This window comes from Eschrichtius robustus, chromosome 10 (genome assembly GCF_028021215.1).
Source record: "Eschrichtius robustus isolate mEscRob2 chromosome 10, mEscRob2.pri, whole genome shotgun sequence".
NCBI classification, from domain to species: Eukaryota; Metazoa; Chordata; class Mammalia; order Artiodactyla; family Eschrichtiidae; genus Eschrichtius; species Eschrichtius robustus.
In genome coordinates, this window is record NC_090833.1 from 1,227,184 (window position 1) to 1,484,234 (window position 257,051).

Sequence of the window (257,051 nt, forward strand, 5' to 3'; positions counted from 1 at the left end):
TACCCTGCTAGGTCCCTCTCAGCCTTTAAGGCTCCCCTCTGGTATCACCTACTCCAGGAAGCCCCCACCCCCAACGCAGGGCCGAGTCTGTACCCAGTGCGAGGCTGTAAACTTTGGTTTAGTAGGGTCTATGGCAGGCATTTTGGACGCCCAGCACTTAGCCCGGGCTGGCACAGGATGTCCAAATCTGGCATCGTGGTGGAGAAATAAATCATCCGGTAGGAGCACGTGGGAGGGGCCCAGGGCTGCGTGAGTGCTAGCACCAGGTCTGCTCGGCCCACGGGTGCTTTGCCGGGCTCCTTAGGCTGGAGGCGCCGGAGAAGGGGTAGAACAGTGACCAAGGGGCGTCTAGAGGCGGGTCCCTCCCGGGGGAGCTGGTGCGCAGTCCGCCTGGCCAGGCATTGGCCCCAGGATGCTTCCTTGGGGCACCCAGAGCCCCCTTTGCAGAGGCTGCGGCCCTGGTGCCACCATCCCTCAGGGTCAAGTGCCCCGAACTTCACAGCCACGGGTGTCTGGGCTCGATCTCTCAGAGGCTTAAAGTTGCGACCACGGGCTCCTGAGATTGGAGCCCCGGGCCAGGGGTGCACCCAGAACTGCCGAGGGCGCGACTTCGCCCAGAGCCCGCCTCCCAGGGTCCCCCAAACGGGGCTTCCGCAGCTCCTCCCCACCTGCCGGGGCCCAGCTCCTCGCGGGGCACGGCCTCCCGCAGGCTCCCCTTTCCCCACTCGCCCCGCGCCTCCTCCGCTATTGAGATGCAAATCGTTGTCAATTGTCGCCAAGCGCGGCTGAGGACAGAGCCGGATCCTTCCGCAATCACGGACCAAACTTTTGGCTTCCGAAAACTTTCGAACGAGAAGTAGTCCTTAGGGCCGGGCCCCGACCCCGCTCCGCACCGCCGCGGCCCCCAACACCGGAGGACCCGGGTTCGGGACGCGCGCCCCACACCAAGGAGGCGCAGGGCTGGTCCAGGCGCGCGGAGAGGCGCGGCCAGCGAGGGGGCGACGGCTGCGGAGGGATCGGCGGGGGCGGGACCCAGGGGCGGGGCCGGCGGTGCGGGGGCGGAGCGCACGGCGGCCCAGCGCCTCACTAGTGCCTCGGCCGTGGGAGGGAGCGCAGGGGTGCGGGGCGCGGGGCGCGGGGCGCGGGGCGCGGGGCGCGGGGCGAGGGCGCAGCGGAGGAACGATCGTGGGCGCGGAGACGGGCCGGCGAGGCCGCGAGAGCGCAGCGTCGCCCTCCAGCCAGGAAGGAGAGGGCAGTAGCGGGCCGCCACCGCCCGTGGGACAGTCCGGCGCGCGCGTGTGCGCCCGAGCCCCGCCGGCCGGGCGCAGGAGGCCGCCACCGGACGCAGCGGGCAGCCGGCGGGCAGGCATGCCGCCTCTCCTGGCGCCCCTGCTCTGCCTGGCGCTGCTGCCCGCGCTCGCCGCACGAGGTAGGCGACCGCCCGCCGCGAGCCCGCAACTTTCCGCGCCTTCGGAAACTTTTGGCGGCGCCCTAGGCGCGCGCCCCGGGTGGCTGGGAGCGGGCGGCCAGGGTGGGGAGGGGGACCGGGCGACCTGGGACAGGGTAGGGGCCGGAGTCCCGGGCTCGAGAAGAAAGACTGACCCTCCCCCGCTCCGCCTGCCCCATCGGGGCGGACTCAGGCGGCTCGCGCCTGGAACCGAGTTTGGGGCCGGGTTTGAAGTCGGGTTTGAAGCCGGGCGTGGGCCTCTGGGGGCCCGGGAGACCCAGTCCTCGGCTCGCCCTTCGCCAGCCGCGCGTGGGGCTCGCCGCCGGGGCGGACGGACGAGCTGCCTACTACTTTTCGATTTGAATCGAGTCGGTTTTGGTTTCCTGTTGCTTTGGGGCCATTTATCTTTTTTCTTCGCCTCTTGCCCGCGCTGGGGGCGGATGTTGGGGCGTGGAGCGTGGAGCGTGGGGTCCGGGGCGCCGCGCTGGTCTTTACGGAGCCGCACCGCCGGATCCGGCCGCCGGGCGTGGTGGGCAGAGGGGATTTGGGCGGGCCCGGCGGGCCCGGCCTCCTTCCCGAGTAAGAGAGTTTGCGCAGGGCCGGGGCGAGGGGCGCGGACCCAGGCGTCCCCGGGCTCCTGGCCGCCCCGCCCGCGGTGTCCCCTCCCCACGCCGGGTCGCTGCCCCCACCCCGGCTCACAATTTGGGGGGTGGGTGTGTGTGTGCGGAAGACAGCTGCTGCTTGTGGGGCTTTCACTTTGTGGAGTTCAAGTTTGGAAACCTTGCGGGGGGGCGGCGGGGGGGCGGTGGTGTCGGTCATTCCTCTCTCCACTTCACATCAAGAGGATCTCCGAGGAATCGGATGGTGATTAGTTTTTCTCTTCTCCTAAAAGTTGGAGGGAGTATTAGCTCCCAGGTTCCTGAAGATAGGGTTCCGTGTCACACCCCGCCCCGGCCCCCATGGGGGGCTTAATTTACATAGCCCTGGTAAGAGGGAGAGGGAGGGGCTTGATTAGTTGACCCCTTCCAGGGAATGGGGTCGAATTCCTTCCAAATGAAGCGTCTTCATCCCCCTCCCCTGGGTGTGTGTGTGGGGGGGGGGGGGCTGCCACTGAAGATGCCCGCCCTGGGGAGCTGGTATTGGGTGTCGGTGGGGGCGTGGAGGCGCGGCCCGGTCCCCGGGGTGCAGTCCCGGTGCCCCAGGAGGCGGCCCTGGCGCGACAATGGGCCGCTCTGATTCCTCCGGCCGGCGCTTTGTTGGCGGGAGGGGCAGCGGGCCTTGCAGCTGTCGCATTTTCCCACGAGCGGAGGAGCTGAGTGTGGCCAGGGCTGCCCACCCCCCACTCAGCGCCGCCCCCTCGAAGAACTTGTTTGAACAGCAAGACAATCCTGGTGGTTGGATAGGGGCCCCAGCCCAGCCAGGGTCCGCAGTGAAGACGGGGCGGGGAGTGAGAACTTCGGGAGCGTGGCCCGGGGCCATCCCAGCTTTCCTCCACTGCTGTCCCCGAGGCGCCTCAGGCCACCCCGCCTCCACTTTGAGCGTGACCTAGCCACCCGCCACCCACCACACCACCTCCCTCCATTGCTGACCCCAGAACTCTGGGCGGAATGTTGAATCCCCTTGGGGTTCATGCCAAGCTTCCTGGGGCCCCCGGCCCCCAGCAACCCCTTGACAGGAGGTGAGGGGTGGGCAGTGCCCCTTGGGGTGCTGGCCAGGCTGACGTCTCCCTTTGCCTCTCCCCAGGCCTGCGATGTTCCCAGCCCAGCGAGACCTGCTTGAATGGCGGGAAGTGTGAAGTGTTCCCCAACGGCACTGAGGCCTGTGTGTGAGTATGCGCCCCTGCAGAGACCTGTTGCTTTGTCGGGAGCAGAGCCCCTGCCTTCTGCAGCGGGCCAGCAGGGCCAGAACACTAGGCCATTGTCTTCTGGAGATGGCCCAGAAGGCCGGGCGCGGTCACGTGCTAGTTTTATTGGACGAAGTCTGGCAATTACTTAATCACCAGCAATTATGCTGCGTGTGGAGCTGGCCTGGCCCATGGAGGTTGGAGCGCTCCTTTGTGGGCCACCTCAGGCTCCCGGGGAGCTAGGTGGGAATCGCTGGTACCCCATTTCTTTCCGAAGTCCCTGAGAAACAATTTGACCTGCCAGGGAGGCCCTGGAAGCATCTGTAGAGACGCCCGGCCCTCACCGCCCTGCCAACCAGGGAGTACCTCTTCGGGGCAGGTGAGCGCCTCCTGGGCAGGTGATGCCTCACAGCAAGAAACTGACTATTTCAAAGCCAAACCCACCCTTCCCAGCCCTCTGCCCTCCCCGCCTACTTCTCTCTGGCCTCAGGTGAGGTTGGGGAAGGGAAGTTGGAACTCGTCTTGTTGGCTGTGCCCACCTCCGTTGGGTGTGGGGGTGGGAGTGCCTGCTAGAAGCTTGGTTTCTGTCCTGGCATCTGCAGCTCTGGCCTCCTAACCGGCTGGCCCTTCACCTTCCCAGCCTTGGGTCCTCAGCTGCGAACTGAGGTCTGTGGTCGGGTAATCTGGTTAGAATCTACTGTCTGGCCGCCTGCCTCTGAGTACCAGTCAGCCTGAGGGAAGTTTTTCTGCTGTGGCTGATGCCCTTCAACTTGAGTTCGTCCCTGATGGGAATAATGAGGAGGTGCTTGGTGGCTGGAGAAACGCCCCCCTCCCCAGGCTGCCCAAGTGGCTGCCGAGTTGGCGCGCCCTCATTCCAACTGCTGAGGACCCATTCCCTTGACAACCCCCAGCCCGGGCTCACTGCCTGCCCAGCCAGTGGGCAAGCAGCCCCCTCCTTCCACTGCCTCCCACCCTCCCCAGACTGAAGCCAATTAAGCAGGTCTGTGAGCAGTTTAATGGACAAAGCGCATTGTGTCTTTGTCAGACACTAATGAATGCGCACTACTTTTTTTTTTTTTTTTTTTTTGCTTTTTGGGGGCCTTTTTCTCCTGCAGAAGCCTCACCGACGCTTGATGCCCTAAATCTTGTTTCCTTTCATTCAGAGACCGACAGCTGGGATTCAGTGGAAGTGCAGTGGCTATTGTTGGGGAGGTGGATTAATGCTGGGTGATTAATTATGCGTGGCTTCCCAGAATGCAGACTCCTTCCCTGCCGCCCCTCGAGCTCCTGCTACAGCTTGGCCGCTCAGCTCACTGGGGTGTGTGTGTGTCTATGTGTAGGGGCGGGGGGGCAGCCTCCGCGTTTCTGCAGAGGGCTTTGGGAGGGTTGGGGGGAGTGCTGTGCTGGGGAAAGTGGGAGCAGTCTCTTCTTGTGTGACCGGGGAGCCGGGACAGCCCGGGGCCTCCCGGGGCCAAAGCTCCAGCCGAGTGTTGCCTGGGCGGGGAAGGGGGTGCCTTGGGGTACAGGCTGCTGCAGCTTACTCGCTGGCCTCAGAGTGAGGCACTTCAGGGGGACGGGGGCGTGCTCTCCTGCTCTCCAAGCCTGGGCACTTTGGGAGTCCTGCCCCCCAAGACGGCCAGGGATCAGGGCTGTGGTGCCGGCCTTTCTCCTCCCTTGGGCCCGGCACCCCGCCCCCCCCTTGGCGGGAAGCCCGCCTGTCTGGCCTGGCACCCGGCCGGGCTCGGCACACAGAGACCCCATTGTGCACACCCCACAGAGCCACTTGGAAGATGAACGGAAGCGCCGTCCTCAGAGGCCGCACCACTGGGCACCCCGGGTGGGAGGCAAGGGTATCAGAGCCGCGACCGGCAGGCCGGTCCCGGCTCTGGAGAGGCAGGGGTCCGGGCTCACCGGGCAGTTCGGGGGGCGCTGCGGCCACCCCGGGGCCTGTGCCTTCCCGCTCTCGCCCATCACCCACCGTTGCGCGGAGGCCCCGGGCGGTCTGCTCGTGGGGGAGGCCCTGCTCTCCCAGCTGAGGGGGAGCCACTTTCTTGCCTCAAAGGTGTCAGGGTGCGGGCTTCTGGGGCCCTGCTGACCTGGCTGTGCGTCCCAGCTCGGCAGCATCCAGCCAGGACCCTCAGAAAGTTCCTTGACTTTCTTGTTGATGTGCTGGCTCCCGCCTGGCCAGGGCGTGGGAAACGGTGGTGTCGTTGTGCCAGGCGCGTTAATGGCAGGTGACTCATCTGTTTCCACCCGAAAGAGAAGGAGCCTTCCCCAGAAGCTGCCAGTCAGGTGTCTACAGGGCTCAGGATGGGAAAAAGAGGTTCGTGTTGGTGCGAAGGCCCCCCCGGGAAGTCACAGAGAGCCAGTGCCCGGCTGGCCAGTGGCCGCGGCGGGAAGGCTGCGTGTCCCCAGGGGCGGAGTGCTGTCTCTGGACAGTGGCTGCGTGTGGTGGCCCGGGGGGGGCAGGCTAAGGCGGGTCTTCGCGACCCTCTGCGCGTCTCCAGCCTCTGTGCCGCCCTATCAGTGCTGAGGAGATACCGAAGTGGGCGCCCCCTCTTCCCTTTTGATTGGGGTGGCGGTGTCGGAAGGCCTCTGGGGGCTGCCATCTGTGGGGTGAGCGTGCGTTTTCCGTCTGAAAGGCTTGTTGGTGGGGGGGTGCTGCCCGGTGCTGGGCTGGGAGCTGAGGCCCCAGGATGGCTCAGACGCTCCCCCTGCCTGCGAGAAAGTCAGAATTTTACCAGGGCGTCTTCCAGGTGATCGCAGAAGTGGGGTGCACCGTCGTCGCACCCAGAGTACCTGGGAGGGAAGTCTGGCCAGCCAGCGTGTGGTGGCCCTCAGCTTTGGACGATCCTGTATTTGAGGCCTGGCTCTGCCGCCCAGTGGCTTCGTGACCTCAGGTCATCGGGTCACCTGAATCCAGACCCCTCCCTCCCCCAGTCTGTCCTTCGGGGCTGACCCACGGTTGATCTCTCGGTGATGTGTAAGGTTGCGTAAGAGGGGCGCGCAGCAGGCACAGGGCAAGGGCCCGTTTCCTCCCTGTCTTCTCCTTTTGACTTGATGCCGCTGGTTTCAGGATCCTCATTTGAGCGTGTTTAGTTGGCTAATGAGTTAATTCAGAGAACCCGAAAGGTGCAGCTTGCTGGGTCCGAGCCGGCGTGCTGCCTGGGAGGGGCTGGCCAATTTGGAGGACTTCATCGCCCACGATGGCTCCCATCAGTGCCTTCCTTGTTTGCTTCTGCGGTTCTGCGCGCCTGTCGTGCGCTGGGCTCTGCTCTGGACTTGGGCACCGTGGGCTCAGGGCAGACACAGTCCCTGCCCTCATGGAGTCCACTTTCCGCTGTGGGGGCAGGAGAGGCAGCATGAACACGTGACGTGTCAGGTGGAGGTGAGCACGGTGGGTGGGGCTCGGAGCAACCCCGTAACCACGGGAATCAGGCATGTAACGGAGCACAGAGAAGTTGGCACTTGGCCCCACCAAGCATCTCACAGCGCAGAGTAGAGCCCAGCCCTAACTCTTTCTCCAGAGCGTGTGTTCCTAACCACTGCCGCATCCTGCCTGCACTGCCCCGGGCCCTCGCTGGCCATTCTGTGAGGAAGCAGGGCGGGGACGACAACTTCCTTAAAAGAGGCGGTTCAGAGGGTCGGGTGGAAGTGACTCGGCTGCCCGGCTGCAGAGGGATGATGGAACGTTTTGCGTCTCTGTCACCTGGTCTGTCTGTTTCCAGTGAGTCACCTGCGAGCCTTGGGCGAGGCGTGGAGGGGGGCGGGGAACAGGTTAATTCTCATCCTCACTCCTAGGCTGAGAGCGAACAAGGTCTGTACAGGACTTCCTCTGTTTATGCAGCGCCCGGGCTCCAAGGACGCAGGGTTAGAAAAACACACGGTAAACGCACAGCGTCAGCTAGAAAGCTTCACCTCCTGCCTCTGACTGCAGAGGGACATCAAGGAACACGCGATCTCTGCCGGAAGGTGCCTTCTGGGGCCTGGCCCTGCCTCTGTACAGCAGCCAACGTTTTTTCCATTGAGAAAATAATAGTGACGTGTTTTAACAAAGAGAAAAAAAGAAAACGGTGCCCTTAGCTGGAAGAGAGCGGGGCAGGGCAAATAGCTGATGGAGGAGAAGCTCTTCATCAGGACAGCTGAGCGGGGTCTGGGTGGCGGGGGGCGTGGGCTGGGTGCTGGGACCCCAGGAAGCCGGAGTGGAGGGGTGGGGGGCAGGTCCAGAGGGCGTCACGGCTCCACTCCCCGAGTGCTGGGTGGCAGTCTGAAGGTCCCATGAGAGCTGGGACTGTCTCTGTTCCTCATTGACTGTGACTCTGATGGGTGGCCATGGCTGTTGCTGGCGGGTGGGGCCCACTGGGCAGTGCCGGGCTGGGCTGAGGGGTTGCGCCCTCCTGGGGTGGGGAGGGCACCTTTCCTGCTTCGTGTCTTGTCTATAAATAGTGAAAGTTGTGGCTTTGCAGAGTTGATTGAGTATCCTGACTGCTTTCCTCAATAATGTAACGATAATGCCTCCACACACAGACAGCTGCTTTTATCCGGCCTCATAAAACCCCTGGCAGACTTTTCTTCACCAGGCTCATACCCCCTTGGGGTGGTGGCCAGCTCTGCTTTTTTCTAAACCCCCAGTTTCCTCAGGTGGGGAAAACTGAGGCTGAGAGATGGAGAGGCTGGGAAAGGGGGTGGGGGTCTGAGGCCAGCTTGCATCAGCTTTTGCCTTCATGTATGGGTATATCCAGAACTTTTCAGACTCTTTCCAGAGGCTTTAATGAGTGGCTGGCTTCGGGGCATCACGACTGTGGGTCAGGACGTGTTTGACGGTCCTGAAGCTCCCAGCGGGGCTGTCTCTGGTGGGCCCCACCTCCTGCCCCGCCGCAGGCAATCTAGCAGATACAGAGCCAGCTGGCTCTGGTTTGCTGTGCCCCCTGAGACTCGCGTCTCCTTTCTGGGCCCCAGGTTCCTCCTCTGTACGTGAGGGTGTGGGGTTAGGTGGCCCCTGGAGCTCCCTTCCAACTGCATCCCAGCAGGACCCTGGGATGGGCCTGTAGATGCCCGGATGGTGGCAGTGGGCAGCAGCGTGGTGGGAGAGAGGTGGAGAGGTGGAGTGGAGAGGTGGAGTCCTTAACCGCCTGGCCCGCTGGGCTGGGGACACACCCACTAGAGAGGGAGCAGTGATTGACAGGTACTGCAGAGGAGGGGCTGGCGGGCAGAGGAAGGCCCTTTGCCAGAGTGGCTTCTGTTGGCTTCTCCCCTGGCATCTCCTTTCTCGAGGCCTTGCCACCCTCCCCGACTCTGCTCTCTGAGAACCCAGGAAGCTGACGACTAGATTGGGGGGGATCGATATTTGCTTTTTGGTGGTCAGTTTGCACATATCCTAAGTTTTATGATTTTAGCCGTTTAAAGTGTACATTTCAGTGGCATTTAGTACATTCACAAGGTTGTGGAACCATCGCCTCTACCTAGTTCCAGAGCTTTTTCATCACCCGGAACAAAATCCCATACCCATTAAACAGGCACTCCCCTTTCTCCTCCCCGCCAGCCCCTGGCGAGCACTCATCTACTGTCTGTCTCTGGCGTTCCCTGTTCTGGACGTTTCACACGCGTGGAATCATGCCTCTCCTCTCTCTTACCCGGCTTCTTTCACTCAGTGCGCGTGTCCGTGCCTCGCTCCTCTGGGCGCTGGGCTTGACCTGCCTGAGACTGTCAGGGATTGGCTGGCGGTGGCACCAGCTTCCTAGTCCTTATGCGGTCTTGGACAGAAGTCCAGAGGAGGTGGGTGTTGGGGGTGGTAGATGTGCGGAAGGCTTCCTGGAGGAGTTGGTGCTCATTTCTGTGCCTGTGTGGCCGTCCGCCTGGCAGCCACGGAGCCCCCTCGAGTGGGGCCTGGCACATATTGGGTGTATTCGTTAGGATGGCCCAGCGTGCCCGCGGTCCCAGCCTGCTCAGGGCTCCACGTCAGCTTGCGGCCTCGGCTCCTGCCCCTGGGCCTTGGCTGGCACCGGCCGAGCGCCAGCGGGCCCAGAGGAGGGGCACACGGGGCTCCAGGGCCAGCGCCCCACCTGCCCGGCGTCAGGAATGCGAGGGGAAAGCGGACTTTTATTGAGCACTTACTAGGTGCCGGGGCTGGGTCTGGGCGGGCAAGGCAGACACAGGCCCGGCCTGTGCAGGAGAAGGGGGCTCGTTGTTTCAGAGCCAGACTTCAGGGCAGACGCCTTCACCGCCTGCGGTGCGAGGCCGGTGCTGTGGGCACCCCTCGCCCGGGTGCCCCAGGCCTGCCGCGACCTTGGAGTGAGTCCACCGTGGAGGCAGCGGGCAGAGGGGCTGGGACAGGTCAGCAGGCAGTGCAGCCGCAGGCAGGAGGAGCAGCTAGGGGCAGCGGTGGGCGGTAAGGCTTTGGATGCGTTGGGGAGCAAGGCTGAGACCCTCGGCCCCTGCCCACGTCATCTGCCTGCTTCCCGGCCTTTCCCTGGGGTGGGAGCACATCCTTTCCTGGACCCTCAGGGTCAGCTCAGAGTTACTGGGTGTACCCCTGGCAGGAGGCACTCAGCCTTGTGTGAGAGGAGAGAGGGCCAGGGGCCTGGCCCTTCGCTCTTAGCCACAGATGGGTCCCCCTCCAAGTGGCCCTCGGGGCTCAGGGAGGCTCCGTGTTTCCTACAGGGCACCAGAGGGGCCCGCGGGCCCTTGAGAAAGTGGCCCTCCTACGGTGTTAGCATCTGGATACCTGCTCGGCCCCAGTGGGGAGGGTCGAGCTGGTCCCTGCATCACAGGTGGGGGTAGCTCTCTGTGCAACTCTGGGACGCATGGAACTACGGGAACAGAACCCCTTCCCAGGGTTTCACCACTGAGTGGTCCCTTCTTGCTGAGGGTCCCCTCCCCACCCGCACCCTCTGCCCCTGCGATGGAAGCATTCTGGGAAAGGGGGCCCTCGACCTCACCGTCCACTCCCCCAGGCTTGGGGGCAGGGGTCATCATCCTGTCGTCCACACTTTGGAGTGTATTAGGTTAAGCATTGCCTGCTCCCCGCTCCCTTCCTGACACCAAGCTGCTGCCTTGAGTGGGCACCCATCAGGTGGGGTGTGGACACCTCCAGAGGGTCCGGCCTCTCCTGCGGCTCAGGCCTCCCGGGGCCCCCTGCCACGTGCTGCACTGTGGCGCCTTGGGCTCTCCCGGGCTGGGGCTGGGGACCGTCTTTGGAGGTCTGACCTGGAGCCTCTCTCCGCCTGAGCGATGGCGGCAGCCCTCTGGGGCCCTCACGGTTTCCTGGAAGGAGTGCCCGGGGTCCTGGTTCCCAGCGGGCCTTGGTGGGGGCGGGGGATGCCCTGGAGAGGCCTCACCTCCAACGCCTACACGGCGGTTCCCAAACCTGAGAGTTGCTCGGGCAGGCCCCCAGCCCCCGCCAGCCTCCATCTGGGAGTCCTCGTGGGGCAGGTGCCAGGCCTAAACGCTGCTCCAGAACCTGCACTCACAGAGCTCACCCCCACCCCCACGGCTGCCCGGAGACAGGTGGGCGCCGGGTGGGAGCCGCTCTCACCGGCAGTAGGCCAGGCCCAGGGCCAGCTCTGTTGTCGGGATTTTCGCCAGAGAAACGGCCGCGTTGTGACCCTGCCGCACGCAGTCTGGCCTGGCTCCGTGAGTGTGGGAGCCTCGTTCCCGCCTGTCCCTCCTGCTCCGTCTGTCAGCGGGCTGGGTGTCAGTCGTGTGTCTCTGAAGGGCTTGAATTGGTTGCTCTTCTCAGCTGGGTAAACGGTCCCTTGTCCCTCTGTTGACACTGATTTGCTGAACAAACTCTCGCCGCACAGGTGGCACGAAAGGCCAGCCTCACCCAGCCCAGCCGAGGCCTCGTGCAGGCAGGGCCCGCGTTGTCACATGGGCCTTAGGGTGAGGGCGGTGGGCCTGGGAGAGGGGCTGAGGGTCTGAGACAACGCTGGATGGGGGACAGGCAGCTGGAGGCTGGGAAGAGCCCCGGCTCTGGGCCTGGTGCCAAGGTGCCGCTCGGGCCCAGGGCCGTCCCCTTCTCCGGGGATCCCTCCCGGCCTCCCGCCTCCTTCACCCCACGATCGTGGGCCAGCACGCGTCACAGCCGAGCGGCGGCCCCTCTGCCGGGCCCCGGGGAGGCCCCCTGCCCCGTTTCAGCATCGGCCAGCCGATGCTGGGCCCCAGAAGTTGCCGGGAGGTTGTGGCGCTGCCCTGGACCCTGGCCGCCCCGGCAGATCGTCGAGGGCCCGCGGGGGGACGCGTGTGCGAGGAGGTGGGCGGCAGCCTCTGGGAAGATCTGTCAGCACCCCAGCAGCGGGGCCTGGGGCACGGGGACCTGCCTCCCACCATTTCCTCTCTGTTTCGGTTGTTGATAAGCGGAAACTGCACAGTTACTGGAAATGAGAGGTTTGGGGGAGAAGCCAGAGTTTTGAGTGTGTGTGTTTTTCCCTGAGAGCTTTTCAGTAAGAGCGATGCCGAGCTAAAGGCCGGGCTAAGGCGGGGACAGGCGGGGGCCTGGCCACACTTCTGCCCCTTGGGGCCTCCGTCTCCCGTCCGTCCAGAGGACTGGGGGAGGTGACTACCTCTGGGCCTTCTGGGTCAGCCGAGGGTCTCATTACCCCGCTCCCCAGGCCGGGACCGGCTCCTAGGGGGCGGCCCCACAGGGCGGGGCTCCCCTCACTTCCTCCTCCGGGGTCAGGATGAGGGTGGCCCCAGGCCTGTCTGGTTGAGAGCCAGACGGGGGAGGCCAGGCAGGGCTGTGTGTCCCGGCATCCACCATGGCAGGGGCCCAGACCATGGTGGCGTCCTCCCGGGTGGTCCAGGGTCCAGGGCCGGCACAGCATAGGCCCTCGGCAGGTATGTGGCGTGCGCGCCTGGTTGGGGGCTGGAGCCGTGGGCACGGAGCAGGGAGTGGAGGCAGGTGGGCAGATGCAGGTTTCGGGAAGGCCCGGCTTGCAGGACGCAGGGAGGCTCGGTCTGAGCCGGTTGCCCGGCGCTGGGCTTCCCCCGTTCCAGCACGCTGCTCCCGCCCGGCCGCGCTGGGATGGTGCGGCCATCCACAGCACAGCCTGTGCTGGGCTGTGTGACCTTGGGCTGCTCACTCACCTCTCTGAGCTCCCCTATGAGAAGTATCACAGATCGGTCCCATGTGGTGGTCCCGTGGATTGATCCCGATGGGACGTGTCGGCTTAGCTTTACTCTACACTGGAGCTTGTTCCTAATACTCCAAGGCCTCGTCCAGAAAGCTCTCCCAGAGACCAGCCGAGCTCAGGATTTGGGCGAGGTCACGCAAGGGCAGAAAGTCATGCCCCACCCAAGAACCTACTGCTTTCCCCACAGGGAAGAGACCCCCAGATGGCCCTAGACCCACACCAACTGGCCCAGGATGCCCGGGTGGCCCCAGGGTGTGACAGTGCAGGCCTGTCCCACGCAGGCCTGGGTGCAGCTGGCAGGATTCTGTCTTCTGGTGTTTGCTGTGCCCCCCGGTGCCTTGGGGACTGTGCTGGGCCTGGGGTGAGAGCAAGGGCTATAAGTGGATGGCCAGAGGTACCATGGGCCCGTGTGCAAGCCTGGGGGGGCACGAGGTCCTGCGGGGGCACGGGAGCCTGGTGGTCTGCCTTGGGTGGGGTGGGTGGCGGTGGGCAGGTGGCCTGCCTGAGCTGGGAGAAGGGTCCAGAGAGAGGGGCGCTGGTGGTGGGCCCTGGGATCCCCCGGAAGCCTGCGCCCTGTGCTGCGGCTTAGTCAGGGGCCGGCTCTCCTTTGGCCTGGCCTGGGGATGGCTGGCTGTGGCCTCCCTTCCCTCCGTCCCCAGAGCCAGACAAGACAGGAAGGAAGGCCACACAGGCACTGTGGGTGAGGGTGGTGACAGGTGTCCGGCACTGGTGGGACCCTCCTGCTGCCCGGAAGGGGTGCGGGGAAGCCGGGGCCCAGAGCAGTCCCACCCACCGTCTGGGAGCTCCCCAATTCCCAGGCATCTCACCCAGACACCACCCCCCCAATCTGGGGTTTTGAGTTTCAGCTGATTTGTGGGGTTGTAAGAATGCATTGTCTGCTCCGGCCCTCCCGGTCTGGGGAGAGCAGGCGACGGTCAGGCAAGAAATCCAGGCTGCTAGGGGCAGGGGGCGGGGGACAGCTGGGGTGCAGGGGACCCACACATTCCTTCTCTACCCAGGGAGCGCCTTCTGGCCCTTTAACTGCCTCTAGGGGGACGGCCGTGCTCTGACTGCGCCCTGGTGGCCGGCGTAGGGCCACCATTGGGGGCAGGAGAGGTTAAGAGCTGCATTCAAATCCAGGTGGTGCCGTGGGCATAACCTGGCTGAGCCCTGGTTTTCTCATCTGTAAAATGGGCCCAGTGTGTCCTTGCAGGACCGTTTCAAGAGTAAGACGAGATACAGCTGGCAGAGTCCAAGGAGGTCCGGGAGTTGAGGAGGGGCGTCCACAGTTTCTTCATTCTGGGACCCATGTCACGGGGTCCTTGGTGTCCTCCCCCTGCATTCTTGACCAGACTCTGGACACAAGCGGGGCTGCCCCCAGCATCTGCCCTGGTCAGCGGGAGAGGACAGGGGCGCCGCCGGGCCACCCTTCCTTCTTCCCGAACCCCCGGGATGGCATCTGCTCCTGAGAGCAGAGGCGGGGAGTTGCAGAATGGTTTCTGGCTTTGGTGCGGAGCTCGGTCTGCAGTCGCGGACTTCATTAATCGAGTTTTGGATTAAGCCCGCCCCGTGGAGCCAGGCTGCGCGCGCATCCATCCCTTCGCTGCATCCGAGCGTCTGGGGACGCAGGTCTGGCTCCGTCCTGCTTGGGAGCAGAGGCCCCGGCAGCTGTGGGGATCCCTGGCGGTAGGGGGCAGCAGGCTCGTCCACGTGGGTCTCGGGGGGCCGTTGGGGTGAGCCCAGGGAAGGACGCCCATTCCAGCCTTTCTCCAGCTTCAGGCTCCATCTTTTGGGGGTGGTTGGTAAATTCCCCCAGCAGAGTGGGGGCGTGGGGGCCAGCAGGCTCTTCTCACACGCCCAACAGCCCCCAGGGGCTCTATCGGGACAGCCCGTTCCCAGGACACCCTGGCCCCGTTGGCTGTGCCTTTTGCAGTGTTGCAGTGTCCGGGGGATGGGGGGGGGGGGCTGGCCAAGCAGCGGCCGTCCCTGCCCCATGGGTGGGTCTGGGTTGCCTCTGCCCGCTGCAGCTGGGCCATCTCCGGGAAGCCGCTTGACCTCTGCACCGGCCCTTCCGTCCCTTCAGACGGGCAAGCCACTTCCCACGTCAAGGGTGGGGCAGCTCTGAGCGCCGCGGGGGGCCGTGAGCCACGGGTGGGCATTGTTTTCCCTGCAGTGGGAAAGGTGGCTTCCCGGGAGGACGGCTTCCGTCCCACACACAAAGGGTTTCCCCGTGCTCCGGCACTTCCTATTTCCAGCATATTTTAAACCATCCAAAGATGCAACTTGGGAGAAAGATTCAAGACAAAGAGCGGAGAGTGCTGGGAGCAGCTGCTGGGGCCGAGCGGCTCCACACCCCACCCCGCCGGGGACCAGGTTTCCTCCTCTGCCCGCTGCTGCCATTCTGGGCTGAGGATCACTGTTGTTCGGGGTTGGGGTCTGTCTGCATCAGACCTGGCTGGTCCCTTTCCAGGGTCCCCCGTCCCTCTGCAGCCCTGACTGCCCTTCTCCTCCTTCCCGAGGCCCTGGGAGCCAGGGCAGGGACCCCCACCCCACGCGGCTCTGAGCTGCCCCAGCCCAGCGGCTGCACAGGCTGGAGGGAGACCACAGCTCAGCCAGGTGCTGGCCGGCCCCCCTGCAGTCACTTCCTGGGGCAGTGGGGCGGCAGGTCGGGCAAGGGGGCAGCAGTCCCACACTGTAGCCTCCAGATCCATGGAGGACCGACCACGCTCCGGGCTGACCCAGGCACACCCCCACCTGACCCATGCCCTGGGTGGGTGGGTACCCCCTGAAGCAGAAAGTGACAGAGATGAGGGGAGTGCAGAGGGCCGTCTTCCAGGTGCCCCTCGGGCACAGCAGCGTCACAGCTGGGACCCAGCCTGTCCTTCAGACAGGTACCTGGACAAAGGATCCTGCAGGCTTGAAAGAAACCTGGGGACTTGGCCTGCCGTGGCTCTTCGTCCTGGGGGCTTTGGGGAGGTGAGGACAAGGGGCCGTCGGAGTCACCGGGCGCCATCTCACCCTGGCGCTCATGTCTCCCCGGGGGGCTCTGTTCCCCAGAGCTGAGCTGTCCTGGCTGTTCCCAGTGAGGAAGGACCCCAGGACCCCGGGTGGGCGCAGTGGGGGGCGGCCAGCAGATGTCACCGAGCGCATGCCCACACCTGCCGTGAGCACATCATCCATTAGCAGCTGGTGCCTCCTGGAAGGTGTGACCCCTCAACTGGGATCTGGGGGGCCTTGGACTGGCCTCTGCCCAGAGGAGCCCAGGACCACCCCCCCACGCCTTGGCCAGGAACACAGTTGGGCTCCTTGACCCCGCCCCCTCTGGGGGAGGAGCTGGGGACCCAGAGTCTGGCACCCCCTGTCCTGCTCTCTCCTGGCCTCAGTCTCCCTGTTCAGTCTGCAGGTGGCCCCAGTCGCCTGGGCTGGGGCAGGGGTCTCAGAACCTCCCAGCCAAGCTGCCCAGGGGTGGGCGGGCGTGCCTGCCTGGCGGCGGGCCTCAGTGTTCTTTGTTCAGCACCACGGACCACTTCTGGGGAGGAGCGCGGGTACCAAGGTGAGCCAGCCATGCTCCCTGGCCCCCGTCATCAGGGGCCCTGGTGACACTGTGTGTTGGAGGGTCCTGGGCGGAAAGCCTGTGAGAGGAGGCTGTGCTGGTGTGGGGAGAGGGCTTCTTGCCGGAACCCGCTGCAGGCGGAGCCGGGCCAGGCTATGGGGTGGGAGGGGTCTTTGGCTGTGGGACCCCCAACTTGGGGGCGGGACCCCAGGCCCTGACTCGGCCTCCCTGGGAGCAGGCGGCTTGGTGGCCCCCAGCTTGGGGGCGGGTGTTTGGGAAGGGTAACCGCTCCCCCCCTGCTTTGTTGCTCGTGAGTAACCACGCTGCCCTCCGCGGCCAGAGGAGACTTTGGACTTCGGAGGTGGCGGGAAGATGGGCTGGAACGGACGCTGGTGGAGGGGCTGTCCCAGGGGCGGGCAGGGGGAGTCTGCCTTCCCTGCTACTCCGGGGACAGGTGGAGCCAGGTGAGAACAGGACGGCTGCAGTCAGCCAGGGGCTGCTTCCCCCTGGGGCTCGGGACGCAGGCTGCCTGGGGCGGGGGGTGCGGCCAGGGCCCAGGGACCTGCAGAGCTGCCCCTTTCTGGGTTGGGTGGCGCGGCCCCTGCCCACCTTTGGGGTGCAGGCTCCGGGCCCTGCAGATGTGGCCTCCGGCCCGGGTTACAAGCTCGTCCTGCACGTCCTGGCCCCCAGGCAGCGTGGGGTGGGGCGGGGCCCTCTGTGCCTGGGGAGCCCTTGTGTCCCTCACGGCTTTCCTTAAACAGGCGCACCTCCCCTGGTGCAGCGAACATGTTCCCAGGGACGCATCGGTGAATTGCGTGCAGATCAAATCCAGCAGCGCTGGCTAGAGCGAGAGTCTCCTCTGCCCACGTGGCCAGGTTGCCTCTGCGTGGGGCCTTCTATGAGCCCACGCAGTCCCCTCGACCCCCTCCCCGCACAGGAAACCGAGGCCCAGGCAGGCGGGGCACACCGCAGAGCCGGGGCTGGCAGAGCGGGAGGAGGCCCCTCTCGGCCCCCAGAGTCCCTTTGACCGAACTGTGTCTCACCCATCCATTGGGGGAGCCCCCAGGACGCCCCTCCCTGGGGCACCTCTGTCCCTCCTGCAGAAGGAAGGAAGGCAGCAGCACATCACGTATCCCCTGGCCCCCCCTCCACCTCTCCCGGCCATGGTGCAGGGCCCGTGCTCACCCCTGGCTCTGCCCCACTGGACCGTAAACTCCTTGAGGGCAGAACTGAGTAAATCCCTCCTCAGTACTGAGTCCCTCCCCCTTGGAACTGAGGGGAGGAGGGAGCTGTCATCTGTCCCCTGGGGGCAGCAGATGGCCTGCTTAACTTAGAAAGGAAAACAGCACAATTTAGAATTAGTCCCGGGTGAAAGGGTGAAAGGTCGAGGCAACATCTGCCTCGGGATGCTTCTTTCTGGGGTTGCATTTCTATGCAGCAGCGCTGGGGGGGTGTGGCAGGGAGGGCCGAGCGGGCACGGTGGAAACTTTGAGGCGGGCCGCAGCCATTAGGTGCTCCTCCTGGCGGGGGGGGGGTGGGGAGCCGGTGGCGGGGGGCCGGCCCCTCTGCGGCCCTTCTCCTGGGGCTTTCAGCCCCACCTGTCACTCACCTGCCGCTGGCCAGGGTGGGCCAGGACAGGGCACCCCGCCCAGGCGGCCAGGCCGTGTGTGGCTGGGAGAGAAGGCCAGTGGAGGAGCAGGTGCTGGGGTGACCTCCCTCAGGAGGGGAGCAAGGAACGGGGAGCCACCATGGGCCCCGGGGTGCCAGGGGCTGGGCCGCGTGGTGAGTGGGGTGGTTCTCATCCAGCCTGCAGGAGGCTCGTGCCTCCCGTCTCGGGTTCTGCACACGGCCCCCGACGGCCCCTGGCCTGGAATCGCACGGCAGGTGTTGGGTGTGATTTCCCTCTCCAAGCCCGGGCACGTGTCCCCGCCGGGCACTTACACTGACCTGCCAGGACAGGTGTCGAGGACAGAACGGCCGTGAGGGGCTCGCTCACGGGTGCTGGTGGCCCTGGCCATGTCTGAGCAGCCTCACGGGCCCTCCGCCTTCTTAGGGAAGGGCGGGTGCCGTGGGTGCCTCCCCAGGAAGCCCAGCACTACAGCCAGGGTAGGAGAGAGGTGCAGACAGGTCCAGGGGACAGAGGGGGCATGGCTGGAGGCTGGCCAGAGCAGGGACAGAACTCGGGGGTGGGAGGCGCTGGGGAGTGGCCTCCGGGACTGGCTGAAAGCTGCTCTGCCGCCCCCCACCCGCCCAGGCCCAGACCCAGACCCTGCCCGCCTGGCTCAGGGCTTCCTCCCTCCCAGCTGAGGCTCCTGGCCAGACCCTGGTCATACCTCACACCCCACGAAGCACCTGCCTCGGCACTCCCACCCCCGGAGGCTGCCCCTCCCTCCGGCCCTGCCCATCCCCTGGCTGGGGTGCTGGTGGACGGCGGCCAGGCCCAGGCCCAGCCCCGGAGCCGGCCCGGATGGGCAGCGTGCCTTCACGGCAGGGTCCACCAGGCCTGGGCGGGAGTGGGGAGGACAATGGACCCCCTCAGCTGCCGCCTTCCCCCACAGAGGGGCCTCCCTGGCTCCTGCCCCGCCCACTGGGGTTGGCGGCCGCCGCGCCCGGGCCGGCAGCAGCTGCTGCCCGCGTACCCAGCCACAGGCACACCTGCTCCCCAGCCGCCCTTTGTCCGCGCTGCCGACGCCTGATTTACTGGGTGCGTTTTCCCTCTTGCCGGCCCAGCGTAATACAGCCTCGTTGGCCGGGACGCTCCCGGTCCAGGCGGATTCTCCCACAGTCGTCCACGTGAGGCTCCCATTCAGGATGGGACGGAGGGGGGTTGGTTCAGGGGCACACTGCCCCATGGCTGGAGGGTCTAGGGTTGTGCATCCGAGTGGGCCCTTCTGGTCCACTTGGGAACACGGCTGAGCAGGGGGCTGCTCTAGTGGTGGCAGGCCCCCCACCCCGCCACCCCTGGGACCAATGATGGAGGCCTAGCCTACAAGAAGGACGGTGCTGGGCAGCCTTGTGTGGATTCCCCTCAAAGCCGTGGGGCAGGCCCGCCTCATCTTGCCCATGCGGGTGGGCTTCCCTCCCCTTGGAGCTGGCGGGATGGGGGCGGGGCCCAGAGGCGAGAGGGAGGCGTGGACAGGACTGGCTCCCATCCCGCTTTGATGACCAAGCACCCTCTGTCCAGCACCCACCGCCTGCCTGCTCCGTCAGTAGCTGGGGAAGAAAAAAGAGCCTTTTCTCCAAGTGGGAGCTGCGGCCAGCTCCTGCCTGACAATGGAGGGCATTGAGAGGTGGCGGAGGTGCTGCCTCTTGGGTCTCCCCCCTCCCACCCCCAGGGCTCTGGGCTCCCAGTGCCACTCGGGCCGGGACCAGGCGGCCTGTAACTGGATCCACGCACAGTGGGGGTCACACCGCCTTCCCCAGGCTCCGGGGTGTGGCCTTGCAGGAGCCAAGGTGCCAGGGCGCCAGCGGCACGGGGGCCGCATGCTGGGGTCTGTGCCCCTCGCGAGGAGCCAGCCAGCCCCCACTCCCTGAGCGGGCTGGCTCAGGCCTGAGTTACCTCCCCTGGACCCCTCCCAGAGGGCAGCTGGTTTTCTTTAAGCCAGTTGGTTTGGGACTTTTGGCTTCTGGCAACAGATGGTGGGCCGGAGTGGCCATTTTGCGTCCTCCCCGCCTGCCCTACCCAAGCCCCAGCCCCAGATAAAAGGCTTCAGGGAGATAGATGCCTCCCAGGCCACGGGGACGGGGAGCAGCCCAGCTGCTGAGAAACGCAGACCCCGGCCCCCCCACACTGCCACCGCCAACCCTGGGGAAGGGCCTCTCCAGGGGCCGCCCCTCCCCTTCTTCCCTGTGCAGCTTTGATTTTAGCCCCCAGGGCAGGCAGGAGGGGAGGGAGTGGGGGGCTGGCATTTGTTAGGGGCAGGGTTCTGGTGGGCTCTGGAAGGTGGGATGGTCCGGGCTCAGGAGGGCCCTCTCTTCATCCAGGGGACCCCAGGCTCCCCGCAGCACCCCCTGCTGCCCCGCCAGGTGGGAGGAGGTCCCGCCCACAGATGCCCAGAGCTGTGGGCCCAGCGTTGGGGCCGCCTTCTCAGGCTGCTGCAGGCTGGGGGCCAGGCCAGGAGCGTTCCACCTCAGAGGCTTTGCCTCTGGGAAGAGTGATGCCTGGCTGGTCCCAGAGCCTTTCCTGAGACTTTTCCTCGAGTGCAAGGCTGCGAGGTGACCTCGTGGGGCAGTTTATGGCCCAGCCCCCAGAAGCCGAGGTGACAGGTGGCTAAGGGGGGCCCTGGGGTGGGGATGGCAGGCGCTGAGCCCTTCCCTGCAGGGAACGCGTGGCACCAGGCCTGGGGGCAGGGGAGGCAGGTCGCCGCCCTCCTGGCTCACCTGCTCCAGTCGCAGCCTGGGCAGTGAGTACCTGGGGAAGTGCCGGCCTGCCAGAGCGGCGGTCCTCCTGGACCCCGGCTTCTCCAGCTGGGCAGCGGGTGTTTCTGCTCCTGGCTGACGTCGTGTGGACATCTGTCGTGAAGCCTTGACCGCACAACGGAAAAGCCGTGTCTGGGTGCCACGTGTGGGTGGGGATGGGTGCCGACCAGCACGGTCCCCAGCGCATCAGACCCCTGACAAAGAACTCCACGTCGCGAAGAAAATGGGAAGCCAGGCCACGTCGTGTTGGCAGTCCTTTCCACGTTTGCTATCCTATCGATGTTGAAAGAAAAAAAGCTGTGAACTCTTTTATTAACCAAATAACGCACGTTCATTACCGAAAAGCTAAAGAGGAGAAAAAGCAGGCAGGCCCCCGAAACTAAAGATTTTACAGAGCACCGTTCCCCTCGGCAGAGAACGGCCGTGTCTGCCCGCGTGGTCGGTCCCCTTCTCGGTGGCTTGCCAGGGTGCAGACAGATGCCTCCGTGAGTTCTGAAACCTACTCCGGGGCCCACCGAACACTCTGGTCTCTAGTTTCTCCAATTAACATAATCGCTTTTCTTTACGGAGGTGAAATTCACTTAATATAAGATTAAGCACTTAAAAGCGTACAGTTCAGTGGCGTTTGGCACACTAGTGATATTGGGCAACCACCACCCCCTCTGGTCCCAGAACTTCACCTCACTCCTCGAGGGGCCGCTCCCGGCTGTGCCCGCTGCCCGGGGTGGGGCCCCACCGACGCCGGGGTTGGTGGCGGGTGGCTGGCTGGGGTCGGGCACTCACCGCCCCGGTCTGTCTCCCGCAGCTGCAGCGGGGCCTTTGCGGGCCAGCGATGCCAGGCGCCCAACCCCTGCCTCAGCGCCCCCTGCAAGAACGGCGGGACGTGCCACACGGTGGAGCGCGACGGCCTGGTGGACTACGCCTGCCGCTGCCGCCTGGGCTTCTCGGGGCCGCTGTGCCTGACGCCCCGCGACCACGCCTGCCTCGCCAGCCCCTGCCTCAACGGCGGCACCTGTGACCTGCTCACTCTCACCGAATACAAGTGCCTCTGCCCCCCGGGCTGGTCAGGTGAGGACGCCGGCGGGGGACTGGGCTGTGGCGCTCGAGAGGGGTGGGCAGGCCCCGGCCTTCCCCCAGCTGCCCGCACAGCAGATGCCGGCCCCGTCTGTGTGGCTGGGGAGGGCTTTGCTCGGCTGTTGGGGTCTGTGATCCAGAAGTGGCGCAGAGCACCCCCCCCGGAGGGTCCCCACGCCCCTCTCCAGCCCTGGAGGGCCCCACCCCTGCCTGCCTCTGTGAGCAAAGGGGAGACTCCCACCTCCCTCCTGCCAGGAGTGCAGGCCCCCCACAGGAGCCGTGGTGTCACTGCGGGCACCAGAGTTTAAGAACACGGGCTCTGGAGGGGCGCCTGCCGCCATGCATCCTGCCACAGTCACTCAGCCCCTAAGCTGTCGGGGTCCTGAGGTGTCAGGAGCCAACACCGTGGGGTCCATCCCTGGCTGGCACCTCCTCCGTGGTGCCTGGAGGCTGCCCCCGGCTCTTGGGGCGGCCCGGCGCGGGGAGCAGGGAGGCCGGCTGACCCCCTTCGCTCCTGCCCCCCCAGGGAAGACATGCCAGCAGGCCGACCCCTGCGCCTCCAACCCCTGTGCCAACGGTGGCCAGTGCCTGCCCTTCGAGGCCTCGTACATCTGCGGCTGCCCACCCGGCTTCCACGGCCCCACCTGCAGGCAGGACGTCAACGAGTGCAGCCAGAACCCCGGGCTCTGCCACCACGGTGGCACCTGCCACAATGAGGTCGGCTCCTACCGCTGCGCCTGCCGCGCCAGCCACACCGGCCCCCGCTGCGAGCTGCCCTACGTGCCCTGCAGCCCTTCCCCCTGCCAGAACGGGGGCACCTGCCGCCCCACGGGGGACACCGCCCACGAGTGCGCCTGCCTGCCAGGTACCGCTCGCTGGCCCCTGCTGGTGGTGGCCGTGCTCCCCCTGCCTGGTGGGAGGGCCGGGGGTGCCCAGGGCAGAGGGAGCACAGGGCTGGAGCAGGGCATGCTGGGCCTGGGGGTGGACGTCCACTGAGCGCGGGCGATTGGAAGGCAGCCTTGGGTGTGGTGTAGGGGCGGGTCTGGAATGGGGGCCACCCATTAGGCACCTGCCCACCCACTTCTGCCCGGGGACGGGTCCGTTGTGACCAGACAGCTGGGCCCGTGACCCCTGATGCTCCTCCCCTGCCGCCAGCCTTCTCCAGGCCACTCAGGAACCCCTGAATCTTGAGCTCCCTGGGCCCACGTGCACGTTACAGAGCTCTCCACGGCAGCAGGGAGTATCCTCGCTCGTGCAGCCCCCGGGCTTCCCCTGTTTCCCCGAGGTGGGGACAGTGAGGCTGGGGCTTATGCGTCACTTGCCCCAGTGGTGGCCCTTCCTCCTGGCCCCGCTGGTCTCCCACCAGTGGGGCGACAGTGACGGGCACAGCCCCCCCCCCAGCAGCTCCACTCTCCCTGTTGTGTGTCCCAGACTTGCCAGTGTAGTTTTCATTTGAGTCAGTTTTGCTGCTGGTGATCTAAAAATACTAGTGACGACAAAGAGGTTTGAAGATCTCGCGTCTGTCAGCTGCGCACTGGCGGTTAGGCGGTTAGGCAGGAACGAGGAAGGGAAGGGTGTTTCAGGAGGGGGGTGGGATGAGGAGGTGGGGCTGGGGTTTGGGTGCTGGAGGGGAGCCCAGGGTCTGGCTGACCCAGGGGTGAGCCGAGGGTCGCCCCAGCCCCCATGCTGCCGCGGCCCAGCTCGGCCCCTGCAAAGAGGAAGTGCTCTGCCCGCCCACTGTCCATGAGCCCCGGGCCTTGTCACTGCAGCGGCCGTCTCTGCGTGCAGACGCCGGGCGCATGCATTTCCTGCATGTCACTGGCGCTCCCCTCGCCGCCTGCCTGCCGCGGCGCTGCTGGCCGCCCAGCTGGGCTGCTCAGCTGTCTACAGGGGGCTGGGCCAGGCGTGCCCCCCGGTTCTGGGTTCAGATGCCTTCTTGGTGGTTGTGGGACCCCAGGCCTGGGACCTTGTGTCTGGCCACGTGGGTCAAGTGGGGCCGTGGAGGTGGGCGGAGTGGGGGGCCAGCCAGAGGATGCTGCACGCCTGGGGTGGGTGAGGTGAGACCCTTCCTGCTTTACAGCTCACCCTCCAAAGCCAGGGAGAAGCAGCACTTGCGGCCCACCGCATACAAGTGGGTCTGGAGTGAGGGCTCCAGCCTCCCGTGCGGGGGCCTCAGAGGGAGGGGCAGGAGGGAGTCCAAAGGCACCCCAGGAGGAGCATTAATCAGTAACTGGCTGCAGGTTTGGCTATTGCCAGGCGCACCTTTCTGGGTTGATTATTGAACCAGCGGGAGTTGAATGGATTAATAGCTAACTGGCTGGCCGCGGAGTTGGTGTGCAGAGGTGGGCCCGGGCTGGGGGAGGAGGTGGGCCCTGCCCGCGCCTCTGTTCCTGGGAAGTCAAGGGCCACACCTGCAATCCCCCCAGGACTGCCCACCTGGGTCCCACTGTCTCCCCGCTCCGGTTCCCCGCTTGGGGGGCCCCCGGGCCCAGTGCAGCCCCTGCAAGGCGGGGTATCTGTGGCCGCACACAGGGGTGTTGCAGAGAACCCCCAGCGTGGGGCGAGCTGGCAGGCAGTGTCCAGTCACTGGAGCCACTACACAGAAGGTCTTCTACAGCAGAACCTCTAGAACCTGTAATCCTGAGTTCCTGTCTGATCAGCTGGGTCCTTACAAAATGATTCCTTAGAGGGGAATGTGTCTCCCGTCCTGGTCACAGGAGTGGGAAGGGTGGGGCGTGGACCCCAAGGGCTGTGAGGCAGCGGGCATCACAGGGTAGGCCATGGAGGAACAGCTCTCTGTCCAGAGTAGGGTGTCGTGGGTGCAGCCAGGAAGATGCCAGAGCCCAGATTGAGTGTGGCAGGGAAGGTGAGGGCAGCGATGTGCGCTGCCCAGCCCTGTGGGGAGGCCTGACCGGGCCCCTGGCTCCCCCCTGCCACACAGGCTTCACCGGCCAGAACTGCGAGGCAAACATTGACGACTGTCCAGGAAACAACTGCAAGAACGGAGGCGCCTGCGTGGACGGCGTGAACACTTACAACTGCCGCTGCCCCCCGGAGTGGACAGGTGCGTGCACGGAGAGGCCTGGGTGGGCACCGCCGCTGCTGGAGCACACGCACGGGGTGGGCCAGGGAGGGCGAGAACCTGGTCCAGGCCGGGAGGGATTCCGGAGTGACCTGGGGCTGCCCCACCGCCGGGCTCTGAGGCCTCCACCCCAGCAGTCAGCACAGATGTGGCATCAGCTGGTCTGTGCGGGCCATTTGCAGCCTGGCCCCGGGCAGCCCTGAGCCAGAATCAGGTCCCCAGTTTGAGCCCAGCTGCTGGGCAGGACCCGGGGCCGCTGGCCAGTAGGACGCCGGCCCCGCCCACAGATGAGCGTGGACCCCAGTGCACCTGTGCCTGCACAGCAGCCAGATGAGAGCCCCCTCTGGCGCCAGGGGTGCAGGGGAAGGAGTGATTCAGGCTGGCGGCAGGCGGAGGAGTCATGAGGGAAGGCTTCCTGGTGGAGGGGGCCCTGTGCCCCGAGGGGGAGGGTCTCGGCTGTGGTTGAGGGTCTGGAGGCGCCGCCCGGCCCGACGGTCCCGGCCCCCGCAGGTCAGCACTGCACCGAGGACGTGGACGAGTGCCAGCTCATGCCTAACGCCTGCCAGAACGGCGGGACCTGCCACAATGCCCACGGTGGCTACAACTGCGTGTGCGTCAACGGCTGGACGGGCGAGGACTGCAGCGAGAACATCGACGACTGCGCCAGTGCCTCCTGCTTCCACGGCGCCACCTGCCACGACCGCGTGGCCTCCTTCTACTGCGAGTGTCCCCACGGCCGCACGGGTGAGCGCCGACGAGGCGGGTTCTCGCTGCCCTCGCCCGGCGGTGGGCCCCCTCGGGTCGGGGCTCGCGTGCGTGCCCTTGCGCAGACACACGGACTGCAGCTTTGCGGGGCCTGTAAGGGTGACCCCAGAAGGGGCCTTTCTGGAGTGAAGGGGCTGGCGGGGCTGGGGCGTTGCCTGCCGTCAGGGCCACTGGCAGTGAACCTCCCGGAGTGACTCGGGCGTCGTGGGATGCTGCACGGGGTCACTAGCAGTGGCACAGTGGGTGGGGGGGGTTGTCCCTCCCTGGGTAGCCGGGCGGGGGTGGACCCCGGCTGCGGGCAGCCCGCGTTCCCAGGCCAGGGGGCAGTGCCTCGGCTGACCACCACCATGCCATCCAGGTCTGCTGTGCCACCTCAATGACGCCTGTATCAGCAACCCCTGCAATGAGGGCTCCAACTGCGACACCAACCCCGTCAACGGCAAGGCCATCTGCACCTGCCCCTCGGGCTACACGGGGCCGGCCTGCAGCCAGGATGTGGACGAGTGCTCGCTGGGTACGGGCAGCCGAGGGGGCAGCCAGGGCGCTGGGAACCTGGTGGAAATAGTCTGATGGGGGAGGCGGGCACACCCCAGAGGGTTCTGGAGACCGGGGTTCCCGGAGCCGCCCCTCACCGTGCCGTGCCCGCCCACCCGCAGGCGCCAACCCCTGTGAGCACGCGGGCAAGTGCATCAACACGCTGGGCTCCTTCGAGTGCCGGTGTCTGCAGGGCTACACCGGCCCGCGCTGCGAGATCGACGTCAACGAGTGTGTGTCGAACCCGTGTCAGAACGACGCCACCTGCCTGGACCAGATTGGGGAGTTCCAGTGCATCTGCATGCCCGGTACGTGGCCAGCCTCCCGCCCGACCGTCAGGGGCACCGCCGGGCAAGCGGGGGTGGGGAGGCCGCGTCAAGGCCGATGGACCCTGGGGAGCACCCCGGCCGCACCTCCTCTGCCCCCGGCCTCCGTGTCCACCTAGGCCGCGGCCCCAGCGGGTATCTGGGGAGACCGAGCCAGGCCCGTGAGGCACAGCAGAGAGCAGGCCAGAGCTGGGCAGCTGGGTCACCCTGGGGAGCAGGTGTGGAGGGGGCAGCCCTCGGCTGTGGTGAGGGCCACCGAGGTGGGTCACGGGGTCCTGCCCCCCTTGACCGCCCCCTCCCCGTAGGCTACGAGGGCGTGCACTGCGAGGTGAACACGGACGAGTGTGCCAGCAGCCCGTGCCTCCAGAATGGCCGCTGCCTGGACAAGATCAACGAGTTCGTGTGCGAGTGTCCCACAGGTGAGGCCTGGCCCCAGCCGCGCCCCCCGCGGGAGCACCCCGCTGTCCCTGCGGGCTGCCGGGTTGGGTCCCCCAGGGGCTGGGTGGGAGACTGCCGACTTTCACCTCGGGAGTGGGCGGGGTGTTTTCAGGCTTCCCCCAGTGGGCAAGGCTGGGTTGGGCAGGGGGTCCTGGCCCCCAACCTTGCTGGGGAGCCCGGGACCCAGAGACCCTCCTCCTGCTGGCGGGTCCCTGGGAGCAGCGGTGTGTTCGCCAGCCCCGGAGGGACCTCGACGGGAGGAGGTCTAGCCTGCCCTGGCCTCCCGTCTCCGCCAGCCTGCAGTGCACACGATGCCCAGGAGGGCCTAAGGAGCCTTTGGGCGCCTGAGTCTGTCCCAGGGGAGGGCTGGGGTCTGGGGGACGCCGGGCCCGGGGAGGTGTTGTGGGTCAGAGCCTTGGCTCTCCCGAGATGCAAATCAGCTATTCCAGACACTGAGCCGGGAACCCGATTCTCAGCCTGACAAGGCTGTAGCCATAGCAACCGGAGTCAGTCTGGGGCAGAGGCCCCTGTGTGAGGGAGCGGGAGGCGTGTGACCCGAAAGGCGGGAGCTGAAAGGGGACGAGAAGAGAATGGGGGCTTTGCCCAGCCCCGGCCAAAGCACTCTCAAGGGGCCCTCCCAGGCACTCCCTGCGCTTGGCTGGCTGTGGGGCCACTGCGCCCATCGTGTCTGACCGCCGTCCCTCTCCCCGGCTGCAGGCTTCACCGGGCACCTGTGCCAGTACGACGTGGACGAGTGTGCAAGCACGCCCTGCAGGAATGGCGCCAAGTGCCTGGACGGGCCCAACACCTACACCTGCGTGTGCACGGAAGGTGCGGGGCCGCCCGACTGCCAGGCTGAGCGGGGGGAGGAAAAGCAGGCGTGTAGGGTCCAGGGAAGGGGAACAGCCGGGAGCTGAGGCTGGGAAGGTGACCCCTCATTCTGGGGCCTCTGGTCCAGGGGCCAAGAGCAAGGTGAGGCTTTGACCCGGGCAGTGGGGGACGTCCCCAGACATCCCTCCCCAGTCTCCCCCGGCGGGAGCGCAAGTGACCCTGGGTTGGTTGGTGGCGTCCTGGGATGGGACGGCCGCGTGCCCGGTGAGCAGCCCCACTGAGCCTCTCAGCCCCCGCCCTGCAGGCTACACAGGGCCCCACTGTGAGGTGGACGTTGACGAGTGCGACCCCGACCCCTGCCACTACGGGTCCTGCAAGGACGGCGTTGCCACCTTCACCTGCCTGTGCCGGCCGGGCTACACGGGCCACCACTGCGAGACCAACATCAACGAATGCCACAGCCAGCCCTGCCGCCATGGGGGCACCTGCCAGGACCGCGACAATGCCTACCTCTGCTCCTGCCTCAAGGGGACCACAGGTGCCTGGCCGGGGCTGTGACTGGGGGGCTGGGGGCGGGAGCGGGAACCGACCGCCTCTGGCCTCCCACCGCCAGGACCCAACTGTGAGATCAACCTGGACGACTGTGCCAGCAACCCCTGTGACTCGGGCACGTGTCTGGACAAGATTGACGGCTACGAGTGTGTGTGTGCGCCGGGCTACACGGGTGAGCCGCCCAGGGCTCGGGGACCCGCAGGGCTCTGTCCCCCCGCCCTCGTCACGGCCTTGCCTCAGGGGCCCGGGCTGTGCTCACACGTCAGGGTCTCCGGGATGGGCCAGGTCTGAGGACCGTGGGGGCAGGATGGTGCAGGCCGCCCACCGCCCAGGGCCCAGCTGTCAGACCACCAGCTTTGGCAACGGTGGCAGAGACCACGGAAGGATCGGGGCTGCGGCCGGCACCGGACGGGCATCCCTGAGGCTCTCGTTCCTGGTCAAAGCTGGCCCAGCAGGCCCAGAGCAGAGCCAGGCTCCCGGCACACGTGCTGCCCTGCACGGCCCTCTGCCCTGAGCGTGTCCGGGGCCTCCTGAGCCTCAGCCCTCACCGGCCAGCTCGGCCCCTGGGCCACAGGAGGGGAGTTTGTGTGGGTGGGAGTCTGCGCCTCGGAAGGACCTGGGGAGGGGGTTCCACGGAGGGGGAGACTGAGGCCCTGAGGGCTGGGACCCCTCCCACTCTTCCTCCTGGGGGGGTGGGCGTGGGTGTCTGAGCCGCCACCCCGTGCCACCGCCCGCAGGGAGCATGTGCCACATCAACATCGACGAGTGCACGGACAACCCCTGTCACAACGGCGGCACCTGCGAGGACGGCGTCAACGGCTTCACCTGCCGCTGCCCCGAGGGCTACCACGACCCCACCTGCCTGTCCGAGGTCAACGAGTGCAGCAGCAACCCCTGCATCCATGGGGCCTGCCGGGACAGCCTCAACGGGTACGGGGCCGCCCCGCACTCTGCGTCCTCGGGAGCCCTGCCCCAGCGAGGCGGCCTGCTCGGGGGCTGGCGGCTGGCGGGCCGGGGCGGGGCAGTCGCGAAGCCCCGGACTGGCCAGCGGTGGGCCCCGGGCTGAGTGGGTGGGTGCCCCTCAAGGACGGATCTGCCGTTGGTGCCCTGAAATGTGCCGTCGGGCGCTCGCTCCGCTCCTGGTCTGTGCCCAGCGCTGCCCTGGGCTCTGTGTGCTCACGGGCCACAGTGTGCGCTCGGGACACACATTGGTGCCGTGGCCGCAGGCAGGGTTTCTGTGACACCGCGGCGCGATGAGATGATTGTTCTGGTCTTTGTCCTGGTTCCTGCAATCACTCAGATCTATAGAAGTGGAAGGAGTATCTTTTGTTATTTGTCGAAGCCCCTTTCAAGCACACCTGAGGATGAGGCTGGGTGCCGGGGAACCGTGTGAGGAGGGGGTTGGATCTCTGAGCCCCACCCTGACCTCCAAGGAGGGGAGGGGGGCTGCAGGGTGAGTTAATCACCAACAGCCGGTGATCGAAATTGGTCACGCCTGTGTGAGGAACCCTCCATAAAAATGCAAAGCGCAGGAGTTCAGAGAGCTTCCGTGTCGGCGAACAGGTGCTGGGGTGGCGGGAGCAGCTCTGAGCCCTTCCCCGTACCTGGCCCTGAGCATCTCTTCCATCGGGCTGTTCCTGAGTTTCACCTTTTATAATAGACCACTAATCTTGTAAGTGAACTGTTTTCCTGAGTTTGTGAGCCTTTCCAGCAACAAGGAAGGCATCTGATTCATAGCTGTTCGCTCAGAAGTACAGGTGACAACCTGGGACTTCAGGTTAGTGTCTGACTTGGGGCCGGTCTCGTGGGACCGAGCCCTAGGTGTGGGGTCTGCGCTGATTCCAGGTAGTTAGTGCCAGAAATGAATTGTGGGATACTCAGCTGGTGTCCCCAGAGCTGGAGGATTGCGAGGTGTGGGAAACCCCCTACATGTGTGGCGTCAATATTAGAGTGTAGAGAAGCTTACTTTTAGTTTCTGACACCCATTACGTGCCCGGCACTGCTCTGTCTAGATGGGGCCGTTGACATGGGCAGGGACCCCATGCCCCCGTTTGGCACAGAGAGGGTAAGCACACTGTTCAGGGCCACACAGCGAGTGAATGGTGGAGGGCCTTCTGACCACTGCCCTGAACTGGGCACTGTCCCCAATCTAGTTTAACAAACCCTCACCACCTTCTTGGGCAAGGTGGGCTATTTAAAGGTGTTTAAAGGACTCCGAGGGTCAGAGCGGACCGGCGCCTCCGTCCAATCAGGTCATAGGAAGGTGGCAGAGCAGGGAGTGGCCCCAGCCTAGGCCCTCCCCTCTTGGGCCACAACCTGAGATGCCATGTGGTCACCTCTGCAGGTACAAGTGTGACTGTGACCCCGGGTGGAGTGGGGCAAACTGTGACATCAACAACAACGAGTGTGAGTCGAACCCCTGTGTCAACGGGGGCACCTGCAAGGACATGACCAGCGGCTACGTGTGCGCGTGCCGGGAAGGCTTCAGTGGTGAGTGGGGCGGGGCTCCTGGTGCAGAGCGGGCCCCCCAGGGCGGCAGCGCGGAGCCAGGACACAGGTCCAGCCACCGCGACCCGTGGCGGCTCCCTCCCGGGGGGGGTGGGGGTACGGACCTGCTGGGGTCGACTCCAGGCCCCAGGCTCAGCGCAGGGCCCTTCCTCCACACCAGGTGGGACCTGGCCATGGCACCAAGGGTAACGGCCACACTGACTGCTGTCCCTCCCTCTCCAGGCCCCAACTGCCAGACCAACATCAACGAGTGTGCGTCCAACCCGTGTCTGAACCAGGGCACGTGTATCGATGATGTGGCTGGGTACAAGTGCAACTGCCTCCTGCCCTACACAGGTGAGGGCGGGGCCTGGAGGCGGGGGCGGGGCCTGGGCCGCCCATGGGAGTGGTGCCTGAGGGGTACACGGTGGCTTTCCGGGGCTGGCCTTGTCTGCATTGCTCGGCGGGCATCCCGAAGGCTCTGCTCTGTACTCGGAGCCTTGGGCCTGGCCACATTAGGGCCTCTCCCTGCAGGTGTCATTGCCAGATGAGCCCACAAAATACCGGGTGCCTGGGAGGAAGTTTTAGTTTAAGTAGGTCCCAAGTATTTTATCTGGTGAGGTGGCCCCCTTGGTGGCAGAGCTGGGAGCTGGGCCTGGGCTGTTGGCCTCCACGGCCCAACGTCCATGCTGCCTTGGGCCCCCGGGGGCCAGGCCGCCCTCCCCATCCGCTGGCCGGGCCTGAGGGATTCCTTTGATGGCGGGCCCTCTTTGTGTGGGGAAACAAGGAGCCCTCTGTTCCCGCTGAGAGCGGCGGGAGACTTGTCCCCGGGCGTCTCAGCCTCTGCCACTGGCCTGGCCAAGGGGATCGCGAGATATGGTCCCCTCCTTAGAAGAGATTTGCCAAGTGTTAAAAAATAAAAGTCCACAACGACTAGGGCCACCAGCCCCACGGGGAGTGGGCAGAGGGTCATGCCACTGGGGACAGTTGTGGCCCCCAGCGGTCCTGAGAGGGCCCCGGTGGGCGGGGTGGGGCCCATGACTGTGGTTCTCATGACATCGGGCGGCCCATGGCCAGAGCAGTGTTTTCTTTGACCAAAGCTGGGGAGCTGGACTTTCTCTCTTGTACCGGTGAGGAAACTCTCCCCTGGTGGCCGCCCAGGGGCTTCCGCACCCAGGGCGCACCCGAGTCCCTTTCGGACACGTTGACATCGGGGGCCGGAGGGCCGGCGGGGAGGAGCCGGCCTGTGCTGACCTGCTTCCCGTCTGCCCGCTTCCTGCTTCCCTCTGCACAATTGTCGGAAACTCTAGCGAATTTCCTGCCTGCCCGGGTCGCTGTGGAAACCGATAGAAAGAAAGGCCCTGGACAATCACACCCGGGGCCGGGGAGATAATGAACCACAGGGAAGATAACGCTTCCTCGCGGCCTCAGGACTCAGTCCCGCAGGCTGTAAACAGGAAGCCCTGCATAGGGCTTTCAGGGAGGAAAAGTCCCCCAGTGTGCCCGGGGGTCTAGCCAGACTCCCGTCCCCGTCCCGGGGGCCCTGACACCTCACCCGCTGCTGCCCTGATAAGTAGCCCGTGCTCGGGGCTGAGGCTGGCACGTCCCGGCAGCGAGGGCTCGTCCCCTGCTGTCGCAGCCTTTGTTCAGTGGCCTCCTGCGTTGGGCACTTGCTGCCCTTGACACAGAGCCCCTGGATTAGCTCCCAGGCCGCCGGCTCAGTGCAGGGCTCTCTGCTACCAGGAGGTGAGGAGGGGGCGTGAGGCTGGGAGCAGGTCCAAGGCCCCTGTGAAGTTGTGGGGGGCATCAGTCCCAGCCCAGCCCTTGCTGCTGGCACTTTCGGTGGGGTGAGGCCCAGGCCGTGCCCCACAGCCCGTTGGGGGGCAGGGGATCATCTGGTTTGTGTTCGGGTCCCGACTCAGGCAGGCGCTCACGGGGGTTCCAGTGCTACGCCGTATGCTCCCCTGCGGGGCAACCAAATGTGCTTTGGTGGTGGGACCAGCTGCAGGCGGTGGCCGCAGTGGTCTCTGTCAGGTGGTGCCACGGGGCGTTGACCCTCTGGGCCGGGGCTCCCCGCCTGTGCCTCTTCCCCTCAGGAGCCACGTGCGAGGTGGTGCTGGCCCCATGTGCCCCCGGCCCCTGCAGAAACGGCGGCGAGTGCAAGGAGTCCAAGGACTACGAGAGCTTCTCCTGCGCCTGCCCCGTGGGCTGGCAGGGTGAGCCAGCGAGCCCAGGAGGCGCTGGGGCAGGGAGGCTGGGTGTGCCGGGGAGTTTGGGCATCTGTAGAGCAAGAGGTCGTGAGCTCCCCGTCCTTGGAGATGAGCCAGCGGGCTGCAGAGCCCTCCCAGCCTTGAACGTCTGCATCCTGCTCGGCCCCACGTTGGGGGACAGCAAGTCGGAGAGCCCCTCCTTCCCGGGACGCCCCCAGAGGGCCATCCCGCGGCTGCGGAGGCCCCGCTCCTGGGGGGCAGGGGAGAGTCCTGTGGGGAGGGGGCTGAGCTGACAGCTCCCTCTCCCCCTCCCCCAGGGCAGACCTGCGAGATTGACATCAACGAGTGCGTGAAGAGCCCGTGCCGCGCGGGAGCCTCCTGCCAGAACACCAACGGTGGCTACCTCTGCCACTGCCAGGCCGGCTACACGGGGCGTAACTGCGAGACGGACGTCGATGACTGCCGGCCCAGTGAGTGGCCGGCCAGCCCCGTCCACCTCTGAGATGCTCAGGGCAGGGAGCTCGTCAGGGTCGGATGGGAGAGTGGACGGGGCAGCACCCGGGTGCAGGGTTGGCGCTGGCAGCCCTCTTGGTCCAGCTGGACCCGCCAGGAGGGCGCCCAATCGGGGGCCGGAGGAGTGCTGGGGGGGTGGCTGCTGTTGACGGAGCGTTGTTGACCAGCGAGGTGGTCCCACGTGGTTCTGGAGGCTCTGGAGCCAGGTTGCCAGGCTTCAAGCCCACCCTCGCATCTCCCCACCAGACTCCAGGGCTCCTCCCCCACGGCCTTGCCTGCCCCGGTCCGGCGTGGCTCTTATTCTTGTCGTGACCCCTGTCGTGAGGAGCGGGGCTCTCAGACCCCTGGTTCACATGACCTTGGTGTCCAGAGAAGCCGAGTATCTCATCTGGCCTCACTGGCGAGCAGTGAAGACTGACTGCAGCCTTGCTTGGTCTCACTGTTAAGCCCGGACGTTCTCCCCGCCCTTGTGGCCTGCGGACCGGGAACACGTGGAGGGGTGTAGACCCCAAGCCCGTGCTGCAGCCTGCCGGGTCAGGGGCTCCTGGCCGGACACCGTGGGGGCAGTGCCGGGGTCCCCGCAGCTTCCGTTGCCCTGGCAGCGGGGGTGGTGCCCGCCCATCAGGCCTGCCCTCCCTTCCCCTCCCAGACCCATGCCACAACGGGGGCTCCTGCACAGACGGCATCAACACGGCCTTCTGCGACTGCCTGCCTGGCTTCCAGGGCGCCTTCTGCGAGGAGGACATCAACGAGTGCGCCAGCAACCCCTGCCGCAATGGCGCCAACTGCACCGACTGTGTGGACAGCTACACCTGCACCTGCCCCGCGGGCTTCAGTGGGATCCACTGTGAGAACAACACGCCTGACTGCACGGAGAGGTGCGTGGGGGCCACGGCCACCGGTATGGGCGCCGTGCAGGGCGGTCCCGGGCCTTAGGCTGACGTGGGGAGGCAGATGGGCCGCAGGGCCACGCAGTGTCTGGCAACCTGCGCACCGAGCAGGTGTCGGCCTGGTGGGCACACGGTGCCAGTCGGGTTGACTCAGATGCTGTTCCTCCTAAAAGAGCTATTTTCCATTGACCCGTGTGACTTAGGAGCAGGAACCCTGGTGGTTTATCCTGAAGAACTGGTGTTCCTCCTTCTATCAGACCAAGGACCTTGTAACCCATCTTGTTTCCTTATTTGCCTTGGCTGCCAGGAAGCTCAGTGTTGAATGTTATTCTCATCCCTGGTTTCTGACATAACTATCTCCCTTGTTGTCTGTGCAGTTCTGGTTTCTGCCTATTTTTATCTTAACTGCTATATACCATGTGTATAATGAAGCTCCTCTCAGCGTGAGTTATAAAGAAGGCAAAGGAAGGGAGTATGACATGGTGTGAGAATCTGAGGTCCCTGGTCCTGTGTTGGCGACCTCCTGGGACTCCTGTTGGCTGACCTCAGGGAGGCTGTTCCTGGCCTGTCCTGGCACTCAGACCCCTTTGGCCACGCTGATTCGAGGGGGAGACGCCAGCGTGGAGGTACCTGCTTCGGCAGGGTCCTGCTGCCCCCACCCCCGCTCACCACCGCCCCCTCTGCTGCCCACCCACCTCCAGCTCCTGCTTCAACGGCGGTACCTGCGTGGACGGCATCAACTCCTTTACCTGCCTGTGTCCACCAGGCTTCACGGGCAGCTACTGCCAGCACGATGTCAATGAGTGCGACTCTCGGCCCTGCCTGCACGGTGGCACCTGCCACGACAGCTATGGCACCTACAAGTGCACCTGCCCGCAGGGCTACACTGGCCTCAACTGCCAGGTGAGTCAGGGCCGCAGGGGTGCCCACCACTCAGCGTCACAGCCACACCACTGGGTCCCCCTCTCCTCAGCTCCAGCTGGCTTCACCACCCTGGGGTACGGGTGAGAGGGCCAGGCTCAGAGGGCGGGGGTGGCTCCTGGGGATCTGGGCTGCCAGCCTGGGGCCCAGCCCCGGGCTGAGCTACCAGATAAGGAGTCAGAGGTGAACTTGAACTCAGGTAGCAGAGGTTTATGGCGCGAGAGGACCACCTGATCTGGGGGAAGACAGCTAAAAGCCAGTGTTTTCGTAGGAAATATGTAAAGGTATTAAAGATTTATAGTCATCGAAGATTTTCACATAAAACATCAGTTACAAAAGAGCTGTTTACTTCTTAAGAAAAATCTTCCTTCAAGGAAAGGCAGCTGGGAATTCCCTGGCTGTCCAGTGGTTAGGACTCCACACTTTCACTGCCAAGGGCGCAAGATCAATCCCCAGTCGGGGAACTAAGATCCCGTAAGGTGCGTGGCATGCCCCCTCCCCCCCCCCAAAAAAAAGGAAAGGCAGCTGGTGGTCTGGATTCACCGAGGGCCCAGAGCAAGAGAGAGACCCACACCCCAGCCCCTGGCGGTTCCTGAGCAGGGGGCCCATGGGCCTCGGGGTCCATTTCTGTAGGATGGGGTCACGAGCCACCTTGGGTGAGAGGTTCTCTGGCGCGTGTGTGTTCCCCTGCCGGGTGGGCTGGGCCCCTTGGGAGTGGCGGGTGGGGCGCTGTGAGCGAGGCCGCCCCCTGCCGCCCCCAGAGCCTCGTGCGCTGGTGTGACTCCTCGCCCTGCAAGAATGGCGGCAGGTGCTGGCAGACCAACGCCTTGTACCGCTGCGAGTGCCACAGTGGCTGGACTGGCCTCTACTGCGACGTGCCCAGCGTCTCCTGTGAGGTGGCCGCACGGCAGCAAGGTAACCGGCCGTGTCCCAGCCTGGCCCGGGCTTCCCCACAACCACCGGGCGTCTGTCCTCTGAGGTCAGGAGGTTTGCTGTCAGGAGGGGAGCCCAGGCCTCACGCTCCGTCCACCTTGTCCCCTGCAGGCATCAATGTTACCCACCTGTGCCGGAACGGAGGGCTCTGCATGAATGTGGGCAACACGCACCACTGCCACTGCCAAGCGGGCTACACGGGCAGCTACTGCGAGGACCAGGTAGACGAGTGCTCGCCCAGCCCCTGCCAGAACGGGGCCACTTGCACCGACTACCCTGGTGGCTACTCCTGCGAGGTGGGGACCCGTCCCTGGTGAGGGTGCGCGTGTCTGGTATGAGTGTCGTCGAGGGCTGGGCCCTGGGCTGGGAGCCGGTGCAGCAGGGAAGACCAAGCCCATAGACGTGTACAACTTTCAGTCTTATTAAGGGAGGGCTCAGTAATCAGGAAAGACTGCCTGGAGGAGTTGTCCTCTGGGGCGGGGGGCACCTGGAAGAGGAAATGGGACGGGGTTTCCCCTCCCCCAGATTTGCCCCAAGGCCCCCACGTCTATGCTAGGGAACTGGGTCTAACACCCACCTTGGGCAGTAAACTGCAGCTTACTGGGGCCCTTCCCGGGGTCTCCATCTGGGTCCGCCAAGTGGGAGGAACCCCCAGCTTCACTGGGCAAGAGGGCAGCTCATGGGCCCCATCAGCCTGCACAGGGGGTGGGGGGGGCCACACCCCGGCTGCCCACGGAGCCTCAGGCCCGCCCCTCGCTGTCCCCCTGCAGTGCGTGGCTGGTTACCACGGGGTGAACTGCTCCGAGGAGGTCAACGAGTGTCTGTCCCAGCCGTGCCGGAACGGGGGCACCTGCATCGACCTCACCAACACCTACAAGTGCTCCTGCCCGCGGGGCACACAGGGTAGGCAAGGCCACACCCGGGGAGGGAGCGTGCGGGCCCGTGGCCGGCGTCCATTTCCTGGGCGTCCGGGCTCCCTGGTCCTGACCGCTGGCCGAGGGGTGCACCCGGGGGAGGAGCGGGGCCAGCGAGCCGCCGCACGGGCTCTGACGGTGCCTGGGCCTGCAGGCGTGCACTGCGAGGTCAACGTGGACGACTGCAACCCCCCCGTCGACCCCGTGTCCCGGGGCCCCAAGTGCTTTAACAACGGCACCTGCGTGGACCAGGTGGGCGGCTACAGCTGCACCTGCCCGCCCGGCTTCGTGGGCGAGCGCTGTGAGGGTGATGTCAACGAGTGCCTGTCCAACCCGTGTGACGCCCGCGGCACCCAGAACTGCGTGCAGCGCGTCAACGCCTTCCACTGCGAGTGCCGCGCCGGCCACACCGGTGGGTGCCGCCGGCCGGGGGCAGGGAGCAGTGCCGGGGTCGGGGTCAGCCCCTCACACCTGCTCTCGTCCCCAGGGCGCCGCTGTGAGTCGGTCATCAACGGCTGCAAGGACAGGCCCTGCAAGAACGGGGGCAGCTGTGCCGTGGCCTCCAACACCGCCCGCGGGTTCATCTGCAAATGCCCAGCGGTAGGTACAGCCGGGCAGGCGGTGGGAAGGGCCCTGTGCGGCCAGGAGGGCTCGCTGGCCTGAAGGTGACAGGAGGACGCGCCCGCTTGGGGCACCTGGGGTACTGAGGTGGCCAGAGAACCCCGCCTCCCCCCAGCCCACACACGTGCCGGAGGACAAAGGGTGGCTTGAGTGTCTGGACTCCAGCCTCCTCATTCCCCTCGAGACCGTGTGTTTTGTGTCAATAAACTTTATGTTTAGAGCACTTTTATAGAAAAATCATGCAGAAGGAGGGTTCCCACGTACCCCCTCCCTCTACACACCTAGTTTCCCAGTTGTTAGCAACTTGCCCTCACGTGGAACACTGTTACCACTTACCACCGGCATTAATACATTGTTAAATGATCAACACTGATACATTGTTAAGTCAAGTCTGCTCTCCTGTGGTGTTTGGGTCTGACACACGTGTAGTGTCACATGTGCACTGTTGCAGGATCACGTGGGTTTGTCGGTGCCCTAAAACCGCCCCACGCTCCCCGCTGTGCTCCATCTTCCCTCACTCGCAGCCCCTGGGAACCCCCGAGCGTTTTATGTTGACTTTCTTTAAAGGGTCCGGCTGCCCGGGGAAAGGGGAATGGGGGATGCAGAGGCACGGCCAGGCCTGGGCGGGTCCCTGGGCGTCTGGGGAGCCGGCCCACCCCGACACCCCCTGTGTGGCCCCTTCCCGGCAGGGCTTCGAGGGTGCCACGTGTGAGAACGACGCACGCAGCTGCGGCAGCCTGCGATGCCTCAACGGCGGCACCTGCATCTCGGGCCCGCGCAGCCCTGCCTGCCTGTGCCTGGGCCCCTTCACCGGCCCCGAGTGCCAGTTCCCTGTCAGCAGCCCCTGCCTGGGTGGCAACCCCTGCTACAACCAGGGCAGCTGCGAGCCCACGTCCGAGAGCCCCTTCTACCGCTGCCTGTGCCCCGCCAAGTTCAACGGACTCCTGTGCCATATCCTGGACTACAGCTTCGGCGGAGGCGTGGGCCTCGACATCCCCCCGCCGCAGATCGAGGAGGCCTGCGAGCTCCCCGGCTGCCGCGAGGAGGCCGGCAATAAGGTCTGCAGCCTTCAGTGCAACAACCACGCCTGCGGCTGGGACGGCGGCGACTGCTCCCTCAACTTCAACGACCCCTGGCAGAACTGCACGCAGGCCCTGCGGTGCTGGAAGTACTTCAGCAACGGCCGCTGCGACAGCCAGTGCAACTCGGCCGGCTGTCTCTTCGACGGCTTCGACTGCCAGCGCGCAGAAGGCCAGTGCAAGTAAGGCCCGCGGGGACGGCCGCCCTGCGCCGCGGGGGCCCCGGGGCTCGTGGGGCGGCACGAGGGAGCCGTCCGCTCACGGGCAGGGGGAGGGCAAGGGGCGCGGGCGGAGGAAGGGCCCCGAGCTTGCGGGCGGGGCGGCGGGTGGGCAGGTGCTGGCCGAGGGGGCCCGGCGTGGAGGGAGCCCTGAGCGCGCCCTGTGCCCACAGCCCCCTGTACGACCAGTACTGCAAGGACCACTTCAGGGACGGGCACTGCGACCAGGGCTGCAACAGCGCCGAGTGCGAGTGGGACGGGCTGGACTGCGCGGGGCACGTGCCCGAGCGGCTGGCGGCCGGCACGCTGGTGCTGGTGGTGCTGATGCCGCCCGAGCAGCTGCGCAACCACTCCCTGCACTTCCTGCGCGAGCTCAGCCGCCTGCTGCACACGAACGTGGTCTTCAAGCGCGACGCCAGCGGCCAGCAGATGATCTTCCCCTACTACGGCCACGAGGAGGAGCTGCACAAGCACCCCATCAGGCGCTCTGTGGCCGGCGGGGCCTCACTGCTCCCGGGCAGCGGGGGCGGGCGCCGGCGCAGGGAGCTGGACCCCATGGACATCCGCGGGTGGGTGCGCTCCCGCGGGGCCCCTCCCACCCGCCCGGGCCAGGCCCTCCCTGGCCGTCAGGGCCGCCCCCCGAGCGTCAGCGCTCTTCCCACTACGTGGTGAAGGAGACCCAGGACTTACGGGTCCTGGGAGGGGTGAGGGGCAGAGACGGCATTCCCCCGGGACTCTTCACCCCATGGCCCGCGACCTGGAGCCTGGGGTCGGCGCTCGGGGGAGGGTCAGGCTCTCGACATGGCTTTCCTTCTGAGACGAGGAACAGGGGCGCCCGTGGCCCTCGAGGGAGCCCCGGGGCCGGGGGTGGGGCGGGCGCGCTCTGAGGGGTGTCTGGGATGGGCAGCCACGTGTGCCCTGCTGGGGCGCACGTGGTGTCCACCTCCAGGGTCGTTCCTGTCCTGACCCAGCTCCCCGCCGCCCCAGGCTGCCCCCTCGGGTTCTGGGAGTGCCTCTGCCCGCGCCCATCAGGGTGATGCCACAGGGCCCAGAGCTGGCCTCTGGGGGCAGCGGGCCGGGTGGGCACGGGGGAGGCTGGGGCCCGAGCCCCCTGTGACCCCGGTGCGCCCCCAGGTCCATCGTCTACCTGGAGATCGACAACCGGCAGTGCGTGCAGTCGTCCTCCCAATGCTTCCAGAGCGCCACAGACGTGGCCGCCTTCCTGGGCGCGCTCGCCTCGCTGGGCAGCCTCAACATCCCCTACAAGATCGAGGCCGTTCAGAGTGAGTGGCCCGCCCTGCTCGCCCAGCCGCACTCCCTCGGGAGCTGTTGCGTGCACTGGGAGGGGTCCGCCTGGGAGGGGCTGTCTCCCAGCTCCCCTCCAAGACACTCACGTTCTCCGTGCCATTCGCCACCCACGGGGGTGTCACGCCATCCAGAGTTTCGGGAGTGCTTTGCTGGCGTTTTCCGCCCCATACTCTCTCCCTCCCACAGTGACAGCTGTCAGCGAGGCTGGCCCAGGGGAACCAGCACATCCACCAGAAAGTGGGAGCCTTTTTCTCGCCCCACCCCTTCCTCCTGATTTTTCTTTGTTGGGTATTATTTCAAAATCATTACAGCTTTTTTCTTTAAAAAAAAAGGAGAGAGAGAGAAAAGAATTGATCGGTGTCATGTGAAGTGTTGAAGTTTGTATCTCGAAAATCCCCCTAAATCCTTTGTCTTAACAGCTCAATGCAAGTGCAGTGATTTGAAGTTGGCTAATCCTTCTCCCTTAAAGGAGAAAAAAGTAAAAGCCGTCTCCAGATAGCCGGCTGGTGCAGGAGAGAATTTAGCGATAGTTTGCAATTCTGATTAATCGCGTAGAAAATGACCTTATTTTGGGGGGCGGGATGGAGGAGAGTGGGCGAGGAGGCGCCCGGCCGTGGAGCCAGTGCGCTGCCCCCGGCCGCCAGCCTGCCTGGTAGCTCGGCCTGATGTCCGGGCGCCCGCCCGCGGCCCCTGTGCCCGCAGGTGAGACGGTGGAGCCGCCCCCGCCCCCGCCGCTGCACTTCATGTACGTGGCCGTGGTGGCCTTCGTGCTGCTCTTCTTCGTGGGCTGCGGGGTGCTGCTGTCGCGGAAGCGCCGGCGGCAGCATGGCCAGCTCTGGTTCCCCGAGGGCTTCAAGGTGTCGGAGGCCAGCAAGAAGAAGCGGCGGGAGCCCCTCGGCGAGGACTCCGTGGGCCTCAAGTTAGTGGACGTGGCCGCGGCATCTGGGGGACTTGCGGGAGGCGGGGCTGCCCCCTGTGGACCCACGGGCCCCACCTCAGGCGCCAGGCACGGGCAGGGCCCCGGGGGTCTCCCGGGAGCCCCGCTCAGTCCCGCCTCCCCACCCCCTCACCCCCAGGCCCCTGAAGAACGCCTCGGACGGCGCCCTCATGGACGACAGCCAGAACGAGTGGGGTGACGAGGGCCTGGAAGCCAAGAAGTTCCGGGTGAGTTGGGGCTCCAGGGCCCCCGCCCCTGTCCCAGCCCCTCACCCCTCCCGGCCCCTTAGGACGTGGCCCTCTGCTCGACCTTCTTCCTTAGTTCGAGGAGCCCGTGGTCCTCCCCGACCTGGATGACCAGACAGACCACCGGCAGTGGACCCAGCAGCACCTGGACGCCGCTGACCTTCGCGTGTCCGCCATGGCCCCCACGCCGCCCCAGGGCGAGGCCGACACCGACTGCATGGACGTCAACGTCCGCGGGCCGGGTACGTGCCGCCGGCCCCCCACTCCACCCTCCGGCGCTCCACCCCGGGGCACCTAGCCGCTTCGGGCAGCCTGCTCTTCCCTGACCTCGTGACCCGCCTGCCCCCCTCCCCTGAGCCCTCGGGCTCAGTACCTGGAAGCTCAGCTTTGGGGGGATGAGACCTTGGAGGGCGTGGGGACCCCGGGGAGTCGCTCAGCCTCCTCGCTGGCTCCCCCCTCGGGGTGACGGTCTCAAAACTCACTCTGCCCTCCGAGTTAATTTCTTGATCCGAAACGCTTCTTCTGAGACACCCGAGGTGTTGGTTTTCTAACCACCCATTTCTTACGTGGTCTCTCTCCTGGCTGGGCTGTTGGTGAAGGTCTCGGGCAGGTCAGGAAGCGGAGCGGCGGGCGTCTCTGCCGCCCACCAGCCCGTTGGAGCTGGACTTGGCTCTGCCCTCGGGGCGCTTGGATGGACCGCATTGGCCCCAGGCAGGGTGGCCTCCGTGTGCCGCGTGTCCACAGGGCTGCCCGCTGCTGCGGACGGGTGTCAGAGTCCCAGAGAAGCTGCTGGGGGCCGGCCTTCCTGACCAGGACCCGCCCGTCCCGCCCCTGCAGACGGCTACACGCCCCTCATGATAGCCTCCTGCAGTGGAGGGGGCCTGGAGACGGGCAACAGCGAGGAGGAGGAGGACGCACCCGCGGTCATCTCGGACTTCATCTACCAGGGCGCCAGCCTGCACAACCAGACGGACCGCACCGGCGAGACCGCCCTGCACCTGGCGGCCCGCTACTCGCGCTCCGACGCGGCCAAGCGGCTGCTGGAGGCCAGCGCTGATGCCAACATCCAGGACAACATGGGCCGCACCCCGCTACACGCGGCCGTGGCTGCTGACGCGCAGGGTGTCTTTCAGGTGGGCAGCCCTGCCCGCGCCCTTCTGCCATCTCGCGCCCGCCTTCCCTCCTCGTGGGCAGGCCCCGGGGCCCTCATTCCAAGCGTGGCCAGAGCCGGGGCAGCTGGCGTCTCCCCCTCTTCCCCATCTCGAGCCTCTGCACCCTGAAGCGGGCCCGAGGCCGGGGAGGGCATCAAAGCCCCGTGTCGTCCTCGAGGAGGAGCCAGGCTCCGTCCCCTGCGTCTGCCCCTCCCGCCTTGCTCCTCCCTCCCTGCTTTGGCTGGAGGCGTCGCCTCTGGCGGTGGGGAGAAGGGCTGGAGGCTGCTGTTTGCTGCCTGCAAACCGGGGGCTCTGGCCTTGCTGGGGGTCTCAGGACCAGGGTGGATTAGGGACTTGGATGCCCAGGCCTCTGGGGCATGTCCCTGGCAGAGGTGCTTTGAAAGCCGCCGGCCGGTCCCCCTGCCTCAGACCAACCAGGCTCTGGGCAGTGCTGCTCTGGGGCACAGACAGGGGTTTTAATTTCGTAATTTTTGACGTGTTGTCTTTCTATGGAAGTAAGAGATCAAGGACGATTTAAATGAGCCCCTGGAGGCAGGCCCTGGCGAGTTTGCTCTGGCAGCCTCTCTGGCGCTTAGAGACAAATTCCCACGGGCGCTTGCTTCACAAGAGTTAGGCCCGTCCCGCACACGGCTTGGTCCCCAGCTCCTTTCACCCACCAGCAAGCAGTGACCGTCCTTCTCACGGGTGCTCTGGCCCCGGCCCCTCTAGCGGCGGCCAGTGGTTCCCCGCCCACCCCCCGCCCCAACCCCATGGCCGTCCAGTCTCACTGGGGCCACTTAGACCCCAGGAGGGGCTGCTTCCATGTCAGGGATCGGATCCCAGGTGGGGGCCTCGCACTCCCACTGGCCGAACCTGAGATCTTCCCTGTCGCCTAGATCCTGATCCGGAACCGAGCCACGGACCTGGACGCCCGCATGCACGACGGCACAACTCCACTGATCCTGGCCGCCCGCCTGGCCGTCGAGGGCATGCTGGAGGACCTCATCAACTCCCACGCCGACGTCAACGCTGTGGACGACCTGGGTGAGCCAGGCTGCACCCAGCCCAGCCCGCGGGGGTGCCTGCGGGCACCTGCTCCTCCCTAACCCGCCCTCTGCTTCCCCTCGCAGGCAAGTCCGCCCTGCACTGGGCCGCCGCGGTGAACAACGTGGAGGCCGCCGTCGTGCTCCTGAAGAACGGGGCCAACAAGGACATGCAGAACAACAAGGTGGGCCGGGCTGGCAAGTCACGTCCCCTAACGCCGCTCTTTTCCGACTGGGGGACCCCCAAGCCAGTGACTTCAGCTCCTGGGCCTCAGCTCCCTAACCTGTAAAGTCCCCGGAGGACCCCCCGGCACACAGATGGGGACCCCTCAGCGAGTGCCTGTGTGTCGTTGGCTCTCCCTCCCTCCCTCCTGCCGTATTTACGGGTCCCCCCTCGAGCGCAGGGCGTGCATCCCAGCGTAGCGAGTGAGCGGCTGCAGCTGTCCGCTCTCTGTCACTGTGACCTGGACCTCACCCCTGTCCCTGGCTGTCCCTGGGTGGGGTGGAGTGACCCAGATGGTGCACGTTGAGTCAAGAGGCTGGTGGGCGTGGGGGGCCCTGTGCTGGGAGGCCCCCAGGTGTAAACGCGAGTGGCCACCTTCTGCGCCTGGACCGCCCCCCGGTCTCCCTCAGCGTTGCCACAGTCTGTGCCCTGAGGCTAAGGAGGCGCTTTCCTTCCTCCCCAACCCGGTCTGACCCCACGTCTCCTGAACTTGTCGCTGGGCTCCTCTGTGTGTTCAGCCCCACCCCATACTTCACTGACGCCTGGATGCGTTTCAGACTGTCCTGGGGGAGGGGCGCAGGGGGCAGTATAGGGCCCAGCAGCTCCTGAGTCCGCGGTGGGGCAGAGACGTGATCCCACCTCCCGCTGGGGAGACTCGGCCTCGGAGACGGAGGGGCTGGCCGAAGGGATTGCCGTGGTGTGGCAGCGGCCGTGGCCGAGGCCTTGTGTGTACCAGGCAGGCACAATCAGGCCTCACCCCGCACACACACACAGCAGCCTCGGGGGCATATGCGGCATGTCCACTGTACAGATGAGAAAACCAAGACCCAGGGACAGAGCTAAGATGTCAGGGTCCCTGGGGGACCGTGTGGTGCCCACGGATGCACCTTAGGCATCCCCAAGCCCCTGAAATTGTGACAGGGTTTGCGTCTGTGCAGGTTTGGAGGGAGGGAAGAGGGGCCACAGTCTGTTAGATTTCCTGTGGGGCCTATGACCCCCGGAAAGGTGAAGCTTTACTGATTTACAATTTAGGATCCCACAGACCGCCTCTGGGTGGGTCTCAGAAGATGTATTTAAGGCCTTTTTTGTTAAGACTTAACAGGCCAGGTAAAGGTAGCATGCTGGGGAGGGTCGAGATGAGCTGCCCCCGCCCCGGCCGTGGCCAGGAGGAGGGGGGCAGACCGCTGGTCCCTCTGGTGACAGGTGACCTCCTCACCTGCCCTCGTCCATTCCCACAGGAGGAGACGCCCTTGTTCCTGGCCGCCCGGGAGGGCAGCTACGAGACGGCCAAGGTGCTGCTGGACCATTTCGCCAACCGGGACATCACGGACCACATGGACCGCCTGCCCCGCGACATCGCGCAGGAGCGCATGCACCACGACATCGTGCGGCTGCTGGACGAGTACAGCCTGGTGCGCAGCCCCCCGCTGCACGGCGCGCCCACCCTGTCGCCCCCGCTCTGCTCTCCCGGCGGCTACCTGGGCAACCTCAAGCCCGCCGTGCAGGGCAAGAAGGCCCGCAAGCCCAGCACCAAGGGCCTGGCCTGCGGCGGCAAGGAGCCCAAGGACCTCAAGGCGCGGAGGAAGAAGTCCCAGGACGGCAAGGGCTGCTTGCTGGACAGCTCGAGCGTGCTGTCGCCCGTGGACTCCCTGGAGTCCCCCCACGGCTACCTGTCGGATGTGGCCTCCCCGCCCCTCCTGCCCTCCCCTTTCCAGCAGTCTCCCTCTATGCCCCTCAACCACCTGCCCGGGATGCCCGATGCCCACCTGGGCGTCAGCCACCTGAGCGTGGCGGCCAAACCCGAGATGGCAGCGCTGAGTGGGGGCGGCCGGCTGGCCTTCGAGGCGGGGCCGCCACGCCTCTCCCACCTGCCCGTGGCTTCCGGCACCAGCACGGTCCTGGGTGCTGGCGGCAGCGGGAGCTGCGGTGGGGCCGTGAATTTCACCGTGGGTGGGGCCGCAGGCTTGAACGGCCAGTGCGAGTGGCTGTCCCGGCTGCAGAATGGCCTGGTGCCGAACCAGTACAACCCGCTGCGAGGGAGTGTGGCGCCGGGCACCCTGAGCACGCAGGCCCCCGCCCTCCAGCACGGCATGGTGGGCCCGCTGCACGGCGGCCTGTCTGCCACCGCCCTGTCCCAGATGATGAGCTACCAGGCCCTGCCCAACACGCGGCTGGCCGCCCAGCCTCACCTGGTGCAGCCGCAGCAGCAACAGCAGAACTTGCAGATGCAGCCACCGAACATGCAGCCGCAGGCACCGCAGCCGCACCTCGGCGTGGGCTCGGCCACCAGCGGCCACATGGGCCGGAGCTTCCTGGCGGGGGAGCTGAGCCAGGCGGACGTGCAGCCCCTGGGTCCCGGCAGCCTGGCGGCGCACACCGTCCTGCCGCAGGACAGCCAGGTCCTGCCCACGTCGCTGCCGGCCGCGCTGGCCCCGCCCATGACCACCGCCCAGTTCCTGACGCCCCCCTCCCAGCACAGCTACTCCTCCCCCGTGGACAACACCCCCAGCCACCAGCTGCAGGTGCCCGAGCACCCCTTCCTCACCCCGTCCCCGGAGTCCCCCGACCAGTGGTCCAGCTCATCGCCACACTCCAACATCTCCGACTGGTCCGAGGGCATCTCCAGCCCGCCCACCAGCATGCCGTCCCAGATCGCCCACGTTCCTGAGGCCTTTAAGTAAACAGCCGGCTGCCCCCAAGGACCCTGCGCTTCCTTTCCCAAGCCCTGCTGGACGTTCGCGTGTGCTCCGTGGATGTCGGGGCCGACCAAAGGAGCTTTTTTCAAAAAATACGTCTTTATACAAAATAAGAGGACAAGGATTTTTAATTTTTTTTTTTTTTTTTTAGTATTTATTTATGTACTTTTATTTTACCTGGAAACACTGTCTTTTTATTTATATGTACTGTTTTGTATATCACCAGGTAGCAACTTTTATCTGCTCCAAGAAAATAAACTAGTTCTCAATCATGATTTCCCTGCTTAGGATAAAGATTCCTAGGTGTTTGTAAAATATAAACAAAGATTCATGATTTCCAAATGCCATTTATTTATTGATTTCCTTTTTTTTTTTTTTTTTTTAATCCGAAAAGAAATGTCAGAGAAGGGAGGTTTTTGAGTCAGCATTGTTCAAAAAGCTCCCGGGGTGCCCGGGCCTGCTGCCGTTTCCCCAGACAGCCCCCTCACCCCTCCTCCAAAGCCGGAGCGCTCCCCCGACCCCCGCTCCCAGGAGCACCTGCGTTTTGCGAGAAGATGCAGCTAGAGATAGAAAAGCAGACCCTTTACTCCTTTGGCACGTGGGTTAATTTGCATCTAAAATAGGAAAGTAACGTGAAATGATATGGTTTATGCGTTTTGGTGTTCTTTTAAATGACTTTTTTAAAACATGCTTTTAAAAATGTGTTCTTGGGGTATACCAAGGGTACATTTCATGGTACCAATCATGAATCTTTGTTTCGGGTTCAGTATTACGTAGTTGTTCATTGGTCTTGTGAGTTCTTGTTCTTTCTGGAGGCTCCCAGGTCCCCCCCCCCCAGCCCCCGCTGATATTTAAGCATCGTGCGGAGTGAGAAGTCAGAGGCGTGGTACCCACCTTGGACCCCACGTCGGGGAGGCCTACCCCTTTCTGGGGAAAGACACTGCCTGGGCCACCCCGTTGGAGGCGTCTCGACTTGAACCGTGTCTCCCAGGTTCAGCGGAAGACGGACTGGTGCTCCTGGGGCCCGAGCGCTGATGGGCCCTGTCGTTACAGGAGACTTGGAGAAACATGGTGTGCAGCCTCACTGCTCAGAGACCCTCGTGCCAGGGCCCGGCGCGGCTCAGTGGGGCGCTTGGGGTGCCGGGAGCCTGCTCTCGGGCCACCCCTCCCGGTTCAGGGGGGGGCGTGCGCCCGGGGGAGGGAGCAGATTCTTACATTATCAAGTATAAGCCTGTGGCAGAGTAAATGTCTGTAAATACATTTCTAAAGGGGGATTTTGTTTAAGAAATCTGATTGAACAAATCTGTCAGGGGTCATGTTGGTAAGGGATGTCAGAACGCAGGCCCCACGACCTGACCTGCAGCTGCCGGACCGTAACTCCTGAGAGCAAAGCCAGGGAGGGTCCTGCCACCCACTGTGCTCCGGCGGCTGCTCGGGCCTCGCCAGGCACAATGTTGGGCCACCCCTAGCGGGCATGACCAGACACTTCCTAAGATGTTGCTTCTTACTGTGTTTTATAAAATAGAGTGTAGTTTACATGAAAAGGAAACTTTTTAAAAAAGTTATCTACATGCAAAACTGCAGGTGATGAAAATGATGTATTTTTTTTTCATCTTTTTTGTTAGCTGATTTGCAATAAAAATGATTCTGATGGTCGTCCAGATTTTGCTAACCTCGGTTGTGGTGCTGGCTTGCCTTCTGAGAGGGAGGAAGAGCAGGGCAATCTGCTCCGAAGTACCTCCTGATGGGAGAGCGGTGGTGAGACCGCCCAGCCCTGGCCCGTGGGCGCCGGCGTCACTCTGTCCGCTCGGAAGGTGTCCAGTGTCCCTGTCTACCACGGGGAGGCAGACACCCCACAGGCAGACACCCGGGCACATACAGCCCGACACCAGGCTCCGGGCTCTCCCATCTGTCTGGGCCACGGAGGGCGAGGCACCACTGACTAGCGTGGGGACCACGGCCCGGGGGCCGCTGCAGGAAAGAGGGGCGCAGCGAGGGGCCGGGAGGCCACGGGGAGGAGTCCAGACCCTAGTGTGAGGTCAGAGGGAGCCACGGGAACATCCGAGCAGGGGCACCATGGGGGTGGCCCCAAGGGGTGCAGCCTGGGCAGAACCATTGGCTCAGGAATCCTGAGTTGGGCCATCAGACGCCCATGTGGGCCTCTCCTTGTCCCTCCTCCCCACCTGGCCTGGGCCCTCCTCTCACCTGGCCCCGCCTCTTCTCTACCTGAGCCCACCCCTTCTCTACCCGGCCCCGCCCGCAGGCCAGTGGCTTCAAACCAGATTTTGTTTTTTTAATTAAAAAAAATTTTTTTTAAACTTTATTTATTTTTTGGCTGTGTTGGGTCTTTGTTGCTGCACACGGGCTTTCTCTAGTTGCGGCGAGCGGGGGCTACTCTTTGTTGTGGTGCGCAGGCTTTTCATCATGGTGGCTTCTCTTGCTGCGGAGCACGGGCTCTAGGCGCACGGGCTTCAGTAGTTGTGGCTCGCAGGCTCTAGAGCACAGGCTCAGTAGTTGTGGCGCACGGGCTGAGTTGCTCCGCGGCATGTGGGATCTTCCTGGACCAGGGATCGAACCCGTGTCCCCTGTATTGGCAGGAGGATTCTTAACCACTCTGCCACCAGGGAAGTCCCCAAACCAGATTAACAGAGAGTCCGGTGACCCCCTTCCACTGCAAAGTGCCGCCTGCCCCTGGGCCTGGCCTATCCAGGCACAAAGGTGAACCCAAGATTTCCTCACTGAGTTCGGATGCTTCGTTCCTGGGACAGGAGGTTCTGGGAAGTGGAATATGGCAAATGGCTGAGTTTCCATCTTCGGGGGGCAGTACTCAGCCTGAATTCTGCCCAAAGAACACCCACACGGCAAAATTACACTCCTAGGTGTACACTTGAGAGAAGTGAAAACAGACTCACACAAGTGCATCTACACACGTGCTCACAGCAGCCAAGAGGTAGGAACAACCCAAATGCCCATCAGCTGCCAAATGGATCAACCAAATGTAGTAGGCCCACACTGTGACGCTTAATTTTATGTGTCAACTTGGCTGGGGGGCCATTTGGCCAAACGTGAGGGTGTTTCTGGATGAGATTAGCATTGGAATCTGTGGGCTGAGTAAAGCAGACACCACCCCCCCCCAGTGCGGGTGGGTCTCACCCAATCAGGTGAAGACTTGAATAGAATGAAAAGGTTGAGTAAGAGGGACGTCCTCCTGCCGACCACTTGAGCTGGGACATCAGTCTTTTCCTGCCTTCGGATTTGCACCGAAGCATCAGCACCCCTGGTCTCGAGCTGCTGACCACAGATCTGGGGACTTTGGAGCCCCCATAATCGCGTGAGTCAATTCTTTGTAATCAATTTCTTTATGTCTTGATGCATCCTGTTGGCTCTGTTTCTCTGGAGAACCCAGACTAAATACACATATGATGGAATATTATTCAGCCATGAAAAAGAGTTAAGCTACCGACACCTGCTACAGCACAGCTGAAACTCAGAAACATCACGCTGAGCGAAAGAAGCCAGACGCTGGAGGCCACACACCGTATGGCTGCATTTGTATGAAACGCGCAGACTAGGTAAACCCATAGAGGCAGCACGCAGATGAGTGGTTCCCAGGGCTGAGGGCAGTGGGGGATGGGAAGCGACTGCCCAGTGGGGCTGGGGTGTTACGCTGGGTGAGGAAACGCTTTGGAACTTGATAGAGGTGGTGGTTGCACATTTTTAATGTATTAAATGCCATTGAATTTGCTGTAAAATGATTAATTTTATGTTCTATGAATTTTACCTCAATCAACTATTTTTTTAAAAGAAAGAACTCCTAGCAGTGTTTGAACTCCCAAGAAGTTCACTGGGGTTGTGGGATTCCCACAGACGCAGCAGGACAGGCCTCAGGGGACCCATGGGTCATGAGGGACATCTCTCTGCTACCCAAATCTTTGGGGCCCTCAGCAGCAAGGAGAAGGATGCCATCTCACGTTTAAACGGGGCATGCCTGGACCCTGGCCCTGTCCATCGCTTTGCTGGCAAGGTCCTGGGTGGAGGGGCAGCTGCGGCCACAGAGCAAGGGCTCTGCCCTCCCCTGCCCGAACCTCCCCTGACCCTCAGGGACTCAACCCCCAGCCGCCCCCAGGCTCGGAAGCATTGGCGGAGGTTCTGCAGGCCCCAGGGTGCCCACCGGATGCCGAGAGGGAGTGTGCGACCCACCCGTTTATCCCACTGGGACCTGAACCTGCTCCCGCTGCCCCGGCTCCCCTGCCTACTGGCCTCCCTCCAACTCGCCATTCTCATCCTGGACGTACAGCCCGACTCGGCCTGCTCCTCCGGCCTCGCCTTCGGAAGGATCCCCGCCTGGCCACCATGCACCTCCCAGGGAGGACACAGCCCCTCCCTCGGGGCTAAGCTCACCCAAGACACCCCTGGCTTGGGGGTCTGTCCTGGGCTGAATTGTGTCCTCCCAAAAGTCACATGTTGAAGGCCTAGCTCCCCGGACCTCAGAATGTAGCTGTGTTTGGAGATGGGTCTTTAAAGAGGTAATTAAGGCAAAGTGAGGTCGTTAGGGTGGCCCTAAGCCAATGTGACTGGTGTCGTTGTACGAAGAGGCGGTCGAGACACAGACATGCACAGAGGGAGAAGTGAAGACCCAGGGGGAGGGCGACCGCCTCCCAGCCCAGGAAAGAGGCCTCAGGAAGTCAACCTCGCCAACACCTTGATCTCGACCTTCAGCCCCCAGAACTGTGAGAAACGAATTTCTGTTAAGCCACTGGCCTGTGGTACCTTTTTTTTTTTTTGGACCACGTTGTGCGCTTGTGGGATCTTAGTTCCCCGACCAGGGATCGAACCTTGGTCCCGGCAGTGAAAGGGCTGAGTCCTAAGCCCTGGACCGCCAGGGAATTCCCTGCGGTACTTGTTCTGGCAGCCCTAGCTGACTAACAGAGCATACCTCTCAAGTGCCGCATGCATGTCCACATCCCCAGCAGTTCCAGCCAGCTGGCCCTGGTGCTGCCCTGGTTCCCTCCCCCTCCTCAGCATGTCACTCCAGGGATCTGGAGACGTGCACTTTTCAACATGCAAAACACATGAGGTTGACACAGAGCTGCCAATCCCTCCACCCTCCTGATGCTTCCTTCCCTCCTGACTGCTCGTGGTCAGGGGCCGGTGGGGGGGCGGGACCTTCCTCAAAGCATCCAGGGTGGTTTAGGGCAGCACCGTCCAACAGGAAGGTAATGCAAGTCACATGTGCATTTCAAAGACTTTAGCAGCCACATTAAACATAAAAAGAAACAGGTGAAGTTTATTTTAATAATACAATTTAGTTAATCCAATAGATCCAAAATATTATCACCTCAGCCTGTAATCGACATAAACAGTTAATGGGACATTTTACATGCCTTTTTGGGGGGGGGGGTAGGAGGGAGACTGTGTCTTTGAAAGCCTGTGTGCGTCCCAAGCTTACAGCACACCTCAGTTTGGACTGGTCACAGCCCCAAGTGCTTGACCAGCACACGTGCGCACAGACACCACGTCGGACGGCACGGATTTAGACCGTCACAGTGGCCTCTCGGCACCTCTCAGCCCCGCAGGAAAGCCCGAGGCCCATCACTGGCGTGGGGTCTCCTCCACCTTGTCCCCGAGTGAGCCCCAAAGGAGGCTCTGCACCCCTCTGGCCAGAGCAGAGACGGGACCCGTGGGTGAGGAGGGACAGCATTAGGGCCCACAGATAAACAGACTGGCAGGGCTACTCCACACCAAGAAGCGAGCAGAGCGCCTCCGGCCTCCGCGCTGCCTGGGGGCCATGGGCCGCACTGGCTCTCTTCGCTGAGAAAGGCTCGCTTCCAGGGAATGTCCGCAGTGAGACCACGCTTAGCCGCGGAGCTGAGGTCCACTCTGCGGCGGCCTCGTATCCCGTCACGGGCCGATGACAAATCCTTTGTGGGTCAGCCCGATCCAGAAACCACACCCAGGAGCCCTGCTGGAGTGGGGCAGAGCTGTCATCGGACAGACAATGGAGAGCTTCCTACAGTCACTTCTTGCGATGGGGCCCCGGGCATGACAGCAAAGGATTATTCTGTTAAAGTATTTCATTCAGAAACCTAAACAATGTGGTCCAGATTGACCCCAGGGCAAATGGAGACCCAGAAGCACTGTGTCCCGAAGGGTGTTTGAAGGGTTTTGGGTCAGAGGATCCTTTCCTGCAGGACCTCTTAGGCTTTGAAATGATGGTGTGGAGCGTGCATCACCAGGAGGGGGCGCACGCGCACTGGTTCCCAAACGGGCTCACCTATCACAGATGAAGGTGCGGCATTGGCTGGACACGGGTCAGGAGATGCCACTCCTAGTGACCCCATCTTCAGGACGATTCAAGAAGCCTCACTGGTTGCCGCCGGGCTTCCCGATCTGTGTCCCTTGTGTCTCCACCTTCCCGGTCGCAGCTGTTGCACCGCAGGCAGGTGACCTGTTGTCTCCGAGACTTGTGTCTCAGGGGTAACGTGGGAACTGCTCTGAGCCAGCCTCCTGGGCTTGCGGTGGGGCCAGGACCTGTCAGGTCGCCGACGTAAACCTCCTGGCACTAGGTAAGGACTCAGAAATGGCACCCAGTTCTACAGCTGCGTTCCCTGCGCTGCCCCGGGGAAGCGTGTGTTCGCTCAAGCCAGGCAGCAGGCCCCTTTCAGGACACGTGACCATCCCCGTTCAGGATGGAAAAACCCAGGCTCGACGAGGTGGCAGTCTGAGCTCCAGAAACGTTATTTCTGTGTAACACAACATATGCTGTGTGCGAAGGGCCTCAGAGTTACATTTTTTACTTTTTCACACACCCTCGAATGTGTGGCCCTTCCTGAATCACACAGTGTGTGATGCGTTATCAATACTTATTATGAAGCTGTAGTTGTGTATAGATTCACGATATTCACTGCAAATCTCTGTACAGGCACACCTCAGAGATATTGCGGGTTCAGTTCCAGACTCCTGCAATAAAATGAATATCACACTAAAGGAAGTCACATGAATATTTTGGTTTCCCGGTGCATGTAAAAGTTATGTTTACACTAGACTGTAGTCTATTAGGTGTGCAATAGCATTATGTCTAAAAAACAATGTACATACCTTAATTAAAAAATACTGGGGCTTCCCTGGTGGTGCAGTGGTTGAGAATCCGCCTGCCAATGCAGGGGACACGGGTTCGAGCCCTGGTCTGGGAAGATCCCACATGCCGCAGAGCAACTAGGCCCGTGAGCCACAACTACTGAGCCTGCGCGTCTGGAGCCTGTGCTCCGCAACAAGAGAGGCCGCGATAATGAGAGGCCCGCGCACCGCGATGAAGAGTGGCCCCCACTTGCCGCAACTAGAGAAAGCCCTCACACAGAAACGAAGACCCAACACAGCCAAAAATAATAAAAATAAATAAATAAAGCCAGAAAACATATTTAAAAAAAAAATACTTTATTGCTAAAAAACGCTAAGCATCCTCTGAGCTTTCAGTGAGCCATAGTAATAACATCAAAGATTACTGACCACAGACACTGTAACAAATATAATAATAAAGAAAAAGTTTGAAATATTGCGAGAATTACCAAAATGTGACACAGAGACAGGAAGCGAGCAAACGCTATTGGAAAAACGGTGCCCATAGACGTGCTTGATGCAGGGTTGCCACAAACCTTCGATCTGTAAAAATATGCAGTATCTGTGAAGCACAATAAAGTGAGGTGTGCCTGTACCAGAACTTTTGCCACCCTGTTTTGGCATCTCTTCAATTTAAAAAACAAGTCTTGGGACTTCCCTGGTGGTCCAGTGCTTAGGACTCTGCGCTTTCACTGCCAAGGGCGTGGGTTCAGTCCTTGGTCGGTGAACTAAGATCCCGCACCTGGTTGGGGAACTAAGATCCCGCAAGCTGCACCAAAAACAAGACAAACAAACAAAACCAAAACGAGCCTTAGAAAAGTGTGTGACGTTGGGACTTCCCTGCTGGCGCAGTGGTTGAGAATCCGCCCGCCAATGCAGGGGACACGGGTTCAAGCCCTGGTCCGGGAAGATCCCACATGCCACGGAGCAACGAAGCCCGTGCACCACAACTACTGAGCCTGCGCTCTAGAGCCCGCGAGCCACAACTACTGAGCCCACGTACCACAGCTACTGAAGCTCGCGCACCTAGAGCCCGTGCTCCGCTACAAGAGAAGCCCCCGCAGTGAGAAGCCCACGCACCGCAAAAGAGTAGCCCCCGCTCGCCGCAACTAGAGAAAGCCCGCGTGCAGCAACGAAGACCCAACGCAGCCAAAAATAAATAAATAAGTAAATAAATAAAGTTCACAAAAAAGAAGAAGAAAAATGTGTGACTGTAAGTAGGTTACTTATTCCTCACCAGCCATTTCCTTACCTGTAAAATGAAAGAAAGAGAAGGACACTGCCCTGAAGCGACATTCCCCCACCCCCGCACCCTGGCCACCCCTGGCTCAGGGCCTCCCCAGCGACCAGCGACCTAGTGGGTGAGGGATGACGCCGAGGCTGTGAGGGTTAAACCACTGAGCACAGCGCTCGAGAAATCCACATCTTCCGTTGTTCCATTAAGCTCGACTCTGGGAGGATTTACGGAGAACCTATTGTGCTCCGCAGACCCCACCACCCTCTGGGGTCCAGAGGTGAACAATCCCCCAGAGAGGGCTGCAGTCTGGGGGTGCTGCAGGGAGCCAAACGTTTTCCTCTGGCTGCACTGATGCCCAGAGACACAGAGGTCCTGGGAGGAGCCGCCAGCAGGGCAGAGGCTTGCTGGGACCAGCCTGTCTACATGGAGGCGGCTCTCTGCCTCCCCCTGCTGGCAGCGTCCCACCAGTCTCCCCTTTGGCAAGCGGGTAGTCCGCGTGGGGACTTCCAGCGGGCCAGGTGAGGCCAGGTGAGGCCAGGTGAGGCTCCGCTGTTTACAGTTTACGTCTGCACCTCACCTAACGCTCGGGTCCATCGCCTGTGACAGTGCTGTTGTCCCTTTTTACAGATGAGGAAGCTCAGGCTCACAGAGGTAGATGACTTCCCTGAGTTCACCCACTTGAGCCAGAGCCGTGCGACTCCCCAGTCAGTGTCCTCACAGCCACCTCAGGGGTCACCTCTCCTGGGAGGACTCGGAGGGCCTGGAGACCCTACCTTGCTCAGCCCCTCACCGTTCAGACAGGGAAACCCACGCTCAGGGAGGGACGTGCCAAAGTCACCTTGCCAGGAGTTAATGCTGCAGCCAGCCTGCCACTTGGCAATCTGCAGGTGTAGGAGTTCTTCCAGGCTCCACCCTAGGCCCTTTCCAATTCCCGATCCACGGTCCCACCAGGCCTCCAAGTCCACACCTGTAACTTAAGTCACCACCGATGCTCAGGACTCCCGCCTTGTTTGTTCCCTGGGCTGATGTGTGTGGAGCGTGTGCCGTGCCAGGGGCTGTGGATGCAGCTGGCAGCCAGAGAGCCGCGTCCTGCCCTCGGGGGTCATCCGGGGTTTGGCTCTCCCCATCAATCTGGCTCCAGCAGCCTTGCCACTCCCCTGGGGGACCCAGGGCCACCTCCTGGGCTCCTGACTCTGGCTAGTGCCCTGCCGGACAGCCCGGGGGAGGCTAAACCGATGACATCACTCCTGGCTGCTGAAAAGCCCCTGAGAGCTTCCCTTGCTCCCAGAAGTCAAGTGGAAGTCCCCTCTCAGGGCCCACAGAGCCCCACGCGACGGATGCACGCCCACCGCCTCCCAGGCCGCTGCCTGCTTTCTGGAGTCTACCCCTTGTCACTCCAGAAGTTGGTCTTCGCTTCAGCCACAAATGCTCCTCCTTTCCCATCCCTGCCTCTCCCCGCCCCCCAGCAGGTGGCATCCAGGCCTTGCCAGGTGTCCCCACCCGCACTGGGCACATTCGCAGCTGCCCAGTGTCCAGCTCCCCCAGGGGTAGAAGCCGTGCCTGTCTGTTCCATGGCCACAGCCTCGCCTCCTCCCGGTGCCTGGTGCGTGATGGGGGCCCAGCAAACGGCTGTGTGCTGCTCTAGGAAGGACGGCTCCCAGGTTTTCCGGGGCCTCGCTGCAGCTAAGGAGGACACAGCGCACCTTTTCCTGTGGCTCGAGTGGAATCGGCATCTTCCTGTGTTTTCTACTTCACCCCTATTGCTTACCGCCTTATATGCTCAGTACTTGGCTCAGTGATTTAAAAAAGAAAGTTCTCTGAGACCTCCTAGGTGCCAGGCATGTTTCCAGACGCTGGAGATGACAGTGCCATGCTCAGGCTACAGTGACACTGATGGTGATGACATCTACCAAGCCTGGCTGGCTCAGGGCTTGGCCTGGATATGGATGTCCTCCGGCAAGGCCCTTCGGGGGTCCAGGATGGCTCTAACGGTGTTGGCCTTATGCCCCTGGTCTGCACCCTCATTGAGGTGCCTCCCTCTCCTCACCTTCAGCCTGGCCACACACCAGCAACCCACCTGGATGCACCCCGACAGGTGCCCCCACACACAGGGGCCCGATGCCCAGATGCCACAGAAGAAACTCTAAGGCACAGCTATCTGCGCCTCGGGACCTGCTTTCTCCTGAAGGAACTGACCCCCACTCCTTCCTCTCCAGCCATTCCATCCTCCGGAAGCCCTCCCTGCCGGCTCTTCCCACCTCTGAGGCCCTGACATGCTTTTTGCCTGGACCACTCAGCCAGCCCCGTCTCACGGAGGCTGCCCCTTCTCTCCAGGACGAGCTGGGCGGGCCCATTCCCACGCCCCCAGCCTCAGCACCCAGGACTGAGGGTGTGCGTCAGGGGCTGAGCAGAGCACATGGCCTGGAACAGGCCTGCCCTACAAACACCCACAGACCACACTTCATGCCCTGCGGGGGAGTGAGGGGCACAGGCTCACGGCCACGGGCCACCGGGCCTTCGCCTACACTGAGACTGCTGCCCGCCCCAAGGGCCCCTGGGAGGACTGCCTGGCAGGTCGGTCATAGGGATGCTGAGTGGGGACGCCCGACCTCTCCCCAGCAAGGCGCTCACAACAGACCAGTGTCGTCCAATGGGAACGTAATGCCAGCCACGTATGGAATTTTACACTTCCTGGCAGCTACGTTAAAAAAAGGAAACAGATGAAATAAATTTTTATAGTATATTTTATTTAACCCAATAGATCCGAAATATCATTTCAACAGGTAAGGCCCTCACTGAGCTACTTCACAGCCTCGGCACTGTGGCGTGGACTCTGCACTCAGCGCGCATCTTGCTTTGGACCAGCACCCTGGAAGGTACAGGCTAGTGGGAGAGGCCGACTGTCACAATACTGAACACAATGCGACAAAGTGCCGTAATGATGACGGGACAGCCCGGTTCTCTGGCACCGCCTCTGCCCATTGTCCCTCTGCCCACAGCCGTTCTGTGTCCCGTGTGTTCTGGGTAACGTGACTGCAGCTCACGTGACTACGGAGCTTGGCATGAGGAGCTACAACATTTCCCCCAGGAAAGAGCGACCGATTCTAGCCCACCCAGTGGGGGCTTCAGGGAGGTGGTGACATTTGTATCCAGCTTCCAAGTATGAGCCAGGGGAGAGGCTGGGAGAAAGGAGAGAGGAGTGGACATTGCAGGCAAAAGGAAGGGCGCCTAATCAAGACCAGCGATGGCTGTCGTGGCGGTGCACCTCCTCGGCACAGCCTCCACGTCCCAGTTTGCCCTGACAGCCCCAGTTCACACCTGTTGATCCGGCACATGTGTCAACAGCGCCCTCTTTCAGTCCCCAAACTGTCCAGGTGCTCACCCTGCTTAAACCCCAGGTTGACGAGGTTAAGGAAGGTGACAAAGGGCACACAGCATCTAGGTAGCAGGCTGGGTCTTAAAGCAGATGGTCTTTGACTCAGAGCCCTGTCTCCATGGCCCAGAGGCTTGATGGCTCAGCTGTGGGCCCAGGAACCCTCTCCTGCACACCAGCCTACAGACAGAACCTGAGAGGGTCTCCACACACAGCTTAGCGGGAGGGAGGAGGGCAGGGGAAAAAAAGCCCCAAGGCCCTTGCAGGTCACCTTTGCTAATCACGGCTGTCCTTAAAGTCACCCTGTAGGACTCAACACTGTGCTGCCTCTTTAACATCCATCCAACCCAGGGCCCGGAGGTCTCCAATTTGCCCTGGGCAGGTTGCTTTCTGCTGCTTCTGGTGTCTTCAGGTTAGAGCCCACTGGCGCTGACCACAGGGCTCCTCAGGTCACCAGAGAGGAAAGTCTGGGCTCGAGCTCTTGGGCTCTTTGAAGCTAACTTGACAGCCCTGAGCCTGGGAGTGTCAGTGCTTTCCCTCCCGGGCTGGGGGGTGGGGGGTGGTTACCAGCGACACATCTCTCTGCAGGATGATTTGTTGGGACAAAGTGACTGCAGAACACAGTGACCACCAGGAAGAAGGGGACCGAGTGGTGGGGCCCAGGGTGCGTTCTACTGCATGTTCCCTAACTCTGTGTTGACACAGGCTGGGAACTTGATTTCTGCAAGGCAAATGTTAGCTTAGCAGAGTGGCCACGTCAGATGGGCTGAAACTCTCCCTGCACCCGCCCGGGACTCTGACAGCGCGGCTGCTCCCTTGCCAGCATCACGGCAAACAAATAGAAGAACCACACTCCTTCCTTCTTCCCAAGCTCCTGGGTCCCATCAGTGACCACCACCCTCCTACCCCCGCCAGGCCAAAGCATAGCAGCAGCCGCTGCTAGGAGCTCAGCGGCTGGGCAACGTGTAATTGCGCAGGCACACTCGCCACCCTTCCCGCCCTCCGGAAGGCGCTGGGGCAAGCGGGGCAGGCTGCTGCTCTTCCCTATCCTTGCCAGGCAGGTGGCAGGTGAGTGGGCCGGGCCAGGCTGGCTGCTTTTTCACCTGCCTTTTCTCATTGGGAGAATGAGGGTACAAAGGGCAGCACCCCTCTTCCCTAAGATCCTCTATGGGTGGTGGGCTCAGATGTTGCCTCCCGGTGGGCGCCAGGACGGGGGAGCAACCTCAAGGAGGAACAGGAAGCTGAGGCCCAGCAGCCTAGACTGTCACTCGGTACCTCGGGGGTCGCCCTCATTCAACACAAATATCCACTCAACAACGGTTAGGGAAAACCACATAGAGATACCGGCTTCCGTCCACGGGGCATCACTGGGCACAGAGGGAACCGCTGCTCACTGGAAGAAGAGTCAGGGGCCTCGAGGGGGCTTAGGGCAGACAAAAGAGGGGCCGGGGGCTGCGGGGCCGGGGACTGCGTGGCCAGCGCCGGTGGCGAAGCGGGGCGGGGGGGGGAGGGAAAGGACCGGACGAAGTGTATGCCCGGGGAAGGCGACGGCCGAGCCGGGGAGGAGGCCGGGCCTGGGCGATGCGAGGCGGGACGGTGCGGCTGGGCGCTGCAGGCGGACAGGACGACCCCCGAAGCGGGAGCCTGGGCGGCAAGTGGGGCTTCGACGGGGGCCTGTGGACTGGGGGCCGGCGGCGTCTGTTCCTTCCAGGGTTCTGTGCGGAGCACACGGGCACTGCTTTCCGAGAGCTAGACGTGGAGGGAGACGAACTTCCCAGGCAGGCCTGGAACCCGCAGCCGTGAGCGGCCGTAACTAGGTAACTCGCGGGCCACCGCGAGGCGCGCAGGCGCAGTCCGCAGGGGCGACCGGCGCATGCGCGGTCGTCCTCCGCCCGTTTCCCAGGCTTCGAGAGTCCAACGGCAGAATGGGAGGAACGCGCCTGCGCCAGGGTGCTGCTCGGGTTCTCGGCTCAGCCGGGTAGCCGTTCTCGGTCGGTGCACCTGCTGGCATCAGTCGTTCAAGACTGATTCTTCCCTTGCGTCTTCTTGAAGAATCCCGACTCTTCTCACATCCTAAGCCAGAAGAGACGGGGAGAAAGAGCCGGCATAACCCGGACGACATCCCAGGGCGGTCCTTGCGCGCCCGACCGGGCAGGTGGGCGAGGGGCGGGGCCCATGGATGGGCGGTGAAAGACGGGATGCGGGCGGGGGCGGGGCCAGGGGCGGGGCGGAGTGTCACGAGGGCCCCGGCGAGGGGCGTGGCGCGCGCGGGCGTGGCGCGCGCTGACGTCGCTGCCGGACACGTCGGCGGCGCGGTGGCCGTGGGGACCGGAGCCGGATGTGCCAAGATGGCTGCTGCGGCTGCCGTGTCTGCGCTTGTCGCGACCGCCGTGCCGTGCTCCGCTCGCGGCTCCTGAGGGGCGGGAGCCGGGGGTCGCGGAGGGGCCGGGCGGTAGCCGGAGTGGGCCTGGGCCGCCCTGCGGCGCGCCGGTGAGGGCCGGGGTCTGGGCGGAGGGAGGCGGCCGGGCCGGGCCCTGCCCCGAACGGACGGCGCGTCTCCTGGGAGCCGCCAGGGGGTCGGGCGGGGGCCTGCGGGCTGGGAGGGTTGGGCAGACCCCTTGGTTACCTGCCCGCTCAGGCCGACGTGGCCTCCACCTGCACGGGCTGCCGGGTCAGCTGAGTGGCCCCTAGCCCTGGTGGCTTCAGTGTGGGGTTGTGTTGGAAAGGCTGGAAGAAAAGCCAGACCTGCAACTTTTTAAGGAGTAGAAGCATTTAGGAAATTTTTTTAACAGTTTAGCTTGCCCTTTGCTTCGAAGGTTCTGAAGTTTTGTGTTCATTGGTTGAAAGGTTTCTACTGAGCCGTGCGGGCGATGAGGTAGATTGATATTTGAACCAAGGAACAGCCTTGTTGCGTCTATTGGTAATGGGGCGAGGTGACCAAGATGTTGCAACCGAGGTCGAGCGCTGTGTCTTATGTCAAGGGGCAGAGGGATGTGTAAACCAGCCTGCCCTTTTTGTGAAGAAAGTGTTACAGTAGAGCGTCTGGACATGACACAGCCATTTAAAATCAGTTGTTGCTGCTTTACCTGAAAAGTTTTAAATGGTTTGGAGATAGTGAGTTGCTTATTAAGATTTTGTTTTAAATACATATGATGCAGATGTTAACCAGAGAGGTATTTCCCATCCCCGGATATGGCAGGAAGCAAACTGAGTCACAGACGATTGTTCCTAGGTTGATACTTTTGCAAGTTTCAGCACAGCCTGCCTCCCTGCAGTTTTTTTCCCCTGTGCCCTTTCTTAGAGTTCCAGGTGCTGTTATCTTAGAAAGATACAGCAAGAGGCAAAAAAAATCAATTCTTTCTTGTTCTTTGTGACTCATACACCCTTAATAGCATTTACTGCAGTAAGTCTCAAAATTGTGTGGAAAGTTTTCTCCGGGGTAGGTGTGCAGATTTTAATGTGGTTCCTTCTTGCTTCTGTAAACATCTTTTCCGAGTGTCCTTTTTGCTCTTTGTCATTTTTTGCAGTGTTTAGACACTCCCTTCTTTAACATCTAAATGTGTATGATTCTGTACTTAGAAAAGTTGGAGTCTGTGCTGTCTTTGTGTCCGGTGTCCCCTAGTCTGATAGGTACGTCGCTTAGCAGTTGCCGTGAGGGAGACTGTGGGCAGAGCATAGACTCCCAGGTGCTTCCTGACACTCCGGTTGGTTTACACACTTATGCTTGAGGCGACGGCCCTGGCAGGAGAGGGGTGTGCTTTCAGTATCTCAGTTCAGTAGCCAGGAATTTATTCTGAAACAGGTTGTGTTTATTTCACATACATCCAAGGCAGCTTAGTTGAAGAGCTGGGGTCATGAATAATGCATCTTTAGGAAGATCAGCTGGTTTCTTTGAGGCAGTCTGCCTTTTTTAAAGTTAGGTGACTTGAGGCTACAGAATGACTTACTAGACAGAATAAAATTCTCTGTAGTCAAAAGATAAATGATATGCCCTTGCATTGTTTTTTGCTGGTGAATATAAAAAAAGATCAAAAGAATAATGTTCAAGTCAGAAGATGGTTCCAAATGAAATTGGTATATTGCTAAAAAGCTCTTAGGTGTCAGGGAGAGAAGGGGAAGCTACTTTGTAGGGAAGTGATAGTGTTTGCTTATAAAACGGTTCTTAGTCCAGTAGTTGAGAAAATAATTTTAAGGAAGTTTCTGCAAGGAAAACATCTTAAGTATAAATGTTACGTGAAATTTAGATTCTGATAAGATTTCCCTATTAAACAGTCATAGGGATTTGGGCCTCCCAGAATCCACTGTGAATAGAATTTCATAAGATTAAACCCAGAAGGGACTTTGAAACCATCATTTCAGTTCTCACTTTATAGGTGAAGAAATTGGGTCACAGAAGGAGCAGTGGTTGTGGCTGAGCCACTCAGCTGGCGCCCAGTCTGGCTCTCACGGTGACACCTGGGGAATAAATCCTCTGGACCTGTTCTCTGTGTGTGTGTGTCTCTGTGTGTGTGTGTGTGTGTTTATTTTTTTTTTTTTTAATGTATGCTGGTTAGTGTGGTTGCGGGTCTCCTGTTGAAGCCTTACGAGGAGGATGTCATGTCCTGTAAGATGCCTCTGATTTCGCAGAGAAGAGGAAGAGGCTCTGCCTGTCCTCCCCTTGCTCCATGTAAAGCTCAGCTGTAAACGTCCTGTGTTTTAAAATGACAGCTTAGAACCGAATGAAGTCTCTGATGCTGTTCTTCATATATTTAACTCCATTACATTTGAGTGGGTTTCAAAGTGCTTGTCTGTCAGAAAGGGTTCCCTGCTGGCCTGGGACAAGAGTGTGTGTGGGCAGTAATAGTAACGGATTCATAGATTCATAGGACTCGTTTTCAGATGGAAATAGGAACTTTCCTTTGTAAATAACTTTACTCAATATACGTTTATGCACTTTTTCTTTTGTCTGAGTATCAGAAAGATTCCCAAGGACAAAGACATTGTATACCTGCAGAAATGTGTGGGTTAAACTCAGGCGTCCTTCTATCATTTCTTCCTTTGTTGTTGACATTTTTCTGTGATGGGCTCCACTTAATCTGTTTGTGAAGGTTGTTCTGGGGAGAAGGACTGACATACAGAGGAGGACTTTGTAAAGAGACCATGCTTGGATTTTTGTCTCGAAAGTGCAGGTTAACTATTCAAGAATATACTTAGTGTGTTTTAGTAAAAAACAAACAACAACAAAAAACGCTGTAAAGAGGATTTCTGCCCCCTTGTTTTCTATAAAGGGTTTATGGGCCCTCTGCCTATTATTGACAAGTTTTGAATAAGTCAGTTAGTCAGTTTTAAAGCAGCTTTAAGATTACTTGGCGTTTTCATTCCAGGTATAGTTGTTACAACTCCGGTTATCAGAGGCAGCTTGTTTTGCTAGTGGTGTGCAACCAGTCATGGTGCAGAAAATGGACATTTTACAGGGTGGGATAAAAGGCGTTTTAGGTGAATACATTTTGTAGCTTATACTACTCTGTAAGGCTCTTTAATTAAAGAAAACAGAGGAGCAAATTTTTAACTTTCGTTTTCCTTTCAAGATTTAGAATTAACCTGTATGAAAAGTATGATATGCAGTCTTAATAGAGGAGTTGGCTTTTTCTCAGTCTGCGATAGTTTACAGGAAAATGTGGAGGGGCTGCGTACCTGGTGACTGACGTTAGCTTCTGCTTGGTCCCTGCCAGCTTGCTGAGGGCATCGTGGGGGCGGTGGGCGTCGCCCCTGGGTACGTAGCAGGGGCACGTAACTGAATCTCAGCGAAGGGCAGCGAGTCATCTCAAGGCACTCGGCTGGCCCAGGCACAGCCAACTTCTGCGTCCCGGCCCGTGCTGTCACCCCGGGTCGTCCCTCCCGAGCTGCCCGGGACAGCGGTCCTCACGGGAGTGGAGGCTGGAGAGGTGTATCCCTCAGGACTGCATGATGCAAAATCGTTTTCAGCCTTTTTCTTCTTTCTTAGTCTTCCTGATTGCAGCCAGGACTTTGAATACATGGCTTTTATGTATTGATTCTTTTTCTTTTTCTTTTTCAGTTCAGAGTAAGGAGCACCTCTATCCTGCTTCTTCTGTACGCAGCACCTCGTTGTGCAGGAGCTCGATCATGCAGCCTCCACCCCAGGCTGTCCCGTCGGGCGTGGTACGGCCGCCCCCGTCCGGGAGTCCTCAGAGCACGTTCTGGTCCAACAGCCCGTACAGAAGACAGGCCAACAGTAATGCACCGGTGGCCCCGATCGCCTGCCCACTGCAGCCGGTGACGGACCCGTTTGCTTTTAGTAGACAGGCGCTCCAAAATACATCACTGGGCAGTTCGTCTAAAAGCAGCCCACCCGTTGTGCAAGGCCCCGCCCCACCGTTGTCTCTTCAGCGTGCTGGTCTGCCTGGGCCACACACAAATGCCGGGGGTAGCTCCCAAGGACCCTGCGAGCCTCTGCCGGGCCCTCCGTTGCAGCCCAGGTCAGATGCCAGCCCGTTTCCCGGTGTGCTGAGCCCCTCGGCACCACCTGGGCCCGAGGTGAACAGGAGAGTCGAGGTCGCTCCCGGCCCGGAGCCTGAAGTTCAGACGCCGCCGTATCCTCCTCAGTACATTCCAGGAGTGGGTCCTGACAGCTGTCGTGTCGGCCATCCACAGGCGAACACACCACGGCCCGACAGACCCCTGAGCCGGCCGAGCCCGCACGACGGCACCGCGGCACCAGCAGCGCCCCCTTTCCTTCCTCAGCCTCGTCAGCAAACGCCCGGGCAGTGGGGGCCGGTGCAGGGAGGCCCGCAGCCCTCGGGGCAGCATTACCGGCCCTGCCCAGAGGGACCTGTGCAGAACACGGTGTGCCACGCCTCCAACGCTGCCCACTTTCCCGCACCGTCCAACCCGCGTCAGGGTCCTGGCCATGAGCAACACGGCCCCCTGGTGTCTTTACCGGGACCCTCGGCCAGTGACGGGAGAAATGAGGCAGTCTACCTGCAAAGTGGAAACCACTCAGCAAATAGCTTTGATCCAGAAAATGCATTCAGGCAGAATTCCAGAGTTGGGAACGCTCGGGCGGGCCAGGAGTTCAGGTTGAGTCCAGGAGTGAATAGAGAGCAGTTGTCAGACCTGGCTCTCATTAACCCCTTCGCTCAGGGAAACAGCCCAGAAAGCCACTCGCACAACTCCCTGGGTGCCGGGAGCAGCTGGACCCTGCCGGAAGCGGGCTCGGGAGCGCTCTCCATGTTTTTCAAAGGAGGAGAGACAGAGAATGAAGAGAACCTCACATCTGAAAAAGCGGTCTCTGCCGGTCAGTCTGACTTTGATGGTTTCTCCCCCGGCCCGGGCCTCGGCCAGCCTCCTGCACACATGGGGGCAGGAGGCGTTTATCAGGCCTTTCTCAAAGGTTCCAGCAGTGAGCCCACGCAGCAGGGAGGAGACCCACAGCCTTATTTTTCTCAGTCTGCAGGCATCCGACATGACAAAGCCACCACTAACGCTGCCGCTGTTGACATGTGGGCTGACACAGCACATGCGGGGACTCACGGTGCTGGGGGCCCGCAGTACGAGAACGTCGAGAACTTAGAGTTCATTCAGAACCAGGAAGTTCTGCCAAGTGAGCCCCTAAGCGCAGACCCTTCCTCCCCAAGTGCTCAGCTCAGATACGGGCCCCTTCCCGGGCCGGCTGTCCCCAGGCTCAGTGCCGTGGGCCACGCTGGAGGCGGGGGCCCTAATCTCGAGGCCCCAGATGCGACGGCGCACCCTGCGCGGTCCGAGAGCGTGTCTTCCAGTTACAGCAGCCAGAGCCACCGGGGTCTTCCCAGTGCAGCCAGGCCCCACGACTCGGGGGGCACGTTCATTCAGCAGGAAGTTGGAAAACCTGAAGGTGAGGCTCCGGGGAGGTTTTTTAAGCAGGTCGATTCCTCTCCTGTGGGAGGCGAGACAGACGAGAGCACCGTGAGCCAGAACTACCGTGGCAGCCTGCCCCAGCCCTTGGCCCCGAGCCCCCCAAAACCTACGGGAATATTTCAGACGAGTGCAAATAGTTCTTTTGAACCAGTGAAATCGCACTTCACTGGAGTAAAGCCAGTCGAGGCAGACCGCGCCAACGTGGTGGGCGAGGTGAGGGGGCCCAGCGCCCACCAGAAGCAGCGCAGAGCAGCCGCTGCTGCGCCCGACGCCTCCCCTGGCAACCTGGAGCAGCCCCCCGACAACATGGAGACCCTCTTCCTGCCCCGGGTCTGTGTTCCACCTCTCACCACACCCACAGAGGCCAGTTCCGGGCTTCTGCACGCCACGGGGCCGCCCTTGGAAGCTGTGCTCCCCGCGCCTGAGAAGAGGCCCTTGACCAGGGCGCAGGGGGCTAAGTGTGAGAGCCCAGCCACGACTTTGTGGGCGCAGAACGAGCTGCCAGATTTTGGAGGCAATGTCCTCCTAGCCCCAGCTGCTCCCGCACTTCACGTGCCCGCGAAACCTCAGCCATCTGAAGTGATCCAGCCTCCAGATGAGGGGGTGTGTGGCCAGCAGTCCCGGCAGCCGGGCCCCGGCCCCGCCGTGCAGAGCGGGGACGGCATTGGTGCTTCCGAGAATCTCGAGAATCCTCCCCAAATGGGCGAAGAGGAGGCCCTCCCGTCCCAGGCGGGTCCCGGTTATGCCACTCTGCTGTCCTCCCCACCCACCGAGTCTTTGCAGAATCAGCCGGTCTTGGTCGCCCAGCCTGATCAAAGCTATAATTTGGTTCAGCCGGTTAATTTTTCTGTGTCCTCGTTGAATCCTAATGAGAAGAATCAGTCCTGGAGAGATTCTTTGGTGGGAGATAAGCCCACAGTAAGCAGCCAGGCTGCTGGGGGTGATTCTGGAGAAAACGCTCCTTTGTCTGGGACTCCAGCTGGCGTTCTCATCTGCTCGCCTCTGCCTAACCGTCTTGCCCAGAGTAATTTCCCACAAGTTTGTGGTGCCTCTGAAATGGTTTCTAGTCAACCTGCTAATTTGCTGGTTCAACCACCGTCTCATCCAGTTCCGAAGAACTTACTTCCGGAAAGTCAAAAGATTCATAACGCAGAGAGCATTCTTCCCGAGTTAGTTACCAGCCCTGGTGGAAGCACAGGCGTGATGTTAGTTCCACCTATGAACAGTACATCAGTACCTGATAGTAATACGGCAAATCACTCCAGCAGTCGGGGTGAAGCTTCAGGAGCCCTCGACTTTACATTCAGTCGGAGTCTGGAAAATCCTGTAGGGATGTATAGCCCGGCCCAAGCTGAGAGCCTAGCTTCTTGTCAGCAAACCGTCTCCAGTCACAGACCGCGTGGGCCTGGGGCGCATAGCCCAGACCGTTTCTACCAACAGGTGACGACAGATGCTCAGGACCAGCACGGCCCAGAGAGAGCCCAGCAGGAGCCGGCGCCTCCCCCTCCCCCTCCCCCTCCCCAGGGGCCCAGAGCAGCACTTCCAGAGTGTTCAAACCCAGCAGGTCCACCAGCGCAAGGACAGCCCCCAAACCCAACCCATCCGTCTGCAAGTCTGGCTCCAGCTGACATGGGCCAGCAGCTGCCGCCTCGACCACCTCGGTCCTCCAGCGTGTCCGTCGCGTCTACCAGCTCAAGCCAGGCGGCCGCGCGGTCTGACCAGCAGTGGCTGCAGCAGCCGCCGCCTCCAGACTTGGCGTCCTACTACTATTACAGGTCCCTGTACGATGGCTACCAGCCCCCGTACCCCTCACCGTACCCGCTGGATCCTGGCACCGCCCCCCACTATTACCAGGTAGGGTCGAGCTTGTGGACTGTTGAGCCCCTGATCAGTGGTTTCTTCCTCACGCCGTGTGCTTTGGCGGGGTTCTGTTGGTCAGTTCCGAGGTGACCCGTGGTCAGCTGTCACGCACTGCTTCATGGGAGGAGTGCTGCCTGCTCACAGCTTGTTCTGCTGAGCACGGCCTTTCTCTTGGACGTCCACACCGTGCACTAGCACATTGAGTTGGGTAGAATACCTGCCTAATTTTTGTTTAACACAGCATATCCCAGCTTACGTGACAGAAAGGACCTTTGTTTCCTGTCCTGCCTATTGGCTTTCCGCAGACCCAGGGTTCTTGGTTGCACAGTTTGGGAAACTGGAATAGCTACTTGTAGCTTCTTTGTGGTTTTGACCTCAAAACCTACCTAAGAAGCAACAGGAAAACTCTAGTCTTTCAAATGCCTCCTTCAGAATGAAATTATTTAGGGAAAAAAGTTAGGTTTGGAATGTAATCCAAATGAAACAGCTAAGAGTGGTGTAATTCCATAAGCTTCTTTCAGGTACGTTGTGATAGCAGCAGCAGAGCAAGGGACCCCACTGTGCTACCCAGAAGATTCTTGCCTCTTTTCACACTGATGCAGGCCCACGAATGTCGTTTAAGTTCTGTTTAATCCTGCCTTAGTGTGAAAAAGTGATCCAGGTGGACACACGTTGGATTACTGTCCGCTTCTCACCATCTCTCGTGCTGGCCAGCATCACCCACGGGCAGCGGAGGCAGAAGGATTGTGGACCAGAAGTTTGAAGTCCACTGTCTGACATGGGGGCAGGCGCCGTGCTGGAGGCCCTGCAGTCAGAAGAGGCTGAGGGAGCGGGGCTGCCCCGGTGATGGGGCTGCCTCGTGGGCTTTGGGCATTTTTGCACATGTGGGAACAGGTACACACCTAACCCCTGAGGTCTGGGACTCCTAGATCCAGAAGGAACCCCATAGAAGGAAATTACGCGGTGCCCAGAGCCCAGGAAGGCCCGGCAGTGCATGGAGGGGCCGCGTACCTGCTCTGGGCCCTTGTCCAGCAGCTGCGTCTGCATCCCGGAGTCCCAGCCGGCACCCAGCATCACTTCTGTGGGAGCCCACTTCCTTCTGCCTTGTCTCTGTGTCGCTGCGGATTCCAGTAGTGGTTAAGAACAAGTCCATTTTACGTGATTTCTCGTCCTCTGCTGGGTGATGGTGGAGCGTCAGGCTGAGTCAGGAAGGACTGATTCTGGCTCGTGCCTGGGTCACCTCGTCTCTACTTCAAGTCCCGATGTGGCCTTAGAGCCATGGGGGTTTATCGGTCTGTAATGGGGCTGAAAGTCTCATAAGAATAGAATATGATACTCCTTTTGAGGCTGCCTGTAGCTTCAGGACCCGTTCCAGTGGACCCTCGTTCCTTTGCTTCCCTGAGATGGTGTCTGAAACGGGACCCGAGCTTGTGGGGTCGTGGCACCTGCGCAAGTGAGACCTCGGGGAGCAGGTAACAGGAGTCCTCACGGGTCACCGCAGGACCCGGGCGTGGCCCGCGGATGGCGGGCCATCTCCTGAGCCGGGCCAGGGCAGTCTGTCTTAGGGACATGGCCGTGGATTTCATTTGTTTTTTATTGTTTCGCATGAAGGAAGCCCCGCGTCTGGGGCTGATCTGGAGAGCAGCGTCTGTACCGCGAGAACTTGTGCCGGTTGCTTGATGAGTTGGCTCTTGGCATCTGATGGAGGTGTCCTTCTTTCAACAGGACGTCTACGGCCTCTATGAGCCCAGATACAGGCCCTACGACGGTGCAGCCGCCGCCTCCGCAGAGAGCTACCGCTACCCCGAGCTCGAGCGGCCCAGCTCCCGGGCGAGTCACTGCTCGGACCGGCCGGCTGCCAGGTGACTGACGTTTGTGTTGCCGGCCGTGGTTGTAACTTAGTGATTTGAAAAAGACCGTGTTTGTAAAGAATCATACAGACCTGTTTAACGTGTGTTTACGTTTTGTGGGTGTGGACAGATTATAGGATGCATCTTTAAATCGAACTAAGTGTGCTGCTGCACGGTTACGGACGTGTCGTCAGATGGCCTTTGGTCAGACCCGACCCTGTGCAGGGCCACCAGGAAGCCACCCCTGCCCTCGTGCGGGGTTCCTCCCGGCCCGGGCAGTGGTCCCGTCGCCAAGGGACGCACACGGCTCCGTGGGTGCCGAGGCAGCTTTTCCCCCATGCAGGTCCTTTGCCGCCTCTGGTGACGGGGGGCCCTGACTCCCGGGCCAGGCAGGCGTGGGCTGGAACACGGAGTGGCCCGTTGGCAGCAGCCGCCGTAAGCCCGGGCTCCCTCCCCGGCACTGCCCCCCGGGCCGCAAGGCCCCCAGCCGCTCCCTCCCGCTTCTCTCTCCCCTGACAGAGCTCTCAGTTTTGCGATCACAGATGAGGCATTTCGAAAGAGCCTTGGCATCGTGCCTTCAGCTGAGTAAAAGCTTAGGCAGGCCACAGTCCTCCCCCCAAGGGGCATCGGGGGCTCAGAAGGAAGCGCGGGGCTGCAGAGCCCGCCCGCCGTGGCTCCTCCCACGCCCCGGGCCCTCGTCTCACCGGGCCGGGTTTGCCATGAGGGTGCAAGGCTCCTTCGGCTCGTAATAGAGTCTGGGCGCGGGTGAAGACTGCGTCCACGCACCACCTTTCAAAATCGGGGCTGCTTTTGCTGCTTCCCGCGTCTTCAGTAGCTCACCTGGAGACGAGGCCCTGCCTCTGTGAGCCGGCCCGTCCAGCTGGCCCCCCTCCATCGCTGGGAGGGATGCGCTGAGCCGCTGGGCCCGGCGCTCTGGGAGGTGAGACTGGAGTCCCAGTGGGCGTTCTGATTCGGGGAGAGCAGCGGGCAGGTGTTTTCTAGAAGCCCTGAGAGGTGAGGGAGGATGGAGGCAGGGGCCGGGGCACACCTTGCTCTGCCGCTTGTCGCCTGCAGCCCAGGTCGGGTTACCTGGCAGGAGTTTGTTGCCGTGTCCTCACCACTCACCGCTCACTCGTGGAGGGAGAGCAGCCCCTCCCCTCTCCTGCCCTGTGCGTGTGTGCACACGTGTGTGCAGGCCTGCGTGGCCGTGCTGAGCATCAGCGTGTTGTGCTTGTGCCTGGTGTGGTCACATCCCGGCAGGAGGGGAGAACGAGGCTTGGGTTTCTGCGGTGGCGTCTTTCCTGACGGGTGACCGGGGCTGGAGAGGGCAGCGGGGTGGGCGTGCTCTGGCTATGCCCTTGGTCAGGTCACTTTTCTGGAGCCCCTGGTGGTGGGTGCAGGCGGTGCACTGGAGCGCTCCCCCCAGGGCCCCCGCCCAGCGGGTGCTGTCCCTGTGGTAGGTGGGGGGGCCGGACACTTCTCAGGGGCAGCTGCACCCCCAGGAGTGAGCCATTCCCCAGGGGTACACGGAGTCACAGTTTAGAAATCAAAAGTGCCGTCAAGTCCTTCCAAGGATCTTCCTGCCTCGGAAGGCCTGATACCTGCCTGTCCTGCTCAGGGTCGGCAGCACAGCTGGGCCTGTGAAGCCAGCCTTGGTCGGGCCCGTGTCGTGAGTCCCGGGCAGTCAGCTGGAAGGGTGCGAGGGCCCTTTTCCCCACTCAGGACACACGGGTCGCGGTCTGTGTAGAGGGTGTTGCAGTCGGCGCTAGCTTGGTTTTGATAGCTCAGTGCTTTTTGCTTCTGCTAAGCATGATACCCAAAACGTGAGACCCTGCTTTTAAGCATTGGCTTTATAGCATGCAGCACTGAGCACGCGAGAAGAGTTAGTTCTTTTATGCTGAACAGCACTTAAATAGTTATTTCAACAGATAAATTTTAATTTGCTGTATGGTAGGGAATCCTGTAATCTTATCGTTGTTACTGGTTCGGATCTCCTGATTAGAATTTTTTCACAACCAAGGTGCTCTGATGAATGCCTGTTGTTCTAGGTGTAATTTGTGTCCCACTTTAAGAAGCAGGTAATTTGTTTTTTAACAGCACTGTGTGTTTTTTTTCAGGCAAGGGTATCCTGAAGGTTACTATAATTCCAAAAGTGGATGGAGCAGTCAGAGTGACTACTATGCAAATTATTATTCCAGCCAGTACGATTATGGAGGTATGTTCAGGCGTTTTCATCGGTCGACGGCCAGCAGATGCGTGTTCAGACCGTGCAGCCGGGTGCAGAGTGGCGCGCTGTGGGATTTCTTAGGAAACCTTCCCTTTTAGTAGTCTTACGATCTTAGCTCAGAGCCAAAGTAATTGAAAGTAGTCTGTGTCTAGAAATAATTATATTGCTACTTTTCATTAAGAAATTACATCTTAATTGTAACATTGTGTCTGTATCGTATTAGTAGTTTTCTTTGATTTTCCAGCAAAGCATAATTATCAGTAGTTCTAGAGTGTGTGACTTGTCCATATGTGGCTATTTAAATTGATTAAAATCAGTAAAATGAGGGACTGGCTGCTCACTGCAGTGGCCAGGTGTGACGTGCTCCACGTGTGGCCAGAGCCCCCGCATCACACAGGGCAGACGCAGGATGCGCCGGGTGCCACCACTGTCTGGCAGTGTTGGCGTCTTGGCATGTGTCCCCTGAGCCGCCCTGCTGGTCCCCCTGCCTGGCTGTGGCCCTCGCTGTCCCAACATGGCTGCCCGCTTCTGCGTCCCCGGGGCTCTCCCTCCACTTTTGTATTTGCACTGCTTCATGCATAATTCTGCACGTGCTTGCTCAAAGTGGTGTATCTGGTTTGCTTATAACGTTAACGTGCTTTTTTTTCCCCCTGCATTTGCTTTATTTATTTATTTATTTATTTATTTATGTTTGGCTGCGTTGGGTCTTTGTTGTTGCCCGCGGGCTTTCTCTAGTTGCAGCGAGCGGGGGCTACTCTTCGTTGCGGTGCGCAGGCTTCTCATTGCGGTGGCTTCTCTTGTTGCAGAGCATGGGCTCTAGGCGCATGGGCTTCATTAGTTGCGGTGTGTGGGCTCAGTAGTTGTGGCACGCAGGCTTCAGTAGTTGTGGCTCGCGGGCTCTAGAGTGCAGCCTCAGTAGTTGTGGTGCACGGGCTTAGTTGCTCCGCGGCGTGTAGGATCTTCCCGGACCAGGGCTCGAACCCGTGTCCCCTGCATTGGCAGGCGGATTTGTCCCCTGCATTGGCGGGTGGATTCTTAACCACTGCGCCACCAGGGAAGTCCCTGAATGTGCTTTTTTAAAGTAATCTAGTTTTGAGAATATTTTTAAATTTTTGTTTATTTTTTATTCAAGTACAGTTGTTTTACAAGGTTGTGCTAATCTCTGCTGTACAGCAAAGTGACTCAGTTATGCACACATACACATTCTGTTTTCATACTCTTTTCCATTATGGTTTATCCCAGGAGATTGGATATGGTTCCCTGTGCTCTACAGTAGGACCTCGTTGTTTATCCGTTGAGAGTATTTCCTAAAGCTCTTTGGATCACATTAGAGAAAAGAGATACGAATTAAAAAAAAAAATTTTTTTTTTCTTTTTAATCACGTGTGTTGAGAGAAAAACTGTCAGTGGCTGTTAGGTATCACAGTACAGGCAAGACACGGCCGGGTCCTCTGGAACAGTTAACGTTCCCTGGGGTCGTGCTGATTTTCGGGAGGAAAGTTTGGTTGCTCTCTGAGGCTGAAAGCATTCTTCAGTCCTGGGGTGGCCTGGCTTTGTGACGGCCAGAGGGGTGTCTTTTGCACATTGTACTGACGCATTAATCTCTCGCCTGCAGATCCAGGTCACTGGGACCGGTACCAGTATGGTTCTCGGTCCAGGGACCCCCGCACCTACGACCGGAGGTGCTGGTATGATGCTGAGTACGATCCACACAGGAAGGAAAGCTACGCTTACAGGGACAGGTCGGTAGAGGAGGTTTTGATGAGGAGAGCGGGTCGTGAGTCAGCCTTGCTTCCGCATCTGTGCCCTCGGGTCTTTGTAATGCACTCGAGAGCTACGGTTGTGTCTGGCTTCCCGGGGAGCGGTCACTGCTGGGAGGAGGAGGGTGAACTGACCCTCCCGGTGGTTCTCTCTTTGGGCTCGTGGAGGAGAACCGGCCTCAGAACCAGCGCCGCGAGTCACTTCATCCTCCTCGGGTCCGGGCGAGGGGTGACCACCTCAGACGGACCCCCAGCCTGCCTCTCTAACCTCAGGCGGGGCCTGAACTTGGCCTGGGGATGCAGCGACTCCACTTGAGGGTGGGCTCTGACGAGCGCCGTCCTTAGGGTCAGGACGCGGGGCGGCGGGGACCTGGAGGGGCTCACCGCCATGTGGCACGTGAGCCTGGGCCCCGGAGGCCCTCTCCCCGAGCCCGGCCTCTGCCCCGCTGCCTCCCCAGGCCTGAGAAATACGACGACCACTGGCGGTACGACCCCCGCTTCACCGGGAGTTTTGACGACGAGCCTGAGCCCCACGGGGACCCTTACGGGGAGGAGGCGGACCGGCGGAGCGAGCACAGCGAGCGCTCAGTGCAGAGCCTGCGCAGCAGCTTCAGCTCCCGCTCCCGCCAGGTGGGCGGCCGGCCGGGCCCCGGGTCCCGCTCCCGCCAGGTGGGCGGCCGGCGGGGCCGGGGGGCTGGGCCCAGGGTCCCGCTCCCGCCAGGTGGGCGGCCGGCGGGGCCGGGGGGCTGGGCTCAGGGTCCCACTCCCGCCAGGTGGGCGGCCGGCTGGGCCCAGGGTCCCGCTCCCGCCAGGTGGGCGGCCGGCCGGGCCCTGGGTTCTGGGGGCTGCCCGGGGTCCCGCCGCAGGCATGGCAAAGAGGCTTCACCTGTTTGCTCTGTGCTTTCTAAGAGTCAGGTGTACAGAGGTCACAACGTGACTGCTGGGCCCTACGAGGCGCCCCCTCCACCGGGCTCCTTCCACGGCGATTACGCCTACGGCCCCTACGGCGGCGATTTCCACGGCACCCCAGGCTTCCTGGAGTACGGCTACCCTTCTGAGGCCGGCTGGCCCTCCGTGGAGCAAGGTGTGTGTGGCGAGGCCCTGCGTGCCCCCAGGGGCACACCCGGGGCGGCGTCCCGAGCCTGGGATGGGAAAGAGGGAGGGACTGAGGCGTCACCAGGGTGGGAATTGGTGATGGCCTGGCCTGGGCATCCCTGCCGAGCAAGGGCACTCTGCCGCCACGTGCCCATCCTGAGGGGCAGCGCTTGCCATGCTGGGCTGCTGGTGCCCCTTGGGCTGCAGTTTGGCTCACAGGCCTGGGAGCTGCCCGGCCTGTCGATCGTGTCCACTTCAGTGTGGCTCTGACCTCAGGCTCCCCTGCCATGTCCCCTTGGGCAGGGCCTCAGTGTAGCCCTGGTGCCGACCATACGGGGACATGGATCTTGGAGGGAAACCTGAAAAACTCCAGTTCGTACGCTTATCACACAGACCACATTCTCGATTTGCCTTTGAGATATTTGGTCAAATGCTGTTTCTTGGAAAACTGCAAGTATGTGAAGTTTTAGAACGTGACAGTATAAAATATAAAATAATGGACTTTTCTTAAAGCGTTATTTGATTAAAAATTTCACCTCCCGTTTGGCTTGAGGTGTTTCACTCTTGGTCATTTTCCTTGCTGCTCCCTCCGATGCCCATGGTCTGAGGCCGAGGCCGTGAGGAGCGCTCAGGGTGCAGGGGCGCTGAGGGGCCACCTGAGCGGCAGGAAACACGAGCGCTGCTTTCTGTAAACAGTGCGTCCTGGTGGTTTTTAAAGGAGCCTTTTCATTTTAGAGGAGAGTATTCTCACTTTTAACGATTAGAACGTTTTTCTGACGTATGTTTAGGTTCTATTTTTTAATAGGATATTTAACAATTACTAACTACAGTTGAAAGTCAGTTCATCTTGATAATCTGTGATTCCAGCTGCATGGGCATCTTGAAAAGCTCAGCTGTTGATTTAGTTCAGAAGCATTAAAAAGTGATATACTGGTTGTTTCTTTCTCATTTTATTTAAATGTAGCTCCATCCAGACCAACTTCTCCTGAGAAATTCTCAGTGCCTCATATCTGTGCCAGGTTTGGTCCTGGGGGTCAGCTCATCAAAGTGATTCCAAATCTGCCTTCAGAAGGACAGCCTGCGTTGGTTGAAATTCACAGCATGGAGGTAATTCCACAGGGAGAAGTTGCACGTCGCCCTTTAGGTCACACGAGCTTTGCAGTTTGTCATCTTCAACTTGTGTGCCCTTGTCTGAAAAAACAAGCTTGGGAAATGTTTATTTCCGTGAATCTTCAATTCGTAGATTGTTTCAATTCTGCTCGATCATCTTTTTCCTCTCGGTAGTCAGCATTTTAAGAATCTGCTCTGGGTGTTGTGTTAGACTTGGTTTTATTGTACGTTCCTTTTCTATCTTTATTTGAATCTCTGATTTTGGAGTGAGGACGCTGTCCGTGCTCATTTTACTGGTGATTCTGGAGAGTGGGCAGAGGTGCCTCCTGATCTCGGGGGGCTGGTGCAGGGCGCCCTGCTCCGTGCCCTGGCAGGCCTCTTCCATTGCATGTACCCAGGCCCTGCCTCAGAGTTGGGGGGGTGGGTCTCACTGCTTAAACAAAGTTTGAAAGTCACTGTTGTGAAACTAGATGCCCATACTCCGTGGTGGAGGCTTTGCCTCCCCACTTGGAGGGACAGGCCGTCCTGAGGATGGCGTCCGTTACTCTGTCTGCTGATGTAGCCAAGCCGGGCGTTGACCTGCCTGCCCCCGTGAACAGCGCTCTCACTGTCCCCTCTCCTGTCCCCACCTCAGACCTTGCTGCAGCACACGCCGGAGCAGGAGGAGATGCGGGCGTTCCCGGGGCCTCTTGGCAAGTACGTGCCCCACGAAAGCGGCCGCGGTGCCTGTCCGCCGGCGGTGCCGAGCGTGGCCTCACAGATGCAGTGGCTGCTGTTCACCGAGTGTGTGTTCTTTTTGCAGAGATGACACCCATAAAGTGGATGTTATTAATTTTGCACAGAGCAAAGCTACAAACTGTTTACAGGATGAAAATTTAATTGACAAAGAGTCCGCGAGTCTTCTTTGGAGCTTTATTGTTCTGTTATGCAGACAGAACGGGGTATGTGTCTCCTTCCTTGTAGAGCTGCTCTTCTCGTAGGCCTCTAGTCCCGGGAGCCCTCAGCACCCCGAGGAGGGTTAGGCAGGATCTCTGTACCAGGCTGTACCGTCCAGGGGCTCCCCCAGGACGAGTGTCTCGGCCGTGATTTGGGGACGCGGGAGCCAAGCAGGGTGCGTGGTTTGGGGTGAAGGGAGGTTTCGGCTCGCCGTCGGCGGCCTGTCCGGTGCGTGCGGTCTGCCCGCCTCGTGCGGTCTGCCCGCCTCGCTCGTGGCCGAGTCGGGAGCGGCTCTGTGCCGAGGTGGTCGAAGTCGCTCACCTGCGGAGGCCCTTTCTGGGCCTCCCCCAACCAGGACCGGGGCTGTCCTGTCGCTCCCACAGGAGGGTGCTGTTTGTGGTTAAGCCTGTCTCCCTTCCTGCCCCTGCTGCCCCTCGCAGACCGTGGTGGGCACAGACATCGCGGAACTCTTGTTACGAGACCACCGAACCGTGTGGCTTCCTGGGAAGTCACCCAGTGAGGCCAACCTGATTGATTTCACTCACGAGCCTGCGGCGCAAGTGGAGGAGGAGTCCGGGGAGGCCCAGCTCTCGTTTCTCACCGACAGTCAGGCCGCCACCACCCTTGAAAAAGACACGGAGCGGTTCCGAGAGCTGCTGCTCTACGGCCGGAAGAAGGTGAGCGGCCTGAGCTCGGGCGCGGGGCGGGGGGCAGGGCCCGCTCTCGGGGCGCCAGCGTCTAGAGCGGCACGCGCTGCGGGAGTCTTGTTCTGCAAAGACTGTCTGGCACCTCGTGTGTCGCGTCTCTGAAGGTGTGAACAGTGGCTTCTCCAGCGCTGCTGGTGTCAGAGACGTGCAGGTTCCGTTTTCAGGCATCTGACAGACACGCGGACTGAGCTCAGGCTGCACCCCTGCTGTGTGCAGTGTGTCTCGGGGTAAACACGTGCGCGACACAGAGGCAGCGCGTCCTCACGCAGTTAGGGTGAGCTCACCGCGCCACCGCGAGTGGGTGCTGGGCACAGCCCGGGCCCGGGTGGGGAGCGCCCTGGGGACACGCCCGGGGTTTGCTCCGTGGGGCACCTGGTGGTGCAGCCGGGCGCGGGGCGTGCACAGTTGGAGCGCTTGCTGGGCTCTGGCAGCGGGAGTCTGGCGGGCCCAGAGTTTTTGGCACTTTTATGTCATGATAGACTCAGAAAACTCGTATTTGGTGAGTAAATGATCTTAATGTGGTCATTTTACAGCTAATTGAAATCTTCTGATCTGTTACATTTAATTACCATTTCTCTGTTGCAATATGTCTGCTTCCTGGTCAGAAGTTTTCTAAGTTGTGGCCCAGATCATTTTGGATACAGGGAGGCTGAAGTAATTAAGGCCCTGTTGGTGCTGAGCACAGGCCCTCGGGGCCCAGGGGTCCCCCTGGCCTTTCTCGTGGCGGAGACGACAGGTGGGAGAAGGCGGTGCTGCCTCTCCGCTGCGCCTGGCTCTGACGGTGCGCTTGTCCTCTGTGCTGCTGAGGAAAGCGGGGCACCTGCACGGAGACCGCCCCCCGCAGGGACTCCGCGGCGAGCGCGAACGGTGGAGCTCGCCCGCTCTTCCGTTTCTGAACTGGGAACGTGTGTGTTGGAGCCTTTGGGCCGTTTGCTTTCTCATCTGCGGTTGAGCCCTCTCCTCCTTCCTGGCCGTGCGTGACAACACACGCTCCGCTGCTCCTGTTGTTCTCAGAGGTCAGAGAACCTCTCGATGCTTTCCAGGATGCTTTAGAGTCCGCGATGAAGAACGGCTTGTGGGGTCACGCCCTGTTACTTGCCAGCAAGATGGACAGCCGGACACACGCCAGAGTCATGACCAGGTGAGGAGTCCGGGCGTGCCTGCAGGCGGGGGTCCGGGCCTCGTCAGCTTTGGGAAGCCCCCGGTCCCCATGCTCTTGTCAGAGGAAGCTGGGGAGTCCCGTCGGCCACCCATGGTTGTGGGCTTGCTGGGCTCTCTTCCTCGGGCTGTGTTGCTAAAGGATTTAAATTTTTTTTGTTAACTTCAGGCTTTTTTTTTATTATTTAATTAATTTATTTATTTTGGTTGCATAGGGTCTTCGTTGCTGCACGTGGGCTTTCTCTAGTTGCGGCAAGCAGGACTACTCTTCGTTGCAATGCGCGGGCTTCTCATTGCGGTGGCTTCTCTTGTTGTGGAGCACGGGCTCTAGGTGCATGGGCTTCAGTAGTTGTGGCACGTGGGCTCAGTAGTTGTGGCTCACAGGCTCTAGAGCGCAGGCTCAGTAGCTGTGGAACACGGGCTTAGTTGCTCCATGGCATGTGGGATCTTCCCGGACCAGGGCTCGAACCCGTGTCCCCTGCATTGGCAGGCGGATTCTTAACCACTGCACCACCAGGGAAGCCCAACTTCAGGCTTTTTAATTCTATAAAATCTCAGCGGGGAATTCCCTGGCAGTCCAGTGGTTAGGGCTGTGCGCTTCCACTGCCAGGGGCCCCGGTTCAATCCCTGGTCCGGGAACTAAGACCCCGCATGCCGCGCAGTGTGACCCAAAAAAAAAAAAAAAAAAAAAAAATCTGCATCCTTACAGCCTTTTAGAAACATTGCAGTGTGTACACTTGGCCCAGGTCAAGCGTCAAGCCAATCACCAAAGCGTCTGAGATGAGACCAGACTAGTTTTTCGTGTCCTGTTTATTGAACCAGGCTGAGTTAGGGCTTTCTCTGTTCGCGTCTGCCCAGGTTCGCCAACAGCCTTCCGATCAACGACCCTCTGCAGACGGTCTACCAGCTGATGTCCGGGCGGATGCCAGCCGCGTCCACGGTCAGTATGGGGGTCCTCACGGCAGCCGCTGCGGCTCAGCCGTCTGTTCAGAGCCCGCTCCCGGGAGGGCTCACCTCCCAGGCCACGAGGCCAGCGTTTCCATCCTGCTCCTGGGGCTTGAGCACTGCGGAGTTAAGACGGCAGTGTGTTCCAAGGATGAGGGTTTTCTGCTTGTCTCTGGTTTCAGTGTTGTGGAGATGAGAAGTGGGGAGACTGGCGGCCACACCTGGCCATGGTTTTGTCCAACCTGAACAACAACGTGGACGTGGAAGCCCGGACGATGGCCACGATGGGGGACACTCTGGGTAGGTCAGATGCCGACATAGAAGGCGGGTCTGGGGCTGCCGTCAGATGCTCGGGACCCCGAGACTGTCCCTCCGTCTGGGGTCTCTCTGGTGTCTCTGAGCGCTCTGATCTCCGGGAGACCCTGTGACCGAGGCCTGCCTGCTTTATGTACCTTCAGCCTCGAGAGGACTCCTTGATGCTGCACACTTCTGCTACCTCGTGGCCCAGGTTGGATTTGGGGTTTATACCAAGAAAACCACAAAGCTTGTTTTAATTGGATCAAACCACAGGTGAGGAATTGCATAGGTATAGTGGCATCCGTTTCCCTTAGAAAGGAAAAGCCCCTCCCATGGCTAACCCAGACCGGCGCGTGGAGCGCTGGCGCTTCAGTGACCCGCTCAAAGGTGACAGCCGCTCATGTCCTCCACAGTTTGCCGTTTTTGAAGTTCGCGACCAACGAAGCTATTCAGAGGACAGAAGCCTATGAGTACGCTCAGTCCCTGGGGGCGCAGACCTGCTCCTTACCCAGCTTCCAGGTGGGTGGGGCCCCACGGCTCCAGCTCTGACGGGGTCTGGGGGGAGTGGGTGCTGACAAGACCGCAGTCGTTTGGGGGTTTTATTCAAAAAACGTAAAGAGCAATGAAGTGTTCTTGGAAATCTCGAGGAGATGTTTCATCTGTAATGTTCGAGAATTAAAGCTTGCTGAATTGAGAATTTTGTTAGTATTTTGGTTCTTAATGTTTTAAGTATTAAAAGCTTTTAGTTAGTGTTTGGTTTCAAGTACTTCTCTATCAGCTGTGGACCATGTTTTGGGAGGGTGGTATCCGACCGGGACTGTGCGTGTGTGTCTGAAACGGGGCAGAGCATCGGTGCCAACAGAGCAGGGTGACTGCGCTGGCGGCTCCCGAGAGGCGGTCGTCACGGGGTGCGTGCGCGTGGTGGCGCCTCGTGGTCACTCCGTGGTCACTTGGCGGTCGAGAGCCCTGACGGCTGTGTTAAGGGTGTTGAAGAGAGAAAGTGAGTTTCTCAGATGCTTACAGTAGTTTACTCTGATGTGAAGTAGCGCAGGGAACGGGCCTGGCTCGGCTGTGGGCAGGTGCTGGGGACACACAGGGGGGCTGCGAACGTCCAGGGTGGCGTCAGCCTGCGGAGGGCCCAGGTGACGCTAGGGACCGGGAGGGGGCCCGTAGCACCGCTCAGCTCGCCCGTCTGTCTGTCTCAGGTGTTTAAGTTCATCTACTGCTGCCGCCTGGCTGAGATGGGGCTTGCCACGCAGGCCTTCCACTACTGCGAGGTGATCGCCAGGAGCGTCCTGGCGCAGCCCCACAGACACTCGCCGGTGCTGCTCAGCCAGCTGCTTCAGGTAACGTCTTCCTCGATGCCGCTGCCCCCGCGCGGCACGTGGGGCCACGTGGTCACGCGGTGCTCGTGACCAGAGGGCGCTCGGGACTGCCTGCTCGGCCGAGTTAAGATCCTGCGTGTTCTCGGGCAGGTAGTTGGTGTTTTGCAGTCCAGCACAGGGGCCCTTGGGGCGTCTCGTGCAGAGACTTGGAGGTGAGCCTGGGCGTGAGAAGGACCCCGCCTGCAGGAGGCCCGTGTCTCGAGGCGTCCTCGCCTCGCGCTTAGCGCTGTGAGGTTCCGGGAGCCGCAGCCTGGGGTGGGTCCCGGCTGCGGCCCCGCGGCCCCAGGTTCTCGCTCCGGAAGACGGAGACCGTGTGACTGCCCTCCCACCGGCGCCCGGCACCAGGGGGGCCGCGCCAGTACGCTCCTCTCCTGCCGGAGCTTCGTTTTTGGAATGCGTTCATGTGGTACCAAAAATGTTTTTATTACGGGAACTTCTGGACACGTGCAGAAACAGGGTAATTCAAGAACCTGTTTCCACCTGGCAGCTTCAGCAGTTAGCGCGAGGTCAGGCTTGTTTGGCGCCTGCCCGCCTGCCGCCCCCCAGAGCGTGAGCGTGGCCGGGGCGGTTGGCATCTCGGGGAGTGGAGCTGAGCAGAGGCAGGCTCAGCCCCCGCGGGTCTGGATGCCGCGGGCTCGGCGGGCCGGCGCGGTGGGCGCTCGCGCTCCCGGCGGTCAGGGACGGGCCACGTGAGCCGCCTCAGGAAGGTCCCTGCAGCGAGGAGGGCTGCGTCTCGGACGCTGCAGGCACGCTTGCTCCACGTCCCAGTGGGTTTTGAAGACACGGTTTGGCCGCTGTCGCCTGTGGGAGCGGGGTCTTCATCTTCGTGTGTTTCCAGGTCGCCTCCCAGTTGCGCCTCTTTGACCCTCAGCTGAAGGAGAAGCCGGAGGAGGAGGCCGCTGCGGAGCCTGCCTGGCTGGTCCAGCTGCGGCTCGTCGAGCAGCGGGTCAAGGTGCGCTGGGCTCCGGGCGTGGGGCCCGACGGGGAGCCACGTGCGCGCTGGAGGTGGCGGGCGTGAGCAGCTCAGCTCTCGCGGCGCCCAGTGCCCGGGAGGGGAAGGTGCCCCTGGAGCAGAGCGGGTCCGCGGGGTCGGCGGCCGGCGTGCAGACGCCTGAGGTCCTTCTTCCTCAGGAGGGCACCGCGGCGTGGAGTCTGGACAGAGCCTTCCCCCCGCGCTGTCCCAGCTCGCCGCGCTCCGAGGTGGGGCCGTGTGACGGCCCAGCGCCCGCCCAGCCGGCGAGCCTGGGCACCGACAACCCGCTGCTGGCGCCGCCTGTGCCCGGCGCTGACCACGTGGGCCAGGACGTGCGGCTGCTGCCCTCAGGTGAGCCCGCGCCGCCCTGGGCACCTGCTTCTGAACGTGGAGCGCCCCTGTCTTGCTGCCCAGAGAGTCGGGCCGTCTGTCCCACTGCCTCGGCCCTCTGCTTCCTCTTTGTCCCCCCTCCCTTGGTGAGCCCACTGGGTCTCGCGGCTTTAAAGGTCTGGCTGAGTGGGAGGGCGGTGCAGGAGGGTGGGGGGGACTCAGTGAAGGCAGAGGCGGCCCTGGGCCAGGCGGCTGCTCGCTGGGCTGTGTCGGGGTCGCGCTGCGGCTTAGAGCCCGCGCCCCGTGCTGTGCCGAGTGAGGTCCTGCCCTCGGCCCTGAAAAGTGTGTGTCCCGCTTCCCTAAACCAGTGACAGCCCGGCAGCTTCAGCCTTTGTGCTTGGATGGTTGGTTCCTTGGCCCTCGATGAAGGAAACGTGCCCGGCGGAAGTCACTGGAGTGAGCACATAACCTCAGGCTTTCTCTTCTCCGCCGTCTCCCTGCAGCTCCACTGACGCTCCCCGATGGTCAGCCGGCCTTCCCCGCCAGGGTGCTGGTGTTCCCAGCGCCACCGCCGGCGGGCCCTGTCGAGCCTGGGCCTGGCTGTGGACCCCCAGGGGCTGCGCTTGGCTTTCAAGAGCCCTCTGGGCCTGATCCTGTGGCTCCGTACCCAGGGCCTGGCCTGCCGTCTGGCGCACCATCTCTCCAAGAGACTGAACATCTGCTCCCGGAGGCCAGGAGCCAGGACGCAGGTGGGTCTGCGAGGTGCCGTCTGGAGAGCAGAGCTAAATTGGCTTTGGCGTTGAAGGAGCTCACTGGTAGGAGAGACTTAAGTCATTCAGACTTGGAGCAAAGTACGTTCCTTAGTGTATACCAAAAGTTCTAGAAGCTGATTGAAGATCAGTGACTTGACCTCTTGTTGGGACGTGAGGTGGGAGTGGGTGTCCAGGGCGTGGCCGGGGGGTGCCCGCCTGCAGCCTTTGTGAACGCACTGGGGAGGCCGTGACCCTCCTTCTGGAGGGTGGTCTTGTCCCTGACCATCTGTCTCCTTGGACGGCCTGGCTTGAAAAGAGAAGCTATTTTCACATGTTTAGGAGCATTCCATTCGTGGTTTGTGACGCCCACATGGGGAGGCATGGCAGGAGGAGCTGGGGTGTCCCCAGCAGCGTCTCTTGGCCACGCCCACTCCCTCTGCTGTGGCCTTAGTGATGCCGGGGTCACGGGAGCTCTCATTTCCCTTGACAGGAATGATGCCACAAGAGGCACCCGGCAGAAACGCGCTGTCGGAGCTAGGAGAAGAGGATTTTGGTGGAAGATTTGCTAATGTGGTACTTTCCCACTTCTTTTTTGTTTTTTAAGCTATTTTTCATGAACTCCACTGAATAAGTACTCAAACTCTTTGTTCTTAAGTTGTAAGATAATACTTAAAATTATCAGATTATCTTTTGAATCATTTCTTAAAGAGAAAACTTGAATCCTTAAAATGGGAAGAGCTGGTGAAAACATTAATAGGGGAAAAGATAATTTAATAGTGTAAAAGTCGGTATTTTAAGGAGAAGAAATGCTCATCTACAATGAAACTACCTTGTCAATTTTAACTTTTCTAAAATGGAAAACTTCCCTGATTTCTGCACCTCTTTCTACAATAGGAATCGTAAAATTTTCAGTGGTTTTCTTAAAATCAAGATTCATTTTATCAGACATGCTCAATATAAATACCACCTCGGTGTGCTGTGATCCCAGTGATGGGGGGTAGGAGGATAAACGCTTCTATATAACCTGCATTCTGGAAGCTTCTTTACAGATACCCTGCTCTTTTTGGGCATCCCATCAGCAGGCGATTGCTGTAGTTTAAACTCTCCTTATGTGTTCCACCGTTAAAATATTCTGTCCCTGTGAAAGTAAAAATGAGAGTTTAACTGTATTGAAAACAGAGTCTCAACCCAGGGATAAATGTTTTTTAAAATGCTTCTATCTTTTAAAATGCCCACTGCCACCCCCCCTAACCAGTCTTCTCCTCAGTGCTCATACGTATCCCATCTGCTCCAGCCCGAATCCGCATCGTGAGTGCCGTGATGCTCCTAGAAAACGTTGCCCTTAAGCCCAGTCGGCCCCGGGGAAGCGGGGGGCCGCTCTCACCAGCCCCTCCTTGCCTGGCTCTGCTCACCGTAGTGACGTAGCCTCTCGGTAAAGTCTTAAGGGCTCCTGGGGAGGCGCCCCCGGTGAGCCTGCTCTGTGTTACCTTGGGACAGGGCTCCTCAAGGACGTCACAGGGCTCCGAGTCATCTCCAGGCTGGGGGAGCGCTGGCTCAGGGGCCCTGCAGCCGCCTCCGCCTCTGCCTCTGACGCCCGCGCCCAACGTGAAGAGACCTGTCCAGGCAGCCAAGGAGACCAAGGAGCCTAAGAAGGTGACTCACAGCCCCCAGCTGGGCGGGGGCTGGGCAGGGGCTCGGCTCCGCTGTCCTCAGGCTGAGGCGAGGAGGAGGAATGTGTCTCTGTTTAAATCAAGCCAAGCGTGTTCTTGAGGGGCAGTAAGCGTGTGGTGAAGCGCGAGTGTTTCTGTGTCCGTGTCCACGTGTAAGCCCGCCAGCTCAGAGCTGGAGCCGTGCCTGCCTCCCGGACGCCCGTGGGTCCAGGGCCCGCCCACACCCTCCCCAGAGGGTGGCCTCTGCGCTGACCTCTGTCACCACTGCTCGGGTTCGGCTGTTCCCGAACTTCACGTGAAGGAGGTGCCTTCTTGTCATCGTTGTGTAGTGATGTCGATGGTGCGCGTACGCCGTGGTTTTATGTATCCTTTCTCCCAATGCAGGACATTTGTGGGTTTTTTTAGTTTGGGATTATTAGGAATAAAGCCACGTGAGCGTTCTCGTCTGTGTCTTTGGGTGGCAGGTGCACTTGTTTCCCTTGGGTGTGTCCCGAGGTCACAGGACAGCTGTGCGTCTGGCTTTAGCACGTCCCGCCAGCCTGTCCTCCTCAGTGGTTCACCAGGCAGCCCTTCCAGCAGCCCCGTCCTCGCCCCGGGGGCTGCGTTGTCGGCCATTCCGCTGGGCTTTAGTGACACTTTGTTGTGGGTTCGTGTGCTTCTTCTCCCTCCCCGTCCTCATCTGTGTGGGGCTGGCTCAGGTCTCCTCCCGTCCTTCGTGGGGTCCTCAGAGGTCGGCAGGCGTTGTTGCATGTTGTGGACGCAGGTTCTGCCGGATGCGCGTGTGTGCACACCTTCTCCAGCCTGTGGGTGGCTTTTAACGGCTACTGTCTTACGTAAACACAAGTGTGATTCAAAACATGCACGAGCCATGAGGTAGAGCAGGACCTTCAGACGGGGTGTGACGTGCAGGGGACTGCTCCCCACCCAGCACAGGGCCATCCACTCTGCCACAGATTCAGAGAAACGGGTGAGGGGGTGTGGAGTTGCTGCTGCCTTTTGTGGTAGACGTCAAGTGCACCGTGTGAAGAATAGAGTAAATGTCCCTGAAGCCTAACCTCTGCCAGCCTCGGAGCACGAGGGCCTCTTCTTGGAGCCCACACGGACTCCCCAGCCGTCGCCACTCCTGCGGGGGGATGTCTCAGGCTGCTCATTTGTTGGCATTCAGACATGAAAAGCTCCAAGAGGCAAGCTGTTGTTCTAATTTTTTTTTAAGTGTGGTAAAGTATACAGAAAACTTACCACTTTAACTGTTGTCAGTGCCTGGCTCTGGGGCCCTCCAGCACACTGTCGTGCACCCGTCCCGGGATGTCTCAGCTTCCCAGACTGAAGCGCTGCCGCCCGCCCGGCCCGACACCCGCTTCCCGGCTCTGTGGCTCTGCCGCCTGCAGGCGCGCGGGTCGCACAGGCTTGGCGGCCCCTGTGTGTTGGGCTTGTGGCGCTCAGCGCCACGTCCTCAGGGTGGTTCTGGTGGTTTTTGTGTTCAGAGCAGCGAGTCCTGGTTCTCTCGTTGGCTGCCTGTGAAGAAGAGGACAGAAGCTTACTTGCCAGACGACAAGAACAAATCGGTGCGTCCTGCCGGGTGGGCCCGGGGGGGCCGGTGGGTCCCGCAGTGGCGCGTCCGCCCGCCTGCCTGTCTGCGAGGAGTGACTGGGCTCCGGAGCGGACCTGAGCCGGCGCCTCGGAAGCAGTCAGATCCTGATTTCTGATGCTGTCCGGCTCTTGCCACTGAGTTCTCTTTTTACCTTTCACGATCGTGGCAGATCGTCTGGGATGAAAAGAAGAACCGCTGGGTGGACACGAACGAGCCGGAGGAGGAGGTGAGTCGGGGTCCAGGCGCTCGCGGTGGCCGGGCGGGGAGCCCCGCCGTGGGCGGGGGCCTCCGCCTGCAGGGGTCCCCGTGGGCTCTGGCTCGGCGCGCAGACCCCGCAGTGGTCTTTCCCTCTGCAGAAGAAGGCTCCGCCCCCACCTCCAACATCCCTTCCCAAGGCTCTGCAAGCCACCCAGCCTGGCCCTGGAGGGCCCCCCAGACCCGCTGTGAACATGTATTCTAGAAAAGCAGGTAACGACGGCCAACCAGAAATGAGAGTTCGCTTGGGTAATTTATTTGTCCCACGGACGGGCCAGAGTTCAGCGACGATAACGTGCCCGTGAGGTGGTAGTTTGTTTCCCGCCAGGAGGAGGACTGGTTTTCTGAGGATGAGTCCCCGGGGGGTGGGGGGCCAGCTCTCTAGAGAGCTCAGCGTTCCTGGGCGGACCGTCGTATCACTGGGGAGCTGAGGGCGGAGCGGATGTGATCGGCCGCGCCGTGGTGTGAAGTGGGACCCCTCCCCCGGGCAGAAGCCCAGCAAGCGTGCCCCAGGAGGGGCCCCCTTCCGGGCCCGGCCGCCCCCGGGAGCGGAAGCCTGGCCCGGTGCACTCCGGCCACCAGGAGGACGGCGGGGTGACCTTGCCCCCTGTCCCCGTGGCAGCCCGAGCCCGAGCGCGCTACGTGGACGTCTTGAACCCGGGGGGCCCCCAGCGGAGTGAGCCAGCCCTTGCTCCCGCGGACTTCTTTGCGCCACTGGCCCCACTTCCGATTCCCACGCAGCTGTTCGGACCAAAGCCAGGTAGGCAGCACGGGAGCAGCTGTGTGTGTGCAGCTTCTGGCCTTGGCCTCTCTGAGAGCCTCTGGCCTTAATCCTCTTCTAAGAAGAACTAACTACTCACCCACGCGCAGAGCGCAGAGCGCCGAGGTTCCCCTGTGCGTGTCTGCGGACTTGTTTCCCTCGGCCTGCCTGAGGACCGGGTGCAGCTCGCCCCTGGGACTCTTCCCTCTGGGCCCCTGAGACGGGGGCACGAGTGACCACCTCCCCCGCTGTCCCCTTCACAGATGCAGAGGAAGCACCGCCCACCGAGGGGGCTGGCAGGGAAGGGCAGGCACCGACGGGGGGGCCAGCCAAGCCAGAGCCCACCTCGGAGCCCAAGGTGAGCGGTGCCGTGGGCCCAGGCCGGGGGTCAGGCAGTGGGAATTTGCCTCCTGCCCCGACCCGAGAGGCGGCCCTGACCTTCTCCAGAGTCTTGTGTACACAGAGCTTACGGTGTGGGTCACACGCGCGTTACCTAGTAATTTTGTCTTGCTGAACTTTTTACGGTCAAGAGGGTTTTCTTTGAATGATTATAATGTGTACGTGCAACGCAGTCGTTCAGAGTTTGGTCTCTGAGGTTGGATGGACCTGGATTTCAGCCCTGGTTCTCCAATAATTAGCTTTTTAAAGGCGGGGGGGTCGCTCAGCGCCTCTGAGCCTCAGCGTCCTGCCCTGTGGACGGGCCGACGAGAGCGCGGATCGCAGGGCCTCGGTGGGGCTCGCGGCAGGCGCTCAGTAAGGATGCACCGCGGGTGTTGGAATAGCAGGTCCACGCGGCGCCCTTTCACGACCCCTCAGCAGGAGCGCCCTGTGGGGTGGAGCGGGCCGTCCCGGGTGGTCCTGCCTCGGTGGGTGCCTCCGACGCACGGGCTTTGCAGCAGCTGGCCTCCCTGCTGTCCCGGCAGGTGCTCAGTTCTGCGGCGTCGCTCCCTGGACCTGAGCGCCCACCCTCCGGAGCGGACGGTTCCCAGGGAGGAGAGGTAAACGGCGCCCGATGAGCGCGTCTGCTGAAGGTCTGGGCTGAGGAAGCTCGTTCTATCGTCCAGATGGCTTCTTCCTTTAAAACGAAGTTAATGGGTCAGAAAAGGGCAGCTTAGAAACTTTCTAGAACTCAGAAAGCGTTGTGTTCCTTAAAAAAGTCACGCTTGCTTCCGCAGAGTTGTCTGGGAGCTCTGGCTAGAGTGAGGGGTAGCGTGTGTGTTCGTCAGCCGGGCTCGCCCCTCTCCCGGGCTCTGCTGTCCTCGGTCCCTCGGGGGGCCCAGGCCTGGGCACACCTCCCTCCCCGCAACCAGGGGTCGTTTCCAGTAAAAACTGTACATGAAAATAGGAGTTTCAGGCTAACTCTGGCTTTTTTTCCCATCGAGCTGTACTGATCCTAACAGCGTCATAAAGCTCTTTGGAATTAAACTGCCAGCTTGGAGCAGTGACATGCATGTTGATTTTTGTATTTGTCTGTATCTGTGTGTTCTTGCTGTTTTGTAGCTTTCGCGCTGTAGTTCACTGAGCTCGTTATCACGTGAAGTGAGCCAGCATTTTCACCAGGTACCTGTGGCTGGCCGTGTGCACTGGACATGGACCGGAACGGGGTTGTCTGTCTTTCCTTTGCGATCGCTACGCTGGTCGGTCATCGTGCCCCTGGCCACTGACATTACTTGTCACCTCCCAGCCATCACATGCCTGAGGATGCAGTGTTCCTTTCTTTAGAAGTTTTTAAAGGGTGGTGTTGAATAGCCAGACACATCAACAATCGAACCGACCCCAGGAAGCTTGTAGTGAACCGACACGTTCTGTGGTTGTGCTCTTTCTGAATTGGTTTTTTCAAGTGACTAGCCATAGGCATAGCCTCAGAGTGTGTGTGAGAGAGTGTGTGTGTGTGTGTGTGTGTGTGTGTGTGTGTGTGTGTGTGTGTGTGTGTGTGAGAAGCCCACCTGGGTCAGGATGCTCTCATTTGAAAGAATTCTGTTTTCTGATCAAGCACGAGAAGGTTTATTTTAGGCAAGCAGAGTGAGGCAGTGACAGCTGTCCGGGGTCACTCTGTGTGGGAAATAAAGGAATACTTCATCTTCTCTGCGTATTGGGGCACTAAGCTTTTCCCTCGGCTTGGCAGAAAGGCTTCATGTGACTTGTTTTATTTGTGAAATGAAACGCTGGATTTTGTAGCTGGACACTTGAGGTCTAAAGTAATCAAAAGTACCTACTAAGGGCTCACACTGACACTGAGCGCCCGCTCGGAGCTCCGTGCCACCTCGTGTGCATGCTCTGGTTCTAAAGCATCATACTCTGCATGTTGCTTTGGTTTTTACCATTTTTCTATGAACCATTAAATAATTAAATACAGTGTTGCAAGAAGTATCTTTGACCAGCTTCTGTGGCACATTTGAAAGTACTGATATTATAAATCCTTCCTCAGAAGTAGTGCCTGTAGTTGCACATGAAGCAAGCCGCCGTGCACTGCTAGTTGTTGAGGTGAACTCTCTGTGCTTCTCAGGCTCCCGGCGCTCACGCCCCTGCAGGGGGCCCTCCCGGGGCAGCGGTGCCCTTCTACAACCCTGCTCAGTTTGCACAAGTAAGTGCCCCTGCTGTCTCCCCGGGGCGGGTGGGAGCAGAGGCGGGGCTCCCCCGGCGAGACCCTGACTCGCCCGCTCGCCCCCTCCCGGCTCTGCCGCTGCCCTGGGTGGGGATGCCCCCGCCGCGCTCGGGGCCCCGCCGGCTCTTGCTGACACTGCTGTGGGGTGGGCCTGACTCCCTCCCCCATGCTGGCCTTGGCCTCCCTTCACCTGGTAGCTCGTGACCTTCAGGCCGGGAAGGTCGTGAATGCCTCCTTTTATTTCTCTCCCTCCCAGGCTCTGGCCTGTGGAGGACGGACTGGCCGCCAGTCTGGGGAGCGCAGCGGGGGCAGAGGTCTGCGGGGAGGTCTTGGCTTTCGGGATGCAGAGCCTCACCTGACCCCGGCCTGTCCCAAGGCAGACCCGCCCTCACCGCCTCGTGTCCCCGGCCTCGGGCTTCCTCGGGGGGCGGGCCTTCCTGCCCCCTGCACCTTTCCCTCATCCCCCGCTGCCATCTGCTTCTCCATTCCACGACTTGGTAGTTGTTTTCTTCTCTCCTGTAACCTTCGTCGTGTAGTTTATGCCTTTACAGAAACTCCTTGACTTTCATTTCAGTTGGCATTTTCGCGGGAGCAGGAGGAAGCGCCTGTGTTCTGCCCACGGCCTTCCCCTGGGCGCTCCCTTGCACCCCTCAGTGGCAGGCCAGGCCACGTTCTCCCTGGGCTCTTTAGACACCCAGCTGTTGGAATCAGCCTCACCCCACCACCCTAACCAAGCTGCAGGCACCTTTAAAGGGAATGCCAAGATGTGCTACTGACTTGGTCCGTGACCGTGGGCTTGCAGAGCAAAACGGACAGAACATGCCTGTTTGCTGAGAGAACGGTCTGTTCTGGCTTGTTCCACAGACCTGCTGATCGTTCCCCAAGGGGCCCCCCCCGCCGTCGGGGACGGGCGTGCCGAGCTCAGTGCTGTCCCTGTCGTTTCAGGCCTCTGCTGCCTCGGGAAGTTCAAGGATGGGAAGGATTGGCCAGAGGAAGTACCCAGCATATTGAGCTAGAATGGTCCCTGTCCTGGATTGGCATTTGGAACCCTGAAGTGATTATTCCACCAAGAGTGGAATAGACTGATTGCCTGCGACTCCCGTCTGTTCCCAAATGGAGACGGATGCAGTGATTCAGAAGTGATTTATGAAGTGTCGCCAACATTAATTCCACACCTTCAGGAAGCTGGATGAAAAGAGGGAATCTGTGACTTACTAGAATCTTCCACCTGAAGGAATGATTTAAGGATCCAACATTCACAGTCATTTGAGGATGTTACACTAAGTGAAGCTGGAAACATCTTGGCTACGGGAGGACTTTGCTTTTCAGTAACTTAAGGCATCTCTCAAAACCTAACGGTGAATTATTGCCAGATAAATCCCAGGGGTCCTTTAAGACGCTGGAAGGAAACAGTGCACCTTCGACTCAGAGAGGAACGCGGCCAGGGGTGCACGTCCAGAGGTGGTCAGCCCCCACCTCGCGTTGTTGAACCTGGAAGGATGCTTCGTCTCAAAGGAAACACGGGCTTCATTTAGCAACAGTACCGTTAGGTTTCGAGAGCGGCCTTCGCTGCTGACGTGTGTTTATCTCCTGTAGCAAAGATGTGTCCAGCCCTGCGTAATTTCCTGTGGCCTCACTAGGACCATGACGCTTCCACGCAGCCGGAGGGACTGGCTCTGCTGTCAGGAGGGGCAGCTCCGTCGCTGGGACGGAGCCACTGGGGCCTCGTGCTCTGACGTGACTGATCCGAGTTAATAAACCAGCGTCACAACTGTGACTGATAAGTTTGGTTTGGATTTTTCTCTGTGGACCAGCTGAGGCCGTCCGTGTGTTCTGGCCCGCCGTCACGGTGCAGTCCAGTTGTCTGGCTTCCTCTCACCGTTGTGTCATTTAAGGAGTTGGTAACATCTTGAAGAAAGCGGCTTAAAGTAATTTCTTGTCAGAAGCTCTGGAATCTGATCTTTCTGCACCGAGACCTTCCGCGGCTAATACGCTGACTCGGCCTGTGAACCTGCACAGGAAGACCTCCTCCTGGTGGACTCAGCTTTAAGGCTTCATCGACTGTTCTTAAAACTGTTCACTTTCTTCTTCAGTCTAAGGAAAAGATTTAAATATTTTAAAAAATCATTAGGAAATAATTTCTGTAGAACGCTGGGGGAACACGGTTTGTTGGGGCTTTAGTCCAAGGGTAGGGCTTGTGTGAGGGTGGGGTCCGCGCGGGGCGCTCTGGGCCACCTGCCGTCTAGGAAGGACTCACAGAACGGTTTCCAGAATGTTTCACTGATTCGTCCCTTTGGGAGAGGCCGACCTTGTCGACGGGCAGTCTCTCGCGTCCCAGGGTCAGCGCTCGGTGCAGTTCCTGGGCCGAGACCCACCTGGCGCCCTCGGCTTCCTCCTCAGCCCTGCCGGTCGTTCTCTGTGTTTGACTGCCAGCGACTTTTGATTCAAGAAGCTTCCTCTGAGGCGGGAGCTGCTATTTTTCCTAAATGCACATTGTTAAATAAAATATTTTGCGCTCTCAAGCCCTTTCACCATGTCTCCTTTTGTTGACTGGAAGCCCGTGGGGAGCCCCTGGCCTCACCTGCCCTTTGTTGATTGGCTTGTAGAGGCGCCCCGGGCCACTGCTTCCCGTCTTCTGCCAGACTCGCCCGTTAGGGGCTCCTCTCTGATGGGCGGCGGGCGGGTCTGATGGGAAGACCCATCCTGATGGCAGTGACAATGAGGGCCCAGGGCAACGCTCTGCCTCCTAGGATCCCCTCTGCAGGGAAGGTCCCCACTAGACGGAGAGGAGAGCAGGGGCTTCCGGGCGCGGGGAAGACGGGCAGGGGACCGGGGAGCGGGGCGGACGCGGGGAAGGGAGCCGCGGTGCTCCTGGCGCCCACCAGAGGGCGCCCTCCCGCCTCGCTTGGCGCCGCTGGGTCCTCCGGCCGCCAGTGGCCGCTGCGGGCGCCGGGGCCGGGGCCGCCCTGCCCGCCGGTTGCCGGGGAGCGGCCGCCGAAGCCCGCGGGGCTGGGGAGCAGGCGGCGCCCCGAGGTGGGGGCGCGGGGCTCAGTGACCCCGGGCGGGGGTGCGGGAGGGAGGAGACCTCCGGGAGGGGTGCGGGGTGCGGGGCGGCAGTCCTGGAGGAGGTGCGGGGCGGGGGCTCGGGGCCCAGGGGTCCTCAGAACGGAGTGACCCCTGGGCGGGGGCGCGGAGGCCTTGGGCGGGGCTCGAGGACTGGGCGGGGCGACCCTGGGTTGGAGTCGGGGCGCGGGGGAATCCCTGGCGCGGCTTCGGGTTGCGGGATTCCCGGCGTGGGGCGGGGCGCGGGGGTCCCGGGCGCGGCTCTCGTCCCCCTTCCCCACCCCCAGCCCCGCGGCTCCGCGGCGGTCGTTGCCGTGGGGAGCGCGCAGCCGGCCGGCCCGAGTCGCAGTCCTGAGTCAGGGGCCTTTGCCGCCCGGGCCGCAGACCCGCTCAGGGTCGCCCGCTCTCTGGGCGGCGTCTGCGGGCCGAGCGATGGTGGTGGGCTCTCAGGTGAGCGAGGCCGGGCCGCCGGGCTCCCGGGGGAAGGGGCGCGGGCCGGGACCCCTGCCAAGGCCGTGCCTACACCTTGGGGGCGGGAATTCTCAGTGGGTCGCGCCCCTGGCTCCCCACGTGAGGAGCAACCCTGTCAGGAGGGTGGCTTCTCTCCTTCCTAAGATGCTGGGCCTTCACCCGGCTCCCGGGAGGGGGCGGCGGCCCGGATGCCTACGTGCTTGTTCTTGCTGGACTGCTGCTGACCTGTCCGCTCTGTCACCCGGCACCACAGCTGTCCTCCAGGATCATTAAATGGCATCGGGGCCCCGGTCGTGGAAGGCTAATGGCGTGGTTTTCCCTTAGGTACTTGTCGAGGACTCCAGACCGTCAGGGCTCCCAGCCATGCAGCAGCTGGCTCTGCTCCAGCTGGACCACCCCAGCCCGAGGGGGAGCTGCTGCCCTTTCTCTCCTCCGCAGCTCGCCCAGCGACGGCTGACCATGCATCCCTGACGCTGGACGTCGCCAGCAGCCCCAGGAGGGAGCTGTCTCCCGGCTCGGCCAGGCTGCCCCCGGGTGTGAGGGCCGGCCCCTGGACTGTGCCGTCCAAGTTGGCGAGCCTGGGGCACTCGGAGGCCGCCCGGCAGCCCACCGCCCAGGGGCACCTGCAGCCTGAAGTCAGAATGCTCAAGGGGCAGCTTCCAAACACTGACGAAGACCTTGCCGCCCGCCCGGGGTCCCCGGCCGCTGACGACCGCCGGGGACCCAAGAAGAGCCCCGTGCTCCCTCTGGACACCCCAGCGCAAGTCAGCAACGAGGACCCACAGGCCAGGGGGAGACCCTTCAGCCCGAAGCCGCCGCCGCCGAGGCCCAGGCTGGAGCGAGCATTGTCCCTGGATGAGAAGGGCTGGAGGAAGAGGCGTTTTCGAACCAGCCGTGAGGACCTGGCCGCGAGGAATGGGGCCAGCCCCTCCGGTGCCTCCCTGCAGGACGAGGCCCCCGGGACCGCCGCCCGCAGTGGCTCCCCGCCCTGCCTGAGCACCTCCCTGCAGGAGATCCCCACAACCCGCCGGGCCCTGGGCAGCGGAGGCCCCTCCTCGCGGGGTAACTGTCTTTCCGGAATGATCAGCACTTCCCTGGACCTCCTGCACCGGGATGGGGCCTCGGCCGGGAGCACCCCCCGGCTGGCCAGCCTGCTTCCCCCGCGCCCGCTGCCCGCCATGGAGTGGAACGTCGCCTCCGAGGCCCTGCGGACAGCAAACAAGGTGGACCGGGACCACGCAGACTTCCAGGCGCGGCGGCAGGTCAGGCTGTTCCGGGCCCCCAGCAGCCTGGGCCCCGGCCGGCCCCCGAGCCCTCTGGCCTGTGACGACTGCTCCCTGCACTCGGCCAGGTCCGCCTTCAGCCTCCTAGTGCCCATCCGCACCAAGGACGTCCGCAGCAGGTAGGGCCTCGGGGGCGGGCGGCATCGTGGCCTGCGTCCGTGGCCTCCGTTAGCCTTCAGAAGGCCCGTGAGAACCACGGGAAGCCTCCCCTGAAAGCGCGTGAGGTGCTGCAGCGGGTCTCCCTCCACCGACCCCCATCTCCGAGGCCCTCCCCAGCTTTTCCTTTGCGTCTCAGCCCCACGGGCTCTGTGAAGCAGATGGTGGGGTATGCACATCCCACTGCGCACTGGGCAGCCCTGTTTTCCTCCCCATTTCTTGCTCCGTCGGGGACAGCCCTCGTCCACGTGTGCAGGTCGGCCCAGGACTCCGGGGTGGGTCGGGGGACCCGCGTCCACATAGCCGCTTTGATCAGGACCAGCGTTCAGCCAGCTGTGCCCTGTGCACGTGCTGGCACTTTTCCAGGATGGAGAGCTGGACAGGGGTGGGGGCCCCAGTGACTGCGGCTGGGCTGCCGCAAGGGGAGGGTCCCCGGGGCCCACCTCTGGCGGGGAGGGGCGCAGGCAGAGCCCGACTCACGCACTCTGCTCTCAGGAGCGCCCCAGGATTTCTCAGCGTTCGGGGCTCGGTCTGCCGAGGGCTGCCCAGCAACCCCCACCCCCGCCCCGACCCCATGGGCAGGGAGAGGGGTCTCGCATCTCGGAGGACGCCGGGCTTCCGGGCCTCAGGGGGCTTGAGTAATTAGTCCGTCTTGACTTCTTTATAGTTTGAAGGGGAGGTGGGCGCCACCCTTCCGCTCGGTTCCCATCTCGCACCTCTGCCCACCTCTCCCGAGCCGGCACCATGAGGGTTCACCAGGACCGGGGTCCCAGGCGCTTCTGAGCCCAACCCAGTCACGCCTACCAGCTCTCTCCTGACCCGTCGTCTCTGGGACCCTGGTGTCGGGCCACACTGCGGTGCCCACGCTGTGACTCGGAAGGCCATCCTGTGCTCTCCCCGACCCCCGGTCCTGTCCGTGCTGGGCCTGGCCGCTGACCGCTGGCTCTCACGGCCCCTGCCGCATCGGCCGGGGCTGGGCAGGTTGTTTGAAGCGCACGTCGGGCCACGGCCCTGACTTGGGGGCCCCACACCACCCACTCCCTGCCGGGGCGCCCGAGGCCCCGGGGGGCGGGGGGAGCTCTGTCACCACCGCCCCCCGCCGCAACCTCCCATCCAGACCAGGCCTGCGCCAACCCTTGTGGACGTGGGCCCGGGGAGGGGAAGAGTGAGGTGGTCCCTGTGCTGGTGTCCTGGGGCGGCCGCAACAAAGTGCCGCAGACTGAGAGCCTTAAAACAGGAGTTACTCCGTCCCCGTTCTGAGGCCAGAATTCAGAAATCCAGGTGCGGCAGGGCCGCGCTCCCTCCCGAGCCTCCAGGGAGGGTCCTTCCTGCCTCTTCCAGCTGCTGGGGGCCCAGGTGTCCCCGGCTTGTGGCCGCCTCACCCCAGTCTCTGCTCCGTCTTCACGCGGCTTCTCCTCTGTGTCTGTCGCTCCTCTTCTATAACGACAGCGGTCATTGGATTTAGGGCCACCCTCATCCAGGAGGACCTCATCTCAGGATCCTTAACTAATTACATCTGTCTGCAAAGATCCTTCTTCTAAATAAGGTCACATTCGCAGATTCTGGGGTCGGGGGCAGATGGAAGGTAGTCCTCACCCACGCCCGCCCTTGGTGAGCCCAGCAGTGAAAGCCAGGCAGGTGGTTCTGGCCGCCAGCCTCCCTCCTGCACCCTCCATCAGCGCCGGGCACTGTTTCAGGGCAAAACGGGTTCCTTTGTTAAACTAATTCAGCATGTTTCTCGTAAAGAGCGAGATCTCTTCGTGCGTTTAAAGTATGATTTCACAGGGAATTCCCGGGTTGCCCAGTGGTTAGGACTCGGCGCTCTCACTTCCATGGCCCCAAGAACTAAGATCCCGCAGGCCGAGCAGCCAAAAAAAAAGTATGATTTCTCTGTTTAAATTTTATGCAATTTATGTAGACTCGCCTGTTATACATAAATGAGAAGCACATCTCAAAATCGGATGCCCAGCTTTGCTCTCACACAAGCAGCCGACAGTGGGTTGATGGGCTCCCCACCTCCAGACCCTCCATGTGTCCTAGGACACGGGTCGGCGGGCTGGGTAGGGACTGTTTCAACCGTGGGAGCCGTGTGGTCTCTGTGGCAGTGCTCGCCTCTGCCGTGGGGGGTGGGAGGGCAGCCCAGGCCTGGCACCAACAGCGCGGCTCGTTCAGGGAGGCCAAAGGGTGAATCCCAGGGCACTTTCCCATGCCACGGACTACTGGTTTTTCCCAGCCATTTAAAAGCGTAGGGGACCTCCCTGATGGTCTAGTGGGTAAGACGCCACGCTCCCAATGCAGGGGGCCCGGGTTTGATCCCTGGTCGGGGAACTGTGTCCCGCGTGCCGCCACTAAGAAGTCCGAACACCACACCTAAAAGATCCTACGTGCCCCAGCGAAGATCCCGTGTGCTGCGACTAAGACCCGGTGCAGCCAAAATAAATAAATAAATAAGCATTTACAAATTAAATAAAAGCGTAGGAGCGATTCTTAGCTTGCGGGCTGCACGCAGACAGTCTGGATCTGGCCCGGGTCAGGGCCGAGGACTGAGGAAAGGGACGCAGACTGTGGCCGTGGAGGGGCTGCTTTCTGGTTACGCTGCGGACGGGGCTGGTCTGGAGAAGACAGGCCTGCGGGCAGCCGGCTAGGAGCCTCAGTACGGTGGGGTGACCTCAAGGAGGTTCCTCCCTCCTGACGTACTTGAATTCATGTCCTACAAAGCTTGGTCAGGGTTTAAGAGTTGCTCATGCGAGTTTGTAAGGACTGGATCCTGATCTCATCTCCTTCAAAGGGATTGGTGCCTGTTTGCAAGCTAAGGTGTAGGGACTTCTTAGCAAGTTGGAATGAAAACAGCAAGTGAGACATTTGAACTTGGATTGAGCCCATGGGTTCCCCTCCCTCCTTGGGAACCTGACCAGACACGGTCCTATCACAGGGCCTCCAGGAACGGTTTTCACGTGGTTGAAAAAAAAACCCAAGGCCGTACTAACATTCTTTCATGACATGCGGAAATTACATGAAACTCAGGTTTTGGTGTCCTTAAATGCAGTCTCGTTGGCACATGGGCATCGGCCGAGGCTGCTTTCAGGGGTTAAGCGGTGACAGACCGATGGCCTCGAAGCCTAAGTCCTGCACGGCGCTCACGGAAGGAGCGGGTGTCAGACGCAGCCCCCTGCACGAGGGCAGGACCAGAGCTGGGGCTTAGCTGTGCTGTGTTAGGGCCTCTGCGACGCTGTTCGAGACTTTGCACCATTTGCCTGCGTTATTCTATGAGAATCTCGCAGTGGATTGAACTGTCGGGTCCTGTGAGGACAGGTGTGTCACGGGCAGCCTTTACGAGCTCCCAGCGCTGGACGGTGAGGCAAAGGCCAGAGCCCCGGACAAGGGCGCACGTCCCCCCCCAGGTCTGCTTACCGTGCAGAAGCCCACCTCGACCTCTGCTGCCCTTCCGGGGCTTTGCCCTTAGCGGTTCCACAAAAAAGCGCCCAATGTCACCTTTACGTCCCTTCCTCTCGGGAGGCGACGGAGGAAAGCCGAAAGCCTGCGGTGTTTGTAGCGCTGCGAACACAGCGGGTTTCCCTAGAGAGCAGGGGACCTCGGCACTGTGCTCTGTGCCGACCACGGGGTCCTGAGGGAATCCCAGCTCTGGGGGAGGAGCTCCCGACCCCTGGGAGGTGTGTCCTGCTCCCGGCCCCTCCCTGGGCCCATGTGCTGCGACCCCCCACCCCCCGGCCCCGGTTCAGTCTGTCCCGTGTCCGCAGGAGCTACCTGGAGGGGAGTCTCCTGGCGAGCGGGGCCCTGATGGGGGCAGATGAGCTGGCCCGCTACTTCCCAGACCGGAACATGGCCCTCTTCGTGGCCACGTGGAACATGCAGGGACAGAAGGTAAGCGGGCTGCCCACCCCCACTCAGGACGGCACTGGGTTCCCGCCAGGTTCTTCCTGGGGCCCCCCCAGCCTCCCTGTCCCCCGGAGGAGCCTCCTGTCCGTCACACCCTCTCGCCCACCTCTCCACCGCCTGGTGGGGCATTAATGCTTCTTTTTGCAGACACACCGTAAGTATTTTTTTAGAGTAGTTCTAGGCTCCCAGCACATTTGGGAGGAAGGGGCAGAGATTCCCCGAGAGCCCCCTCTCCCCCACGCACAGCCTCCCCGTGGCGATGCCCAGCACAGGGCCAGGCCGTTAGGGTTGCCCTGGGCCACTCCTGGGTGCGCCCTGTGGGTCCCGGCAAACGTGTGGGGACGTGAGTCCGCCGCTGCGCACCTTGGACTGGCGTCCACACCAGAACCCGAGTCTGTTTCCCGCTGTGTGTCCCATGCGGTCAGGGGCTCCTCCATCCCGCCTGCAAGCCGGGGCGCTTGGAGCTCAGGACATCTGTGCCAATGGGACGAGCATCTGACCGCCGGGGCGACTGAAGCCGGGCAGGCTGGGGGTCTGCACACTGATTTCTGGGGAAGCCCGCTGGACGGCTTTCTCTCCAGCCACCCCGTGTCTCCTGGGGGTCCCTTCCCACAGTTAGGGGGCTCCATCCTGCACGTGGGGTGCTCCGATTCTGGGGCCAGCCATGGGCTTCTAGACTGCGGGTGACCTGGCACTGTTGCCACCAGTGGGGTCTCGGGCCGTTTCCTGAGCGCCTCCTGTCGTCCGCGTGTGCCCGTGTGCTTACTGCCCAGAGAACCGAAGTGGCCGTGTCCTGGGCTGACATCGGGGTGACGGGCGTGGGGAGAGAACAGGGCAGGGCTGGGTCGGACGGGGCCCCACGAAACAGCGACCTGAGCGGAAGTGAAGGCAGGTGCCCGGGCTGGTGCCTCTGCCACCCTCGGGGAGCCACCAGCGCATCCACGGCGTGGCCCACACCAGGGCCCAGAGGGCCAAGGCCGGCAGCAGGTCGGGGGGTGAAGATCACCGACCGGGCGCCCGCTTCCCTCCCCGGGGCTGCAGTGAGGGCAGAGGTGCAGGGGAGGGGGCGTCTCCCCCCCCCTCCCGCACATCAGGGGTGCACTTGGGGGATGGCCAGGCCCGTGGGTGCCCAGCGAGGGAAGAGCGCGGCCAAGGGGGTGGTGCAGGCTTGGCGAGGCCAGGCTCGGGGAAGGAGCGGGCGACCTGCCTGGGCCAGGGGCTCCCCATGCGTGGCCTCGGGAGCGGCCCTGGGTCCCCAGGCAGCAGGAGCCCCCGCGCTGGGCCCCTTCGGCCTCTGCCAGGCGCCGCTTTTCCACAGGAGCTGCCCCCGAACCTGGACGAGCTCCTGCTGCCGGCCGAGGCTGACTTCGCTCAGGACCTGTACGTCGTCGGGGTCCAGGAGGGCTGCTCCGACAGGTAGGGCTGCGCGCCCCTCTCCCGCCACTGCCGCCGCCCCGCCCCACGTCTCCGCCGGGCCGGTGCACCCGGGTCCCTGTGAACGGTGGCGCCAGGCGGGCCTTTGGGGCTGAAGCTGCTGTGGCCCGAGACCCCCGTGTGGGGTGAGACGTGGGCCATGGCCGAGCCTGGACTGAACCGGGATCGTTTTCTTCTCCAACGGGGACTCGCAGAATGTAGAAGGAATGAGGTCCATCTTCTTGTAAATAAAGAGCTGCTCCAAGAGATAGCGGGGGCAGGGGCATGGCGCAGTGCGGTCCCGCGGGCTCCAGCCCAGCCCGTGCAAGGCGTCGCTCACCTCTCCTGGGTCTGCCTGCGGCCCGGGCTGTGTTGCCAGTTTACCTGCTGGGGGGCGGGGGCAGGGCCCCGGCAGCACACGGGCAGCAGCGCGAGGCCTGGCCGGAGTGGAGGGGCCCCGACTGCGCCAGGCCCTGCGGGGAAGGTGGCCTCCCTCCTGCCCCCCGGCTCTTATCAGGGGTCGGGGACCCAGCCTGTCACCGGGGGTGCAGGGGGAAGCGGGCCTCCCAGGGAGGCCCCGGGCGCGCCCTCGTGCCGCGTGTCCACCGTGCCCCTCCCCGCAGGCGGGAGTGGGAGACGAGGTTGCAGGAGACGCTGGGCCCCCACTACGTCATGCTGTACTCGGCGGCCCACGGGGCGCTCTACATGTCCGTGCTCATCCGCAGGGACCTCATCTGGTTCTGCTCAGGTAGGGGCCCGGGGGCGGACGTGCGCGTGGGGGGCAGGCGGTGCGGCGGCGTGGGGCCGTCGGGGCTGCGTCCGGCCCGGTCAGCCCTGCTCCCTCCATGCAGAGGTGGAGAGCTCCACGGTGACCACGCGCATCGTGTCGCAGATCAAAACCAAGGGGGCCCTGGGCGTCAGCTTCACCTTTTTCGGCACCTCCCTCCTCTTCATCACGTCCCACTTCACCTGTAAGTCCCTCGCCCCTGGACCCCCAGAGCCCCTGGTGGCGAGGGTCACGGTGCAGACGCTGTGTGATTAGAGCTTGCTGGGGTTGGGGGGGATCTGCCCCCAACGGACCCCCAGGCGCCCAGCCCTGGGCTCAGAAACCTGCCTCTGGAGAGGGCCCCCCGCGCTGTCCTTGCAGCTGGAGACGGGAAGGTGGGCGAGCGGCTGGTGGATTACAGCAAGACCGTCCAGGGCCTGGCGCTGCCCAAGAATGTGCCGGACACCAGCCCCTACCGCTCCGACGCCGGTGAGCAGCTTTACCTTCCCCCGAAGACGAGGCGGCTTCTGCCTTGTTCTCTGGAGGGTTAGTGGAGACGGGCTGTTCAGAGCTTTTGAGAATCAAGGTCAGAGAAGTCTGGAAAGTCGCTTGCTGACCGAAGCGAGGCCTGGCGCCTGCTCCCTGAGTCGTGACCCGTGACCGCGTGAACCCAGAAAGCTGTAGACGTGCTCCCCCCCGCCCTGAGCCCCAGGAGCGTCGTGGGCCGCCACCCGCTTCCCAGGGAGCCCCGGCCCTGTGGTGGGGGTGAGGAGCGTGGGGAGCGCTGGGCTCACGCCCTCTTCTACCCGCTCACGCCCCAGCGGACGTCACCACCCGCTTCGACGGGGTCTTCTGGTTCGGAGACTTCAACTTCCGCCTGAGCGGCGGGCGGGCGGCTGTGGAAGCCATCCTGAAGCAGGACCCGGGCGCCAGCGTGCAGGCCCTGCTGCAGCACGACCAGCTCACCCGGGAGATGAAGAGAGGTGAGGCGGGGAGAGCAGCCGCCCGGCCAGGAGGGACCCCAGGTGGGCAGGGGTGACCCTGGGCTCCGAGCCGCGGCTCTGAGGTGGGGGCTCTGCCCGTCCCAGGGTCCATCTTCAAGGGCTTCCAGGAGCCGGACATCCACTTCCTGCCGTCATACAAGTTCGACGTCGGGAAGGACTCGTATGATACCACCTCCAAGCAGAGGACCCCTTCGTACACGGTGAGCCGCCCGCAGGGCTGGGGGAGCGTGGGGGCCGGGCCTCCTGGGGGGCTTCGACACGGGGACTCGTTCAAGGGCAGCCGACGCGAGAGGCAAGCCGGTCCAGCCCGGCAGCCAGATGGCCCCTGGGACCCTTCCCGCAGGACCGCGTCATGTACAGGAGCCGCCACAGGGACGACATCTGTCCCGTCAAGTACTCCTCCTGCCCCGGGATCAGGACGTCTGACCACCGCCCCGTGTACGGCCTGTTCCGGGTCAGAGTGAGGCCAGGGAGAGACAAGTCAGTACCCCCCCCCTCACTCCCGGGCCCTGGTGGGGGCGCGGGGGGGGGCCTCCTGGGAGCACGGCCTGGTCTCCTGTGTCCTGATGCCCCGAGGGGAGCAGGGTTCCAGCCGCCCCGTGTGGAGATGGCTGGCGTAGGTTGTCTGAAGCAGGTGTCAGGCGAGCGACATGCCAGAGGGTGGGGACCTCACCCGGACCCCTGGAACAGCCAGTGGCAGCTGGGGTTGTCCTAGAGCTGCCGCGAGGCAGGCCTGGCACAGGCGGGAGGGAGCGTCCCGCTGGCTCATGGCGCTGTGCTGCGGCTGTGCCGCCAGTCGGGGCAGCCGCGGGGACCCAGGCCTCGGCCATCCCCACCCTCCACGTGCGGCCTGCAGCAAACGCCCGAGCACAGAGGCCAGGAGGACAGTGCCCTCCTGATGGCTCTTTCCTCCAGCATCCCGCTAGCCGCCGGCAAGTTTGACCGAGAACTGTACCTGATAGGAATTAAGAGACGGATTTCCAGAGAGATCCAGAGACAGCAGGCGCTGAAGAGCCAGCACTCCAGCGCCATCTGTACCGTCTCTTGAGGAAATTTGCCGAAGGAGGACTGGTCACCTGCAACCCGGGAGAGTATCTGACCCCGGAACCCGGGAAGACGGAGGAGGCTGCCGTCCGGGACGCTGATGAACCGCTGCTGGGGGCTGCCCCCTCCTCCGCGAGAGCCCAACGGGAGGCCCCAGGTCCGGCGCCCGCTGCTGGGACAGAACCGCACGCCCCCACGGCGCTTCCCTCTCTCAGGGTGGCCTCCCCACACCGCAGCCCTCGTCGGTGGGCGCCGGGCTGGCTGTGAGCAGCTCGCGTGCCCTGAAGCCAGTGGCAGAGCTCGCGTGCGGGCCAGGCACCCTGACCTCTTTTATTATGTCTGCACGTCCGGATCTGCAGCCTCCCAGCAGCCCCTCAAACCCAAACCAAGAGCTGCCCTTCGTTGTCTGAGCGCCAGGCACGCCGCCGGGCGTCCGGTGACCCTGGGCCTCTGTTCCCACGGCACGCGCTAGGACCGAGCTGAGGCTGGGATGAGGACGGCCGGCCGGCGGTTCAGGCCCACGAGACCGCCTCCCTCTCCTCTCCCGGTCCACCTGGGTCCATTTGCTTAGGTAACGTCAGCTACGAGCAGCATCAAAGTTAAGTGGTGCGTTTCCTGGTCTGAGAAGCTGCTGGAAGCTTGGAATGTCACACCTTGCCAGCCTGGGCCGGCCCCCACCAGCCTGGATGTCTTGTTTTCTTAAAGGGTTTAGAGTTATTGCTTTGTGTCTTAATCCATCTCGTAAAAAAAAAAAAAAATTTAGGCTTTGAATGTGGGAAAATCTAGGGGCATTCAATCTAGTCTTTTAAATTATTTATTTTTCCATATTTATATTTTTAAATAAATGCATCTATTGAATCTTAAACTCTTCCTGGCCAAAGATTGAGTCCTAGAAAGAACCAGTCTGTTGCAGTGCTCTTGTAAGAAGAGGCTGTCACACTCCAAAGCAGGAAGCTCGGTCTCTCCTGGCCCCTGTGCTGTTTGCTCCGCCCACTGCCCCCAGGTAAGTGTCCGCTGAGAAAGTGCTTTTAGGGCAAAGTGAACACTTCAGACTTGAGTGAATCCGTGATCAATGATGTAAAGTCAACTCCCACGAATACCATTATCAGACTTTTATTCACCTCCGCTTCCAAAATATGGAGTGTAAATTCTAAAGCAATACACATGCAATCTTTTGATACAAATGGGAGAAATTCCATTAATGAGAAGACACAGCTAATCCCATCTGATTTGAAGAAACTTCAGGTTGTATGTATAAAATTTTGCTCAAAGAATGTGCCATTGAGCTTTGAATCAATTAACAGAAAATCTCTTTTGTTACAAAGGTTTTTGTGGTAATGGGGCTCGAAATGAGTTGGGTTTTATGGATTCTTTCTAGGCATTTTCTCTGACCCAAATCATGGAGAAAAGAGTTAACGCGACACTGACGTGTATTCGTGTCCTTGAGGGGGGGTCATTGCGTACATCTCATGGGTCCAAAGTGAAGCAGTTTACTTAATATCAGCCATTATAGACTTTAGATGAATGGGCTTTCATTTGGAAGGTTAGGTTGAAATTCAAATTAATGCAAATGAAATCGACCAGGGTCTGGAAAATCAGCTTCATAAAGAATTGCGAAACACGACCCAGTGTGAGGGTGGTTTTTAAAGTCTGTCTCTTGTTCTCTCCAACGCGCGAGTCCTGCCACAGGCCAGTCAGTCCCCAAGGGCCAGACTCGGCGCGGGCGCCAGCGAAGGCGCCCGCGGGGCCCCGGGAACAGCACGGACAGCACGTAGAGTGGGCGGGGGCTGAAAGGGTGGAGGGAAGGCCCCCAAGTGAACGGGCGGTGGGGGGTAAAGGGGGGGGAGAGAGGGAGAGGGGGGTGTCCAGGGGATAGGAAGCCCGGGTGAGCGCCAGCTCCCGCAAGAGGCACCTGGGCCCGGCTGGGAGCAGCTCCCAGGACGCCTCGCGCTCCCGCGCTCCCTCCCAGCCAGCCCAGTAACCACAGGGCATTCCTAACAACTGGAATCCACGCTGTTGGCCCGCTGGCCATGAGCCTGGGGCTCCCGCCCAGTGGACTGGAGCGGAGCAGGCGAAGGACAGCAGGGGCCCAGACACCTCCCACCTGGGCCAGGGTAGGTGCGCAGTAAAGGGATGGAAATAAAGGGACGACAGGCCCCGGCAAGATGGACGGACGTGACAGAGGTGACGCTGCAACGTTTATTTGACGGCCTCAGATCACCCCTCCCTCTCCCAGCTGGACAGCAGGGGCTGCACTTAGCGTTTCAAAAACTACGGCCTGGAGACGACTCTTCTCCACAAAGCTTTGTGGCCCGGTTCTGTGCAACCCGCTGGCGTCCAGGAAGCCGCCCTCTGAACCACGGCAGCATCAGAAGGACCCAGGGCAGCCAGTGCAGGTGCCCAGGCCCCGCAGGGCCGTCACCAAAGCCCCCTGACCCTGCAGGGCCCCGCACGCGGCCTCTGTCCTTCCGCCTTTCAAGCCCGCCTCCCCCGCCCCAAGCTCCCCACCTCTGAAGTCAGGGCCTTACTATCGCGGGCAAGAGACGACCCCTCACCGGTCAGGCTGGATGGTGCCTCGCCCCGGGACCCTCGAGGTGCTGGTGTGGGTGGCCCTGGCCTCCCGGGTGCAGGCGGGCTGACGGGCCCGGGGGCCTCCGAGGGGAGGTCAGGCCTCGCCCGCTCAACGACCGCCGGCCTCGGGGAACTGCGCGGTTCCCCCACCTGCCGAAACTCCTGGGGGAGCGGGAAGACTAGCCCGGCTTGACCCCAGCCGGCTGCTCCAACCTCCCCGCGCTTCCCCTAGTTTCCAGCCGCAGTGGTGGAGAGCAATCTTTATTCCACTGATTGGCACGTCCAGTTCTGAAGGAATTCACGTTTAGGAAAAGTCCCCCAGTCTGCACCGTCTATGAACGTCTGCGCTGAAGTCACCCCAGAGAAACGGACGTGGATGGTGCTGCCGCGGCGCCTCTACCGGAAGAGCCGGTACGTCCTGGGCAGGCGCCCGTCCTTATTCGCCAGGGCCGCCTGGACGTGCTCGTACGCGGGCAGATCGCTCAGGTCCCCCAGGGCGGCCACGGCGGGCTTCCTGCGGAGCATCGCAGAAGCAACTCTCTTGACGTCCTCTGGCTTCACGTCACCTGGCACGGGGAAGAGAGGCGTCAGGGGAGCACCCGACCCCGCATGGGTCCCACTCCTCTCCCCGCCGTGGCTGCAGTCCTGAACAGACAGAGGGGTCCCCAACCTGCCGCCACCTCCCCACCTGCGGAGGAGGGATGCTGAGGACCCCGGAAGGTCCGGGCGCAGCCATGTGTGGACTGCACGGTGAGTTGCTTAGTAAATGGGCGAGTGTTAACTTCAACTGCATTAGGACATGCCCATCCCAACAGGAGTTAATGTAATTAAAAAAAGGAAAAAATACCCCTCGGCTGTGAGTTACCTACATGGCGAGTCGGCAGGGAGGGGAAAACCAAAGCCTCAGCACCGCATGAACGAAGGGTGAGGTCAGAACGAGGGGGGCCGAGGGCCTGCACACGTACGTGGCCCAGCCTTGGAGGAGGGAACCACACCCCCGGGAACTTATTTTCTACAGAAGACGAGGCCTCAGGGAGATCGGGTACTGTCGTACTCGAGGGTCTGAGGGGCTTCTCCCAGGGAGGACAAGGGTCCGCGCGTGGGCGGGGCAAGCGCTGTCCTCAGCAGGCCTCCAAACCCAAACCCAGCAGACGCCCGGGGACCAGGTCAGCTTCGCCCTGGGCGACTCGGCCCCGCAGAGCAGTAAGCAGAGCCCTTCTGGGCTTGCGGACCCCTTGGGAATCTGACGAAGCTAAGATCAACCTGTCCCCCGAAGAGTCACAAGCAAGTACAGCTTGGCATCCTGAAATGGAAGCTCAGGGCCTCCTGAAGGCCTCTCACAGGAGGCCACGGGCACCTGCCACGAGCCCCCGGGGCAGCGCTGCTAGAGCTGGTGTCTCTCCACGCACAGCACGGCACCGGGCCACTCACTTTCCACCCACTTTCCCACTGAATCCGCGTTGAAACCTGGGGGGGTCGTTGAGAGGCCCTTTTATAAGGGGGCAAAAATCTGGAGTCACACAGGTACGGCGCTCAGCCGGCGCGGGCAGGGCCGGGAAGCAGGCCTGGGAGAGGACAAGGCTTGGGGTGCGGGCCTGCGGGGCCGCCCCCACCCCGGGCCCGGGACTCACGGATGAGGGCGCACAGCTCGTGGGGCAGCTTCCTGGAGCGGGTGGCCAGCACCTGCCTCCCCACGTCCTCGAAGATGACGGGCCTGGCCTCCAGGTTCATCATGAGCATGGACGTGAGCTGCGTCTTGGCCCGTTCCAGCTCCACCTGCGGGGTCACGCGGCTCAGTCCCTGGGCTCACGCCCGTCTCCCAGCCAATCGCAAACGGCCTGGCCAGCAGAGGGGCTGACGGACGTGTCCTGGCGAAGGGTCTTCCGCTTACCCAGGGCTGAATAGGGCAAGATGGCCCCCCGTGCCTGGGCTCGCGGCCCAAGTCACCAGCAGATCCCGCCATGTTTCCGCCTCTGTGCTTTCTGGGTCAGGGCTGGAACTGCAGTAATAGGGCCTTTACCACAGTCGAAATAAGGGAGAAGTATATGCTTCCCTGGAGTTCTTAAGAGGGTTTAAACTTTGCCATGCAGCATGAGCAGGGAAGAACACCGAACACCCAAACTCCAGGACCCCAAAGCTGGCCACACGTTGAAATCACAAGGAAAACAAACTCAACGCAGGCTCTGGGGCTCCCCCCAGATCCCAGAGCAGGGTCCTGTCAGCTATGTTTACCGCGCTCCCTGGGAAATCCGCGGGAGCCAGCTCAAGCTGCCAGCTCTGTATCTGGGGCCAAGCTTAAGACTGCAGCTCCAGTGAGTTCCGTTCCTGAAGCCCAGCCTGGAGCGCAAGGGCAGAGACAGGGGGGCTGGTGAGAGGTGCAGGCCGCCCACCGGGGAGCTCACAGGCCTGGAGGACAGGTGCTAGAAAACACCTCAGCTGTCGAGAGTCTGTGTCTTTTAAGTGAAATAACTCCTGATTTAACACAGGTCTTTATCGCTTTTGCAAGTTCAGGCAAATAATTTTTATCTCAAGGTGCCTTCACGTTAGAGAAAAACACTTTTTCTAGCGGGACGCTAACGGAACCACCAAGTGTAAATTTTTAAACACGTTTTTATTTTTAAAATAATGCTTCTTTTCCTGATTAAAAAGGGAGTATGTGGTTACTGGAGAAAACACGGAATGTGCAGAAGAGAAGCTCTGAGGGTGAAGCACACGCACTGATCCCCAGCAGGCTCACACGCTGGGCCTCTCTGCTGCGGCGTGCACGTGTGTGTGCCTGTGTGCGTGCGTGTGCACACAGCTGTCTGAGCGCGCGTCCACGTGTAGCGCGTGTGCATGCGTGTGCACACAGGTGTCTGAGCGCGCGTCCACGTGTAGCGCGTACAGAGAACCTGCTTACTGGTGCCAGTTCTGACCCAGGAAAAAAAACAAGACTTCTGAACACGTACGGTATGATAAGAAGTAAATGAAAAAAACGAGGGAGCAAAATCTCAGGTCAAAACATAAACCAGAGTCAAAAAAGAGCGAGAGAAATGCCCCGCGTGGCCCGCTCGTTCTGTTCAACGCTGCTCCAATTTACCCTCTTACAGAAGGACACAGGGCAGGCACAGGAGGCATGGGCTCGGTCAGAGCAAGCAGACCCGGCACGGGGGGGGTTCTCAGCATCAAGACCAGGGAGGACGGGCTCCCACGGGGGCAGGTCTGGGTCACCCCGGGGCTGTGCTGTCCTGGCTGGGACGCTGGTGGTGTGGGCACAGAGCACGGGCCCTCTGCCGGCCACCCCTACACCATGTTCTCTACCCATCCAACACCGCGAGGATGTTGGAAATGGCTAGGAGCCCTACTTACCACATCCACAGTTCCAGCCATTAAAACAAACTCTCTCGTGATGATTTCCACCATTTCTCGAACCTGTAAGAGAGCGTGGAGCGCGAGAGAGTGATCTCAGCCCGGCAGCTTTCGTCCCCCCGTTCCCGCAGTGAAGGAGGCCCGGCCCTCACCTGTCTGGGGTCGGCGCTGGCGTGAATGCACAGGAGGCCCGTGTCCTCGTAGCTGTGGTGGTAGGAGGTCGCGTTGTACATCCAGTGGTGCCTGTGAGGGACGTGAAGAGAGGGACACCAGGAAGGTGTCACGGCCCCAGAGCATGCTCGGCTGGGCCAGCGGCCCCGACAGAGCGGGTGAGGGCACCCAACCCACCTGTTGAGCACATTGAGGTAGAGCCTGGTGAACATGCCCTTGCCAGGCCCGCCGGCCGAGAAGGAGCCGCCGCCGCCCATCATCATGTTCAGCACCGCGAAAGGGAGGAAGTCCCCCTCCTGCGGCAGACGGACAGCAGAGCTCAGCCTGGGCGGAGCCCGCGCAGGTGTGACCCGCTCCAGGACGCCCCGCCCGAGCCGCCCAGGGCTCACCAAGAAGGAACAGCTCTCCAGGCCAATCATGATGTGCGTGAGCTCGGGGAACGGGGTGGGGCCCAGGCTGACACTGGACATGTCCCTTTCCAGCTGGAACCAAGAAGAATGGATGCGTACACTCAGTGAAAGACCACCAGGCCTCGCACGCTTCTCAGGTCAGGTGGTATATAAACGGGTCTACAGAAACCGTACACCAATGTCAGGAAACCCCCTCGAGAGGCGCGAGCCAGCCGAGCCTCGAGCCCAGGTGGAGCTCAGCTCTAACAGGAACGCGGGTTAAGGTGAAGCCCGGTTAAGGTGAACCTAACACCTTCAGGATAAACGCAAGATCGATCACACTGAAAAAAGAAATCAAAGAAAGCGTACGCAACCCGAGATCATGGCTTTACCTTGACGATGCCCCCAGTGTACTGTGCCACCGACCCGTCCACGTGCACGGCCGCCCCACTGCCCCAGGCAGGCCGGGTGCCCAGGAGGTACTTCCTGGCGCATTCCACCAGGCGCTCGTGCTCTACCCCCACCCCGGCCAGCACCATGCGGTCGGGGGTGTAGTAGCTTCGCAGGTAGGAGTGAAGCACCGACCGGTCAATCTTTGCTATGTTCTCCGTGGGGCAGAAACGGTGCAGGCCGACTGTGTTTTCCCTGTAAGCGGCCTTGATGAAAGAAGCAAGAGAAACACAAGTGACAGAGGGAACGCAGCCAGGCCTCCCAGGCAAGCCGGGACTGCAGCGATCCCCGGCCAGATGGGAAAAGCCCACCAGCTGCTCGTTTCAGCTACCGTTTGGCAGGAGCAGCTTTGTGTGTTTACAAAAATGGTAAAATCTGCCTCTCCAGAATGAAAATTCGTAAGAAATGTAACATAGAAGGCTCACTCTACAGACCTCGTTACCGTAAGGATTAAGAAGTTTAAAACTTGCATAGCTAACAAATTCAGAAATTAAAAATGTCCTGCAAGGTGGCATCGGGCAGGTGAATGACCCCCCCAGAGCCCGGGGTCGGGGGCGAGGCCGTGGAGGTGGCCCGCATGTCCATCGCACCTCGTGAATCATCTCGGTGAGAAGGGGCTCCGGGTCGGGCCGCATGCTGAGGTCCTCCAGCTCAAACCGGACAGCCATACGCGCCAGCTCGATTTCTTCATCTGCAGAGAATCAGAGACGAGGCTCAGACGGAGGCCGCCCTGAGCCTGGGTCGCCGAGCTGGGCCCAGTGTCGTTCATCGGCAGGCACGGGCAGAGCCTCCTCTGCCTTCCTCTGGGGCAGACCTGGGGGGTGCTTGTACGAGCGACGGGGAGAGTGCCCTGCAGGCCGGGACCTGGACGATCAGGGCCTCCTCCCCTCTGCCCGGAAGCAGCCACCTGGCCCCGCTCCGAGCCGCGGCTTCCTCCCCGTACGAGGCGCTCAGGTCCAGACACAGAGGCACAGACCAATGGCGGGGGTGTGTTTCATCGGGTAACTGGAACCAGTGCCAGAAAGATCGTAATGCGGAACCGCAGCCTGGGAACCCCAAGGCCAGGCTGCTGTGAAACACAGCGCAGCTAGACTGGCCTGTGTCCACTCCTAGCAGGGAGCTTGAAGTCCTGCCATTTGCAAGGCTGAGGAAGGGAATGGGCACAGAGACACAGAAACTTCTGGTAGCACATCAGTCAGGGTGTTTAAACACCGTCTGAGATGCTTTTCTGAAATGAAAGAACCGTTTCGCTACAAACGTCAAAGGGCACAGAGACGAGAGTTGAAGTATTCAGTATCAAGGACGTTTCTAATCGTGAGCGTTGTCTCCAGTGACCCCCCTGCTGACTGTCACTGGTGGGTGGGCCCAAGGCTCCATAACACAGCGCCCCTCCCCGGGGCAGTGCGTCAACACACCTCCCAGCATTGCCCCCCACCCCAGGACCCCTCAAGCAGCCCAAACGCGCACCTGTTAGCCTGGGGTGCAGGACCACGTCTGCCAGCAAGCCAACCACCGTGTCCAGGCCTTTAGAATCAGCAGACACAGCATACATGGTGGTGTCTCTGGAAAAACCAACAAAACCAACGTTGGGGGAAATAAGGTCACGACAGGTGTATGCTGGGGTGGCAGGGAAGGTGGTTACATCTTTCTGCGTCGAGGGTCAGCATACACCTGGGGCTTTTCCCCTTTTGCCATCTTACAGTGTAAACTCTTAGCAGGCAGAACCACAGCTGTGCACGGGCTAATCGCTGGAGCGGAAGACACTGTCCAGCCGAACTGGAGAGGCAGCCCTGAGCGGTTTTCACCAGCACAAGCCCCCTTTGAGGCTACTCGTGTCATCCTGCACTGAGTGTCCGCTAGGTGAACCGTCCACACGGGCGCATGCCTGGCCTTAGACGGCTGGGGGACAGAGACTGACTGTCACAGTAGCTCGCAGCACGAGGCGCCGTGATCAGACAGGCGCACTGAGGCAGGGGAGACGCAAACGTGACAACCACAGAGCCACGAGGGGGGCACGGTCAGGCCGGAGACCACGCAGGGCAGGCCCGGCTGCCACGTGGAGAGGAGCGAGCCCTGGAGGGGAGACGTGGCCACCAGGGCCTCTGCAGGGAAGGGGCCATTCTCAGCGGGGAAGTGCTGTAGGACCACGGGGGAGAGCAGCAGGAACGAAAGTCTGAGCTGAGAATTAGCTGGCTGCGTTGGGGCAGAACACAGGCCTGCCTGACCAGAGGAAGGGGCTCCCTGGGGAGACGGAGGATGCGATTTTTCGCAAGAACACAGCCAACCAGTCTGGCTTTCATTCACGGGCAGCCGGGAGCCACAAGTTTCTGAACAGACCTTTTTTTGAACATGTGAACATACTGCCTCCGTGCCAAATCTAATTCTTGGCATTTACCCTATATTTTCTCTCTAATTTTTTTAACATTCAGATTGAAATAACCAACCGCTTAAAAAAAGTGTGATCTGGGACTTCCCTGGGGGTCCAGTGGTTAGGACTCTGCGCTTCCAATGCAGGGGCCCGGGTTCGATCCCTGGTCGGGGAACTAAGATCCCACATGGCACCCGGCGTGGACCAAAAAAAAAAAAAAAAAGGTGTGATCTCTGTCTGCTTATCTCACATTGCCCTGAACACAGCTTTCCAAACACGCCCCACACTGGGCAGACAAACACCACCTGCCTTTGTCCACAGCACCCCTACCCCATCTGTGCCCCAGCTACCTACTGAACCTTCCCCACCCCAAACCGACCACTGCCTCTTCCAGGCTGAGCCTCTGCACCTGCTGTCCCCTGCGTCTGAGCCACGGCCGCCCGTTATTCCACCTGGCAGGCGCCTTCAAGCAGCAGCCCCGACGTTGAGTTACCTACCGTTCCCTTCCTGACCCCCCCCTCCACGCTCCCACCACCCTCGGCCCCTGGCTCCTGCGTCCACCAGCTGTGGTGCAGCCCTCTGCTCGATCCGTGAGCATCCTGGGGACAGGCCTGCTCTGCGTCCCCAGCGCCCAGCCAGCAGCCTGGCTCGAATGACAGGGGAGGCTTGGCCCTCGGAGTGCATGCCTCTGTGTAAGTGTTGCCACACACCCCAACCCTCCACCCGAATCTCTGCCTGGACCAGGGCTCACTTCTCACCATTCACCTCCACGGCCTCGCCGATGGGAGGGGCTCAGGGGGACTCTGACCAAGGATGAGGACAGTCCACGTGATAAAAGACGAGTCTGTACATGAAAGCTGGCGTACCTGGATGTCTGGCAGTCACAAATACCCCCGTGCTTCTCCAAGGTAAGCAGAATTTCATCTTTGCTGCCAAATCGATCCGTAGACTAGAAAAATGAACAAGAGAACCTACATGAGCCACGCAGAACAGCCTCCAAGATACAGTTTTTAAGAAAAAAACTTACTTTTGCTTTCAGAACACATTAAATCAAATCATCTTTTAACTTAGAAACTTTAATTCGTATCAACTTGGCAACTTAAGCATTTATTAAAATACCCATTTTAGAAAAGCAAACCTTAACAGATTCTTCCCAAGTATAGTATCAAAAATCACAAGTTGGACACTGACCGAAAATGCCAATTTTTCCAAAAAGTGAGCAATTCCACTGAGATATTTTGCTTCATATCTTGATCCAGAGTTAATAAGAACTGGCAATAAAAAGAAAATTGACAGGTTAAGTCAGACATTCAAAAGGGAAGATCTAATCAAGACAAACCTTTTAAAATTGTGAATATGACCAAACAGCCAGATTTAAACATATGAGAATGACAAATACGTACATCACCTTGACTCCGAAGGTTTTCACAGCTATATACGTACGTCAGTATTTATAATATTACGTACTTTATACCTCTGGTAGAAATCTTTTAGGATAACAGAAAGGTAGAAAGAAGGAAAAGAAAACCCACCACCAGGAGAGCCACTGTTCATACTCTGATTACTAAATTTTCAGATTCTACGCCATGCTTTTCACTCAGGATATAATTCACGAACGATGCCCTAAGTACAACTAACAGTGAACTGAAGCGTGTGCACGTTACAACAGACGGGGCCACCCGCAATGCTACCGACAGTACTTACTTCCTACTGTACAAAACTGTCCAAACTTATTTTGGGACGCCACACGAAGCCCATTCTCCAGTGTGGTAACTTTGGTTTCAAACTTTTCTTGTCCATCAACTGTAGCAAAAACAGGCTTGGGTACTCCGGGCAAGGGGGAAGAGAGGGGGACGCTGGGATAGGCACCGCCACTACTGAACTGCCTGTATGCAGGGGCTCCAAACCTGAAACACAGAAGTCGGCCCAGGTACAATACAACTGAGATGATGGGACCCGTGGTGACCACCTAGGTGCAGTTATTTGTGTTCCGTGTGCATTTAAAAAATCAGCATCTCCTTATCTAGAGAACTGATTTCTACACGTCCCCAGAGACAACACAGAAGAGTGACCAAGAACACCACTGAGGTGTTCCCAGCGACATGCGGCAAGTTGGTTCAGGTCCTTAGGCCTCAAATGCCACCTCCATGAAAGGAGGGTTAAGTGGGTTAAGTCTGTTTCTACACACCAAGCAACTGGCCAAGCCCTGCCCTTCAACAGCCCCCTGGAGCCTAAGCGGAAACCACATCTCTTCACCTGGTCCCGAAGGCCTCCAGCTCCCCCTCCAAACCCATCTGCTAGCCGCCCGCCGCCCCAGGTCCGGGTCCCACTGGCCGGCTGGTCCGTTCCCTGGACACACTGGGCTCATCATCCCCACGCTGCTGTGCTCACGGTTCCTGGTCTGACCTGCCTTCCCCTGCACCGTTCACAGGGCTGACCCTTCTCTCATTCTCCATCCCTTGGCTTAGACGTCACCTCCTCATCCCACCTGAAGTTAGTCTCTCCTGTTTCTTACCGCCGAAGGCGGCTTACTCCCTTCAAAGCTGACACTCTGGGCACGAGACTGCCTGGACCCACTGCCTGGTCTCTGTCCCCATCGCACCCAGGACCTCACAGCGAGGGATCAACACCCGTCTGTCGCCTGAATGAAAGCGCCAGTGCGGGAAAAGGCCAGACATCCAGAGGAGAGGGGACAGAGCACAGCAGTCAAGGACATGACTCTGGCGACCACAGAACCCAGGCTTGCCGGCTCGGCCTCACAAGGGGGCACGCGGCCGGAAGGGGCCGGGGCCGAGATGACACGTGACCTCGGAGGAGCACCCACGACCGCCCGGGAGGAGAGGACGAGAGAGAGGCGGATGGGGCTCGGGGTCGGAGCCCGGGGCGCCAAGGGGGGAAGTGCTCCCGTCGCCTCGGGGACCGGGCGGGGGTCCCGCACTCCCAGCCCGCTTGCCGGGCGCCGCCCCTCGGCGTGGGGGAGCCAAAGGCGGAGCGTCCAGAAGGGGGGGGCCGCCCCAGCCCCCGGCCGATCCCCGGCCGGCCCTCGGCTCACCTCAGCCGCGAGCGGCCCCAGGAGCCCGAGCCTCGCAGCAGCCGCGTCGCCGCCAGCACCATAGCCGCCATTTTGAGTCACCGCCCACCGACTCTGTCGTCACTTCCTGTTCCGCCTCCGGCGCCCCCCGCCCCCCCGGCGCCGGCCCGAGGCGTTCAGGCTTGCGCTTCCGGTGCGCGGAGCAGAAGCAGCGGCCAGAGGTTCGGAGCAGCGGCCGAGCGGCGGGCGACGGGGGTGGCCGACTTGGTCCGCGGTCGGGACGAAGTCGGAGCCATGGAGCCGCAGCTGCCGGGCTAGGGAGGGCTGGCGCCGCGGGGCCCGCAGCGATGGCGGGCTACGCGCGCCGCCCCGGCGTCACCCCGTTGTCCCGGCCCCGGAGCCTCGTCATTCCGGACGGTGAGCGGGCGGGGGGCGGGCGGGCGTCCGCGCTGAGGTCCAGGTGAGGCGGGCGCGCGGTGAAGTCGCTCTTGTTGTTATTACAGCTCCCGCGTTCTATGAGCGCCGGTCTTGTCTCCCCCAGCTAGACTGTGAGCGCCCCCAAGCCAGGGACCTGGAGTCCCAGTTCTTCGGCATTCGGCCGACGTTTATGTGCTATGTGCCCAGTCCGGTGCTAGCTTCCGTGGGAGACACAGGTGAGAGACGAGCCTCAGGGACTCCCGGTGCCGGCACTACCTGTAGGTCCCGCGCGATAGCGCAACTCACCCCCGGCCCAACGGTGACCACTAGCCCCACCGTGCGCCGGGCGCTGGGAGTAGGAAACGCAAGTGGATGGGAGTCCCGCTCCCTGGAGCTCACAGTCTCCTCTTGGAGAACTCCCTGCCCCCCCCAGCCAGACAGTTCCAGTACACCATGGCAAATGCCGGCATAGAGGTAGGCCCAGTGGCAACACAGGAAACCACCTGGCTCTTTCAGGTGGGAGGATGAGGGAATCTTCATCCAGTAGGCCAGGGTGGGAAACCAGGTGTAGCCATCCTCTGGTCGCTGCAGCTGGGCAGAGGCCATCTTTAGTTCATCCTAATTCTCCCCAAGCGGCTACACCGCCTGGGGTCCAGGGTGTTCAGGGAGCGTTTAGGTGATTCTGTCAGGGTCTGAGAGCCAATGACAACCCACGAGGGCATTCAGGAGGCACCATAAGACGGAGGACGTGCGCCTGTCCCACGGGGCATCAAACCTATCGGGAGCTTTTTCAGAATCACAGATGCCAGGGCCCATGGACGTCAGACCATCTCCAGGGGCAGGAGCCCGGGGGCTTGTGCTCTGAAAGTTGCCCAGGCCGTAAGAACCACTGCAATAGAGACCGCATGTCCAAAAAAGTTGTGGTCATAAAGGCTTCCCATGATCACGGTGGGGTGATGATGTCTCTTTGCAGATTTTGCCTATGGAAAGGGGAAAGGCACTAAGCAAGGTCCATCAGGAGCCCAGAACACGCACTTTGGAGGTACAGTAGTTCAGTAATCCTTTCTTTTTCTCTCCGTCCATGTCTCCACGTGCCAGGCACGTGCCCAGCAGCAGGGCTGTCAGTTTGACAGCATATAACTAGTACACCTGGAGCCCGAAAGAGCAGGTGGGGGTGGAGCCCCACAGTTGATCCTGACCCGCGGGTGGAGGGTAGGTGGGCACAGGGGCAGGAGAACCTGGGCATGAGGGATGGCAGGGGGTGGGAAGTCACACCTGAGGGGTCTGAGGAGACAGTGGGGCCAGGGTTACAGGAGCCAACTTCATACAGGGTTGGCACCTGGGCTTGGATCACTGGTGGGCCAAAAGGGCCGCAGGGTGGCTGGTTGGGTACCGGGAGAGTGGGAAAGAGAAGGGAAAGCTGGAGAATGAGTGGGGAAAAGGCTGGAGGCGGAGCAGTGGTTCCTCACATGGCTGCACGTGCACTCTGCCAGCCTCCGGCGTAGGCTGCGGCCCAAGCCCTTCGCATGGGAGTGGAGGTGCGTGGCAGCCTTACATGTCCCCAGGTGGACCCCGTGGGCAGCAAGGTGTGGGGACCGAGGGGCTGGGACGAGAAGGAGAATTTAGAATGCCCGAGTTGGTCTGTTTTATCAGCCAGCTTTCTCATTTCCCAGTGTCGCTGAGGTCTGGTGGAAGGACGAAGGCAGTGTTCCCCATCTTAGCTGGGGTCATGTTCAGGAAAAAGCAACGAACAGGGAAGTTCCCTTTAAGGACCTTCAGGAGACTTTTCACGTTTGTGACATCTGTTATCATTTCAGGTGAGAAACTTGGAGATCTTGAAGAGGCAAATCCATTCTCCTTTAAAGAGTTTCTGAAAAGCAAGAACCTTGGCCTGTCGAAAGAGAATACCGACAGCAGAATTTATTCAAAGGTAAAGCTAAGGCGTTGTTTGCAGTGACCTTAGACAGAAAACCCTTCCGGAGGCCGTCTCTCTTCTGACGTGCAGCGTTCCCTCCCAGGAGGCTGGCCGAGGGCTGTGGGGCAAAGCGGGGCAGCCGCTGCTCCTGGCGGAGAAGCCGGGTGGCGCTCAGAGCCGTTTGGGTCCCTCCTGCCCCTCACCTTCCCGGTAGCCGAGATGGGCCTTTCTTCTTGTTCCAACGTCAGACGTCTAGGAAGAAGGGCCTGCGACGGCTCCTGAGTCAGCATCGCCTCCCTGTTTTCTTCAGGAAGCCACGAGGCACTCGCTGGGACTCGACCGCAACTCCCCCACCTCCCAGACCGTGGGGTATGGCCTGGAGTATCAGCAGCCGTTTTTCGAAGACCCGACGGGGGCTGGCGACGTCCTGGACGAGGACGAGGACGAGGACGAAGGGTGGGACGGGGCCTACCTGCCGTCTGCCGTGGAGCAGACCCACTCCTCCAGGGTCACCGCCAGCACGTCGCCCTGCAGCACCTATGTCTCCTTTTTCTCCAACCCGTCGGAGCTGGTGGGGCCCGAGTCTCTGCCTCCGTGCACGCTGAGCGACTCCGACTCCCGCGTCTCCCCAGCCGGGAGCCCCAGCACCGACTTCACAGTCCCCGGAGAGTCTCTGGGGGACAGGCACCTTCGGACGCTGCAGATAAGTTACGAAGCAGTAAGTGAGGGGGGCTGTGCGTCGGCACCCTGGTCACGGCTCGTGTCTAAGCAGCATTCTTGGAGGAAGCCTGGAGCCCCCAGTGTCCCTGATGGCCTGGGGGGTGGGCTCCAAGGACAAGACAGCCTGTGGTCTGTCTGGCCGGCGTGAGCGTAACCGCCAAAAAGCCACGCGGAGGGCTGTGAGGGGGTGTGAACTGGAGCAGAGGGAGACCCTCAACGCGCTGCCCCTCAGAAAAGGGTCCACCCCAGCTGGTGGCTCGGGGACAGCTTGCCCGGTGTCCTGAGGGCATTTGAAAAATTATAGTCACCTAAGAAAGAGTTACAAGATCTGAGTAAGACTGGAGTCTGTGACTGTAGTAGGCCTTTAAAAAGCAGGCAACTTTGTTCTTGGTTTTTCCCTGTACGTGGACTGTAGGGTGACTCTTGCAATATTTTTGTTTATCAAGAAGTTCCAGAGCCAAAGAGCAGAAGCACACATCCCTTTGTAGTGAGACACTGAGTTTCTAATAAGGATTTTCTTTTTCTACAGCTGAAAGATGAAAATTCTAAGCTAAGAAGGAAGCTGACTGAGGTTCAGAGCTTCTCTGAAACTCAAACAGAAATGTACGTAAGTTTTGAGTTAGGCTTGCCATTCAAATCATCTTCTGACCCTCAAAGAAACCAATGCGAAAACGATAACGAAGTATCGGAGTTGGACTGTGCCTGGGTTTGTTTGTTTTTTTTTTTAATTTTTTTTCTATTTCTCTACTTATTTAATTAATTAATTATTTTGGGGGGCTGTGTTGGGTCTTCGCCGCTGCACGCGGGCCCCCCACCGCGATGGCCTCTCCCGCCGTAGGAGCACGGGCTCCAGGGGCGCAGGCCTCAGCAGCTGCAGCACGCAGGCTCAGCAGCTGTGTGTGCCTGGGTTTTTATTGTTTGTTTTGTTTTAATTATTTATTTAATTTATTTATTTTTGGCTGCGTTGGGTCTTCGTTGCTGCGCGCGGGCTTTCTCTAGTTGCGGCGAGCGGGGGCTACTCTTCGTTGCGGTGCACGGGCTTCTCATTGCGGTGGCTTCTCTTGTTGACGAGCACGGGCTCTAGGCGCGCGGGCTTCAGTAGTTGTGTGAGCGTGGGTTTTATTGCATTAAACCCTCAGCATCAGATATGTTTCTTATGTTCTGTGTAAAAGTGTATTTGAAACAGCAAGATCAAGCCCACTTGATGACGGAGCAGCAGAGCTGTCAGACGGCCCCAGGGCGCCCCTTGGCCGTGCGCTGACTCGCATCCAGCTCTGAGGCTGTTGCCTCACAGCTGTTCCTCCCAAGGTGCATTCTGAAACCTCGGGCTCTTGTGGTTTTTATTTGATCAGTCCAATTAAAACTCCTTATAGTCTAACATTCTTAGAATTAGTCAAGGGAGTTACTAATAACCTGGGCTTTTTCCTTCACAAGGGTGAGGACGCTTGAGCGGAAGTTAGAAGCGAAAATGATCAAGGAGGAGAGGGACTATCACGACCTGGAGTCGGTGGCGCAGCAGGTGGAGCGGAATCTGGAGCGCGTGACCGTGAGCAGACGGGCTCCTGGTTCGCAGCGGGGGAGCTGGGCGGGGCCGGCCTGGCTGGACACTGTGAAGTGTCTGGTGTGTCGCTCCCTACAGGGCACCGAGTCCTGCCCCGGGGGCACGTGGGTCTGGGTGGGCCCAGGCAGGCCGGCAGTGAGCAGGGGTCCCTCACCATGGGCTGCCCAGCCACGGGGTGGGCCCGCCTGGCCGGGGCCGCCAGGTGAGGGAGAGGGACGGGGAGGGAGGGGATGTGTCCTGTGTCCACGTTACCACATCAGTGATGCCTTTTTTTTTTTTCTTTTTTTGTGGGGGGAATAACAGAAACGGGCAGTAAAGGCAGAAAATCACGTCCTAAAACTGAAACAGGAAATCAGCTTGCTCCAGGTAACTAGAGAGAGGGTCTTAAATGGTTCACGTATTCGTGAATTCCAAAAAAGGCACCAAAGAATCTCTGCTGGGGTTTCCTCCCCTCCCCCTCCTGCTCCCCCTAGCAGATGAAGCACCCAAATCAGGACAGTGTGAGCTTTCCTCCCGGGCCTCCTGGTTGTGCCCAACAAGAGTGTCGAGGGCATCACTATACAGCGGGGGGTGGCACGTGCACACCAGAGGACAGGTGAGGTACCGGGGACGGCATTAGGCCCGTGTCCTTTAGGAGGCCTGCTACCCCCCAGTTAGGAAAGGGCATCATCCCCTTGTCGCCTCTACCTAGGGTGCCTTGTCTGGTGCCAGTCAGATGGCCTTTTAGCTGCTCTCCTGTTTAGCCAGGAAAAAGTCCTAACGCTGCCACGCCCGCCCCCTACCCCCCCACCTCGGGCCCAGGCGCAGGTCTCTAACTTCAAGCGCGAGAACGAAGCCCTGCGGTCAGGCCAGGGTGCCAGCCTGACAGTGGTGAAGCAGAACGCAGAGGTGGCCCTGCAGAACCTCCGTGTTGTCATGAACAACGCGCATGCCTCCATCAAGTGAGTGCAGGGGTTGGAGGGGGGTGCTTAGCCGATGTTTCAAGCTGCAGCCTTGTGGGGTGGGGCTCAGTGATCCTGTTCACCCCGCGGTCATACGACACATCCTTGGCAAGCAGGCCCTCCGTGGTCCGCGGAGGGATAACCGTTCTCACCTGGGAGGCTTGAGGGTTAACGTCAGCCAGATCTGAATCACCTACGAGACACCAAGGTTTTGAGTGAAAAAGAATAATACTTTCCCTCTTGTAAAAACACATAAACTTGAAGAAGGCCCAAGACATGCAGGGCACAGTGAGGCTCCTGGGAGGGGTCGGTCGCCGTCACTGTGATCTCTCTCCCGCGGGGCTGAGCTCAGTGGCAGCGGTGTCCAGTCACAGCCGCTGGTAGGGAAGCCCATCGGGTGTCCAGACACAGCCGTGGGTAGGGAAGCCCGTCTCGTTTAAGTCCAGTACAAAGAGTCTCTTGAGACAGAATCTAAGATTTAAAAACTCTTCACTTTTCACTCTGGAACTTCTCTGCTTTAATGCTTCGGGGTTTTTTTTGGGGGGGGTGGGGGCGGGGGGCTGCGTTGTGTGGCTTGCGGGACCTTAGTTCCCCGACCAGGGAACCAACCTGTGCCCCCCGCAATGGAAGCGGGGAGCCCAAACCACTGGACCGCCAGGGAGGTCCCAAAGCTTCTGTTATTGCCCTGGAGCAGTTGTAGAAACCATCTGTAACATCTGTGCTTTTATTTCAGGCAGCTGGTTTCTGGAGCTGAAACGTTGAATCTTGTTGCTGAAATCCTTAAATCTATAGACAGAATTTCTGAAATTAAAGATCAGGGGGAGGAGTCTTGAGAACCACGGAGGTGCTTCCAGCTCACAGCTCTGTTTACATCCTGAAACCATTACCCGACGGATTCCAACACGCCACCATGTCTCTGAATGTGCAGTCTTCACACACAGTAAAAATATCTATCACGAGATACTAACTTCATGGCCTGGAACAGTATCATTAGCCGCACGCAGGGAGGAGCAGCTCCCATATGCGAGAGCAGCTCCTGTGCTTCGTGTCGCCCTTCTTGGCGAGCTCCCCGCTGTTTATAGACGCTCATCATCTACTGGAAGACATTTCTCTAAAAGCCGGTGATTTTTCTTAGAGTTACTAAATGAAAACAGCAATTCTGTGATGAGTGTTTTCCATTGTCATTCTAGAATATGAACTGTAAGACAAGTTCAGTTGATCGTCTTTGCTTTCATAAGTAGAGAAAAACACTAAATGAGCCGTAACGTAAGCACGCGCCTCAGACGGGGGCCTGTGCCTTACTGCCAGTGCTCAGCGCCCCCTCTGGCTCACAGACCGCTCCTTCAGCTTGCGGGGGGCTCCGGTGCTTGGTGACCTGAGCATGGATGCCCCACGAGGTGGTTGCCATTGTCTTCCCTCAGGGACCAAGGTCAGCACAGGCATTCCACGGTGGGACACCATCTAAGTGCACTGGAAAACTGGTGTTGGCTGGAGGGTTTTGCTACGCTTTCCAGGCGGCATCTTGTACGATGACATGTAGGATTCAGGGACTTGGAGCCTAGGCAGAGCCTTCCCGGGTCAGGGCGACGTCTCCCCAGGTGCCTTTCCAATCCCTTCCTGTTGGAGGGGAGGCGTAACATGCACTAGATGCCTTTTTGGCTGTTTTCCTATGGATGTTATTTTTTTAAATAAACGTCCTTTTTGCATCCTGTTCAAATTGACAGTTTTCTTATTTAATAAATTCTAAAATTCATATGCAGTGTCCCTTTTTTCCTAATTCAGCCCGTTCTTTATGCTTGAGAATCACGCTGCTGACCGTGGCCTAATGGGTGGTTTGTGCTGATAAATGAAAAAGCCCAGGGGGTTAGGGTGGACCCACACCTGCTGCTAGGCTCGGCTGCAGACAGCGTGGCACAGCTGCGTGTCTTGGGTGGGACAGATTGGAGTCTAGCATGGGAGGATTTGAGGTCTGTGGTTGGACTTCCAAGACGTTCAAACTGCTAGGCCCTGTGATCTCAGCTACAGGTAAGAGCCTCCCAGGAGTCCCCGCTGACCCCGCCCTTCATCTTACCCCCACCCACTACCTTGTGCTCCTGCCCGTTGGTGAAAAGTGGGTTCCGGGATCAGTTTTCAGAGCAGACTTCAGACAGGGTGGTCTGGTAGGAGAGTGTTAGAGCGAGCCTCTCTTCTGGGTGCGCTCGCAACAGGGCTGGGGCTGCCAGGGAGGGTGCCTGGGCCACAGCCCTGGGTAGAGGGCACAGCATTTATTTTACAGGGACCAGATCACCGGGCTGGAGGGCTGGGGTGGGCACAGGGGGTCTGGGTGCAGCAAGGAGGGGGGTGGACACGCAGGCTTCTGTTACACTGTTCTCTGTGCCTTTGAAGTGTTCCACAGTAAAAAAAAAAAAAAAAAACTTCAGAGAACAATTCACGATGACTTTGTTGAACACGCATCTCTGCCTGTGCATCTGGACCCCGTGGGCTCGGGTCCCGGGCTATTACGGGGGCGCCGAGTGGGCACGGGAAGGACCGGCAACCCTGTGCGCCCCTCGCTGCAGGTCCCGCTTTGAGCACCAACCCCCCCACCCCCGCCCCCGCCCCCGCCGCCACCCCACCTGGCTCACGGGAGGGGCGCCTGCTCCTACCTCTCCCGGCACCCTCAACTCGCCTTCCAGGACTCCGCCACCGCCCCTAGGAAGACGCCCTCACTCTGGAGGTCAGGGCCCCTCCCCGCGGGGGCGCGTCGCCGGTCGTCTCCGACGGGCTCGGCGCACTGGCCCCGCACGGCCCGGCCGGGACAGTCGCGAGGGCTCGGCAGGTTTTCTCCTCGGTTCCTCAACCAAAACCCTGGACACAGCTAACGGAGAAACAGCACAGACAGGCTCGGCGGCTGCGGGAGGTCCCACCGCGGGGAAGAAGACGCTCCGGACCCGGTGACCGGGCCCCTTAGGGCCGCAGCGAGGCCCCGGCGGGCGCGGGGAGTCCCGCAGCCGGCCGCGAGGAGGCAGCACGCGCCCACCCGAGAGCCCCGTCCCGGCGTGCCCCGCGCCTCCGCCAAGGCCTTGGAGGCGGGACTTCCGGTCTGCGGCTCAGTCTTCGCGCTGCTGCTGGAAGCGTGGGGTGTGGAGGTCGGGTGCTGGCTCTGCGCGCAGGTGAGGAGCGACGGGGGAGGGCCGGGGGGTGGCTGGTGAGGAGCGGCGGGGGGCGGCGGGGTCCGCCGCGGGGCTTATCATCACTGGGGCCCCGCGGGCGCCGTCGGGGGCAGAGCGTGCGGGGCGCCCCGACGCGCGGGGGTCCCTGGGCCGGGACCACTTCGCCGTCCTGGAGGCCTCCTTCCCGCTGCCCGAGGAGGTAGTGGCCCCGCGCCCACCCGGAGCTGCGGTCGGTTCTGCAGACCGGCTGGCTTCAAGCCGAGTTGGGTTATAAACACTTCGCATTTCAGCTTTGTGCTGCTGCGCGAGCTGGGGATGCTCTGGTTGGCGGCGGCCCTGTTTGTCGCAGTGGAGGCCGCCGTCGCCTGCAGCGGGGAGAGGCCTTGCACGGGCGGGAGGAGGCTTCTCCTGCGTGGTTTGGGCTCCTGCGTCTGTGCTTCTGTCCCCGGGCGTTTCCCCTGCCGCCCACTTATTCTCCCACCTTCGACCCCTTTTTAGACTTTCCACATTCTCGTTCCTAAGAAAAGAGGTCCCTGTTTCTTTAGCAAGGGTTTGTTCAGTGTCAGACAACCCCGAAGGCCAGGTGCTGTGCTAGATGCTGGGGCTGCAGCAGGCCCTGCCTTCAGGGGGCTTCCTCCCAGGGCTTTGAGCCCTGCCACCTGGTCAGTGTGTATTTCAGTGCCCGCTTGCCCAATACCCTGTGTGTCCAGGTCTGTGCCGCGGGCAAGCAGCTGCACCTAGGGTCCATGGGCCTCATTCTTGTCCTCTAGTGACTTTGCCACTGCGCCTTCCTTTTAACGCACTGGGTGGCCAGCTCACTCATGGCTTGGTGGCAGTTGGACTGTTTTGGTGTCCATCACTCTCTCCCCCTGTGCTGGTCGCAGCCTCAGGGCAGCTGACAGAGCAAAAGCGGGAGTTCACGGGGCACAGGTGGGTGTCAGGTCAGTCCCAGCGCTCCCTGGGCCCGGCCTCTCGCCCGGTGCCTGCTTTGGTCAATCCCCTGCAGGGCTGCACGTCTGAGGGCCGGTGGGATTTCTGCACCCCCTTGGCTTATTTATAACATAACGTATTTTGCAGGCGGGCAGACGTCATGGATATAGATGCTGAAAGAGTCAGAATATCGAAGGAGATCAGGGAGTTGGAAAGGATTCTGGATCCCAGCTCTTCGAGTATCAACGTGGACGTCTCGGAGTCGAGTCTCGACTCGGATTCCGACGCAGGTCAGTGTCCGCGGTCCTTGGTCAGAGCGGCCATGTCTGCCCTCGGGTTCCGGTCAGCCGCAGTGTGCTGTGGTGCTGGATGGTGTGTCACCACCCCTCCCTCGTCAGCCCCCGGCCCCGCTGGCTGTGTGCGAGCACCCTGCCCCGTGGTGCAGCCGGCTGTCCTGGGAGGAGGGGCCGTGCTGCCCTCCTCAGCAATTGGAAGGTTCCAGGGCCGAGCTCGCCCCCGTGCTTGAACAGTCACCGCCGCTGAGACCCCATGGATCTCTTCCCTGGGCTCAGGCAGCTGCCCTCTGTCCGAGGCCCCTGCTGCCAGGGCTCTTGCTCTGTCCACTCCGCGTGCTTCCCTGGGCCCTGAGTGTCCCTCCCCGCAGCTCTGGCTGGAGGCCTGCCTGCAGTGGCTGAGCCGTCCAGGGCCCTGGCCTGCTCACCCCGCTCAGGCCCAGGTGCAGCTCTGAGACCGAGCCTCTCACGGTTCCCAACTGCACCAGGGCCTTTTCTCACTTAGCATTGGGGCCTCTGTGCCTGTCCTGTCCCCTCCTCTGAGTGGCTTCACGTCCCCCAGGACAGAGCTGTCTCCTGTGAAGCCTGCCCTGGTTGTCCCCGCGGTCATCGTTCTGCGCGCCCGGGGGCACTCCGTGTTGGGCTGGCGTCTTCTCTTTCTGGCTGACCCTGCCCTCGGCTTAGTGCCTTCTCCACACAGCCGACGGGCAGTGCTCGGCCACTGGGCACGGGCGGGGAGGGGGAGGTCCACGCAGCACGCGTCCCACCCTCCGGACCTCCCTGGCCTGCGCCCCTCTCTTGTCTGCCTGGGAGATGCGCCGTGTGCCGCACTGGCCGGTCGGTCTCCTTGGCGCCTGTGACGTCCCATCACCAGCCACCGTTTCCGTCGTCGTTACTGACACACGTGCTTGCGTTCCTGCAGATTCGCTGCCCGACGGGGACTCTGACGCGGCTGGTCCACTGCTCTTGGTAACTTCCGGCCTGAGGTGGCTGTGCCGCTGAGGCAGGCGCCCCGCCCGCCAGGGGGTCCGGGGAGGGGGCTGTTTTGAACTCACCTTGGTTTTTCTGCATTTTTAAAGTAACGCGTATTTGTTAGTGAAGAGGAAACACCCTGAAGTATCATCAGAAGTAAGGTTGCCCCTAGATATACCACTCTTAGCAGCTTGGTGTTCACGCCTCTTGCTTTCTCTGAGCTCCTGTTGGCTCCACTGACCTCAGGGGACGTGACATGACACGCGGGAGGCTGAGCGGGCTGCCTGGGTCCTGCCCCGTACTCACCTCTCTGCCTCAGTTTCCCAGTCTGTGCCGTGGGGGCACTCACGGCACTGGTCAGTGCACATGTACCAGGGCTTAGAACAGCGCTTGGCAAGTAAGCACGAAGGTGGTGCCGCTTTTAACTACTTTTTGCTTATGTTGTAATTTTATGTTAGTTTGGAAAATTTTTGCAATTGCAATTGGCTCTCTGCCTCGGTTTCCTAGTCTGTGCCGTGGGGGCACTCACGGCACCAGTCAGTGCACATGTACCAGGGCCTAGAACAGCGCTTGGCAAGTAAGCACGAAGGTGGTGCCACTTTTTAAGTACTTTTTGCTTATGTTGTAATTTTATGTTAGTTTGGAAAATTTTGGCAGTTGGGTTTTTGTTTTTTGTATCAAGTCAATGGAAACAGAATTGCTTCCTATTTGTAGTAGCTGGGTGGTCCTTCTGATATGGATTTACTGTAGTTCCGTGGTTTTTAGACTCATCGCCTCGAGATAGACATTGGGGTCGGCTCTGTTTTCAGTCTTGCCAACACTGCAGCGGCCCATGTTCCCGCTCACTGCGGCTGCCAGCGAGCCTCTTACAAAGTCCAAGTTTTACAGAAGTTTTTATTGTAGAAAGTGAAAACTGCTTATTTTGTTACGCTTCGCCACCTGAGATGCATTCTTAGATAGTACTTTTTTTTTTTTTAATTTTTATTTTATTTATTTATTTTTGGCTGCGTTGGGTCTTCGTTGCTGCGTGCTGGCTTTCTCTAGTTGTGGCGAGCGGGGGCTACTCTTTGTTGTGGTGCGTGGGCTTCTCGTTGCGGTGGCTTCTCTTGTTGCAGAGCTCAGGCTCTAGGCATGCGGGCTTCAGTAGCTGTGGCACACGGGCTCAGTAGTTGTGGCTTGCAGGCTTTAGAGCGCGGGCTCAGTAGTTGTGGCGCACAGGCTTCGTTGCTCTGCGGCATGTGGGATCTTCCCGGACCAGGGATCGAACCCGTGTCCCCTGCATTGGCAGGCAGGTTCTTATCCACTGCGCTGCCAGGGAAGCCCAGAAATTACACTTAAATTGAACTGTCGTAAAACTAGGGAATGTGTCCGTACGCTGTGTGGTCCTCTGTCAGGGTGGTCTCACACCAGCCCAGCGGCCAGAATGTAGCTTCACTGGGGCCCGGAGGGTGCGGGAGTGTTCCCTTACCTGCAGTTTTCCGCTTGTCACCAGGAAGGAGAAAGGTGGGGGGAGGCCAGCAATGATGAGGACGACCCCAGGGAGAAGGCACTCCCTGAAGACCCAGAGACCTGCCTGCAGCTGAACATGGTCTACCAGGAGGTCCTCCAGGAGAAGCTGGCCGAGGTCAGCCTGCTGCTGGCCCAGAACCGGGAGCAGCAGGTAGGACAGGGTCTGGCCCCGAGAACCCTGCAGCCAGGCCTCCCGGGACCAGGGCTCTGGGTCTCCTCCTCTCCAAGGGGAGGCACTGCTGCCTGGCCCACAGGTGGCCCCTTGTGTCTGCCACAGGAGGAAGTCATGAGGGAACTGGTGGGGTGCAAGGGCCCCAAGGTGAAGGACAGCAGGAACCTGCCCTCGAGTCTGTACATGGGGCACTTCATGAAGCCCTACTTCAAGGACAAGGTCACCGGGGTGGTGAGTGGTGCAGGCTCTGCTCTCGTCAGGGAGGGTGGCCAGGCTCTGTGGGAAGGGGCTCTCGTCCCCACGGCCTTCTGTGGGTGTGGTGACTTCCCTTGGATTCTTCAGGAGAGTGTTCCCCAACCTCTCTAAATTAAAACTCTGCTGGGTTCAGGGGTGGAAGTCAAGGTCTCCTCCCCTGGAAGGTGGCAGCTGAGCTCGCTGCACAGAGAAGCCCCTGGCGCGTTTCCTGGAGAGGTGGCGCATGGGCAGGAGCGTGGAGTCCTGGCAGCAGAGGTGGCCCCGTGGTTGATGGCAGTCCCGCCCCCCTCGTCAGCACTCGTGGAGTCACTGAGCCCACCGTGTGCCGCCGGGTGGTGTCCAGAGCCCTTCTCAAGGCAGCGCTCTAGGGCCAGGCGTCCGGGGCCCGGCCTCACATGCGGCCGGGCTGCTCGAGAGGCTGGGGGACGGGGTCGCGAGTGCCGGTGGGGAGCACGGTCGGGTTCCATCCACGTCATAACACGACACTTTCCGACAGGGGCCTCCTGCCAACGAAGACATGCGGGAGAGGGCCGCCCAGGGCATCAAGGCTTTCGAGGAGCTCCTGGTGACCAAGTGTGAGAGCCCAGGCCCAAAGCTCAGCACCTGCCCGGCTCGGGCTCGAGGGGCCTTCACCCCGCCCTGCCTGTGTCCAGGCCTCCCCACAGGCGTGGGCCGCCAGGCTCCTCGGGGCCTTGACCGCTGGGCCTGGTCACCCGAAGCCCTGCTCTTCCCGTGCCGGGTGGGGTCCTTGCGGTGATACTGTCGTGAGGGGCAGGCCCGGCCCCCCACCCCGGGCTCGCTCTGTGGTCGCTCCCGCCCTGTTCCTGAGCACGCAGCCCTGGGGGGCCCTGCCCGGGGGTGGGGTTGGGGGGCGCACGCTGGGGAGAGTCCCGGGGCGCCCGCCAGCACCTTCGCTTACTTGCCGCGGGCCTGCACGGGGCACAGGGGTCGCTGAGGGGGTCTGACCGGGGCACAGGGGTCGCTGAGGGGGTCTGACCGAGGCACATGCGTCCTGGGGACGACGGCACGACCGCATCCTCCTCCTTGCTTCTCAGGGAAGACCTGGGAGAAGGTCCTGCTCAGAAAGTCCGTGGTGAGCGACCGCCTGCAGCGTCTGCTCCAGCCCAAGTTACTCAAGTAAGTCTGAACGCGGGTGACGGGAAGCCGCCTGCCCCCGGGCAGGGCAGGTCCAGGCTGGCGGCTCCTGATGGCCAGAGGTCCCGTTATCCGCGCCCTAGCCGCGCCCCTTGCTCTGCAGGGGTCACTCCGCTGCAGCGGGCGTGGCACTGCTCCTGAACTTTCTCCCATGTAAGGCAGCCGGATGTCTAGGGTGGAGCGTGAGGGCGGGGCAGGCCTGGCGGCCACGTAAATCATGTAACCTGGGTGCTCTCTCTGGCCTGGGACTCAGTTTCCACCCCTGCAAGTGAGGACCATTTGCAAGACATGCATCTTATGCGTGCTGAAAGCACGGTGTCTCGTGATCACGTCACAGCACCTGGGGTCAGGCCAGGGGTCCCAGGGGCTGCCCACTGCCTCACGGCTTGACGTGTGGGTCAGGATCTGTTGTGGTGACAGTTGGGTTGCTCCTCAGGCTGTAGGAGAGCTGGGTTTTCTGCTCGGCCTGTTCTGCAAACGGTTATTTCCTGTAGTGGTAACTGCAGCTCCGGCCTCCGTGCTGGGCGTGAGGGTCAGGATGTCTGGAGGCCTCGCTGTGTGCGGGGCGCAGGGCTGGGAGCTGGGACACAAGCTCTGGGACGTGGGGCGCCAGTAGTGTTGTCACCTGCATTAATATCGCCACGCTGGCCGCCAGTGTGGCCGTCGTGACACCCAGAGGGAGGGCCGCTGCTTTCTTTGTGGGCGCAAGGGCCAGGGCAGCTTACAGAGAGTGAGTGGCTCGTCTGCGGTAGCAGGGTTCGCCTTTGGACCCCATGCTGAGTCTGTGCTCCCCGTCGCCGTGCTGCGTGGTGTGGTACAGGGTGACCAGCTCTGCGGGGTGCGTCCCGGATCTGTGGAAAGGCCGAGCCAGCCCCGGAGACCCCCACGTGCCCCCGTGGGGCACAGCAGCACCGTCGGTAACCTTGGTGCCTCTTCCTGCCTCTCAGGCTCGAGTATCTGCAGCAGAAACAGAGGAGCAGCACGAGTGAGGTGGAGAGGCAGGTCCTGGAGAAGCAGGCCAGGGAGGCTGAGAAGGAGGTGCAGGACATCAAGTGAGTGGGGTCCTGCCGGGGAGGGTGTCGCGCGGGGCGGGGCGGGGCGGGGTGAGCCGAGGGCAGCCCGGCGTGACCCCGTGCCCTGGCCCCTTCCTCCAGTCAGCTCCCCGAGGAGGCCCTGCTGGGCGACAGGCTGGACGACCACGACTGGGAGAAGATCTCCAACGTCAACGTGAGCTGGGGCGGCTCTGTCCCGGAAGCTGGGGTGGGGGTCAGCACCGGGCAGTGAGGCCGAGACCCGCGTGGCCGCCAGACCTGCCGCGACCCTCTCCGGTCAAGTGCGTGTCCACAGCGTGGGGTGGTTTTCGGGGCCCTCCCTGCTGGCACGTCTCGGCACCCTAGACGGAGCCCCCAAACCCCGCAGCCCAGCAGCCCCTGTCAGGGCCCCGGCCCCGCAGACAGCTCTCTCTGTGCGCAGTTCGAGGGCAGCCGCGGCGCACAGGAGATCCGCCGGTTCTGGCAGAACTGCGAGCACCCGAGCATCAACAAGCAGGAGTGGAGCGCGCAGGAGGTGGAGCAGCTGAAGGGCATCGCGGCCAGGCACGGCCACCTGAACTGGCAGAGGATCGCCAAGGAGCTGGGGGTGAGGGCTGCAGGGCCCGGGCGGGCTCGGGGGTCTGCGGGCTGCACGTCGCGCCTTGGCCAGGGTCGTCCCTTGGAGCTGTCGGAGGGTGTGGCCCTGGGGAAGGGTCCCCCCTCCACGCCTCCCCAGGCGGAGCTCGGAGGCTCCTCAGACCCCCCTGCCTCTCTGAGAGCTCACGTGCCTTCCGCCCACATCCCAGACCAGCCTTTGAGTTCCGTCCAAATCCCTTCCCTCCCCGAGTTCCCGCCTGTCTCTCCCTAGTAAGCTTGAGGGAGATTTATTTTGGTGGTGTGAGAAGAACCTTTTCCTGGTTTCTTTTGGGTTTTGCTGTCTTTCTCGTCTCTTAAGGTGAGAACTAAGTTCTCACTCTCACCTCTGTCTTTAGCGATGAAGGCATTTAAGGCCTGCTTTTCTGAGAACAGCTTGGTATGAAATGTCTCCTTTGTATCGGTTTTGGAGTGGCTGTGATTTCAGTTTTCATTCCCTCTTTGGATCTTAGCTTATGAAGGAATGTGTTTTTTCATTTTTAAATACCGAGGTTTGTTGGAATCCCTTTTGTTATTCTTTAGTTTGAATTTTATGACCTGACAATGCTGTCTGTAAAAATCTCCATTTTTTAAATTTCTCACTTTTATGGCCAAGCACGTGGTTGCAGCAGACCAAACAAAACTTACCAGAGCCATTCAAAAACAAAAGCGTGCTCTCCGCCCTGGGAGTCTGGATTTCTGTATAAGCCTATTAAATGGAGTTTATTATATTATTGAATTTTGCTTTCTGAAAGAATTGTATTGATGGAACTTGGATGAAGCCTGACATAACTGTTAAAAAGTCGTTTTGTTCTTGTGTCTCTCACAGCTTTGCTGTATACATTTAGCTGCTGTGTAGTTTGGTACACTAGCTTTTATTTACTTGGTAAATGAGGCTTTAGAAAAATTATTCTACGTGCCGAGTCCTAACCGCTGGACTGCCAGAGAATTCCCTTTATGTCTTTAGTTCCTTAGTGTTTTTCTTTTTTAAGACTGTTTTTGTGTGTATTTTGGCCGCACCGTGCGGCTTGCGGGATCTTAGTTCCCCGACCAGGAATTGAACCCGCACCCCGTGCAGTGGAAACGCAGAGCCCTAACTGCTGGACCGCCAGGGAATCCCCAGACCGTTTTTTAGAGCTGTTTTAGGTTCACAGCAAAATGGAGAGGACCGTACAGAGGTCTCTCGCGCACCTTTGCCTCGGCACGTGCACGGCCCCCCCGTCGTGAAAGTCACTCACCAGGTGGCACTTTTTTTACCAAGGACAGATCTACGTTGACGTGTCGTGATCCCCCGTGGTTTACCTTGGGGTTCGCACATTCTGTGGGTTTCGACGGAAGTAGAATGACGTACCCACCATTATCGTCTAGTACAGGATGGTTTCAGTGCCCTACGAGTCCTCCGTGCTCCACCTGTGCCTCCTTCCTCCCCCACCCCCTGGCGACCACCGTTCAGTTTACTGTTTCAATAGTTTTGCCTTTTCCAGAATGTCATGTGTTTGTAATCATGCAACATGTGGCCATTTCAGATTGGCTTCTTTTACTTATGGACGTGCATTTAAGGTGCCTCTTTGTCTTTTCATAGCTTGATAGCTCATTTCTTGTTCACGCTGAATAATATTCCATTGTCTGGATGGACCAGAGTTTATTTTTTATTCGCCTGCTGAAGGGCATCTTGGGTGCTTCCAGGACTTGTCAGTTATGAATAAAACTGCTGTGAACATCCCTGTGCAGGGTTTTGGGTGGACAGAAGTTTCCAACTCCTGGGGTAAATACCAAGGAGCACCATTGCTGGATCATTATGTTTAGCTTTGTAAGCAACCGCCACGCTGTCTTCCAAAGTGGCTGCGCCATCTGCGTGCCCACCAGCCACAGATGAGGGTTCCTGCGGCTCCACACCCTCACCAGCATCTGGTGTTGTCAGGGGTCCACATCTTGCGCATTCGGACAGGGATGTAGTGGGGCCTCATCTTAATTTTCATTTCCCTGGCGACTTACTACGTGGTGCTTCTCCTCACGTGCTTCCTTGCCATCCATATACCATCTTTGGTGAGGTGTTTGTGGGTCCGTTTTTCATTCAGGTAGTTCATTTTCTGATTGTTGAGTTTTAAGAGTGCTTTGTGTGTTTTGGATAACAGGCCTTGTCAGATGTGTCTTTTGCAAACATTTTCTCCTAGTCTGTGGCTTGTCTTCTAATTCTCTTGACATCGTCTTTCATCGAGCAGAAGTTTTTAACTTGAATGACGTCCAGCTTACAAGTTCTTTCTTCAGTGGGTCGTGCTTTTCGTGTCGCGTCTCCAAAGGCCTCACCACCCGCACACCTCAGCTGAACGGACTGCAGGAGGCCGCCCAGCCTGCGCTCTGTAACCAGAGAGCTTGCTCTGGGGAAGAAGACAGCTCACACCACCTTACTCGGCTCTTGGGAAACCCCTTCTGCATAGGAGACGAGTGAGGGGGCGGATTGGGGCAAAAGTGTTCGCGGCAGGCACTGGGGGCTGTGTGCTCAGCTGGAACTCGGGTGGAAGCCGGGGGCCGTCGCCTTGGAGCTCTCCTTGCGAGGGTGTCCCGGACGCAGACGCCACACCAGGGACTGTCCAGCACCCCAGCCCCCTGCACGGGCGCCGCTCGGCCGCCCCTGATGGGGGCTTCGGAGAGACCAACTCAGGGCTCCAGGGTCAGCGCCATGGTGCTGGCACGTGCCTTGCAGGATACCTTCACGCGTAGACTTGGCTGAGCTGAGGCCTCCGTTGGGAATTTGAGTTCACAGTATGGTTTTGGTGCCACATACATGGGGAGCTCTGACGGTGTGTGGACCTACTTGCTTTCATAAGCCGGTGCTGGGGACCCTCTTCAGTGGGCCCGAGCCTTCTGTCGGGGGCACCCTGCACTGTCCCCCAGGGGCCTGGCAGGAGTGCAGCCTTGGTTCGCGGTCGGGCGTCCCCCGTGCGTGGCGTGTGCCGGTAACCCCCGCCTCCCCACACTGTGCTCTGGCCCCGGCATAACCCCCCCCCCCCGCCCCGCGCTGTGCTCTGGCCCCGGCATAACCGCCCCCCGCCCCGCGCTGTGCTCTGGCCCCGGCATAACCGCCCCCCGCCCCGCGCTGTGCTCTGGCCCCGGCAGACCTGGCGCAGCGCCTTCCAGTGCCTGCAGAAGCACCAGCAGCACAGCCCGGCCCTGAAGCGCGGTGCGTGGACGCAGGAGGAGGACCGCGCGCTCGCCCAGCTCGTGCAGCAGATGCGCGTCGGCAGCCACATCCCCTACCGGCGGAGTGAGTCCCGTGCCCGTGCCCCGGTCACAGCCGTGCGAGCCGGGGGGCGGCGTGGGGGCCCTGTGGTCCCGGGCGGCCGGCAGGCGTGGCGCCCACAAAGCCCCTCTGTCCCCAGTCGTCTACTACATGGAGGGGAGGGACTCCATGCAGCTCATCTACCGCTGGACCAAGAGCCTGGACCCCAGCCTGAAGAAGGGTCTCTGGGCCCCAGAGGAAGACGCGGTACGCTTACAGGGCCCAGGGGAGCTGGAGCCTGGAGTTTAAGACTGAACTGGGGCTGGGGAGGTCGTGACTGTGGCAGCAGAGGGACTGTTTGTCTGCCCCTCTCTCTGCAGAAGTTGCTTCAGGCGGTTGCCAAGTACGGGGAGCAAGATTGGTTTAAAATCCGGGAAGAGGTGCCAGGTAGGAGCGATGTCCAGTGCCGAGATCGGTGAGTCGGACAGCGCTGGGCAAGGGAAGGCCTTGCTGGGGTTGCTTCCGTGTGGGCCGCGGGCCGGGCTGGGAGACTGGCCCAGGGTGATCTGCTGGCGGAGGAGGAGGGTGTGGCCTTGGGGGCTAGGCGTACCAGGGCTCGCCTGCTCGGGAGGCAGGACAGCTTCTTTTTGAAACCGGACTTTTGTACAGGCTCAACTGGACATCCTTTGAGATCCCCTGGTTGGCAGTTTCCCTGAGCCCTATGATCTAAATTCCTCTCCCAGATCTCTGGTGGCAGGGTTTCTGGCAGGCAGCTTCAGCTTTGTCCTTTTCTTGGCTTGCTTTTTTTTTTTTTTTTTTTTAACAGCTTTATTCTGTAATTCACATATAATCTATTCATTTAAAGTGTACAGTTCTATGGGTTTCGGTGTATTTATTGAGCTGTGCAGCCATCATCACAATCAATTCTAGAACATTTTGATCACCCCACAGAGAAACACTGTTCCCTACCAAAAAACAGCAGTTGAAGAGTGGGCAAAGGGGACTTCCCTGGTGTTGCAGTGGTTGAGACTCTGCCTGCCAATGCAGGGGACACAGGTTCGATCCCACATGCCACAGAGCGACTAAGCCCGTGCGCCACAACTACTGAGCCTGCGCTCTAGAGCCCACGCGCCACAACTGCTGAAGCCCACACACCTAGAGCCCGTGCTCCGCAACAAAGAGAAGTCGTAGCAATGAGAAGCACGCATACCACAACAAAGAGTAGCCGCCGCTCGCCGCAACTAGAGAAAGCCCGCGTGCAGCAATGAAGACCCAACGCAGCCAATAAATAAATAAATTTATTTTTAAAAAAAAAGCGGGCAAAGGACTTGAATAGACGTTTCTCGAAAGAAGACTCGCAAATGGCCACTAAGCGCATGAAAAAATGCCGACACGATTAGTCATTATAGAAATACAAGCCAAAACCACAGCAGGATGCCACCTCACACACCTGAGGATGGTTAATGTTTATAAGTAATGGGAAATAACAAGGGTTGGAGAGGATGTGGAGAAATCAGAACCCTTGTGCACTGTTGGTGGGATCATGAAACGTATAAAACGGTGCAGCCACTTTGGAAAGCAGTATGCAGATTCCTCAGAACGATAGACGGAGAATTACCACATTATCTAGCAATTCCACCCAGTACCCGAAAGAATTGAAATCAGGGGCTGAAAAAGAAATTTGTACGCCCGTGTTCATAGCAGCACTATTCACAGCAACCTAAAGGTGGAAACAACCCAAGTGTCCATCAGCAAATGAGTGGGTAAGCAAAATGCGCTTCTCATGCTGCATGGACACCAGAATGTTATTCGGCCTTAGAAATGAGTGACATTCTGATAGGCGTTACATCATGGGTGAACCTTGGAAACAACGTTCGTGCACAAGTGTTTGTGTGGATATACATACTCATTTCTCTCAGCTACGAGTGGAATTGTTAGGTCACATGGTGATTCTGCTTAACTTCCGAGGAATGACTATTCTCCAAAGTGGCTGTACCCTTTTACGTTCCCACCAGCCGTGTAAGAGGGTCCCAGTCTTCCACATCCTCACTAACACTTGCTACCTGTGATTCGAGCCATCCTAGTGGGAGCGAAGTGGTATCTCACTGTGATTTTGGTTTGCATTTCCTGAAGACTGATGACGTTGAGCAGCTTTCCTGTGTTTGGCCATTTGTGTATCTTCTCTGAAGAAACAGCTATTTCTGTCCTTTGCCCATTTTTAAAATTGAGTTATAAGGGTTCTTTATATATTCCAGATACAAGTCTCTTGGCAGATACGTGGTTTGCAAATATCCTCTCCCGGTCTGTGGGTTGTCTTTTCACTTTCTTTATGGTGACCTTTGAAGCACAAAAGTTTCTAATCTTGCTGAAGTCCAGTTTGCCTGTGTTTTACTTCTGTTGCCTGTGCCCTGGGTGTCATAGCTTAGAAACCACTGCAGATGCCAGGGCAGCAGCAGGAGGCCATCTTGGCTTCTAAAACGTCCCTTTGTTTTTATGTTGCTTTCAGGTATCTCAGAAGGTTACATTTTAGCTTGAAAAAGGGACGATGGAATTCCAAAGAAGAGGAAAAGTTAATTGAATTAATAGAAAAATATGGTGTCGGTAAGTTCTTATTTTTTGTTTCGGTTTTTTTAGTTTCACACATACTGCATACATTTTAACATTTGCATGTGTTAGGGAGTGATCATGGTAAATCTAGTAATCATCTGTTCCCGTACAAAGTTATTATAACGTTATTGACTGTGTTTCTTCTACCGTGTAGAGCGTCCCCTGGCTTATTGATTTGGTAGCTGGAGATTTGTACTTCCTAATCCCCTTCACCTGTTCGGCCTCACCCCTCACCCCTCCCCTCTGGCAACCACCCATTTGTTCTCTGCATCTTCGGGCCTGGTGTCTGTCTGTCTGTCTGTTTTGTGTGTTAGACCCCGTGCACAAGTGCAGTCACACTTCCTCTGATTCATTCCACTTGACCTAACACCCTCTAGGTCCATCCGTGTTGTTGCCAATAGCAAGATTTCTGTTTTTTCCTTTCGTGGCTGAGCAGTGTTCTACTGTATGTACAGACACGACATTTTCGTTATTGTTCTCTGTCCATTCATCTATCGATAGACACTTAGGTTGCTTCCGTATATTGGCTGTTGTAAATAGTGCTGCTGTGAACATGTGGGTGTTTAGCTTTTCTTTAAATGTTTTGGAGAATTCACCTGGGGAGCCAACCATCTGGTCCTGGACTTTTGTTTGTTGAGAGTTTTGTTTTGTTTTTTTTTTGTTCTTTTTTTTTTTACTGATTCAATTTTATTACTGGTAATCAGTCTATTCATATTGTCTATTTTTTCCTGACTCAGTCTTAGGTGAGTGTGCTTTTCTAGGCGTTTATCCATTTCTTCTAGATTGTCTAGTTTTTGGGTGTATAATTTTTTGTAATAATCTTACATGATCCTTTATATTTCTGTGGTGTTGGTTGTAACTTCTCCTTTCCATTTCTGACTTTATGGATTTGGGCCCCCTCTTTTTCTTGATGAGTCTGGCTAAAGATTTATCAATTTTGTTTATCTTTTCAAAGAACCAGCACTTAACTTTCATTGATTGTTTTCTGTTACTTTTAAAATTTCTGTTTCATTTATTTCCACTCTAATCTTTATTATTTTCTTCCTTCTACTTTGAGCTTTGTTCTTCATTTTCTGATTCCTCTAGGTGTAAAGTTAGATTTTTTTTACGTGAGATTTTTCTTGTTTCCTGACATAGGCTTGTATTGGTATAAACTTCCCTCATAGGACTGCTTTGGCTGCATCCCATAGATTATGGATCTTTGTGTTTCTATTTTCATTTGTCTCCAGGTATTTATTTCCTCTTTGATTCCTTCAGTGACCCATTGGTTGTTTAGTGGCAGATTGTTTAGCTTCCACATGTTTGTGTTTTTGAAGTTTTTTTCTTGTAGTTGATTTCTTTCTTTTTTTTTTTTTTTTTTTTTGTAGTATTTATTTATTTACTTTGGCTGTGCCGGGTCTTAGTTGGCGGCACGCAGTATCTTTTTAGTTGTGACATGCAGGATCTTTTTTAGTTGCGGCATGCAGAATCTTCAGTTGCAGCACGCGAACTCTTAGTCGCGACGTGCGTGTGGGATCTAGTTCCCTGACCAGGGATGGAACCCCAGCCCCCTGCATTGGGAGCATGGAGTCTTAGCCACTGGACCCACCAGGGAAGTCCCTCTTGTAGTTGATTTCTAGTCTCATACTGTTGTGGTCAGCAAAGATGCTCGATATGATTTTACCCTTAAATTTATTGAGACTTGTTTGTGGCCTAGCATGTGGTCTATCCTGGAGAATGTTCCATGTGCACTTGAAAAGAATGTGTATCCTGTTTGGGGGGTGACATGTTCTGTATATATCTATTAATTCCATCTGGTCTCACGTGTCATTTAAGGCCAGTGCTTCCTTACTGATTTTTTTTTCTGTCTGGATGATCTGTCCATTGATGTGAGTGGGATGTTAAAAGTCCCCTACTACTATTACGTTACTGTCAATTTCATTTTGCTTAATTCTCTCTATCTATTTCTGTGTGTTAGGTCAGTTAGGTTTCCCGATCTTGGAGAAGTTGCCTTGCGTAGGAGACATCCTGTGGGCCCAGCAGTATAGTCTTCTCTGGTCACCAGAGCTCTGTGTTCTAGGGGTGCCCCTATATGGGCTTTGTGGGCCCTTCTGTTGTGTCGGGGTCAACTACTGTGGTGCTGGTCGGCGGGGCCGGCCCTGGTACAACGGCTGTGGGCCTGCTGCAGGGCAGGGTAGGCTTCCTGCGTGGTTGGCTGCATGTCCGGGGTGGGGGAGCGGTGCTTGGAGCAGGGCTTCTGGCGGGCGGGGCCGTGTCCCCAGAGCTGATAGGCTGGAGGGAGGATTCCAGAATGGTGCCCACCAGCACTGGTGTTACTGCAGTGGACCTGGCTCCCCAAAGCGGCTGCCACCAGCATCTCCATCCCCAGGGGGAGCTCCATTTACCTCCTGCCTCTCTGGGAGGCTCTCCACTGTGGGCAAGTGTATCTGACCCAGGCTCCTTGCAAACCGCTGTCTCACGTAAGATTCTGAGTGCACCCTTTAAGAGCGGAGTCTCTGTGTCCCACAGCCCTCTGGCTCTCCCAAGTGTATACCCTGCTGGCTTTCAAACCCAAATGTTCTAGGGGCTCATCTTCCTGGTGCAGGACCCCCCAGGATTGGGAGCCCAGTGTGGGGCTCAGGCTTTCACTCCTGGAGAAAGACTTCTGTGGTGGTGATGTTCCTCCCATTTGTGGGCTGCTGACCCGGAGGTGTGCATCCTGACTGCACCGCGTCTCTACCCCTCCTACCCGTCTCCTTTTGGTTTCTTCTTTGTGCCTTCAGTTGTGGAAAATATCTTGGTGGCCTTCAGACCATCCTCACGTGCGCTAACTCTGTGAGTAGTTGTACTTCTGGTGTGTCCACGGGGGGTCAGCGCAGGGTCTTCCTGCTCCGTGGTCTTGGTGTGTCCACGGGGGGTCAGCTCGGGGTCTTCCTGCTCCGTGGTCTTGGTGTGTCCACGGGGGGGTCAGCGCAGGGTCTTCCTGCTCCGTGGTCTTGGTGTGTCCACGGGAGGTCAGCACAGGGTCTTTCTGCTCCACGGTCTTGGTGTGTCCACGGGGGGTCAGCTCGGGGTCTTCCTGCTCCACGGGGGGTCAGCGCGGGGTCTTCCTGCTCCGTGGTTTTGGTGTGTCCACGGGGGGTCAGCGCGGGGTCTTCCTGCTCCGTGGTCTTGGTGTGTCCACGGGGGGTCAGCGCGGGGTCTTCCTGCTCCGTGGCCTTGGCATCTCTGGTGAGTTCTTGATGCATTTGCTGTCCAAGGGCTTCTCACAGCTTTGAGTTCATGGTGGAGTTTTGCAGATACCACTGGAGGCCTGTGGTTTGCTCTCATCCCAGGCTGCCTCCCTGGTCATCAGCTCTTCTGCCCTGTTTTTTTTTATATTTTGGCCGCGCCATGTGGCTTGTGGGATATTAGTTTCCCGACCAAAGACCGCACCTCGGCCTGAGAGCACAGAGTCCTAACCACTGGACCACCAGGGAATTCCCATTCTGCCCCATTTTTCATCATCTCAGCAGGTGGTGGTGGTTTTTTCATTTTACAAACTAATTCATGTTCATTATAGGAGATTTAGAAGCAGAGATGTATGAAAAGAAGGAAAGGAACGTAACTCATTTCCTGTCTCCAGAGGTGGCTGCTGTCTGCTGGTGTGCTCTTGCCGGGTACTTCCCTGTGCGGGTGGCTTTCCTAGGAAGAGCCAGCTTATTTAAGTTGAGTCATTCCACTTTTAATTGAGCAGCTATTTTTTACTTTATGATGTGTTGTTATGTTATCTGTTACTAATATTTTTCTATATCTTTACACATTCTGCATCCTAGTGTTATTTTCAGTAATCGTGATATATTTCCTTGGGTAATAGTGCACAGGTTATTCTATCAGTTTTCTGTTAGTGGACAATTTAAATCGCTTCTCATTTTTTGTTACAGGGGTGGAACGAGCTGAGGGTTCAGCGGCTCAGTCTTTGCTTATATTTGTAACGTTTCCTTAGAGGGAATCCTCAGACGTAGCAGTGCCAGGTTTGAGGGTTCTGTCACACGCAGTCACACTGCCCCGTAGAAGCAGTGCCCCACCAGCACTGTCTGGCAGAACACACCAGATAATTTGAAACGTCCGGTTTAGAAGCCTGGAATAGCAGGTATTCAAGGGCCGTTTCACGTAAACGTGGGTGACTTTTTTCTCATGGTTGTGTGTTTGCTAGAACTTCCCTCGGGCTGCTTTTCCGTTGAGAGTCAGATGCCTGACTTCTCATGGAGCTGCTCGGGTGTGGAGCAGCGTGAGGGTTCTGACGGGACACGGTGCGAGTCCGCTAGAGGGGCCACCAGCGTGTGGTGGAGAGGAGCCCTCTTCTCCAAGCTGCTAAGCTTGTGTTGTCAAAACCTGTTTGTAAAAAGTAACTTCCATGTTGTTTTGCTCTTGTAGGTCACTGGGCAAAAATAGCCTCTGAACTGCCCCATCGGACGGGCTCCCAGTGCCTAAGCAAGTGGAAACTCATGGTCAGGGTGAGGCTTTACTAAAAGTCAGCCGAAGGCCCCAGCCCTCGGGGGCTAGCGTCACCCCAGGCAGGGTGAGGGGAGAGCGGCTGGCGGGCGAGAATGGGGGCATCTGGTTTCCGGCCGTGGCGTCTCTTCTTCCAGGCGGCCGAGGGCAGAGGGAGCTCGGCCTCCCTCCTCAGAGCAGCGGGAGGGGGCTTCCACCCAGCACGCCCAGCCCCCTCGGCCCCCTGGAGGCGCACCTACTCGAGGCCTCTCCCTAGAGGCCTGGCCCGCCTGCCCGCTGTCCCCCGTCGCTGAGCCCTGGGGGGCTGGGACCTCCAAGTAGCCCTCCTCCTACAGAAGCGGCAGCGGTGCAGGCGGGGGCGGCGGCCCCCCCGCAGGGTGCGGTGGAGCTCCAGCAGCGGGGACAGCGGCACCACCAGTGGGGACATCAGCACCAGCGGGGACAGCGAGGACTCGGAGCCAGAGGCGGCCCCGGGGGCCCTGGCAGGTGGCCAGGCGCTGCTGCCGGCACAGCATGCGGTGCCTGACGTGGACCTGTGGGTTCCCGCCCGGCAGAGCGCCAGGGAGCTGTGGGGAGGGGGCGCTGGGAGCTGGCCAAGACCCTGTGATGCCTGCCCCCGCCCTCCCAAGGGCTCCAACGCGGCCCAGGGTGGCCGCCGGGAAGCTTGCGCCACGGCCTCAGCCCCAGCAGAGCCGGCGGGCCAGGCGCGGACCCCCTGCAGGACCCAGAGTGCCAGCCTGAGAGGCGTCAGATGCCCGTGCTCGGCGGACGCTCGCCCCTTGAGCTCCATGGGGCCGGCGCACCAGGTAGGCGTGGGCGGGTGGGAGCTCTCCTGCTTGGGGTCAGCGAGGCTGCGCTCAGGGCTGGGGGTGGCCTAGGCTCGCGCAGGCGTCTCCTCCCTGCACGTTGCAGCATGCGCTCCTGACCCGTCCACTCGTTGCGGAGCACTGCCTAGGCAGAAGCGTGCTTCCTGAGGCCGGCCCCTCCATTTCCCCCACCTTGTTGCTTGCTTTTTTTTTTTTTTTTTTTTTTTGGCCACACCGCACAGCTGTTGGATCTTAGTTCCCCAACCCGAGTATTGAACCCGGGCCCTGGCAGTGAAAGCGCTGAGTCCTAACCAGTGGACCGCCCGGGAATCCCCCAGCTTGCTTGCTTTCAAGGCTCCGTGGCAGAGCTGCAGGGACAGGGTGGGTGCCGCCCCGAGCTGCGGGGCAGGAGGTGGGCGCAGCGAGGACGAGCTATCCCTTCGGTCACCTGAGTCCAGGGAGGCCCCTGTGGAGGGTCCCGCTGTCCGCCTGCTCAGGTCTGACTCAGCCGGTCACACGGGGGCATGTCCGTGGACGTGTCGAGGCCCTGGGCCCAGACACGGCTCTGGCCACGTCTGGGTGGCGTCCACGTTGGGGCGGCTGTTTTGTGCTGGGCGAGGTTGGAAGTCCACTCTCTGACACCAGGGACAGTGGACGCCACGGCCCCCATGCCACGTGGGATCATCTCTCCTTGAGTCTGTGACTGCAGGGCCTTAAGCCCCAGGGTTTGTCTCAGGCACGTCGTGTCATCAGCTCAGGGAGCTGCCCGGAGGAACGGGGACTCTGTTAGTCCTGGGTGTGGCCGAGCTGGGCAGCTTCTTGGACCCCAGCCTTAGGGACCCCGTGCCCTCCTCTGAGGTCACCACACTCCAAAGAGTGTTTCCCAGCGGCCCAGGGCGCAGGTGCGGGGCACTTTGGGGTCTGGGCAGGGAGCCGTGCGTGTGCCCAAAAGCAGCAGCCTCCCGTGGTCTGTCAGGGTGGGGACGTCCACTCGGGGTCCCTGGAGACAGCGCTGCAGGCGCTCAGACCAACGTGGCCACTTGGTGCCAGACGCGGCGCCCCAGGCAGCCAAGACCACCCTGATGCCCACCACCCGTCTCGTCTCCCATCCCCACCCCACTCTGGCACCCAGCAGGAGTGGAGGATGGTGAGGGTGGGCGCATGGCCGCCCTGCAGCTGAGCCTGGCCAGGAGCCCCAGGGGCCTTTCTCTCCCCACAGAAGGAGCTGAGGCAGCAGCACCTGCGCAGCGCCGCCCCGGGGCCCACCCCTGCTGGCGGCGGTGGCAGTGGCGGGGCCAGGCCCTGCGTGCGGCCGCTGTGGCACAGGACCAGGCAGCGGCGCCAGGGACACGCCCTGCAGAGGAGGCTCCTTGAGCACCAGCTTCTGATGGCCGTGAGCCCGTGGGTGGGCGAGGTCGTCCTGCCACACGCTCCCCGGAGGCCCGCCGTGGCGCACAGTCGAGGTACTGCCCGGGGGCCCCTTCCCTTCGGGAGCCTCCCGTGGGGCCCAGGGGTAGAGTCGGTCGGGGAAGGGGGACTGGAGGGGACCTGCAGGCACATGGAGGTAACAGCTGCGCTGCCGGGGAGGGCGGACAGGGGAGGGGACCGTCCGCCCAGTGTCGACCTGGTGGGGGGTTTGGTTTTGCCTCTCCCGTTCTGCTTAGCACCTGGTGGCCGGTTCAGGAAGTGACCAGACACTCAGGCCTAAGCGGGAGCATCTTCTCGGGATTCTGAGTGCGTCGGTGCCCGCATGTGGGTCATACTGTCTGGGGGGGCGGGACTCTCGGGGCTCAGGAGCATGTGCCGGCCTGCCAGCAAGGTCCTCACCGTTCTTTCTGGTTGAACGCGGCGGCAGCTGGGTGTGGGTTCTCTGGGGCCCCTGCCTGGTGCTCAGTCTCTGGGCCCCTTTGCACACGTGCCCTTGTCCCCTTCAGCTGACGGCATCAGGAGGCGGCTGCAGGGCGCCCACCTGGCCAGCACCCCGGTGTTCACCCTCTTCATTCAGGTAAGAAGCCACAGATGCACAACTTTTTTTCTCTTGTGCGTTGCGTTTTTGGTGGAGTTTTGAAGTTTGTGGTGGATTCACTTAAAGTCCAGCTTTTTAAAGTTGTGGATCCTTAAAAATGGCTCTTCCGTGGCCTACGATTCTCAGCGTTCATCTCAGCGTGGAAGGGGCAGCCATGGGGCGGTGTCCCTGCCGCCGTCAGCTAAGCCCTGTGTGGGAGGGGCTGGGCGCCGAGGGGAAGAGGGGCCTGGCCGTCCCGAGGGGCTGGGTCAGGGCAGGAAGGCGGCAGCACTGAGGCGGCCCGGAGGACCCGAGTCCTGGCTAGGGCCTGAGCCACGTGGCCACAGCCTCAAGGGGCTGTGCGGGCCCAGCCCGGGCCTCTGGGGCGTTGGGTCTGCTCCACGAGAGCAGCTGTGGTCAGCGCTGGCCTGAGTCCCTCCACAGACACTCTCGTGGCCTTGGCCCTGCAGGGGGGTGGGGGGCCTCCGGATGGGCAGGAAGGCCTCCGGTCAAGTGGTGTCGTGTGTCCACGTCCCTCAGTTGTTCCAGATCGACACAGCTGGCTGCATGGAGGTCGTCCGGGAGAGGAAGGCCCGGCCGCCCACCCTGCTCCAGGCTGGTGCCCGGGACTCGCTGCCCCTGCAGGTGAGGAGTGAGGGTGAGTGCCAGGCACGGGCTTCCCTGGTTCCCGCCACCCTTCCCTCCCGTCCCAGCGGCACAGCCAGCACGGGGCAGATGGCGCCTGTCCAGCCGGGGAGAGAGGCATTTCCGGGTCCGCGCAGGCCGGGGCCAGCCCGAGACGCCCCTGGGAGGCGTCTGCCCGTCTCCCGGGGAGGTTCTGGGGCCCTGAGGGGCTTTGAGGCGAGTTCAGGGGGTGCAGGGCCTGCGCTGGCACTCAGGCCCACCTGGCTCCACAGCACGTGTTCCTCCCGCCTTGCCGTACCTCCCCTGGGTGGAGCGTGGGGGCCATTGGGCGCCTGCTGCCCTGGGCACTGGCCCCACTGGGGTGGCAGCCTGGTGCCGGTGGCCAAATCTTTGAGCCTTTCAGCTCGGGGCTGTGTCCCTGAGCCCGGTCACCTCGGGAGGAAATGACAAAACAGTGTTGCTGGTCGGAGGACCAAATACGGTCCTGTGGTGGCCCGTCCAAGCCCATGGACCCCCGTGCCCTCCTGCCTGGACAGCCAGGCGCCCTGCCTCTCCCCGCAAAGCCCACACAGCCCTGACCCCGCCGAGATGAGCTCTCCCAAGGGTGCCTTTGGGTGGAGTCGCGTTGGGGGCGGGGCGACAGGCTAGTGGTGGTCTTGGTGGGGGTGGAGAAGTGGGTCTTGGGCCCTTGGGGACTTCCCTGAGGCACTGACGCTACTCTGGTTTCTTTTCCAGGTACCCTCGAGTGCCCAGAACACCCCAGGTACTGCCCATCTGCCTTTCCCTTTATCTGGGTGGTTTGTGTTTAGTGGGGAAAGGGCCTGACCCGTTGCAGGTTTTGGATTTTGGTGCCTCGCGGTGGGTCCGTTTTTGTTTTTTTGTTTTTTGGGGGTTTTTTGGTTTTTTTGGTTTTTTTCAGTTAATTAATTTATTATTTAATTTTGGCTGCGTTGGGTCTTCGTTGCTGCGCGTAGGCTTTCTCTACTTGCGACGAGCGGGGGCTACTCTTCGTTGCGGTGCGCGGGCTTCTCATTTGCGGTGGCTTCTCTTGTTGCGGAGCACGGGCTCTAGGCGCGCGGGTTTCAGTAGTTGTGGCACACGGGCTCCGTAGTTGTGGCTCGTGGGCTCCAGAGCGCAGGCTCAGTAGTTGTGGCGCACGGGCTTAGCTGCTCCGCGGCATATGGGATCCTCCCGGACCAGGACTCGAACCCGTGTCTCCTGCATTGGCAGGCGGATTCTTAACCTCTGCGCCACCAGGGACGTCCCGCGGTGGGTCCGTTTGAATGCCCCCTCAGGGAGGAGGCCTGACTGGTGTGGCTGGTGGGGCAGCGTCTGGTACAGGCCTGTCCTGCCTGTGGCCACCAGTCTGCCCACACCAGCAGAATCGGGCGAGGGTCTGGGGTCCTGAGAGGTGACGCGCAGGGAGGAAGGCAGTGTAGCCAGCAGTCCTTGTTTGGAAGGTGTTCGAGATGTAGGGCTGATGCGCAGGGCCGTCGTGGGCTGGCCTTCCTCCCGGGCCTGCCCTGGTTGGGGCAGGAGCATGGGGGCTCAGGGTGCCATGCGAGGGGAGGTCTGGGGACGTCCGGCCAGGCTGACGTGCCCCTCTCGGCCCAGATGCCAGGCCCAGCAGCTGCCCACTGTGAGGGCCCTTCCCCTGGGACGCACCCTATCTCGGGAGCTCATCAGCCAGTGTTCTGTCCTCCCTGTAGACTGCCTCCTCCAGAGCGTGCCGGCCCGAGGAGCTGCGAAGAAGAGCACCTGCTACACGGGGAGTGGAGGGCCGCAGGCCTGCCACGCGGAGTCCACGCCGCGGGCACCCCCGCAGGCTCCGTGCGGACCCCGGCCCAAGCCCAAAACTGTGTCTGAGCTGCTTCGGGAGAAGCGGCTGCGGGAGGCCCGAGCCAGGAAGGCTGCCCAGGGCCCTGCGGTCCTCCTGCCCCAGGTGCTGGTCTCCTCGCCTGTGGTCTTCCAGCCGCTGGCCCCCCAAGGCCCCGCAGTCTCCAGTGCCGTGCTCTCTGGGCCTGGGGGCCCTGTAGCGGCCAGTTCAAGTGCGTTAGGCTCTTGGGCCTCAGCCATGGAGGAGAGACCCCTGACGCTGCAAGCCTTTGCCCTCGCTCCGGCCTCCACAGGAGCCTTGAAGACCCCGGCTGCCCCTGCCGCCTCCAGGGCCCCAGGTCTGGGCCCCGGCCAGGTCCCTGTGAGCTGCCGGCCAAGCAGTCTCGGACAGTCTCAGGCCCCCGCCACGTCCCGGAAGCCGGGCGTGCCCGAGGCGCCACCCTTTCTCCCTGCAGCCCCCAGCCCCATTCAGCTGCCTATCCAGCCCCTCAGCCTGACGCCAGCTCTGGGCACGCGCACGGCAGCCAGCACCCGTCTGCCTGTCACCTGGGTGCTCACAGCCCAGGGGCTGCTCTCTGTGCCTGTGCAGGCGATGGTGGGCCTTCCGAGGCCAACAGGGACTCCTGACCCCCACGGGCTATCGGTGACTCTGCTGCCCTCTGCGACTGCGACTCAGGCAGGCCAGGGCCCCAGGCTCCCTGGGCAGGGCCACCCTTGGCAGCCCCCAACCAACACGGACACACAATCAGACCCTGCCTCCAGGACAGAGCTCTTGACCCTTCCGACGCACCCCACATCCCAGGGCCCTGCGGAGGTGGACATGGCCCACGGCCCTGGGGGACTCTCCCCTGGAGAGGCCCAAGTGGCGGGGGGGACATCTGTACCCAGGACATCCTCCCAGGCTACGCCCCTGGCTGACGACTCTGAAGCAGGGCCCTCAGGGCCAGGGGAGCCCAGGAGGCCTTTGGGCCTGGAGAGGCCGCCCCCGCCCTGGTCCAGGCGTGAGAAGAGTGCCCTGGACTTGGGCCTCCTCTCCCAGGAGAGCGAGGCAGCTGTGCGGGAGTGGCTGAGGGGGCAGCGAGGGGTGCGTGTGCCCCCCCTGGGCAGCAGGCTGTCCTACCAGCCCCCCACGCTGTGCAGCCTGCGGGCACTGTCTGGCCTCCTGCTCCGCAAGAAGGCCTTGGAGCACAGAGCCAGCTCCCTGGTGCCCAGCGGGGCAGCCGGGGCCCTGCAGGCCTCGCTGGGGCGGGTGCGCGCGCGGCTGCGGGGCAGCCCCGCCTACCTGCTGCTGAGGGTGCGCTTCCTGGCGGCCTTCGCCCTCCCCGCGCTCCTGGCCACCCTCTCCCCCCGCGGCGTCCCCACCACCCTGTCGGTGGCCGTGAGGTCCAACCCTGGGAGTGACAGTGACGACAGCAACCTGGGGGAGCTAGAGCTCGTCGACGGGCAGCCAGGGGGCTCGGCCGGCGGTCCCCAGGCGGCCGCCATGCCCGCTCAGGTAGGCGGTTGCCGCTGTGGAGCCCTCGCCCCCTTCCCCACGCCGTCCGCATCCCCCGGGGCGCCCTCACCCGCTGTGGGTGTCGGCCCCCGCCCGGAGTACAGGGGGTAGGAGCAGGGGGAGGGCGTGGCAGGGGGGCCGGCAGCTGGTTTCTGAGGAGGAAGAGGCCGCCCCGTGCGCCCCATCGCGTGCGGACTCGGCGGCAGGAACCTCACTGCCAGCGCGGGGGTCCCGCCACCCAGGCCTCGTCCACGGGAGCAGCGGCCTCCGTCTCCGTGCCCCCCCCCCGCGTGCACGCACACACACCCCTGGGGGGCTGTCTGTGCGCCTGCGCTTTGTGGGGTCCGTCCAGTTGCCGGCTCCAGCACGTCCACGTCCAGAGTTCTCTAAGCTGTGGAGGCAAAACCACCTTAGCTGTTTCCTGACAAGAAACCTGATGCGCACACGTGTGAAGGTGTCCCCTGACCCGTGCACCCAGGGAGCCCCTAGTCCCTGTTGCCCGGGCTGAGCAGGAGAGCCGGGTCGCCTCAGGACAGGGAGGGCCCCAAGGTCCCTGGCAGGTGTTGTCCGGCGAGCAGGCGGTGACCCCCCAGGAGCAGTCCCTCGCCTTCACGCGGGGTGGCCTTGCTGCCGGCCTGGTAGAGCCGGGGCCGGGGCGGCGGGGTTGTCGCTGGAGCTGTGCCGGTCCCGCCTCCTTCCCGGGAGCATGGCCTTAGGAGTCCGGGGGGCTTCTGGACTGAAGCAAAGGCGAAACACTGCTGGGCCCTAGGGAGTGAGGGCAGGAGGGAGGCTCGCCGTCCCCCGTAGCGTGTGCAGCCTCCCAGGGCCCTCCATCCCTGCCCGGCCGGCCCAGTTTGGGGGAACCATGGCATAGGTGGCTGGCTCTTGGGGGGCTGCTCAGAGGGGGTTGGAGCCCCCGAGTGAGAGAGGGGTCAGGGGAAAGCCAGAGCCCGCGTGTGACCCCAGGAAGGCAGCACCTCCTGTTCCATCTCCGCGGGGACAAGTCCAAAGAGCTACCTGTTCCTCGCTGCCACCCCGTCCCCTGCCCGTCCCGGCTGGAGGGTCACTCTTGTTCTCCTCTGCCTGGACTTTGTTTCAGGGAACGCCACACCCCGCACAGGCCTCTGCCCCCTCCTGCCCGGACAGTCCTGATGACCTTGACGTGCTCCAGACACGGCACGCCCGGCATGCCCGGAAGCGGAGGAGGCTGGAGTGAGTGGCAGGGTGAGGGACCCGGGCCCGCCCTCAGCTTGGCTCTGGGCACGTGGGGCCTCAGGAGCTCCCCTCAGCTTGTTGCTATCACGCAGGGTGGGGTGTGGTACATACATACAGGCCACTGCGGGCAGGGTCTTGGAGGCCCTCCCCTCCCTCACTCTCCCCTCTCCCACTGGGCTCCACACCCCAGCCTCTGCTGCTTCCCTCCTGCCGGCCCACGTGTGCCTGGGGCCTTGGCCCTTCTGTCCTCTCTGCTTGGCCCTCTTCTCCCCGTCTGTCTGCAAGGCTTGTCCGCCCCTGTCCGGGTCTCTGCTCGGTGGTCAGCTCCTCAGAGACGCCCTCCCCGGCCGTTCTAAGGTGGCATCGCTGTCCCAGTGCCCGTCTGCCCTCGTGCCACTTGCCCCTCCCTGATACCCGATGTGGTCCATCCGTGTATTTGTCCGTCGTCTCCCCCGGAACGTGAGCCCGTAGGGCAAACATAGGGTCCCCAGTGCCCAGATAGCAGGCACCAAATAGGCCCAGCATGGTCGGTTTTCACACGCTGAGCCTCGGGCCGGGGAGGGTGTCGCAGAGGCAGGAGCTGGGTCCTCTAGCACAGTGCGGGCTGCACTGGGGGCAGTTCTGGGTCCTGGGCTGGATGGCTAGAGCGGGAGCAAGAGCTCTGGGGGGGTGGGGCTGCAGAGGGGATGCTTGGGGTAGGCCTGCTTAGAGCCCACTCAGGCTCCAGGGCCAGTCCTCTGCACAGCCCGCTCCGTGGACTGCAGGTGGCCAGCAAGGCCTCACTCCACCCCGCCCTGCCCCACGAGGCAAAGTGCTGTCTCTCTGCGTTCCCATCCGTGGGGTCCGGCTGGGGTCAGGGCCACCTGCCATCAGGGTGATCTTGTGTTCCAGGACTTCCCAGGGCCGGACAGCCACTGCTGCTGCCGACAGGAGGTGAGGCTCGTGCTGGACCCAGGCGAGCCTGCCTGCCCCGGGAGGCCGGCACCCAGCCCGCGGCAGAAGGGCTCTGCCAACAGTGGCCGCGTCGTGACGGGCTTGGCTGGTCCCCGAGTGCAAACCAAAATATCGGGAGGAATAAAGAAATGTCCTGTTTCTTAATTAAAAGCAAGCCACGCGCTCCTGGCGGTCTCGTCCTGAGGTACTGGGTGGTGTGCAGAGGGGTTGGGCCACCCCTGGGTGTGTGGGGAGTGCGCCAGCTGGGCCCTGGGGTCCACGGAGCCCCGGCACACTTGGCCTCTGGGGGCCTGTGGAGGGGGAGAAACAGAGGGTTACCCATCTCACGAGAAACGCTTGTGGCTCTGGCCTTCAGACTGGGGGGCCGCTCCAAGCAGGAGGCAGCCCAGCACCCACCCAGGTGCTGGTGGCCCTCTTGGTGCCACCACAGGGATGGGGCGGACCCACTTCCTCTGCCATCCAGACCACACAGGCCGACCCAGGCGGGTCCCCAGACCAGTGGCAGACTGTCTACCCACAGTCCCCACGGCAGCCCTGGGCCAGTGCTCTTTTTATTCTGTGCAGGCGTTTCTTCGGCAGGAGACCGAATCCCCACGGCCTCTCTGTCCCTCTTGTCTGAAGGAGCTCGGGTTTGGGGGTTTGGTTACACCCTCCGAGACACAGGCTTTTCCTGGAGCTTTGTTCTTGCACACTACTCCCCTTTGCTTTCACCTTATTAGGGAAATTTTCCAACACAGAGAAATGGGACAAGTGTGCCCAGCGCGTGTGTCCTGCCCCCCCCCCCCCCCCACCACCACCACCACCACCACCAGACAGCAGTCACTTGGGGTCACCTGTCTCCCCTTTGCCTGCACCCAGACACCACACGTCACATCACACAGCCACAGGCTGACTCGCCACTCGGGGGGGTGTGTGTTTCACTTTGTGCCTGGTACTCGACTCAGCAATTCCCATTTTCCTTGTGATTTCCTCTGACCTGTGGGTTATTTAAGATGTTTGTTATCTAATTCTCACACACTTAGTGATTTTTCAGATGTCCTATTACCGCTTTCTAGTTTGATTATGACGTGGTCAGAGAACATGGCGTTGTTATTATTTAATTCATAAACACACCATGAGGAAGATTCCTTCCTTAGCGTCATGTCATGAAACAGGAAACACTGGGTCACGGAGGGCCTGGCACCGGCCCTCTGCCCGCCAGGTGCGCAGAGCCGCAGCTCCCGCCACTCCTGTACCAGGACTCCCCGCCCCCCCCCCCCGCCCCCCCGCCAGACCCTCCAGGCTGGGGCAGGATTCCCCCAGAACACGGCTCCCCCAGGGGGCTGGGGGCCTGCCCACGCCTGGAGGGTGACCTCGGGCCTCCTGGAGGCCTGCGGGGAGGCCCGGCCACTCGGCAGCACCTGGTGGTGCCAGGATTCCCGGGGTTTAGCCTACTGACCTCCATGAGCCCAGGAGGCAGAGGAAAACCCTGGGGCTGAGGGGCTCAGGACCCTTCAGGAAGGGAGCCAGCAGCGCTGGTCAGGCCCCTGCCCACCGAGCTGCAGCCCCTTCCCAGACCTGTTGCTCAGCCTGGCAGGTGGCAGCGCTCTCGGTTCAACCAGCGAGGCCACTCTGGTGGGGCGGTGGCCTGGGGATTCCCCTGGGGCCCTGCTGTCGCTGTCGCGTGGGTCCTGGTGGAGAGGGGCTGCTCCCAGGGAGGGACGGGCGGAGCCAGCTGCAGCGTGGGCTGGCAGCAAGTGGGGTTAGGCTTAGGGGCTGCGGCCCCCCCCCCAGCCCCATGCCCTCTTTGGACACCACGCTGCAGTCCTTACGGGACCAAAGTGGACCGGATGGTGGCTTGGCCTCGTCCCACCCTGGGAGAGCCGCGGCTCTAGCGCTCCCACTCCGCAGGGTCGGGGCTGGGCCTGCAGGGCGGGCCCCGGGGCGCTGGCGCTGGGCGGGCTGGCGGGGAGGCGGGGAGGGGGGGTGGGGGTCTCCGAGCGGGAGCAGCTTTCCCCGGGAGGAGACGGCTTCCACTTCCCCGTCCCCGCCTCCCGGGGCCGCCCTGCTTGGGCGAATCAGAAGGCAGCGCAGGGATGGTCCCCTGTGGGAGGACGGCCGGGCCTCCGTGGGGTTAACCAGACCCGTCAGGAAGTGCACGGCTTTCCTCCGGCTCCACCCTCCCTCGGTCCCGGCAGCCGGCAGCTCCTACCGCGCATTGAATCGGGCGGCCCAGGCTGACCCCCCAGGACGACCCCGAGGTAGGCGGGCCTGGTGCCCTTTCCTCAGGTGGTTGGGAAGCCGCTGTGGCCCAGCTCGGGCTTGGGGCAGGAAGCGGGGTCTGGAGCAGATACCCCAGGCGGGCGTCAGGTGGCGTCGCGCTGCTGCCCTGTCCCCTTCACAGCCGCCTGGTGCCTGCTGGTCACTTCACTGGAATTAACAGCAGGGCACCGTCAGGTGTGGGACACGTGGACATCCGGCTAGGAAGGCGGGGACTGGGCCAAACACTCCAGAGACCCCAAGTTGCTGGTGGTTTCATTCAATGCTTTGTTGCTGGGCGGGCGGGCTGGCTGAGGGCAGCGCGAACCTGCTGCCAGCCGCATCTCCAGGAGGGTGGCCCAGTCCCTTTGGGCTGGAAACCGGTGTTTCCCACACAGGTCAAAGGCTCAGCCTGCGGTGGCGGGGTCAGGGTCTCCGCCCCCACCGCGGGGAGGAGGCCACCGCGTGGCCGCTGCCGGCTCAGCCTGGCCCTGGAGAGAGTGGTTCCCCCACTGGTCGTGTAGAAGGGAAGAGCGGCGGGTGGTTCCAGCATAGATGGTCCCCTATCGGAGAGCTGGCCTGACAGTCCCCAAGAGTGCGGCCAAGAGCAGGCCTCGCCTGGGAGGCAGACAGGAGCCCGGACGGCTGGTGTCCCAGAGGCTGGAGGAGGCATGGAGCCGCATTCCAGGCCGGCCCCGGGCGACGCAGCCACCCCTCCCAGTGCGCCCGGGCCCCGGCTCTCCCTCTACCGTGGGCCGTCCACAGTCACCCTTCCTGGAGGGCACCCTGTCACCGAGCCTGACCCGGAGCAGGCCGGCCCGGCAGCTGCTAGGTGGCCGTTGCATCACCAGCTGCCGGAAGGAGAGGCGGGGACGGGAGTGGATGTGAGCAGGCACTGTCCTGCGGGGAAGGAGGAAGTCCCGCCAGCACAGCCTGGCGCCTCGGGGGCCAGGCACTGGCCAGCCGGGGGCTGGGGCTGGAATCCCTCCCCCATGTGCCAGGGGGGTTGTGCTGGTAGGCGGCACAAACAGTTCCGTGGGTAGGGGGCAGCCTCCCGCCAGCCCCGCAGCACTTTGGGGTGCTCTGGGGGGACAGGGCCAAAGGAGGGCCATGGTGCAGGGGGGCGTGTTCTCCTAAGATGCCACCTGACCCTGGAGCATTTCCACGCCGTTCCCCACGCTTATTGGGGTGAGACTCGGGGAGAGAAAAAGCCCAGGGTGGCCAGAGGGGCGGGAGCAGGGCCGTGAAGGGCGACACGGGCGAGCCGATGGGAGGGAGCGGGGGCTTCTCCCTCTCTTGGCGGCCCCTCTCCTGGACGCCCCTGGGCTGGGTTCCTGGTCTGGCTCTGCCCAGAGCCCTGGCGGGCGAGGCGCAGGCCTGGCTCCCGGCAACGCCTGCTGCTCAGCCACGGCCTCCCTCCCAGCCGCCTGCCCCGACTGCGCCATGTCCGACTACGAGAATGAGGACGAGTGCTGGAGCGCCCTGGAGGGCTTCCGGGTGAAGCTCATCTCCGTCATCGACCCCGCCCGCATCACGCCCTACCTGCGCCAGTGCAAGGTCCTGAACCCCGACGACGAGGAGCAGGTGCTCAGTGACCCCAGCCTGGTCATCCGCAAGCGGAAAGTAGGTCAGTGCCCGTCCGCCACCCCGTCCCCCGGAGGCCCCCTGCCCTGTCTGCCCGCGGCTGTGGTGTTTCACGCACAGCTGAGGCCCCGGGAGAGCCGCCCAGACCCCCACCACTGCAGCCTCTTGGGGTTCCGCAGCCTTGCGTGCCCACGCGTGTCCTCTGGGTCGCAGGTGTGCTCCTGGACATCCTGCAGCGGACTGGCCACAAGGGCTACGTGGCGTTCCTAGAGAGCCTGGAGCTCTACTACCCACAGCTGTACAGGAAGGTCACGGGCAAAGAGCCCACCCGCGTCTTCTCCATGATCATCGGTGAGGAACGGGACACGGGCCTGGAGGCACAGGGCCCCGGATGGAGGGGCAGGGGGATGGTGTGGGTTGGAGCCGGCGGCCCCCTTCCCAGCTGGTCCCCTCGTGGATAAATCGCGTGTGAAAGAAAGGGAGCGGAGCCGCGCGTGGGCAGGGTGCCAGCTTTGGGCCCGGATGGAGGGGCAGGGGGATGGTGTGGGTTGGAGCCGGCGGCCCCCTTCCCAGCTGGTCCCCTCGTGGATAAATCGCGTGTGAAAGAAAGGGAGCGGAGCCGCGCGTGGGCAGGGTGCCAGCTTTGGGCCCGGTGTGGGTGTCGCTCCCATCCCGCTCTCCTCCCAACACTCGTGGAGCGAGCAGAGGCTGGGGGAAAGGGGGACCTGAACTCCGGAGGGGGGAGCAGGTGGGAGGCGGGGTGCACAGGCGGCTGACTCTTGGCTCAGAGCCCCTCCTGCCCAGAAGACCGTGTGAGCCCGCTAAAGCCACGCCCGAGAGGCCAGGCCCGCTCGCCCCGGCAGCCTGTGAGGCGGCCCCGAGTCGCGCCCCCCCGCCTCTCAGTCGGGATGGTGACGAGACTTGACAGAGAGGGATGGACAGCCAGGCCCGGGGCTGCCCTGCCTTGCCCTGGGAGGGGCCGGGGCCGGGGCCGGGGCCGGGGCCGGGGGGCGAGTTCGCCTCCGGGACGGGCAGCGGCCGCAACCGGGAACTGACCCCTTGGCCAGGCTCCCCTGGAGCCGCTGGTCCTCAGGCGGAGGCCCGGGCCGGGCCGGGCCGGGCCGGGCCGGGCGTACCGTGCACCACCTGACGCCCTCGCGGCCCGCAGACGCCTCCGGGGAGTCGGGCCTGATGCAGCTGCTGATGAGCGAGGTGATGAAGCTGCAGAAGAAGGTGCAGGACCTGACGGCGCTGCTGGGCTCCAAGGACGACCTCATCAAGGAGCTGAGGGTGAAGGACAGCCTGCTGCGCAAGCACCAGGAGCGTGTGCGGAGGCTCAAGGAGGCCTGCGAGGTGGGCGGCCGCGAGCTCCAGCGCTGCAAGGACGAGAACTACGACCTGGCCCTGCGCCTGGCCCGCCAGAGCGAGGAGCGGGGCGCCGCGCTCACGCGCAGCCGCGACCTGCAGCTGGAGGTGCCCCGCGCGGCGGGCGGGGCTGCTGGGGCGGGCGGCGGGTGCCGGGGTCCCGGGCGGACGCTGACGGCCGGCGGCCGGCCCCACAGGTCGACCGGCTCAAGCACAGCCTCGTGAAGGCAGAGGACGACTGCTCGGTGGAGCGCAAGCACACGCGGAAGCTCAGGCGCGCCATGGAGCAGCGCCCCGGCCAGGAGCTGCTGTGGGAGCTGCAGCAGGAGAAGGCGCTGCTGCAGGCGCGGGTGCGGGCGCTGGAGGCCTCGGTCCAGGTGGGGCCCCGGGGCGCGGGCCGGCGCGCGGGCGCGGGGGCGCCGGCCCGGGCCTCCCAGCCCCGCCGTCCCGCCGCCCTCTCCCTCGCACCCACAGGAGGGCAAGCCGGCCCGGAGCAGCCCCTACGTCCAGGTGCCGGAGGAGGACTGGCGACAGGCGCAGAGGGGCCTCGAGGAGCAGGCCGCCGCCATCTTCTCCCTGCGCAAGGACCTGCGCCAGGCCGAGGCCCTGCGCGCCCGGGTACGGGGCGGGCGCCCTGGGCCGACTGAGCGGGGCTCCGCGCCCCTCCTTCCCCCTGCCTGGGGGCCTGGAGGCGAGGGCCAGCCTGCCGCCCCGCCTGGTGCCCGCGCCGCCCGGGCGCGCCGGGGCCCAGCTTCGGTCTGGGGCTCCGGGCCGGCGGGGCCGCAGGCCGTTCGCTGACCGCCGTCTCCCGCAGTGCACGGAGGAGAAGGAGATGTTTGAGCTGCAGTGCCTGGCCCTGCGGAAGGACTCCAAGATGTACAAGGAGCGCATCGAGGCCATCCTGCAGCAGATGGGAGAGGTCGCCGTCGAGCGGGACCAGGTAGGGGCCGCACAGCCCTCCCGGCCGCGGTGGCCTCTCAGGGGGGTGCCGCCGTCGAGGTGGTTCTTCAGGGAGCGCTGACAAGAGCAGTCCATGCTCGTTTAAAAACGTGAATGCTAACGAAGTTCATCCCCTTCCTCCACCCCTGCCCCACCTGCTGCCAGCAAGTCCACGCTCCACCTTCTGCTGGACCTGCCGGACTTTTCTCAGCGTACGCGTAGTTTCATTGTTGTTTTACCAAAGTGGAAGCTTTCTGACTCGTTTTGCAAAGACTTCTTTCGCTTAAAAAGCCACGGGCGCCTCGGCCGGCTGCCCTCTTCTGGGTGGGGAGGCGGCGCCCCAGCGCAGGGCTGCACCTGCTTCTTCGTTTCCCGTCACTTTCCTGTCACGGCTCGGGGTCGTTTCTCATCAGCCACAGCTGTCGCTTCAGTCACTTTCTGGAGGGTGATTGGCAATCTGTATCAGGAGCCTGAAGAGGTAGATTCCTTTTCCCCGGCAAACCCACTTCTAGAAAGCCGTCTCACGGGAATAACAGAAACGCAGAGAAAGCCCGGCAGGTGCGTGCTTCCCTCAAGGCCACGGGCAGCAGTGCGGTCTGGGGCAGCAGGTGTGAAATGGGCGCAGCTCACCCGATGGGACAGCTCCTTCCCGGAGCTGCCCGAGCAGAGCCCCCCTCTGCCTCGTGCACGGCCGGCAGGGGCGCGCAGGCTCCGGTGGCACCCAGGGCAGGCTACCCGCCCCCCGCCCCCAGGGACGCTGGGGCCTGGCCGCCGAGGTGAGTGGCAGGGTTTTCTCTGGTGGGTCCCGAGTTGGAAGCTGGCACAGAAATTCAGGATGTCCTGTTACTAATCCAGCCCTGGCTCTCGGGGTCGATTGAGGCAGGGGTGTGGGTTAGCTTCTGGATCATTGCTGGACGCGGAGGCTGGCTTCCTACAAGTGTGCCTCGCAGCCACAGCCTCCTGGGCCGGTCACTGTAGGTCGTGGGCTGGCCTCCTGGGCTGACCTCAGTGTCCCTGCCGTGGGGGACCGGCTTGATAAAGCCTGGGGTGTTCGTCTTAAAGAATTGTTACACGTCTGTCAACAATCACGTTCTTGATGTCAAGCTGTACCCAGGAAGTACGAAACGTGCGTGTGGGCATGTGAACACGGCTGAATGTGCCCGGAGAGCAGGACTTGAAGACCCTGCAGGGTCAGCAGGGGTTATTCTCAGGGGTATATTATCTTCTTTATATTTTCTGAACTGTCCACACTTTCCATCCTGAGCCTGTATTGCATTTACAACCCCCAAAACACGAATGACATCCTCGGATGAGAAAGGGGAAGAGGCCAGCGCCGGCCCCGCCCGTCCCCGGCCATGTTGCTGGAAACCCTCCCAGGAGCGTTGCTAGAGATAAGGCGGGCTGTGCTGAGAAGTGAGAGAGCCGGGAGGGGAAACGAAAGACCGGGGGGCTGGGGGGGGGGGGCAGGGAGGCGGGCCGCGCTCTGCCGGGAGCCCCAGCCAGAGCCCCCTGCCGCGGCTTCCCTGCCCTGCGCTGCCCCACAGGCCATCGCGACGCGCGAGGAGCTGCACGCCCGGCACGCCCGCAGCCTGCAGGACAAGGACGCGCTGCGGAAGCGGGTCCGCGAGCTGAGCGAGAAGGCGGACGAGCTGCAGCTGCAGCTGTTCCAGCGCGAGGGCCAGCTGCTGGCGGTGGAGGGCCGCCTCCGGTGGCAGCAGCTGGAGACGTCCGTCCTGGTGGGCCTCCCCTGGGGCCGTTACGGTGTCCCTCAGTCAGAGAGAGCCGTGGCTCTGCCACGGTGGGGCTCTGGGGGTGCGGCCACATGGGGGCAGGTGTGTCCCTAGAGACTGCAGACCCCGGAGGAGGAGCCGCCAAAGGGCCTGGGCCTGGGCCTGGGCCTGGGCCTGGGCCTGGGCCTGGCCTGGCTCGGCCACTGCTCTGCCGCTGGCTCGGCGTGTCCCCAGACGTTCCTGAGCCCCTCCCTCCTCTGTAAGGTTGCCTGCTCCCCGAGCCCTCAGCCCTCGTGGAGGTGGGCTGCAGGGCTGGCATAGCTCAGGGCCCGGCAGGGTGTGGGGAGGGGGAGGGAGGGGCGTTCTGGCCAGGGGCCAGGCCCAGCCATGGCCTGGAGAGGGGCCTCCCTGGAGGGCGGGCTGGCCTGGGACCCCACCCCATGCCCTCGAGTGGCTCGGTTCCCCCACAGCCTGCCGACCGACCCCTCTTCTGTGACCACAGAGCTCCGACCTAGAGGACGACTCACCGAGGAACTCCCAGGAGGTGAGTGTGACTCTGGGGGCAGGCCCAGGGCCAGCCTCACCCCGGACTCCCGGCCCAGCCTCTGCCGGACCACAGTCCCATACGGGTCCCTCAGAAGCTCTGGGAGCTCAGCTCACCGCCGGCCATCCTCCCAACGCCCGCCTGGGCAGCGTAGGTCCCTCCCTGAGAAGCCGGCACGGGGGTGACGGTGGTTGGGCGGGCAGCGCTGAGGGTCAGGCCCAGTCCTGGCAGGCTGGTGGTCTGACCAGTTGCCCTGTCTCTCTTGGGAAGCTCTCGCTCCCCCAGGACCTAGAGGAGGATGCCCAGCTCTCAGACAAAGGTGAGGAGGCGAGCGGCTTGTCGCGGAGGAATCCGGCTAAGGCCTCCTTCTGGCCGCAAGTTGGCACCCGTCCTGACCTTCAGCACGCACACCGCATGACGCCGGTGCCTGGGGACACATGCCCCAGCCCTGGCCCATAGACCTCCACAACCCCACTTCACAGATGGGCACACTGAGGCTCGGAGGGATAAGCAACCCCCAGGGGCCCCCAGCCAGCAAACAAGAGCCCCTTTGGAACCTGGGGCCCAGGCTTGCAGGTCCACGTCCCAGCTCCCACCTTGAGAACACGCCTGGCCATTGGAGCCCACTCAGGCCCCGGGATTGCAGAGTGGAGGCACCCCGCCCTCCAGAGCAGGGAGCTGGGGAGGTAGCCACTGCCAGGAAGCAGAACAGAGCGGGGAAGGAGGGGCAGCTCAGGGTGACTGGGGCCTTAAGTTGGCAGGGGCGGGATCCTTCTGCCTGCCTGGGCACAGGACAGGGAGTGGCAGGGAGATGACCCAGCGGGGATGACGAGGGGCTGGCTCTGAAGGTGGGTGTCAGACGGGAGTTTGGGAGGATGGGGTGGTGGCGGGGGCACCACTGCAGAGGTAGCGTGTGAAGCCAGAACAGACTTCCTCCGCGTCAGGCCTGGCCCCAGCTTCTTGAGGGGGGGCTGAAAGAGGAAGAGGCAGCAAATGGAGAAGTAAGTGGTTGGTCCCTCTGCTGCTGCCCAGAGACATGAACTTGAGGCCAGTGAGCCCCGACGTGGGGACAGGCGGGCAGGACCCGCAGGGAGCGAACGGAAGGGGAAGGCTGTTGGCCCAGCCATCCTAGGAGCCCCAGCCCAGGGCTGGTGTGGCCCCTTGCGGGAGGCGGGGCAGGCTTCAGGGTCAGAGGCCAAGGAGGAGGGCAAGACCTGGGCCTGGGCCTTTCCCACCGCAATGTCCGCGAGACCTGGAAGCCACAGTCGCCCGTCATGGACAGTTTAGGGGAGCCAGCCCATCAGAGCACTTTTTCTGCGGGTCCTGAGCCCCGGGCCCATCCAGGCCCCGGCAGATGTGGAGGGAGCCCAGCAGCCTGCAGTGTTCTGCTCCCACCGCTGCAGGGCCCCAGCCCCTGCCCAGGGACGGGGCGCAGCACGTGCTCCGGGAGCCAGGAGTGGGAAGTGAGGTCTCTGAGCCCCCGTCCCCGTGTCTATACAATGGGAGTGCTTGCGGGGTCCAAGTAAGGACCCAGAAGGTGGCACAGGACTGGCCTGGGCTGGGGGTGGGGGTGGGGTAGAGGTACTGGCGAGCGAGCGCGATCCTGGCAGGTAGGCGGGACCAAAACGTACGACTCTGCCTTGCAGGCGGCCCGGCCGTCGGGGAGAGCCCTGAGCAGCCCTCTGTGGCTCTGCAGAAGGAGCCGCTTTCACTGACCCCCGAGGTAAGGCTGCCTGGGGTCCCTGGAGCCCTGGGAGGCCCCTGGTGTGGGCCTCAGTGTGAATGATAACGGGGAGAGTGGTTCCTCTACCTCGACGCCTGGGGGGTGATCACAAGGCCTCTGCCCATGGGCGCCTGGGGTGTGGTGTTTTGGAACGTGAAGCTGAGCCCCCCTCCCTTCTTGGGCGAAGCAGCGGGAGAGGGGGCAGGGGGCAGGGGGCGGGGGGCGGGCCCATCTGGGTGGGGCGCAGCGTTAACCTGGGTGGGAACTCGGCCTCACTGTCCACTGCACGGAGCCCGACGGCAAAGGGGCCGCACCGGACACTGCAGTAGAAGGAACACTGGCCTGGAGCCCATCCCCGCTGGCTGCGCGTGCGTCCCAGGCCAGTCCGGTCATCTGAAAGGCGGGAGAACGCACCCCGCCCGCCCGGCCCCCAGTGCGCTGCCCCAGGGGCGGGGGTGGGGCCCACGCGGGTGCTGGCCGGAGCCTGAGCCTCGCCCCCCCTGCAGGACGCAGGCTTGAGCGGCGGGGAGCCCCCCGAGAAGGAGAAGGGGCGGCGGCGTCTCAAGGAGAGCTTCGAGAACTACCGCAGGTGGGACCGCGCGGGCGGAGGGCGAGAGGGGCTGGGGGGCGGCGGCCCCGCGCACACCTGCGCCCACCTGCGCCGCCTGGGTCTCCCGCAGGAAGCGGGCCCTCAGGAAGATGCAGCACGGCGCGAGGCAGGGGGAGGTGGACTGGGAGAATACCACGGGCAGCGACAACACCGACACCGAGGGCTCCTAGCAGGCCCCTCCGTCCAGCCGCCCGTCGTGGGAGGAGGACACGGCGCCGCCCGGGACCTGGGCGCTGCCCCGCTGGGCCGCCTCTTCGTTGGCGAGCACGGGCTTGTTCTATCTCTGTGTGATGCACAAGCGTGCTGCAGTGTTAAAAATGCAGCCCCGTCAATAAACGACCGCGGTCCGGACACCACCGCCTCCGATGGTCTTGCTGCCGCGCGCGCCCCCCCCCCCCCCCCCCGACCCCGCGCCGGCCAGCGCGCAATGCCTGCCGCCAGGGGGCAGTAGAGCGCGGCCCGCCGCCGGGACGGAAGCCGAGCAGGGCCGCTTCCATCGCGTGCGCGCTTCCGAGACGGCGGCGGGGTGGCCTCCGCGAGGCGGGGCGGCCGGCGGGCGGCATGGTGCGGGCGGCGCTGGGCCTCTTGCCGATACTGTTGAGCTGCGCGCGGCCCCGGGGGCCCGGCCCGAGGTGGCTGTGGGGGCGCGGGGCCCGCCTGGAGGCCGTGGGGAGAAGGCGGGCCTGGGGTTGTGGCTGGCGGCGCTTGAGCTCCGAGCCGGGACCCGGGCCGGCGCACTACCAGCTCGTCTACACCTGCAAGGTGGGCACGTGGCGGGGGCGGGGCCGGGCCCGGGCCCACACCTGCACTTGGCGCTGGACGGCGCTGCGGGACGGCAAAGAAGGGTGGGGTTGTCCTCGGGAGGCGGGGTCTTCCAGGAGAGGGCTGGGGCTATCACTCGGGGGGGGGGGTGGGGGGGGGTATCCTTCTGGGAGAGGGCGGGGGCATGCGGAGGGGTGTGGCTAATTCGGGGGCGGGGCAATCACGGGGGTGGGGCGGGCCCTTCTGGGAAGGGCGGGGGAGGGAGCAGGGCTTCACCTCCTAGTCTTCACCAGGTCTGTGGGACCAGGTCCTCCAAGCGCATCTCCAAGCTCGCCTATCACCAGGGTGTGGTCATTGTGACTTGCCCTGGCTGCCAGAACCACCACATCATCGCCGACAACCTGGGCTGGTTCTCGGACCTGGATGGGAAGAGGTGAGGCTCCCTGGGAAGGGTTGGGGACAGAAGTCTCTATTCCAGTGCTGGCCTGGTCCATCCTGAGTCTGGAGCCCCACCCAACCTCCCTGGGGCACCGTCCTTCTGATGAGGATTACAGAGCCCACGTCTCCAGCCCAGCTTCCTTATCAATACAAGAGGTGTAGTTAAATTTGGAATTCAGATAAAACACGAGTAACTTTTTAGTAAAAGTATGCCCAAGATTGGAACGTGATTTGCTAAATCTTCCACCCTAGATCAGCTCCTTCCGGCCTGCTTCACTGCCTGACTTCTGCCCTCACTGACAGCCTCTGGGGGCAGGTAGGACCTGGTTACCTGTCAGGGCCACGGGCCTGCCCTAAAATGAGGGTGTCAGACTAGGTTGACTCTTAAAAGCAACAGCTTGCCTTTCACTCTGTGGTTCCTTCACCCTTGCAGGCACTCCTTCCTGAGTGCCTGCTATGGGGCAGGGATCCTAGCAAGCAGCTTTCTTGTCCTGTGCTGACACTGGCTGGTTGACTGCACCAGACTTGGGGGTGTGTGTGAGATGGAGCGGTCAGGGCCCTGGGGCTGCAGGGTCAACCTCACCACCTTGTGGAGAGCAGTGGGGGGCAGTGGTCAGGAGCCTCCCGGCTGCATGGCCCTGATGCCACACCAGCACAGGGTCTCATGTGCTCGAGACTGGCCTGGGGTGCCCTCGAGGGACCAAGATGCAGGACAGTTTCGGGGCCTGGAGTGTCATGGCACTTCCCTCTTTCTCAGGAATATTGAAGAAATCCTGGCGGCCAGAGGGGAGAAGGTACACCGAGTGGCTGGCGAGGGGGCCCTGGAACTCGTTTTAGAGGCTGCGGGGACCCCCAAATCCACCACTGCTATGGAAGGGGCTGAGGACCAGGATCCCACCCACTCTGGCAAGACAGAGGCCAGCTGACCCGCCTTCTGCCTTCTAGAAGGGTGCTCCGGCCCTGAGCCACTCTGGACTTGCCTGTCTCTATCAATAAACAGACATCACTTGCAGATGCTGGGACCTGGGGCTCTCCTGTCATCCCTGCTTCTGGAGTCAGAGTGACTCACAAGAACCGCCCCCTCCAGGCTGCAGGCCAGGGTCTTCTGTGGCTGCTGGCTGTGTCTGAGTGGGAAGGGGCTGGACGTGGAGTCTGAGCCCCTCCTGGCTGTGGCTGTGTGACTTTGCCCCTCTGAGCCTTTGTCTTCCTGTCTGCAGATGAAGATGCTCACGGTGCCACCTTGTCAGGAGTATGAGTGGAAAGATGGGACTCAGGACGGGCACGGGGTGGCTCAGCACCACCCCAACCCCAAGTGTCAGGGCCCCGATCTTTTTTTTTTTTTTTTGCCATGCCACACGGCACGTGGGATCTTAGTTCCCCAGCCAGGGATCAAACCCGTGACCCCTGCACTGGGGGCGGGGAGTCTTAACCACTGACGGTCAGGGAAGTCCCAGGGCCCCGATCTTGATGGCCAGTTAGCCGCTGTTCTTCCTGGGAGTGGGATCAGCACACCCAAGCCCCGCCGTGGGTCCTGCCCCTCTGGCCAGACACAATCAGGCACACCCCCGCCCCCCCCCCCGCAGAGCCCTCTGTGCCACCTGCCGTCCCCTCGACGCCCCCTGGATGGCACTGGTGAGCCGGTGCCAACCTCAGCCCTGACCCTTGGCCACTGGCCAAGCCAAGTCAGCAGACTGGGCTGCTCCCCGTGGCTGCAGGCGGGCCAGGCGGCCGTGGTGGCCAGCGGAGTGGGGGCTGGGCTGCTGTGTGCCTGGTGGTGGGCCGCCTGCCCCGTGCAGTGTCCCCCTCCCCGGGGCTGTGCAGTTTGTCTGCCAACCTCGTTTGACCGCCTTCTCGGGATGTTCCTGTGTTTACGAAAGCACGTTTATTTCCAGAAGTGTTCTGGGCTGTGTGACCTTCAACATTAATCACCAGCCACAATCTCACAGGACCGTCCCCGCAGGATCCGAGCTCCTGACGGCCACCCCCGTCAGCACGGGCCTCGGCATCGTTCTCCAGGCGCTGGCAGCTCGTGCTCCGACTCGAATACCCCGTTCTCCCCGTGGTGAACAACCCCCTATTATCCTGCCCAGAGCCTCCTGTGACATTTGCGGAGTCAGTCACGGAGGACGAGCCAGCCCCGGGCCTGCTCCTCCGCGGAGGCCCCGAGGGACCCGCTGGCCTTGAAATGCCAGAGCAGCCGGGGCCTCGCTGCCGCCACAGGGTTGGAACCAGGTGTGGGGAGGCCCAGGGAGCTGGCCGGACTCTGAGAGTGCAGAGCGGACCCAGGAGGGCCACCCAGGCCAAGCCCTCCTCCCGTGGGCGGTTTGGACGTGGGTGCTTGCCGCATCTTTTTGTTGTCTGCTTTCTGACGTTTTGACGTCTGGGCCCTCTGACCCGGGAGAGCTGGTCAGTTCCTGGACGTGGTAGGGCGAGTGCACCCAGGGCAGGTTCCGGACAACTCGGGCAGCCCCTCCACCCAGAGCCACTGAAGACCTTCTCACCAGCCGAGCAGGCCTGCTGGCCCTGCCTCGCTGTTGCTTCCCACAGAAACCACAGGAAAGGCTCCTGCCCACTTTTCCTCCCCTGCCTCCTGACCGACCCTGGTGCCTCCCCACGTGGCCCCCGCCCAGCCGCCATCCATCTCCAGTCCCTTCTCAAGGTGCCCCTGGCTCTTTCCACCACCCCCCAACTATCTTTCCTCCCTCATCCCCGGCCAGGACTCTCTCCAAATGGTCAAATTGGGGTATCTGGGCCAACCTCCTGTGATCCTGTGACAGCACGTCCCCAAGTGTAGTCTTCTGAGGACAGCTTGATAGGCAACGCTGGGTTCGAGGACATCACACAAACTTCTTCCTGCAGGACTTCTCAGAGCCTTTAGCGTCCTGGCCTGGCTGTGAGCCGCTGAGAGGCACGGCGCCCCGTGATATTTGCTGGCACAGCGCCAGCGCCAGGCTTCCCGGAGCACTGAGAACTCTCTGGGGTGGGGGGTGGGGGGTTGGGGGCTCTACCCTTCCCCGTATAGGCCTTGTTCTCACCCACCCTCCCTTTTCTTCGCCTCACCCAAGAGAGGCTGCAGGATGGCAGGCTCGGTAGGGAGGCCTGGGGTTCCCTGTGCCCCGCTCGGGGGCTGCCCCACACTGCACTCCGCGCCTTCCAGCAGCCTCGTCACGGCACCACGGCTCCTCTGGGAGGGGAGCGTGGGACTCAGGGCTGGGGCGTGGGCTTTGGAGGACACTTGGGCTCCTAGCACCCTCACTGGCTGTGTCCCCCTGGGACTGCCGCCTCACCCCTCTGAGCCCTAGCCCCGCCCCCACCCATAAACACAGCAGGGACCGAGCCCATGTGCGGGGGTGGGCGGGAGCAGGGGCAGCCTTGGGGGTGCAGGAGGGCACTGCTCCCCGACCCCAGGCCCTTGGCACGGTGTAGGCTTGCTCACCCAGGTGAGGGAGTCACTGGGCCTCTGAAAGCACCAGCACCTCCGCCAGCCCTCATCCTGACACAACAGCATTCGCTTGGCAGACTTTTATTTTTTTCGGGAAAAACAGAAGAACAGATGTACCTCTTGGGTTGGAAAGGACCCCTTGACAACATGGCAAACACACGTGTGAGCAATAAATACGCACGTACATTCGGGTGTGTGGGGCGGCCAAGCAGGAGCCTGTGCTCTGGCCTCTGCCCCCACACCTGCCGCCCTACCCTCGCCCTCGGGGGGCCCCTCCGCCCAGAGCGCCCCGGGCTGTACCGAGGGGCGGGGGCCCGGCGGCCTCCCCACGCTCAGAGAGCGGGACCGTGGGGCTGGGTGAGGCGCCACGCAAGAGAAGGGCCGCCTGGGGGCCGTGGGGCTGCGCCTCGACCCAGGGACGCTCCAGGGGAGCTGGAGGTGGGCCCTGCAGTAGGCGGGCTGACACGGGGGGTCTGGGCGAGGGCACCGGCCACGGTCTCCCCGGGGGCCTGTCTCCTGCCCAATCCCGAGGGCCGACTCAGCCCACGGGAGAAGGCGTGATGTCATCTCACCCCGCGGTGGGGTTGAGGGCTGGGTGCTCGCCACGGCCACAGAGCTGGAGCCCTCGCACCTGCCGCCCACCCTGGCATGGTCAGGGTGCAGACCCCTACCGGCTGGTATTCCCAGAACCGGGCCGGCTCAGTTCCTGGGCTCCTGGGCTTGGACTTGAGGAATGTGGAGCTCACCCCCTTCCCTCCCCGCCCTACCGGCTCAGGACCGTGGGGCTGGGGACTAAAGTGCCAGGGCCCGGGGACCCCACGTAGGGGGCACTGCCTCCACTGCCTGGTCAGGCCCCAGGCTTTCCGGGACTGGCCTCCTCCTCCTCCTCCTCCTCCTCCTCCAGGCCCGGTAGGAGGGAGGGGAGAGGGGCTGGGAGGGGGTCCTCCCCAGGGGTGAGGCCGGACTGGGGCGAGCACAGCTGGGCCAGCTTCAGGAGGACAGAAACGCCCGTGCCGCTGGTGGCCCCAGAGAAGAGGCTTCAGAGACACCTGTGGGGGTTGGGGGTCAGCGGGGTTTTCACATTTGGCCGGGCGGGGGTCAGGGAGAGAGCGTGGAGGTCTGGACAGCACCGGGCTTCGGGGCCGACATGCTGGAGGCCCGGCCTGGGGCAGGGGCGGGGCGACGGCAGGGCTGGGCGGGGCAGGCCTGCAGGAAGCTGCGTACCTCAAGGGGCCGGCGCAGGACCGGAGTGGGCCCTGGCCCGAGCCTGCTGCCCTGGGGAGGGGACGCCACGGGGGCCGCGTGCCCAGCGTCCGGCTCAGTGAGAAGAGCTGGGTGGCTCAGAGCCTGCCCTCAGCTGTGGCCTCGGGAGGATCTGGCTTCTGAGGGGGGGACTGTGGACATCCTGGACATTTGGGAGCTCCCCCCGGCCGCCGCCCCGGTCCAGGAGCGGGGGTGGGGCGGGCCCGGCTGTGGGTGCGAGGCCTTAGCTGGCGCCGGGCTGGCACTGCTGCCGGGGCTCGGGGGGTCCGCCCACCTCCTCCGGGCTCCCGGCGAGGTCCACCCGCTGCTCGTCCATCCGCTTGGCCTGGACCCTCTGGATGAGGCTGAAGAAGTCCTCGTCGGGCATGGTGGGGCCGCGGGGCAGCACGTCCGGCGGCGGGCAGCGCTGGTCGTCGATCCTGGAGGACTGCGCAGACATGGACACGCGGGTCGGCGGCCTCGCCTCCCCAGGCCTTGGAGGGCCCAGCCCAGCGCCTGGGCCCGGCGCTCAGAGGCCCCGGGGACACCTCGGCGGCAGTGCCAGCTCAGGAGGGCCTCCCTGGGACTCAGCTCCAGGGCACAGCTGGGAGCCCTGATCCTGCGAACGGCCTACCCGGCGGGCGAGCTGCTGGAGTGGCCTCCCAGGTCTGCTCCTAAGGCCACCAGCCCGTGGTGTGTTCACGAGCCCCAGGGACAGGGCGGGGCCGCAGCTCCCCGAGCTGGTGGTGCCGAGCGCCCCAGGGCCCCAGCGGGTCAGGGGGCCGAGCGGGTGCTGGGCCTCTCTGCAGGGTCTCGAGCCGGCGGAGCCTGTGGCGCGTGCGTGCGTGTGGGCGGAGCCTGTGGCGCGTGCGTGCGTGTGGGCGGGGCTCTCGGTAGGGGCTGCTTTTGAGGCTTCTCGGAGTGGCCCGGAGCTGCACTTTCCTCTCCTCTGTGGGAAGCAATGTCACAGCTGGAAACTTTCCAGCTTCCTGCACGGGGGCTGTGAGGCTGCCCCCTCCCCAGCCATTTCACGGAGGGTTTCCTGACCCCGAAACCCCACCTGCAGTTCTGCCCCGCCCAGACTGGTGGGCGGCTGCACCCCATGGCGTCGGCCAGACCCCCTCCTGCCCTCTGTGCTCTGGGGGTGCCGCCTGGCCCTCGGTTTTCTCCATCCGGATGTGGAAGGCTGGAGGAATACCTGGTGACGCGCCCGGCTCCAGGCTCCTACACCGTAGGGAGGGGCCCGCCTGAGGATGTCCTGGGGTGACCTACTCAGGGGGCCCAGGAGGCGGCCCATGGGTCTGAGCACCCACGGGCACTCAGAGACACCGGCCGAGCCAGCCTGGGGTCCAGTCCCCCGTGACGCACCCTGAGACGGAGGACCCAGGGCCCAGGCCGGCCTGCGTGGAGCCTCCCGGGGAGGGGCCCTGAGCTAACCGGGGCCGAGGGGCTGGGGGACAGGCGGGACGAGGGTGGCGGAGCCCCCGGCCGCCCCGGGCTGCAGGCCCACCTGGCACTTGATGAGCATGTTGAAGAACTCGTCCCCCGGTTCCTGGGGGTCCCCGTCACCACGCAGGTGGCCCAGATTGTTATGGGTGATGCGCAGCCCGGGCAGGCTGCCCACGCTGGCCCGCTGGTCGTCCAGGCGGCGGCTCTGGGAGCTGGCGATGAGGTCGAAGAACTCCTCGGTCTGAGGGGAGGCCGTCAGCGAGGGCTGGGCTGCGGGGCACAGGGGGTCAGGCCCGGGGAGGCAGGGACCTAGCCCACTGTGCCCCCGGAGCCCCCAGCAGCCTCTCTGCCGACCCCAGACCCCAGCTGCTCTCAGCCGCTCCTGCCGTGGGCCCGACGCCCGCCTTGAGGGCCTCCAGGGGGTGACGGAGGAGAGAGCCTGGCTTCCCACACCCGCTCCGGGACCGCTGCGCCCTGACACGGTGTGTTCCGGAGGGTGGGATGATTACACGTTTCCCGGGATGCAGCTTTGGGCAAGGCGGGGACATGGGGCTCACGGTGACAGGGGGCACTTCGCAGCTGGTCCGCCCCGCCCTCGGAACACTGCAGCAGAGGGAGGGGACCGGCCCCGGCCCCCGCGGGCTCACCAATCCTCTCCTCCAGGGTGGGGGCGGCCGTGGCTTCAGCAGCCGCGGGCTGACCCTCCTCCAGGGGACAGCGCTGGTCATCCATGCGGCTGCTCTGGAACTTGCTCAGCAGGTCAAAGAAGCACTCCTCGTCGGAGGATGGGGCCCGGGGGATGCTCTGGGGGGCGGGACGGGCAGTCAGTGCTGGCTCTGGGCCAGCCACAGGTGGCCCTGCTGTGGTCACCAGCCCCTCACAGACCCCCGGACACAGCTGAGTGGCTGCTCGGCCTGGGCCGAGGTCAGGACCCTCCTCCCCCACCCGCCCCTCCGGCTCCCAGCACCACCACCGCCCTCCCTTCTCTCCTCCCTGGTGTCCCCCGGGGGCCCCTACTGGGCACTTGTGTCAGCCCCCTGCAGCGAGTGCCACCCGTGCCTGTGCAGCTCTGGAGCCCCAGCACCCAGCACAGCACTCACCAGTGTCTGCTAAACAAATAAACGAGTGAGTGACTGACTAGGCCCTTGGCAGCTCGTTATGCACACTGGAAGTGGCCGGTGCCAGGGCCCTGGCAGCGGTGATGGTGGACCCAGAGGTGACAGCAATGTCAGGTCATACCACCCAAGGCAAGGAGCCCGAACTGGGGAGGTGAGGGCTTCTGTGTTCCCAGTCCCACCCCGTGTGGGGTTTGGACAGTTTTATAAGGTCCCCGGAGGATAGCAGATGTGTGGGGGGCCAGGCTACAGAGACGGTGCTCTCATCCCCCAGCCCCTCCCTCCGCGTGCTGGCCGAGGTGGGAGTGTGGTGGGCCAGGGTCTGCTCTGGGTGGCTGGGGAGAGCCAGGACGCCAGGCTGGGGGCCCTGGGTCGGTGGTTGGACCACAGGGGCTCTGGAAGCTGCCCTCAGTGAGCATAAGTGTGCAGCCTGGGGGCTTCCCTGGTGGCGCAGTGGTTGAGAATCCGCCTGCCAGTGCAGGGGACACGGGTTCAAGCCCTGGTCCGGGAAGATCCCACATGCCGCGGAGCAACTAAGCCCGTGCACCACAACTACTGAGCCTGCGCTCTAGAGCCCGCGAGCCACAGCTGCTGAGCCCGCGTGCCACAACTACTGAAGCCCACGTGCCTAGAGCCCGTGCTCCACAACAGGAGAAGCCACCGCAAGGAGCAGGCCGCTTGCCGCAACTAGAGAGAAGCCCACGTGCAGCAACGAAGACCCAACGCAGCCAAAAAAATACATAAATTTTTTTAAAAAAAGTTACATTAAGTGTGCAGCCTGGGCAACGGGGAGGGCTGACCTTGGGGTAAGCCAGCTGACCCGGGCAAGTCCCACTGCTGGGTCAGGATGGGGGAGGGGCCGCAGTTCTGAGGCAGTCGGTGGGATAGGGTGAGACCAGGTCACTGGGTCAGGCTGAGTCCCGACTGGCAGGGTGGCCTTGGGCAAGCCCACTGCCACCGGCCTCAGTTCACACCTCCATGGAGGGCGTGGTCTCTCAGGGGCTGCCCAAAGGGCAGGACCAGAGCAGGACCACCCCCGGCGCCAGCCTCAGCAAGCCTGGTCCAGGGCCCTGCGGGCTGACGGCTGGATGGAGTGGCTTCCAGAGGACACTTTGGGTGCTAATTGGCACCCCACCCCCGCCCCCCTCGGAAGCTGGTGCCCCCTGCCCAGCCCTGGCCTGTCCATCTCTTGGCTGGCTGGCTGGCGGCCGCCTTGTTGCTCAGAGCCCTGCCTGAAATGCGTGAACCCCCAGAGCTCCCGACAACCGATCACCAACCCGTTCCACAGAGGAGACTGGGGCCCAGGAAGCTGGCCCAGCCTGGTCTCCCAGAGCACAGTGAGGGCTTAGAGCTGGGCTCAGGCCGTGGGGCAGTGAGACGTCCGAAGGCCGGGAGGACCCGCTGGCCAACGTGGGCAGGGAGGGGCAGCCGAGCGGGTGGTCCCACCGACCTGTGCCGGCAGGTGGTGGCTCGGAGGAGACCCCACCGGGCTCAGGCTCTTGGGTCGCACCTCCCCACCCCCTGCCTGTCCAGGGCAGGCCCAGAGCCAAGGCCGGAGCCGGGGGTTCAAAATCCACCCCTGAGGGCTCTGCTCTCCTGTGGTGCCCAGGAAACCTGCAGGGAAGGCAGAGCCGGTACTGAGGGGCCCACAGGGGCCTTGGCCAGGGGGCTGCACCTAGTCGGGGCCTCCTGGGGACCTGCAAGCCCGGCAGAGAGTGGCTGGGGACCAGCGTCAACCCATGAACCGGTGGGGTCTACGTACAGGTGCCTCCCCCAGGCGCTTGTGGGCTCTGCTCGCAGGCTGGGGGGCCCCCGGCTCCGCCAGGTGTGGGGTGAGCGCAGCACCGTCCCCACTGCAGGGGCAGCTGTTGCTCCCGCCCCCAGCCCAGCGTCTGGCCCCAGCTGGGCTCTCCCAGGTGAACCATGGGCCAGGTGAATGGAGCCAGGCCCCTCCCAGGAAAGGTGTGACCCGGGGGTCCCACTTCACTGGACACATGTGTCCCCAACACTCCTCCAGCCTCCCCTGGGCTGCAACTCGGGCTCAAGAGAGGCACCTGAAGGAGGAGGGGTTTGCTGTAGGCCTCTCATGGCGCCATCACCACTGCGGCCAGGGCTGGGCTGAGGGCCCCGCCACGGTTGTCCAGACAGGCTCCTGAGGCGCTGCGCCAGAGCCATCCCAGCCTGAGACCTGGGACTGGCCCGGGGCCTGGCAGCTCTCACCCTCCCCGAGCCCGGGGCCACCTGTGAAGGGCGGGCGCCCCCTCATGCAGGACACTGTTGACCTGGGACCACAGGCACAGGGGGAGGCCCACGCCCCTCGCTCAGGACACCGGCCTGCATCCCAGTAGGACACGTTCAGGGGACCTGGAGGCCACCCCATGTTCCCTCCCCTCTCCTCTGCCTGACTCGGGCTCCCTCCGCCCGGAGGTCAGAACTCCTTGAGGCTCACTCCAGCCCCACCGCAGGGGTTTCAGCCCATCTTCTCCCCGGGAAGAAGGAGCCAGCCCTGGTTGCGCAAACTCTCCATCCGCCAGGCCCGGCTGTCCCCTCCAGCCGGCCTGGCCAGCTCCTCGGGGCTGCGGCTGCCCTGGCTCCCGAGCCGCCCAGGATGGGGACGTGCGAAGGCAGGTGAGTACGGATCAACACACGGGACTCACCCCCACTGAACTGGCCCGGGCAAGGCTGCCGGGGAGCTGACTGCTTGCCCGCCGGCTGACCGTCCACCGCCCCGGCCCCCCAGGAGGAGCGCCCTGCCGCCTGAGTCCAGCTCCGACAGGCCGTGAGCCTCCGGCCGTGTTAGGGACCCCCCACTCACGCGGATCCGCAGCCCTGCCCGCCGGCAGCCAGGTGGATTTGGGTGCTGGGCCACGTGGAGCCCAGGCAGGACGCCAAGGCCCCTGTGCCACTGCCCTGCCTGCAGTGCCCGGTGCTGCCTCACCGCAGAGACCCACAGGCCCTGTTAGCTTGATGCTTAAATAGGACCCAGGGCGAGCGCCACTCCCCGTCCCCGCCCACCCGCACTGCACACACACACACACACACACACACACACACACACACACACACACACACACACACACACACACACACACACTCACTCTCTCCGTAAACACTCGGAGATGGATATTCCTGAGCACAGAGCCTGTGGGCAGTCCCAGCAGCAGGGCGAGGGGATGAAACCTGTCTGGGGAGCACTTTCTCTCTGACAGCAGCCCCGGCCTCCTGCCCAGCCCGGAGAGGAGCCAGACGGATGGGTGTCCTTTCCCATTCTGGGCCTCGATGGCCGCGTGGCCTGACACCCTTACCCCCTGCAGAGCCACGTCACCACACAGTGGCCCCCTTGGCTTCTGCCTGGCCCCAGACCAAAGCCCCTTGGCCGCAGTGCCCTCCCTGGCCTCCTGCTGCCGCCTGGGTGTCCCTTTCCTGCTCTGGCAGGTCGCGGAGTCAGCGTCAGCCCGGCCCTGGAGCCAGCAGGAGCCGACCACCCGAGGCATCTGGGTAGTCCCGGCAAGAGAGGTGAGGACAGGACAAGGACACCAGAGGCCCCTCTTAGGGCCCCCTCTGTCCTGCTCCTTCTACAGTGGGTTCAGAGCTGCCGGCCCCTTCCATTACAGCCCTGGGGACAGAGGGCCACCACCAGCAGCCTGGGACTGGCCCTCTGAGGCCGCCTCCTGTCAGGTGCCCGGGTGGGCACGTGGGCTCAGCCCACCATCGGGGTCCAGGCCTCCAGCTGGGGCCAGGCTCAGAACCCTGTCGTAGGAACTTTCTCCAAAGACACCAAGACACCACCATGGCCGGAAACCTTGACGTGCTCTCTACGGGGGCCAACCTGTGGGTGCCAGGAGCTGACCCTGGCCTAGGAACCCCAGCCCTACCATTCCTAGCTGGACGCCCTCGAGCCACTTCCTTCCTACGCTGAGCCACGGTTTCCCCCTTAGGGCTGCTGTAAACAAGGCACACGTGACAAGCCTGAGCCTTGACTGCCATCTATTTGGTAGAAGAGGTCCCGGAACTGCAGCTACAGGGACACGGCTGGGCCAGAACTAACAGATGGGACGGGCAAGCGATCTCGCAGTGCTGGTCTCTGCCCGTGGCAGCCGCAGTGCGTCTGGGGGGCCTGGCTCACCTCCCCAGGCCCTGCCTCTGGGGCCCAAGGCTCTGAGGCCCCCAGATGGGAGTGGGGGGATGTACGGCTTTGCCTCGGTTGCCTCTTTGGGAAGGCTTCCAAAACAGCCCTCGTGCGGGGAGGCTGGTGTGGCTTGGGGATGCGAGAGAATCAGAGAGACAAGTCTCTCTTTGCGCGCTCCCTGCTGCGGGGCAGGGTGGGGTGGGGGGGCCTAGGCAGCTGGGGTGCAGGCGCTGCCCCCCTCGCTCAGTCCCCGTTTCACAGCATAAACAACGGGGTGTGGGTACGGACACCGCCGTCACCTGGTAAGTATATGGTCCTGGGTGAAGCCGGGCGGTGGGGGCCATGAGCACAGGCCAGGCCTCTGCTCGGCCCTGGGCAGGCCCTTCCTACTCCAGAGCCCGCTGTGGCTCCCCAGTGCCCTGGCAGGGGTCCTTCCCTGCCCAGGCCCTCTCTGGCTGGGCCGACTCCAAGACTCCCCCTGACCTTTGGGGCCGGCCCAGCCCTGCTCCCCATGCCCGGCCCCAGGACAAGTTCTCGGGCCCTCAGACCACACCCAGCCACCCTCCTCAGATCCCGCAGCCCCCGCTGTGCTGGTGGCAACACCCTTGCACTGCCTGGGCCCTTGCACTGCCTGGGCTCGGGGTCGGGGAGGGGCCTGACGGGGCCTCCTGCCCCAAGCAGGGACCCCGTCCCCTTCCCCAGGCCCCTGTGCCCTCCCCTGCTCACCCCATTCCCCAGACACAGACTCTGGCCATCCTCTGGCCCATCCAGTGGGGCTGGGGTCAAATGGGGTCAGCGGAGGCTGCCCCAGGCTCACGGGAAGACGGGTGCAAAGCAGCCATTTGGGGCTAAGAATACCCAGCACGGCACCCACGCCCCTCAGAGGTGGGAAAGGTGCTGATTAAACCCTTGGAGGGAACTATTTTTAGACTAACTCTAGGAGATCTGGACGCAGGTGTTCTGTGCATGGGGGGCTCCAGGCTGACCTCTGAACCTGGGTGTGGCTGGGCATGTGCCCCTCTGTGCCCCCCTGTACCTGACCCGCTCCTGAGAGCCTGGAGAAGCCAGCCAGGGTCCTGGGCACAGTGGGACACCTGCCAGGCAGCAAGAGACCAGGTCCGTCCCTCCAGCCCCCCCGTCCGTCTACTCGATCACTGGTCCACCCACCCCTCAGCCGTCTACCCCCACCCATCTGTCCACCAGACCCCGTCTGTCTGTCTACCTCTGTACACTGTGTCCCCAGGACAAGGCTGCTGGCTGGGCCCGAGGACCTGAGCCGCACCCCCCAAGCTGTCCTGCAGACCCTTCCTGGGCTGCCTGTTGCCCCACCACCACCAGCACGAGGCCTCCCGTCCGGCTCATGAGTAAACCCTGTCCCTGCCCGGGGTGCCCCGGGCTTTCAGCAGGCCCTGTGCCCACCAGGGGACAGCACCAGGGGACAGCACAGGGCCATGACCTCAGCTCCCTGGAGAGGCCCGGCCCGGCCTCCAGGTGGGCTGTGCAGGATGGGCAGTGGAGCCCCTCGCGGCTCCCCGTGGGCCCCCGGGGAGAAGTCGCCTACCGTACGAGGCACCTGCACCCGGACGTCCGCGCTGTCCAGTGGGGAGTGGCCACCCTCCCGGGGCCTCCTCTCAGCAGCGTCCGGCCCTTCCTGGTACTTCCTGCTCCTCACGGGGAGGGGGAGCAGGTCCCTGCCCGGCCCCCGCCAGTCCCCCGCAGGGTGGCTGTCTCCATTCTGCTCCTGGGGAGGGGGAGGAAGGCCGGCCGTGGGAGGGGGCCGGGCCGCCAACGCTCCCCATCCCAGGACCCCAGGAGGGGCCGAGCAGATGCAGTTGGCCCCGTTTCACTGGCCCACACGGAGGTGCTCAGGGGCCCGAGGAAGACAGGGAGCTGCCGGCAGCCTGGGGGCAGGGGGAGGCGGGGCGGGGCCTGGAGGGGCTCTGACCACCCCACACATCCACCTGCCCACACTAAGCGATGGGTGACCGTGGGCGGCCCTGAGCCTTGTCCCCCCAGTGGGTCCCCGTGGCTGTCCACAACTGAACCCAGTGTACACTGGAGGGACTGGAGGCTCCGAGAGGTCAGGCCACTGCTCCTGGGCCACACAGCACCCACCCTGGCAGGTACAGAGCGGCCCTGCGGCCCCCAAATCTGTCTGGGGTTTGTCAAGCCCCCGCTGCTCCACCCATAACAGCTCTGCTTCCCCCGGAGAGCAGAGTCCGAGTGAGTAGGGAGCAGACAGGAATGGGGACCGGCCAGGACACTGGGGGTCTGCAACACGTAAGGACCCGGGGGCCCGGGTGGCGGGACCACGGTGAGCGGGAAGGGAGCAGCCGCCGGTGCTGCGGGGTCTCCTGGGGCCCTCTCTGGGCAGGTGGCCCGTCCAGGATCCTGGGCCGCACGGGGCACATCTGTCGCCCCTGGCAGGGACGTGACGCAGATGGGAACCCCGGCGGGTGCTGGCAGCTCAGCAAACACCACGCCAGCCTCATTATCCCGCTGCCCACGCTCTGCTTCTAACTGTAGGCAGCTGTCGCTTGGCCGCCACCTGCCCCCACGTGCCCCCGGCCGCCCGCCCCGAGCCCCACTCACCCGCTCCAGGGGGAGCCGCAGCAGGTCCCAGGTTTCCGCGCTCAGCCTCTGTGTCCTCTTGGGCCTGGCCCCTGCAAGGCAGCAGGCCCAGTCAGCCGGCGCCGACCCCGGGCCTCGAGGATCACGAGCTTCCCACCTCCCAGCCCACATCGGGGCCAACGCGGCGACTGCACGACCGCCGCACCCCCGACTGGACAAGCACGCAGGCGTCCAGGTGGGGCTGGCCGCACAGGGGCCAGGTGGGGTCTGGCTTCCGTGCCCTGCCCCCGTTAGCTCCAGTTCCCGAGCCCTGGGCCCGGCTCTTCCCCGCTCGCCTTTGCTTCCACTGTTCCCTCTCCTTGGATACTCCTCCTGCGTCTACACAGCCATGGGCCTCAGCCTCGGCTCAGCTGCTCCCCACACCCTGTGCCCGCACCGGGGCAGCCCAGGTCCTCGGGGGGGGCGGGCTGAGTGAGCTCTCCTCTGAGGGCTGGGCCTGGCAAAGCCGGGAAGCGCAGTGGGCAAAGTGACCGAGGCCTCCGGCGCCAGTGGACACCCTGGGGGTCGCGTCTCGGCACCACTGGCCTTGGACCGGTCACCCACCCTGCGGAGCTCAGCCCCCTCCACGCCCCACCCGCCCCCGTCAAATGGTGCCAGCGGACACACTGCCCGCAGCGCAGGGGGGCTGGAAAGCATCTCACGGCCCCTGGTGCGTCTCGGGCGCCCAGCGAGCTGCAGCCGTGGATGCAATGGTTCGCTCTCCGTCTCCACCGCCAGCGCCCACCGCCCACGGCTCTGCTCGTGAAGCTAAGCTGCTCTGTGGACGCCCGCAGTGCGGCGTGGGGAGCTGGACCCAGATCCCGCCCTGTCCAGCCCCGCGCTGCGGCCAGGCGCACACGCCACAGCGAGCGGCCTCGAGGGGTGGGCGGGGAGCCCTCCACCCGGCCCCCGACCCCAAGCCTGGCCTGGGTTCTGGGCCCACACCCACTGTCTGGGACACGGTCCCCAGAAGGGAGCCGGCTCTGGCGGTCAGGCGTTCAGACCGGCCCAAACCAAACATCCAGAGCTTCACAAGAACTAACTGGGCAGGTGGCCTGGAGCGGCTGGCGTGGGCAGCCGTGCCCTTCTCCCTGTCCTGGCCTCCAGGCCCTGAGGAAGCCACACCCCGTCCCCCTGCCCTCCTAAGGCCGAGGGACGTGCCAGCCCGAGGTGGGGACGCAGTGATCCTCGGAGGGGCGTCGGCGGTCGCTGTCCCGGGAGCTGGGGAAGGAGTGGCCACAGCGGCCCGACCAGGTGGCAGCCAGGCAGCTCCTAGAAGCGTTCCCCCAGGACTAGGCCAGCTGACGGCCCCCTGTCCCACCGTTTGCTGTGGTGGTCGCACGGGCCTGCCGTTGCCCCCCCACCCCGCAAGAAAACAGCCCCTGGCTGGCAGGCTTCTGCCAGGCCCCAAGCCAGAGGGGCGCAGCCTCGGGGCACACGGCCCACCCACGGGTGGAGCAGAGGAGCAGAGGGGCTGGGGTCCCCCCGCCCACCCCCAGCGGCACGAGGAAGGCAGCTCTGAGGAGGAAACGAAGGAACTGGCCCCGAACCAAAGGACTGGGGACCCCTCGCCTGGCGGCCCTTACCCCACCCCGCCCCCGGCCTGCAACAGCCCCGCTCCGGCTCCTGCTGCCCCAGCGGGGGGCCCCACTCGCTGCCCGACCCTGTCCGCTGGGCCCCGGCCCCGCACAGCTCCTCCTGCCCCGCCTGGCCCTCCACCATGAAAGGTCCCTCTGAGATGCAGCCTGCGCCCGGCTCCAGGGCGGGTCCCTCACGGCCCATGTGGACAGCGGATGGAAGGCCCTCCGGGCTTGGCTAAATGCGTCCTCTGTCTGGAGAGCGCGTTCCGAACCCAGCGCTTCCAACGGCCCCTGGGCTGAGCCCGCCCTGACTGGGGGCATTCAGGCACCACTGGCTTCCTGCCCCGCCCGCCCGAGAGTCAGGCCTGGAAACTTCCCGAGGACTGCGCACCGCGCCTGGCCTGTGCGGCACCCTCGTCATCCTCTGTCCCCACCAGGCGTCTCGACGCACTCTGTCCCAACCCACTGGTTTCCAGTTGCCCGGCCTGGTGCCCCCGACTCCCTCCTCACGTCCACTCCCTACTCCCGGCGGCTCCACCTTGAGAGCCGACCCAGAATCTGAGCCCCCGAGCCCCACTGCCTCCCTGCCCAGCCTTGCCCTGTGGTCCCTTCTCCATGCAGGGGCCAGAGAGATGCCCCAAGGATCTGGGTTAGATCTTCCTCTGATGCTGGACCTGCAAAGGCCCCACTGCTGTGAGGGTGGGGCTTAACACAAGGGCCCACGGCTCCTCCCTGGCGGGATCCCTCCTGCCTCAGGGCCCTTGCACGGCTGTTCCCTCCACCAGGACTGCGGTTCCTTCTCAGGCTCAGGGCTCTCTCCCTCCACTCCTTCAAGTCTTCACTCAAATGTCGCTTATAGATTGAATATTCTGCATCCTCCCAGATTTCGTATGTCCAAGTCCCAAACTCCAATGTGATGGCACAGCAGGTGGGGCCTGGGGATATGATTAGGGTTGGCTGAGGTCATGAGGATGGGGCCCTCACAATGGGATCACTACCCACATGAGGAGACCAGAGAGCTCCTTTGCTCTCTTCCCCCAACACCCTACCCACCCCATCTGTAAACCAAGAGGCCCTCACAGAACCCCGCCACGCTGGCACCCCGCTCTTGAACATCCAGCCCCCAGAACTGTGAGAAATAAATGTCCATGGTTCAAGCCGCCCAGTCTGTGGGGTTTTGTTACGGGGCTCGAGCTGCCACCCGCTGCTGTACTTACGGCTACACCCTGCCCCAGCCAACTTTCCTAACCAGCCCCCAAAGCACCTGTAACATGTGATTCTCTTTCCGCGCATTTATCATTTATCACTGCTGTGGCCCTAGGGCTTGGACAGGGCTTAGCATACAGTAGGTGCTTTAAGGATGGTGGAACGAGTAGCTAGTGTTTACTGCGTGCCTACCGTGTAAGGCCCCATGGGCAGTTTCATGCACTGTCCCTTCCGGGCCGTCGCCAGCGTAAGAGGTCCTGGCCACCCTCCCAGGACTTTGGACACGGGGGCTCAAGAGAGGGTGACCACCTGGCCAAGGCCACAGAGCCCAGAGGGGTAGAGCCAGGGTCAGGACAGGGGGAGTCGGGGCCGTAGGCATGCCTGCACGGGGCAGGCGTTACAGCAAGTCAGGCTCACCTGGAGAGCCCAAGAGGGTCCAGCTGAGAGTGGCTGGAGAAGAGTCAGATCTAAGGACAGATGAGGGCCCCTGTGGCCCCATAGCCTTGATCTGTCCATCACAGGTGCCTGGCACGTGGGTGGGCTGCAGGCCACTTGCTGAATGCACAGATGGCCGATGATGTGTCTGCATCTTTAGCCCTCCTGGGGACATGAGCCGTGCCCCTGTCCCCGCCAGGTGCTCTTCCCAAGATGACCAGTGGGCCTGCTTCCCAGATGGGGACACTGAGGCACAGCTAGGTCGCCACTTGGTCTGCCAACCAGGACACGCGGAGCCAGGGCCAGAGCCCGCAGCCTAAGCAGCCGCTCAGACATCACTCCACGAACATCCCAACCTCCCAAGGTGGCTGGACGTGGTGTCCAGGGACTCCTGCTGCTCTGGGCCCAGGACGCCCTGAGCAGGGCACAGAGGGGGAAGGGACTGAGGAGCAGCACAGGTGGGGGGGGGCAGGGCAGCCCACACCCTGTAGGCAGGCAGGGGGACGTCCACCAGAGGGGACAAGCAGGCAGCCCCGTGGGGCTCAGCACCGACTCCCCCATCTTATGCGCTGACCGTGCTGCCATGTCAAGGGGGCGCAGCGGGACCTCCATCCAGCATGAGCCCCCGCCCGGTGCCCTCCTGGGGTGGGCAGGGTGGGCACAGCAGGTACCCTGGGAGGACTGCCCCTGACCCAGGCAGCAGTGTCAGGGAGGTGCCCCGCCCACCCAGACTCACTCTGGGACCTCTTAGCTGGGGTGGGGGCAGCGAGGGCCGTGAGGGTAACACGTGGGCTGAACCCAGCCAGGCTCTGGGTCCTCCAGCTGCATGAAGTGCCAGCCAGGCCCACGGCCCACGGCCCACCACAGGCCACACCTGTGATGCAAGGCCACGCCCACCACAACGGCCACACCCACCGGCTCCCTCCTGCCTCCCTGACCCAGCCCAGGGCTCCCTCCTCCCCTGGAGATGCTCCCCTACCAGGGCTGGTTCAGGGCCCTCTGGGGGCCCACCTGGCCCCCTTCGCCCCCCCCCCCCCGCCCACTGCCAGGCTCTGGATATGCAACGCCCCCGCCCCCGCCCCCCAGGGACAGCTTCCAGAAGACAGGCACCCGGCTTTCCGGAAACCCGGCCGGCCCACCACCCGCGCTCACCACGCCCCGGAAAGAACGAGTGAACGGACGGACGAAGGAATGATGCCGCCCCTACAGAAAGCCCTGCCGTGCCCGTCCGGGCTCACCCGACCGGGGGTCTCCTCCGAGCAGGGCCCTTCTCCAGGGCCGCCTAGACTCAGGGCGCTGGCCCACCTCCAGCAGCTGCGTCCCAGGGCCGGGGCCCCCAGACCTGCCTCCACGGGCCTCGGGAGGCCGTCCCGGCCACCGTCCTCCCGGGAGGATGGCCTCTTCCCAGCGTCTGCTGGCGGCCCGGCGCCGGCAGCCTGGTGGGAGGAGGCTTCCTGGGGCCCCGGCTGGGAAGGGTCTGGGCCCAGGGCAGAGCAGAAGAGCCGGCGTGGGGAGGACAGATGCTGCCTTGTTCCCACACCCACCCTGTGCCCCCCTTGCCTCAGCTCAAAGGAGGAGGAAAACACCAGGAGAACCCGGGGCTGGGCCACGCCTCCGCGGGAGCCTTTCCAGACGTCGGGCTCAGCCCGGCCCCCACCTGCCGCTGGGGTTCCCAGAGGGTGGCCTCGCAGGGCCAGGCGTGCCAGGGGCTCTGGGCGGAGCTGCCCACCCTCGGAAAACCCCGGCCGGAAGGGCAGACACTGGCCTGCACGTGCCGGGGCGGGGTGGGGAGCGAAGGGGGCCACACTCCATCCCATCCCCGCCGGCTACAGCACCCCCAAAACAAGGGTGGCTGAGGGTCGCGGCAGCCCATTTCCTCCCTTCCGTCTCAGCCTCTGAGCGAGGGTGACGGGTGCCCTCATCTTCCAGGACAGGCCATTGCCACAAATCCACGAGCATTACAGCACAGAACCCCGGAGACCTGACACCGCAGTCGGGTGGCTTCCCAGCCTCGTCCTGGGCGGGCCTGGGGGCTTTGGAGGCTGGGGAAGGTGGGCGACCCGGGAACACAGCCATGAGGGGCCTGGGGCTGGACTCTCCGAGGACTCGAGAACCACGGGTTGGGGACGGTGTGGGCTGGGAGGGAGGGGCAGCTAACTCCCTGCCCAGAGCCTGCCCCGTACCCACCGGCAGCGCGGGAGGCCAGCTCAGGGCGGCCCCCTGCCGCAGCGCCCATATTTACTGATCTATCTGCTTGGCGGCGAACGTTCTGTTCTTGTGTGGGTAGCGTCACTGACCTGTACAGGGCGACCAGCAGCCCGTGAATGAGGTCATTACAGCAGCCGTGGCTGATCCGCGGGCCTCGGCTGATTAGTACCCGGCTCCCGGCTCCCTCGGCCTCTGGCTGATTTGGCCTCTCCCTCCTGCCAGCAGCCCCCTCCCACTCCATCCCTACAAGAAGCCCTCCCCCAGGTCCAGCCCCCAGCCTGGAGGGGGGTCGTCAGCCCCAGAGGAGTGGGGTGGCTAGGGAGGAGCAGGGAGGGACCCCCTCCTCCTCGTGCCTGCCCTGGTGATAAACCTGGGGGGTTCAGGGCAACCCCAGGGCCTCACTGCCCCAGAGCCATGAAGGACTGGCCTGAAAGCCCCTTTGCCCGCGCTGTGTCCCGCACCTTCCAATCTCAGGATCCCGACTTGCCCCCAGCACCCTGTCCTTGCCCACCCCACTGTGAGCTCTGGAGTGAGCTGGTGATGGGGCTCAGATGCGGACACCCCCCAGGGACAGGGGCTCAACACCTTATGCGGGACCCCTTCCCTTAGCTGGCAGCTCTGTTAAATAGTCTCCTGTTTGAGGGCGGAGCCCACTGGGCCCCAGCGTGAGCCAGTACCCCCTCTACCCCAGCAGCCCTCCTGCCACCCCCCTGCCCTCTCAGGCCCCTGCCTCTCAGGCTGAGGTCTGAGCCTGCGGGAGAGCGGGACCCCACGCCCAGCCCAGGAGCTCACCTTGGGCCTCGTAGCCGGCCAGGTCTGGCTTCTCCGCGGCTGCCGGGCTGGACAGCCGGCCCAGCGCCAGCTGCAGCTGCGCCACGTTCATGCGGGCCGTGAGCTCCCCACTGCGGTCCCCGATCTGCAGCCGGGCAGGGCCAGGTCAGTGGGCTGCGAGGCCCCCTGTGGACTCCCACGGGGCAGTCACAGCCCCAGGTCTCCCAGGGCACTAGGCTCCACTGCGCCCCAGAGGTGGAGTCTGGCGGGGGTCCCTGGGGGGGGGGTAGCCTCACGTGCCCCTGAGCCCCGCTCACACCCCAGCCCAGCCGTGCCATGTGGGGCCCTCCCGTGGGCAGTCAGCCTGCACCTTTCTCAGCCCCGTGCCCGCCAGGCTCCCGGCGAGGACCCTCGCTGCAGGGAAGCCACGTGCTTACCCAGGAGCAAAGCCACGGGAAAGGCAGGTGGGGGGACCCCATGTGGAGTTCCAGGGCCCCTGCCTGTGCTCAGAGGGACGCAGGGGCCGGTCCCGTTGGTGGCCCAGGCATAGGGGCTTTCCAAGCCAGGACCTCCCCTGACCCGAGCTCTCCTCCCCACCTCCACCGGGACACCGAAGGGCCGTGCCCGCCTGTGGACTTGGGGCTGTCTGTGGTGGGTCTGGGGAGCGCTAGGGAGGGAGGTGACCTGGCTCTGCCGCTGGGGCTGCTTCCCAGAAGTGGGTAGGGGCTGAGGAGGGGACCGGCTGGGAGCCGGGGAGCCGGGGCTCACCCGCGCCGACCCTGTAGTGCCCAGCCGTGGGCTGCCCTGACCCCAGCAGGAGGGTCCTGGGTGGACAGGCCCACTTCCCCAGGAAGGTGTCTGGTTGAGGGGTCCCAGGGGAAGATCCCCCAGGGGCGGCCGTGCCTTTGTGCCCCTGGGCTGCCCCTGGCAGGTATTTCCACCCTGGGTGTCGGGCAGAGGCATCCCATGGCCCAGCCTGGCACACTTCCGTCGGGGACAGAAGCAGCCGGTGGTGGCTGCCGAAAGGTGACACTGACCCTCTACGGGCAGAAAACAGGCCCCACGCCTCCCTCCCGACCCCTTGGCCACAGCAGACAAGCAGCCATCAGGTCTCAGAAGTCACGGGGTGGCTGGGCCCCTTCGCAGCAGGTGGCGCCAGCCAGGAAAGAGCCTAGAGCACACAGAGGCACCGGCCCACCTGGAGGGGGCTGGGCAGCACCGGGGATGGGGGGCTCCAACGCTGGCGAAGGCCAGGGTTGGGGGCTGAGGGGAGGGCAGGCCCGGCTCACCTCCTGGGAGATCTCCAGGTGCTTCTTGGCGAAGGTCAGGGCCTGTGCTGGGCTCCCCATGGATACGTAGGCGTTCCCCAGGCTCCAACACGCCCGGCCCTCACCCACTCTGCCAGGGAGGGAAACTGAGTCCACGTCTGCACCCCAGGCCTGCCAGCCTGCCCACCAGTCCAGCCGTCCCAAGCCCCCAGCCTCCAGGCGGTCAGGCCCATCACGGACTGGGGATGGGGGGGCGGGGTGCTCCGTGGGTGGTCCAGGGTCCCTGGCGTGGCCTTGATTGCCCCCTAGTGGCCGGTGAGGCTCTCACCCCTGTGGCTCCCTGAGCAGCAGTGACCTCATTCCCTTGACCGTAAATTTTTAAATGGAGGTATAAATAACGTAACATAAACTTAACCCCTGTGAAGCGCACGATTCAGCGGCTCTGCGTATGTTTACCGTCTACGACCATCGCCTCTCTCTCGTTCCAAACCATCATCACCCAAAACAAAAACCGCAGGCCACTTTAAGCCTCCCGGCAGAGCAGCTTTCTAGAAGACCCCTCCTCTCCACCACCCACGAGGGGCCCTGGCCTGTGGCTCTGAACCCTCTTGCTGCCACTGCGGCCCGCAGACCTGCGTGCACGGCTGTGTGTTTAGGGGTCTTCGGTCAGCCAGTCTGTCTCTCTGTAGAGACTGACGTTTACACAGACGTGGAGAGAGGGGGGCACGGGGGCGTTCAAGGGGGCAATGGGCCGGGCACTGGGGCACAGCCCCCCCCAACCAGCTTGCGCCAAGGGTCACTGCGAGCAGCTGGCCCAGCGCCCACTGGTCTCACCCAGTCCCACCCAGTGGGCGGCGTGGCCAACTGCTGGAGGAGGCTGAGCCCAGGCGGGGCCGCCTCGCGCAGGGTCCCTTGGTGGTTGGCGGCAGAGCAGGGCCTCAGACCCAGGCCAGCGAGCCTAGGCCACTGTAATCAGCTTGCTGTTCAGCCCAGGGGCCTGAGGGGCGATCGCGGCCCCCCGGTGTGGGCGGGGCGGCGCGCGTCCCCGCCGCACGCACCTGTCGGCCAGCTCCTGGGCGATGAGCAGGTGCCGCAGGTGGTACTCGGCGGCGCGCTCGTAGTCTTGCAGCAGCGTGTACGTGTTGCCCAGGCTGTAGCAGGCCTGCGCCTCCACCGCCTGGTCCTTGAGCTGCCGGGACAGCTGCAGAGTCTTCCTGGGGGGGCGGGGGTCACCCCAGGAAGGAAGGTTCCAGGATCCCCCTCCACAGGGGCCAGGGCACTGTTCGCGCTCCCCCAGCGCCCCTTCCCGACGGCTATGTGGGGGGCGGTGGGGAAGCAGCCCTTTGGCCCCGAGGCCTCCAGCCCCAGGACCCCACCGGGGGTCTCTCTGGGCTCCATCGGTCGCCCTTCCGGGGTGGCACAGAGCCCCCCGCATGGCCCCTGGGGCGGCTGGGAGGGTAGAGCTTGGGGTGGGCGCCTCCTTGGCCCGGGGTCCAGGCTCCCTCACCCCCCTAGGGCCCACCCGCTCCCTGGCTGGGCGGTGGGGGTGGGAGGGGTGCTGCCTACTTGTAGTACTCTGCGGCCACGTCGAAGCGCCCCAGGAAGATGTGGGCGTTCCCCAGGTTGCTGTAGGCCCTCCTCTCTGCCGCCTTGTCTCCAAATTCCTTGGCAATGGCCAGGCGCTGAGGACATGGACACGAGGCCCAGGTGGTCACGGAGCAGCCCAGGACCCGATGCAGATGGCAGGTGCTGCCCCCCGCCCCACTGCCCAGCACGGCCAGCCTGATGTCCGTGCGCCCAGAGGGGCAGCCCCGGGAGCCCCGGCACCAAGCCCAGACGAAGCGAGGGGGCTGGTGGGGTGTCCCGGCCGTCTCACTCCGACCCTATGTCGGGCCACCCCGTCGCTGCCACCCACTCACCTCCTTGTGGAAGGTCGTGGCCTCCGTGAAGCTCCCCAGCAGGTAGTGGGTGTTGCCCAGGTTGCCATAGGCCCTGCCCTGGGCTGCCCGGTCGCCCAGCTCCTTCACCAGGGACAGGTTCCTCCTGGGGGCCGAGTCTGTCTGAGCTGTGTCCCTCCCAGCGACCCACCCGCCCAGGCCAGAAGATGCTGAGCGGTGGCCTGCACACAGCCCCTCCCCGGGTCGTGCCCCCAGATGAGGGCGGCTCTGCACGGTCTGAGCTCCAAGGCTCGGGTCAGCCTCCCGCCCGCCCCCGACTCTGGTTTTCAGGTGCAGCCTGTGCCGGCCAGGCCGAGGACAGGGGCGGGTGGGGGTGAGGAGGGAGCCCACCCAGGTCCCCGCGTGTGCGGAGCGCGGGGACAACCCCGCCTGCTCACTCGTAGAACTCGGAGGCCCGGCGCAGCGTCTCGCGGATGGCAGGCGGCAGGTGCCCAGGGTCCTGTGCTGCGTTCCAGGACAGCTGCTTGCCCTTGGCGTGGTACACGTTGCCAATGTTGTAAAGCGCCCTCGCCTCCCCGACCTGTGGGTGACACTGAGGTTGGGGGGGGGCGTCTCCAAAGCCACAGCCCCCGAGGAGCCGGCCGCTCAGGCCCTGTGTGCACAGAGCTGGTGTTCCCATCGCCTGGTCCGCGGTCCCTGCTGTTCCTCGGGCCCCGAAGGCAAGGGCCTGGGGGGTGGCAGCACCAAGTCTAGACACTGAGGTAGGGGTCACGGGGAGGGAGGGACCTGTCCCCACCCCTCCTGGTCACCCAAGGGTCAGGGCTCTGGCTCTGCTCAACCACCTCCGAAGGTGGCCTGGGGCGAGTCAGTCGCCTCTCCGCCGCAGTTTCCTGGTCCACACAGGGGCAGGGATGCTTATCCCGCAGGACCACGGCGGGAGGACACAGAGCAGGGCTGTCACCGCTGCTCGAACGGTGCTGCCTCTCCAGCCAGGTTCCTTCCAGAGCCGGCCCCCACCCCCGTCTCCCTCTGGCCCCAGGAGAGACTGGGGATGTTGGTGGCTTCAGGGGGGAGGGCGGGGAGAGGGGAGCTGATATGGAAGATGGGAGCCCGGGCCTCAGCCCCACAGCGTCGGTGTGAGCCAAAGTGCCCTCGTTTCTGAAGGGGACCGTCGTCCCACGGGAGGAGCACATGGGGCTGAGTGGTGTCACCTGCGGCCCCGATCCCAGACCCAGACGGGGCCACAGGTCGGGGGCCGCCACCCACCTTGTCCCCCTGCTCCTGGGCGATGTCCAGGTGCCGCTGGCAGCAGACAATGGCCTCGTCAAAGCGGCCCAGCACCTTGAGTGTGTTGCCCAGGTTCCCACTGGCCTTGGCCTCCCCCATGCGGTCACCGATGGTCCTGGAGGGCAGGAAAAAGGGAGGGGCTGGACCAAGGACTGGCAGGACCCTGAACCCAGCAGGGAGCCCTGGTGACGGCGGCAAGGGCCTGGGAGGACCGGGAGCCCACGGACACTGGGATGGTGCTGGGCAGGGGTCCCGCGGCGGGTGGGCCCAGCTCAGGACCACTTCTCTGCTAGGCCAGTCTGGGGGAAGGGCTTAGCGAAGACCGGCAGCTGGGGCAGCCGAGCTCACCGAGCCAGCAACAGGTCATGCTTGTGGTACTCCAGCGCCCGGGCGTACTCCTTCAGGTAGAAGTAGGCGTTGCCCAGCTGGCTGTAGATGGCGCTCAGCGTCTTCAGGTCCTCGGTGCCCACCTGCACAGCGGCCTCAAAGAAGGCCACGCCCGCCTTGAAGTCGCCAGCCTTGCACAGCCGCTCACCCTCCAGGGCCAGCTCCAGGCACGAAGCTTCCATCCTGGGCGGAGAGGAGGGGTCAGGGGTCTCAGCCTGCCCCTCACACTCCTCCACGTCACCACTCGGACCGCGGGGCCCCTCGGACGGCTGTGGCCAGTGCGGTGCCCGGGGGCGTGGGCGTCAACCTCTCTTTGGGTGAATGCCCAGGTTGGCACACGGTGCGGCTCACCTGTGCCACAGCCTCGAGGCTCCCCTTCCCCACCCCCAGGGCACCCGGCATGAATCTGCAACTGCGGCCAGACGCTCGCCCAGAGGCGGCCTGCAAACACTACCTCCCTCCCGCAGTCCCAGCCGCTGGGGCGAGGGGCCGCCACTGGGGCGAGGGGCCGCTGCTGGGGCGAGGGGCCGCCCCTGGGCCAGGCGCTACCTGCCACCCTCCAGAGTGGCTCCGGCGGCCTGGGGCAGGCCCTGATCCCCGCTGAGGATGACGGAGGCGCACAGGGTCAGCCAGATGGTCAGGGCCACACAGGCAGGATCCGATCCCAGCCCCTCCCGGGTCCTGCATCCCGGAGCAGGGCCCCCACCCTCCAAGCTCTGAGTGGGGGCGGGGGCGCTGGGGACTCGGCCGTCACCTGTCCTCACCTCCCATTTTCTGGCGGGGCGTGGCTGCATCTGAGTCAACGTCCTGCGCTGGGGCCCGAGGGGGGGCTGGGGGCGCAGGTGCAGAAAAAGCCAGGGAGAGGGCCCCCACCGAGGCAAGCGGCCCCTGCCACCCCGCACCCCACTGAGACCGCAGGGCAAGAGCAGAGCAGCCCCCGGAAAGGCGGGGGCCGCCACAGGCCGCCCCATTATCCTCCCCTTACTCCCATTGCTTTCGGATGTCAGCAGAGTTCGTGGAAAACCTACAGACAGTAATTTATAATAAAACGTGCGCACCAGCCAGCCAGCTCAACCCCAACGCGCTGGCCCTGCTTCGTTGTTAGAATCGTGCAGCGATCAGGAGTTACTGGAGGGGGGGAACCAACGCATTCCCTTAAAAAATAAAGTTGTTTACGGTAGTGTTTCTCAACTGTTTCTTTTTTTTTAAAAAAAATAAATTTATGTATTTATTTATTTTTGGCTGCATTGGGTCTTCGTTGCTGCGTGTGGGCTTTCTCAAGTTGAGGCACGCAGGCTTCTCGTTGCGGTGGCTTCTCTTGCTGCGGAGCACGGGCTCTAGGCGCGCGGGCTTCAGTAGTTTTGACATGCGGGCTTCAGTAGTTGTGGCTCGCGGGCTCTAGAGTGCAGGTTCAGTAGCTGTGGCTCACGGGCTTAGTTGCTCCGCGGCATGTGGGATCTTCCTGGACCAGGGCTCGAACCTGTGTCCCCTGCATCGGCAGGTGGATTCCTAACCACTGCGCCACCAGGGAAGTCCCTCAACCGTTTTATCCAAACGCCCCTTTGATAGAAACCACAATGCCCCATTCACTCCGCTCCTGCGTTATCAAGACAACAGGGTACTTGTATTTACAATGATAGCTACACCTCAAGAACAGGCTGGGGTGAGGCTGGTTGAGCCCCTGGAGAAGCTGGGCCCAGCGCCCCGCGCCCCACAGGCTCAGCGCCTTCTGTCGGCACCTTCACCACGCCCCTTGTCCAGTCACGACTCCCCAGCGCGGGGGCCGCTCCTCCTGGGGAAGTGGGCTCCTCCTCCCCTGGAGGATGCAGGGCTCGCACCAGAGGACCCCGCCATCTCCCCCACCCCCAGATTCAAGCAGAGCCCCGTGGCCTCTCAGAGAGCCGGGGTCAGGGATGTGGCCTCGAGACCAGGATGCCAGACCCTTTCGCCTCCCGCCCACGCCATGCCCAGTCCTCAGCAGCCCCCTCGCCAGCAGCTCTGTGAAGGGCCCTCCGGATGCCACGTCGCAGGAGCCCACGGGCAGCCCCGCTCCAGCAGGGCCACGCACGGGGCTCCTTAATTAAGGCCTGCGTGCCCCTGCCCAGCTGCACCCTACACGGCTAGCTGCCCTCTCCTCCCGGGGACTCCGTCTGACACGCAGGTGTTTGCGGAGCCCTGCTGGCTCTGGCAGATCTGATCACAGGCGTGGCCTCCCCCCGCCCACCTCCCTGCCCAGACATGTGGCATCAGTGGCTCAGAGCAGAGGAGGTTTCTGGCTTGGGAAGGGCCCGAGGCCTAGAAGTCAAGGGGGCAGGGGCGCAATGTTGGGGTGTCTGAAGCAGTCTCCTGGAACTGCAGACTGGGAAAGCTAACCAGGCCTGCACGTGGGGAGGCCACCTGGGGAGGCACCAGGAGGGGCGTCCCAGGTCAGAAGCCCCACCCCCTTCCTTGTCCCAAGAACCTGCAACTGCATGGTGACCCCCAGCTCGGACCCATCCCCCGCCGCACCTCTTCCTCTGCAGGTTGCGCATCTTCTGCACATACAGCCACAGCTCCAGGCCCACGGGCAGCAGCAGCGGGCGGGGGCGGGGGGCGCCGTACACCACTTTGCACACGGCCTTCTCAGCCAAGCTCAGGGCCACAGGCGGGCCCTCCGTGGCGGCAACCGGCATGGCGGGGCTCCGGGCCTCTCTCCTGGCCAGCCAGCCCTCGCCCCACCTCGGCGGCTGGTCCTGGGGGTGCGCCGGCCTCAGGGCCCCCTGCATCCCCCACCCCAGAGCGGTGGGCTGAGGCTCTGGCAGGTGGCCCGGGGCCTCCCAGGGCCTGCGGTGGATCTCAGGGGATCAAGGGCGGCTCAGAGCCGGGGATCAGCACCGTCAGCGGGGCAGGCCGGCGGGCGCCCAGAGGGAACCTGGCCACGCGCCCCCCTCGGGGGCAGGCGCACGGCAGGGGAGCAGCGGCTGCGCCCCCGTCCCACTCACCCGGACCCTCCCCCCACTCTGGCCCTGTGGCCGGCTCGGGGCCAGAACCCCGTCACGCAGCGCAAAGGGGCACCAGGCACCTAGCTGGCGCCGGGTCAACGTCTGTGAGCGAAGGAGAAGAGGAGGGACACGGTGAGTGCGGCCCCCAACTGGAGAGCTGGGATTCGGCAGGGTCTGCGCTTGGCTCCGCCCCGTCCTCCTGGAGGCCTGTCCCCCAACACCCAGCCTGGCTCACAGCAGCACGTGGTGCCCGGCGCCCAGCACGCAGCAGGGTCAACAGGTGGGCACAGAGTCCAGTCACCCTGTGAGTCCCCCGACCCTCTGGGGCACTTCTGGGGTTACCAGCACCTGACCGTCGAGGAGCTCCAGGCCCCAGGTCTAACCCGGGTGCGGGGCTAGAGGGGCCTGGGGCCAGCCGTCTTGGGAGGAATAGACACCCCCCCCCCCAGTTCCCTTCCTGAAACCACCAGCCCCCTGGCCACCTTCTCAGCCCGGCTCCCAGCTCCTCCAGCCACCACGGCTGATGAGGCGGGAGTGACCACCTCTGGGCAAAGGGAGAAGCCTCTGGAGTAGCGGGGGGTTGGTGCCAACGTCCAGCTAGGGAGAGGGGGCCATGGCGCTCGGTCAGGGCAGAGCAGTGGTGAGAAGCCCAGGCCCCCCCCCCGCCAGCAGCCCACCCCAAGGTGCTGCTGCATCCCAGGAGCCCCTAGGTTCCCACAGGGCTCACAGAGGCTCTCTCTGCCCCACTCGTAGGCGGCCCCTCCTGCCAGGCCACTTGCCCGTCTCAGCAATGGGCCTTGGGTGGGAGGGGGCTCAGCTAGGCTGAGCAGCTGGGAACCCTGGGACAGGAAGGGAGGTGCAGCTCTGGGGTCAGAGGGGACTACAGACCCAGGGTGGGCCCAGCTCCCCAAGACCATCCTGGGGTCTGAGCAGAGGCGGGAACCCGAGGATGAGTAGGAGGGTGTGGAGGTCCAGGGCAAAGGCTGCCCAGGATACAGGACCCGGGGGTCAGCGTCAGCCCAGGAGGCCCAGCAGGTGCTGCCACTCTGCGGGGTCTGGGAGGGCCGAGACCTGGAAGGGGCTGGACGGGTGGCTGTAGAGGTGGGAGAATGAGGTCCCAGGCTGCCCACCCGCCCACACCCACCAGGCCCTGGTCCCCAGGGTGTCCAGGCCAGGGAGTTCTCCTCCCTGCCCGGAGGCCTCTGGCCACCCTCCGGGGAAGCTCAGCTGAGCGGGGCAGGGCAGGGCCTGGACCATCTCCTCCTTGCGCAGCTCCTGTCAACAAGCTGAACCCTCAAACTCTGCACTGTCACATCAACCCCATGCCCCTCCTCCACCCCCCGGGGCGGCTCCCCCAACACCTGCACTGCAGGCCATCCTCTCCTCCGTGAGACCTGCCTCTGCTGGCCAGGCTCACTTCCTTGTTCAGTGAAGAAGATTCTGGAGCCTTCTCTCCACACTGCCTCTGCAGGCCTGTGGGTATCTGTGGGTGCTCGTGCCCGCTGGGGATGCACTGGGGCTGCAGCAACCCTAGGTCACCCACTTCAGTATCGGTCTGCCGAGCTGGCCTTCCTGCCCACTGCCCACGCCCCCATGCTGCAGGACTGCAGGGGCCTCCAACAGGCCTGTCCACCCAAGGGCCTGACAAGAGCCCTATTGTCAGGGCACGAGATGGGGCTCCCTAGGGCTCTGGGCCAGACTGGCCAGGGCTCTCAGGGCCCAGGGGCTGTGGTCTTAGCTCCCCCTTCACCAGCCTCACCACTCAAACTCTGGGAGAGGGGGCAGCCTTCCACCTGGGATTTGCCACCTGGGCTAAATAAATGCCTAAATTTTTTTTTTTTAATTTAATTAATTTATACTTTTTGGCTGCGTTTGGTCTTCGTTGCTGCACACGGGCTTTCTCTAGTTGCGGCGAGCGGGGGCTACTCTTCGTTGCGGTGCGCGTGCTTCTCATTGCGGTGGCTTCTCTTGTTGCAGAGCATGGGCTCTAGGCGCACGGGCTTCAGTAGTTCTGGTGCACAGGCTTCAGTAGTTGTGGCTCACGGGCTCGAGAGCGCAGGCTCAGTAGTTGTGGCGCACGGGCTTAGTTGCTCCGCAGCACGTGGGATTTTCCTGGACCAGAGCTCGAACTCGTGTCTCCTGCATTGGCAGGCGGATTCTCAACCACTGCGCCACCAGGGAAGTCCGATGCTTAATTGTTAATCATCTACAGTCCTCCACCTCCTGGGGAGAGACCCGGCCCACCACTTCAGCGGCCTCAGGGGTCAGCCTGCCCGCCCCAGCCAGGCCCCGTCCACCTGTGAGATCTGCTATCCAACACCACGACGGCCTAGCACATCTCTCCTTGAAAGTGGCTGACCAGGGTCAGCCTTCCCAGCAGCCAGACCGCAGTGGCCAGGAGACAGGGTAGTGTCTGCCAAGCTCCCGCCACCTGCCCACTGGCTTACCAGTTAATGAAGTGATTATTGACTGCCCAGTGGCCGGCCTTACTGCTCTGGTCACCACACCAGCCCCACACCCCTCCCACCTGTCTGCGGCACCTGAGACAGCACCCTGGGAGTAGCCATCAGCCCGGCCCCGCCTGGCCCCTACTGCCCTGCTCCCTGCCCCCACGGGCTGTCCATCAGCACTCCTGCCCCACCTGCCTGTCTCCCCAGATGGCACGCCGTCCTCTGGTGCCCACCAGACCGCCGAGGCTGGTCTCCAAGCCTGGCCCCCGGCGCCCACCACCAAGGCTCACCGGCCAGGGGCTGCGCCCCCATCGGCCCCTCTCTCTGCTAAATGCCAGCGTCCCTGTCCAGGGCTGTCACCCACACTGGGCCTCTGGGCAGACGCTCCAGGGCCCCTGCTCACCCCCTGTCCTGCCGTCCCCAGAGTGAAGCCACACCGGCTCCCCTTCAGTCTGGGCGGGGGATCTAGGAGCATCGTGGGACAGGCAGCCTGGGAGAGGCAGGAATCACTGGAGAGGAGGGGCACGACCATCGCCCAGCTCTAGAAAGCGCCGAGGGGCACGCTTCTAGGGAGCCCCGGGGTAGGGCCGACCGCCATGGCCACGTGGCGTGGGATCCCCGTCCGGGCGCCTGCTGACGGGGCACGCCTCTAACGAGCCACCCCACGGCGGGGTGCTCGCGGCCCCAGCTCTGCCCTCCCAGCCCCCAGCAGGAGCACTCAGCCGCTGGCCTGAAGGGAGCCAGGAGGCCAGGAGAGGACGGCCTGTGGCTTCCCCACTTTCGGGGGCTTCTCGGCCACCTGCCCATCCCCCCCCCCCCGGGCCCCTCGGCACCCCCTCCCAAACCCCTGCTCTGGGGAAGCAGGCCCAGGCGCAGCGGACCGGGGCTGTGAGTGTTAACCGTCCCCCACCCCACGAGACCCCGCCCACTCCTGCCTCCCTGACCCGGTGGCCTCCCCAGGGCCGCATCTGGGGACATGGTGGGCTCATGAGCCCACTCACGCTCAGGCCCTTCTCCGTGTGCGTTCTAAGCCCAGTTCCGCCCAGAACCCGCTTTGTAAGAACTGAACTCACCTCGCCAGGCAGCGGTGTGGGTGTGCGGAAGGGGAGTCACCAGGCAGGGCCACGGCAGAGGGGACCTGGCCTGGCCCCCCCCACAACAGGGGCTCTCCCAGAACAGCCACCCCTGGGGTGCTCAGACCAAGGGGATCCTGTCTGCGGGGCATCCACGTGCCGGGCTGCCTGCACCCCTCTGCTCCCACGCCACAGGTGGTCTTCCCTGGACACACAGGCTCTGAGGGGACAGATGACCTTTTGAGGGCGTCTCAGCAGCCTCTGAAAGCCAGCTCCGACCAGGACCGGGCCTGCGCACACCCAGCCGCGGCTACACGCTCGGCTCCAAACCCTCACGGGCCTCTTCACGGCCCTGAAGGCAGGCTTGTGGCCGCGCCCCCCAAATCTCTGCCGGGCTTGCCCCTTCGAGCTCCACTCAGGGCTCAGCTTGCAAGGAATCCAGGCCAGGCTCAGGGCCCCTCCCAGCGTTCGCTCTGAGCTCTGCCCCTGCCCAGGGACGGCTCCCCCAGGCCAGGGTCCTGTCCGGTGTGTCCCCGCTGGGCCCTGGTGCCAGCCCACACCCCAGGCTGCCAGGTCAAGCCTGTAGGGAGACCAGCACGATGTGGACCCCAGGCTTGGCTGTGCAGGGTCTCCCAGGGCTACAGCGCCCCTGGACCTCCTCCACCATAGCTCCCCTACACACACACACACACACACACACACACAGCCGATGGCTGCCAGATCAACACGTGTCATTCTTCCAGAATACCCCCTCTCCATCGGAGAAACGACCCTGGGGCAAATGCAGCCCCGCACAGCTCTCCATTCCCAAGGCGGGGCCATGGAGAGGGTCCTCTAGGACAGGCCTCCAGCGTCAGCTGCCAACAAACCCACTCACACGCCCCTCCCCCTGCGTGGGGCCCAGGAGCCAGGCCGGGGGCTCAGCGCTCCATCCCGAGACCACACAATGGGGGCTGTGTCTCTGGCCAGCAGCACAGACCAGACCAAGGTGGGAGGGGCCCCAGAGCCTCATTCTGCACATCGGGGGAGGGGGGGCACCCAGCAGAGGTTTGCGGCTGCTGGGTTGCTGGCCGGGCTGGAGAATCCTCGCAGGCCAGGCTAGGCCCCTTGAAGGCTCAGCAGCCCCCAGGTCTTAAGGATGGCTGGGGGGAGCCAGGATGATGTCCCCCCAAGTCGGTGGCCTGTCCCCACCGTGGGGACCCGGCCCGCCTCCAGGACCTGCAGTCAGTCAGCGTCCCGGGCCCAGCACTCATGCCTGCGCCGCTCTGCCGGACACCTGCACACCAGTGCCCGTGCCCACCTGGGCCAGGCCCAGGGCATCACCTTGTGGCACACCCTCGACAAGCCTGGAGTCACCAACCAGGCACGCGGCCCTGGCCAGGGCCACCCTGTCATCCCTGATGCGCGTGGGGCGCAGAGCTCAGACCGCTGGCATCACCCATGAACCTGCCCGAGGCAGGTGCCTCTTCAGGCAGGCGCCCACCCACCCACCTAGCTGGCTGGCTCTGCAGCCCCACGCCAGCCACAATCTGCTGGACCACAGGCACCTGGTGGGCTGGTGGGCTGGTGGGGGCAGGGCCCCACGTGTGACACATCCTGGTCTCTTCCGCCATACCACGTGCCCCTGCCCACCCAGTACTCGGGCCATGGCAGTGGGGAGGTGGTGCCAGGCTTGGGAGGGAAGCTCCTGGAGCTCCCACCACCCGCCCGCTGTGCCACAGGGCCCAGCTGCCAGGAGAGCAGGGCTGTAGAAGCTGCCAGTCTCCCAAACCCTGGACACCGTTTGCGAGGGGGCGATCCGGGAGGCGGCAGCCCATCCCAGCGGCCCACGCTGCCCACCCGCTAGTGCCCTGGTTCTCGAGGGCGTGGGCCGTGGGAGGCCCAGCGCCCACAGCCTCCGACCCCCTCCCCCGGCACCCTCCTCCCCACCCCGCGCCCCCAACCGCCGCCGGCCCCGCTGGGAGGGGCGTCCCCGCCACGTTGCGCGCTCGCCGCCGCCTTTGTTCCAGGCCGGCCAATCCCGCCTCCAGCGGCCCCAGCTGCCCGGTCCCCGCGCGGCCCCGCGCGTCCCCACCGCCTGCCCTGCCCTGCCCTGCCCACCTGGAGTAGAGGCGCCGGGCAGGGCCGAGCAGCTCGTCAGCGGCGGGCGGGGCCGGACCCGCCATGGGGCCGGGGGCGCCGAGGGCCGGGGGCCGCGCACCCCACGCTTGCGCCGCCCCGCGCCGGTCCGCTGGCCGCTCTCCGCCGTCCACCGCCCGCCACTCGTCCGTCAGTCCGCGCGGGCGGGAGGCGCCGAGGAAGTGATGTGCGCGGCGCCGCCCCTCCCGCCGTGGCCGTGATGTCACCGCCGCCCGAGGGGGAGGGGGCGCGGGCCGAGCCGCCGGTCCCTCCCCCCGTCCGCGCGGTGGGGGGAGGGGAGAAAGCCGGGGTCGGGGGAGCGGCCCGCGGCGGGGGAAGGGGCGGAGCCTTCGAGCGTTCGGCTGGCGAAGGGCTCAGGAGGGTGCGCCCCCCAGCCCCCCAGGGTGAGTGCAGGGGCGGGGCCTGGCGCGGCATCGCTTCTGGGGGCTTCTGGGGCTTGCGAGGCCGTTTGCATGGCGGTGCAGCCCTGCTGGCCTCGCCACCCCCGTTTCTTCCCCCCGTTGGAGGCCTGGCCTCCCGCCTTTGTTTGGCAAGTGACCTCTCCCCCCCTTGGTGGTCCTCTGCCTCTCCTGCAGTCCGGCCCCAGCGTGCCTCAGCCCCTCTCCAAACTGGCAGTGGGGTGCAGGCCCCGGGGATGCCCCTCTAGCTGCTTTAGCGAGTCTGTCCCCCGTGTGAATTCGCCCGTGTGGGAGGATGGAGAAGCATTTACCTAGGCGTGTGTGTGGCCTGGCCCCGGAAGCCAGGGATCCTGAGAGCACGCCCCCCTCCCCCTCCCCGTTTCTCACTTCTGAGACCTTGGGTTGCAGGGTCCCGCCTACCAACCTTGGCCTTCTCAGCTGTCTGTGAAATGGGGATGGCTGAAAACTTGGAAGGATGCAGGTAGAGCAGCCGGGCCGTGCCCACCCACCCGAGTTGAGTATCCCAATGCCAGGCCACCTCCTCCCCTGCGAATTCCCGGGAGCCCTGGTGGCCCTGACCGGTGACGTGGCCTCATCTCCACCCCCTCGGCTCTGACTGCCCTAGGGTCTCACTGGTTCTGTCCTGCTGCCCTTCTCAACCTCAACCCCCCTCCCCCCGCCACCATGCAGCCAGAAGACTCCAAATCCTGGAAAAGTTGCTGTGACCGAGTGGGACAGGGACAAGTCTGGGGGCAGGAAATGGGCTACTTTCCCCGGGAGCACCCTGGCGCCTATCTGGAGAGCTGCCCTAAGGTCAGGAAAATGCCGTGGCCACCCCAGCCAGACCCTCGGCAGAGCGCAGCCCCCAGGACGCTGGCTTCAGGCAGAGGCAAAGGCCGTGAAAATAAACACGAGGTAAAAAAGGACTGTTGGTCCCGAGCTGGTTTGTTTTTCCTGCGGAAGAGGCAGCGGGGATGGAACCATCTGTGCCCAGAGCGCAGCGGCGGCGGCTTGGCCAGGTCACCCTCCCCCCATGACCACAGGAGCTGGGCAAGGCCTTGCTCTCGGCCTTGGCCGCGGCCGTCGTCTGGCCCCTGCAGGGTGGGTGGTGCGGCGGGTAGGGGCACCACCCTCGTTTACGGCAGCCCCAGGCCTGCGTCCTTGGGGAACCCCTGAGCGGGCCTCAGTGTCAGGGCAGGGGCTGCTGTGGGCCCTGCCCGTTCCAGGCCTAAGCTCAGTGTCCCCAGGAGGCCGCTGCTGTGAGCCCCCTGCGGGTCCCCTGGGTCTGTGGCCCGGTGCCTCATACCAGGAAGGCCACCCTCATAGTGATGTGACGTGAATGGTGGAGTGAGGGAGCGATTCCTGGCCCCAGAGTGGTCCTGCAGGGAAGGCATCTTCTTTCTTCCTTCCTGCGAGCGGAGATACTGGGGAGCTCAGGTCCCGGGGCTGGAAGGGTCTCAACTTTCTATCAGAGCTTCCCGGGGGAGCTAGAACCCTCTTGGGGGTGCTGGGCAGTGAGCTGGCCAAGGGCTCCGGCTCTGAGTTAGGCCATCCCCACCCCCACCCCGCTGTGTGCCTGGTACAAGTTGCTCTCCCTGTCTGAGCCTCGGTTCTGCCACCTGTAAATAGGGTTCAGCAGCCCCATCCTGCCGGGGTTGGGAAGGATCGTGGGGTCTGGACCGTGATGGTCACTGTGCCTGGCACACAGTGAGAGCTCAGGGAATGCCAGCTGCCCGTGCCAGGGCTCCTGGCCCCACTGGACCCCTGCAGGCGGTCCTCGCCACACGGCACAGAGGTGTGTCTTCTCCCATCCAGAGACCCGATTGTCTGCCATCGAGAGGACCCACAAAGGAGGGTGGAATGTGGGCAGGCACCAGGCCCAACATGCATTGCCCACGTGGCCACCCAGTTTTGAGACCAGGTGTGGCTCGGCTCCACGGAGAGCGGGGGGCTGCCAGGTGACAGGTCTTGGGGAGCAGGAGCTCCTGGGGGCACCAACCCTCCATCACCACCTGCCCCTGCTGGCGCTGGACCCGTCTCGCCCCGCCATTCACTCGGCTGCTCACCCCTCCCCGCAGCCTGCCAGGTGCAGAGACCTGCTGCCCGCACACACCTGGGCTCCGTGCGTTCTGTCGTGTAAATTCCCCCGTGACGCTCGGTGCACCAGCCCAGGCAGAGCGTTTCCTCAGGAGGCTGTGAACACAGCCTAACCGTCCTCATTGCCAAAGGAGCATCGGAGGGGAGAAAAGCAGTTTCCCACCTGGATCCTCCTTCTAGCCCCGGTCAACAGGGAGCAGGGAGGGGCTGCGACGGGCGGGTGCAGGCAGTGATGCCGGACCTGGTCCCAAGAGGCACCATCTCTCGTGAGCCAGCCCACCGCACTCAGAGTGCCGAGGGTTTAGTGTCAGCACACCCAGGGCCCTGCTCCTGGCAGCCGTCAACAGTGCCACCTCCACCTGGGGGCACCTGCCGCGTGCCTGCCCGCCATCACTCACCCTCCCTGGCATCCTGCCTCATCAGCACGCCCTTCCCGTTGACGAACAGCCAGGGCCGTGATGGCCCTGGTGGCCGGGCTGGGCCTCGGGGGAGCTGAGGTCAAGCCCTGATTTCCTAACTGGCCCCTTCCTGCTTCTGTCCCCTGGAGAGGCCGGTGAGAGATGACAGTGGACCGTTGCAGGGTTGTGGCTGAGCCCTTGGGAGTGGAGAGGCCTGGGCCCCTGCAGAGAGGTGGTCACTCAAGGCTGACACGGACCCCAGATGAGGACCAGACTGGGGGAAGGTGAGCGGGCTACCCGGAGCCATCCCGGGAACTAAGAACCAGCACCCGGGCTTTGACAGGACGTTCTACCTCTGAGACCCACCCAGGCATCTGCCAGGGCCGGGGGAAGATGGGGATGTCCCGGTGGCCGTGACAGCTCCCAGACAACGGCCTCCCGGACCCCGCCTCCTCCTACCCACACCTCCCGGGGACCCCTCTCCACACAAGGCTGCTCCTGCAGGGCCCAGTGGGGCTGGGATCACCACCAGGTGCCACTGGCCGAGGTGCCTGACCTGGACCTGAGGAAAGAGGTGGACGGAGAGAGGAGAGACCCAAACACACAGGTGCATGCACACACACACGCACACATACATGCTTAAGTAAAAAGAGCACTCATTTTTACCACCGTTTCTAAAAATCTCGTTACCCGGAGAAAGAGCTCATTCTTCTGCACAGTTTTAGGGTATGTGCCCCCCATTGCCCCAAGGCCCCTAAGACATCACCCACAGCCCCTTGGGGCCTCAAAGTCCCTGGAGAGTGGGGGCTGCAGGGTGGACAGCAGGTGTTGCAGGAAGCCCGGAAGGAAACTGTCTGTCCGCCCACGGGGTCCTGAGCACCTCGCTGGGAGACGACACACATCCAGGAAATGGCTAGAGGTGTGCATGAGGCTGTACGCCACCGTGTCTTCGAATGACACCTGGCCATGCGGCATTCCTGGGGCTCTGGCTGGCAGCTGTTAGCTTTATCACCCAGTTTATGCCCCCAGGGCCTGTGGGGAGGAAGCAGGTGCTCATGAAGCAGACACGCGCTCACTTGTCCATGGCAGGGCTCGTCCTTGGCTTGTGTGACGGAAACCCCTGCCCCTGCCCGTCTGTGCCCCCAGGCCTGTGAGTGCTGGAGAGAGGGAGAGACAGACAGAGACAGAGAGAGGGAGAGACAGACAAAGACAGAGAGAGGGAGAGACAGACAAAGACAGAGAGAGGGAGAGACAGACAGAGACAGAGAGAGGCAGAGACAGACAGAAACAGAGAGAGGAGGAGAGAGACAGAGACAGAGAGAGAAGGAGAGAGACAGAGAGAGAAGAGTGTATTTGGGCTCCGGGTTCCTGGGATGGCTCCAAGCCCCCCAGGCCTTGGGTGTGGGGTGGGAGAGGGAACCTTTTAACAACAGCCTAAACCAAACAGAATTAGGAAGGCGAATCTGCTGATCCAAATAAATGCTAGGAAGCCCCCCAGGCAAACAGAAAATGCAGTGGGTTTCTCCCTTTTGGGGGTTCTCTGCCCACTGGCAGCTCCCCATTCCAGGAGTGTGATGATGGGTCATGGACCCAGAGCCTCTGGGGAGAGAAGCCAGGCCATGCTGTGCTGAAGAGCCAGATGCCTGGGCTCACATTTCAACCCAGGCAAGTTCTGTCTCTCTGATACTTACCTCCCAGGCTCGCTGGGAGGCTGGACCCATTGGAACTGTGACAGAAGGCAAAGTAAGTGCTGGTTAAATGCTGCCTGACGGGGCGAGGGCCTCCGTATTAGTCTCCTAGGGCTGCTGTAACAAATGACCACAACTGGGTGGCTTAAAATGACAGAAATTCGTTCTCTCTCAGCTCCGGAAGCCAGAAGAATCTAGGTGCTGGTGGGGTCCCGCTCTGTCTGGAGAGGGTCCAGCAGGAGTCCTTCCTGCCTCTTCCAACTTCTGGGGCTCCAGGTGTCCCGTGGCTTGTGGCCAAATCACTCCAATCTCTGCCTCTATCTTCACGAGGTCTCCCCTCTTGTCCCTGTGTCTCTCCTCTCGGTCTATGTTTTCTCTCCTCCTGAAAGGACTTGCCTTGGATTTAGGACCCACCCTAACTGGGGACGATCTCATCTCAAGAGCCTTAATTTAATTTCGTTTGCAATCACCCTTTTTTCCCAAATGAGGTCACATTTACCATTGTAGGTGGATGTCTCTTTTGGGACCGCCATTCACCGCACTACACCCAGTTCTCAGTATGCACTGACAAGGTTGCTACGTAACTTGGATCATGTAGCGCAGGTAGTTTTGTAGTCTTCTGCTCCCAATGAACGTTAAAAAAAATTTTTTTGGCCGCAGCTGCACAGGATGCAGGATCTTAGTTCCCCTGACCGGGGATCAAAGCCGTGCCGCCCCGCAGTGGAAGCACAGAGTCTTGACCACTGGACCACTAGGCAAGTCCCTCCCCATTAACATTATACTGTGAGCATTACCTGGACATCACAGACACAACTGGGGGCGGAGGCTGTGTGACATTCACCTTATAGACGTGTCACTGCTATGTACCAGGTCCTTACTGGTGGGCAAAAGGCTGGGCAGAGCACCTGTGTGCTGCAGGTGGGCAAGGACCAGCTGGGATCGCGGAAGCTCCTGGCATGGGGCTGACGCACAGATGCTCACTGACTGATGACAAATCCTCTCTGCGTTTAGACTCCCCCCCACCCCCGCTCATCTAGAGCGTAGGGCAAGTGTGGGGCTTGGGACACAGCAGGGCTACTCACGAACTGGGGCCCCAGCCCTTCTCCGGGCCTCTCTGTTCTCTCTCATATGGGAGCCCGGTGAATAAGGTGTTGCCTGCGAAGCCCTTGGCGTGGCCCTGGAGCACAGCAGACATGAGACTCGTGTGTGGGACCGATGGGCCGGGAGTTTGCCTGCCCCTCTGGGACAGGTGCTCCATTTGACAGCAAGGCCAGAGGGAGCCCAGGTGCCTCTGGGGCCACCAGGCTGGGGGACAGGAGCAGGCCTGCTGGCTGGGAACCTGGAAGAACAGCTGGAACTTGAGGAAGGTCCCTGAGCCCTGGGCCCTGCAGCACCCCTCCCCTCGCTCTCCTTGCCCCTGGCCTTGGCCCCTGAGCACTGGATGCTCATCACCTGTGTGCCACCTGCCACACCGGGGGTGTGGCCACAGGGCCTGGAGCACACCTGGTCCCCGGGACACCCACTCGCCCCTGCGGGAGCCCCCCACACCTGCCTGAACACCCTGCCCCCCGCCAGGTGTGGAGGAGGCGAGGCCCCAGCCCCCAACCCTCCCCTGCCCTCAGACACCGTCACCCCCAGGCAGGCCTGGAGGGGGGACGTGCCGCCCCCAAGTCAGGCTGGAGCTGCAGGAGTGCAGAGCCGTGTCGAGGGGGGACGGAGGGCACTCAGGGGAGGTGCAGCCACTTCCCGGGGAGGAGGGGAGGGCAGGGAAAGCAGAAGGCAGGGTGCCGAGCTCAGGGGTGCCCGGCACCGGGAAGCAGTGTTGGGAAGGCCTGGGGACATGGGACTCTGGGCAGAGCGGGAGGCTGCCAGCTGTTCAAGGCACCCCGGGCCCTGGAAGCCCTACCACAGGTGTTCTCAGGAGGGGTTATGCACCCCTTGCCCTTCCCCGCTGGCCCACGTCTGGACTTGCCGCCCGGGAGGCGTGAGGCACAAAGCAGGCGTGCAGCTGGAGGAGCTGCCTGCCTCAGTGGGGTCCCTGAGCAATGTCCATCTGTCTGTCCAGCAGCGATGAAGTGAAGGGAGAGCAGGAGAGTGGGACCACACTCCTGCCAGCCTGGCCCACACACCCACGGGGGTCTCCTCCCTGAGCCGCTTTGCCCAGTGGTTCCCAGCCTAGGCAGCTGAAGGTTGCCATGGAAACCCCGCATCCTCCTCTGCGCCCTCTCCTGGCCCTTCTGCTCTGCCAGCAGCCTCCTCTCCCAGGCCTGTGTGGCCTCAGCCCGGGGTCAAAAAGGGCAGGGTGGTAGGACCATTTTCATGGGTTGATCCTTCACAGTTGCCCTGGGACAAGGACAGTGGGTCCTTTCCCTAATTTCCGAGTCATCTGGTCAGTCCCTTGGGGAGAGGGAAGGACCCTGGGGACACTGAACCCTGAGGCCGTGCATGGTTTTCAGGTTTCCCTGGGTGTGGGGCCTCTGTGTCTGTGGTCCTAATTAATCCAGGGGCGATGGTTGACGTGTACAGGGACGGCAGCCTTAATGGAGCAAAGCACGTGAGGCCCTAGGGAGCCCCCAGTCGGAAGAGTACCTGACCCTCCTGCCCCTCCCTGTGGTTGGCACTGCCTTCCCTCCTTCAGACCGCGAATCTCCCAGGACGGGAGCATGGACATTTCCCAAAATAGATGTGTCTGGCCCCAGGTAGCTGAGCGGGGAAGCAACAGGAAGGAAGCAGGGGGGGTGCTGGGGCATCCCTCCCCAGATACGGGGCCCCAGGCCCCAGGGTCCCTGCAAGGCTGATCAAAGCTCAGAATTAGGGCAAGGAGCCACTGTGAACCATCAAAAAGCCCCTTAGTGACCGGGTGGCCCGACTGGGCCCAGCTTGTGGTGGGCATTCCCTGCCATGTCATGTCTGGAGCCTGGCCGGGCATCTGTCTCAGGGCCCAGTAGGCATGTCTCTTAGTCAGCTCAAGCCGGGTAACAAAACACCACAGACTGGACGGCTTAAACAACAGACATTTATTTCTCACAGGCCTGGAGGCTGGACATCCAAGATCAAGGCACCAGCAGATTTGGTTCCCGGTGAGGAATTCTGGGCTTGCAGGTGGCCACCTTCTTGCTGTGTCCTCACGCGGCCTTTCCTCTGTGCGTGCACATGGGGGCCAGGAGACAGAGTGTAAGCTCTCTTGTGTTTCCTCTTATTAGGACACCAATCCTATCGGATCAGCCCCCCTTCCCCATGACCTCATTTAACCATAATTACTTCCTTATTCCAAATACAGCCACACGGGGCCTTAGGGCTCGACATATGGATCTGGGAAGGACACACATATTCAGGCCACAACAGGGTGAAACTCTTCCTCCGATGGTGTGGCCTCCACGCAGAGCCCGGGGCCTGGGCCATGACTCTCCCTCCCTCTGGGCTCGCCCCCGACCCCAAAAGCCTTGCCCATCACAGATGCGGGCAATGCCAGCCTGCCTGCTGGGGGCCCTTTCCCGCTCTGGGTAGCCCTCCACGCTGGCGGCCTTCTGCGTCACCGGGGAAATGGCCAGAGCACATCCCTAGGCGTGGGCTGCGCTGCCTCCAGAACCCGAGAGGCTTGCCAGGCATGGTGCTTCCCTGTTCCCGGCAGGAGGTGCAAGGTGCAACCACCTGGCCTTTGCTTGGAGGGCACGCCCGGGGACACCCGCCTCCCCTGGACCTCTAGAATGTTCACGGTGCGGCAGCTCTTGCAATCTTTCCGAGTCCTGGCTGTTCTATCTGCTGCCGCTGGAGGCCGCCCTCTGGAGAGCACGTGTCACCCCGCGTCTTGTCCGGCCAGCCCAGTGGCATGGCGCCCCTGATGAGCTGGGTCCTTGTGATGCCTGTGGCTCAGGGCAGGGGGTCAGACACAGCCCCAGACAGCCCTGCAGTCGGTGCCGTGTGCATCCCACGTGGAGAACGCGGTCTGTCTCTGAAGGGGAGGGAGGCTGCAGCACACCGCGGGGCCTCGTGTCCCTGGGGCCACGTCACCCTGCCCTGGAGGCTGCGGTCGGGCTCCACGACCTACTCCCTTTCAGCAGGGACTGGGCTGGAGAATGAAATGGAGGTATGCTGGGGACCAGCCCCCCCCGCATCCTTTGGATCCTCCGGGAGGGCACCCGTCTCCCCGTCCCCCTACCCTGGAGCTGATGCTGCTTTTGCTTTGCTCTCTGGGCCGTGGAGGGGAGACGCTTCATACCCTTAACCTTCCCGCCATGATCACAACAATAGCTCTTACCCCGCAGACCACGGATCCCACGTGGGGTCTGTGAATTCTACATCCGTAGACTGCGGAGGGGACCACCAGGGGCTCTGTGACCCGGCGGACCCGCTCTAAGCTGGACCTCGGGCGGAGCTCTGTTCACTGCCTGTCTGACGGGGTTCCCTGGGCCTCAGTGTCAACCCTGGCCCTGCGTCCTGATGTCTGTACCATGTCTGCCATTCCCTGTCCCAGTGCAGCTACCCCAGGTGCCTCTGGGGAAGGCCGCTTACGTTTGTCAGAGTAAATTAAGGACGGATGACCGAGAGGCGGAGGGTGACCGCCCCGATAGAAATGCCACAGTCCCTGGCGTGGGTTTCGGCCCTGAGCCAGTTTGCAGACCTGGAACCCGTGGGCTGAAGAGGTGGCCCGGCGGCCAGGAAAGTTGTCTCAGTGTTTGCATTGACGCATTTCCTTTTAACAAAGAAAAAAATTAACGTGTTTTCAGTCGCGGTGCTTTTTGGATCTGAAGTCCACATCTCAGAATTCCAGCGGGGGGTGTTCTGCACAGGCCGCTCAGGGCAGCGACCAGACAGCGGGACCCGCCGGGGGGTGCCAAACGCCTGGGGGCTGAGTCTGGACAGCGGATGCACTGCTGCCGCCCCCTGGAAGTGTTGGGGTCTTTGTTGGTCGACTTGGGGCTCTTTGTAGGCTCCAGCCACCGTGCCCCACCCTCAGGCCAGGTGGAGTCTCCCCACCTCTCCGGCATCGATGGACAAAGCCAACCTGTGTACACACCTGAGCCCATCCATCTTCAGGTGCCAGATGCCTCCTGGCTCATGGCGGCCGAGGCAGGCCCAGGCAGGGGTGCAGCACTCCAGCACCACACCTGCCGACCGCAGGGGTCGGCGCCCTGTGGACCCTCTGGCCCAGGGTCCCAGCCACCTCCAGTGTGGTCTTTCATGGAGGGTCCAGCTCCAGTCCGAGGTGACCTTTCCAGGTGCCTGGCTCTCCCGGGACAGCATCCAGCAATTCCCCAGGGACTGAGGGCCTGCTGCACCCCCATACCACCTCCGGGGGGCAGACATACCCCTGAGTATTTAAGAGGCCAGGCTGCTCTGTCTCCGTCCCTAAATCCAAACTTCCTGAACACCAAGAGGAGTTTCTTTGCAAAAAACTGTTTTTCTAGAGTTTTTTGGGGGAGGGACGTAACTATGGGGGTGGGGTGGCGGCAGGAGCAGGAAAGGCCTGTGGGACAGTCCCCTGGCACCCCCGTAGGGGGCTGGCTCCCCCTCCATGATGGGGACAGGGCGCCACCTGCTGGTGTGGCCCCATAGCCAGCTAAGTTGGCGGCTGGGACGACCGGATGTTTATGGGGCAGCCCCCAGGACCCCTGGGCACCCGCCCTGCCCCCCTCCCCCGCAGGCCTGTGGTTGGAGCTGGATGGGGGGTGACAGGGGGCGGGGGGGAACAGCACGCTCTTCCCCACACTCACCAGCAGCCTTAGTTGGAAAACCAGTGTAAGGGCCACAGGAAAGCGCCACCTCCCGTTGCTCGGCCGAGGCTGCCATGCCGACCCCGAGGACGCGAGGCGCTTTGCGGTTTGTGAGTTTGGTGGAACTGGACCGCGCGGCGCTCTGTGCCTGCACACACGTCCCCCACCCCGACCCACGCACACCGCCCACCCGGTCTCCACGCCTGGAGGGCTGCTCTGGAGGTGTGAGCTGTCCCAGTGACACACGCCTCACGTCCTGTGTCAGAAGGGATGGCACTCGTCCACCTCCAGGCCCCCTGCTCCCAGCCCCCAGAGCCCCGGTGCGGGGTGCGCGTTCTGGGGAGGAGGGCGAAAGCGGGGCTCTGGGCAGTTCTTCGTGCCGTAGAGAGGGTGCCCCATGTGCGTACCTCCGCTCGGGTGGGGCGTTGGTGCAGGTGAGGCCCCTGGCGCCTGGCACGGGTCCTGCAGGCTCCCAGCAGCCTGGAGGAGGAGCCCGCACTGTCAGAGGGACGCCGGGGGTTTCTTTGGCAACGTCGGGGCGGGCCTCTCCCCGCCTGACCTCCCCGGACCTGGAGGCCTGGGTGCCCGGGTCCTGGCGCTCTGCTTGCCGCTGGCCTTTGAGCCATGGCTGCCGCCCCGCACCCTCCCACGGACGGGGAGGCCTGGAGCCCTGCAGCGGGTGAGTCCTCTGGGGTCCCTGCCTGAGCCCTGCCCGGCCTCCCCAGGCACTTCCTGCGGGCTTGGCTGAGCCCAGAGCAGTCACCCTCCTCTGCCCTGCCCCCCTTGGGAGGGGTCTTCCTGCCTGAGGGCCCCCTCTGAGGACTTGGGACCTCCTGGGGGCAAAGCCGTGCTGGTGTGTCATGTCCCCAGGCTCCTTTCCCAGGGCTGCCGGGTGCTCCTAATTTGGGGGGCCAGGGCCGAGGGTGGGTCTCGGCTCCGCGTTGTGTGACAGTGGGCAAGGTGACAGGGCCAGGTCACCTGGGGGACGTACTGGGCCTGTGTGTGTGTGTGTGCTGTGTGTCTGTGTGTCTGTGTGGTGTGTTGTTTGTGTGTGTCTGTGTGTGTGGTGTATCTATGTGTGTGTAGTGTGTTATTTGTCTGTGTGTCTAGTGTGCGTAGTGTGTGTGTGTGTCTCTGTGTGTGTGTGTGTGTGCACGGCAGGTATCAAAGGGCAAGCGTGTGCCTCTGAGCAGCAGGGCGCAAGTGCCCACGTGCCCTTGCCATCTGCACGTCACTTCCCCGATGTGCCCGGAGCCTGGGTCAGCCTTGGGACGGCTTCCTCTGGCCTCTCAGCCCCTGTGCCCCTTGGGCCCCGGCTGCCTTGTGGCTTCTGGGCGAGGTCTGCTCCGCTGGAGACTCTCGGTGTGGCCGGGGCTGGCGTGGGTGTGTCCCCTGTGGGGCCGCTGCTTCCCCAGGGCTGCGTCTGGCAGGTGCCATGCCAACGTCCAGGCCTGTGCCAGCTGTTGTCGCTGCCGCCTCCTCTGTGGTTTCTGACCCTGGGGCCCCGGAGGCTGTGAGCAGGGTGGTCCAACTGTCCCCAGCCTGCTCAAGCCTGCTCGGGGCTGGCTGTCCTAGGGACACGGTGGGGAGAGTAAACAGTGTGGCTGATTAGAGCAGAGCGAGGGCCGCGTCCAGGAGGCGGGAGTCCCTCCCCACCTGCGTCCCCACCCGACCCACCAGCCAGCCCGGCCACTTCTCACAGTGCAGCGGCTGCGGTGGATGGCATGCCAGGCCCCAGGCCAGGTGGCAGCGAGGGACAGAAACGGCTGCCCTGGTGGGTCACCACTCTCTGGCCTCACGGTGCAGGTGTGTCATGGGGGCCTGGGCTGGGCCGGGTGGGAACAGAGGTGCCCGGCTCTCATTTCTCAGTCTGTGCCCAACCCAGGGGGCACTGAGTACCAGGTGTCTCCTGACCCTCTCGAGAACCCTGCCAAGTGGGGGCTACTGTTGCGCCCACTTTCCTGATGAGCAAACTGAACGACCTGCCCGAGGTCACCGGCAAGCACCTGGCATGTCTGGAGTCGCGGCTCTACCTCTGCGTCCACCACGTGCCGGGCAGGGGGGCACAGGCCGCTCGGTTTGCTCTTCATGCAGCCCCTCCCAGCCGAGAAGCCCGTCCCTTGTGACCCCTCTCAGACCTGGCCGAGCTTGGCGTGGCCCCGGGGACCCACGGGTGCTGTGTCTCCCGGCCCTGGGGGTGTGGCCGGCTGTGAAGACCCCCGCCCCCCGGCTTCCGACCCTGCCGGGCCCAGGACACGAGGCTGGGGCTGAACCCGAGGAGCGGAGCTGGACTCCTCCCGCAGGACCGTGGGCGGGACAGCTGAGATGGGATCCCCACGCCTCCCCCTGCCCCGACCGTGCTGGGGGCTCCCGAAGCCAAAGGCATCTGCACACAGGCCACCCCCATCCCCCAGCGGTCCCCACCCCGTGGGGGGCAGAGGGACGGGGCCCCACTCACAGGGAGCTGAGGGGACTATCTCAGAGAGCGGCATCAGGCCGGCACAAGCCAGGGAGGGCATCAGGCCGGGGCGCTGCATGTGCCACACCCGCTGGCGGGGTCCTCGGTCCTCACGGGCCTGCGGCTCTGGGCTCAGCTGCGATGCTGCCAGGTGGGCGGGCCTGCATGGGGCTGCTCCTCGCCCCTGGCCGTGGCCCCCACCCAGCAGCCTTCTCGGAGCCTCGCGGAAGGCGACCCAGGCGGGAGCTGACACTGCCACTCGCGGCCACCCAGCTGCAGCCCAGAGCCAAGCCCAGCGGCCGCTGCAGCCGGGCAGGGGCGACAGGAGCTGGGGTCCTGGGCAGGGAGGCCGTTGGGTTTGTTTCCAAGTTCGCCACGCACTTGTTTTCATGATTTTGCTTTTATCGCCAGTAGAGGGTTTAAGCTGGCGGCCCTGTCATGTTTATGACGTGGCTTCTTCCTGGAGGAGGAGGTGTCCTTGACCCCTGGGGGCAGCTGAGGCCCTGCTAAAGGGAACAGAGGGCCACCAGGCCCAGCCATCAGGAGAAACTTCCTGCATCTAGACTCCGGCTGCTTCTGCTAAGAATGCCCCTTTCCCTCTGCCCTCAGGGGAGGAGGGCTGGAGAGCCCAGAGGACCGTGGGAGGACACCCCCCAGGACCCCAACTGATGGGGGGGCCTGAGGGTGTGGCGGGGAGGAAGGCCTTCAGTAAAGGGGCCAGGCCTCTGCTTCGGAGCGTGACCCTGCGGCCGCAGCGCAGGCGGGGTCCTTTCGTGGGGTGATGGGCGTGGGCTCTCACTCTGGCCAAGGCCGCAGAGGGATTCTGCCCCGGGGTCGGGGGCTCTTTGTGAACGGAGGAGGCGGAGCTGTCTCTGGGCGCCCCCTCCCCTATCCAGGCTCTGGGGGCCGTGTGGGGGACGCCCTGGTCGTTCCTTATGATGTCGCCCCACCCCCGAGGGGAGCGGAAGGGGGCCGTGTGCGCGGCACAGCACAGCACAGGCGCACGCTGCAGCCTGCAGCTCTCCGGGCAGGGGCCGCCTTCCCGCGCGGCCCCAGGTCAGCTCCCTGGGAGACCAGCCGCTTGCAAACGTCCTAAAGAAACACACGGGTGGGACCTGCTCCGTTTCAGCCTCGCCGGGCCAGGTGCCCAGTGGAGCGGGCGAGCCCAGGCAGGGCGGGGCTCCAGGCCAGGAGGACGGGGCAGGGCCGGATGGCGGTCGCGGTGCTGCGGGCAGGGGGACCTGGCCGCAGAGGTACGGCGTCCGTCTGGGCCACCAGGTGTGGTTGAGGGCCCTGGAGCCGGAGGCTGGATCTGGGGTCCTGCTGGCTCTGTGCCCGCCTCACCCCGGCCCCAACTACAGGGGAGGCTGCGCGGGGGTGGAGGGGGCACCTCACATTCCAGGCAGGGTCTGTCCGGGGCGACTCCCCCTCCTGCTGGCCGCTAAACGTGGGGCTGTGTCGCAGTGACCAGAGCCCCGCCCTGCGCGCTGCCCAGACGACAGCGTCTCCAGGTGTCCCCGGTTCCCCAGGACGGGTCCTTTAGAAGGAACCTCGAGGATGGCTCTCCATTCTCCATGCCCTCCTGGAATTAGGGGGTCCTTTGCTGCAGACCCGCCTTTCTCTGGGCCCCCCCACCCCCGCCGCCGCCGCCGCCGCCGCCGCCGCCGCCGCCGCCGCCTCTCTGGAAGGAGTGCCTTTAGGGCAATTCCTAAAATGAATGAGTGTTCCTAACCAACTCAGCCCCTCCCTGAGGGCCACTCCGCAGGGCCCTCCTGTGGGAGTGAACTCACCAGAGGCTCACAAGACCCAGAGGCAGGGTGGGGTGAGGCCCCTGTTCGCCCAAGTTTACCCTGCCAGCTAGGGCGGAGCGGGAGGAGGAACCAGCTCTCCTCCTCGGGGGACCATGCTGAGCCCAGGGCCAGCAGATGGCAGTGGCCGCGTCCCCCTCACCGCACTGCCCTGCCGGGGCGGTCGAGCAGGTGATAGGAAGCCCACTGGAGCTGGACAGGTTGGCATGCTCTCCTGGCGCTCAGGCCTCTCCAGCCTCTATCTCTGTGGTCGAAGGGGTGCACTGAGCACGTGCCAGGGAGAGCGGGAAGCCGCCGCCCACTTCCCCCGACCAGTCCCCACAAGCCGAAGCGTCAGGGCCGGAGCGCTCAGCCCCTCGTCCATCTGCTGGGGACGTGGCCCGGGCTGGCTCCTCTCTCCCGCACCCGGACTCCCAGGCTGACCCCACCCGGAACTGAACCTTGAGCCGGACACCAGCCTGGGGCTGAGCCCACCCCTGCCCCTGCTCATCCCCGCCCCCAGGCCCTCACGTCGTCCCTACTCCAGCCCAGGCCTAGCCTGACCCCCAGCCCTGGGCAGCTCACTCACCACGCACGGCAGCCATTGGCCCCGGCGCCCTGGGAGGACTGGAGTAGGGGGGCTGCCTGGAGCCCCAGCAGGGGACTGAAGGCCCTGGCTCTCTGTCACTGAGTGACACGGGGTTATTATGCTGTCACAGGGCCTTCCGGAATTCTCACCCCCTGCTGAGAGGCAGCGCTGTTGGGAAGGCCCCAGGCTTCTGCCAGCCCAGGGCCCTGCAGCCCACTGTGCCCACCCAGTTTCCATAACCGTCCTGAGGGTTTCCATCATGGGCCAGGGGACCAGGACAGACCGGCATCCGGAGCTGGGCAGGAGCCAGCTTGCCTTGAGTGAGGATGGATGCCGGGCTGTAGACCACGGGGCTGCCCTGTGAGAGCACCCTCTGACCCCAGGGCAGGTGGTGATGGGGGTTCACTGGCTCCACCCTTGCTCCCGGCCGTGCTGCCGTGTCACACTTGGTCATGGGGATGCCGCCCACCTGCCCGGGGGAGATGGTCCAGCCCCGCCCCAAAGATAGATAGAGGCAGTGCCCTCTCTCCCTTGGCACCCCAGGGAGGCCAGCCGCTGGGAAGGCCAGTGCCAAGTCCAGGCAGTGTCTGTGCCGACTTGGGTGCATGTGTCAGCACACAAGGGCCGAGGCACTGCTGGGGAGGTGGCCACGCCTTCCTGGAGCGCAGCCAAGTTGGTGTGAGGAGCGAGGACCTGGGCCGGATTGCCTCTGCTGTGTGCCTTCCCCAGAGCCTGTACATGAGGCTGATGTAGTGCCCACCTCAGAGGGGTGTGGTCGGGATCCGAGAGAGAACGTCGCAGCACTGCCACCAATGGGGGGGTACTTTTTATTGTCACCTCCCACCTTTCTCAGTCTGAGACAGGAAAATGGGGAGTGAGAGGGCGCTGGAGACAGTGGGGGTTCATGTGAGATGTTTTGCTCAGCACCACCACGTCTCCGCACCTGACAGGCTGTGTCTGCCTCTCTCTCCCAAGGGAAGACAAGCTCCATCTGCCTGCAGCCGAGGATGAAGTCATGGCTGCTGTGAGGTGGCCTGAGCTCTCCCAGCAGGCAGGCGCCCAGCGGGGATCTCCCCACGTGGCCTGGTCTGACTACCCCAAGGAGCCCGGCCCCCGGGGGAAGGCCTGTAGCCTGCTGGTGTGGTTGACAGATGAGGAGGCCAAGGATGGGGACAGCTCGGTGTCATCGGGCCGCCTCTCCGGCTCCTCGGGGGGCCATGAGTCATGCACACCTCCCCACGGGACCTGCAAGGAGAGGACCCCCCAGGTGCTGGGGCCCCCGCAGCAACCCAGGGAGAGCACTCCCCGGCTGGAGCAGCTGAGGGACAAGATCCGGGCCCAGGCACGGTGGCAGGCGAGCCGCACCTCCCTGGGCACCTCGGCACCCGCCAGCGCCTCATATCTCTACAAAGCCCCCACGCCAGCCCCCCGGAGGAAGGCCCGAAAGCCGACAAACCCCGCTGCAGCCCTGGCCTACCCAGGTCAGTGGCAGCTTTCCCTGGCGAGGGACAGGCAGGGGGCGGGGGGAGAGGGCTGAGGTTGGGCTGCTGCAGGCCGGGCTGTGCTGGGCACGTGGGTGGCCCCGCCTGGGCTGGTGGCCAACTGGGGAGGCCGGTGCAGCATGCCCCGTGGCCCTGAGAGGGTCTCGGAGCCTGGGAAGCCAAGAGGAGGTAGAGTCCTCCCGGGGATGGGGGTGCATCTGAGCTGGGTTTAAGCAGAAGGAAGCATCGACTCATCCAGGAGATGGAGATGGGTGGGTGGAAGCCAGAGGGATGGTGGATGGAAGGGCAGGTGCAGGGGGGCTGGAGGGCATGCGGGAGGCGTGGAAGGGACTGGTCCCTGGGGGGACTGTGTCCTCAGGCTTGGGCATCAAGGCCATGTTTAAAGGCTTTTGAGCGGCTGCCAAACGGGGACCTTTCCCTGGACATTTCTTCACGGACTCTGTCCTCACAATTCTCCTTCTTGTCACTCTGCTCCAGGCTCAGGCATCCTGAGTGGGGCTGAAAGTGGAGTCGAAGACAAGGCAACACCTGGCCAGGGGCGTGAGGCCTCCAGGGTCTCCCAGCGGCAGGCCTCAGGTGAGTGGCTCTGTGGCCAGCCATCCTGGCATCCCCCCACCACTGCCCCCACTGGACACTCAGGCCCAGGTGTGGGTGGCACGGTTCTGGAGCCAGCACTCTCCAGGCAGCTTCTCTCTCACCCTCTGCGATTGTCTCTATTAGCTTCCCACTCACAGAGGAGGACACTGAGGGTCAGAGAGGACCCCAGCCATGAAGGGGCCAAGCAGGGATTTGAAGCCAGCCCACCATTCTCTGGAGCCCGATTTCTAACCATCAGGGAAGGAATCCAAGCAGGCCCTGCAGGGCAGGCTGGGGCTCAAAGGGCAGTGGGGCTGGGCAGGGGCGTCTCGTTGCTGAGCTCTCCTGCACAGAATACGTGAGGTCTTCCCTGCATGGTCACATGCCGGGCCTGAGGTCCTTCAGGCCCCATCAGCTCCTGGGCTCGCTGTTCCATCTTGCAGGCAGGAGGCACTGCCTGCCTGTCCCCCAGATGGCCTTGGCCTGCCCAGGAGACGCTGAAGGGTCGGCAGTGGGTTGACAGACTTCCAGACGGGGTAGGAAGGGTCCCGGGGCCCAGGGAACCCCTAGACTTTGGCTGACTCATTCACTCGACAGACAGGAGGGGTGAGGATGGAGAGGTGGGCCGGAGCCACTCCCGGGGGGGGAGGGCAGCAGCATTAAGGAACCTTGGCGTCCCCGGCAGCGGGGCGCTTGGAGGGTTTTATAGGCAGGGGGGCCGTGGAGGGTTTGGGCGTTGGCGGGCTCGCTGTGTGTGCAGGGTGGGCACTGGGTGGAGCAGGTGTCTCTACAGTCCAGCAGGATTCTGGAGACCCCAGGGAGCGGGGGAGAGGGCTCCGGAGCAGGGGTCAGGCTGTCCTGGAGGCCTGAGGCTTTCGGGGTCTCCAGCCAGGGTTTTGCATGGGGCTGTTGGGGGAGAATGAGGGAGACCGTTGCCTATTCCAGCGGTGCCGTGGTGACCAGGGTGGAACAAAGGCTGGTCGACACTTGAGTCGGGGCCCTCTGGGTGGCAGCTACAGACTCGTTTCCGGTCTGTCCCAGCCAGATGTGCAAGCCAAGCACAGCCCTAGGTGGGGTGCGAGGGGCCGGTGGCCCGAGTGCAGCCAAGGGACAGAACCCTCTCCCTGAGCCCAGCTCTGGCCTGACTGGGCAGCGGCAGCTCCCCCGGGAGCGGGGCACCCGCCCATCCCCATTCCAGCTGTGACTCACGCGGAACACCCCTGTCTCTCTCCTCGGGGACAGGGGGCCCAGATGACCTCAGCTCGTCCAGCAGGTCATTCTGCTTGTCCCCACATGCAGGGGCCCATCAGCCAAACTCAGGACCTGGCCACTGGTCACTCAGGGGCCTCAGTGCCCAGTGTCATCAGTCACCAGCTCCCCCCTGGAACCCTCTGGAAGCAGGGTATGGGGCAGGGCCTGGCTTTTTTTTTTTTTTATTGTGGTAAAATACACATAACGTAAAGTTTACCATTTTAACCGTGTTTCAGTACAAAGTTTCTTTGTTTCTTTGGGTTCGACTCCTCTAGGACTTCATATGAACGAAATCCTATAGGGTTTGTGCTTTCGTGTGGGCCTGGGTCTTGAGGCCCCTCCTGCCAGTGGGGTTGGGTGCTGAGGACGGAGGGACGGGCCGAGGCCGGGACCCAGCTGCACCGTGGAGGCCTGGAGAGTCCCTCGGGAGAGACTTTCCCCGTGCTCCCCAGGCCCCTGGGGACGCGGTGGGCCGGGCCCAGCTCTCACACGGTCACTGGCTGGTTGGCTTTTTGGTGCTTCTGAGACGCAGCGTCCACCCAGCGGTGGACAAAGACGAACGAGGCCAAACAGAGCAGGGCCGGGCGCCCACACTGGCCCTCGGGCAGCCAGTCCACTCCAGTCGGCCTCTGTGCCTTCTGTGGGACTTGGATCTCCTGTCCCCGCCTGTCCAGCGGGGGTGGATCCCACTGTGTGAAGGCCCCTCCGGGTCTAACGCTCACTCCTCCTCTCCCTGAGGAGCCCACCTCCCATCTGGCCGGCTGCCCCGCCATGGCTTCGTCTGTGGGCCTGTTCAGTCATTTATTCATTCAACAAACATGAGTGCCGTGGGCCGGCCCCGAGCTGGGTGCAGGGGACGGAGATGGGAGGCTACGGCTGTGCTCGGGGGCTCTCGGGACGTGTGTCCAGTCGAGGCTGCGAGGGTGGGTGAGGTGAGCCCAGCCCACGGGGGACTGCCCGGGGGGGTCCCATGCAGAGGGCCATGAGGGGACAGTCAGGGGCCCCGCGAGCAGGCTGATCCCGTGTGTTGCATTGCAACTCAACCTTCTCTCCCTTCCTTCCGTCTGTCTCCTCTCTCTGAAGCTCCACGGGAAAAAACCAAAAGGATGAAAAGTAGTTCTTGCAAAAGAGAGAAGACCCCCAAGCTGCCCGCCCCTAGGAGAGCTGCCAAAGACACAGGTAGGGTTGGCCCATTCGGGGCCAGGAAGGGCGTGGGGACAGGAGGTTACGATCCAGGCTCAGGAGGTGGGCACATGGCTTGTTCCTGGAGCCAGGACGGCTGGTGCAGCGCTGGCTCCACCTCGGAAAAGCGGGTGTGAAGTGGGGGGCATGTGAGCTGGTGGTGGACAGATGTGCTTGCTTTCTCGTGACTCGGTGTCGCTGGCTGAGCTGGGGCCGTTTTGCTGCCGTCGGTGGCGGGAAGCATGGCTGTGGTCTGTCTGTCCACAGACTCCAGGCAGCGAGGCCGGGTTGCCTGTTTCCCCTGGGGTGCCCAGTGGTGGGAAAGGCTGGGCGACGTCCGCTTCCCTTGGAGACGTGTCGGCCGTCTGTGACCCAGGAGAGGTCTGTTCAGGGGTCTTGGTGGTGCTGGGCCAGGCTCGCAGAGGAATTCCTAATTCAGTTGTCTTTTCCTGAGGGCTGGGTCGGGTGTTGGTGTCCAGCAAACACCCAGCTGCCCAGCCTGGTAGGTTCGTGGCGCTCGTGGGGTGCATGCGCTGGATGTGGGTGTGTGGGGAACAGAGGGGGCGGCCTTCCTCCGGGGCCTTCCTTCAGCATGTTCTGGGCCGGGGAGGAGTGGCTTCGCTCAGTGCCGGACTCTGTCCAAGTGTGCCATGCACTCAAGCGACGGTAGCTCACGTGACCCTCACAGCTCTCCTCGAAGGCAGGTGGGCTCACTCCCATTTTGTAGATGAGGAAACTGAGGCTCAGAGAGGTTCGACAGCCTGCCCAGGACCACACAGGCGAGCCGGGGTTGGGCCCTGACAGCTCCAGGCCTGTGCCCCCTACCTGAGAGAGCCCAGCTGTGTGTACCTGGGCCCACGCCGGGGCACCTTCTCCAGGCCCACCCTCGGGGCCTGGGCTCTGGGACCACTGTACCACGGGCTTCGGAGACACCAGCCAGAGCCCCCTGGTTGGAGAAAGCCCTGGGAGGCTGAGGTCGGCTCTGTGGGGCCCCTGGTCTCGGAGTCAGCAGCACTGGGGGTCAAGCTGTTTCTGAGCATCTCTGTGCCTCAGTTTCCCCAGGGTATGAGATCACAGTCCTGGACAGGAGTGGGCCATGTGTGGTCTGCCCACGCCCTCAGACACCACCTCCTCTGCCCTTGGGCAGGCCGACGGTTCCAGCAGGAGGAGTACCTGTCCTCCTTCTCTGGCTGGAGGTGGGCCCTGAGTGAGGTGGGGACATGTCGGGAAAACCTCCACTGGAACCAGAGTGAGGGATGCTGGGAGACATGGAGAAGGTTCCGGAAGGCCACTGAAAAAGCACAGAATATAACAATTTTCTGCATCACGTTCCCCGCCCCCCCCCCCCCCACACCGTTCCTCGGCATTTTGGTTTGTTTTATTTTAATGGCTCCTTTGAAAGATGACCTGCCTTCTGCCTGACACTGGGTCAATAGGGCGTGCCATGGGCCGCATTCATCACCGTAACCGTGTCACCCTGATGGAGATGACCATTAGTTTCTGTCAGTGACGAAGTCACAGCTGGGCTAAGGAGAGATGAGTTTGGGTTCAGAGGTCAGAGCCACAGGACTTGGGAATTGGATGAATTAGAAATTTGCTGTAGTTAACAAAAAATTAAATCACAATAGTTATAAAATATTCATCCATCCGGGCCGCAGGAAAATGAAGCCCGATATTTAATTTCAGATTATAGCGCCTCACTTTGCATTTTTTATCATAGATTAGGTTGGCCCTGGAACTTTGACAGGGCACTCGGGGACTTCATCCATTTCCACAGATTAAAAATCCTCTCGTAAAAAAATTAATTGCCATTAAACTGCTCTGTGGAAGAAAAAAATGTGCCCATCAGGACCCATTTATTGACCTGGACCCCTCTGGCAGGCTAATGGGGAAGCCAGTGATGGAGGGGCCTGGGGATGGGGGTGCTGAGAGGGGCCTGGCCAGCAGGTGGCCCCCTCCCTACGTGGTGTGGTCCCTGCCTAGGGCCCCGACCAAGGGAGTGAGGCCATTTTTGTGCAGTGCAGCAGCTTTAGGGACCAGGACGCAGGACCCTCTCTGGGGAGCCCAACCCCCCAGGCCCCACTCATAGGTCACATGTGGCAGGTGGGCAGTCCGGACTCAGTCCTGGTCAGCAGAATCCTGACCTTTCTGGGCAGCTCCTGTGGTGAGGGCGACGGCTTCGCTTTTGCATCCTCGTGGCCTTGTGGGGAGGTGCTTACAGATGGCGAAACTGAGGCACGGGGAAGTTGTCACTTGCCCAAGGCCGGTGGCTAGGCAGGAGGAGCTGGGATTTAAACCCAGGTCTGGGACTCCTGAGACCTCACTCTTACCTTCCGGTGTCACCAGGGGCCTGGGGCGGAGGGCGTGGTCTCAGGGAGGGGCAAACGAGGGTGCCTTACAGCAGAGACCACCCACCTATCACACCCTGCCCCCTAGACACAGCACCCTCCCCAGCCCAGACCAGGAGGGACTTCAGCCATAGGCGTGAAGATGGAGCTCCCGCAAGGGGAAGGGCGGTACAGAGCCACGCCCGAGGCCACGCCCCCAGAGGCCGCGCCTCAGGAAGTACCCCCCGAGGCCACGACCACACCCCCTGTAAGCCACGCCCCTGGAACAGCCCTGCGGGACACACCCTTCCCTGGGCTGGCTCTCCCTCCCCCGGAGGTGCAGGCTGTGTAAGCGTGTGAGCTTACACGTGTGTGTGTGAGCTCAAGGCCGGCGCTGCCTCTGCCAGGGCCCTTGTGGGTGGGTTTGTTATGAAGGTGGGGCTGCTATTGGCATTTGGTGAGCGTAACTTGGGATTATGAAGTGAAACCTTGATGAATGATGTTTATTATGTGACAGCATTTATTAAAGGAAGCTGGTTTGTGTTTGGGATGGGGTGGCTGTTTGTTTCCACGCTCTCCGGGACCCCTTGTCCTGCCAACCTGACTGTCTTCCTTGAGTCCCCTCCCCTATCCCCACCGAGTCTCACCAGTTTAAAAACAAATTAATTTCCTCTGGCTCAGGGCAAATGATCAGCTATAACATCGCCTTCCCCCTCGCCCTGTGTGAGCCCTGCTTGTGCTGGTGACTATCGTTACTACTGGCCAGCCTTTACTGAGCGTGTGCGGTGTTCCTGGGCATGTGTTGAATGTTTTACAGACAAGTCTGAAGGGAGCACGTTTTATTACCCCCAAGGGTCAGAGAAATCAGGGCACGTTTCAAGGTCATCCTGGGACTCAGCCCTGCCAGGATGCTGGCTAATGGCCGGGGGTGTGACCCAATCCCCAGAGTGGCCTGGACCCGAGGGTTTTCACCCCATCCCCTCTGGGAGCGTGTGAATTGGTCTCCTGGGTCTGCGTGGAGTCGCCAGCCTCCCCGTCTGGCCAGCATCGGAGGGCCCTGGGCACCTGGCTGTGTGTGCGTTTTCTCTTTAAGATTCTGAGTTGGCTGGTGTTTACGCTTGGAGAAAAGGACAAGCTCTGGTGAGGGTGCTGCTTGGGCCCCCTCCTTCCCTCCCTAGACTTCAGAGCAAGGGACCCTCAAGAGACTGGGCCCCCACCGCGGAATTAGGTACCTTGTGCCTCCGCCTCGGCTCTGCTCTGCTTGGTGTGGCATCTGGAGTGTGGGCCGGAGGGAGAGACGCCCAGGAAGCAGTGGCATCGGGGTGCGGGCCCGGCACCTCTCTCCCAGCGACCCATCAGACGCCCTCCAAACCCCCCACCAGAGGGGGACTTTGGGGAGTCGCTACGTTTAAAAGCCCAGGAAAAGGATTTCTGTCCCTGAGAGGCACCCTTTCGGCTCCCAGAAGGCAGGGTGGGGCCACCAGGCTTTCCTGACTCAGAGACTGCAGGACGGGAGCCACAGCAGCTCCCAGGAGACGTGTCACCTCCCCCCGTGCCCCTCCCACTTAGTTTTCACCGCATTCAGAGGGGGTGGCTCTGTGCCAGGTGCCCAGGCTCAGCCTCGAGTCACCCCGACGTGGCATCTGCCCCCAGAGGGCTCTGTGAGTGGGTGATGGGCGCAGAACCAAGGGGGGGGGGGCCTCAGGGAGGGGGGAGGGGCTGGCTCTGCTCCTCCTGCAGCCCCGCAGCTCTGGCCACCCCTGCGACTGCCTGTCTTTGCAGGACACGGCAAGCAGCTTGGAGCTGGTGAGAGTTCCCCTGTCCGCCCCCGGCTGCCTAGATCGACCTCTGTCCGCAGCGACCCGCAGGTGTCAGCCAGCGCTCCCCACCTGGCTTCCTGCCAGCAGCCCGTGACCATCCAGGCTGCTATGGCCGTCCTTCGAGACCTCCGCCAGCAAATCCAGGCCAGGCTGGAGCTGGCCCAGGACCGCCACCCAAGGCGAGGGCTGGAGCTGCGGGACCTGGCGGGGAGGAGGTGGCAGAGCCCCTGGAAGCCCCCAGACTCGCGGGGCTCCTGGAAGAGCCCTCGGGCCGTGACGGACGGGGTGCCTGCCTCCGAGAGGGCTGGGAGCCTGCCCACGGCGCCGAGCTGGAGCACCTTGGCCAGGTGGGAGTCCTGTCCGCAGAGGACCTGGGCGGCCCAAGGACGAGATCCCTCCTTCCGGGGGCCCGGGAGCCCCACGGAAAGGCTGAACTCCTTCCCTCAGCGGCCCTGGAGCGCCTCGGCCAGGCGGACCTCCTGTCCACAGAAGACCTGGGCGGCCCAAGGACGGGACCGCTCCTTCCGGAGGCCCGGGAGCCCCCCTGAAAGATGGGGCCCCTTCCTGCAGCGGCCCTGGAGCACCTCGTCCGGGCAGGCCTGGGGTCTGCAGAGGGCCTGGACCGCTTGTGAAGACCGGCAGGCCCCTGCCCGAAGGCCATGGAGCCCTCTGGAAAGGCCGAGCCCTCCCACCTGGCGTCCCTGGAGCGCCGCCTTCACGCAGGGGGCCGGCCCCCTGTGCCAGGGCAGGGGTCCACTTCTGACCCCCTCGGGGGAGAAGCTCGCCTGGCCAAGGCCCAGCCAGGATGCCCTTTGGAACATGCCTGGGAAGGAGAATGAGGTGCGACCCCCGCCGCCCTGCCCGAAGCCCCGAGGGCCCCTGGGCCCCCTCCACGGCTCCGAGTCCCTGCGGGAGTTCATGCGCCAGAAGACGGCGGCCTGGCGGCAGCAGGCCCTAAAGAAAAAGGCCTCTGCCACGCAAGCGCTGGAGCTCAGAAACCAGGGGCTGCAGGGCGTCTACAGGAAGCAGAGGGAGGCCGTCCCCGTGGTCTCCCAGACGACGCCCGGCATCGTGACCTTCGTCCCGCATTCTGCACAGTCCAGGGTATGTGCCAGCTCAGCCACCGAGCTCCCCCGGGGTCCCCTGGCTGTGGCAGGGCTCTGCAGGGACCCCACTGCCTCTGTCTCTGTCCCCAAAGAGGGGACTCCTGAGGGACCCAGCCTGAGACCCTTGTGGAGGCCGGGGCCAGCTCTGAGGCTGAGACAGGGCTTGGGGTCTTCTGGTCCAGCCTGGGGCTCTGACGACGTCCTTCTCCTCTGCTTTAGGGCCTGGAAGCCGCCGGGGGCCCAGGAGCGCCTGTGCTGCAGTGGAGCAGGGTGACTTCCGGCATGGTGCTGGGGGACCAGGAGGCCCCGGGCAGGTGGGTGTGCAGGGGCCGGGACTGCACTTCCTGGGGGGGCTCTCCCGGGCGGGGGGTCGGTTCCCTCCATCCAGAGCTGCACGGAGCCTGTGATCAGGGCTGTGTTAGTTTTCGCTGAGGTGAGATTCCCATCACGTTAAGTTAACCTTTATAAAGAAAACTATTCAGTGGCATTTGGCACATTCACAATATTGTGTAACCACCATTTCCATCTAGTCCCCAAAAACATTTCATCACCCTGAAAGGAAACCCATCCCCATTGGCAGTCACTCCCCATCCCTCCCCTGAGCCACGGGCTGTCCCCAGTCTGCTGTCCGTGTGTATGGATTCACCTGTTCTGATGTCTCGTGTCAGTGGAATCCTATAGCATGGGGCCTTTGTGCCTGGCTTCTTTCCCTGAGCGGGTTTTCTAAGTTCATCCATGTTGCAGCCTGTGTCAGGACTTCCTTCCTTGTTATGGCCGAGTAATATTCCACTGTACGATCTCCCACATTTTGCTTACCCATGGGGCAGCTGATGGACTTGTGGGCTGCTGTGAGTGAAATGTCTGAGCACCTGTTTTCGGCTCTCTGGTGCACGCACCCAGGAGTGGCATTGCCGGGTCATGTGGTAGCTCCATATTTAACTGGTGGAGGAAGTGCCAGGCTGTTTTCGGCAATGGCCGCACCGTTTTGCATTCCCAGAGCAGTGCACGAGAAATCCAGTTTCTCCCTGTCTTCGCCAACGCTTATTTTCTGGGTTTGTTTTCTTTTCCCTTGCTTTCGTTTTTGCTTTGTTTTCACTGCCGTGTGTTTTCATTTCTCTGGGGCAACCGTCCAGGAGGCCGCTCCCCGAGCAGCATCTCGAAGTGCAGGGTGGGAGACCTTCCCCCACCTTGCTGGGGGGATTGAGCGTCCAGGCTCCCTAGAGGCTGGCCTTCCCAGCGCTTGCCCTCGCGGGGGAGGGCTCCGTGGAGTGCCCCGTGGGCTTCCCGGCCACCTGCCCAATGAAGGAGGGGGAACTCACAGCCAGGCTCCTAGGGTATCATCCACCCATGGCTAGGGGGAGGAGCTGGCCCAGAGGCTAAGGCCGGGGGTCCCCACAAGATGCCGCCCACCGGGAGCTTCCTGCCCTGGGCTCGCTCTGAACCTGGCTCCTGGATGGGTCTTTGGCAGCCAGAGTTCTGGGAGGGGGCTTTGGGCTGAACCCTTTGGAGCTCAGCGCCCACCCCTCTTTGCAGCCCCTCGACCCCCCACCCGTCCACCTCGGTGGGATGGACACCCTGCCCTGGCCCCTGGCTCCTGGAAGTCTCCCTCTCTGGATCCCTTTTGTTTCATTTGTCTTTACAGTGCACACTTCTCCCCAAGATTCCAGGTCCACAGGGCAGCCCAGGGGTGTGCATTTTTTTTTAACTTTTTAAAGTTGACATCTGATCACATCCAGACAAGGGCACAGGTCCTAGGTGTGCAGCTCAGTGAATGTTCGCGCGCTGAGCACATGTGTAACCTGCACTGGGGCTGAGAAACCGCTCACACCCGAGGGCAGCCCCCCGCCGTGGGAAAGGCCGGCAGGGGCTCCTGGCTGTCCGGCTCCTTCTGCTGGACACGATGCTGGAGGGGGGGGCTATCTCTGTGCTGGAGGGGGGGCTATCTCTGTGGTGGAGGGGGGGCTATCTCTGTGCTGGAGGAGGCTGCAGGTCCTTCATCGTGCTTCACTCTGTCCTTTTTTTTTTTTCCACTTAAAAAAATTGTGGTAAAATACACATGACAGAATTGTAAAATTTTGTTAAGATCGTAAAATCTTAAGCAGTTTTAAGCGCACAGTTCAGGGGCATTACGTACATTCACACTGCTGTGCAAACATCACTACCATCATCTCCAGGACTTTCTCATCTTCCCAAACTGAACTTGTCCCCGTGAAACACTCGCTCCCCATCCCTCCCCCAGCCCCGGGCCCCACCGTCCTACTTTCTGTCTCTATGAACCTGATTCCTTCTGGGACCCTTTTGTGACTGGCCTATTTCACTCAGCACGATATCCTCAAGGTTCATCCATGTTGTAGCCTATTTCAGAATTTCTTTCCTTTTTAAGGCTGAATGATATTCCATTGTATGGATGGACCACACCTTGTTTATCCATTCATCTGTTGATGGACACCTGGGTTGCTTCTACCTTTTGGTTGTGAATGGTGTTGCTGTGAACATGGGTATGCAAACATCTCTTCAAGCCCCTACTTCCAATTCTTTGCGATATACACCCAGAATTAGAATTGCTGGGTCATATGAGAATTCTATGTTTACTTTTTGAGGAACCTCCGTACTGTTTTCCATAGCAGCTACACCATTTTATATTCCACCCACTGTGCACGAGGGTTCCAACTTCTCCACATCCGTGTCAACACTTGTTCTTCTCTTTTTCTTTAATAGTGCCCATCCTAAAGGGTGTAAGGTGGTATCTCATTGTGGCTTTTTAAAATTTTATTTATTTATTTATTTATATTTATTTATTTGGCTGCACGGGGTCTTAGTTGCAGCACGCGGGATCTTTAGTTCCGGCATGCGGGATCTAGTTCCCCGACCAGGGATCGAACCCGGGCTCCCTGCATTGGGAGCATGGAGTCTTAACCACTGGACCACCAGGGAAGTCCCTCACTGTGGCTTTGATTTGCATTTCCCTAATGATCAGTGATGTTTAGCATCTTTTCACGTGCTTCTTGGCCATTTGTATGTCTTCTCTGGAGAAATCTCTATTCAAGTCCTTTGCCTGTTTTTTCATCAAGTTATTTGGGTTTTTGTTGTTGTTGAGTTGTAGGATATATACTCGGGAGTGATCTCTGATCAGATCTGGGTTTGTAAATGTTTTCTCTCATTCTGTAGGTTGTCTTTTCGTTCTGTTGATTGGGTCTTTTGATGCATATAAGTTTTTAATTTTGAAGGAGCCCGGTTTATCTATTTTTTTCTTTTGTTACCAGTGCTTTTGGTGCCATATCCAAGAAATCATTGCCAACCGTCCTTCTTCTTTCTAACAGCCACGTGTGGTCTGTCCTATGCATGCACCATAATCACCCCCTGGTCATAAACAGACGCAGTGAATAGACTCTGGGCCTGGCACGGAAGCTGCCGCTATGGGCATCCCCGCACACGCGTGTTTCCCACGCTCCTGGAGAGGGTGCCCTAGGGCCGACCCTCTTCCCCTCTCTCCCTGCAGCTTCTGCCTGTGTTTAAACAGAGCCTTGAACCCGGCTGAGACTCTGGAGGTGGGAGGCCCCCGAGATGGCTGGGAGGGCGCCCGCCTGCTGACGTCGGCCAGTTCTTCCCTGGGCCCCCTGCAACTCCAGGACCTGACCACCCACTACCCAAGCCCGGGGCTGTGCATCTACCTGGACCCCGAGGAGTCCGAGCGCCTGGGCACGCCGGGCCCCCTGCACTTCCGGTACAAGCAGGCCCGGCTGCAGGCCCTGGAGACCATGGCCAACATCCTGAAGCAGCGAATCGACGTCCTCACCGACAGACTGCACAGGTCCGAGGCGACAGACGCACCGGGGCGGCCCGTCCCGGGCCCGCCGCCCTCGAGCTCCAGCACGCCAGCCTGCCCCGGAGCCCTGGTGCCCAACGTGGGCGGAGGGGCACCCTGGGACTGGGCGGGCATGCGGACCGGGCCGCTTCTCTCCACCACCTGCTTCCCGGACACTGAGGCGCTGCCCGGGAGCCCTGGCTGGGAACGGCCGCAGAGCGTGAGCCCAAGGGGCCACCAGGCCAGCAAGCCCCAAGGTAGGGCCGGCCCCGGGGCCGCGGATGACCACTTGCCCCGTCGGTGGCCAGGGGGACCCCGCTTTCTCCCTGCCTCTGGGTTTCTTCTCCTGAAAGGGGCGGGGGTACAACGACAAGACCACAGAAGTTGTCCCTCTGCAGCTGTTGTCACCATCTTGCCTCTGGCTGGGGGAGGGGTGGGGTCCGGTCCTGAGCCTGACGTGCCCACCACCTCTCTGCCCTGCCTCCTGCAGAGGGGCAAGAAAGCAGGACCAGGGTCCCTCCTGCCAGGGGGGTGGGGGCCCCGTCCTCACTCCCCGCCGACCAGCACACCGGTGCCCGTCTCTCCAAAGGTTTCGTGGAGGATGGGCGCCCGGAGCTGGACAAGAGGCTGGCGAGAAACGTGGCTTCCTTCCAGGCCCTCAGCCCCTTCGCAGGCAGGTAAGCCTGAGGCGCCGCTCTTGAGCAGCCTTGTGTCCCCAGGGTGGGTGCCGCCGGCCCGTGACGGAGCCCGTAACAGGTCCAGTGACGTGGCTCCTGACCGGTCCGGGGAGAGGTGCTGGCCTCGGACGCCTCTGGCGGGGCTGTGCCCAGTGGGCCATGTGGAAACACTGTCGGCCAGGCGTCCCCGTGTGGTTGGCAGGCTGGTTGTGTCTGGGGGACACGGAGACAGGCAGCCCTCCACCCGGGTCGGTGGCCCATGTCGAGTTCTCAGGACCACCCGTCCACAGCCCCTTGCACCTTCTCATGACTTCCGTCTCCAGCACTGGCCTCCTCTGGGGTCACTTCACACAGGTCCCTTTGCACGGGCCCAGTTACAGACAGATGGCCGGCCCGGGGCAGGGGCACTGGGGGCCAGCCCAGCCTGGGTCTGCAGTGTGGCCTCAGTAGCCACCACCCCGGGCCAGCCGCTCTCCTGGGGACCCTCTGCTGTTCCGGCCCTCACCCCAGGCCCCCAGAGTCTCGGCCGGCCTCCCCCTGAGGTCCAGCTGCTGTCCTCTCTGTCCTCCAGCTCATTTCCCCCCAGCAGCCAGTGTCCCCGCTCTGTACTCCCAGCCCCTCTAGGAGGGGGGGCGTCCTCCAGCCCGGGGCAGGTTCTGTCCACGAGGGCTCCAAAGGTTGGGCTGCGCGGGGGAGCTGCTTTCTTGTCATCTGGCCTTCCCTGAGCAGCTGTGGCTCCCAGTCTTCCCAGGATTCGGGGACATGCTTGTCTCCTTCTGCAAGGACGCACCCCTCTCCTGCCCCAAGAACTGTTCCTTCTGCCACATCGCCCGCCCGCCTGCCCAGGGGCTCCTGCAGGCACGGGTCCCCGTCCAGTCCTCCTCACCTGCCACTGGTGCCCTGCTGGTCCCCAGCCCCACCCACCTCCTTCCCTGGCACCCGCACCAGGAGGTTGTCAGACATCCCTGGCCCCCTCCCCTCTCTGTCCTGGGGCTGAAGCGCCGTGGGGCAGCCGTCCCTGCCTGGCCCCCAAGCAAGCCCTCCCTGCTTGCCCTCTCACCTTGTGTGGCCACACGTCCTCGTCCTCCGGGACTCCAGGCTCGACAGCTCAGAACCCAGGGCGGGGGAGGGGGTTCCAGAGGGGGACAGGCCAGTGGGTGGTCTCCAGGGGGCTGGCCTTGCTCGTTGTCAGTATCGGCCAGAACCCACTGGGAGGGATGCCAGGGGCTCCTCGCCACCCGCTTCACCCCGTCTCTCCTGGGCTTGCTGCCCTCCTACGTGGGGCTGCCCTAGGGCCTCCGGGGGTCAGTGCAGATCCCAGGTCTGTGCTTAAAGCTGGTGACCTTGAGCACATTCATGGCCCCCCCACCAGCCTCAGAGTCCCCCCTTGGAGATGGGGGGTGGCCCCGAATCCACTCTGATTCCCCCAGCCCTGCCTCACCCTCCCTCCCCTCCCCCAGCCCCTCCCCTGCCCGGCCTCAGTGCAGTTACTGGAACTGAATTGTTGCCACCAGTAGGGGTCGGCATCGGGCTGGACTTCACGTCCTCTGCACCTACCCACCCCCCTCCTGCTCCCCGTCTAGAGCTTGAGAAGGGGAGACGGGTGGGAGAATTCTCCAGAGGTTAATTTCGGTGCCCTAGGCTCTAAGGCGGACAGCCTACAGCTGTGTGTCCCGCTGCTGGACAGCCAGCAAGGTCCCAGGGGCTCAGGCCCAGGAGGTGTCAAAGCTGAGGGGTGTCCGGGACCTTCCCACCAGGGGCACTGCGTCTCCCTCCTCACCTCAGCCTGACCAGGCAGGGAGAGACAGGAGGAGGTCAAAGTCGTTTAGAGCCGTGCCCTGGACGGCCCAGCACCCTTGGAGCCCAGGGGTCAGGGCCCAGGGGCTGGCTGGGCCTCTCAGGCCTCCTGAAGGCACCTGGCCTGGCCCAGTCTTCTAAACTAGCAGTCTCCACTCACTGCTTCACGGGGCTGCTTTGCGGCCATGCCTCTGGTCATCTCCCTCACTGCCCGAGTGAGTCCAAGGATGCAGGTCACAGCTCTCCTCTCCAGGGCCTGGCCCCCCGTCCTGCCGCCTCTCAGGCCAGTTCCTGAGTCGGGGTGGGTCTCCTCCACCGAGTCCTTTCCCTGCTGGGGCCACAGTGCTCAGTGGCCGGGTGGGGGCCAAGCTTGTTACCAGCATCACGTGGTGAGGACACCAGGGTTTCCCACCCCCCATGGGGCTTGGGCCCCTCACACCCAGTCCACCCCGGCATCTCTGGAAGGAAGGACAGAGGAGTGTGTGCCCCAGCTGTGTGCCTGCCGTCACCCCGCAGGCCTCCCTGCACCTCGTGCAGTGCTTGCAGCAACCCTGAGGGATGTGTGCTCATCCCCATTTTACAGATGGGGAAGCTGAGGCTGGCGGAGGAGAATTGACCTTGCCCAGGGTCATGTAGCCTGGGGGAGGACAAGCCAAGTTTCAGACCCAGGGCATGGACTCCAGAGCCCCCAGTTTTTCTGTTACACCCCTTCCCTGGCCAGTGGTTCTCAAACTGTTCCCTGGGAACTCATTAGAAATGCAGAGTGCCCGGCCCATCCCAGCCCGCCTGAATCTGATATGCTGGGGGTGGGCCCAGTGATCAGGCGATTCTGATGCTCGCTGAAGTTTGAGAACCACTGCCCTAGAGAATCTAGACCAGTGGTCAGCAAGCCACAGCCCCCTAGACCCGCCGCTGGTCTTTGTAAATAAAGTTTTACTGGCACAGAGCCATGCTCATCATTTACATAACGAGTGTGGCTGCTTTCCTGCTTTCCTGCTACAAAGGCAGAGCTGAGTGGTTTCCACGGAGACGGAGACTGTGTGGCCTGCAAAGCCTGAACACTGACGGTCTGTCCCTCTGTGGGAAATGCTTGCCATCCCTGCTTTAGACAATTGAGGGAGAAGGGCTTGTGGACTGATGGCATTCCCTTTAAGCAGCCTTGGAGGACGCAGCTCCTTCCTGCCCTTTGTTGATCCCAGGTGGGGGTTATTGCATCCTAAGTTCTGGGTTGGGAAGGAGGGAGCTAGAGAGTCCCCCTGTCTCCATGACTACGCATTCCTGGAGCAGCCCCTGCTGCCACTGCCTCTAGGAACCCACCCCTGACCATCGGAGGAGCCCGCGGTCAGTGCTCCTGCCCCAGCATCCCTGGGGTCATCCCAGGATCAGCCCCTGGGCCCAGCCCTCGCCTCCTCAGCATCTCTCGTCTGGGCCCCGGGCCGCTCCCTCTTCCTGGAACAGTCTTTTCACGCCACCTCCCCGGCAGGACCGTGAGCTGTGGGGTAGGGGCGGGGTGGTGGGTCACCTGGGAAGCACGGCAGGTGCTCAGCGAACACCTGTGGGGCTGGAGGAGGGCCCGTCTCCATGGTGCGCAGGTGTGGCCGGTGTCTTTAGTCACTCAAGGGCATCCTGGGTCACTGGGTGCAGGAGAGACAGCCACGTGTGCTGATGAGACGTGGAGTGAGGCGGGCTGTCGGCACCGCTCGTCCGAGCCCGGCACACACACCTGGGCTGCGCAGTCATCTGTGCCCCGAGCCCCTAATCCGGGCAGCTGCAGCCCACCTGTGCCCGGTGGCTCTCCCACCCCACCTGGGCTGCTGCCCTCTCGGGGGGCCCAAGGCCACGCCTTCCTCCTTCTCCTGTGGCGGACGTGCTGGGCAGCCCCGGGTGAGGCTGAGCTCGCCCTGATGGAGGGCAGGTCTCTGAGTCTGACTGGACCCGTTTGACCCCGGCCTCCTTGGTCATCCGGCCGGCTCAGGCCCCTCTGTGGACAGGGCGGCAGTGCCGGCACGAGAAGGTGGTGCTGAGGCTGAGAGCTAAGATGTGGGCCCTGCTCCACTCTGGGCCTGGTGGACGGTCCTCCTTAGCAGATGGCCGAGGGGACAGAGACAGAGGACATGCCCCATGCCCGTCACTGCCAGAGCAGCCGCTTTGCAGGAGCAGACCCCGGGCAGGCGAGGGCTTTCGGGCAAAGGGCGCTCTGATGCTGGCCCCAGCACCGATGGTGACCGTGGACGCCGAGCGCTCCTGCTGGGCGCTGGTCCCCCCGGGTCCGAGTACAGAGCCCTGAGTCGCCGCTCACAGACCAGGCCCTGCCGAGCTGGGAGATCCTGAGGGTGTGGGCATCTACAGGCCCCGCCTGCTCGCCACTGCCCTCCTGGCCCTCTGGTCCCAGGCCCATCCCGCCTTTGGCCCTTGGGTCTCCCTGGACACTGGGTCTGCAGGAGCCCAGATTACCACCCCGCCCACCCACCACAGCCCTCAGCTGTCTCCTGCCTCGAGGGTGTTCGCTGCTCACACAGGTGTTTGTGTGTCCCCAGCTCACTCGGGGCGCCAGCCACGCCAGACCCCCGCTGCGGCTCCCTGCGGCTGGAAGAGATGCGGTCGGCCGGACGGGCGGGCTTGGTCGCGCCCTGGACCCTCCGGAGCTGTGGTAAGGGCAAGCCTGTGGACAGGCCCTGGGCTGGCTGGTCGGGTGGCCAGGGAGGTCCGCTGGGGACCCCCTCCACTGCCTGACGCTCGGCACGGTTCTGCGGGTGTAGAAAGATGCTTTTCTATGTGGATAGCACCCGCGCATCAGTATTAAAGTTTTTTGGAGGCTTTCAGGGCCCAGCCGCTTGCTGTGTGCTCTTGCCGTGCTTCTGTTGTGACTGTTTGCTCCCTCGAGAGTCAATGGCTTGTTTCATCAACAGCTCTGCTCCCGGGGCCCAGCCTTCTGCCTTCTCTTTTGAGCCGAAGGGTTTCTCCCCCGTTATAGCTGAGGAGGCTGGCCCAGGGCCCCAGGGCTGGTGCACGGCCAGGGCCGGGGAGATGGCGCTCCCGCCTGGTGCCCTCCTGGGCTCGGCCCTTCTCTGTGGCAGCAGCCTGGGCCTCAGCCCCAGCATGTGCGGAGCGGGCGTGGGCTGGACTGTGGGATGCCCTGTCCAGTGGGGGCTCAGGGCGGGGGCAGCTGGAGGGCCCTGGCACGGCGCTGGGGACCGAGCACTACTCTGAAAGGCCTGGGATGTGATCTGCCGTTTAAGCCTCATTTTTCAGTTGGTTTTCTTCAAAAGTTTTAAGAACGGGAATAAAACGTGCTCACGTCTGTCTGTAGGAGAATCGGGCACTGCAGGTGCGTCCGGAACAAAGCCCCAACCCCTGCCCCGCTCGGGAGCAGCCCCAGATAAAACCTGCACCTCCGTACGGGGCCGGCTGGAGTCGCCCATCTCACAAGGGGGGCAGTGAGGCGTGTGGTGTCAGTGGCCTGCGAAAGGCCCGGGGGCAGTTAGAAGCCCCGGGTTTCCCCCTGGTGCCTGGGCGAGGGGACGGGAGGGGAGGGAGGAATTTCAGCCCAGGGCTCTGGCGTCCCACATACCTGGGGTCGCAGCACGGGGTGTGGCAGACCCCTCGAGGACGAGCAGCTTCCCAAGGGGCTGCCCGGCAGCGGCCTCCCTGACGGACACCTGCCCCGCCCTGGAAGACAGAGGGCCCTCAGGCCAGGCAGGGCGAGGGGCTGGGGCCAAAGCCCTCAAGGGGCTGCCAAAACCCTCCTGCAGACCAGGCTTCCTCAAGCCCACCGGGGTGGGGCATACGTGTGCTGTTGGACACGTGCACGTGCGTGTGTGTGCGCGCGCGTGTGTATGAGTGTGTGTAGAAGGGGCCCCGGGCCCCCTGAGGCAGGAGGCTCTGTGCCACCGCATCCCCTGCCCGTCGCTCTGGGAGACTCTCCCAGCCTGGGGAGGGGCTGCTGGGGAGCCCCCTGGTTCCTTGGTTCATCCTCCCTGCGCTCACTCAGAACAAGCTCGCTGAGCACCTGCTGAGCCTGGCACTGACCGGGCACCAGGCCCTGCCCTCAAGGTGCCTGCCTTTTGGGGAGGGTGGGGCAGGTGGTCAGAAGACACACACGTGACAACACATAGCACGTCAGGTCCTGGCCAATAAGTGCCCAGGGGGCGAATCTACCCGGAAGAGGGTAGACATTTCCAGCCCCTCCTCGTCCAGGAAGTGCGGCCCAGTGAGGAGCAGTGAGCTGCCTGGGGCGCCCAGGGACGGGCTGGGACCAGGGCTTGGGCTCAGATGCCAGCTCTCTATCCACCCCTCTCCATCCTTCTGGCTGAGCTGGAACCGGGAAACTGGGCACCGCCGTCTGTTCCAGAAAGCTGGGAGAGCTTGGGCAACCCTGGCCCCTCTGGACCATCAGCTGCGCCCTGTCTGTAAAATGGCGTAACACAGGGACTCAGGGAGTTAAGACAGAAAGCAGGTGGGCCGAGCACTGCAGTGCCCTTAGCTTTCACTCCTGGTCCCCAGCGCCAGCTCACTCCGTCCTCCCGGGACGCACAGCCCACGTGCGCCCTGTACGCTTGTGTCCACCCACACAGGGTGGGCAGGCGATGCCCAGTGTGGCGGCAGGGAGGTGGTACAGCGCCTCGGGGGACAGGCAGCCCCGCCTGGATGCCATGGTGAGGGCAGAGAAGGGCATCCTCTCAGCATCCCTAAGGGGAAAACCGTCAGTTGCTGGTTGAAAGGACAAAACCCCTGGATGGTGGACCACACATCATGGGTGGGGAAGGTGCAAGCTTTCCCACGATTCACCCCCTCGAGTGGTAGCCTGGGTACCAGGGCAAGGGCAAACGAAAACTGAGGTCAGCAGCCCCTTTTGTGCAGAGCTGCCCTTTCCCCAGGGGTACCTCTTGGCCGGGCAAGGGGCTGGGCCATAGCCCTCCTGAGAAAGGAGCGGCCTGGTGGGAGGGTGCCCGGCTGGCCACCAGGGCCCCCCCCACCCCGCGCTGTGCCCTCCAGGGAAAAGAGACAGGGCAGAGCGCTCCCTCCCCACCCTGCCGCCTCCCACGAGGACGAGGACGTCCTCCAGGAGCCTCTGAGGTCTGTGTGGGTGGAGCTGTCGGCCAGGCCCCATCCCCCCATGACCCCCAGAAGGCCCAGGGCCCGATCTTCCAGAAAAAACAGCTGCTCTCCCAGTTCTGCCTGCAGGGAGGCGGGGAGGTAGCTGGACAACGGGCTCTCAGCTCTCAGTCCCTCCGGCGTGAAGGGGCGGAGCCCCAGCTGCCCTCACGCTGTCCTCTGGACAGGGCTGGGCAGCGCCCCTCTCAGTGCATTTGTGGACTGAAATTCTCTGACAGCGGTTCTTTATCCTGAGGCTGCAGGCAGCCCCAAAGAATCATCTGAAATCTGAGCTGCTCCTGCCTGGAGTGGCTGAGAGCAGGATCTCAGGAGCCCGGACAGCCGAGCAGTGAGCACAGGCCAGGGTGCCTGCGCAGCGCTCCCGCCAGACGCCTCCTCCAGGAAGCCTCCCAGATAGCACTTGGGCTGGGTCAGGTGCTGCTGCTCGGCGTGCCTGGTGGGAGTGAGACTCGTGTTTGTGCCTCTGTCTCTGTGGCCCACAGGAACTTGAGAGTCTGGCTTTCGTGGCAGCTCCGGCTCCTGGCACAGTGCCTGCCAGGCCGGGAGTACTTGGGGAATATTTGCTGAAAGCATGAATGACCTCCTGAGGGCCCCGAGGGCCCCTGGGCCCGGCGCTGCGTGTCACACACGACGTCTCATTGGTCTCGCCCTACCTCGGGGCAGGTCCCATCCTCATGCCCACATTCACGGAGGAGGAACCCAGCGCTCGGAGAAGCACCCATCACCACCCGCCAGTAAACGGCAGAGCAGGGATTCGAGCCCAGATGAGTCGGCCAGGCTCCGGCTTTCACCACTGGCGGCAGTGTGTCCCATAGAACTTTCTCCGATGAGAGAAATGGTCTCAATTCTGGGCTCTCCGATATGGTGCCCACCAGCCACGTGTGGTTGTGAAGCCACTGGGACGTGGCCAGTAGCACTGAAGGTGGAATTTTACATTTTTGTTTCCTTTGAGTTTAAATGTAAGCAGCGCGGGCAGCTGCCGGCTGTGGTCGGACAGGGAGGCTCCGGCCCTCAGACACGGCGGCCTCACACCCAGGCAGGGCCCCATCGGCTTCGTTCTGGTTTGAGGCCGTGGGTCCCCGACCACAGCCCTATCACCGAGAACACGCCTGTCCTCGTCCTCATCCTCATCGCCACGTGTTGAGTGTGTGTTAACCCTCACGGCCACCGACGCTCTTGGGGGGCAGGTCGTGCTGGATTCTTGGGGCTCCTCCCTGATTGTCGTCAGGAGTTGGGGAACAAGGCCGGTGCCATCCTCTGCTCAGCAGGGTGACTGCCAGCTGCTTGGCCAGCCAGGGCCACGCCCACCTCGGGGACGGCTTGCTTTCTCCTGGGTCACAGCTCAGAGCTCAGGGACACGCAGCCCGTGTCTCCCTGGTGACCTGTCGGGGGTGCCAGCCTGGCCACAGATGACCACAAACTCCCCTTTGTGGGCTGAAGCGCTGGGGGCCTCGGGTCTCTGAAGCTCCTGGGCCCCTGGAGGAGGGTCAGCGGGAACTCGGTGGGGGACCGGGCACCTTCTCCAGCTTCACCCTCTCGCAAGGGCCACAGACAAAAGCAAGGGAGGAGTTTTCCCTTCTCGAGGGAACTGCAGCTCAGAACAGACACCTTAAAGGAATTCTGCAAAGTGTCTTCATTTCCCGACGTGGCCAGTCAGCTGGGAGCAGGAGCGAGCACGCCAAGCGTCACCCCGAGTGCTCAGCACGTTAGGGGGCCAGAGCCCCTGCCCCTCCCCTGGGCTCGGTGCTTCAGAGTTTCCTCAGCGGCCGAGGAAACGCCCAGGAGCAGGTGTAGCCGTCGTTCACAGCTCTTCGGCCGCTCTAGCGTGGAGAGCCGAGCCACTCTGTTCTGGGAAGGAGGGCACAGTCGGGAGGAAGTTACCCTCTCGGCACACTGGCCAGTGACGACCCAGGAGCTTGTCCAAGAGCCACCAGGAGGGAGTGGCCGTCCTGCGTGCCCTCCTCTGACGGCTGTCACTGGGGTCGGCAGAGAAGATGGAGGGCGGGGCAAGGAGGGAGCCCGCCGGCCGCCCCACCCTCTGACTATAGAGTCACCCCCCCACCCCCGCCTTGACCTAGGCAGCCTCCGCAGGGCCAGGATGGGTCCTCAGGGCCACCAAAGGGGAACAGACGCCCTCGGCCGCCCTTGGGGAGCTTGAGGTTTCTGTGCCCGCACTCTGGACAGTCCCAGAGATCCCAGGGAGGCCTTGGGCTGTGACCCTCCGCCTGTGTCACCGCGTACCCGCTGGGCTGTGATCGTAATTAGGGCAACCGTTAAGGGCTACCCCTGCTGAGCAGGTGTTAGATCACCTCACTACAGGGATGTCCCCGTGGAGGCTCCGATGGGCTAGCGCTTTGTTCCAGGTCACCCAGCGGATGTGTGGTGAGCTGAGGCCTGTCTGGCAGCGAAGCCTGTGTTCTTGGCCCTGGTCACGTGTCTGCAGACTGGGGTCCCTGCTCCCAGAGGAGTGTGGCCAAGGGTCAGGCAGGGCGAGCCCCTCCCCACCTGGGAGGGTGGGGCGACGCAGCAGCCTCTGTCTCCCTCCCTCGCAGGCTGCAGGCCTGCCCACCCTCCCAGGAGGTGCAGGGAAGGGACCCTCCCTAGCGTGTTTCCCTGCAGGCCCAGCGCTGAGGCTGAGCGAGGGCAGGCCGCTCAGCCGCCCCTTTTCGTGGTTTCTTCAGGTCTGCTGTCCGACATCCGGCAGAAGTCCCTGAGCTTTCTGGAGTCCCTGAAGGTGTGTCACCTTTAGGCCCCTTCTGTTTGGGCGTTGGCTGAGCGACAGAGGCCCCAGGCAGGGAACTGTAGAAATTAGAGGGAGGGAGGAGAGCCTGGACAGGGAGAAAGCCCTGGGACTGGCCCAGCGAGGGGGGAGGCTGCAGGCAGGGGAGCAAGGTGGTGGGCTGGACGGAGGGGTCCTTCGGGGGGACCCTCCGAAAAGGCTCCTGTTCTTGGAGGTGGCACCGCCTGCCCTCTGAGCTGAGGACTTGCCAGGGAGCCGCGGGGGGCAGCAGGCGGGGGGCCCGGGGAGCCTGAGGCTGGGCCCTCCCCACAGCTAGATGAGTGGAAGCCGGCGCCGGCGCCGGCGCTGGCCCTTGTGGGGCAGCAGGCGGAGCTGGAGGTCTGGGAGACGCAGAAGGCCCTGGGGAGCTGCTCTTGAGACGTGGGCTGCAAGTCAGCCGGCCGACCCTGCCGGGGCTGCCACAGGCTGGCCCCGCTCCCTGCCAAGCCTGTGGAAGGCTGGCGGAGAGCACGGCTCAGGCTGGGGAGGGCGTGCCGAGGAGGGCAGAGCACAGCTGCCCGCAGAGGCTGGAGGAGAGGCTGAAGAGGACGCCCATTTTACAGCAGAAACAGGACTTTTTATCCACTAGTGTCCTGGGGACCCCTGGCTGGGGTGACAGATGACAGTCTGGGCCTCCCACCTGCCCGTGTCCTGGGCTTGTGGGCACCTGAGCTTCGGGCTCTCCATTGAGCTCAGGAGCTGAGGTGTGAGGATCCCCAGGGGGTCTGCCCCAGAAGGGAAGGGGCCGCATCTCCGAGCCCGCCTCTGCCCAGCCCCCCGGCCCAGCAGCGCCCCGTGAAGGGGAAGATGGTACCCAGCCCCGGCGAGGACAGGATGTGTGTGATCTAGCTGCATGTGACGACCCTTCTGGGAAGTGACTCTTTCTTCTCTGGGTCATTGGTCCAGGGACTGTTCATGGGATGTACTCACAGTACATTTAGGGAGGCCTTCCCAGGAGAGCAACCAAACCCCAGGCAGCATGCGCATGCTTGTGCACGTGTGTGTCTGTGTGTGCACGTGCGTGTCTGTGTGCGCACACCTGGCCCCGTTTCCCTTTCTTCCTTCCCCTTCTGCCTGTTTCCAGCATCCCACCTGCTGAGTAATTGTGGCCGCAGCAGCGGAATGCAGAGCTGTGGTTTCCTTCCCAGGTGTCCATGAAGCCGCACTGCAACCCCCCTGCGTCCCATCCCCCAGGTGGTGCTCCAGGCCTGGCCGTGCTCCCTCTGCTGGGCGCCTGCCACCCAACCCCCACCCCTGCCACGTCCCAACAGAGAGGCCCGCCGATGGGGCGACCTGCCCACGGCCACGTGGGGAGCGTGGACCTGGGGTTTGAAACTAAGTGTGTCTGATGCCAGAACCGTGTGGTTGACCATCGGGCAGCACTGCCTCCTGCTCGTAAGGGCAAGCACGGCCCACCATCCCCACCCACCCAAACCTGGGGGCAGTGAGCCTGGATGACAGCAAGAAAGCTTTCGGTTAGACACGCAGTGAAACAGCCCAACAGTGGGGCTGTGGCCGAGTAAGGAAGAGTGCGGGTGGGTCGTCTGCCCTGCTCTGGGACAGAGAGGGTCTCAGCTCCTCCGGCCCGGCTCTGGGACAGACCTGCAGGGTGGCCGTCACCATCTCCCCCAGGTCCTGGTTACAGCCTGTCTCTGCCCCTTGGGGAACAGGCAACCCCACACTCTTCCCAGGTTTGCCGATACGCCCACCTCCGTCCCTCTGAGAGGTTTTCCCTGAGGCCTCTCAAGTGCTGGCCCCATGAATATGCGGCTCACCTCCCCTTACCGCATTTCTGTTGGCAAATAGGGGCCCCTTATATGCAGGTTGTAGGGACAGCGCAGCAAAACCTCTGGGAGTTTGAGCCCTGGCTGAGCCGGTGGGGGCAGACGGTGTGAGCGCACCCCGAGCCGGGCACGTCACTTCCCCGTGAGGCTTTGCTCCTGCGATTGACTTCCAGTTTAATTTCCTCGTGGTCGTATGAGCGTAAATATGTTGAGATGTGGGTCTATCTTGGCAGATGTTCCACGTGCTCTCGAAAAGAAACTCTGGTATTAGGCACATCAGCATTTAGGATTGCCCTGCGCTCTTGGTGGACTGATTCCTTTAAAATTCTCTCCTTATGGAGTAACCCTGTCTGTCCCCAGTGACCCGCTCTGCTCTGCAGCCCGCTGTGTCTGCTACTGATCTAGCCACCCCATCTTCCCCATAACTAGCGCTGGCTGGTCGATCCTTTCCATCCTTCCACTTTTCACTGAGGTGGGGTTCTGTATCTCAGACGTGTTTCTTGGAGGCAGCACCTAGTTGCATCTTGCTCTTTGTCTTATCCAATCCGGCAATCTCCGCCTTTAAACTGGAATGCTTAGCTATTTCCGTTTAACAGAATTATCAGTATTGTTAGGCTGTGAGTCTATCATCTTGCTATTTTCTTTTGTCTCAACTGTCCTTTTTTTTCTTTCCCCTCTTCTGCCTTCTTTTGGATTAAACAAGTTTTTTTTGGTTTGTTTTTATGATTCCATTTTCTCTCTGCTGATGGCTTATGAGCTATAACTTACCTTAGTGGTTGCGTTAGGATTTACAGTGGTACCTGTGGTCTACCTTCACGTGACATTCCACCGGCTCACCTAGTGTAGGAGGCCCTTACAGCCCTCCATTTCTTTTTTTCTGGACTCTAGGCTATTGTGGTCATGCATTTTACTTTATTTTATAATTGCACAATATATTATTTTTTTTTTAATTTTTATTTATTTATTTATTTATTTATGGCTGTGTTGGGTCTTCGTTTCTGTGCGAGGGCTTTCTCTAGTTGCGGCAAGCGGGGGCCACTCTTCATTGCGGTGCGCGGCCTCTCACCACCGCAGCCTCTCTTGCTGCGGAGCACAGGCTCCAGACGCGCAGGCTCAGCAGCTGTGGCTCACGGGCCCAGTTGCTCCGCGGCATGTGGGATCCTCCCAGACCAGGGCTCGAACCCGTGTCCCCTGCATTGGCAGGCAGATTCTCAACCACTGCGCCACCAGGGAAGCCCCGTTGTTATTGTTTTAAACACTCAACAATCTTTTAAAATTTATATATCAGTATATTTATCTAAATGTATATACACACACACGTATGTATATGCATATGTGTATGTATGTGTATGTGTGTGTGTGTGTGTGTATATATATATATATATATATATATATATGTATTTTTCCCATTTCTGGTGCTCTTCATTCCTTGCGGTCACCCAGACTTCCACCTCTGGCATCATTTTCCTTCTGCCTGAAGGACCTCCTTTGACATTTCAGGGAGTGCTGGTCCGCTGGAGACAAATTCTTTTGTTACCGAGTCCAGGCTCATACTGCTCACCCCTCAAAAGACAATACTCGAGAGACAAGTGTTGGTAGAAAGGAAAGGCTGTTTCATCCCGAAGGCCAGCAACTGGGGGGAGAAGGCAGACTCATGTCCAAAGGCCAACTCCCCATTGCCTATCGAGGGGCAAGAGCTTTTTTTTTTTTTTGGCCACACTGCATGGCATGTGGCTCTTACCCAGACCAGGATTGAACCCCGTTCCCCCTGCAGTAGGAGTGCAGAGTCTTAACCACTAGACTGCCAGGGAAATCCCAAAGGGCAAGAGCTTATAAAGGGGAGCTTCAGGGGTAGGCGGAGGGAGGGGGCTACGTGCAGAGCAGCACGGTCAGTTCCGATGATCAGCTTGAAATTAGTCACGTGGTGGTCTCATCAGCATCATCTTGATTGCTTCTTATTTTATTTTTATTTTTTGGCTGCGTTGGGTCCTCGTTGCTCAGCACGGGCCCTCTCTTAGTTGCGGCAAGCAGGGGCCACTCTTCGCTGCGGCGCACGGGCCTCTCACTGCAGTGGCTTCTCTTGTTGTGGAGCACGGGCTCTAGAGCGCAGGCTCAGTAGTTGTGGCGCACGGGCCCAGCTGCTCCGTGGCATGTGGGATCCTCCCACACCAGGGCTCAAACCCGTATCCCCTGCATTGGCAGGCAGATTCTCAACCACTGCGCCACCAGGGAAGCCCTGGATTGCTTTAGGTACAGTTAATCCTCAGTTCCAGGGTCGGTTTGTTCCCATTTCCTTGAGGCCAGTTCTCAGAATTGCGGCAGCTTATGTCCCGGCTACAGCCTGGTCATCATGTAGTTAACTTCTTCCACCCGGCGGGGGTTTCAGTATCTATAAGACAGCTCACAGGATACGGCTCAGAATATGATCTATAGCCCTTGAGGAGGAACTAAAGGTCCTCGACTTTGTTTAATGACTAAACTATTATTATTTTGTCCTGTTTGACTACTTTCCTTTGCTTCCACATTTTCTCACTTCTCTGATTAAATTTATTCTTTGACAAAATTTTTCTACAGACAAAAGGCAGGCCAAGGACATGGCGGGGAAGGACCATAGGGTCCTGCTCTGTTTCATGGCCTCTTGAAGATTTGGCGTGAAGGTTATGTGTGTGTGTGGAGGGTGGGCATTAGGCAGCCCAGACATCCCAGCTCTGTGAGGTCCTCTTGTAAAAAAAGGCCCCTGGAGCCCCTACGTGACCTGACCACGCCTGCTTTCTGTCCTCAGAGCCTGTGCAGGAACGGAAACCAGACCAGAGCCCCTCCCGGCTGCCCCTGGCCAGGCTCCACCCTTGGGACAACCCCATCCTCCAGGTACAGGAGAGGTCCCTGGGGGAGGGGCACGCAAGTGGGACCCAGTGGTGGCACTGGCACTGGGTATCAGACCCAATCCTCCCTCAGCTGCCTGGGGCCATCAGGCGTTGAGGCCCACCTCTCCTAGAGCCTGCACCCAGGGGCCTCCACTGCAGGTCCTGGGCTGAGGGGGGCTCTCCCTGCCGTGGGTACCACCCACCCTTCCAACTGATATCTGCTCAAGCCCCTTCCTCACGCCTGCGGTGGCAGGTGACGGGCAGGCATTTCAGCAGGTGTTTCGGGCTGGGCTGGCCGGGGCAGTGCTGGTTGCACATTTCAGGGAGGGTGGCCCAGCCTTTCCTGACCCTTCTAGAGCACAAACAAGGGCCTGACTTGGGCGCGGGGCCAAGACGATGAGAACCCCGCCCTGCCTTCGGGAGCCAACAGTCGGGAGGCGGGGTGGTACCCTGCCCCGGGAAGGGGGGCGCAACATGGGGAAGAATGAGGCAGCCAGTCCGGGAAGGCTCCCTGGAGGCGGCAGCCTCCTCCCTGGGCTGCGTGCTGCTCCCACTCGGTGAGACTGGTCTCCAAGCGGCCTGGAAGCTCAGAGGTGGTGACGCGGCCCGGTCGTCTGCCCCACCGTAGTGGAGCCAGACGAGGCCTCAGGGCCCGGCGCCCGCACAGTTCAGCCACTTCACGCTCCAGATGCTGGAGCAACGCCTGCGGGAAGAAGAGCTGCGCGCGCAGCACCAGGCCGCGCTGCTGCGCCTGCGCGAGAAGGCGCTCGAAGAGAAGACGCGCGCCGAGCTGGCCTGGCTGGAGCATCGGCGAGGGTGAGCGCATGCGCGCCGCGCCGGCCCCGCCCGCGGTCCTCCTCGCCGCGGCACTCGGGGGAAAGGGCTGCTGCGTACGGTAATCCATAGTCCCACCTCTCTGAAATAATCTCTGCTCATTGTCCAGTCTGTCTTGACAGCTCTTGTTGATGCAAATGCACACATGTCTAGTTAAACAGCATTGGGAATAGACGCACGTATTGTTTGTAACTTGAGTTTTCTTAGAGATAACACAATCGCCCTAGCCAGCACCTATAAGCTGGACCTCCGGGGGTGTCTCCAACTTTGTGTCGTGAGATGTGAACATCCCAGAGGCGATTTCCTTAAGGTAGATTCCTGGAAGTGGAATTGTTGTCAATGAGAAAGCATTTCTTAAAGCTTCTCGATATTCCCGTGTTGGTCTCCGAATAGGTCCTTCCGGTTAAGATCACCGGCAGTTTACGGTCATGCCGGGCTGTGGGTCTTCTATTCCATGATGGCTGCCCGCTCCATCCCCATCCTCTGGCTGGGCGGGGGCACCAGGGTGGGAGGCACTGCCCTCCCTTCCTCTCTCAGGCCCAAAGGTGGTCGTGAGGGGTGGGAAGACTGACAGCCTGGGCTGGGGCCCTCAGACCACCCGGGGCTCCCCGCCTGCCCACGCACGGCCGCTTCCTCCCAGTGCCCTGCTGTGGGAAGAGGGCATGCCAGGTCCACCTGGACCGCCAGACCTCGCCAGGCCTGCGGTTTTCACACCTGCTTGCTGGACCCAAGGTCAGCAGTCAGTCCATCTCCTCTCCCAGGTATCTGAATAGCACCGGCAGCTATGCAGCGCTGATGGCCTCGGCGGAGAAGCAGCACCAGGCCCTCAGCAACCTTGAGCGGGAGCTGGTAAGGGCTGGATCCACCCGGGCCAACACCGAGGGGGGGTCCCGCTGCCCTACTGGGGCTGGGAACGTGAGCACAGCGGCTGGGCCTCTCCAAGACTCATTATGGGAAATCTACAGCAGTGTGTGTTTCGTGGGGCTGCGGGAGGGGCTGGCACAGCCAGCACTGACGGGGCTGCCTGTGCCTGACCTCAGAGGGGATTCCCAGCTGCTCTGAGCCCAGTTTCCTCAACTGGAAAATGGGGTCAGGGGCCACTGCACCGGTGTCCTTTCCTTTTGGTTTCCTGACACTCCGTGGGGTGGAGGCTGGCGGTCATGGTCTTTATACAGATGAAGAAACTGGGGCTGGGGCTGGCCTTCCTTGGGGACCCTCAGCTGGGAAGTGAGGGGTGGTGGTGGACTTGACCTCCATCCTAGATGGCCTGTGTGGACAGGGGAGGTGGGGTGGTAGGCGTGGGACGTTCCAGGCAGAGGGGGCATTGGGAGGAGGGCAGGGAACTGCAAAGGGGCTCAGAAGGGGTCCAGTTATCAAATGAGGGGGTGACCCTGGGGTCCTGTGTTGCAGGAGGAGACACTGGTGGACTCGGTCTGGGCCCCTGGCCACTGGGGCGAGGGGCCCAGCCCTGCTGAGCCTCAGTTTCCTCCTGTGACCTGTGACGGCTGTCACCTCCCACGGGGGGCGTGCTCCTGGCAGGGAGGTTCTGCCGAGGAGTGTGCCGTCAGAGACACAGCAGGGGCGAGTCGGGGACGGTTTAGCAAAGGGACAGAGCCCAGCACCTGGCGAGGGAGGGCTGTAGGGGTTAGGGCAGGGGTGCAGCCAGCCTGTGCCAGCCTCGCTCGGGGGCGCCCGGGGAACACCTGCCTTCCCTCCTGCCGGAGTCTCCTGTTGGCCAAACCCAAGAGAGGGCCAAAGTGCGTGGGGCCTCCTGGCTGAGCAGGGTGAGAAGGGCAGGGGCATCTGGAGGGGCACAGGGAGCGTCCCCGCACAGCGCCAGAGCCGGGCTTTCCCCCCGACACTCCTCCCCGTCCAGCATGTGCCGGGCCGGGGGGTCATGCTGCCGTTTTCTCCTCCGGTGGGTTCAGAGGGAGATCCGGTTCCTGCGGAACATCCAGCTGTTCTCCCGCCAAGAGAAGAAGCTTCTCCTGCAGCATCAGAAGGACGTCCCCTCCTTGCAGAGGTCCACGGCCCTCTCGCGGCAGGAGCTTCAGGCCCGGAGCAGGCTGCCTCAGGTGGGTGCTCTCGCCTGGCCTGGGGGCTCGGCCCCTGGCCAGGAAACGCTTGTCACCCGGCTGCTTTGTGGGAATGTGCGAGTCCCTTGTAAAAACATCCGCGACCCAGAGTGGAAAGGGACTCTGGAGGGGTCAGGGGGAGGGCGGGAGGGGCGGCAAAGCGGGTTTCCTGAACTAGGCGGCCCTGGCCGGGCCCTGGAGGAGGAACCAGACCCCCAGTGGTTGGAAGGTGCTCCAGGCCCGGAGGTGGGGGGCCCGGGGGGAAGGGGGGTGGGGAGGCTGGAGGGGGGCGGGGCCAGGGCTTTACTCAGCACCTGGGGGCAGTGGTGGAGGAGGGGGCCGTGCAGACCGGTAGGGGGCCGAGGCAGGAAAGAGCATGGCCTGGGCCCCTCGGAGAGGCCAGCCCCTTGGGAGCCCTGAGCAGCAAGGGCGTCCTGGCTCCTGCTGCCCATTCCTGCCGCTGTCGCGTGAAGGAGGCTGTGTGGACGCAGGTCGGGTGCCTGTCCCCAGGCTGAGCATCTGTCCTGTAAGTTAGGGATGCCGACGGTCTCACCTGGCGGGGGGAGGGTGGAGTGGGCGGGGTTCTGTGAAGCAGCTGGGGTAGGTTAGCAGTTGCGCTGTTCACCTGCACGGATGACCGCCAGATCGGGGTGCTGCCTGCCCCAGGACAGCCTGCAGGAGGGGGCCCCAGGGCTGCCGGATTCCTCAGCCCCGCTTCCGGCTCCAGCTCAGGGACCTGGGCGTCCTCAGGCAAGGACCCCCCAGCTCTGGGCCTCGTGTCTGCACCTGACGGGGACCGTTAGCAACAGGCTGTGGGGCTCCTGCGAGTCAAGGGCCCCCTGTTCCAGCCAGGTGCCCACTCTCGGGAGTGCGCTGTCCACCGTGCCCCCGGCCGCCCTGCCCCGCCTGCTGCCCGTGAAGCCTGCCTCCCGCTTTTCCTAAGAGGAGATGGGCCAGCTCGCTCTGTGCCGTTTCTCATAGAGTTCCAGCCCCGACGTCAAGGCCGCTCGGGAGGAGGGCCCTGGGACAAGCCAGCAGCCGGAGGGGCCCGCCCAGGCCTCCTCGCGCCCCCCGCGCACCCCGACACCGCACAGGCCTGGCAGCCCTGGCAGCCACCGCCCCCGGAGGAGCCCCGAGAACCCGCAAGTCCCGCAGTGAGTGGTCGGGGGCAGCCCTGGTCCTGGTGCTCGCCATTAAAAGCCTTTCCTGTGCTGCGTGGCCACTGTGTCACAGCTGCTGGGCCCTGCACACCTGGCCCTGCCAAGGGGAGGAGGGGCAGGGGCATCGGGGGCCCTGGCTCTGCTGGCCGGCCCTCAGGGCTGTGGGCAGAGGCCAGAGCGGCCCTGACCCAGTGGGAGGAGCACAGGCAGATTCTGGCACAGTCCCAGCTGTGCCACTGGCCCTGCTGTGTCCTCCCCTCTCTGAGCCCGTTTCCTCATCTGCTGAATGGGGACAGGGGTGCCACCATCCCCGGGCTGCTGTAGGGCACAGTGCGACAGAGCAGGTAGACCGGCCTGGCTGGAGGACAGAGGGTGGTGCGTGTGTGGCCACCCCGCTGCTGGGCACGCCCCTTCGAGACTGGCATGGGCTGCTCTCCCGGCCGGGGCGGCTTGGCCTTCTCCCGCAGGCCTGGCCTCGGGGCTACTGGCCCTGGTTTGCAGCAGAAGAGCCTCTCCTGGCAAGTGAGAGGGGCCCGGCCCAGGCTCAGTCATCTGGGGCAGGGGCTGGGGGTCCTGGTGTGGGCGGAAGCGGAGCTGCTTTTGCCATGAAGAGTTTCCTGATGACCCCGCACCGGCACCACCTCCTTCCCTTCCATCTTAATTAAAATGGCCCCGGGAGGCCCTTTTTCCTCCTAGCAAGCTTCAAAGTCCCCCAGGGCTGGCCGCCTGCCAGACTCTAATCCGAGCACTGCCCACCCCGAAGCAACAGCCTGGGGGTGAGGACACAGAAGGCAGCCCCCATCCTGGAAAGGGGCTCATCCCCCAAGAGTGGCCTTCGCAGGGAACCCACCAGCCCTTGGAGGCACCACTGCTGTCCAGCGGCCCCCTTCCAACACGGGGGGCCCGTTTTCATGCCTCCCCCAAGAAAGGGGGTCATCGCCCACTCAGCCCCCGGCCCGAGCTCCACTCTGCCGCTCTCTGAGAGCGCTTCCATGCATTGATCTACAATTCACGTTGCTATTGATCGCCCACCCCAGGAATCTCTGAAAGGCTTCCCTGGATTGACTGGACCCTCTTGGTACCCGAGAGTTAGTTTGTAGCACTGGGCGGGGAGGGCCGCTCGCCCCACGGTCAAGGTCGTGGGGTACCCGGCTCCTGTGCTCTTCTCGTCACACCAGTGATGCAAGTCAGAAGGAGAGAAGAACTGTGCATTTACCAAGAGGCTTCAGAGCACCTGGAACCCACCACGAGAGGGTGACTTTATGTTCCCAGGAGGTCCTGTGGCACGGAGGAACAAGGACCGGGTGTACTTCGTTCTTTCGTTCCTTCAAGAGAAGCTCAATGGGGCTCCGAGCGGGTCGGGCCAGGGTGCATCCATGAACCAGCGCTTGTGGGGCCCCTCCCCTCCCCAGCCCCCCAGGATGCCCTGGGCTCCCGGCCTGAGAGCCCGTGTGTGTGTGGGGAGGGTTGGTGGAGGGGTGATAAGCCTTTAAGAGGGCAGGGGGCAGGGCCTCTCATTCCGGTTCTCCTCGGCCTGGTTCTGGGCCCGGGCACAGCCCCTTCCCTTCCTCTGCATCCTTGCTCCGGGGGGCCAGGCGGGCCCGGGTGAGGCCCTGCATCTGGACACACTGGTGCTGACAGGTGCCCACCAGGTCCTGCCCCAGCGAGGTTGGAGCTGCAGCCCCTGAGCCGTCTCCTCCTTCAAAGGCCCGAGACACGGCTTCTCGGCTCTGAGATGGCCCTCAGCCCGCACTCCCCTGTCCACAACCTGACATGAGTGTGAATCCCAGGGGGGACGCTCAGGGCCACCCTGGGGAGAGCAGCGAGCTGTGTCCAGTTGCGGCATGTGCCTGGGGAGAAAGGGAACAGAAGGAACGCCCAGCTGCACCTGAGAGAGCTGCGGAATGTTCTAGAACAGGCCTCCCTGGGGGCATGACCTTAAATCCAGGAGGAATCAGGAGACCTGGCAGCCCTGCTCCCCAGCCCCCTCCTTGAGGCTGTGACAGGGTGGTTTCTTGCTGCCCGTCCATGTGCCCAGAACTCAGGTGGGACCAGCAGGCACATGCGGTGCTGGCCCTCGGGCCAGCGGTCAGGCTCCACGCTGAAGTCCTAAGGGGGCCGGGGTCTGCCCTGCCCTGTGCTGGGGCACAGACGGAGTCTCCCTCCCACCACGCCCCGTGACATGCCCGCGCCTCGACACCCCAGCAGTGGCCCCATTTGGGGATGTGGGCCCTGCTTGGGAAGTGGCCGGGCAGGGAGGGGCCGGGACCCATCTTCCTTTGCCCCTGTGCTGACTGCTCGGCCTCCGACCGCAGCTGTCCCCTGGATGTGACGTGTTGTTCCACTTGTGGAACGTTCTGGTCAGGGCTGGTCACCTGGGGGTGGGGGCAGTGCAGCCTGGGTGGGCAGTTACCACCACCCCACACTGCCTTGCAGCCTACTCACCGAGCAGGAGGACAGGACACCCCCCTGGGCAGCTTCGGCTGAGGACAGTCACCTGCAGCCTCCGAGGCTGGCGTGGGGAGAGGACACACCCGTGGGCAGCGGCCGGCCTGACGCTGGAGGCCAGCTGGCGGAGAGCCACGGCCACATGGGCCAAGGTAACCAGGCAGGGCAGCAGCAGTGGCAGCCGAGGACAGATGCCACCCCCTCGGTGGGCCCCGGCAGCTCGCGGCAGCATCAGGCTCAGGGTCAGACAGACCTGCGTCCTGGTGGGCCTGGCCCGAGCTGCGTGATGGGGGCGACCCCGGCCTCTCTGTCCCTGTGTCTGAGCGCACAGGGCCCTGCCGGAGGGCCACCCGAGCACACCTCGGCCAACATTTTCAGACAGTGGGGGTGGGCTGGGGGCGGGTGAGGCCACCCAGACTGGGCGCTACTGCTCCCAGTGGGTACGACTGCTCGGAACAGCCGGCCGGGCTGTGGACTGTTGTCAGGCTGGTCCCCCGGCCCACAGACCTGCCCAAGAACACACCAGAAAAACTAACATAAAGAGGGCCCTACATTTTAAATGATGTTTCTAAAGCTTTTCCTGGGTCCTCACATCCGTAACTATCCAAAAAGAGGATACTTTTAGGAGCAGGTAACCACGTGTTTTTCTGTCCTCATTCTAACCAAATACAAGCAGGTGTTGTGGCTGTTTTGAACTTCAAGGCTGTTTTCCCGTGGCTTCAGAATTCCGGGACCCCGTGTCCTCTGCGTCCTGCGTTCTGCGCCTGTCGGCGCTAACAGCCTCTGTGCCTCCTAGGAGACCCCCAGACCAAGCCCAGCCCCCAGCCAGCAAGGGAGAAGACCCAGGCTCCGACAGGAAGCCGAGCATCAAACTTCCAGGGCCAGAGCCGACACTCACCAAGCGCAGGGGGTCCCCTCAGCCCCCGGGAAGCCAGTGTGAGTCTAGGCTTGGCCCTGCGCTCACCGCAGGCTGGTGGGGGCCTGGCCTTGCTCTGCTGGGCCCTCCCGTGTGCCTTTGGGTGGGGGGGGGGATGCGTGTTGTCGCCTCGTCCATCAGGTGAAAGTGTTGACCCCTTCCAGCTGGATCTGTCCGTTGACAGGTCTTTGGAGCTCACTGGGAGGAGCGGTGTCTGATGAGTGGGGGTCTCCGTGGCCCTCTTTGGGGGTCGGCCTGTGTTCCTTACTGTGGTCACAAGAGCACAGGGGCTGTGTCCACAGCTACGGGACACGGACTGATGTCCAGCAGAGGGGGCCACACCCTGACCGTGGCATTTCTCCAAAGTGTTTCCAGCAGGTGGTTGAAGGCAGCGGGAGCCGAGCTGGGTCGGAACTGGGGTTGGGCTTTGCCAGCAGCCCCGTGGAGGAGCCCGTCACCGTGGAAAGCTGCTCAGGGGAGCAGAGGTGTGAGGCCTGGCGGGCTGCTCGGGCTGGTGGGGCCCTGGGGCCTGGAGACGGTTTGGCCAGAACATCCTGCCCTCTTGCCGAGAGACCCTCACTCCCTGCTGGTGCCCCTCGTGCTGGGCTAGGCCCACCGCGCACCCCAGCCCATGCCCACGTCCTCTCGAATCTGACCCCCCCTTTGGAAACAAAGATGCCACCTGATGAATCGGCCCAAGATCCTGGGTGGGGGCAGTATGAGGGGTCCCTCCAGGGAGCACTGCCTCTGAGTCTCTCAGATGGTGACTCCTCAGCTACCTAACCCAGTGCGGACTGAGGCCAGAGCCCCCCTGAAGACAGGTCCCACTCAGGGAGCCCTGGCCTCTGACGGCCACCTCCCTCTGGGGGCAGACGGCTGGCAGGCAGGTTTTTCAAGCATCTGCGGTAGCTGAAGGCCCCCTGCGGAGACTCTGGGCCCCAGGGAGGAGGCTGGAAGACGGGGCTCCCTCCTGGGGACCCCCCAGGACGTCATGATGTGCTTGCAGGGTAGAGACCAGTTGGCAGGAGGACCCCCGTGCCCCTTCTTCCCTCCAGAAGGCTGCCCAGCTGACCGCCTCTCCAGGTGACGCCCCTGCCCCTTGCATGAGGACCAGTCCCCATGTAAGGGGACCAGCTTCTCAGTCGGAGCCAGCCTGCTCCTACAGCCCCTGCCTCCCCACTGTTTGGACACTCTGCCTCTGCCGGGGGTTTTGATCCACTGGTCTAGGGGCTGTGAGGTGTGGGCCCTGCCCTTCCCAGTGTTGGGGGGATGTCCTCAGCGTAGAAGGTGGTGACATCATCCCTGAACTCTCCTCTCTCTGCAGCAGCTGCAGCAGCCAAGGTGGTGGCACCCCCCGCCCAGCACGAGGGCAGCCCCCTGGCCCAGCTCATGGAACCCTTGGACCTGGGCTCCGAGTCTGAGTCTGGTCCCAGCACTTGCTCGGGGACTTCGGGGTCTTCAGCACGGTCCCCCACCCCCTGCTCAGGGAGCAGCCCGTCGTGTCCCTCCCTCCAGGAGTTTCAGAAAGCATCCGCCATCCTGGTCCAGCTCTCCGAGAGCTCCGTCTCCTTGTCGGATGGGGAAGCCGGGGACACCCCGGGCGCAGACCTCAGCCGGTCTGGGGGCCTCTCTGCTGGAGGCTCCTGGGGGTTCCACTGGGGCGGAGGGCCGGAGACCTGGGAGGGGCTGAAGGGCAGCGGGGCCCTTTCCCTGCGGGGCTCCTGCGCTGGGGCGGGCGGTCCGGAGCCAGCAGGGGGGCTCCCCAGCACCCCGTCTCCGCGGTCGGGCTCAGAGCTGTCCGAGGCATCCAGCGAGGTCTGGGACCCGGAGGGCCTGAGGGAGCCTGGTGCCGGTGCTGGACTAGCCCCAGGGTGCTGCTTGCCCACAGGGGGCTCATCCCACCTGGAACACGCTGGGGGGCCCCTTGTCCTGCCTCCCTTCTTGGGCCCAGGGGAGGGGCAGGAAGGTTCTGGAACCAGTGGGAGCCCGACTAGTGGATCAAACGCAGGAAAAGCCAAAGGGAGGTCCCCAGAGGCTGCCAACCCAACATTCCCATCCCAAACCTCTTCCTCTGGTGACTTACACTTGTCCCTTTCCTTTCCTTCGGGGACCTCGGCCTCTGAAGGGGCAGAGTTGGGCCAAAGAGGAGAGACGGGGCCTCCACTGGCCTCAGCTGGCTGCCCGGAGGGGCCCTGGGGTGCCCGCCCGAGTCCATCCACTGACGGGAAACCCCTACAGGCCCCATCTGAGCCTGAGGTCCCGGGGAGCCCACGGGCTCCTCCTGGGGCCCCCGGTGGGCCGGCAGCCCTGACAGCCGAGAGCCGGGCACCTGGGTGTGGGGAGAGCAGAGCCCCCTCTGTCCTGGAGGAAGCCTGCCCTCCCTTGGCCAGAGGCGTCTTGACTGAGATCCTGTCCCCCGTCCGTGAGGTGCTGTCCTACGGCAGTGCCGACCTCCCGTCCTCCACCCACTGGGACACCCGCCTCCCTCCTCCGCTTCCCATCCTCCCAGCAGACAGTGAGGCCGACCCTGCCAGGGCCCACTCAGAAGACTTCCCTTCCCCGCCGGAAGATGCCGAGTGTCCTGGGGGCTCGTGGCGCACCCCAGGGGAAGACGCCCCTATCATCACGGGAGAGCTGCCCTCCTTGTCTGAGGAGGGCCCGCCTGAGCCACTGTCCCCGGGGCCCCAGGAGTCGGGGTTCTGCCTGGGGGTGGCCGGACAGGGCAGAAGCCTTGGGGACGAATTGGGTGAATCCAGTTCTGTTGGGAGGGACCAGGCCATGGGTGGCCGGTGGTCTGAACCGCTCAGCTGGCTAGGGTCCCCCTTGTGTGGGAGCACAGGTGATGCCCCGGGGGGGCTCCCAAGGCTGTCAGCACAGCCCCCAACCCTATCCAGAGTGGCCTGTGTGGCTGGGGACAGTCTGGCAGCTGGTGACCCAGGGCTGTCCGGCTCTGGGCGGGGGGACCCAGCTCCGGGTTTGGGCTCAGGCCTCCGTGCTGACCTCCCGGGTGTGGAGAGAGCCGAGGTGGTGGATCTGGTCTCCACCCAGCTCACCAGAAGGATCCTGTGCGACACGCTGGCCGAGCTCTCAGAGGCAGCCTGGCAGCGGAGGGGCCGGTGGGTGCCAGTTGTGTCGCCTGGGCTCACACAGCGGCCACTGGGCAGTCATGGGGAAGACAGGACTTCTGAGAAGACGGGGGGTGGGTGCTCTGGTGACACAGATGTCTGTGATGTTGTCGTGATTGCGTGTGAGGCCGTGTGCACGTGTGAGCATTGGGGGTGGGGGGGGCGGCTTCAGGAAGCCTGGACTTGCCCTGGGCAGGGCCACGCTGCAGAGCAGTCACCTGCGGATGGCCATCTGATACAGGGCCATCGATTGGACATAGACTGCAAATTGGCTCTGACCCAGAGAGATTAAGGTAAAAGGATGTGCAGGTGCGTCCGGAGCTGGTTGGCCAAGAAAGGCGCAGAGGTCACGGACTTGAGGGAGACGGTCCCAAGGAGCCAGGCAAGGAGCAGCTCCCACGGATGAACTTGGAGGCCATGTGCCAGGACAGGGTGCCGTGGGCCTCAGCAAAGGCCAAGAGAGAGGCTTTGGTGGGTCGCGGAGGCCAGGTGCTGAGTCTGGGGTCACGCCTGCACTGACATGCACCTCAGCTTTGCCTCATTGGGAAACCATCCATGGAGATGTTTGCCTGCTTCTGACTTATGAAGGCCAAGGGCCTGGTGCCTCCATGGTGTCCAGCCAATAACTTGGGGCTGGGAGATCAGTGTGTGTCCCCTGTGTGCAGATCAGAGGAGGTGGCAGCTCAGGGGCAGAAGTTCACTTCACCTGTGGCCAGCCAACCCTCCGGCCCGTCCTCTGGGGGTGGGTGGGCCCCGGCCTCCCCGAGGGTGCTCAGGACGCCTCGCGGAAGAAACAAAAGCCCGTTGCCCGGCAGGCCATCGAATGAGCCCTCTGCGACGCAGCAAGGCCCCGGAGGGTTCCAAGGGCTTTGGCGTGTGGGCCCCTGCACGAGGTGCTCCTACAGGGACGTCCCTCGGGCCACACGGGCCTCCAGGTGTCCCCTGACAAGAGTGCCTGCCTCTCTCAGCACGAGACTCGGGCAGGCGTCCAGGAAATTAATGTTGATTCAAGCATAAAGATGATTTCCTGTAGGAAGGAAGTGGGGAGGGGCTGAGCTGGGAGGACAAGGCGAGACCGCTGGGTGCAGGCGCTCGGGGACGGGGCCCTCAGTAGGCCGGGCAGGTTGGCCCTGGGGCTGGCTCAGTGTAAGGACCAGGGCAGCTGACCTTCACGGGCTGAAGGACAGGCCACCGCAGCACCGACCTCTACCCACAGCAGCCATCCCACAAGCCGCTGATGGGCTCTGAGGGGTCCCTGCAGCCCACCCCTCACCCAGAGCAGCCCTGCAGAAGCACAGGCGCCAGGGCACAGACTCGGACAGTGGCCGGCCCTGGTATCCTGTCTGCCAGTTCCCTGAGTGTTGTCTGCGGCCACAGTGGGGGCCTGTGCCCCGCCTTCCCCAGGATGAGCAGAAAGCTGGATAGTGTGTGTGTTGGTTCTAACGTGAGAGCACATCTGAGCTTGTGCTCCAGGGAATTCACTAGAAACCAAAGCAGTATCTTCTCAACATACTTGTCCTGATGGGGGTCTCTCATTTCAGTATTTTCAATATTTTTAACCTGGGTTGTATCGTCTGTGCACTTGGAAAAGTAGCTTTTCAATGAGCCCAACAATCAGTTCTTTTATAAAGGGAAGCAGCTTTCAGATCTGCTTCTAACTTCTGATGTGGTTAGGATTTCTTGAGATGGGGCTCACTTATACTGTGCTTGGATCTCTTGAAAGTTACTTCCAATGTCCTACAGCAATCTCTCTGCCTGTCTGTCATCTATATCAACGATCACTCATCTATCATCTATTTAGTTATCTATCATCTATCATTTATGTCATCTATCAGTCATCTACCTATATCAACTATATCTATCATCCATCCATCCTCCATCTACAATTCTCTAATTGGAAAATACCTGCTTGACAGGGAATCAAGCAAACGGTGTGTTGGCTTAAAATGTCCTGCTGCTGACCCAGCTTTAGGAGAGGAACTCATTCACTTAAGTACGTTTATGGACCCTGGGGAGACCCAGACTTTCATACGCTTGTAGTTTTGAGTGGGCGGCATCTCCAAAGCTGGTCTGGCAAAGCTCCCAGGGGCTGCCTCTCAGACCCCATAGAATACTGCAGGGTCCCTGCGTGAAGGCAGGAGCCCCCTACAGCCCTTCACCAGGCTCCAGCCTCTGGGGCAGACTCTCAGATCTGGGTGGACCAGCTCACCAGCCCAGCCTCCGTCATACCTCCAACTCACCGAGAACAGGGTCACGGTCCCGGGAAGCACCAGCTACGAGAGTTCATGTTGATTTCCCCCCCCCGATATTCCCAAGCCCACCTTAGAGAACAGAAGAAGTTTGGGTCCATGGGGGAAAATGTGTGTTCATTCTCCAAGTACACAATTTCAAAACAAATTTTGAACTACAGCTTTCTCATTGATTTCCTATTAGTTTTCTGAAAAATTAGTCTGTAATTTTTCATTTTTTTCTATTTATTGCTGACCCTTTTGGCTTTACGAGGCCGTGTGAGAGGAATTACATATTTTACACACACACGTCTGGCATGGTCATAAATCTCCCACATCGAAACCCTGCAGATTTGCCTCAAATTCGATAGTCTTGGGTCTGGTCGCTATGGGCTGGGGCTGACGGCTCTGCATGACGTGTGGCCACGCCTGCAGCTGAACAGAGGGCCTCCCGGGGTGCCCAGCAGGCTGTTGTGCCCCTGGAGTCATTTTTCAGCCCATGGCCCCTCGCCCTTGAAGGGAGTCTGGTCAAGGGGGACTCATGAAAACCCTGGCCTCGCCTTCCGGTGACAGCTGGATCCAGGGAGCATGGGGCTATAAAATGACCGGCTGGAGGAGGAAGTACGTCCACCGAAGGTGTTGGATGCATTTAATCTCAGCCAACGTCATGTGTGCGGAGCTGAGGGCTGTGGCACTCAGATATATTGACCTGGGGCAAGACTTCAATTTCAAGATTACTCCCTCCAAGGTCTCACCTTGGCTCCAATCCCTGTAACCTCTTGGGCCAATAAATCTTATACCAGCCTCCAGAGAAGTCATTATCTTTCATAGAAAATGATTATTTCTCCGTTAAACCCCTCATGGAATTTTCCTGGGATCTGTCTCCTTCAGCTTCCCCGCTCAGCTGTTCCCTCCTGCATAAAATGCCCAAAACTCACCTCCAGCGCTTTAAACCCCAAATCATCAGACGAGCTTTACGAGTCCCTTTGATGCTTTGCCCTGTGCAGCCATAACAGCCTCTCTATAACATACAGATGAAGGCCACGGGAGCGGTTGGGGGTGATGGCCGCACACCTGCAGCAACACGCCGCAGCCTTTGGGATGGTGCCTTCCCGTGCCCAGGGCATCTGGCTCCCACCGGGCAGGAGGCGAGCACACTGGCCTTCCAGAGGGAGCTGGGGCCCCGGGGTCAGGTTGGCCTGCAGCTGGGGGACAAGGCTGTCGGTCAAGTGCTCAACAAGCGGTCAGGGAGTCCCATCCCACGCTCGCTGGCTTCCCTGCAGCAGCGAGGTCCCAGAGGGGCTGCAAGTCCCACATTTGTCCCCCGTCCCTTGTCTTATCCGCCCACCCTATGCCAGCCATCAAATGCCAAGCTGCTCCTCTGCATTTGTCCCCCAACCAGTGTCCCCTTTGCCCCAAGCAAAGTCTCCTCTCTGACACCCCGTGAGCACAGCTGAGAGCAAGAGTGGCGTTTGCAAAACTTGACTGCAGGCTGAGGGGAAAGGGCAGAATCTCACACACACACACACACACACACACACACACACACACACACACACACACCCTGCACCCCTGGCCCTCCCTTGGGAGCTCCCTGCGCCCCACCCCTGCCTGCTGCTCTCCTGTAGCGGCCTTTCCAGCGGCCGTGTCCATCCAGGTGGTAACGTGGGCATTTAATTATGCTAGGAGCCCACGTCCTAAGTCCTGCTCTACTTCTTCCTGGGGGTGTGGCAGGGACACCGGCCCCCATGCCTCTGTGACTACCGTCACTGCCCTCTTTACCGTGTCATTGTGAGGACACAGAGGAGAGCCTGTCCCCACCAGGCTCCATCCCCGGCACGTGGCAAGCACTCAGGAATAATCCTCCTTGTAAGTCTTCCGGAGAACGGCTGGTGTCCTTAACCAGCTGAGCCCGACACCAAACGTCGGCTGAAGGGGTGTGGAAGGCGGCGCCCGCTCTGGGGCCGGGGCTGCAGGTGGAGTTTGTCTGCCCCCTTCTTCCCTCACCCTCGTGCAGAACTTCCCCCATCTGGAGGGGGGCACTCAGAGAAGGGACAGCTGGCCCTGCCCTCGAGGGCTCATGTCCATTCAGCTGGACGCCAGCTGGCATGACCAGGATGATGACCAGGGAGGAGACTCAGGGCTGGGAAGGGGGTTCTGCCTTTGTCACCGGCGTCAGAATGGGCCCTCCAGGTGTTGGGGGCACCCGGGTTTGAGAGTCCCTCTGCCACATACGTTCCATGCATGCTTAACCACGGCACTCGGCTCTCCGAGCCTCAGTTTTCCCCTCTGTAAAACAGGAATAGCAATATCTCATTTCATCAGCTCTAAGATGCAAAACTTCCTGACATTTCAATCCCTTCGAACTCAGAGTGCATCTCACAAATCTGAGAATTATCTGTGATACGTGCCGCCCCACTGGCAGCACATGCAATTGCTGGGGTGGGTCTCAGCGCCCCGAAATGCAGGTGGCTCTCCAGCAGGGAGGAGGAGCAGACTTGAGGGTGGGGCCCCCACGATGGGGTTAGTGTCGAGGGTGCCGAGGAGGGGGCGCCGGGCTTCAGCAGGGAAGCAGGGCCTGGCTAATCCTCGTAAGTTTTTACCGTTCTCAGACACAACCCCATCCCCTCGTTTGACTGTTTCTGCATTTGGCTGCATTGTACAATCAATGCATGGTTTTCCTAAGAACTTGTCATTAAATCAATCGTGTGTTCTAGGGCCAGAGGCCCTTTGGATTTGATAAACTGTGGCGTTGTTTTTAGGGTGCAGCCTCCCAGTGCTGGGCCAAAGCAGCACATAGGCCCACTGGCTGCCCCAGAGAGCAGGGGTCCCAGAGACCTCCCCTCCAACCCCCTCAGTGTCTGGATGGGGACACAAGGCCTAAAGAAAGAGCTATGAGTGACAGTGGGACTTGAACCTGGGGAGGGAAGGGGCACGGTCCTTCCAAGTGGCCTTGAGTGTGTCCTAAGGCCTGAATTTTGTTCCCCCTAGAATTCCTATGTTGAAGCCCTAAGCCCCAATGGGATGGTGTTAAGAGGTACCTTTGGGAGGTGATCAGGGTTTGATGAGGTCATGAGGGTGGGGCCCCCACAATGGGGTTAGTGACCTTACGAGAAGAGACCAGAAAGCCCCCTCTCCTCTGTCCACACACAGCACAAAGGAAGGGCCAGGTGACCACAGGCGAGAAGTGGCCGGCCATCTGCCAGCCAGGAAGTGAGTCCTCACCAGAAACTGACAATGCCTGCACCCTGATCTCGGACGTCCAGCCCGTGAGAAATAAATAAATGTCTTTTGTTTAAGCTGCCTGGTCTGCAGTGTTCTGTTACGGCAGCCTGAGCAGACCAAGACAGTGTTCAAAAGCTAAGTCCCTCGGGCTTCCCTGGTGGCGCAGTGGTTAAGAATCTGCCTGCCGATGCAGGGGACACAGGTTCGAGCCCTGGCCCGGGAAGATCTCACATGCCGCGGAGCATCTAAGCCCGTGCACCACAACTACTGAGCCTGCTCTCTAGAGCCCGCGAGCCACAACTACTGAGTCCACGCGCCACAACTACGAAGGCTGCGTGCCTACAGCCCGTGCTCCACAGCAAGAGAAGGCACGACAATGAGGAGCCCCCGCACCGCAACGAAGAGTAGCCCCGCTCACCACAACTAGAGAAAGCCTGCACACAGCAACGAAGACCCAACACAGCCAAAAATAAAAACAAACAAATAAATAAATAAATTTATTTAAAAAAAAAAAAAAAAGCTAAGCCCCTCCTGGAAGAGTGAAGCAGGTGTGCAGGGTGAGGCCTAGACTCCTTCCCGACAGCCTGGCCTTGACTATCTTTGCCAACTGCATGAGCAGATCCTGGTCTGTTTGCTCAACAATCACCATAGGACTTCGTGGCCATCCCTCCCAGCCTGAAGGCAGGGGGGTGGGGGGCGGGGGATGAGCCAAGCCTCCAGACCAAATCCACTCGCTGCTCCGTCTTGATCTCCACACGCTCTTCTGCCTTCTCTCCCTGCCCCCACCACTGCTCCTCTGGTCCCCTCCTCTTCTCAGCCCTGCAGCCGCAGGCCCAGGGCTCAGCATGTGGCCAGCCCTCTCGCTTCCTCCCGTGGGGACCTCAACCAGCCCCGACTTACCATCTGAGCCCCAGCCTCACACAGCCAACCAGTGGCCCGACACCAACCACAGATGTTGAAAAGGTCTCTGGAATTCAACAAGGCCAGGCCAACTTTGATCTCCACTCTCACCTCTGCAAGGCTCTCCCACCCCCTCCCCTGCAGTCTTTCATCTCAGTCAAGGGCAGCTTCATTCTTCCAGCTGCTCTGGCCAAAGCCCGGCAGGCAAACATGACCTC

The 257,051-nt window shown here is 62.4% G+C and overlaps 9 protein-coding genes across 28 annotated transcripts; 7 read left to right on the forward strand and 2 right to left on the reverse strand.

Annotated features, from left to right (window-relative positions):
• Positions 1-1,350: 1,350 nt before the first annotated feature.
• NOTCH1 (notch receptor 1) lies at positions 1,351-48,006 on the forward strand. The gene is made up of 34 exons (XM_068552497.1): positions 1,351-1,429; positions 3,191-3,272; positions 21,199-21,461; positions 21,994-22,332; positions 24,409-24,531; positions 25,060-25,293; positions 25,673-25,828; positions 25,971-26,156; positions 26,480-26,593; positions 27,330-27,443; positions 27,748-27,981; positions 28,057-28,167; positions 28,733-28,925; positions 30,340-30,485; positions 30,726-30,839; positions 32,579-32,698; positions 33,010-33,162; positions 33,855-34,083; positions 34,797-34,998; positions 35,778-35,931; positions 36,061-36,245; positions 36,720-36,852; positions 37,018-37,275; positions 37,351-37,463; positions 38,174-38,745; positions 38,955-39,350; positions 39,916-40,064; positions 40,792-41,008; positions 41,166-41,253; positions 41,348-41,513; positions 42,109-42,404; positions 43,319-43,466; positions 43,553-43,650; positions 44,927-48,006. The coding sequence occupies exons 1-34, from the start codon at positions 1,369-1,371 to the stop codon at positions 46,367-46,369; spliced, it is 7,590 nt and encodes a 2,529-aa protein (XP_068408598.1). The 5' UTR covers positions 1,351-1,368; the 3' UTR covers positions 46,370-48,006.
• Positions 48,007-60,035: 12,029 nt separating this feature from the next.
• SEC16A (SEC16 homolog A, endoplasmic reticulum export factor) lies at positions 60,036-92,790 on the forward strand. 7 transcript variants are annotated; one of them, XM_068553714.1, is made up of 31 exons: positions 60,036-60,265; positions 64,166-67,857; positions 69,589-69,725; positions 71,831-71,928; positions 73,555-73,681; positions 74,158-74,368; positions 74,609-74,783; positions 75,759-75,901; positions 76,539-76,600; positions 76,707-76,845; positions 77,281-77,517; positions 78,591-78,688; positions 79,564-79,645; positions 79,833-79,950; positions 80,109-80,220; positions 80,361-80,466; positions 81,153-81,293; positions 82,171-82,284; positions 82,464-82,656; positions 83,139-83,384; positions 83,878-83,960; positions 84,885-85,040; positions 86,542-86,622; positions 86,818-86,874; positions 87,005-87,116; positions 87,526-87,663; positions 87,927-88,021; positions 88,587-88,661; positions 89,164-89,223; positions 90,170-90,247; positions 91,214-92,790. In XM_068553714.1, exons 2-31 carry the CDS (start codon positions 64,234-64,236, stop codon positions 91,277-91,279), a joined length of 7,164 nt encoding a protein of 2,387 aa, XP_068409815.1. In that variant the 5' UTR covers positions 60,036-60,265; positions 64,166-64,233; the 3' UTR covers positions 91,280-92,790. The 7 variants fall into 7 exon arrangements, with proteins under 7 accessions (XP_068409815.1, XP_068409814.1, XP_068409816.1 ...); XM_068553713.1 differs by lacking the exon at positions 60,036-60,265 and adding an exon at positions 60,420-60,600; XM_068553715.1 differs by lacking the exon at positions 60,036-60,265 and adding an exon at positions 60,420-60,600 and having other exon boundaries at positions 74,158-74,329.
• Positions 92,791-93,225: 435 nt separating this feature from the next.
• On the forward strand, positions 93,226-104,230 carry INPP5E (inositol polyphosphate-5-phosphatase E). Of its 4 annotated transcripts, XM_068553229.1 has the most exons (11): positions 93,631-93,781; positions 94,127-95,204; positions 99,000-99,123; positions 100,457-100,554; positions 101,175-101,299; positions 101,403-101,522; positions 101,699-101,806; positions 102,139-102,300; positions 102,406-102,521; positions 102,665-102,801; positions 103,237-104,230. In XM_068553229.1, the coding sequence occupies exons 2-11, from the start codon at positions 94,444-94,446 to the stop codon at positions 103,367-103,369; spliced, it is 1,884 nt and encodes a 627-aa protein (XP_068409330.1). In that variant the 5' UTR covers positions 93,631-93,781; positions 94,127-94,443; the 3' UTR covers positions 103,370-104,230. The 4 variants fall into 4 exon arrangements, with proteins under 4 accessions (XP_068409328.1, XP_068409327.1, XP_068409330.1 ...); XM_068553227.1 differs by lacking the exon at positions 93,631-93,781 and adding an exon at positions 93,226-93,301 and having other exon boundaries at positions 102,665-103,330; XM_068553226.1 differs by having other exon boundaries at positions 93,618-93,781; positions 102,665-103,330.
• A 1,320-nt stretch (positions 104,231-105,550) lies between these two features.
• Positions 105,551-115,821, reverse strand: PMPCA (peptidase, mitochondrial processing subunit alpha). Its single transcript, XM_068553231.1, has 13 exons — positions 115,715-115,821; positions 114,367-114,569; positions 113,854-113,933; positions 113,529-113,611; positions 111,762-111,856; positions 110,885-110,985; positions 110,237-110,500; positions 109,845-109,937; positions 109,633-109,751; positions 109,437-109,527; positions 109,285-109,347; positions 107,568-107,712; positions 105,551-106,502 (listed from the first exon to the last, which is right to left on the reverse strand). The coding sequence occupies exons 1-13, from the start codon at positions 115,783-115,785 to the stop codon at positions 106,333-106,335; spliced, it is 1,578 nt and encodes a 525-aa protein (XP_068409332.1). The 5' UTR covers positions 115,786-115,821; the 3' UTR covers positions 105,551-106,332.
• On the forward strand, positions 115,810-122,964 carry ENTR1 (endosome associated trafficking regulator 1). Of its 4 annotated transcripts, none has more exons than XM_068553232.1 (10): positions 115,817-116,110; positions 116,197-116,346; positions 117,084-117,152; positions 117,928-118,040; positions 118,336-118,743; positions 119,275-119,348; positions 120,180-120,291; positions 120,610-120,672; positions 121,054-121,247; positions 121,981-122,964. In XM_068553232.1, the coding sequence occupies exons 1-10, from the start codon at positions 116,041-116,043 to the stop codon at positions 122,078-122,080; spliced, it is 1,353 nt and encodes a 450-aa protein (XP_068409333.1). In that variant the 5' UTR covers positions 115,817-116,040; the 3' UTR covers positions 122,081-122,964. The 4 variants fall into 4 exon arrangements, with proteins under 4 accessions (XP_068409336.1, XP_068409333.1, XP_068409334.1 ...); XM_068553233.1 differs by having other exon boundaries at positions 115,826-116,110; positions 121,108-121,247; XM_068553235.1 differs by lacking the exon at positions 121,981-122,964 and having other exon boundaries at positions 115,810-116,110; positions 121,050-121,217.
• A 1,385-nt stretch (positions 122,965-124,349) lies between these two features.
• Positions 124,350-161,691, forward strand: LOC137770849 (caspase recruitment domain-containing protein 9-like). Of its 8 annotated transcripts, XM_068553861.1 has the most exons (24): positions 124,356-124,399; positions 125,477-125,619; positions 126,545-126,591; positions 128,087-128,254; positions 128,381-128,506; positions 129,027-129,105; positions 129,586-129,667; positions 130,633-130,737; positions 130,840-130,912; positions 131,159-131,323; positions 134,467-134,614; positions 134,730-134,836; positions 134,950-135,044; positions 137,076-137,170; positions 141,572-141,651; positions 141,985-142,455; positions 143,675-143,918; positions 144,390-144,460; positions 145,001-145,105; positions 145,841-145,868; positions 146,815-148,436; positions 149,536-149,648; positions 150,543-150,584; positions 154,267-154,407. In XM_068553861.1, the coding sequence occupies exons 2-24, from the start codon at positions 125,490-125,492 to the stop codon at positions 154,304-154,306; spliced, it is 4,236 nt and encodes a 1,411-aa protein (XP_068409962.1). In that variant the 5' UTR covers positions 124,356-124,399; positions 125,477-125,489; the 3' UTR covers positions 154,307-154,407. The 8 variants fall into 8 exon arrangements, with proteins under 8 accessions (XP_068409964.1, XP_068409962.1, XP_068409965.1 ...); XM_068553863.1 differs by lacking the exon at positions 126,545-126,591 and having other exon boundaries at positions 124,350-124,399; XM_068553864.1 differs by lacking the exon at positions 154,267-154,407 and having other exon boundaries at positions 149,536-149,660; positions 150,543-150,768.
• Positions 161,692-161,801: 110 nt separating this feature from the next.
• DNLZ (DNL-type zinc finger) lies at positions 161,802-163,560 on the forward strand. Its single transcript, XM_068553870.1, has 3 exons — positions 161,802-162,100; positions 162,394-162,533; positions 163,296-163,560. Exons 1-3 carry the CDS (start codon positions 161,900-161,902, stop codon positions 163,462-163,464), a joined length of 510 nt encoding a protein of 169 aa, XP_068409971.1. The 5' UTR covers positions 161,802-161,899; the 3' UTR covers positions 163,465-163,560.
• Positions 163,561-166,045: 2,485 nt separating this feature from the next.
• On the reverse strand, positions 166,046-196,351 carry GPSM1 (G protein signaling modulator 1). Its single transcript, XM_068552164.1, is given in 15 exon segments — positions 166,046-167,529; positions 167,532-167,670; positions 168,733-168,941; positions 169,319-169,475; positions 175,477-175,656; positions 176,508-176,578; positions 182,747-182,870; positions 184,015-184,123; positions 185,052-185,207; positions 185,560-185,675; positions 185,913-186,036; positions 186,329-186,471; positions 187,158-187,293; positions 187,527-187,748; positions 196,170-196,351. Coding segments are annotated over 15 exon segments (2,160 nt in total). The 5' UTR covers positions 196,235-196,351; the 3' UTR covers positions 166,046-167,320.
• Positions 196,352-210,864: 14,513 nt separating this feature from the next.
• On the forward strand, positions 210,865-251,307 carry CCDC187 (coiled-coil domain containing 187). The gene is made up of 29 exons (XM_068553211.1): positions 210,865-211,101; positions 211,272-211,380; positions 212,067-212,157; positions 212,313-212,818; positions 213,317-213,415; positions 215,750-215,845; positions 218,227-218,238; positions 219,269-219,403; positions 219,958-221,099; positions 221,321-221,415; positions 224,601-225,163; positions 225,496-225,579; positions 225,626-225,735; positions 226,155-226,260; positions 226,335-226,478; positions 227,664-227,769; positions 228,690-228,879; positions 229,296-229,420; positions 229,519-229,653; positions 229,918-230,030; positions 239,841-239,926; positions 240,611-240,738; positions 241,518-241,605; positions 242,685-242,831; positions 243,813-243,985; positions 246,428-246,591; positions 247,236-247,412; positions 248,680-250,475; positions 251,146-251,307. Exons 1-29 carry the CDS (start codon positions 210,865-210,867, stop codon positions 251,305-251,307), a joined length of 7,119 nt encoding a protein of 2,372 aa, XP_068409312.1.
• The last annotated feature ends 5,744 nt before the right edge of the window (positions 251,308-257,051 follow it).

Excerpts from the sequence above, each read along its gene's own strand:
- CCDC187 (XM_068553211.1), top strand. The coding sequence starts at position 210,865 with ATGCTGAGCCCAGGGCCAGCAGATGGCAGTGGCCGCGTCCCCCTCACC. Across the intron at positions 211,381-212,066 it reads GGCGCCCTGGGAGGACTGGA|AGCCTGTACATGAGGCTGAT; the intron begins GTAGGGGGGCTG and ends TGCCTTCCCCAG. Across the intron at positions 219,404-219,957 it reads GGCCCCCACCGCGGAATTAG|GACACGGCAAGCAGCTTGGA; the intron begins GTACCTTGTGCC and ends CTGTCTTTGCAG.
- ENTR1 (XM_068553232.1), top strand. The coding sequence starts at position 116,041 with ATGGCGGGCTACGCGCGCCGCCCCGGCGTCACCCCGTTGTCCCGGCCC. Across the intron at positions 120,292-120,609 it reads GGAATCTGGAGCGCGTGACC|AAACGGGCAGTAAAGGCAGA; the intron begins GTGAGCAGACGG and ends GGGGAATAACAG. Across the intron at positions 121,248-121,980 it reads AACGCGCATGCCTCCATCAA|GCAGCTGGTTTCTGGAGCTG; the intron begins GTGAGTGCAGGG and ends CTTTTATTTCAG.
- DNLZ (XM_068553870.1), top strand. The coding sequence starts at position 161,900 with ATGGTGCGGGCGGCGCTGGGCCTCTTGCCGATACTGTTGAGCTGCGCG. Across the intron at positions 162,101-162,393 it reads AGCTCGTCTACACCTGCAAG|GTCTGTGGGACCAGGTCCTC; the intron begins GTGGGCACGTGG and ends AGTCTTCACCAG. Across the intron at positions 162,534-163,295 it reads TCGGACCTGGATGGGAAGAG|GAATATTGAAGAAATCCTGG; the intron begins GTGAGGCTCCCT and ends CCTCTTTCTCAG.
- NOTCH1 (XM_068552497.1), top strand. The coding sequence starts at position 1,369 with ATGCCGCCTCTCCTGGCGCCCCTGCTCTGCCTGGCGCTGCTGCCCGCG. Across the intron at positions 34,999-35,777 it reads ACACTGGCCTCAACTGCCAG|AGCCTCGTGCGCTGGTGTGA; the intron begins GTGAGTCAGGGC and ends TGCCGCCCCCAG. Across the intron at positions 37,464-38,173 it reads TCATCTGCAAATGCCCAGCG|GGCTTCGAGGGTGCCACGTG; the intron begins GTAGGTACAGCC and ends CCTTCCCGGCAG.
- LOC137770849 (XM_068553861.1), top strand. The coding sequence starts at position 125,490 with ATGGATATAGATGCTGAAAGAGTCAGAATATCGAAGGAGATCAGGGAG. Across the intron at positions 128,507-129,026 it reads AGGACAAGGTCACCGGGGTG|GGGCCTCCTGCCAACGAAGA; the intron begins GTGAGTGGTGCA and ends ACTTTCCGACAG. Across the intron at positions 130,913-131,158 it reads AGAAGATCTCCAACGTCAAC|TTCGAGGGCAGCCGCGGCGC; the intron begins GTGAGCTGGGGC and ends CTCTGTGCGCAG.
- INPP5E (XM_068553227.1), top strand. The coding sequence starts at position 94,444 with ATGCTCAAGGGGCAGCTTCCAAACACTGACGAAGACCTTGCCGCCCGC. Across the intron at positions 101,807-102,138 it reads CCCCTACCGCTCCGACGCCG|CGGACGTCACCACCCGCTTC; the intron begins GTGAGCAGCTTT and ends CTCACGCCCCAG. Across the intron at positions 102,301-102,405 it reads CACCCGGGAGATGAAGAGAG|GGTCCATCTTCAAGGGCTTC; the intron begins GTGAGGCGGGGA and ends TGCCCGTCCCAG.
- SEC16A (XM_068553714.1), top strand. The coding sequence starts at position 64,234 with ATGCAGCCTCCACCCCAGGCTGTCCCGTCGGGCGTGGTACGGCCGCCC. Across the intron at positions 75,902-76,538 it reads TTGAAATTCACAGCATGGAG|ACCTTGCTGCAGCACACGCC; the intron begins GTAATTCCACAG and ends TCCCCACCTCAG. Across the intron at positions 82,285-82,463 it reads TCGTCGAGCAGCGGGTCAAG|GAGGGCACCGCGGCGTGGAG; the intron begins GTGCGCTGGGCT and ends CTTCTTCCTCAG.
- PMPCA (XM_068553231.1), bottom strand. The coding sequence starts at position 115,785 with ATGGCGGCTATGGTGCTGGCGGCGACGCGGCTGCTGCGAGGCTCGGGC. Across the intron at positions 110,986-111,761 it reads CCTGCACCCCAGGCTAACAG|ATGAAGAAATCGAGCTGGCG; the intron begins GTGCGCGTTTGG and ends GATTCTCTGCAG. Across the intron at positions 110,501-110,884 it reads TCACCGAGATGATTCACGAG|GCCGCTTACAGGGAAAACAC; the intron begins GTGCGATGGACA and ends TCTTTCATCAAG.